The sequence below is a fragment of the Ovis canadensis genome, chromosome 11 (genome assembly GCF_042477335.2).
Source record: "Ovis canadensis isolate MfBH-ARS-UI-01 breed Bighorn chromosome 11, ARS-UI_OviCan_v2, whole genome shotgun sequence".
In the NCBI taxonomy this organism is placed as follows: Eukaryota; Metazoa; Chordata; class Mammalia; order Artiodactyla; family Bovidae; genus Ovis; species Ovis canadensis.
Window position 1 is genome coordinate 43508355 of NC_091255.1, and position 268346 is coordinate 43776700.

General features: G+C 52.8%; 7 protein-coding genes and 1 long non-coding RNA gene across 34 annotated transcripts; 4 read left to right on the forward strand and 4 right to left on the reverse strand.

The window, feature by feature from the left end:
* Window positions 1-1414: 1414 nt before the first annotated feature.
* Window positions 1415-30798, forward strand: TNFRSF13B (TNF receptor superfamily member 13B). 9 transcript variants are annotated; one of them, XR_011247050.1, is made up of 7 exons: window positions 1465-1672; window positions 16903-17040; window positions 19419-19664; window positions 25874-26059; window positions 26435-26698; window positions 28271-28437; window positions 30526-30798. XR_011247050.1 is itself a non-coding variant. In XM_069543044.1 (7 exons), exons 3-6 carry the CDS (start codon window positions 16932-16934, stop codon window positions 26683-26685), a joined length of 792 nt encoding a protein of 263 aa, XP_069399145.1. In that variant the 5' UTR covers window positions 4574-4679; window positions 14253-14349; window positions 16903-16931; the 3' UTR covers window positions 26686-26698; window positions 26828-26920. The 9 variants fall into 9 exon arrangements, 6 of the variants coding, with proteins under 6 accessions (XP_069399146.1, XP_069399143.1, XP_069399144.1 ...); XR_011247049.1 differs by lacking the exon at window positions 1465-1672 and adding an exon at window positions 4358-4679; XM_069543044.1 differs by lacking the exons at window positions 1465-1672; window positions 28271-28437; window positions 30526-30798 and adding exons at window positions 4574-4679; window positions 14253-14349; window positions 26828-26920.
* A 2158-nt stretch (window positions 30799-32956) lies between these two features.
* USP22 (ubiquitin specific peptidase 22) lies at window positions 32957-51990 on the reverse strand. Its single transcript, XM_069543066.1, has 13 exons — window positions 51633-51990; window positions 43746-43878; window positions 41641-41754; window positions 41052-41153; window positions 40505-40674; window positions 39259-39406; window positions 38870-38975; window positions 38618-38776; window positions 37852-37978; window positions 36981-37072; window positions 36241-36303; window positions 35675-35824; window positions 32957-35357 (listed from the first exon to the last, which is right to left on the reverse strand). The coding sequence occupies exons 1-13, from the start codon at window positions 51768-51770 to the stop codon at window positions 35315-35317; spliced, it is 1545 nt and encodes a 514-aa protein (XP_069399167.1). The 5' UTR covers window positions 51771-51990; the 3' UTR covers window positions 32957-35314.
* Window positions 51991-67413: 15423 nt separating this feature from the next.
* Window positions 67414-70589, reverse strand: LOC138415042 (uncharacterized). The gene is made up of 2 exons (XR_011247053.1): window positions 68686-70589; window positions 67414-68336 (listed from the first exon to the last, which is right to left on the reverse strand). It is a non-coding gene; the product is annotated as an uncharacterized lncRNA (long non-coding RNA).
* Window positions 70590-72949: 2360 nt separating this feature from the next.
* Window positions 72950-116820, forward strand: DHRS7B (dehydrogenase/reductase 7B). Of its 18 annotated transcripts, XM_069543082.1 has the most exons (10): window positions 73386-73419; window positions 81635-81769; window positions 82104-82187; window positions 103411-103544; window positions 105064-105242; window positions 109460-109569; window positions 112216-112432; window positions 112773-112865; window positions 114883-115035; window positions 116368-116820. In XM_069543082.1, the coding sequence occupies exons 5-10, from the start codon at window positions 105089-105091 to the stop codon at window positions 116571-116573; spliced, it is 933 nt and encodes a 310-aa protein (XP_069399183.1). In that variant the 5' UTR covers window positions 73386-73419; window positions 81635-81769; window positions 82104-82187; window positions 103411-103544; window positions 105064-105088; the 3' UTR covers window positions 116574-116820. The 18 variants fall into 18 exon arrangements, with proteins under 18 accessions (XP_069399170.1, XP_069399173.1, XP_069399181.1 ...); XM_069543080.1 differs by lacking the exon at window positions 81635-81769 and having other exon boundaries at window positions 73356-73419; XM_069543081.1 differs by lacking the exon at window positions 81635-81769 and having other exon boundaries at window positions 73360-73419; window positions 82104-82205; window positions 103382-103544.
* A 1043-nt stretch (window positions 116821-117863) lies between these two features.
* TMEM11 (transmembrane protein 11) lies at window positions 117864-127947 on the reverse strand. Its single transcript, XM_069543087.1, has 2 exons — window positions 127053-127947; window positions 117864-118680 (listed from the first exon to the last, which is right to left on the reverse strand). Exons 1-2 carry the CDS (start codon window positions 127112-127114, stop codon window positions 118164-118166), a joined length of 579 nt encoding a protein of 192 aa, XP_069399188.1. The 5' UTR covers window positions 127115-127947; the 3' UTR covers window positions 117864-118163.
* Window positions 127948-132751: 4804 nt separating this feature from the next.
* On the reverse strand, window positions 132752-140321 carry NATD1 (N-acetyltransferase domain containing 1). Of its 2 annotated transcripts, XM_069543090.1 has the most exons (4): window positions 140032-140273; window positions 139492-139566; window positions 136146-136264; window positions 132752-135237 (listed from the first exon to the last, which is right to left on the reverse strand). In XM_069543090.1, the coding sequence occupies exons 1-4, from the start codon at window positions 140135-140137 to the stop codon at window positions 135121-135123; spliced, it is 417 nt and encodes a 138-aa protein (XP_069399191.1). In that variant the 5' UTR covers window positions 140138-140273; the 3' UTR covers window positions 132752-135120. The 2 variants fall into 2 exon arrangements, with proteins under 2 accessions (XP_069399191.1, XP_069399190.1); XM_069543089.1 differs by lacking the exon at window positions 139492-139566 and having other exon boundaries at window positions 140032-140321.
* A 19378-nt stretch (window positions 140322-159699) lies between these two features.
* On the forward strand, window positions 159700-178279 carry MAP2K3 (mitogen-activated protein kinase kinase 3). Its single transcript, XM_069543091.1, has 12 exons — window positions 159700-159948; window positions 169230-169296; window positions 169565-169613; window positions 170339-170452; window positions 170549-170668; window positions 171067-171183; window positions 172063-172114; window positions 173204-173331; window positions 173760-173837; window positions 175574-175713; window positions 176731-176776; window positions 177271-178279. The coding sequence occupies exons 1-12, from the start codon at window positions 159900-159902 to the stop codon at window positions 177352-177354; spliced, it is 1044 nt and encodes a 347-aa protein (XP_069399192.1). The 5' UTR covers window positions 159700-159899; the 3' UTR covers window positions 177355-178279.
* A 51270-nt stretch (window positions 178280-229549) lies between these two features.
* On the forward strand, window positions 229550-267225 carry KCNJ12 (potassium inwardly rectifying channel subfamily J member 12). Its single transcript, XM_069543092.1, has 3 exons — window positions 229550-230257; window positions 256490-256608; window positions 262704-267225. Exon 3 carries the CDS (start codon window positions 262765-262767, stop codon window positions 264046-264048), a length of 1284 nt encoding a protein of 427 aa, XP_069399193.1. The 5' UTR covers window positions 229550-230257; window positions 256490-256608; window positions 262704-262764; the 3' UTR covers window positions 264049-267225.
* The last annotated feature ends 1121 nt before the right edge of the window (window positions 267226-268346 follow it).

Below are 268346 nucleotides of genomic sequence, written 5' to 3' on the forward strand. Positions count from 1 at the left end.
CAAAAATAAAGCTCTCCTTCACAGAGAACAGTCTACGAAATGTGGGAGGAATGACAGCTTTGGAAAGCCATCAGTGAAAGGTGCAGCCATCACTCGCAGTGGCTGGGGACCAGGACGCACGGGGCGCCAAAGCATCAGCCACAGGTGACTGGTTGGGTGTGCCGGGGCCTTTGCATGGGGACATCTGGTCCCGTCAGTGTCATGCAAGGCGGGTGAGCTGACACGGGGCTCCACTTGATGAGATGCAATAGGAAGGATGCTCCTCACCTGGGGTTCTTCTCAAAACCTGTGGCCTGACCCAGGGAAGTCCACAGAGACACTTTACAGCGTTCAGGACTCACAGAAGGAGGAGGAGGACAGAGTTAAACAGGCAGGGAGAGGCAAGCAGAGAGGAGGCTGCAGGGCACTCCACGGGACATGGGACAGAAGACGGGAAAAGAAGAGAGCAAAGAAGGAGAAAGAGCAAAAGGGAGGGAATGATGCTGGAAGAAAAAGGATCTGAGACAAAACAACGGCAGGCGTGACCCTCGCTGGATCCTGAATCACAGGAAGCAGGCACGGGACTTCCCTGGTAGTCCAGTGGTTAGCAATCTGTCTGCCAACGCAAGGGACGTGGATTTGATCCCTGGTCCAGAAAGATCCCACGTGCTACAGGGCAACTAAGCCAGTGAGCCACGACTACTGAGCCCGCACTCTGCAACATGAGTGGCCACTGCAGTGAGAAGCCGGCACACCACAACTGGAGAGCAGCCCCCACTCGCTGCAGCTAGAGGAAGCCGGCACAGCAACCAAGACCAGCGCGGCCAAAAACGCAATAAACAAATAAAAATTTAAAAAAAAAGGAAGCAGCCATGAAAACTTCTTAGGACTGGAAACTGGGAACCTTAAATACGAGCGAGATATTAGATGATGCCTTTGAATTATCACTGATTTTCTTAGCTATGGACATGGCAGTCTGTGTGCAAGAAGGTCCGCCTTTCTGGAGACGCCTGTGAGGCATCTAAAAGCGCCGTCCTAAGGTCAGCAGAAGGTACCCGTCGAGACCGACTGCAGATGGCAGACCCTGCCGTGAACAGGGCTCAGCCCCTGCAGGTCCCAGGGGTGTTCATCTCACCGCACTTTTAATCTTTCTCTGACGTTTGAAGTTCTCATATTAAAAAAGTTTTGAGGGGAAAATTTTTTTTAATGGAAAACAAGTCTTTCCACAAAAAGCTATATATTCACTATAAAGAAACCACTGTTTGCTTCTTCGAAGTGGGTTTTGCTAAAATGCCGGCCTCCAACGTTTCTGAGAAATTAGCACAAACTGTAGCAAAGAGGAAATTCAGCACCTCTGAGTCGGGTATGTAAATTGAATCATGAAAATCAGGGCTTTCGCTGCATTTCTAAGAAATGTCCTTTTTTGGATACTCTTGCTTTTGTCTTGCCCCTGGGACTCTCTCAGAGCGGGTTGGGCCTCCAGGCGGGGGGCGGGGGGCAGCGGGGCCGCAGACAGTGCTGGGGAAGTGGTAGCCACCAGGCCCCGGGGGGCTGACACCACTCTAGGGGCTGGGACCTCAGGGCCCAAACCTCACACGCACATGTGGACAGTGGAGCCATCTTGCTGGAACATTCCGTCTGGCTGAGTAATTCCACCTAAGGAACTCAAGCCTTAGCAGGAGACACAGAGAAGGTAAAACACGCGTGCAAGGAAGGCGGGGACATTTACAACAGAGCGTGCAGAGCTGTTTTATTTTTCTGGATGAGCACAGAAGAGCTTATCTAAAAAGACAAGGACTTGACTGATAAGATGTATTAAGTGGGGAAAGGACCCTGTTAACAGTGTTTAATCTGAAAGAACAAAATGTGTGGGGGGTGATGAGGCAAAATCCATCAGCTAGTGAAACGTGCATCCAGGTTCTGGCAGAGGCCAAGAGGCCAGATCAGCTCACTGGCTGTGGCAGAGCCTCCTGTTCTGCCTGGCAGGAGGCCCTTCCTGCACAGGCTCGTTTCTCTTTACCATGTCCTGTTTAACTGTTTAAGAACATAGTGGAGTGGAACGAGCTCCAAACCCTGAGGTTACCCTGTCTTTGCTCCAGTTCTAGGACTCTCACATCCCCTTGATGGCAGAGCTTAAAATTAGAATCCCGAGTCTCCCCTGAGACACTGAGAAAGGGCTGCTTTCAGAATGAGAAGCAGAAATCTGGGCACCTGCTCTGAGGGCTCCTGGCACAAGGAGAGTCACACAGGGGTGCAGTTCCTGCTTTGGAGGTGACAGTCCCTGCTAGGGGGAGTCACTCAGGGGGGCAGTTCCTGGTGGGGGGAAGTCACACAGGGGGGCAGTTCCTGCTAGGGGGGTAGTTCCTGCTGGGGAGGAGTCACACAGGGGGCAGTTCCTGCTTGGGAGGTGACAGTCCCTGCTGGGGGGAGTCACTCAGGGGGGCAGTTCCTGGTGGGGGGAAGTCACACAGGGGGCAGTTCCTGCTGAGGGGGGCAGTTCCTGCTGGGCAGGAGTCACACAGGGGGCAGTTCCTGCTGAGGGGGGCAGTTCCTGCTGGGCAGGAGTCACACAGGGGGCAGTTCCTACTGGGAGGGTGTAATTCCTGCTGGGGAGGACTCACACAGGGGGCAGTTCCTGCTGGGGAGGACTCACACAGGGGGCAGTTCCTGCTGGGGAGGAGTCACACAGGGGGCAGTTCCTGCTGGGAGGGCAGTTCCTGCTGGGGGGAATCACACAGAGGGGTAGTCCCAGCTTGGGGGTGACAGTCTCCTCTGGGGGCAGTCACACAGTGGGGTAGTTCCTGCTGCGGGGGGCTGTGGTAGGGGAGGGGTCCCACGGGCTGCCGTCCTATGTGAGCTTCATGTTCATTGTTTGAGCAGAAGGAAATGAAGCTCCCTGAGATTCCCAAAGGCCCCCAGCTTGTTCTGTCTGGTGTAATAGAATCTAACCTTGAGCAAAGAGGCTGGAAGAAAGAAGCGGCGATCCTATTTGTAGGTTCCCTGCCCAGGAGCAGACATGATGAGTCTGTGGTAGCATCCGAATGCTGGCTATTCTGGGCGAGGGGGCTGCTGCCTGTGACGGGGAGGGAGGCCTTCTGGGGGCTGCAAACATTTCAGATCTGGATCTGGGGAGCATTCCCTGGGTTTGCCCCCTCATAAGTAGTTGCTGGCCTGCCTGCTGAGAATACTGTATTTTACTGCGTGTAAATGACACCTCCAATTAAAGAAAAGAGAGTCAACAAAACTCATTGCTTGTAAACAGTGTTTGAACAAAAGCATTAACAAGCTGTGATCAGTAGTAACACTGGTGGTTGGGGTACCTGAGACTTCAGCTCTCATTGCCCAGAACCAGGGTGGATCTCGTTTTTCATTTCATGCATAACTTTGCTGATGTTAGAACTCCAAAGGACGAGACCGTGTGTGGCCATAGAGACAGCAGTAGGTGCAACGGGTCTGTTCCTGGAGGCACCATCTGCTCACTCCTGGGAGCCAGCTTCTCTGTGAGGTGGTGAGAGCCCCAGCCCTGGGGGTGTGCAAGTGGGTGAGGAGGCCTGCTTGTCTTTGTTTCACTGAAAGGTCTCTTACTGCAAGAATCAGGCTGCAAACAATTCTTTTTAACTCGACCATCAGTCTTAACAGTCTTCACAACCTCGGTACAGACTTGTCTCACTGTTTATGATGGCTGCGTTGCGTTCCAGGCTGTGCCTGTGAGCCTTGTGTGCTTGGCCATCGCTGCCTGGTGGGTACTGGCACTGTTTCCACAACAACCGTGCTCTGCTGGGCACGCTTCGTGGGTGCCTGTGGCCCCTGGAGAAGAGCTCCTGGTTCATGGGTCAGGCATAGGTTCTCCATGTTACCTGATGTGGACATCCACATCAGAGGTATCGGTGTTGCCATCCACACAGAGGTACCAACACACTTGCACGGGCAGGGGCTTGTGCCTCCCCAGATTTCCTCCACTCTCCATGTCAGCACACTTTAAGACTGTCATCTGGGGGGATGAAAAGTGACACTGACAGGGCTGCAGTGCTCATCCCAGATGCTGAGCCCTGAGAACCACCCTGAGGCCTGACGGTGCACTCAGCCCCTTCTCATCCCCACCTGTGACCTGTGAACCAGGGGCTGCCTTTACACCCACTTCACAGAAGGGGAAACGGAGGCACAGATAAGTTAAGTACTAAATTGCCACCATGGCTTCCTGATGGGATGTGGCTGAGCCAAGACTCCAGCCCAGTCTGTTCGTCTCTAGTTCAGCCTCACGACTGCTTGGCTGCGAGTCAGGTCAGGGGTTGGGAAGCACAGAGAATCATAATTCACCTGGCCTGGGGGCAGTCAGGGATGACTTCCTGAAGGAGGTGGGCCTGAAGAAGGAAGAGGAGGAGATGACTGGGCAATGAAAGAGAACAGGGTTGCTGAGAAAGAGGGCTGGGCCACCTGCTGCAGCCTGGCATGTGCAGTGCACCCAGGGGCTCGGCAGAGAGCACTCAGGGCTCCTGGAGCGTCAGGCGAGTCCACCCCCTTGGCCGAGACAGACAGCGCAGGTGCGGCAGGAGGCAGCCGCTGATTTACATCCTATAGGTGGGGGGAAAACCCAGGAAGTGCAGCCGGGCACTAACCAAATCTGGGCTAAGAATAAACGTCCTGAGTAATGAGTGGCCTGGGCCGGAGAAGGCAAGGTGGCCGCAGCCAGGAGGAGCCGAGTAAGTAGCCGGGAAGGCGGTGCGGGGAGGGGAGGGGCACGAGGGGGTTTGGCTGGGGGCTCTGTGTGGCCTTGGGGGTGCAAAGGGAATGGCACCTATGGAAGATGGATGAGCTCGGGCCCCCCCGGGACTTCCTACCCTCCTGCACGTGGAGTGCCCAGAGACTGGGGGCCCAGGGTGGGGGCTGGCCTTGCTTTCCAGGGGAGCAGCCAAGAGGCTGGAGGGTCAGCCACACAGGCACGAAGTCCCTCTACTGCCCAGGACCCAGAGCCGGGTGGGCCAGGACACTTTTAAGACATTCTATGTTGAAGTAGACACACGCAAAAGTAGGAGAGCTTAAGGAGCCTCCCACAGACATGGCCCAGCTTGCGCTTTCCAGGACCCTTGGGCCCTGCCAGGGCCTTCAAAGGCCATCACAGTTTTGATCTGTAAATACCTCCGGATCTCTCTCTTAAAAACAAAACCCCAAAGGCCCTCACGCCAGGACGACTTCTGCAAAGAATGGTTCCTCGGTGTCACCAAGCGCCTGGGTTCACACTGCCTGGCTGTCTTGTGTCTTTTCCAGCTGGTTTGTTCAAGTCAGGACCCAGTCGCCATCCTTCTGGTTACACGTTTTAATCTAGAACATTCCCATCATGCCTCATGTTTTCCCTTGCTGCTTTTCTTTAATCAAAGAAACCAGATCATTTATCCTGTAGAATTGTTATCAGGGGAGGTTTTGAAGGTTTGTTCAAAGGCCAAAGCAGAAGGCAGCACCCAGGTCGGGCCAGGCTGTTCCATCCTCACACGCCAGGCAGGGAGCACAGCCCTTCCGTGATTCTCTTTGCGGGGAGCAAACACATCCCAAGACGTGTCCCCAGCTACGGCTCGAATATACAAGACTCCTGGGATAGCTGGACTAGGCAGGGACCAGGGGTCGCTTTGACAGGGTGGACCCCTCAGGTCCACAAGTCAGGAGCCTGCCAGATCTGGGCCTGGCACTGCCAGAGCCTGCAGGAGCAGCAGAGTCGGGCCTGGCTTCCCTAGTCCACTGACCCGCTGTGTTGCTAATTATAAGTCCTTAGGAAAGCCTGTATATTTGCCTGGGAAAAAAAACGTTCTAAATGATCTAACCCACCTGTTTGGTAGAAGTGGTAAAACCCCAAAGGACATTAAAGAAAGTAGAGATATTCTGCAGGATTAAGGGGTGGGACTTCCCAGGTGGTCCAGTGGTTAAGATTTCCCCTCCCAACTCAGGGGGTCGGGTTTGATGCCTGGTCGGGGGTTAGGATCTCACCCTGGAGGACCCCCTTCACCTCTCTGGGCTCCTCTCCCTCCGTTGTAAAACAAAGGTCTGCCTCTGCCCTATCAGATATCCCTGAGAAAATGCAGCCGGGCCCTGAAACCACCAGAGCCCCATCTGGAGGGCGACAGGCGAAGGCTCTGAGAAGGACTGCAGCTGGAAACAACAAAACTGAACTCTGACTTTCCTTAGCCCAGCATTTTTCAAACTAACTTGACCACAGGGGCCTTTCTTGGTCTAGTGCCTATGAGGCCAGGCGAGTGAGGGAGATGGCAGACGGCTGGGGAGCACAGGAGCCCAGGCCTGCAAGAGCCCTCCCTCCTTCCCTATCCTGCCAGCCAGGAACAATCTAGGGTGTCTCCTGCCCTTCTTTGGGGCTGAGGATGGTTCTGGAACCTTACGTAGGTCCTGGGGGTGGAGGAGGGGTGCTGGGCGGCTGTCATCTGGCCCAGTGGCTCAGAGCCTCTCAACCATGAGTGGGTCTAGGTGGCTCCCATCTACCTCTGTCCACCAGCCATCACCTCCCAGAGGGCTGGGGGGTGGCTGGTGTCCCCCTCCCTTCTCCCCAGATGAAGGAAGGACCATCAGGAGTCTCCCTTCAATTCTGTTTGGCCCTTTTGCTTTTTAACTAATGCATAATTGATTTACAATGTTTGTGTTAATTACTGCTGTATCGCAAAATGACTGTGGATATTACAAGGATACTGAATATAGTTCCCTATGCTATAGAGTAGGATCTTGTTGTTTATCTACTTTATACAGAGTAGTGTGTATCTGCTAACCCCAAGCCCCTAGTTTAGGTCCTTTGCTTCATGAATAGATGCCAGTCCCAGGTTGGGAGCCCAGAAAGTATAAAAGGTACAGAACACAGCCTTCCTCTCCTCCAGGTCCTCCATCTGCCCAGTTTTCCTGTCTCCTGCAATAAACAGCTTTCTTAAGAGAATTTACATGACATAAAGTTCACCAGTTTAAAATCTACAACTCAGTGTTTTCAGTATATTTAGAGTTGTGCAACATCTCTACCATCTAATTTTAGAGCATTTTCATCACGCCACAGTCCTCCCCACCCCCAGCCCTAGGCTACCACTGTCTCTAAATTTGCCTATTTTGGATATTTTCTAAAAATGGAATGTGCTGTTTGATGACTGGCTTCTTCCACAAGCACAGTGATTTTGAGGTTCATCCATGTGGCAGGGTGTCAGTGCTTCACACCTTTTTATGGCCAAGTAACATTCCGTTGTATGGGTGGGCCGCATCTCTCATGACTCCTGGTAGCACTAGTGGTAAAGAATCTGCCTGCAACGCAGGAGATGCAATGGACACAGGGTTGATCCCTGGGTCAGGAAGATCCCCTGGAGGAGGACATGGCGACCCACATCAGTATTCTTGCCTGGAAAATTCCACGGACAGAGGAGCTTGATGGGCTACAGTCCATGGGGTTGTAAAGTGTCTGACATGACAGAGCACACACTCCTGCATTACGATGGCAGTTCTGTGTTTAACATTCTGAGGAACTGCCAGACTGTCTTCCAAAGTGGCTGCACTGTTTTGAAGATCCTGCTGAACACACAAGAGTTCCGTTCCTCCCTATCTTCCCTAACACTTGTCCGTACATTCACTTCCACCGTCCCAGCAGGTGGCTCAGCTCGGTTTTGGTTGTTTCCCTGATGACAAATGCTGTTCAGCATCTTCCCATGTGCTTATTAGCCATTCAGACAGCTTTTTGGGAAAATATCTCGTTAACTCCCAAACCCATTTTTAAACTGGGTTATTTGTCTTTTCATTATTCAGTTGCAAAAGTTTTTGCCTATAATCTGGATACAAATCCCTCATCAGATACTCAATTTGCAAATATTTCCTCCAAGTCCGTGAACCATTTTTGATTTTCTTGATGGTGTTCTGTGAAACACAAAAGTTTAACATTTTTATTAAGCCTTATCTCTCAATCTTCTCTTTAACCATTTGTGCATCTGGTCTCACTGCCCAGCCCCAAAGCATGAAGACTTACTCCTGTTTTCTTCTAAAAGTTGTCTAGTTACATTTAGGTCTATGATCCACGGTGAGTTACTTTCTGGTGTGAGGCAGAGGTCCACATTCAGTCTTATGAAAGTGGCTATCCAGCTGTCTCAGCACTATGTGTTGAAAAGACTATACTTTCTCCTGTTGAATCTTCTTCTTACTCTTGTTGAAAACCAACTGACTGTAAATGCTCGGCTTTAGTTTGAGATTCTATTTCATTGGCCCATGTCTGTCCTTCTGCCAGCACCACACTGTCTTATTTACAGCTGGTTAGTAGTACATTTTAAAATTGGGAAGTGTGAGTCCTCTAAATTTGCTCTCTTTGAAGAGTGTTTCAGCTCTTTTGGGTCTCCTGCGTTTCCATATGATTTTAGGGGATCAGCTTGTCATATTTTGCAGAAAAGCTATCTGGGAATTCGACTGGGATTGCATTGAATTTGTAGAATAATTTCAAGAATATTGCTATCTTACCACTATTAAGCCTTTCCATCTATGCATGTGGGATATCTTTCCATTTAACTAGGTCTTCAGGAATGTTTTGTAGTTTTCAATGTACAAATTTTGCACTTCTTTCATTCAATGTATTCTTAACTATTTTACCTAAATCACTGTTTTTGGTTTCCTATGTTTCCTTACAGTGTTTCTTTATGTACGTACCCATAAATGTAGATTAGAACTTTCTCCCTTTTTTGCAAAAAGAAAGAGAAGAAGGGAGCCTATAAGCCATGCTGTTATGGAACTTGTTTTTTTTTTTTCCACTTACTATATCTTAGAATTCTTTCCAGAGCAATAGAGAGAGAGCGTCCTCACTCCTCCTCTTCAGCAGCATCACAATCAGTGCCTCAGTGGATGCACCGTGCAGGAACAAGGACTGCTTCCCACTCCACCCGTCCTCCCTGAGGATGGCTCTGTGAGCATCTGCTCAGGACCCACTTATGCCCGGTACTATGGATGCCCACTATAGTGGGCTCAGAGACAGATGAGACAGTGTAAGGAGGCAGACGGCTACACCCCCGAATATCCAACTCAAAATAAGAAACATCAGCAGGCTGAGACATCTCTGGTGGTCCAGTGGCTAAGACTCTGCACTCCCAGTGCAGGGGGCCCAGGCTCCATCCCTTGCTAGGGAACTTGATCCCACACTCTGCAACTAACAGTCTGTATGCTAAGGATTCCAAGTGCCGCAATGACCGCAAATAAATAAATGTCAGAAACAAAGAAATGCTACCAGGTAGAGGGTGCTCAGACTACATGGCCATCCAGGAAGGCATACCTGAGACATCTTAGAGGCCTCAGGCCACATGGCAGCTGCAGGGACAAATGTCTTTGGGAAGTTACAGTGTTTCAGCCACAAGCTGAGGTTCTGGGGGAAGTTCTCAGGTCTGGGGCACGAGTTTGGTGATTATGAAATGATTATAATTAATCCATTATGTTTTTAAACCACTTTATCCAAATAATAACTACCACCTGGCAACTGTCTTGGGTCAACTCTGTGCATGTCACATGCATGTCCATAAGGAAACCTCCTCTGCAAAGGAGCACACACAGTCCAGTTTACAGAATAGGAAAACCAGGGCGGTGCTGACCGGCTTTCTCAAGCTGACTGTGGTGACTCAGCTGCATTGCCCCCCAGCCACCCCCACCCCCCCCAACAGGCGCCGCTGCTATCATACACACTCTGTCCCTGAAACGCGGCAAATCAGGTTTCAGAATGAGCCAACAGGAGGCCGAAATTAACAACAGGAGGAACGGGGAGGAACGGGGAGGAACGGTCATCCCCACCTTTCTCTCTTCCTTCTTATCCTCCCCCTCTCCTCTTCCTTCTTCTTCCTGATTCATAAAAGAGGGGACTGTAAACACTGTCATTCTCCCACGTGTTGCCCCAAATGACGAAGCTGCTCAAATTCTCTCGGAACCCCCAGCCCACCAGGTGCTCAAGGATAGACCGCTCACTTTGCTGCCAGCTAAGCCATTTGCCCCAAATGCAAAACCCTCTGCAGTTTTTCTCCCTCCTTCCTTCCTGTCACTAAAGTCCTGTCATTGCCCTGTTTACAACAGTGGTCGAAGGGTGTCCCCTGTCACGGGTGAGTGACTGTTCTACAGCAGACACAATTCAAAGTCTGAGTTATTCCCTGACTGGTGTTCAATCGTTATGACGATGTAAACTGTGTTCATAGCTAAGCCACGTACAGCTCACCGTAGTAACTCATCCCGAGCTCCGCGGTAGATCCAGACTCTCAGCTGGGCCACCAGACTCCCTTATCTACAGTCGCATTTCCACTGGAGATGTTCCTCCCACTTCCCACCTATGTTAGCTGAGCTACAGCTCCCGCTCGGCCTCCTGCCGAGTCCCGGGACTTTCTCCACCACCACTCTCAGAATTTCTACCTGCACCTCTTGGCTGCAATGAACCTGCTTTTCCCTCTCCTCCGTCTGTTGAAAATCAATTGACTGTACGCAGACAGAGAGCTTACTTCTGGGTTCTGTTCTATTCAGTGGGCTTCCCAGCTGGCAACCCACTCCAGTATTCTTGCCTGGACAAACCTATGGACAGCAGAGAATGTCAGGCTGCAGTTCATGGAGTTGCAACGAGTCGGACATGACTGAAGCAACTTAGCATGCATGCATTCTATTCACTGGTCTGAGCATCTGTCTTTATTCATCATCACACTGCTTAGTTTAGCTTTGTAGTAAGTTTTGAAATCAGGACGTATGAGTCCTCCAACTTTGTTCTTCTTCAAGGTGTTTTTTTTTTAAATTTTTTTCTCTTTTTTTTAATTGTAGTGGTTTTGCCATACATTGAGATGAATCTGCCACGGGTGTACATATTGAAACATGTATATTATCATATGTGAAATGAATCGCCAGTCTAGGTTCAGTGCATGAGGTAGGGTGCTCGGGGCTGGTGCACTGGGATGACTCAGAGGGATGGAATGGGGAGGGAGGTGCGGGGTGGGATTCAGGATGGGGAACACATGTACACCTGTGGCAGATTCAAGGTAGTTTTGACTATTCGGGGTCAAATGCAATTTTTAGGAGGGGGGTTTTTCTATTTGTGTAAAAAAGTCATTGGGATTTTCTTAGGGATTATATTGCATCTGTAATCACTTTGGGTGGTACTGACATTTTAACAACATTAACTCTTCTAACCCATGAACATGGGATGTCTTTTTTTGGATTGTCTCTAATTTCAGCAGTGCTTTCTAGTTCTCAGGGTATACTTCGTCACCTTGGTTAAATTCACTCCTAAGTATTTTTTAACTGTTTATTTATATATGTATTTGGCTGTGCCGGGTCTTAGCTGCAGCATCTGGGATCTAGTTCCCTGACCAAGGATCAAACCTGGGTCCCCTGCATTGGGAGCATGGAGTCTTGGCCACTGGACCACTAGGGAAGTCCTTCCTACTCCTAAGTATTTAACTTATTTTTATGCCTCTGTATATAGATTTGTTTTCTTAATTTCCTTTTAGGATTATTCATTGCAAATATATGTATATGCAACTGACTTTTGTGTGTTGATTTTGTATTTGCAACCTTGCTGAGCTTTCATCTCTAACAGTTTTCAGTGTTTGAAATTATTAGAGATTTTACATATAAGATCGTGTCATCTATGAACAGATAATTTTACTTCCTCCTCTCCAATTTGAATACATTTATTTCTTTTTCTTGCCTAATTGCGCTAGCTGAAACTTCCAGTACTATGTTGAATTGATGTAATAAGAGTAGGCATTCTTGTTTTGTTAACAGTCACAGGAGAGAAGCTTTCGATCCTTCATCACTGAGTGTGTCATATATGGCTGTTATGTAGAGGAGGTTCTCGTCTATTCACACTTTAATGAATGCTTTCATCATGAAAAGGTGCTGAATTTTGTTAAATGGTTTTTCTGCATCGAGATGTCCCTGTAGTTTTTCCCTTCATTCTTGTACTGTAATAATGTACATCAACTGATTTTCTCCAGTGAAGCCGGCGAGCCCTGGGCTTTTTGCCAGAAGGTTTCTGATCGCTGATTCACCCTGCTTACTTGTTATAGGTCTATTCAGATAGTCTTTCTCCCTGAATCAGTTTTTGTAGATTGCATGTTTCTAGGAATTGTCTACTTATTTAGATTACCCAATCACTTGGTACACAACTGTTCACGGTACTCTTAAAATCTACAAAATGTGTACCAATGTCCCACTTTCATTTCTAATTTTGGTAATTTGGGTTTCCTCTATTTCTTTTTTAGTCAGTCCAGCTAAGGTTTCCTTAAATGTCTGACTCCTCAAATAAGGGAGGAGTTAGTTTCTTTGCTGTTGTTTTCATAGTTCACAATTCTCTCCTTGTCTTTGGATCTCCACAATTTCATTACACTGTGTCTCAAGGTGGGTCTCTAAGTTTATCCTGCTTGGAGTCCACTGAGATTCTCAGACGTGTATATACGTGTCTTTCCTAAGTTTTGGGAAGTCTCAAGCCATTGTTTCTTCTCTCTGGGGTTTGGAATTCCAAATGATTCCATACGGTGGTATATTTGATAGACTCCCAGGAGTCCCTCGGGTTCTGTTTACTTTCCATCATTCTTTGTTTCTGCTGCTCACTCTAAATAGTTCAGTAGTCCTATCTCTAGGCTCACTGATCCTTTCTTCTGGCTACTGATCTGCTACCGAACATCTCTGGGGAGGCTTTACATTTCAGTTATTGGACTTCTCCATACCAGAATTCATTTCCATCTTTTAATGGAATATTGAGAATGGTTTGGGGTTCACAGAAAAGTTGAGTGGAAATTACGGAGAAGTCCCATATACTCCTTACCCCCGCACAAGCACAGCCTCCCTTGCTACCAGCATCCTGCACCCAAGTGGCACACCACTACATTAACACATCGTTTTCACCCAAACTCCGCAGTTTACATCAGGGTTCACTCTCCGTGCTGCTGACAAACGTATAATGACCTGCGCCCACCATGGCAGTATCACACAGAAGAGTCTCACGGCTCTGGATAGACCCTCTGCCCCACCTTTCCCTCTCCCTCCCCTCAGCCCCTGACAACCACTGATCTGTCTTCCGTTTCCAGGATGAAATATGGCTGAATCACAGTGTGTAGACTTTCTAGCTTGGCTTTTCTCACTTCGTCATATTCAGTTAAGGTTCCTCCGTGTCTTTTCATAGCTTGAGAGCTCACTTCTTACCAGTGCTGAATAAATTCCGATGTTGGGATGAGCCACAGTTTATCTATCAGGTCATCTACGGAAAGGCGTTTTGGCTGCTTCCAAGCTTTGGTTCCTTTTTACAATTGCTCTGTTTATTCATATCCTCATTTTGTTCATACATCCTTTTGCTGATTTCCTTTAGTTCTCTATGGTTTCCTTTAGCTCATGGAACACATTTAAGACAGTAGATCTAACATCTTTGAATAGTATTTCCAATGTCTAGGTTTCCCCAGGGATGGTTTCCGTCAAATCCTTTTTTTTTTCCCGTCTGTGAATGTGCCCTATTTTCCGGTTTCTTTGCATGTTCTGTACTCTTTTTTGAGAACTGAATATTTTGAGCATTATGTTGTGGTAACTCTGGAAATTTAATTCCCTCATTCCTCAGGGATTGCTGATTTTGCTGTTGTTGTTGAGAGCTGGAGTCTGTTTGTGACTTTTCCAAACTATTTTTGTAAAGTATGTATTCCTTGTGTGTGGTCACCAAAGTTTCTGTTCATCTCTGCAGTTAGCCAGTGACCTGACAAAGATTTTCCCCAAGTCTCTGTTGCTCCTGAATTTCATGATGATGGGTCTTGGTTTGAGAGAACTTATTGTGCAGGAGGCCTGATTGGCTCTTTGAATCTGGAGGCTAATGTCTTTCAAACATGTCTCTGAAACTGCCATCGATTAACATTATATTTCCTGAAATAATTCCATATTTTCATATCTTTTCTCTGTTTTCTGGGATGTTTCTTTAATCACCTCTTATAACCCTTCTATAGATGTTTTGATTCTAGCCATTATATTTTTAAACTTCTAGTCATTCTTATTTGTTCTACGCATATTATTCTTTAAAAGTAGCACATCATTGAGAACTCCTTGGCATCCAGTGGTTAGGACTCCGCGTTTTCACTCCCAAGGGCCCGGGTTCGATTCCTGATCAGGGAACTAAGATCCTAACTAAAATAAAAGTAGCACATTATCTTTTTCATGGATGCAAAAGTTCTCTTTCTGAGGATGTCTGCTGATTGTCTCTTAGTTTTCCTCTGCTCCCTGCATTGTCTCCATTGGCTCGCGGTAGGTTTCTTGTGCTTGCTTTGTCCCAGGTCTCTTTCACGCAGAGGTGGTTTTCCAATATCGAGTGACTCCTGGCTGTGGTTTACAATTCCGACTGTGGCACTGACAGCTGATTGGAAGTTGTAGGTAAGCAGACGGGGTTTTCATGTAGAAGTTTTGCTCCGAATGGTCAGGCAGCAGAGTGGTCATTTTTTTGAGAGAATCTCCCAGGCAGTGCCTCCAGGCCTTTTCCTTTGGGTCAGTTTTTCCAGAGCCAAGTGCTGGTTTTCCCCGCTTGCAGAATGGGGAAGGATGCATTTTTACAGACCTCGCCATGACACTTCTGAGGTATGGCTAGGGGAAGAGTGGACCTCAAAGCCACCCTCAATTGTGTCTGAGGTAACCCCCAACCTCCTGCTTGGGTGGGTGAGGGGCCATCACCTGCCTGGGGTCAAGCCCTCTTTGTGTAAATTTCCCCCAACCCTATTCCACGGTTCTGCACTCCATCCCCGCTGTCAGAGGCACCAGAGCCTCCAGCTCCAGGAGCTTCCTAAGGTTCAGTGACCCAGTTCTGCTTCCTCCCCTGTGAACTTCAAGAGAGAGAGACATCACCTGAAGCCAGCCACCCCAGGCCACCTGCTTTCCATCTTCCAAGATGTTGCTGTCATTTGTCCCCAGCTTTGGAGGCTAATTACTTTACAATATTGTATTGGTTTTGCCATACATCAACATGAATCCACCACGGGTGTACACGTCTTCCCCATCCTGAACCCCCCCTCCCATCTCCCTCCCTGTACCATCCCTCTGGGTCATCCCAGTGCACCAGCCCCAAGCATCCTGTATCCTGCATCGAACCTGGACTGGCAACTCGTTTCTCACATGATATTATACATGTTTCAATGCCATTCTTCCAAATCATCCCACCCTCACCCTCTCCCACAGAGTCCAAAAGACTGTTCTATACATCTGTGTCTCTTTTGCTGTCTTGCAGACAGGGTTATCATTACCATCTTTCTAAATTCCACATATATGCATTAGTATACTGTATTGGTGTTTTTCTTTCTGACTTACTTCACTCTGTATAATAGGCTTCAGTTTCATCCACCTCATTAGAACTGATTCAAATGTATTCTTTTTAATGGCTGAGTAATACTCCATTGTGTATATGTACCACAGCTTTCTTATCCATTCGTCTGCTGATGGACATCTAGGTTGCTTCCATGTCCTGGCTATTAGAAACAGTGCTGTGATGGACATTGGGGTACACATGTCTCTTTCAATTATTTTTAAAAAATTATTTACTCTTTTATTTGGCTGTGCTGGGTCTTCATTGCTGCATAGACTTTTCTCTGGTTGCGTTAAGCGGGGGCTACTCCCTAGTTGTGGTGCTTGGGCTTCTCATTGTGGAGAATGAGCTCGAGTGGAGCCCAGACTCAAGGACACTCGGGCTTCGGCGGTTGTGGCTCCCGGACTCTACAGCGCAGGCTCAATAGTTGTGGTGCACGGGCTTAGCTACTCCGCAGCATGTAGGACCCTCCTGGGTCAGGGATTGAACCTCTATTGCACTGGCAAGTGGATTCTTTACCAGAGTCACCAGGGAGGCCCCCGAGGACAACTCTCTTGCCCTGTCCTTTTAGTTTGGTTTCAGGAGAGAAGGAAGATAAGTCCCTGTGCTTAAGCTGCCAAGTCAAGTGGGAGCCACTGGTCTTTGCTTGGTGGTTTTTCATTAAAGAATAAGCAAAAACCTCAAGATACCTTTAAGAGAAGTTGTTGGGGATGCAAACGCCATGAAATCAGACAGAAATTTAGAAAAGACTCAGCAACACACGACCAGCTGGGATAAGTCCCAGGCGCCTTGCGGAGCCAAAGAACCAGACACAGAAGTTCAAGACTGGGTGGTGCCAGCATCCTGCGGGCCTGTAGTTCTCAGGCTCAGACCAGGAGTCACCGCTGGGAGCAAGTGTTGGGTGGGGGGCCCACGAGAGTCACCAGGGGCAAGAAACATTCACTACCTTGGCACAGTGGCTGTGGCACAGGTGTGCACAAATGGAGAGGTTTGTCAGGCTGAGCTTTTGAGACGTGTCACCGTGTGTCTCAGCAGAAGGGACGGGAAAGGACATTTATTGAGTGCCTGCTGTTTGCTAGGCTCTGGCTCGGTCTGCTTATCTTTCTTATTCATTCATTTAATGAGCACCTAGGATGTCCGAGGCATCACTGAGATCCTGCGGGCCCCGCAGCAAACAAGTAGCGCCTGTGCCTGCCAGGCACTGCTGGTTACCAGGGGGACATCAGGGAGGTGAGCTCAGTGACGAGAGTACATGCAGATAGGGGGCGAGGACAGGGTGTCAGAAAAGGCTTCCCCGTGAGAACCAAGTTGAAACAGATCCGACGGGTCAGGAGGAAGTGAGCAGCCGCGGAGCAGGAAGAGCATCGTATGCGGAGGGACCAGAGCACGCAAGGACCCCGTGAAGGCGTGCGTCCACAAGGGCAGAGAACAGGGCCGAGCAGGGCGCACTGTCTCGGGAGGGGCCTCCGAACCAGCGAGTCCCGGCTGGGAAACTGAGGCTCAGTGTGGCGGGTCCCGGCTGCCCAGCGATCATTGCTGGGGAGGAGGCCAGCTTTGTCTGTTCCCCCTCCACTCACACATGGGAGGCCGCCTGGGCTCCGGCCTCCAGCTGCCCTCACGCTTCCGCCTCTCAGCCCCACAGGGCCCGCGGCGGGGGGTGGCCATGGAGCCCTGCCCGGAAGAGCAGTACTGGGACTCGCTGCTGAACACCTGCGTCTCCTGCAAACCCATCTGCAGCAGCCAGATTCCGCGCACCTGTGCGGCCTTCTGCAGTGAGTTCTGGGGCCCAGGCCCTCGCTGCAGGCGAGCAGCCTCTACTCCTCACACATGGGGCCTGAGGGGGTGGAGGAGGACAGACAGTGTGGGACCCTCTGCCTCTCGACCCTCCTGCCAGCTTGCAGCTTCCCCAGGGTGCCCTGTTCCTTCCTGCCTCAGGGCCTTTGCACAGGGATATTTAACCAGGGTTCCCTCCTGCCTGACCTTTAGGTCTCAGCACCAAGTCAGAGCTCCTCTCTGACTGCCAGATGGAGAGTGGGCCCTCCTTCTCCGTTCTCTGCTTGCACTTCTTTCTGAGTCTTTTTACTATAGAAGTTATCAAACTGAGAGAGAACAGCATAACAAACCTGTCCACCCATCAGCAGCTTTAGGAATACTGCTTTTTCGGTTCCCAATCATTGTTTTAACTTGTGTATTTTAAAGTAAATCCAAGAACTCGTATTGTTTTACCTGTGCATAGTGGATCATGAATCCTTAATACATAGGCCTTCAAAATACAAACTCAACATTTTATCACTCTCAGCAGTAATTCTTTAACATCGTCTACACTCACGCCATATTCTGATTGTCTTGACAAGTGTATTTTGCTTGCCTGATGGAACTCATCATGACTTGTATCATGTTCTTTCCTGTGGGTTTGTTTTATGTGTGTCTCAACCACTAGACTGTGGGCTCAATTCCTTTCTTAAGCCTAGCACAGTGCCTGACACACAGTGCTTCATATAAATACTGGTGGAGTGGAGCTCAGACAGGCTAAGTGACTTGCCCAAGAGCACACAGCATAACAGTGGAAGAGATAGGATTTGAAAAATGACTTTCTGACACCAACACCATGACTCTGAGCCACTATCCTTTAGCGAGGTGGTCATTCATTATGTTGACCGACAAACCCTGGAAAGAGGAATGGAAATGACTACATTTCATGGTTAAAAGATGAACCATAAAGCACCATGGCTGGGAGAGACCCACTGGCTGATGGGCTGAGGAGCATGGAGGTTTTCTTGTAGGAGGCACCACCTGAGATTGATCACTGAAGGCTGAGGATGTGGAGGCCAGGTGAGGGGGAAGGGCGCCCCCTGAGAAGGGACCAGTGTGGACAAAGGCCCAAGACCCAGAAAATATAGCAGAAACACTCAGGCCCTGTGGGGAGTCTGTGAGGTCTGGCAGTGAGGGTGGTGGCCTGCGGAGCTGTCACCTACACAGGCACATGGGGGACCCGAGGAGGGCAGGAGGTCGTGGCAACCCTGGGACAAGGCCGCCATTAGGCTACCTCCCCCTGTGCTGGGGTTGGGGGCCCAGGGCCAGGGCAGGGCAAGGGGAGGTCCCAGATCTATGCCTCCCTGGTCTTGTCCTCTACTTTGAAAAGGACATAAGGGCTGGCATGTCTGCATTGCAAAGAGGCGTGGTGAATATTCTACTTAAACCTTGAGCGTTATTCACTATGTGTCAGGCACTGTGTTGGGGGCTTCAAATCCTCATAGCAACTGGAAGAAATCACCATATTATATTGTGATTATCCCTCTCCTGGGAAACAGGAGACTAAGTCACAGAGAGGCCCAGCTGCCACGTGAAGTGGGGATGAGGGTGCCCCAAACCTGAGTAGCTTCAAGGTCTGGCTTCTGGGCCTCTGTCGTGTGCTGCCTCCAAAATGCCTGCAAACCTGCCTGCAGGTCACGGTTCCATAGGAACAGAATCCTCCTTAGAGACAAAGGGGACCCGCCCTGCAGAAAGGCAGGTCTGTAATGCACTCAGAACTGCTCTCTGAGCAAGTATGAATGGCCTTCGTTTTGCTTCACTTCTGCCCCTGGTAGTGATACTTGTTTGAGCTCCTGTGACTCTCATTTATTATTAGGACAGGAAGAACACTGTCGTTCAAGCTTTCCCACCTCCTGTCCAGGCCCCTCCCCAACTCACCAAGGGGTATGCTGGCTTCCTTCTCCATTCCTTGTATTTATAAGAGATATGCTTCTCCTTTATGAGATTTGAAAATGAGATTTGAAATAAAGAACTCCTGTGATAACGTAATAACTTAGATATCAATGGTAAAATATAACTAGAAAATCTTTATATGGTTAGTACTAGGAAATGCACTTTTAATATGTAGAGCAAAGAACAAATACTAATGAAAAACAAGAACATTTTAAACTAGATATAGAAAAAAATACTACACATCAAAACACATGCAGTGCAGCTTAACAGCACACAGTGGACAAGATACCATCTAGTGTTTGCATCATGGAAAAGGACTGGGACTACTCTGGAATTGCTTTTGGGGAACTGGACTAGGATTTTTTTTCACTGGGATGCCCTTTGAGGTCAAACCTGCAGGTCCTGTGTGTGTCCGTCAGTAACATCATTGATCTCTGTCTCCCAGAGTCACTCAGTTGCCGCGAAGAGCAAGGCAGGTACTATGACCTGCTCCTGAGGGACTGCATCAGCTGTGCCTCCATCTGCGGACGTCACCCCAAGCAGTGCACACATTACTGTGAGAAGACGCTGAGGAGCCAAGTGAGCCTCCTACCAGAGTTCAGGAGACAGCGGGCCGGAGAGGCCCCGACCCGAGCAGACACCCTGGGGAAGCACCAGGTGCCAGAGCACAGAGGCTTGGATGCGGGTCCAGGTAAGCCACCTGCTGTGTGTGGCCTGCACTTGGCTCAAGATCCAAGTGGGTGGAAGGCAGGCACCAGGCCTCAGTAAGGAGGGGCTGTGAAGCAGCAAGTCCAGTGCATGCAGATAACCAGGAGCCAGGCTGCGGGCTGGTCGTCACAGGAAGAGAAACTAGGCAAAGTTTACAGAAGTCTGTGGGCAAGAGGAAAGCAGCAGAAGAAAAAAGACCAGACAGTCAGGAGTCTCCTGACAGCCTCCGAATGAGCTCTCAGAACACAGGGCCACAAGTGACCAGCACAGCCAATCTGTGAGCAAGACCCCCAAGCCCATTCAGAGAGACGGAGACTCATCAGGGCCTACAGGCCATGTCTGCCCCACACAGTGTCCCTCCGGAGGTCTGGGACTTACACGTGTCCCACTGTGTCCCGACGCGTGTGTGTGCAGGTGAGGCCAGAGCTGGGCTTGGCAAGGACTGTAAACAGAAGGTGCTGAGTCCAGACCCCGGGTCCTGAGGGTGGGGGTGGGGCGTGAAGGATGGTCACACAGCGGAGCTGACCTCTCTCCATCCCCTCCTGCCCCCCGACTCACTCCGCACCCTGCCAACCCCCACCTCGGCCCACTCCACCTCTCTGGGAAAGGCCATTCCTTTGTTTGATGGGAACAGTGCAAGCTTAGCTGGGCTGGGGCTCCAGGCATCCACACCTGTGGCCACTTCCCTCCTGTCTCTGTCTTCACGGGGCTTCTCCGTGGGTCTGTCTTCCTCTTTCTAAGGACACTTGTCATTGAATTCAGGGCCACCCTCATCCAAGGTGGCCTCACCTCCAGATCCTTACATTTTTTTTTTAAAGTTTTCTTTTGGCTACATGTGGCACACAAGATCTTTCCTGCCTCCTGCAGGGTCTTTCAGGGCTCAGTAGCTGCAGCTCTCAGGCTTAATAGCTCTGTGGGATGTGGGATCTTAGTTCCTCAAACAGGGACTGAACCCCCACCCCCTGCATTGTAAGCTGGATTCTCTTTTCCCCAACTCTACTTATTTCTTTTCAGCTGCACTAGGCCTCTGCCCCTGCCAGCAGGTTTTCTCTCGTGGCGAGTTGCGGGGTGCTCTCTAGTTGTGGGGCACGGGCTTCAGTAGTTGTGGCCCATGGGCTTAGTTGCTCCATGGCATGTGAGAACTTCCTGGCCCAGGGATCGAACCCCTGTCCCCTGCACTGCAAAGCAGATTCTTAACCACTGGACCAGCAGGGAAGTTCCCCAGACCCTTAACTTGGTCACATCCACAAAGGCTCCTCTCTCACAAATCAGGTCACATGTGTGTGTAGGGTGCCTGCCCAGGGGGCTCCTTGGGGGCACACTGGCATATAGCCTGGTGGTCGGTCTTGTCCCTGGCTTTTTGCTTACCTTGGGGCATGGAGTGTTTTCTCTTCCCATCCCTGCCACTGCCACATGCGACGTCACCACTGTGAGGGCTGCCCCCAGGCCTGAAGCCAGGGAAGAGGTGCAGACAGCCTTGTGCACCTACCTCACTCCTCCCCAGCTGGCCCACTTGCTGGGCCAGGGCTGCAGGGATGCTGGCCAAACGTTCCACTGGGTCCGGCGGCAGCCAATAGCATGGAGGTGGAGTATCTGCCCCATTCCCCCAGAAGGCAGACCTGACCATGAGCACCAGTGGCCGTGGGCCCAGGCTCAAATCCTGTCCTCCCTCGGCCACACCAGCCAAGCCAAAGCCACTAGGGCCCTCAGGATGGTCACAGCACTGCCAGTCTAGCCGGCTGGAGTTCCAGCCCAGCAGCAGCAGTTTCCAGGCGAGACTGGTTCTGAGAACAGTGTAAAGGGTTGAACAAATCAAATGGAAAGTTCAGTTCAGTTCAGTTGCTCAGTCGTGTTCGACTCTTAGCAATCCCATGGACTGCAGCATGCCAGGCTTCCCTGTCCATCACAGACTCCCAGAACCTACTGAAACTCATGTCCACTGCATCGGTGATGCCATCCAACCATCTCATCGTCTGTTGTCCCCTTCTCCTCCTGCCTTCAATCTTTCCCAGCATCAGGGTCTTTACCAATGAGTTAGCTCTTTGCATCAGGTGGCCAAAGTATTGGAGTTTCAGCTTCAGCATCAGTCCTTCCAATGATATCCAGGACTGATTTCCTTTAGGACTGACTGGTTGGATCTCCTTGCAGTCCAAGGGACTCTCAAGAGTCTTCTCCAATATCACAGTTCAAAAGCATCAATTCTGCGCTCAGCTTTCTTTATAGTCCAACTCTCACATCCATACATGACTACTGGAAAACCATAGCTTTGACTAGATGGACCTTTTTTGGTAAAGTAATGTCTCTGCTTTTTAATATGCTGTCTAGGTTGGTCACAGCTTTTCTTCCAAGGAGCAAGCATCTTTTAATTTCATGGCTGCAGTCACCATCTGCAGGGATTTTAGAGCCCCCAAAATAAAGTCTCTGTTTCCACTGTTTCCCCATCTATTTGCCATGAAGTGATGGGACCAGATGCCTTGATCTTAGTTTCCTGAATGTTGAGTTTTAAGCCAGCTTTTTCACTCTCCTCTTTCACTTTCATCAAGAGGTTCTTTAGTTCTTCTTTGCTTTCTGCCATAAGGGTGGTGTCACCCACATATCTGAGGTTATTGATATTTCTTCCAACAATCTTGATTCCAGCTTGTGCTTCATCCAACCTGGCAATTCACATGAAGTACTCTGCATATACGTTAAATAAGCAGGGTGACAATATGCAGCCTTGATGTACTCCTTTCCTGATTTGGAACCAGTCCGTTGTTTCATGTCCATTTCTAACTGTTGCTTCTTGACCTGCATACAGATTTCTCAGGAGATAGGTCAGGTGGTCTGGTATTCCCACCTCTTTAAGAATTTTCCCCAGTTTGTTGTAATCCATACAGTTAAAGGATTTGGTGTAGTCAATAAAGCAGATGTTTTTCTGGAATTCTCTTGCTTTTTCGATGATCTAATGGATGTTGACAATTTTATCTCTGGTTCCTCTGCCTTTTTAAAATCCATATTGAACATCTGAAATTTCTTGGTTCATGTACTGTTGAAGCCTAGCTTGGAGCATTTTTGAGCATTACTTTCCTAGCGTGTGAGATGAGTGCAATTGTGTGGTAGTTTGAACATTCTTTGGCATTGCTTTTCTTTGGGACTGGAATGAAAACTGACCTTTTCCAGTCCTGTGGCCACTGCTGAGTTTTCCAAATTTGCTGGTATATTGAGTGCCGCACTTTCACAGCATCATCTTTTAGGATCTGAAATTGCTCAGCTGGAATTTCATCACCTCCACTAACTTTGTTCATAGTGATGCTTCCTAAGGCCCACTTGACTTCACATTCCAGGATGTCTGGTTCTAGGTGAGTGATCACACCATCATGGTTATCTGGTCATTAAGATTTTTTTGTACAGTTCTGTGTATTCTTGCCACCTCTTCTTAATATCTTCTGTTACGCTATACTGTTTCTGTCTTTTATTGTGCCCATCTTTGCATGAAATATTCCCGTGGTATCTCTAATTTTCTTGAAGAGATCTCTGCTGCTACTGCTAAGTCACTTCAGTCGTGTCTGACTCTGTGTGACCCAACAGACGGCAGCCCACCAGGCTCCCCTGTCCCTGGGATTCTCCAGGCAAGAACACTGGAGTGGGTTGCCATTTCCTTCTCCAATGCATGAAAGTGAAAAGTGAAAGGGAAGTCGCTCAGTCATGTCCGACACTTCGTGACCCCATGGACTGCAGCCTACCAGGCTCCTCTGTCCATGGGATTTTCCAGGCAAGAGTACTGGAGTGGGGTGCCACTGCCATCTCCGAAGAGATCTCTAGTCTTTCCCATTCTATTGTTTTCCTCTATTTCTTTGCATTGATTGCTGGAAAACCTGCTTGGAAATGAACCAAGCACTGCCCCTGGTGGCAGTGCTCAGAACTGCGCCTGCCGGCCTGGTTCTTAGGCAAGCACAGAGGTCACCTCCTTTCCAGACAGAAGTCCCTGGGCCTGGGGTCAGCAGACAGCGAGGCACTGGGCCAGGCTGCTCCATCCCAGGGCCAGGTCACTAGGGCCGAGACAGGGCAGCAACCAAGCTGCAGACCTGAATGGCTTGGTGACTGAGCACAGGAAGCAGAGCAGAGGCGGGGACCCTGTGCTCCCATCTGGCAGCCAGCAGGCTCCCCCCTCTTTCCTGTCTGGAAGGGGTGACATGCATGAGTTGTGATGGGAGAGAAAAGGCATTAAGACCGAGGTTTGGGGCACACTCCCCAGAAGCAATGCCTGCTGGAGGCAGGGTTGTCGATTCCCAGGTGTTCCCATCGAAGCACATCTCATCCCAGGCTGTACCCCAAGTGCTTGCCTTCCCCTCCCTCCTCACTCCCTGCCCCTGAGGTCCGGCCCATCTCAGTATCCATCATGCAGCTGGTCCCCAGTCAAGGACTGCATCCACGTCACCGGAAGTGATAGTGCAGAGTCTGTGGGACTCTGAAAGCATGCCCGTGTCTCCAGCCTGGGTGCAGCTAGAAGGTGACACGTTCAACGGTTCAGCCCAGCCTGACCCGAGGGCAGAAATCAGGAACCATCTCTGAATGCCAGCAGCTAGTCTCCAGTCAGTCTGAGTGTTGGAATTCACGCTGAAAACACCTGAAATATGCAGATGTGTGGTTGTGAATTGACCTGGCAGTCCTGTGTACTGAGCAGTGTCAGAGAATAGACACTGGTGGCTGGTAATTCTGCCTCTGACGGGAAGGCTTGTCCAGCCGGCCTGATGGTTTTCCTTTATCCCGGGGTGCATAGGAGCAGACGGAGAGACCTGGGAACTGGGAAACATGGTGTCACCTGGTTCTGCACACCCTGTGACCTCTCCCTGGATCCTCTCACCTCTCAGGATCTCGGCCTCCAGATCTGTAGCCTCACTCAGGGTCTTTGGTTTCCCTCCCCCACCGAAGACCTCTCTGAGCTCTGGTCAGCACCGCTGGCCTGAGGTGGTGACACCAGCCTGCTCAGAGCTCTGTAAACATCAAGGCAGCACAGGCCAGCAGTCACTTTATCCAACTCTCTCTTGGGAGTGTGTGTAAGGAAGAGGACCAGTGTCCACGCTCATCATGTGTGTGTGTGGTTGGCCAGGCCCTGGCCTGGAGTCCATCAGGCCTGCCACTGATTCCAGCTCTGCAATTGGGACCACGGTGATTCTGAGGCTCAGTTTTGTTTTCTGCAAGATGGACTATAAGACTGTGCAACCACTGTTGAAAACCATCAGGCTCCTCAAACAGCTCAACACGGAGCTGCCATCTGCCCCACACTCCACCCCTGGGATGCGTCCATGAGAGTGAACACAAGGTCCACATGGAAACCTGCAAGTTTGACACCACTCCAGTGTTCCCTGTGGACAGACAAATGACACATGTGACCACAGGCCTGAGCTTCGGAAACACACTGAGGGGCTGACATAAAGGCCCCGTGCTGCAAGTCTGTCGGTGGCCAGAACTGGTGCAGAGACAGCCTAGTGGAGCCTGGGAGAGGGGGGTCACCACGATGGGTGCGGGACTAGGCCCACCCCCAGGCACACATGCAGCGGCTGCAAAACCCTGTGAACACACTGAATCCCTGCCTCATCAGCTTTACAGCTATGCAGCCATGGACTACACCTCAGTCTCTAAAGAGGTGACCAGCCCTCACTTCCAGAGCACGAGGATCTGGGAGATGCTAAAGAATGCACTGTGTGCTCCAAAGGCAGCAGGCGGCCAGCAGCCCTTCCTCCAGGTGGAGGGAGGCCCAGGGCAGGTGACGAGGGCAGGGCTTTGGCTCAGGCCCTGAGAGGCAGAGGGACCAGCACCCCATTTCCCTAGGGCCCCTGGCTTTACACCTGCCCCCCAAACTCGGAAGCAGCTGCACTGTCTCTCTCTCGAAGCTTGTGCCCACAGGTCAGACAGGCACACACCCTCCCTGGATAGCTATCTCCCTGTTCACCCAGCCACCTCTGGTATTGCTGCAAGTCACACGCCAAAGGAGACGAGAGCAAAAACGGTGTCCAGCTCCACCATCTCAGAGGCTGCTCCAGGCCAGGGTGGGAGCAGGCTAAGCCTGACCCTCCAAGGGGGTGAAGGGTAACCACAGAGCTTGCGTTGGGCTGACAGGGCAAGAGCGAGCATGGAGGAGGAGGGGCTGCTCCCTGAGGAGAGGCGCCTCAGGGAGGCCTTTCTCATTCTCACCCCGGCCTTGTCCGGCAGCGCCTGCAGGGCTGAAGCTGAGCGCTGACCAGCTGGCCCTGGTCTACAGCACGCTGGGCCTATGTCTCTGTGCCATCGTCTGCTGCTTCCTGCTGGCCGTGGCCTGCTTCCTCAAGAGGAGGGGGGTCCAGGTCTCCTTCCCGACCCGCCCAGGGCCGTGTCCCACGCAGGCCAAGGCCTCCAAGGGTGAGTGTTCACTGGGGTCCCAGGCATCTCTCTGTCCTGTCCCTGCCCTGTTTCTAAGGGGACAGCGCCAGGCAGCTCCTCCTGGGGAGGCCTGGAGCTGGTCAGTGCAGCACCCGCTCAGACCAGATGAACAAGGTCAAACAGCAAGGTGAGAAGAGAAGGGGCTTGAGGAAGGGGGGGTGGAGCATGGGATGGGGGTGTGAGGTCCGCAGGGCTAAAACCGGAGGTGGTGGGTCTCCTGGCGCTTTGGGACTGTAAGACCCGCACCTGCACATCCGCCCCGGCGGAAGAGGAGGGCGTGGCCGGGCTGCCTCGGGGAGAAGGCGGAGGAGGAGGGGTCCGCGCCGAGGCCAACGCCCTCTCCTCTCTGCACAGATGATTGGATGGAAGCCGGCCGCGTGGCAGGGACGCCTCCCGAGCCAGTGGAGACTTGTAGCTTCTGCTTCCCGGAGTGCAGGGCGCCCACCCAGGAGAGCGCAGGCGCGCCCCCGACACCCGTGTCCGAGCGCACAGGGAGGAGGGCGAGCCAGGAACAGAGAGCAGCCGGACAGCCCTGCGTGCGCGCTGCGAACGGGGGGATCGAGGTGGTGTACACACCAGCGCAGGAAGGAGGCCTGGCCACGTGAACCTGGGGGAATGGTGAGGGGGTACAGAGAAATGGGGGACGGGGGTGGGCAGAAGGGGAGGAAGAGGTGATGGGGGCAGCGGGGAAAAGAGCTGGGGGAAAGGGCCAGGGACCTCATTCTTGACCCCAGGTCTCCCCTGTAGGTCACCGTCACCTCAACGCACCTGCGGTAAAGGCACCACCCCTGCTGGACTCAGCCCCGGGGCCCCTTGGCGGAAATAAAACCTCCCACACTGCCCGCTCCTCACTGTCCTGGTTTGGGTCGCGTCTCCCTGTGGTGACCACCCAGTTTCATGGCTCCTGCTGCCCCTGGGTTCCAGGCCTGGTCTCCGCGGGCCTGAAATCACATGTGGACGGAGGTGGCGGGCTCTGCACGTGGCCGACAATGGTGCACTAGGGCTGTGCCAGCTTGCATCGACCTCACAAAACCCATTCCCTTCCGTGTCTCCTGGGAAGGCGTGAAGCAGCATGCCTGTGTGCCCTGCACATGTGTATGTGCAGTGCTGCCCCCACCAGTCAGGGGCGTGGGGTGGACAGAAGCTTGAGCCCAGGCATCAAGCTGCTTAGAAAGCCTGGGACCGTGCCACAGGTTCACGGGCGGGAGTGTGCTCATTTAGACACCAACCTGCACTACTGTTTAGTATTTTTCTTTACATCAACTTTTCTTTCAGACCTACTTGGTAAATTTTATGGATTTTGACTGGTAACACTGTATTTGAGCATTCACAAATTTTTGATGTTACATATATTTTATGTCTGTGCAGTCGCTTAGTCATGTCTGACTCTGTGAATCCATGGACTGTAGCCCACCAGCTCTGTCCATGGGGATTTTCCAGGCAAGAATACTGGGATGGGTAGCCTTTCCCTTCTCCAGGAGATCTTCCCAACCCAGGGATTGAACCCAGGTCTCCTGCACTGCAGACTGATTCTTTACCCTCTGAACCACTGGGGAAGCCCATATATTTATATCAATATCTATATGAGAAGCCCATATATTTATATCAATATCTATATGTATATATATTCTCTATATAATACATATATTTTATATAAATATCTACATGAGCAATGAAACCTATATTTTAGTAGCGTTCAAACCTGAAAATACAAAACTATTCTAAGCAGCTACGTAGATAAACACAAGATTATGCAAACCATTCATCCTGTATCCCAAACTGCCTGGCACCCCTACATGCACCAAAGGTTCACATACACATTCCTGGAGGTGCAGACAGGAAATACACTCCCTCTTTCCCCATCCCCTGTTAACAGGCCCTGCGTGCTTCCCAGACTGGACGGTCTCAGCTCCGGACCCTCCTGCCTCCCCACCCAGGTGTCGCAGGGCTGTTCCTGCCATAGCAGTGACGGGAGGGACTGCCCCGCTCTCATCCTGGGTTGCAAACGGCCAATGTGTGTCTCTGTCCAAATTTCCCTTTATAAGGCCACCAGTCACTCTCATGACCTCACTTGAACTTGATCATGTCTGTAAACCTGCAAATAGTGTCGCACTTAGAGGTTCTCGGGGTTACGACCTCAACCCTTGAGAGTGGGGGGCATACATCCTGCCCAAAACATGGTTCTTCCAGAGTCCGCCTCTGCTTCAGCTGTCTGAAGGAAGAGCTCTGACCTGCTGTTCAGAGGGGCCCCTGTGGCAATGGGGACGGCCTGGTGCAGCATCTCTGGGCAGCCCTGCTGGATGCCGGCAGAGTCCTGGCACAGCTCTGAGCTGCACCAATGTGCTCGTGACGTGAAGGTAGGCTTGTTCCAAAGGTGTGCAGACTCCCCTTCTCTCTACAGCTCTATGAACCCAAGGAGAGACTTCTGAAGCGGGGGGTAGGGGAGGAGTGGGAGCTGCTGAAAACACAGGGAAATGCATGCCTGATTATATAGCTTTCCACAGACAAAAACCTTTTGGTCAGTTTTCCCGCTGGTCTTTTGTATAAGTTTATGTGGGGTTTTTTGGCATCCTCTCCCCCTTGCCTTTTTAAGACCGAGTTTCCTTGCTGGAAAGAAAATCTGAAACTTTAAGTACCATTTTATCCATGTTTTCTGTTCTGATGGATCTGATTCCTGCTGCTTGCTGCAGCTCCAGCCCAGTTCCCGGGGTACCAGTCCTCACTGGCCTCCTTGGGGCCACCCTGTCTCCCATGCCCAGAGCTCAGCAAGCTCTTCTGAGAAGGTAGGGATGACAGAGTCTGCAGCAACTACTCAGCACTCACCTACTGTGGCCACTTCCTGTGGCTATACCTGGCCGGCAAGGATGAGGCAGTGGGTCAGCCTGGGCTCAGCCCAGCTCTGACTGCCTGCCCCACTTCACCATCTTTAGGTCCAGCTTTACTGAGATGTAACTGACAGGTAACACTGTGCAAGTTGGTACATGGCACATTTATACATTGGGATATGCTCTGCATAGCGTCAGGAATACCTGGACCCCCAACCACAACCCTCCGGACCCCGTGAGATGATCTCTCATGTGACACGGCCTCACAGCGGGTCAGTCTCACCCCTGAGAGTTCATGCCTTTGGCTAGCATCTCCTGCGTCCCCAATTCCAGCCCCAGGTGACCACCACTCTGCACTTTCTCTAAACACTGGTCTCTACGCTTACCCCTCTCTACATTTTTCCAAGAGCTATCTGCAACATACACCTTTACTTGATGTCAGTTAACCCACAAGCAGCCTCACTTCATTTGGCTGCCCCAACTTCGTGTCGCTGTCCCGATGCCCATGATCCATCAGTATTATTTTTGCTTTAGAAACTCAGTATCTTAACAGTGATTAAAAACAAGAAAAACGACACCGTGTATATTTACCTTCAAGTCTAGAAATCATTTTCTGTGTGCAGATCCAGGTGTGTCCAAAGAGCTTCCTTCAGCACTTCTTGTGCGAGTCTGCAGGTGATGAATTTATTCAGTTTGAAAGTCTCATTTCTGAGATTTCTTCTGGGTAGATTCTGGGAAGCCAGTTTCTTCCTTTGAGCACCTCAGAGACATTGCTCCACTCTCTCTGGTTCCCAGTTTCTGATGAGACAGCTGCTAGAATTCCCACTTTTGTTTCTTCGCAATGTGTACCTATAAATTCTGGTTTTTAGCAGTTTGAAAATGTGTCCTGGAGTTTTCTGCTGTGGGCAGGTTTGTTATTTACCCTGCTTGGGGCTCTCTGAGAAAGCTTGCATCTGCAGTTTTTCTGTTTTTCATTGTGCTGTCATCCTTTCAAACTGCTGGGTACTGCCCCACACCCCAGGCACCCTGTTCTTTGGGCTTCCGCCCCGTCCCTCGCTTTGAGTGGTCCCAGCGCCGCCTCCCTTGGCTGAGGCCAGTACACGCCCTTGTCACGCAGCGCCGTCATGTTTGTCCAGGGTGTCCCTGTCACCATGATCGGGTCTCCTAGAAGGTCCTTCCAAGCAGCTCCCCCCCACTCCACTGAGGGCCCATCTGTTCCACACGGTTTCCGAGGGCCTTCAACACATTAACCCTAATGACTCAGAATCTCCACCTGACAGTTTCAACATTCAGGTCATCGGACTCTGGCTCTGCTGCCCTGTCTCTTGGCAGGAAGCTGTTTTTACTTGCTCTTTTGTGAGTCCTGTGCTTTTCCTACCGAACCCCAGATCTCTGTAGGACGCCAGAGGCTGAGATATGAAATTTCCATGCCTGGAGCTGGCCAGCCTTTCTCTGCCCGGCCCTCAGTGAGGGGCCGAGTCGCTGAGTCACTGGCTGAGTTGGCTGGGTGGTTGTTGCTGGGATCACCCTGGGGCCCCTGGCTTCACCCGCCCTCGGGGTCATGCTCTCAGGTGGGAGCGGCTCCCCAGTTGCTGTGTGCCTTCCTGCCTCCCTCAACAGTGCACACCGCGTCACTCAGCGCTTCCCCCCATGGGGTCCTGTCTCGGCTGCTTGCCACCCCACCCCCCCAGAGCAGGAGCCCTCAGCGTCCCGCCTGCTGGAGCCTCAGGGCCACACTGACCCTGCTTCTGCTTGGAGTCCACAGACACATGGACCATCTCTACTGCACGGAGCATCACTCTGGCCCCCAAGCTGACAACGTCCTGCAGACTGGTTTTGACTAGTTGCTACTTTAGTAACAGTGAACTAAATAAAGCACGATTTTGAAAAAAATGTACAAGTGAACTTATTTATGAAACAGAAATAAGAGTCACAGATGTAGAAAACAAAGGAGGAGGATAAACTAGGAGACTGGGACTGACATACACACACTCCTAGACGACTGATAAGGACTTCCTGTGGAGCACAGGGAGTCTCCTCAATCCTCCGTAATGGCCTACACGGAAAGGTCATCTAAAGAGAGAGGGTATATGAGTATGTATAACTGACTCACTTTGCTGTACAGCAGAAACCAGCATGACACTGTACATCAGCCACATTCCAATAAAAAAGCAAGTAAGAATTTAAAAAATTATAAATACATGAGAAACCCCCAAGCTCACAGGGCCCCCGATTTGGTGGCGTTTCCAGGGATTCCACGGTCTGAAGCAGGGAGACAAGGTGCCGCACCCCCACACCCCCCCTGTGAACAGGCAGCCCTACTGGCACATTTGGGCATGTTAAGTCCACCCGTCAACACTGGCAGCACACGGCTCCCAGTTAAAGCAGGACCTGCAGGAGCACAAGCGTGCTGCACGGCCACTGAGCCTTAGGACGCATCAAGAGTCCAGCAGGGACCCTGGGGCACCAGCACAGGTGCTACGAGCACACTGACCTCACCCCCCTGGAGGGTCCATCCTCCTCCATAGGAAGAGCCGCCGCTCGGGCCGAGCACGACGCGGACTCAGCAACCACACGGCCCGAGTGCGAGTGTGAGGCAGTGGACACGCACGGGCAGCGGGCGTGGTGGCTCTAGCATCCACACGCACCCTGTAACCAGGGTCCTGAGGGGCATCCCTAAAGACAGCAACAAAGGGAAGTCCTCGCTCCAAGCACAACTGAGTACTGTATCTCATCACCCACCTTGTCAGGAACGGGACTGGCCACAGGTACTGACCTATGTGGATGCCTGGGGCAGCGCCAACAGCTCACTGGACAGTTAAAGACTCAAGGAACAGGATTAAAAGGCCAGCGACAGAAGATGTGGGTGGGGACAGACCTCTCAGGTCAGGAACAGATTGTGCTCACCAAGAAGCCTGACAGAGAACACTCACCGGGTGGACGAAGCTGCCTGTTGTGGGTGCCGACGGCTCACTGCCCCCATGCCACTGCTCCAACGGCCCACAAACAAAGGAGCCGTCAAAATGGGGTAGCGGGGGATACTTGAACAGGCTCCATGTCAGGCCCCTGGCCCAGCTCACCAGTCACTCCTGTGGGATGCCTGCCCAGCCCAGCTCCCAAACCAGCTCTGAAGCCTGGAGGTCACCTCCCCTATCACAGCAGTAGGTGGCCACCTGCTGGCTGGCCGACTACACAGGGGTCAGCATGTCTCTGTGGGAAGGACCCATCTTCTGGACTCGGCTCCACCTGCCCTGCCTGTCCACACTCCCCAGGTCACGACGCTCCAAGAGCCCGACTGCTGAAGGCACGACTTCCAGGACAATCTAACACTTTTAACCAGACCATGGTCAGAGCGCACAGATCTCCGAACGGAGGGCGAAAGCTGGGGCAGGCCCGGAACACTACAGCTTTATGCCAACAACCCCATTGCAGGTCTTCATTCCCGGCCTGGACAACTCTGGGTTGAAGGTCTAGGACCCTGGGGGCAGTTGGGGGTGGGGCGGGGGGAGGGGGGTGGTGCCTTTCTGCAGGGATACAGTAGTGGTCCTGGTTAATGGGGAGACTGTGGGGGAAAGCACGGACGGCTACTCTGGACCCCGTGGACTTGCTGGCGCTTCCTGCTATTTCCGCGTGAGGGAACTCAAGACGACTGCACCTCAGGCATCTTGAAAGGGACGCTTCAGAAATGAAAGGTGGATGGGCTAGAGGGGCCATAGCCCATGACAAGCGCAGAGTCAAACAGCACTGACCAGGCTAGGGATCTTCTCTGCTCACTGACTCACACTTGCCACCTGCTCAACAGCAGGGTGGCATTCCCCACATCCCAGGTCCTGTGCTCAAAGCCTCCAAGGAGTCCTGCGTTTAAAGCCCCTCAGGTGACATTAAATTCAAAATCTGATGGACTACATGGCCCTGAGCCCCAGGCTCAAGTCACCATCGTGGCCGGGATGAGGAGATGCCAACGACATGGGACTTCCTGGCCCAAGGCAGGTCGGGGCTGGAGCAAATGAAGGGGCTCGGGAGGGCCCACAGAAATGGGAGACCACCAGTCTTCAGAATAAAATGTAGCTTTATTACGACACAGGAAAGACTACAAGCCATTAGGGAGGAGAGGAGCCCAACAGTCCCTCAGGACAGCAAGGAAAGGGACATGGAGACATCCCCATGAGAAAACCCACAGCACGATCACTGGCATCTTGTTCTTATGATTTCGCTGTCAAAGTTACAGTAAATCAGTCACCTGAACTGTCAAAAGAACAGCAATTGGATACGACGGGAGCATCTACACCGAGCAAGCTACAATAGCACGAGTGTACACACGGCAGAAGGGCGAGTCCCAGGCGCTCTGGTGCAGGCAAGAGGGCCCCCACTCCCCAACTCAGGACACTCCAGAGAGAGCCGATGTCTCAGAGACAGTCGCTTTGATACATGAGTGCAGGGGGACGGGTCGCCCAGGAGTCCTCCGTGGTCCGGATGTCGATGCGAGTAGTTGTGAGAAACGGGAAGCTGTTTCCAGCAGCTGCATCGGGAGCTGAGAGAAAGGACTCCCAAACGCAGCCTCTGTTCCTGCCATCACAGCAGGACCTCGGCACAGCCAAAGCGCCACGCCCACCCCGCCTCCACCCCACGTGGCTCTAACAGTCAAGGGGCGATCTCGTCAGCAGACACAGAGGTAAGTGCTCAGAAGACCAGGCCAGAGGGAGTAAAGAGCATTAATCCGGATATAAAAATTCAAAAATAACATTTAGAAAAGAGAAACCTGGCTTCACTGTCTCCCCATCCAGGAGCTATGGACATGAGTGCAGGACCCAGAAGGGGTGCAGGGAGGGACAGAGTGACCCAACAGAAACCCAAAGCCAGAATATCCACTCTGTCCCCACTTAACACGGAGGCCCCAGGCCCAAAGCTCCATAGTCACCTCCAGCCCAGGGCCCAGCCCGCAAGGCCTCTGCCCAGAGCCCTCAGAGCAGGCATAATGCACGGGCCACGCAGGGTGCTTTCTGAGAATGGGTGCCCACCTGCATGTCTGATGATGCTCACGCCTGTTTCAAAATAAGCTGAACAACTTGTGTTCCTGAAATACAGAAACACAACTAAGTGACCCTGGCAGGCGCTTGGGCTGTATCCGTCGGGTATGCTGTCCTGACCTAGGAAGCCCAGCCAGCACGTTCCACCCTGCACAGCAACCATGCCGCTCCTGGACCTAAGCAGCTGATGAGCTGGACCCAGTCCACTGCCCGTTGGCTGAGAACTATGCTCACACCTTTACAGAGTGAAAAAAGTTAACACCCTGTGACATGGGAAAAGTATGTGATATTCGTATTCCCACGCTCCTGTAAAGTTCTCCTGAACACAGCTACATCTGTCTCTGTGTCAGCTGTGAAAGAGACCACAGGGCCCACAAGCCGGGAGCACCGACCACCTGGCCCTCTGCGGAAAGTCCGCGGACCTAGCTGCAGGGGATGTGTTCCTCTCCAGGAAGTAGCCCTCACAGTTCAGGACAGATGGGCTTATCCCCGTCTCCAGGTTGGACTCTCAGAATGGACAGTCTAAGTCAGGGTGCGGACAGACGGGTGCATCTGCTCCTTCAGCCCGTCCCACTGGCTCTGTCCCGGTCGTCTTTCCTGCTGCAACAGAAACAAGCAGAACGGAAAGCAGAGACCCCCAGCGTAGAACGCAGCAACAACCCCCAACCCTGCAAGGCCCCCCGACGCCATCCAACACGTCCACTGCCCAGCAGCGACTGGGAGAGCTCGTGGGCCAGGTGGCCAGGAAGGAGACACAGGAGAGAAGCAGTGAAACCACCAGACACACTTGAGTTACTTAAAGACAGAGACTGTACCCTGCCCAACCCGCTCCTCACCCTCGGCTCTGACACAGACACGGAGGTCCCTGGGGAGGAGGGGCGGGGGCAACAAAAGCAGCACCAGTGAAGAAGCAAGACCCACTCTCCAGAATCAAGGGAAAACGATCTAAGGTTCAGTCTGAACTCGGTGATTCATTCACATTACTATCACTGCATTCATGAAATTCACGATCATGGAGAAGAGAGAAAGAGCAAGAATAAGAAAATGCCTATTTCTAGAAAACGGGGAGGTCCTTCCGCATGCAGGACAACGCTGGCGTCTGCAGGACAGACAAGCTGGAGGCCGCGCGGGGCTGTTAGCTCCGCAGGCTCCGGGCCCTGGATCCACGCTACGCACACTCAAGACCCGAAATTCACCAAGAAAGAGATTGCAAGGCCTGCATCTCCTCTTGGCCCACTCTGAGCCCCCAGCCTGGAGCCGCTGGCACTCCAAGGGGCATGGGAGACACGCGGGCACTGTCTCCTTTGCCTCCAAGCCCTGGGCCCACCTCCTGCCAAGCGTCTGCACAGCGTGGCCCTGGGCGTGCGGGGGCTCCCGCGGAGCTACTCGTACTCCAGGAACTGCTTGTGGTAGAACAGCAAGTACCTGTGGAAGAGAAGGCAAGCTCACCTCCCACCCGGGGCGGCCGTGGGGCACCTGTCCCCACAGAGCTGAGGGCCCCAGCCCACGCCCCAGCCTGAGACTGCCCTCCCTTGGCTGGGGGTCCCTCTCTGAAGGATGCCTGCCCTGGGTCCCACCCACCCCGCCCTCTCAGGGCCACCACGGAATCTCAAGGCTGCCCCACTGCCTGGAACTCCAGGCCCAGATGCTGTCAGAGTCACAGCAGGTCATCTAGGGCAGAAGCCTCCCAGATGGGCACAGGGGGAGCTGCAGTCAGGGGACCTTGGACCTGCGGGACGCACCCCTCGCTGTCCAGCACGTCCGCGATGCTGGCCTTGGTGATGATGGCGTCATCACATTTGAACCACTGGTCCTTGTGCTGTCGGATGAAGCTGGTGTAGTGGCCGCTCTCCAGGGTCCCCTGGTGGTTGACCACCGCAAACAACGAGTACCTGATGGGATGGCAGCAGGGACACAGAGATCACTCAATCCTGTCACCACCCAGGACCACAGTCCCCACGGGGAGCAGCCCAAGAAAGAATGCTGATGGGGAAGGGTAAGGGGACAGGCTGCCTGGGAGACACTGGAGCGGCTGCAGCCTCCCCTCAGCCACCAGTAGGAAGGATGAGAAAGGAGGACAGGGCCTAGTCAAGGTGCCGGGAAGGTCAGGCTCCTGCAAAAGGAGGTAAGCTTAGATGCAGGTGGGGGGAGGCCCTGCCCTCACAGAGGAGGGGTGGCAGCACAATAGGAAGCCAGCCAGTGACCAGAAGACAGACAGCCTCCCGGGCAATGCAGGTGGGGCCTCCCTAAGGCCCAGGGCCCACTCTCGCTCAAGACGCTGGCCCGCCCGCCAGGTGGAGCCACTCACTTGTTGTCATTGTTGAGACTGTCTGTCGGCTGCTGGTACTGTCCGTTCATCCTGCTCTCTTTGCTGTAAGGACAGCAGCACACTCAGCCTCAATCAAAATGTTAACTGATCACCCTCACCAGGGACTTGCGAGCCATGACTATGTGGCTTCCACGCATCTGGTTCTCCCAAAAACTCTACCTCAGGCAGAGACGGCCTCCAACTTACAATGAGGAAACAGGCCCAGGCTGGCCACGTGGACCATCCACACCGAGGTAGAGCTGGAGTCAGCCAGGACCCACGGTTCCTCAACCCATCCTGTCTCCCCACTCCACCCCTGGCCAGGGCGTCAGCCTCACTGGACCTTCCTGGGCCCGGCCTACATGGGCTCAGGTCTCTGCTGCTTCGACAACCCCCCCCCAGTCGTCCACCACAGCAGCCCTTGTCTGACACACTAGTAAGGGTCTGGGAGTTTTATGAAGGTAAATTTTAAGTGGTCCAGAAAACAAAGACTTGAAAACAAAGCAAATGACATCTGCAGTTGCAGAACCACCCTGCTGATTTGTATCCCGCCCCAATGCCTGCGGCTGAAATGCTGACGACGGGCAGACAGCCCCAGTCTGAGCCAGTGCTATGACAGCTAGTCGGAGGCCAGCCTCCCTCACACGGGGAGGGGTCAGGGGCTTCCATGACATCAGGGCTCACGGGGCCTCACCAGGGACCTGGCACCACCCCCACCCGACCGTGGACAGAGAACAAACCTGGAGGCCATGAAGGGGGTCATGTCCAGCTCCAGGGGAAAGGACACGTAGGTGGTGATCTTACGCCGGAGTTTGGCTGAGTGTTCAAACCGCTGCAGGAATGGAGGGATGGGGGAGACGGGTTAGGGCTCCTCCCATCGTGTCTCTGGGGCTTCCAACATGCCTTCCTGTGTTTTCTTTTTTTCCTTCCTGTGTTTTCTTAAGTGCCCTGATTCTGCCCAGAGCCAGAGCTCAGAATTCACAGGACAAACCCCATGGGGCTTAGCCACCCCTGAAACAATGGGCCTGACGACAGGTGTGGACATAACATAGTGTCTGGCAGGAAAAACAGAGCCCACACCCCATGCCCTGTGCCCCCTGCCAGATAGGACACTTCCCCACAAAATGGGACACTGGACCACTAGCAAGGCAGGGCTGGGGTTCTGGGTCGTCTTACACCTTTAAAGGTCACAAAACGGAAGAATAAGCAACAGAGACCATTAAGAAATGCCCAAGAAGAGCAAACCCAGCAGCCCTGCCGCTATTCTTTCTCAGCTCATCACACAGGACTCACGCTTGTTACTAGCCCTTCACAGAAGGCCTGCTGACCCCAGGATTAGACCTTAGTGCAAAGGGTCTTTGCTTTTAAGTAAATCAGAAACTTGGGGTGAGGATGGGAGAATTTGGAGGGGAGGAGGAGTAAACCCCTAACCACCCCAACCCAGAGTAACTTGCCCTGTTTCAGTTACAAAATAACTCCTTTTTGATTCACAGCAAACCTCCCGACAACAGACAGAAGAGTCACTTACAGGAGGCACTGGCCTATGTGCCTCAGAGGCAAGGTGGGCGCTGCACACCCACCTCAGGCCCGGGACGTGCTCAGGGAACTCACTTTGAGGTGGAAGCAGGCCACAATGGGCAGCTTTTTCATGGTGAGCTGCTTGGTGGACTCCTGGTAGCTATGGCAACCACTGCATTTGATCTTGGCACTGCTTCCTAAGTGCTCTGGTCTGGTAAATCTGCAACATGTCAAAAACGTGCACTTTTAGTTTAAAAAAAAAAAAAAGGGAACACTAAAAGAGGAAAGAGAAAAGTTTATCATTTTCAGTGGGTTCATTTTATTCCTAAACACATGCACAATTAAGCACGCTTATGGCGTTACAACGAAAAAAGAAAAAAGCTACTTCTTCCTTTTCTCTATCACAAAGAATTCTCATCCTAAGTAATGATTTTCTAACTACTGTAAGACACAGCAGTCAAATTACTCCCTGAAAAGTGAAAACCAGCATTCACACAAAACTGTATGTGAGTGGTTACTAACTGCAGCTTTATTTGTAAGGGCCAAGAAAAACCTGGAAACAACGCAGATGTCCTTCAGCAAATGAGTGGTTAATCCACGCACACTGCAGAATACTACCGAGCAATTAAAAGGAAGCAACTGGTGATAACACAACCTGGATGAGCCTCCAGAGATTAGAGTGGAAAAAGTCAACCCTGAGAGATTACATGATGTACAATTCCACTGATACAACATTCTTAAAATGTGCCCCCTCAGTTCCTATGTGGGAACGTGGGGCCCGGGGAGGTCTGGCTTTCTCAGGACTCCCCCCAAGCAGCCACAAGGAGGGCCCCCGGTCCATGAGGCGTGGTCACCTCACCTCCGCAGACAGTCGGTGAGGGTCGTGGTTCCTGACACGTGGCTCTCCCCATTTACCACACTGCTCTCGCTTCCAGGGCTCAGCGGCCAGAAGGGGGTGGAAGAGCCAGGGAGGTCCAGGCTGATGTCCCAGAAGGGGTCGATGGTGGTGGAAACCCCACTAGGAGCAAGCAGGGGCACAAGTGACCAAGGACGGCTCTGTGGGCAGCAGAGCGACAAGGCCCCAGAATCCTTGGGTGGGGAGAGCACTTACTGGCACACCTGGCAGGTGACATCAGACTGCAGCCCTCCTGTGAAAATCTGGTCTATGATACAGTTGCAGTGGTTCGGGTTGTTGGCCTTCTTCCCGTTATCGTCACCTGGGGAGACCACGGCTCTGTGACCCTGAGCCTAGGGACAAGGCCGGTCCCCTAGGGCAGGTTACAGCAGGAGGGCCTGGACCTGCCGTATGTTCCGTTTTCTCCTCTTGTTTCTCCCTAAGAAGACCTGCCTGCCGTCTAAATGTATCTGCTGACACTAGATGTATCTCACGGCCAGTAACTGGTCCAGGAGCAGCCCTGTCCTCACCCCTGCTGGGCCCTCACTTTTGCAGCCCACACCCCTGCAGAGCCCACCCTGGAAGGTCGGCCCCTGCAGCCCCACCTTTGCAGTGCCGGTGCAGGACGTCCAGGGCCGCGATGAGGAACTCGTGTGCGTCCTGCTGCTCGTAGCCTGCCAGGTGCCGGGCGTGCGTCCACACCAGGTGCAGCAGCTTGTACGGGATGTGGGGGGACCGGTGCCCCGAGTAGAACTGTGCAGAGAGAAGGAGCGGCATCCTCGTCAGGAGCAACACAAGCCCCCGCGTGCACACCCGACAATGAGTGGGCCAAGGTGGTCGTCTCCTCTCCTCCTCACGCAAACTGTGTTTTTATTTGGAGTCTGCACGTAAGTTTTCTCCATTCCCACCATCCGTTTTCTAGAAATATGTCAAAGTGATGAACTGTGGCAAACTTTCATCGAAACAGAGAGGAGGGCATGCCAACCCACTCCAGTACTCTCGCCTGGAGAATTCCACTGGCACAGGAGCCTGGTGGGCTACAGTCCAAGGGTCCTCAAAAAGTTGGACATAATGAAGCGACTAAATGTGAAAAAATGTAAAAAAAAAAGCTTTCTTTAAACACACACTCACACATATACACTAAAAGATGACTTTTGTTCTGTGTAAATTGTACCCCCATAAACCGGAGCCTAAAAAGCAATGTGACAAGATGAACTGACCAACAGTGCCTGAATGAGACCCCCATCAGACTATTCTGGCCCAATGATACCACTCAGCTTGTTCACTCCTGTAACGCCAGCCACTGCTGGCAGGCTGCAGGAACATGGGGACTGAATGGGCCAGGCCAGGGATCAGGAGACTTCTAAAAAGGGCCAAAGAGTAAATAACTCCAGCACCGCAGTCAGGCAGGCTCCAGGCAGCCAGGGTACAACAGGGAAAATGAGAGGATGCAATCAAATGCCTGGGGCCAACACCTGAAGACACCTGGGTCCTTACAGCACCCGAGGAGCCGGACCCTGTCCTGCAGTCAGGCCCTGAGCCTGGAGGGTCAGCTCGCGAGCCCATCAGGGACAGGGACCTCTGGTGACACAGTCAGCAAGGCTGGCAATGAGACCCACCGCCCTGTGGACAAAGCGGCAGGTGACTGATAGGGGCTGGGGGCGGGAAGGGGGTCAGTGTCCGCTGCTCACACCCCAACTATGGCAGCAGTGAGCCTCTGAGAATGACGCTGAGTCTCTCAGCTGGAGACCCCCTTGGGAAGAACACGTGGTTTCACAACAGAGGCGTATATGAGATGCCCACCACAGGGGAGGTGACAGAACCCCCCTCCGCCCCCTTCCTGCCCCGCACCTCCTGGAACAGGGAGGACATCTCGCAGACCAGGCAGGAGCTGGGGCTCTGCATCTCACAGCGGTGCCGGTCGGACAGGAAGAAGTCGCGCAGCAGGGGCGTGTGCGTGAGCGCCTGCACGATGCAGTTCATGAAGCACGTGTTCCCCAGGTTGATGAGGCCGCGCAGACCTGGCGGCAGAGGGCTGGGTCAGCCAGCATCAGGACCCCGCCAGCCCACGGTCCCGCTCGTGTGAGAAAAACGGAGCCTCTTTCCAAGGCTTGTGCTCCTCTTATAGGAAAAGGCCCCGAGGAGTGCTGACCCCAGTATTCAGCCTCCAACTTCAGCATCAACCATTCCGGCAGAATTGCCTGAAGGCCTCCGGTAACAAGGGCACAGGTCAGAGAGAAGTCTCCCCGACAAGCTAGCAGCTACGCCGCGTCCCCTGCAGTCTCGGCAGGGCCAGGGAGACTGCTCACACTCACAACCGCTTCCTGAAGAGCCCCACCTGTGGGCTCTGCCCTGCTGGGCACACCCCTAAGGCCTCGCCGGGCATGCGGCCACCCACCGATGGTGCAGTTGGACGTGATCTTCCGCCGCTTGGGGTTGTGTTTCAGCAGCTCGAGCTCCCGTTTGGTCGGCTCCCAGGTTGAAAACTTCTCCCCGACACCTAAGCGGTGGAGGGTGCTGTTAGCTACACCGCGTGTGTGAACCAGTGTGATGGTGGCAGTTTATTAGGCAGTGTTTCAAAGATGGGGTAATGCGGGGTCCTTCTAAGACCCTGTTCCAGACACTTCAAGGAGCTTCCTTCAGAGGATGTGCCCTGAGTAAGCCACGTTCCCGGAGGAGAGGAGAGCAGGACCTGTTCAGAGGGGTGTCAGCGGTCCTGAGACCCGTATCTCCTCGGCCTTAATCTCTGAGCAGAGGGACTAGGGCTGAACCCCTCGGGGCAGTCGCAGGCCTGTGAGGACCCAGGCAAAAGCACAGGTCCAGGAAACTGTGGCCACCACAGTGCCTCCCCGGGCCCCTCCAGAGCTTGCAGGAGGGACCAGGCAGGTATGGGGGCTCCTCCCCTCTCCCCGCGTGCCCTGACAGACGAGGGGCAGGGGACGCAGCCTAAGACACAACCAGGCTCACAGAGCTCCGGAAAACCAAACCTTGCATCTTCCAAGCTTTCCGCTGCTCCTCTTTGGCAATGATTTCTATGTCTTTGTCATAAATGTAGTCCTGACACAAAAAGCAGTAGATACCTCCGTACATGAGCTCGATGGCTGAAAGAAAGGAGAGAAGAAACAAAAGTTAAAGATTGAAAGGTAATGCTTCAAGACACAAACACACACGTACGCTTTCTAGGTAGCATTTCTCTAACCAGAAAATCCCACTATTACCAAAGGCTGTGCCCCCGCTTCAGACAGTGTGTCCAAAGCAGGTGAGGCACGTGAATTCTCCCTGGAAGCTCCCTCAAGGGTTGAGCAATCTGAGGGAGAAAGAGGCGCCATGTCCGTACTTTACAAAGGACCCAACCCCTCGGGGTATCAGGACCCTCTGCCTTTCCTGTGAAACAAGGGAAACTTGCATTCCTATCAGCCCACAGAGACTCCCGGGACCAGAGCTCTGTGATCCGGGCGCCCAGCAGCCCTCACTGTGCCAGGATGCAAGCAGCACAGCTACCAAGCAAACAACCTGGACCCGTGCCCAGGGATTCCCAACACACGCGCGCGCGCACACGCACACACACACACACACACACACACGCTCTTCCGTAAACATGTAAACCTGGAGCCCCTGAAGGGAACACACACACATTCCGTAAACACGGAAACCTGGAACACACACACACACATTCTCTCTCTCCCCCGTAAACACATAAACCTGGAGCCCCTGAGCCGCGCGCACACATACACACACTCTCTCCCTCTTCTGTGAACATGTAAACCTGAAGCACCTAAAGAGCGCGCGCGCACACACACGCACACGCTCTTCTGTAAACCGCGTTCTAACACAGCAGTGGGCGGGATCTTGCTCCTGTTCCGTGCTTTTGTCTCTTAAAGCAAACTTTCTAAAACTGACTCATTCTGGCAAAAGTAGAGGCAGAGCTTACCAAGCAGGCTGACAACGTGAACACATAGCGCGTTTCTAAAGTGACTTCTGTAGACGACACTGGGCTTCAGTAAGATTCTTCAGTCTTTTAAGCGTAAAAGTGTTCCCACTTTTGCACAGCCCTCCTAACCACAGAGACTCTCAGTCCACATGTGAGAGCCCTACGTGGGTCTGGTCCGAGAGTCAGACTGCACGACCCTTGTAACCACAGAGGCTTGCAGCCCACATGTGAGACCCTACATGGCCTCGTCTGAGAGTGAGATGGAATGAAGCACGAAGTTCTCTACCGCACACCAGAGGATCCCTCCCCACCGCGACCATCAGCCCTTCTCTCTGGTTCCTCCAGGTAAGATCCCACTGCTGACTGCTGACCCTACTGGGCGGCCACCCACCCATAGCCTCTGAAGCACCATCAGTGTCATCGGCTCTCCTTCCGAAAAGGCCAGTTAACACCTCGTCCTGGGCTGCCCCTCCCCCGCCTGGTTCGAGCTCTCAGCTAGAGATGAAGCACGACCTCTGGAAATGACTGAGTTCGGATGCCATCTCTACACAGGGAGACTGGGTCACAGGAAGCTGTGTTGTAGGAAAGGGCTTGTGGCCTGGACCTTGTGAAAGCGAGTTCCTTACAGGAATCCTCACCACCTCACCATTGTTTGACAGAAAACAAGGAGAGAAAAACTTAGTGACAGCAGTCAGAAAATAAAGACTAGAGCAAAACTCAGCTTCGTGTAACCCCATCTTGATGCCAGCACCTCCAGCCTCTCCACGAACAAGGCAAATCCCTCACAGACAGCCCTAAACTCATCCAGTGCCCCCAACCCCATAATGACACCAATAACCTAAAGCTGCATGGAAGGCCTTTGCAGATTTCTGCCTAATCTAACACCTAACCATGCTTTTCAGAAGGAAAGACAAGTCTCCGACGTGCAGGAAACGCACTCTTCAGAAAAAGTCGTCCTTTAGGGTCACACAGCTCTACGTGACCTCAGGCAAGCGGGACAGTAACACTTGTGGGCTCAGTTTCTCTCCCCTCCCCACAGGAGTTCCAAGGAGAGCACAGACCACTTCAGATAAGGGCAGACTCCTGGGAGAGCGGAAGGTCAAAGAGGCGAGTTGGGAAGATGACCCCAAAGCCCCAAGGTGTGCGTCAGGAGGGTCTTACCCAGGTTGTGCCTCTTGGACTTGGCGTGCTCGTGAATGTGCTTCTTTGTGAAACAGCCGAAGAAGACACAGTGCAGGCAGGAGTGCAGCCGGTTCAGGTGGAGGCCACACACATGGCAGACGCATGACTTCGCCTAAAAGTCAGAAGAGAGAACCGGGAACCCGGGGTTCTCAGAGTCACCGGAGCAAGGTGATTCCGACAGGTGCAGCTCGAGAGGAAGCAGAAGCCTGGGTTTCCTCTCAAGGTCTCCCCACCTAAAAGATCTTTTCCTTGTCAACTGACCCAAAAGGCATGTAGGTCACTTAGCTGAGACTGGCTTCTTGAAAGAGGACTCAGCCCAGTCTCAACCACCAATCCGAAGCCACTCAGACCAAGCATGTGAAGCTTCAGGAGCAGAAAAGGTCCTTCTGCATCCGAGGGCCCCTCCACCCCCAGGGCACCCGTAACCAGCACACCGTTTCAAGTTTGATAGTCCAGGTTCCGAGACCACAGCAAATCTATAATCAATCAACAGGGATATGAATCAAAGCAATACACAGAAACAAGAAAAATAATGGTTTGTGGGTGAGAACTATACCACAGAAACCTGAAGTTTTATAACCTCAGCAATCATGAGCACCCTGGTAAACAGTTCTCTTCCACCCAAGTATCTCTCCCCTCCCAGCAGGAAGCCCTGCTCCAGGGCAATTCCATAGGAGTAGGAGGTTCAAAGGAAAGACTTCTGAAATGTTGCAATACAAGAAAAAGTAATTCTATCTCCTATTTATTCTGCCAAAGATCAATCTAAGGAATTAACTAATTCTAACTGTTCTCCAGAACACAAGGGAAGTTTTAAGTTACATAATGGTTACTTGATGTGTAACAATGAAGGCTTCCCAGTAGTCTGGAAGTTTTCCTTTTATAAAAATAAGGTTAGGAACAGACTCCTGGAATCTGTTTACTGCTCCCAATGGCTACAGATATAAAGAAAAGATTAAAAGGTATTCCTTGTTTTTATCACTCCGGATACATTAAATGTATGACCATGGTTTTATTAAAAACAAAACAAAACAAAAAAACCCCTCTTCTATGACCTTAATAAACAAAAAATCCAATTGTTTATTAAAAAAAAACAAACAAACTCAAGACCAGCATGACTCTTAAAATACAAGCATATCAGGTTAAGTACATAATTTTAACACATTATTTCCCCTTAAAACACACACAAGTTTTAAGAACAGATAAAAATTTAACCCCTGAATTTTAAATCCAAATCTGCGTCACCTGTTCTTTTGCAGCACCTCCCAAAAGAAAAATCTGCTGAAAGAAAAAAGGCATCAAGAATTTTAGCTACACGAAAAGGGAACTACAAGAATTAAACACAGGCAGATGGGCTACAACTAGAAAGAAATTGGTCACATCCTTGAACTATGAAGATCAGGGGAAGAAGGCCTGAGGTAACAAATACACACACACAATTTGACTAAGTCTTTTTCACACACAATAAAGCCCACGCTCAGGACTCATTTTAAGGCCCTGATTCAGATTTTACAACTAGGGCTCCCCTGGCAGGCAGTCCCAAGCACGAATCCATTTCCTGTAAACACCAAGGATTTGCCACATACCCCTGAGTAAACAACTCTTGGATTAACTGGTGCTCCGCAAATAAACACAAACACAAACTGCACCTCTTACAAGCCACTGACTCTAGCTGACGCTCCTGGGCCCGAGAAGGAATGGGAGCTGCTTTTGGAATTCCCTGAGTAAATTCTCGGAGAAGGGAATGGCACCCACTCCAGTACTCTTGCCTGGAGAATCCCAGGGATGGGGGAGCCTGGTGGGCTGCCGTCTATGGGGTCGCACAGAGTCGGACACGACTGAAGCGACTTAGCAGCAGCAGCAGAGGAAATTCTGGCCCCATTTGAGAATAAAAATGAGTAACAAAAGGAATGGATTATACACCCAACAACACAAAATACCCAAGTCCACTCTGAAATTATACCAACACACACACTGCACAGTCTTTCCGTGGTGTTACATAAATGTAACAATGTTTCTAACACCACCATCTGAACAGGACTGCAACAGCTGTGGGCCACCAACATTGCACAATGGTTCATTCATTAGTACACAGGCTAGGCTACTTGGCTACTGTAAGACAACCAATTGCTGCTTCTTTGTTACCAACACAGAATTGCTACACCAGAAAACAAGGACCTCTTCTGCTCATTATCTTTTCATTTTTGATGTCCAGTTCCACCCTCTCATCAGCCTATAATTTTATCAGCCACACCTGTGTGATGATTTGATCACTGCCTGTTAATCCTGACTACATAATAAAGCCTCCATAAAACCCCTAAATAATGGTGTTCAGAGCTCTTCTGGGGAGGTGAATGGATCTCTGTGCTGGGGGATGCACCCCAAACCCACTGGGACACGCACCCCAAACCCACTGGGACACAAGCTCCTCTGCTCTGGGTCCCCCAGATCTCACTTCAAGTATCTCTTCATCCGGCTGCTTATCTGTGTTCATAATAACCTTTACAACAAACATGTAAAACTGAGTAATGTTTCCCTGAGCTTTGTGAGCCACAGGAGGGGAGCAGAGTCTTATGACTGGAGACTCAAGTGGGGGTGTCCGCTGGAACCTGCAGAATCAGACACTAACTCCAGGTGGGCACAGTCAGACTAGGCCAGGTTTGTGTGACACCCAGCTCGTGTTGGTATAGACTGGACAATTACTTGGTTGTGCTGGAAAGCATGTCCAAATAATTTAATGGGATCACAAACTTCAGAGTCAGACTGACTTAATTTCAAAGCCCAAACCTGGCATTTAATCTGCAACCTTGAACAGGTCAGGAGACTTAACTGCCAAGGCCACCTAAAAAGTGTAACCTGAGTTCCAAAATCAACATGTAACACTGTGAGAGATGTTTTATAAGATGAAAAACACTACTATGTAAACACAACGTAGTAGTATTAGAAATGAGAAATTTGTGAACCCAAGAGATGTGGGACCACACAAAGTCAAAGGCCACACACCTGGGCAGAAGCAAGACTCAGGCAAACACCCACCCTCCGACCTCAGTACTGACCACCTCAATCAGTCCTTAATTCACATTTTGATCACCTTCCCCACTGTCAATTACAAGTGCCTCCAGGGAGCCACTGGATTCTCCTAGAACCTCATGTAACCTGCTGGTCCCACTTCATTCCCTAGAACCTTCAACAGGTGATGAAAGTGACTGACAGGCCCACTGCCACAGGAGCTGCCAAGGTTAAGATGAGGCAGGTCAGCTCGGTCCCTAGAAACCAAGTTCCCTTATTTGTACCTCACCTTTCAACATCTGCTGGACACCTGCCCCCTTAAGTATGGGTACTCAAGATAGTAGAACCTTCAGGAAAGACACAGCACCACTCCAGATCTTGCCAGAGGACCAAGCTCAGGTCTGATGGAGCCTCTGAGTTGGCTGCCAGCTTACAGGAAATAGAACAAAACATGGAACCTAAGCCTGCAGCCAGCAAATCCAGACCTGGGAATGATCCTGGCAAAGCCGGGAGCTCTTTAGCAGGTCCTTGTGGGAATGAGACGGTCAAGGAGACCGAGACACAACAGCCGCACTGGGGCAGCACCCAGGGAGGACGGGCTGGGGCGGTGGGGGCAGGGGGGAGGCACTCTGACCCTACACCGGCCGCACAAAGCTCGGACATTCACAAACAGGGCTCAGGATTCCCTGCAAACCTGGAACCACAGCTGCGAACCCTGAGAACACATCAGACAAATCCAAACTGAGACACGTCCTACAAAATACCTGATTAATAAATACTCCAATACTTCTCAAAACCACTGCGGTCATTAAAAACAAACAAAAGGCAAATCTGAAAAACCATCACAATCCAGAGGAGCTGAGGGCGGAAAACAGGGGAGAGGAAAGACCAAAGGACTTCCCTGGTGGCCCAGTGATTAGGACTCCACTGCAGGGGGTGCAGGTTCAATCCCTAGTCCGGGAACTACGATCCCACAAGCAGAGGTGACAGAGGAGCCTGAGGAGACATGGACTAAATATCTCCTGAGACAGGACGAGAGAAAAAATAATCAGAGCTGACTGAAGTATGATCTTTAATTAATAATGATATATCAAACTTGTGCATTAGTTGTAACAAAACGTACCACAGAAATGTAAAAACTTCACCATCAGCGAGATGTCAGGGATTGATACAGGACCTCTCTGTATTATCATTTTTTAAAAAATATTCGCTTACATTTTGGTTTTCCTAAATAGATAATATCTGTAAACAACAGGATTTTTGTTTCAGCCCCAACTCCCAATTCGTTATAACTTTTTGTTCTCGTATACTGTCTAGAACTTCCATTGTCACTGCTGTTATTTAGTTGCTAAGTCATGTCCAACTCTGCAACCCCTGGACTGGGGCCCCCCAGGCTCCTCTGTCCGTGGGATTTCCCAGGGAAGAATGAATACTGGAGTTGCCATTCCTTCTCCATCTGCATTATTTCTGGTACCTTTTCTGTAAACCTAAAATCTGAATCTAAACCTACTGTTATTTATTAATCTGCACAGAACTAAACACACACACACAAATGAGCAAAGGTGGAAACCAGGAAAATTATGAATAAAGCTGTGGATTGTATCCATGTGGGCAACTGGTTTTAACAGTGAATTAGTCTTGCTAGATGTTACCATAAGGATAAACCCCAAAGGTTCTCTATTTTTCACAACAGCAGGTTAATCTACATTACCTCAAAAGGAACAATGTTTTCATTTTTGATCTTTTATTTGGAACTGCCTGTCTCCTGCTCCCTGTGAGTGCTGCAGTGCTCAGGTGTACTAACCTGAAAGAACTAATTTGTCAATAAGTAAAGCACAAGTTAATTCCTCAAAGCAAGAAGTTCTGAAAAAGAAAACCTTATACCTAAAAGAATGGACATATCCAAACAATGAACTAAAAAACAAAACTGAATGGACAGGAGACAGCTGTCTGCAGCATTCTCACCATCATCCAAGTGCCTGGTCGAAAAAGACTAGTCACTGCAGTCAGTAACACTGGACATTTAACAGCTAAGTCTACCATCTATCTACCAGATGCTGTATGCTGTCACTCCAGGTATTTTGTCTAAGCCAGTGACAGCAGAACTGTTACTCTCCAAAGATGATTTCTACTAAAAAGTTCAAAACATAAGAGATTTATTCAGATCTCTGACTCTAGAATTGAAGCAGCACTGATTAAAAGAGGTGACCAGTAAGAACCCTGGAGTAAACCTTTTTCTAAAATTCACAGTAAAGTAACACTGACTCAAGATAAATAAGACCATTTTCCATCTTAAATGCCTCCCTCAACCAAAGCCTTGAACCATGCTTCTAAAATATTGACTACCCAGAAACAAAAAGACAATGGTTCCAGCCCCCTTTCTCAAAAAACCTCTCAGAGATTTCCAACCCAAAGGATTAGGAATGCTGTCACCAAATGTTGTACTGAGAATACTGCAAAAGTAGTTTGCCATCCCCCAGATTACTGTCCAAACTACACCAGAATCAGTAATGGCCCGAGTGCTGATGCTTCCTCACCTGTGGTGAAGTATTTCAGTAAAAACACTTATCATGACTACAAAAAGGGCTGTGTTTTTTGAGGAAAAGTTGCTGGAAAACTTCAGAATCGCAGAAACAGTTCAGAGAGAGAGAAATGATTGCTTAAAAAACATTACCTATCCCCCCACCCAATGTCTATATATTTAAATATAAAACAGACAGGGCTAACTCATAACCACCAGGGGAACTGAAAATCTCTGCTGTCCTCATTGCTGGTTTCCGTCTTCGCATACGATCCCTCAATCGGCAAGAACCATGCCAGAAAAGCACAGCAGCACGGAGTCCTCAATTCTCAAATCTGATAGAGCCCACCAAGAGAAGAAGCAGAGTTTGGATACAGAAGTCATAACCCACCTCTACTTAAAGGAGGGTTTGAACTCCTGTAGTTGTTAGACTATAGCTTAGACTTCACTGTAGCTTCTTTGAGCAACTTCAGTGAAGTTTCACTTAGGTTTAAGTATTTTATAGGCAACTTTTCAGTGTTAAAACCAAACTACTAAGTTTGCACCTCTTCTGAGAAACCTCTGCAAATTACCAAACGGACATCACTGTTTCTCAAACCAAACTCCGCCTTGGCTGGGCCACCAAGATTCTAGAAGTACACGGAGTCCCCAAAATTCAGGGAATAATGGATGGAGGACACAAGGATTCACTGGCGGTATATGACCATAATGCACGGCAGCAGGACAGACCTGAGTTCTGAAAGAGGCTAATACCTCACTTCTTGTCTCTCTGCAGCTCAAGTTCTCACTAGCGAGTAATACAGACGTGTGTCAACAATTTTCAAACTAAGCAATTAACATTAGAAGATTAATCCAAGTCACACGTAACAACAACAAAAGTGAATCTTTCCTCAGGAAATTCGGCAAAGTTAACGAGGGGTTAAACTTGACTCCTTGAAGCGATATTGAAAAATTACACATCTTAACCAACAACATGGAGCAGTAAGTAACAAATTATCGCCTTTACAACAGAATCAACCAAGTGATTCATTTTAAAGGCACACAACCCCATAAACAAGAACCTCACTCCCATCCTAGCAGAAGCCTGTTTTATCTCCGATTTCGGTTCATCCAAAGAGTCAGTTCTTCCCAACACCCACACTGATAAAAAGAAAGAAAACTGGTGCTTAACATTCCCTACGTGCTCAGCAGATGTTAGTTTTACCATAAAAAATGTTATTCAAGGTGGACATTGCTTAACGGCGCCTGCCCTCGGGCTGCGAACTGCAAAATCGCCATACACGAAACAACATACTTTCTTCAGGTAGGAGGAGGGAATAACGCCATTTTCTAATTTCCAAATAGCTAACAAGCCCAAAGGCAGGACACTGAGTACAGCTCCCTCGGGGAGGCGCCCGCGTCAGATAGGAAGCACCTCGGCCCCCCGTGCCGTCAGACAGGCCCCCTTTACACTGCTCCTGCGCAGCGACAGGTGACCTGCAAATCCCCCTCATGCCAAGAGCGACGCGACTCGAAGCGCAGAGCCAGCGGCGCTCCGCATCCGCGCTCGCGCACACCTGGAGGGAGGGGCCGCATCCTGAAACGTCCCTGCGGACCTGGGCCGGGGGCGCCCCGCGCTGAAATGGGGGGCGGGGTGCGTCTTGTGGACCCTGCGACCCGAGGGAGCCCCGCGCTTAAGTGGAAGAGTGGGGGTCCCTGCTGGTCTGGGCCGGGGAGGCGCCCCGCACTGAAATGAGGTGGGGTGGGCGTCCTTGCGGACTCTGGCCCGCGCTTAAGTGGAGGGGCGGGAGTCCCCGCTGATCTGGGCCAGGGAGGTCCCTCGCGCTGAAATGGCGGGTTTGGGTGTCTTGTGGACCCTGCGTCCCTAGGGCGCCCGGCGTTGAAATGGGGGCGGGGGGCCGGGCGTCCTTGTGGACTCTGAGCCCCGAGCTGAAATGGGGGGAGGGCGTCCTTGTGAACTCTGCGCCCAGAGCTGAAATGAGTGGCGCGCGTCTCTGCACACCCCAGGTGCGTGGCGGCTGTACTCGCGTCCCGGGGACCCCGCCCGACCCCCAGTCCCCGGCCCAGCGACCCCCAAGTACCCACCAGAACCGCGGAGAATTAGCTCAGCGTGGGCGGCACAGGCCGCACCCTCCGCGGCTGCGTCCCCGCCCCGCCCCCACCAGAGGGTCCCCAGGACACGCCCCGAGCGGCGACGTCTGAGACCCTCCCCTCCCACCCGGCAGCCCCGGGAAAGACCGCCCCCGACGCCCGCCCGCGCCCAACCCACCCCCGCCGCGGCGGGGGAGGGGACGGCGGAGGCGCGACCCCCGCCTCGGAGCCGCGCCGCCGGGGCGCACCTTCCGCTTGCGGGCCTCCGCCGAGCCGCTCCACACGAAGCACTGGTAGATGGCGCGCAGGTTCTGCTTCCAGTTGTCCACCTTGAAGCTGCCCAGGTGCGCGCAGCCCGGCGGCGTCACCACGAGCTCCGCGTCCATGGCCTCGCCGTCCGGCTCGGGCCGGGGCGCTGACGGGGACGAGGACGACGCCAGCGCGGCGCGAGGCTGCAGGCGGCCCGGCTGACGGACGGGCCCGGGACAAAGCAGAGCAGCGCGACTGAGTGGCGGGCACCGCCCGCGAGGCGTTTGCAGGTCGCCGAGGCCGGGGCGGCGCTACGTCATCACGGCCGGCGCGCGTGCGCTAGGCGAGCCCCTCCCCCATGGGCTGGCTCGGCGGGGTGGGGCTGCGGAGGCCCCGCCCCGCCCCCCCGCCATTGGTCGGCGGAGGAGACTTCTGACGGGAATTGGTGACTTCCCGCCGTCCGAGGAGGGGCGCGGGCGGAGGGGAGACAGGGCTGGTTAGCGCCGGCTGGGCTGCCGCAGGGACTGGCCGGCAGGGGAGGGTGGTTGCTGGGCGGGGCCCGGTAGCGGTCCGCTGAGCCGGATCCGGTGAGTTCGGACTGGAGCTCCATGTAGTCAGGGCTTCCGGGTAGGAAGCAGAGCATCACACACTCTCGGACTCGGCCCGGTTGGCCCACGCGTCGCCATCCCGCTGGGCAGCACGTTCGCGGGAGCGGGAGTCCCACGACTTCTGAGCGATCCTGTCCACCTGCGGGCCGGCCCCGCTGGTACGGGAGTTCCGTGAGGGCAGGTACGGGTTTCTCGGGGCCGGTCAAATGCGCCCCGCGCAGGCCCGCATCCCGAGAGAAAAGACAAATAAAAGATGCTGTCTGGCAGCCGGAGCTCGGGGCCCGGCGGCATGGGCCATCTGCCCGCCGCCTGCTTGGCGAGGCCTTTCCTTCCAGCCTGTTGGACATTACGACCCCCTGCCCCCCGCCGCAATCCTTCACCTCCTTACCCAAAGAACTTACTCACTTTAAAAAAAAATTAACTATTTTCCTCAGTAGCACGAAAACTCCATGATGGTAATTATTTTTCTGTTTTATTAAAGTCTGTATCCAGCAGTGCCCACTGGTTATATGGAGGTCTTCAAAAATAAATGTTTAATTAGCTAATTAACCTAAAGAAACTTTTATAGGAGAAACTAATGCAGTCATTCTCAGACTAAAACACGAGTGAAGGCACATTACGGATATGTTAAAGGAGTGTCAGTCTAAAAAAAGTGAACTCTGAAATTTTAAGTTAAGAATTACAAATTCTATGGCACTCATCTCTATTAATGTTGCGTCTGATGAGTATTCCAGTATTGTTCTTACGAAAATGACTCGGTTTCAAGAATATGCCCTTAGAATTCAGGCCCCTAATATCAAGCACATTTTTTATGAATTTGGTCATCCAAACATGGGAGAATTTCTATGCTCTCTACTTGAATTATAAGTAATGATTTCAAATGCCCTGTAATCCGAACAGCCTTATACATAAATAAAAGTAAAGCACAATATAACCTTGGAAAGCAATTCCCAACTGAGTCACAGTTAACACTGTTTAACACAACTTTTTTTTTTTTCCTAATGGGAAAAAAGCTGAGAGCATGCTAACTGACCATTAACAGGCAAATGAATGATTCAGTAAACTGTTGACTAGACTTTGTAGGGATTGCTACGCAGCTGTTAAAATGGATGACGTAGGTCTCTAAGTGCTAGTATCGATGCTGTGCTGGGCTCAGTCTGTCAGAAGCCCCTGGCTCTGCGACCCCAAGGACTGCAGTGCGCCAGGCTTCTCTGGCGATGGGAGTTCCCAGGCAAGAATACTGAAGGGTATTGCCATTTCCTTCTGCAGAGGATCTTCACCACTTAGATGGAACCTGTGTCTGCTGCATTGGCAGGCAGGTTCTTTACTACTGAGCCATCTGGGAAGCTGATAATAACAACACTAGTATGGAAATTATATAAGATACATGAATAAAGCAAGTTGCAGAAAAATACAAGTAGTATGGTAATATTTATTGAAAAATAAGACTGTATGTAGGTGTAAATTAAAGGGCTGGAAGAAACAAACCCATCAATCATAGTTAATATCTGGTGAGGGAGAACTTCACCTGTAATATTTGAGTTATCTTATAATAAGAATTAATTATATATTATTTCATACTTAAAAGTCACTAATGGGGCTTCCCTGATGGTCCAGTGGCTGACTCTACTTCCAATGGAGAGGACTGAGGTCCGTCTGTTGTTAGGGAACTAGATCTCACGTGCCTGCAACTGTAAGATCCTGCCAAATAAATATTTTTTAAATAATTTATGCATTTATTTTTAAAAAATAAACTAATAAATATGCATATGTTTATTTTTGATCATATTTGTGTATATTAATCAATTTTGGTTTTCTTGGTTGCTCTTTTCCTCAGCTATTTTAGATAGAAAAAGTGGTGGTGATTAATATCTTGAAATGTTAAAATTTCTCCAAATCATGTTACGAGTTTCTAACCATAATTGTGTTAATAAAGTCATTGCAAAAGTATTATTTGGTTTTCAGTTTGAAATTAGTACTACCCACTATATTCAAACACTAAAACTGTGGTGTCAGGAAAAGTTTTTCTAGATGCTACTGTCAGCTTCTGTCCTGAGCAGTTTGAATGATCACAATTTCTTAATCAGCAGAGTTCATACTCTTCATCTAAACTTTCAAACCCACTGTTAAATAATAATCCTAGGAGAGTTGGACATTTTCTGTCATGCATGTGGGAAAAGGAAAGGGGCCAATGATCCCTGTGGTCAGATGTAACAGATATTAAGAAAACACAGATTTCAATTACAAGACTTCCCCCAGAGCCACAAACTATCAACTAATATAACCCTGTAGAAATAACATCCTTTCTGTAGGTTGGTTTTTTTTTTTCTTTTGCAGAATGTGGCAACAATTTCTAAAGATTCTGTGTTTAAATAACACTTGCAAGAAAAATTTATTTTCATCACAAACAAGTTATAGTCACACCAGTCCCAATTTTGCATCAGAGGATGGGATCTTATGACCACTCTCAACTCACCATCCTATCAAACTAATTATTTTAAATTGTGATTATAACGAACTGTTTAAAGATGACATTATTTAAGATTGGTTATTTTAAATAGATTATTTTAAAAAATATTTTATTATTTATTTATTTGGCTGTGCCAGGTCTTGGTTGCAGCATGCCAGATCTTTGAACACCATTGTGGCTTGCAAGATCTTTAATTGCAGCATGAGAACACTTATAGGCAGCATGTGGGATCTGGTTCCCTGACCAAGGCCACCTGCATTGGAAGGATGGAGTTCTAGCCATAGGATCACCAGGGAAGACCCTAAATAGATTAATTTAAATATTTTATGGTGCAGAATATTCTCTTTAACACTTACATCTTCGATTCTTCCTGAAGCTCCCTTTGTTAATACTTAAGATTTCCAGTTTTTAAGGCTTGGCTCTGAAATAGCCTCCTACTCAACATCACATGCAAAGAACATATCTATAAAGTGCCTGTTTGCTTGCAGAAATGGAGCAATGACTGAATATGGATCTTACTTAATACTGACATGAAACTGAGGAGTGTATTGAATTTTTCTTCTTTGAAATTAAGCTATCCTGTATTTAACTTTCTTTGGGAAAACATACACGATAGTAATAAGCTCTTATATTTCTTGATACAACCACTTTACCATCCACACTTTTGTGTAATTGTCATAGCAGCCCTGTGAAATAGGCATTAATTTCCCTTGAGGGGCCCTGTTTAGGCTCAGAGCATTTGTGGCAGAACGAGGATTGGCAGTCTGGTTTTGTCAGCCTTTGAGGACGGCGGTGATACAAATAGTAATGGCAACAACTAATGTTTATTGCATACTTACTCTGTACCTGCGCTTCCCAGGTGGGTCTAGTGGTAAAGAACCCGCCTGCCCAAGGCAGGAGACACAAGAGACACAGGTTCGATCCCTGGGTAGGGCAGATCCCCTGGAGTAGGGCATGGCAACCCACTCTAGTATTGTTGCCTGGAGAATCCCATGGACAGAGGAGCCTGGCGGGCTACGGGCCGCAAAGAGTTGGACACAACTGAAGCGACTTAGCGCACACTCTGTACCAAGCAGTGTTCCATTAATATAAACACCCTCCTGACAGATCAATGAAGTGATTATGGAAACTAGCTCTATCTTAATACTGATGCGCTACTCTTAAGCCTGCCACACCAAAAGATGTTTATATTACAAAAAGTAAAAAGGTTTACATTTTTAAAAACCTTGGATTCTGAGACACGCCAAGATAAAGAAGCCTCCCCAAATTCTTGAGGCACAAACACCAAAAACCTGGCATCGCAGACAAACCGTGTCCTGATTTTTATGACTAAGACAGGAATATCTGGTTTTCATAAAAAAGACTACACTGCTAAATCACTTCAGTCATGTCTGACTCTGTGCGACCCCACAGACGGCAGCCCATCAGGCTCCCCCGTCCCTGGGATTCTCCAGGCAAGAACACTGGAGTGGGTTGCCATTTCCTTCTTCAATGCATGAAAGTGAAAAGTGAAAGTGAATTCACTCAGTCCTGTCTGACTCTTAGCAACCCTATGGACTGCAGCCTACCAGGCTTCTCCATCCATGGGATTTTCCAGGCAAGAGTACTGGAGTGGGATGCCATTGCCTTCTCCAAAAAAAGTACACTACCCCATCAGATTTTAGTGTATATAATAATCTGAACTCTATACAGTATTCCTGTTCATCTGCCAGTTTTTCTGGAAACCAGACTTTGTATGCATTACATGAAAGTAATATAGGCATTACTTCACTCAGGGCTCAAAATTTGTACACAAGGAGACTTCCCTGGTGATCCAGTGGTTGGCTCCACACTTCCTTTGCAGGGGGCAGTGCAGGTTTGATTTCTGGTCAGGGAACTAAGATCTTGCATTTCCCACGTTGGCCAAAAAAACAACCTCGTACACAGGGTTTTTTCCTTCAATCATTATCTTAGTCCAGAAACTGAACACAGAACAGCTAGGTAACTTGCCTGGGGTTGCCCAGCCAGAACAGGGAACTAGGCAATCTTTCCTCTAAGCTCACTCAGACCTTCTCTGCCACATTCCAGCCATTGTTTGACTGGTAAGCCCCTGCTTTTATTTTTTGGTTGCTCCATGAGGCTTGGAGGATCTTAGTTCCCGAACCAGGGATGGAACCCATACAGTGGAAGCACAGAGTCCTAACCAGTAGGAAGCCAGGGAAGTCCCTAGCTCCTACTTTTTTTTTCCAGCTCTGTCCTAGCCACTGGGAGCACAGAGGATAAAAAATGCAGTCACTGTCCATAGACGTTTAGTTTTAAGTGGGGTCATCCGACAATTCGACAGTGGTTATCAGGCCTGGTGGAGACATGGCAGAGGGGTGCACAGAGGCCATACAGGTCCAAGTGAGGGACAGCTCACCCAGTCATAGAGGTCAGGGTGGGTCCCTGGGACCAAGTCTTGAAAAACAAATAGGATTATCCAGATAGGGAAAGAGAGGGTGGGAGGAGGACCCATGAAAGCCACTGCAGTTATCTATTTCTGTGCACAAATCCTCATGGTCAGCGGGGCTGGCCAGCACGTCCTCTCTCAGGATCTCTCGTGGTTTCACAGAGGTGGCTGGCCCTGGCTCCATCCTTGAAACATCGGAGAGTTGACACCAGCTGGAGCCACAAATAGGGTTACCAGAACCTTTCATGCAGCCTGGACATTTTCAGCTGGATTCCAAGAGTAAGTGTCCCGAAGGAACCAGGACAGAGCTATCCCACCTTCACCTGGAAGTGAATGGCCTCATTTTGCCAGTCACAAGTCCTCCCAGGTTTGAGGGAAGAGTCTGCCTCTCTCTCTCTTTTTTAATTGAAGGATAATTGCTTTACAGAATTGTGTCGTTTTCTGTCAAACATGAATCCACATGAATCCGCCAAAGGTGAAGAGTCTGCTTCTCAGTGGCGGTTATATCGATATCACTTCATCAGAGGATGTAGGGTGGGCGATAGCTTTGTGGCCATTTTGGAAAATACAGTCTTCTCAGAAGGTCTGTAAGAGCCCCGAGTACTGGAGAGACGATTCTGTGTCTCCTCCCACCACTGAAATGTAACCCAAATACAACTCTAGGACACAATACAGGTGCATTGCAGTTCAGTAAAGTATTGGCTCTCCCATAATGACTCCTACCCCATCCTGGGGGTTGGAGGATGGATATCAACCATCAAACACCTTATGTATTTTTTCCCTCGCTTTCTTTTTTTGGGGGGATCCCTGCTTTGCTGGCGCTCAAACTACACGTTAGGTGCCCCAGTGTGGGGGAACGGTATTTCAGGTAGAAGGAGGGGCACAGGAAAAGACAAGAAGTAAAAGAGCATGGGTAAGCTCACTTGAGCAAGTGGAGACTGGAAGGTGAAGGGGGAGACGTGATGGCGGGAGGCTGAGAAGGGGCAGATGATGAGGGCCTGGAGCACCAATGACAGCAGCATGCACTCTTCTGTTCTTGACATCCTGAGCACTTTCCATACAGCAACTCACTTAAGTCAACATTCCTGTGAGGTACGCTATATGAGTATCTCATCTTACAAATGAGGAAACTGGTTAAACAATTTCTTCAGGCCTATACCACTAGTAGGAGGCAGAAATATGATTTAAGCCTAGGAAGTCTGGCCCCAGAACCTGCACCTTTTAATACAATACATTTATTTATTTGGCTGCACCAGGTCTTACTTGCAGTTGGATCCTCAGTCTTCATTGCGGCATACAGGACCTTTTAGCTACAGCATGTAGGATCTTTGACTGTGTGGATCACAATAAACTGTGGAAAATTCTGAAAGAGGTGGAAATACCAGACCACCTGACCTGCCTCCTGAGAAATCTGTATGCAGGTCAGGAAGCAACAGTTAGAACTGGACATGGAACAACAGACTGGTTCCAAATAGGAAAAGGAGTACATCAAGGCAGTATATTGTCACCCTGCTTATTTAACTTCTACGCATCATGAGAAACACTGGGCTGGATGAAGCACAAGCTGGAATCAAGATTGCCAGGAGAAATATCAATAACCTCAGATATACAGATGAAACCACCCTTATGTCAGAAAGTGAAGAACTAAAAAAAAAAAAAAAAAAGAAAGTGAAGAACTAAAGAGCCTCTTGATGAAAGTGAAAGAGGAGAGTGAAAAAATTGGCTTAAAGCTCAAGATTCAGAAAACTAAGATCATGGCATCCAGTCCCATCACTTCATGGCAAATAGATGGGGAAACAGTGGCTCACTTTATTTTGGGGGCTCCAAAATCACTGCAGATGGTGACTGCAGCCATGAAATTAAAAGATGCTTACTCCTTGGAAGGAAACTTATAACCAACCTAGACAGCATACTAAAAAGCAGAGACATTACTCTGCCAACAAAGGTCCATCTAGTCAAAACTATGGTTTTTCCAGTAGTCATATATGGATGTGAGAGTTAGACTATAAAGAAAGCTGAGTGCAGAAGAATTGATGCTTTTGAATTGTGGTGTTGGAGAAGACTCTTGAGAGTCCCTTGGACTGCAAGGAGATCCAACCAGTCAATCCTAAAGGAGATTAGTCCTGAGTGTTCATTGGAAGGACTGATGTTGAAGCTGAAACTCCAATACTTTGGCCACGTGATACAAAGAGCTGACTCATTTGAAAGGACCCTGATGCTGGGAAAGATTGAGGGCAGGAGAAGAAGGGGACAACAGAGGATGAGATGGTTGGATGGCATCACCAACTCAATGGACATGAGTTTGGGTAAACTCTGGGAGTTTGTGATGGACAGGGACACCTGGCATGCTTTGGTTCATGGGGTTGAAAAGAGTCGGACACGACTGAGTGCCTGGACTGAACTGAACTGTGGGATCTTTAGTTGTGGCAAGTGGGATTTAGTTCCCTGACCAGGGATTCCCAGCCTCCTGTACTGGGAGCACAGTCTTAGCCCTTGGACCACCAGGGAAGTCCCAGAACCTGCTTCTTTTACCAAAATATTATATTACTAACCAATGGAATTTGCACTTCAGACTGAAAATGATAGGGAGTAATTTGTTGAAAAATGAGACTTGATTATAACAAAAGCAGAGAATTCATACAGCTCTGCAAACAAAAGTGGCAGCTCTCTGAAGAGTTATATAATGGTGCGCAGGTGCCGTATTCTGTACGAGTTCATTTGATACGACAGGATGCTAAGTCATTCTGTACAGGTAATGAAGTGGGAACCTGCCACCTACCGCCACAATCTTGGTGTAGTAACACTTCTCTACCCTCCACCCTTTCAGGGTCTCTCGCCTCACAATCTACGTGCAGTCTGTCTTCCATGATACCCCCTTGGTGAGTCACACCAGCCCCTGGGCCTGCACCCCACAACAACAGAAGAGGCTGCAGCAGCCCACTACCGGGATGCCGGCTCTTCCACCAACGCACACTAAAGTCAACGCCAGGTGCTGGATGATCCGGTCCACAGCTCCTGCAGGACACCTCCAGTGAGCTGCCGTCCCTTCTCCATTTCCTGCGTCATACCTTGCAGGCCCATTTTCACGTTCTTACAGTTATCTGGCATATGCACACAACACTCAGTGCCTAACAGTGCACATACCCTGCCTTGAGCGACTGTTAGAAAATCTAGGGCCATTTAGTTCTGTAAAACCGTTTTCCTCATTTGATATACTTCTTCATCTGACAGTCTTCGTGCTTGATGCATGTAATTCAAAGCACAGGCAATGTGCAATATACTATGGCCACTCCTTGGTGTACAAATAAGGCCAGCAGGTAATACCACCATGGTGTCTGTTTCACCCTAAATCGTGTATAGACCGTGTCCCAGTTGGTGGTGTGGTGTGGAAAGGTTGTATACACCAAGGCAGGCAGGTACAGTCGGCTTCTTGTACATCACCCTGTTTAGTTCCTAGGCAAGCAGTCATCCATATGGCTCACATATCTGCAAGGTCCCATGGGGAACAGGAACAACACTATTACCCGAATGATACCCTTGGACGATGCTAATGTTAACACAGAGGGTTAGAGGGGTCCAACCTGCTGGGCCAACCTGTCTCTCCTTTCCACACAAAGGAGACTATGGTCTGTACTTCAACACTTACAGCAGATAGCCAGGAGAACCCGTCCCACATCAAATGATCCCCCCGGGGTGGGATACATTCTGCCGCTTCTTCACATCCTGCACGGAAGAGCACCTTGTGTCATTCCATTCAGCTGTCATTGAGTCTGGTTGAAAGAAGGTTAACTTCCAAGTCCAGTTTGCGAGTGTCATGGGTTGGATCTGCCAGGGAAATCCCATGGCGGCCCCAACAAGCTGACACATTTTGTACTTCTGCGTAAGTGTGGGTCCAATCTATGACTGGATTGCCATGACACACCTTTGGACAAGGGACAAAAACATTAAGAGCACCAACACAGGCAACTCGATTATTTAGTCAGACACAGGCAAGTTTCTTATCCTGGGAGAGAACAGTTCCTGCCATCAGGGACATATACACAGTATAAACCCTTGCAGGAATTTTCCCAATTTCCAAAGGTAAGGACACAGCCTTAACCTCAACTGTCTGGTCGCCATATCCATCAGTTCCTGCACTAGGGCCTGGAAACTGCTCAGATTTACCATAGATGAGGCTACATTCAGCACTGGTTTCAACCAAGGCCATTCCTCTCTCTGTATGTTGCTCTAAGACCAGTAAATTGCAAGTTCTACATGGCGCCTCCAGTCCCCGCTTACTCCTTTTGGGCAACAACCTTGGCCTAAGCCCTATTCAAACTGGAAACAGTCATCCCAAGAGGCGTCCTTAGAAGTTAGCAATCTTCTAACTGTACCGCCCATGTCTCTTGCATGGGCATGTCCCACACTGCTGTTCTGGTCTCAGTTGCCTCCATAATTCTAGAAGCGCAGCATTTGGCTGCTTATCAATTTTATTTCTGTCAACTCCCACTGCAAACAAATTGGCCCACATTTGCATCCATGTGACTCAGATGGGGCCCCCTTAGAGATCTTCACATCACTGGTACCTTTTGCCTGGCACTCTCCCTCTCCCTTCCGCCTTTCCTACTTGCTACAATTGAGGCCACTTCATAGATGGGGCACCCCACAGAAGGCACAAGAACTGAAGTCAGGGATTGAAAAAAGGTGGACAGGGCATTGTTCAAAATGGCATTTTGCATGCCGCTTGTAACTTGTTCATCATCTGAGCTCTTTGTGTTCAGGTTAAACACGCAGGTTCAGGTTAGACTGTTTCATGCCTAATTCCCTTACGACCTGAGTCAATTTGGTAAATGTATGCCATTGACGTAAACAGTACCTGGGAGTTCCCACATTAGTCCAAACTGTTTGGATGGTTGATCCATTCCATCAGGGAGCCTGTTTGGTTGGGAGGCCCCTGCATATGCTGCCTCGTGTTATGCAATCTCTGCTGCAATAAGGGGTGAGTGGTCATAGATGCCAAACACTCTATTTCATCCCCTGTGCAGATAAAACTGTCTACCCCAGTGTCCCAGAGTTATGACACTAGATGCCCGCCCCCGCCCCCAGCCTCTGTTGAATGCTTCACCCAAATAGAACAACTCTGCTTGAGTAATGACTGATAGGTCATAAATTCAGTCATATTAGGGGCCCCCTGGGATGATCCCCTTGAGCCAAAGGTTGTTTATGTTTCATCTTCTGCTGTACCTTGCTGTCTGAGGTGCTGGGTTCATCAAGGCCACACATCTTTGGCTCCAGCAAAAGTTCGTATGCACTGTTCTAGCTTTTCTGCCTGTCTCTGCAACTCAAAACCTGTGCAGCATCACGTAGGGCATTGTCCATATTCACTTTCAAGGCAGTCAAGAATATCCAGCCCAAGGTGCCAGCGGCAGTACCTGCCACTGTATCAAGTAGATGGGAACTCACGGCCTGCAACACTTTTCAGTTTTTCAAGGGTAGGAGGTGACCCATCCTCTGCCTCCCAGCCTTCTAATGGGGCCCACGCCAGGACCATGGCCACCTGGTATCACATGCTGGGTGGTGGCCACTGGCTTCCTCCATCCATTGAAGCCTCTGGCTCTGCAACCTGCTGGGAATCCTGCCAATTACACCAATTGTCATGCTGATCACTGAACCCCAGGTAGGTAAAGCATGAGTTGGGAGGCTGGAAGAAGACTTCAGATATGCTTTATTTGTGGATGGCTCGTGCAGCAGCCAGGGACTTCCACGCAGTCTTATATAGCTCTGAGAACAAAAGTGGCGGCTGTCCAAGGGTTATATAATGGTGTGCCTGAGTCGTAATCTATATGAGCTCATTTGTTACTTAAGTATATTGAGCCATTGCCTACAGGAAATGAATTTTGCAATAAGAAGTTCATGATCTGAGCCACAGTCAGGTCCCAGTCTTGTTTTTGCTGACTGTATAGACCTTCTCCATCTTCAGCTGCAAAGAATATAATCAATCTGATTTCAGTATTGACTATCTGGTAATGTCCATGTGTAGAGTTTGTCTCTTGTGTCGTTGGAAGAGAGTGTTTGCTATGACCCATGCATTCTCTTGGCAAAACTCTATTAGCCTTTGTCCTTCTTCATTTTGTACTCCAAGGCCAAACTTACCTGTTACTCCAGATATCTCTTGACTTCCTACTTTTGCATTCCAGTCCCTTATGATGAAAAGGACATCTTTTTTGTGTTATTTCTAGAAGGTCTTGTAGGTCATCATAGAACCGTTCAATATCAGCTTCTTCAGGATTAGTGGTTGGGGCATAGACTTGGATTACTGATACTGAATGGTTTGCCTCGGAAATGAACAGAGATCATTCTGTCATTTTTGAGATTGCACACAAGTACTGCATTTCAGGCTTTTTGTTGACTATGAGGGATTTCTTGTAAGGGGTTTTTGCCAACAGTAGTAGATATAATGGTCATCTGAATTTAATTCACCCATTCCAGTCCATTTTAGTTCACTGATTCTTAAAATGTTGATGTCCACTCTTGCCATCTCCTGTTTGACCACTTCCAATATACCTTGATTCATGGACCTAACATTCCAGGTTCCTATGCAATATTGTTCTTTACAGCACTGAACTTGACTTTCACCACTAGACACATCCACAACTGGGCATTATTTCCACTTTAGCTCAGCCTCTTCATTCCTTCTGGAGCTATTTCTCCACTCTTTTCCAGTAGCATATTGGCCACCTACCAACCTGGGGAGGTCATCTTTCATGTCAGATATTTTTGCCTTTTCATACTGTTCACAGGGTTCTCAAGGCAAGGATGTTCTAAAATGGTTTGTCATTCCCTTCTCCAGTGGACTACATTTTGTCAGAACTCTCCACCATGACCCATCTGTCTTGGGTGGCCCTACAAGGCATGGCTCATAGTTTCATTGAGTTAGACAAGGTTATGACCCATGTGATCAGTTTGTTTAGTTTTCTGTGACTGTGGTTTTCATTATGTCTGCCCTCTGATGGAAGCGGATAAGAGGTTTATGGAAACTTCCTGATGGGAAGGACTGGCTGTGGGGAAAACTGAGTCTTACTCTGGTTCTTAGGGCCATGCTCAGTAAATCTTTAATCCAATTACTCCTTTAATCCAAAACAAGACTAGGAGCTGACTGTGGCTCAGATCATGAACTCCTTATAGCAAAATTCAGATTTAAATTGAAGAAAGTAGGGAAAACCACTAGGCCATTCAGGTGTGACCTAAATCAAATCCCTAATGATTACACAGTGACAGTGACAAATAGATTCAAGGGACTAGACCTGATAGACAGAGTGCCTGAAGAACTATGGACGGAGGTTCGTAACATTGTACAGGAGGCAGTGATCAAAGCCATGCCCAAGAAAAAGAAATGCAAAAAGGCAAAATGGTTATCTGTGGAGGCCTTACAAATAGCTGAGAAAAGGAGAGAAATGAAAGGCAAAGGAGAAAAGGAAAGATATACCCACCTGAATGCAGACTTCCAAATAGCAAGGAGAGATAAGAAAGCCTTCTTCAGTGATCAATGCAAAGAAATAGAGGAAAACAATAGAATGGGAAAGACTAGAGATCTCTTCAAGAAAATTAGAGATACCATGGGAATATTTCATGCAAAGGTGGGCACAATAAAGGACAGAAACAGTACAGACCTAACAGAAACAGAAGATATCAAGAACAGGTGGCAAGAATACACAGAACTATACAAAAAAGATCTTAAAGACCCAGACAACCACGATGGTATGATCACCCACCTAGAGCCACACATCCTGGAGTGTAAAGTCAAGTGGGCCTTACGAAGCATCACTATGAACAAAGTTAGTGGAGGTGATGAATTCCAGCTGAGCTTTTTTCAGATCCTAAAAGATGATGCTGTGAAAGTGCTACACTCAATATGCAAGCAAATTTGGAAAACTCAGCAGTGGCTAGGACTGGAAAAGGTCAGTTTTCATTCCAGTCCCAAAGAAAAGTAATGCCAAAGAATTTTCAAACAACCGTACAATTGCACTCTCATATGCTAGCAAAGTAATGCTCACAATTCTCCAAGCTAGGCTTCAACAGTATGTGAACTGAGAACTTTCAGATGTTCAATATGGATTTAGAAAAGGCAGAGGAACCAGACATCAAATTGCCAACATCTGTTGGATCATAGAAAAAACAAGAGAATTCCAGAAAAAATCTACTTCTGCTTTATTGACTGCCAAAGCCTTGCCTGTGTGGATCACAACAAACTGTGGAAAATTCTTCAAGAGATGGAAATACTAGACTACCTTACCTGTCTGAGAAATCTGTATGCAAGTCTAGAAGTAACAGAACTGGACATGGAATGATGGACTGGTTCCAAATTGGGAAAGGAGTAGGTCAAGGCTGCATATTGTCACCCTGCTTATTTAACTTATATTTAACTTACATCATGCAAAATGCTGGGCTGGATGAAGTACAAGCTGGAATCAAGATTGCTGGGAGAAATATCAATAACCTCAGATATGCAGATGACACCACCCTTATAGCAGAAAGAGAAGAACTAAAGAGCTTCTTGATGAAAATGAAAGAGGAGAGTGAAAAAGCTGGCTTCAAACTCAACATTCAAAAAACTAAGATCATGGCATCCAGTCCCCATCACTTCATGGCAAATAGATGGGGAAACAATGGAAACAGTGACAGACTTTATTTTCTTTGGCTCTAAAATTACAGATGATCACTGCAGCCATAAAATTAAGAGATGCTTGCTCCTTGGAAGAAAAGCTATGACAAACCTAGACAGCATATTAAAAAGCAGAGACATTACTTTGCCAAGAAATGTCCATATTGTCAAAGGTATGGTTTTTTTAGTAGTCATGTATGGATATGAGTTAGACCATAAAGAAGGCTGAGGGCTGAAGGATAGATGCTTTTGAACAGTGGTTTAGAGAAGACTCTTAAAAATTCCTTGGACTGCAAGGAGATCAAACTGTAACAGGAGGGAAAGAGACAGGGCACAACTTTTGAAAGAATGACATAGCCGAAGGACACAACATAAACTAATTACAATCAAATGGGACCAAGATGGCAGACAAGACTAGACCTTGATCTTCAATCAGCAAGTGAAATGACACACCCAGAGGTGCCCTGACAGTTCCAAAGCACTGTCAAAAGACCAAGGAGTGGGCAGTGGCCCAAATCCTGGCAATCTCCACCTCTTCCCAAAAATAGTTGGAATAATTCTCCCACTCATTAGCATATGAAGCTACCCAGCCTATAAAAACTAACCATGCCATGTTTGGCGGCTGCAGTGGCCCTCTGTGATGGCCCATAGTCTGTCTGTTGAGTATGCTTCTGTGTGAATCTGAATAAATCCACTTCTTACCTTTCACTTTGTCTCTCACTATATTCTTTCTGTGATGAGACATCAAGAACCTGAGCATTCAGTTCAGTTCAGTTGCTCAGTCTTGTCTAACTCCTTGTGACCCCATGAACTGCAGCACGCCAGGCCTCCCTGTCCATCACCAACTCCCAGAGTCCACCCAAACCCATGTCCATCAAGTCGGTGATGCCATCCAATCATCTCATTCTCTGTCGTCCCCTTCTCCTCCCTTCAATCTTTCCTGGCATCAGGGTCTTTTCAAATGAGTCAGCTCTTTGCATTAGGTGGCCAAAGTATTGGAGTTTCAGCTTCAACATCAGTCCTTCCAATGAACACCTAGGACTGATCTCCTTTAGAATGGACTGGTTGGATCTCCTTGCAGTCCAAGGGACTCTCAAGAGTCTTCTCCAATACCACAGTTCAAAAGCATCAATTCTTCGGCGCTCAGCTTTCTTTATAGTCCAACTCTCACATCCATACATGACCACTGGAAAAACCATAGCCTTGACTATTATTAGGCCCTGAAACCAGGTACTATGAGTTTTGGCTGGGTTCAAGTCCTAGCCATGGGTTCAAGTCCCAAGCAGAGTTTTGGCTGGGTTCAGGTCCCAAACTAGGTTTTGGATGGGTTCGAGTCCCAAGCAGGGTTTTGGCTGGTTTCCAGTCCCAGCACATGGGTTCAAGTCCCACTTTGAGATAAACGGTTTCAAAACCAGTCAATTCTAAAGGAAGTCAGTCTTGAATATTCACTGGGAAGAATGGTGCTGAAACTGAAGCTCCAGTACTTTGGCCACCTGAAGAGGCCAGTCATTAGAAAAGACCCTGATGCTGGGAAAGATTGAAGGTAGGAGGAGAAGGGCATGACAGAGGATGAGATGGTTGGTGTCCTGGTCTGGGTGCAGGTTGGAAAAGAATTTCCAGACATGAGACAGAATGAGAGGGGGAAAAAAAGTTTATTAGACTGGGAGAGGCTGTTAGAACAGTGGGCCAGCTCAAGGGAGAACAATGTTGAACAGGGGTCCTTAGCCCACCTTTATAACCAGGGTACAAGGAGTGGGATTGGGGTCTTGTGGGGCTTTTGCTGATTGGATGAGGCATGTATACTGGGTGGGGGAAGAGTAGGGCAAATACCTTCTCCCTGTGGGGTAGGAGAGAGATTATACAGTTCCACTAATAGTTACAACATGGGGGAGGGTCTGGTTTTTCTGTTCCTATATTCCAAGACCCTACTTGGTTTTATCTGCTCTCTCCTCCTTGGGTCACTGCAGTTGTGTTGCAGGAAGGGGGATCCCTTCCAGGGCCCAAAACTGGGTTCTTGTCTAACACTCGGAAATGAATTGTCCAAGGAGACACATCTGCTGACAAAGCAAGAGATTTTATTGGGAAAGGGCACCTGGGTGGAGAGCAGTAGGGTAAGGGAGCCCAGGAGAACTGTTCTGTCCTGTGGCTTGCAGTCTCAGGTTTTATGGTGATGGGAAAATTTCCAGGTGTTCTTTGGCCAATCATTCTAATTCAGAGTCTTTCCTGGTGGCGCGCATGGCTCAGCGGAGGTGGACGCTAGTGAGAGGGATTCTGGGAAGTGGACGGACACACAGTGTCTCCTTTCAACCTTTCCCGAACTCTTCCGGTTGGTGGTGGCTTATTAGTTCCATATTCCTTATGAGGATCTCCTGTCATAAAACAACTCATGCGGTGCCTGGCCAGGGTGGGCGGTTTCAATCAGTGTGCTTCCCTTAACAGTTGGATGGCATCAGAGACTCAGGGACGTGAGTGTGAGCAAGCACTGGGAGATAGTGAAAGAGATAAGCCTGGCGTGCTGCAGTCCATGGGATCACAAAGAGTCCGACAAAACTGCGACTGAACAACAACAACAGGAAATGAGGTGGAGCCTGACTCCGCCATCTTGGTCCGGTAACAGTTCCCTTTACAATTCGCCAACAGGCCATCCGCCCTTTCCGTGGATTTCCTGACAGCCCACTGAAAGATTATACCTTAACTGCCTGTTAGTGAATGATATGGGCCGTTCCTGGGTTTGGGTGATTACGAGTGGGGCAGGCAGGCATGTAGCGGCACTTCTGTTGGTGGATTACAGGGTAGGATACCCTTTTAGCATCAAATCCTGAGACTTTCCCATAGAAAACGGGCGCGAGACACCCACCCCCGAAAAGCCGGGCCCCTTCCTGGTTTCAGGGACCCATTGTCCCACCTCGTGGGTCGGGGCCTCCTGTCTGTCACAGCTCCCAGCAGACGTTGTCAGCAGGACGCCGGAAGTGGTCGCAGGCTGCTGACGTCCTACTGCCCGCCTACCTGCGAAGCATTCTGGACGTGCAGTCCCCTGTGGGGCAGAGTGACCTAGAGGGACGGGTGGTCTCTCGGCGATGCCAGCTGAGAAGGGCGATGTTTCTTTCCCCTACAGTGAGGGAAGGGGATTTTGTGGGGATGAAGGAGCGGGAAGAAAGCAGCATCATCATGGCACCCAGTGCTGGGAAGGTCAGCCAACTGCCCTCAGCCCTGGCCTCGGAGCCTGATTGGCCCGGTCGCCAGGAGACTTCTTGATTGACAGTTGGGAGCCCTGACAGAGGGCGATTCCTGACGGCCATCGGTGGATCCGGGCCTTTGCCCAGTCCTACGGTGATTCCCCAACCTCCCGCTCTCGTTTAGGTCTCTGGTACTAGAACCCTTGCGAGCGCCCGCCCCCAGGGCCTACCTCTTTAGTTGGGGGGCAGGCTTTGAATCTCCCGGCTTTCAATGTCAGTTGAAAAAGAAAAGTGAGTAACTCGTGGGAATAAAAAATGCGACATCTGAGCAACAATAGCAGAGAACTGTACTGCATAGGGAACTATATTCAGTATCCCGGGACTAATAATGGAACAGAATGTTAAAAAAGTGTGTATGTGTATCACTGAGTCACTTTGCAGTACAGCAGTAAGTAACACAACATTTTAAATAGTCTATATCCTGGTGGCTCAGACCATAAGGAATCTGCCTGCAATGTGGGAGATGGGGGTTCGATCCCTGGGTTGGGAAGATCCTCTGGAGGAGGAAATGGCAACCCACTCCAGTATTCTTGCCTGGACAAAACCATGGACAGAGGAGCCTGGTGGGTCCATGGGGTTGCAAAGAATCAGACATGACTAAGCAACTAACACTTTCACTTTATACAACTTAAAAAAATTAAGAACAAAACATAAAAGAAAAATAACAGTAACATCCCATTCCCCAACAATTACCAGGAGGACGGTATCCATTTCACAAAGGACCAGAAACCCAGAGGGAGGAAAGGAAGTCAGAATTTAAGAGAATTCCAGGCTGCAACCATTTTCTGGTCCCTCAGTTATGAGGCTTGCCACCTTCAGTCTGCATTCAGTAATACACCAGTTTAACATTTGGACCCCAAAGTGCCTTACAACCTCAAAATAACTAACCATTGTCCATATTCCCTTTGTAGATTAGCAGTCCCGAGGCAGAAGGCAGATGAACCTCCAGGGTAAAGCAACTGGAGATTCATTCCCTCTGGACTGAAACTCTAAGACAGTAATAGCAGGACAGTTAAGGGAGGAGGCTGGGCCATGCCCAGACCACGTATCTCTCATTACCGAAATTCAGAGACCTCCCCAACCACAAGTGAGCAGAAGGCCTCCAGACTGCAGGCCAAAGGGGGAGCAATGTCAGGGAATACCCAGATATGTTTGTGGTAGAATCCATTTTGGCTAAGAGAGATGTGTGCTCACATGGAAGGATCCTGAGATATATCAAATATAGACTGTGAACCAGGCAAATCAAAATTATTGGCCAAAGGAAAACTGGAAGAAATGTCCCATATAAGTGATTCAAACTGCCAAGAGGGCGCAACTCAGGGACTCTCCTTCTGAGTCTGCCCCTTGCCTATGCACACATACTGTACTTTTTTTCCTCTTTGTAAACACTTTACTTGCTTCACTACTTTCTGTCTTTGTGGAAATTCTTTTCTGCAAAACCAAAGGGTCAGGGCACTTGTCCCTGATCACTGGTCTAGTGGCTAGGATCTGGAGCTTTCACCTATGGCATCCAGCCCAATTTCTTGTTGGGAACTCAAGCTTTGCTCCAAGCCCTTGCAGGCTGAGGCCACCCAAGATCAGTCTTATGACTTCATAAATCAGAACCTGAATTACAAAGGGGGAAATTAAGTATTCATAACCTCAAATTTATGATGATGCTTTCAAGTTTCATGTCTTAGGGCTTCCCTGGTGGTTCAGTGGCTAAGAGTCCATGCTCCCAATGCAGAGGGCCTGGGTTCCATCCCTGGTCAGGGAACTAGATCCCACATGCCACAAGTAAAGAATCCACATGTTGCAGTGAAGATCTTGCGTGCCACAAGACCCAGTGCAGCCAAATAAATATATGAAAAAATAAAGTTTCATGTCATAAACTTTCCTCAATAAAAGGCTATTAATAGGAGGGGGAGAAAGGACAAATAGGCAGAGCACAGAGAAATTTTAAGGCAGTAAAAATATATGATATTATAATCATGGATATACATCATTATACGTTTGTCCAAACGCTCAGAATATAGAACAAGAGTGAACTCTCAAGTAAAGTGAGCACTTGGGGTGATTATGATGTGTCAGCGTTGTTTCATCCTTGGTAGAAAGGGTACCATCTGATGAGTGATGTTGATAATGGGGGAGGCAATGCATGTGTGGGTTCCCAGGTGGCTTAGTGGTAAAGAATCCATCTGCCAATGTAGGAGACGGAGGAGATGAGGGTTCGATCCCCGGGTTGGGAAGATCCCCTGGAAGAGGAAATGGCAACCCACTCCATTATTCTTGCCTGGGAAATCCCATGGTCAGAGAAGCCTGGTGGGCTACAGTCCATGGGGTCACAAAGAGCTAACCATGACTGAGCCACTGAGCACGCAATGCATGTGTACAGGCAGGAAGTGTATGGGAAATCTACCTTTCCAAACTGCAATTTTTAAAAAGTCATTAAAAAGAAAGGGTTTTTAACACTTAATTTGTGCCAAAAAGGGTAAGGTAGAGAAACACAGTTCCTGCCCTCAAGAACCTGCCAGTTGGACTTCCCTGCTGGTCCAGTGTTTAAGAATCCACCTGCCAATATGGGAAGGGAAATGGGTTTGACCCCTGATCTGGGAAAATTCCACATGCCATGGAGCAACTAAGCCTGTGAGTCACAAGTATTTAGCCCAAGGTCTAGAGCCCATGCGGGCTTCCCTGGTGGCTCAGACGGTAAAGTGTCTGCTTGCAATGCGGGGGATGCGGGTTTGATTCCTGGGTTGGGAAGATCCCCTGGAGAAGGAAATGGCAATCCACTCCAGCACTCTTGCCTGGAAAATCCCATGGATGGAGGCTGATACGCTACAGTCCATGGGGTCGCAAAAAGTCAGACATGACTGAGCGACTTCACTTCACTAGAGCCCATGGGCTGCAACTACAGAGCCCATGTGCCTCGACTACTGCAGACCATGTGCCCAGGGCCTGTGCTCCTGATATTCTGCAGTTAGCTGTTACTACCCACAGTTGTGTCTTTCACATTTAGGTCTACAATCTGTGGTGCCCTGTACCAGGTGTGAGGTCTTGTACCAAGGCCACAGATGCAGAGCTCCACAGCAAGGTCATCTCCGGAACTAAGTCCCACTGTAACTGTTGCCGAGAACCCTCCTAGGCTTTACTGGCCACCTCCCTGACCCCATATTAGGTAAAAATACCCACCCAGCTACTCACCCTATAGAGCCTTAACCAATCACCTAATGCCACTCTTCCAGCAGGAATTTTTCTCTTGAGTCTATAAAAATTGGCTACAAACCCATGAAAAGGGCTTCCCAAGCTCAGTGGTAAAGAATCCGCCAGCCAATGCAGGAGACGCGGAGACGCAGGAGGTGCAGGTTCAATCCCTGGGTTGGGAAGATATCTTGGAGGAGGAAAGGGCACCCCACTTAGGTATTCTTGCCTGGAAAATTCCGTGGACAGAAAAGCCTGGTGGGCTACAGTCCTTGGGGTCCCCTAGAGGTGGACACGACTAAGCACTGCTAACCCATGAAAAGGGTCTTCTCTCCCGGATCTATCGGGATGTTGGCCCACTGTTCTAACACGTCTCCTGCTCTAAGAAACTCTATTCTCCTCTGATTCTGCCTCATGTCTGGAAATTATTTTCCAACCCTTGCACAGACCACGACACAACGCATTTTGGACTTATTTTCTTGCATGAAGTAGGGGTTCATCCCCCAACCCTGACAACCACATTCAACAGATCAAGCTCTTTTTCTTGCTAAGAACTTTCCTATTGCATTACTGTGACTCCTTTGTGAGAAAACACGTGACTACATACCCCCGAGTCTGTTCCTGGCCTCTCTTCTTTCCCATTTATTTTTTAATTTATCTTTCAGCCAATATTACACGGCTTTAATCACTAAGGCTTTATACTACCTAGCATACAGTCTCATGACTTCCCAGGTGGCGCTAGTGGTAAAGAATACACCTGCCAATGCGGGACACGCAAGAGAGACGACTCCATCCCTGGGTCGGGAAGATCCCCTGGAGAAGGAACTGACAACCCGCTCCAGTATTCTTGCCTGGAGAATCCCAAGGACAGAGGAGCCTGGGCGCGCTACAGTCCATAGGGTCGCAAAGAGTCGGACACCAGTAAGCCGACTGAGCACACACATTCCCCAACTCTGTGTTCCCTGCCCTCCCTTCCCCCCACGCCAGCAGAGTGCACGAAACTCACACCGTGACTTTGTTAATTTCCCTCCGGAATGTGGAAGTAGGGCCTGTACACCAGAGGACAACGTTCAGACCACCCCCATCCCGCAGCTCCTCCCTGTGGCTTGAGGGGCGCACGCGCAGTCTCACGGCCGTGATTGGACAGAGCCGTATCACCGGGCGAGGGAAAAATACGTCACGGGCTGGTGGTGTTGACGCGTCATGGTCTCCGCAGCAACCAGGTAGGGCTGCAAGCGGGGGAACTTCGGTGGCTACTGGGGTCCCGCTCTGAACTGAGGCGCGCGGCGGATCCCGATTCGAGCGCGTCGCGCCCTCTTGAGGGGAACGAAGCGATGTGGAGGCTGAGCGGACCTGGAGGGGCGCCCGCGCCGGAGTTCGGGCTCGGCGGTTTTTTGGTGCAGAGTCTCCCCTTCGCTACTCCCTGAGCCTCGGTTTGAATGTGAAAGTGAAAGTCGCTCAGTCCGACTCTGCGATTCTCCAGGCCTGAATACTGGGGTGGGTAGCCTTTCCCTTCTCCAGGGGATCTTCCCAACCCAGGGATCGAACCTAGGTCTCCCGCATTGCGGGCGGATTCTTTACCACTGAGCCGCAAGGGAGCCTCGATTGGCTCGGCTACCAGTGGGTGTAGGCGGGCGGCTGATCCGGTTACCCAGGTTTCCCCGATTCCGCGCCTGGCATGGCCGGGGCTTGAGGCACCTGGCCCGTGCAGAGTTAGGGCAGCAGGTACCCTTGTTCGGAGGCAGAGCAGGGTGGTGCCTGCTGCGCGCCCGCGGGACGGCCACGACGTCTCAGGCTCTTGCGGCCCGTTCTCTGCCGTCCCCAAGTTGTGCGGCTTGGACTTGTGTTCTGATGTGCAGAATGCCCACCTATGAGTTTGTTGAGAAGCGAGGTGAGGTTGCACGTGGATGGTACACGATCCAGGAAGTGCTTTTTTTGATATCTCCAACCCGTGTGTGTGGAAAACAGAGAAAGTCAGATTTTAGATCTAAGGGAGGACGGAAACAAAGTTAAATGGGGTGTACTGAGGAAAACGGAATGCCACAGAAAGGGTGAAGCTGGTGACCCTGGGCTCTAAAATTGGAGGACACCAGAGCAAAGGGACATTTTGTCATTAAGGCATGGAGTTTCCTACTAGGAAGGAACGGCAGTTGTCCTAAAAGTGAAAGCCAATTGTTCCAACTACATGTGGCACAGAACAGGCTCAACAAATGGTACCCATAAAACCCTATTTTTAGTTTGTTTTGCTGTAGTGGTTTGAGTTGACAAGTTACTTTTAAAATAACTTTTGACCTTTATATACACATATGTTTAGTGAACATAATACTTGGTTCTCTTAATGGAATTACCAGGAAGTGCTTTTCACGTCTTCCAACCTGTATGCGGGGAAAACAGAGAAAGTCAGTTGTTAGAAAAATGGCAGATAGAAAAAAAGATCCTCAACGTGGTGATACAGGGATTGCTGAGTCGTGTCCGACTCTTCGTGACCCCATGAAGTGCAGCCGGCCAGGCTCCTCTGTCCATGGAATTTCCCAGGCAAGAATACTGGAGTGGGTTTCCAGTTCCTTCTCCAGGGGTTCTTATGGACACAGGGATAGAACACATTTTGCCTCCTGCATGGCAGGCGGATTCTTTACCACTGACCACCAGGGAAGCCATGATTCAGGGACAGAAGCAGCAAAAATGATCTAATTCTTAAGAAGGATAGGCAGGGAAATGACTTTTTTGAGAGCCCACCAGAATGACTGTGTGGATATCTCTTACTCCTAATGCAGGAGAGTGTAGTGAGTGGCATGACTGGTACTCCAGACCATTTTGGGTGCTGAGAGCACCCACAGCCAATAAATGAGGGAAGCAGGCTTTTAAAGGTAGGCGTCTAAAAATAAATAAATAAATACAAATAAATAAATAAAGGTAGGGTTCTGGACTTGCCTGGTGGTCCAGTGATTAAAAATCCACCTGCCAATGTAGGAGACTCGGGTTCAATCCCTGGCCCAGGAAGATTCCACGTGCTGCAGAGCATCGAAGTCTGTGAGCCACAATTAAGCCCCTTCGCCACAGCTGCTGAGCCCGAGTTCTAGAGTCCATGCACCCCAACTGGAGAAACCACTGAAATGAGAAACCCACATACCACAACTAGAGAGTAGCCCCTGCTTGTGGCAACTAGAAAAAGTCTGCACACAGCAACAAAGACCCAGCACAGCCAAAAATAAATAAATAAAATCATTTAAAAATAAGACTAGTCTTCTATATAAAACATACTCATTCCAGTATAGGCATTGCTTTTGAAGAGGTCTTAGCTCAAGAATTTATATATAAAGGTAATCTGAATTGTTGCCATAATACATCTTACCAGCCAGATGGAGGTTCCCAACTTTTGTTGGGTGGGAGTGAGATGGAAGGAAGGGGTAGGGTTGTGATTAGGCCTTGGTAAAGGGTGACCAGTGACACTGAGTGCTCCTTCTCTCTGGGATTCTCTTGGTGGCATTTTGCTATTCCCTGAAGCAACATGATGAGATTTCCAGATTAACTGAAGTATATGTTATCCTAATAGGGCTTGCTTTAAAGGAAGGCATCCTGAAAATGGGTATACATGGAAATAGAGGACCATTTAGTTAATCATTTTTCTTTGCAACATTTGGAGATTCTTTGGGATCATATATTTTATTCCAGTTCAGTTCAGTTGCTCAGTTGTGTCCAACTCTTTGCAACCCCATGGACTGCAGCATGCCCGGCTTCCCTGTCCATTACCAACTCCTGGAGCTTACTCAAACTCATGTCCATCAAGTTGGTGATGCCATCCAACCATCTCATCCTCTGTTGTCCCCTTCTCCTCCTGCCTTCAATCTCTCCCAGCATCAGGGTCTTTTCCAATAAGTCAGTTCTTCGCATCAGGTGGCCAGAGTTTCAGCTTCAGCATCAGTCCTTCCAATGAATATTCAGGACTGATATACTTTACGGTGGACTGGTTGGATCTCCTTGCAGTTCAAGGGACTCTCAACAGTCTTCAACACCCCAGTTCAAAAGCACCAATTCTTTGGCGCTCAGCTTTCTTTATGGTTCCACTCTCACATCCATACATGACTACTGGAAAAACTGTAGCTTTGACTAGACAGATCTTTGTTGGCAGAATAATGTCTCTGCTTTTTAATATGCTGTCAGGTTGATCATAGCTTTTCTTCAGGGAGCAAGTGACTTTTTATTTCATGGCTGCAATCACCATCTACAGTGATTTTGGAGCCCCCCAAAATAAAGTCTCACTGTTTCCATTGTTTCCCCATCTATTTGCCATGAAGTGATGGGACTGGATGCCCTGATCTTAGTTTCCTGAATGTTGAGTTTTAAGCCAACTTTTTCACTCTCCTCTTTCACTTTCATCAAGAGGCTCTTTAGTTCTTTGCTTTCTGCCATAAGGGTGGTATCATATGCGTATCTGAGGTTATTGATATTTCTCCCAGCAGTCTTGATTCCAGCTTGTGCTTCATCCAGCCCAGCATTTTGCATGATGTACTCTGCATGTAAGTTAAATAAGCAGGGTGACAGTATACAGCCTTGACCTATTCCTTTTCCTATTTGGAACCAGTCTGTTGTTCCATGTCCAGTTCTAACTGTTGCTTCTTGACCTGTATACAAATTTCTCAGGAGGCAGGTCAGGTGGTCTGGTATTCCCATCTCTTGAAGAATTTTCCACAGTTTGTTGTGATTCACACAGTCAAAGGCTTTGGCGTTGTCAATGAAGCAGAAGTAGATGTTTTACTGGAACTTTCTTGCTTTTTTTGATGATCCAATGGATGCTGGCAATTTGATTTCTGGTTCCTCTGCCTTTTCTAAATCCAGCTTGAACATCTGGAAGTTCACAGTTCATGTATTGTTGAAGCCTGGCTTGGAGAATTTTGAGCATTACTTTGCTGGCGTGTGAGTACAATTGTGCAGTAGTTTGAACATTCTCTGGCATTGCCTTTCTTTGGGATTGGAATGAAAACACCTTTTCCAGTCCTGTGGCCACTGCCGAGTTTTCCAAATCTGCTGGCATGTTGAGTGCAGCACTTTAACAGCATCATCTTTATTTCAGTATATTAATTAATAGGGTGGGTGAGGGTTTTTATTGTAAAAAACACAGACTCTGGGGAAGAAAAAAAAACATTTAAACTATTGGCAAGGATCTTTGTTTTGATTTTTTTCTGTGTTGTAGATGGATTAGGGATCTAAGATCATGGCATCTGGTCCCATCACTTCATGGGAAATAGATGGGGAAACAGTGGAAAAAATGTCAGGCTTTATTTTTGTGGGCTCCAAAATCACTGCAGATGGTGATTGCAGCCATGAAATTAAAAGACGCTTATTCCTTGGAAGAAAAGTTATGACCAACCTAGATAGCATATTCAAAAGCAGAGACATTATTCTGCCAACAAAGGTCCATCTAGTCAAGGCTATGGTTTTTCCAGTAGTCATGTATGGATGTGAGAGTTGGACTATAAAGAAAGCTGAGCGCCGAAGAATTGATGCTTTTGAACCGTGGTGTTGGAGAAGACTCTTTGAGAGTCCCTTGGACTGCAAGGAGATCCATCCAGTCCATTCTAAAGGAGATCAGCCCTGGGTGTTCATTGGAAGGACTGATGCTAAAGCTGAAACTCCAATACTTTGGCCACCTCATGTGAAGAGTTGACTCATTGGAAAAGACTCTGATGCTGGGAGGGATTGAGGGCAGGAGGAGAAGGGGACGACAGAGGATGAGATGGTTGGATGGCATCACTGACTTGATGGACATGAGTTTGAGTAAACTCCAGGAGTTGGTGATGGACAGGGAGGCCTGGCATGGTGCAATTCATGGAATCGCAAAGAGTCGGATATGACTGAGTGACTGAACTGAACTGAACTGAATGTGTGGCATATACCATGCCATGTAGTCAAAAAGAAAGTACGTTTTTAGTTCTGTTTGTACAGATGAAGAAATTGATACTTGGGGAAGTTAAATAGTGTGTCTAAAATAGGAAGATCTAAGTGAAGATGGAAACAGAGTTAAATGGGGAGTTCTGGGGGATGTGGAATGCCACAGGAAGGGGGAAGCAGGTAACCCTGGGATGCTGGAGGACACTGGAGCAAAGGGCCGTTTTGTCATTAAGGTGTGGAGTTTCCTACTAGAAAGGAAGAGCAGTTGTCCTAAAGGTGAAAACCTGTTGTTCTAACTACATGTCCTGGACTGAGGTCAGCACTGCTGGACTGAGGTCCTTTAGGTTTTGAAGCCCAGGTTTGGAATTTCCTTCCCTGAAATAATGGATTCTTCATGTGCTTTGCTTTGAGAGAACCTGATGCTGTGTACAGAATCCAGGAAGTAAATATGTGATCACCTGACATCCTCCAAGACGCTTGGTTCTATGCTGTTGCTGTTTAGTTGCTAAGTTGTGTCGGACTCTTTGAGACCCCGTGGACTATAGTTTGTCAGATAGACAGGTCTATTTCATGATTCTTTTAGCTGATACATTCCTATAGTATTATCTAGAAATACTTTTTTATTCTGTAACTTCCCTGGTGGTCCAGTGGCTGACTCTGTACTTCCAGTGCAGGGGGCCCAGGTTCAATCCCTGGTTGGAACTAGATCTCACATGCTGCAACTAACTTCTCACACTGCAACTAAGAATTCTGCTTGCAGCAATGGAAGACCGAAGGTCCTGCAAGCTGCAACTAAGACCCAGTGCAGCCAAATAAATAAAAATAAATAAATGCTTTAAAAGTATTTTTTATTCAGATTTACAACTATATGTTTGCATTAGGGAGCTATATTTGTGCCTGAGTCTAGAGCATGGAATGTGTCTTCCCTACCACATACACTCCTCTTTTTCTCCATTTTCTAAGAAAATAATATTTAATAGTCACCGAGAGTCTTAGCACTATGCTAAGCAGTTATTGGATTATTCAGTCCCTACAATAATCCTGTAAAGTAGGAGTATTTATCTTCATTTATAGTGGAAGAAGTGAACTCAGGGATGGGAAGAAATTTATCCCTGAGATAGTAAGGGCAGAGTCAGTTTCATGTCACTCCAAAAGCTAGTGCTTATCTGTATATTTCATTCATCCCTTCATTCACAGATCTTTAAGGAACAGCTGGTTTGTACCAGCAGTTGCTATATATTGGGGATACACCGATGGCCAAAGCAGACACAGCCCCTGTCCTCAAGTAGCAACTTGGGTTGAAGTAGCAAGTCATCAGCAATCAGTCTAGCATGGGAGACAGAACGCAAGTAGAAAATGACCAACTAAATATTGACACTAGTGGTGGTACCCACCGTGGAGACAGTAGAGGGGGCTGTGAGGATATATAATGGGGCCACTGGCAGCAGCTAAGGTGAGGAAGGACAGGGTCAGCTTTCCTGAGCAGGTAGTATTCAGCTGAGACCTTAAGGACAGACTTGGAGTTCAGCTGAGCAAAGAGTGAAGAGAAGGAGGACTCACGTGAGACCCCAAGGGTCGGAGGGGCCGTGTCTGGTCCTTATGGGCCAGCGGTAGAGAGTGCTTCCAAGGCAGACGCAGACACAGCTTGGAACTCATTTGAGCAATGCTGCACCCCAGGGTGTATTTGCTTCCCTGGTAGCTCAGTTGGTAAAGAATCTGCCTGCAATGCAGGAGACCCTGGTTCGATTCCTGGGTTGGGAAGATCCACTGGAGAAGGGATAGGCTACCCACTCCAGTATTCTTGGGCTTCCCTTGTGGCTCAGCTGGTAAAGAATCCACCTGCAATGTGGGAGACCTGGGTTCGATTCCTGGGTTGGAAAGATCTGTTGGAGAAGGGAAAGGCTACCCACTCTAGTATTCTGGCCTGGAGTGGACTGTATAGTCCATGGGGTTGCAAAGAGTTGGACACGACTGAGCAACTTTCACTTTCATATAATCAACTCCACAGACTGTGTCAGTATTCCAGCTCCTGGTCTCCTCCTTCAGACATGGTTAGGCCTCTGGTTGCCTTGGCTGGGATGGGTGTCTGGAGGAGCAGAGACCTCAGTGTCGGTAACTTGTGTGGCAAAACTGAATAAACAGGTGTTGCCAGTGTTGTATTTCATCCTGTTTATCTCTGGTTTGCAAAATTATTTAACATTTTTTAGTCTCATGATGGTCCAAGTCCTATGTTAGCTACCTAGGCTACAAACATATATTTATTTGCCTTTCATTTAAGATGCTACAGTTGTTCTATCAATATTATTCTTCAGATGTGTTTATTTGCCATCTGCTGTGTGCTGGGCATTGTGCTAGGGACATAGCATGAGCAAACAGACATGGTCTCTGTCCTCCTGGAGTTTAAGGTCCCATTTGGGGCTGGAGGACAGAGAGGGAGAGGGAGTGAGTCAGGGAGATGGGGCTGGACAGGTAGGCAGGGGTCAGACCTTGCAGGCCTCACAGGTCATGAGAGTTGTTCAGGGCTTCTGCTCTGAATGGTGGGAGGCCATTGAAGGATCTCAATCAGGAGAATAGAACCAGCAGGTGTATTTATGAAAGATCACTCTAGCTCCTTCTTTGGTGGAGGTGGAAGTCATGGGTGTGAGAGCTATTTAAAAGGTAGGATCAGTGGTAATACGTTCATTCTGGGCTGAGACAGAAGAGGGAAGTTCAGGGCTGATTTGTTTTCTGACCTGTGTGCCTGAGATCAGAACCCAGAGGAAGGACATAAGTTCAGTTGTGAGTAAGATGTCTTTGCAGTAATCTAGGTGGGGTGTCACACAGCACGTGGAATCTTAGCTCCCCAGCCAGGGATGGAACCTCTACCCGCTGCAGTGGAAACATGAAGTCGTAAGCCCTGGGCCGCCAGGGAAGTAAGTCCCCACCTTTTCCTTATTGAGAGAGCTGTCAGAGTGGGACCAATGAAGTGGTCTAATGACAATACAGTTTTGCTACGTTTATGCTGAGGAAAGATAAAAATAATATCTCCTGCCACCCTGGAAAATACTGTCCACAAATGTGGAGAAGGAAGTATTAGACAGGCAGTAACCAAAAGTGGGATACAATAAAGGTAGTCTGCTGATGAGACTACAAAACAGAGACACCCTTACCATTTGTAGACCATTGCATACATAGTCTCAAGATTAATGATAGTTTGTCTCCTTGTAAAAAGATGAGACAGCACCATTTTCTGTATGTGCTTTCATTCTAAATTCACCTGGTGATTGGGGTGGCCATCTGTGCTATTTTTCTGAAGGAGAAATAAAACATCCTTAATTTCTTACTCATTTATTTGTTTGGCTGCACTGGGTCTCCATTGCTGTGCGTGCACTTTCTTTAGTTGTGGTGAGCGGGAGCTGCTCTCCAGCTGTGTTACACTGGCTGCAGTAGTTGGGGCTCGTGGGCTCTAGAGCACAGGATTAGCAGCTGTGGTGCACGGGCTCAGTTGCTCCATGGCATCTTGGAATCTTCCCAAACCAGGGATCAAACCCATGTCTCCTACACTGGCAGGCGGATTCTCAGCCACTGGACCATCAGGGAAGTTCATTTCTGGAAGAGGCTGAAACTGGTTAGGTGAAGTTTGGTCACATGGACCTCAGTATCAGTGACTCCATTTAACACCAGTCTCAAAGCACAAGACCTTTGGTAGGTAATGTTATGATTTTATGCAGAAATAAACCCTCCGTTTGTCTGCTCTGGAAGCTTGTAAATATGGGGATGGAAAGTGATATTGAATGGCCTGTAAATTCTGCTCGGAAGCTAAGGAAATTCAATGGCCTCTCTTTTAGATTCTACCTGAGCTGTCCCTCCCGTCTTCTGAAGTTCAGGGTAACCTGAGACTTGGCTCCTAAACTGCTTACTGGAGGTTCAGATCTGTTGATGGCAGCTGAAGTGATTGAGTATTGCTTGCCAGTAGTTTGAATTCATTTGCTGTAATCAGCTCTTTTTTTTTTTTTTTTTTGGCTGTGCCATGTTCCAGTTCTCTCATCAGGGATTGAACCTGCACCCCTGCAGTGGAAGTGCAGAGTCCCAACCACTGGACCGCCAGGAAAGTCCTCAATAAGTAATTTCTTAAATTATGGTAATTTTTTTCAGTGTTGCTCAAATGGTTACTCTTCAAAAAGTTTACTTAGAATTTTTTTTTTAAATACAACTTTGTAGGAAAATGTCTGTTATATTCATTGGTGTGTTGCATGTTGTAGAATATTGTATTGTGTAGAAGGGTCTCGATTAATGAAAAAAGAGAAGGTTGATTTATTGTTCATTGGTGAATGAAAAGAGATAAAGAAATTTTAACTACAGTTGACCCTTGAATAACATGGGTTTGAACTACAAAATCCGTAGATTTAGAATAGGCAGGTTATTAAACAAACAAACAAACAAACAAAAAAACCCCACCAGTAGCTATACCAGTCTCCAACAGGGAAAATCAGAATCTAGAGTTGCTGCAGTGTAGTGTCAGAATGACACTGATGTAGTCGTGTCAGGTGTAGTATCAGGTGTTCAAAAAAAAGTTATAAGACATGAAAAAACAAGAAAGTATGACTTGAACTCAGAGGGTAAAAGCATTCCATGGAAGCTGACCCTCAGTTCAGTTCAGTCGCTCAGTCATGTCCGACTCTCTGCGACCCCATGAATCGCAGCACGCCAGGCCTCCCTGTCCATCACCATCTCCCGGAGTTCACTCAGACTCATGTCCATCGAGTCAGTGATACCATCCAGCCATCTCATCCTCTGTTGCTCCTTCTCCTCCTGCCCACAATCCCTCCCAGCATCAGAGTCTTTTCTAATGAGTCAACTCTTCACATGAGGTGGCCAAAGTACTGGACTTTCAGCTTTAGCATCATTCCTTCCAAAGAAATCCCAGGGCTGATCTCCTTCAGAATGGACTGGTTGGATTTCCTTGCAGTCCAAGGGACTCTCAAGAGTCTTCTCTAACACCACAGTTCAAAAACATCAATTCTTCGGTGCTCAGCTTTCTTCACAGTCCAGCTCTCACATCCATACATGACTACTGGAAAAACCATAGCCTTGACTAGACGGACATTTGTTGGCAGAGTAATGTCTCTGCTTTTGAATATGCTATCTAGGTTGCTCATAACTTTTTTTCCAAGGAGTAAGCGTCTTTTAATTTCATGGCTGCAGTCACCATCTGTAGTGATTTTGGAGCCCAAAAAAAATAGTCTGACACTGTTTCCACTGTTTCCCCATCTATTTCCCATGAAGTGATGGGACCGGATGCCATGATCTTTGTTTTCTGAATGTTGAGCTATAAGCCAACTTTTTCACTCTCCTCTTTCACTTTCATCAAGAGGCTTTTTAGTTCCTCTTCACTTTCTGCCATAAGGGTGGTGTCATCTGCATATCTGAGGTTATTGATATTTCTCCTGGCAATCTTGATTCCAGCTTGTGTTTCTTCCAGTCCAGCGTTTCTCATGATGTACTCTGCATAGAAGTTAAATAAGCAGGGTGACAATATACAGCCTTGACGTACTCCTTTTCCTATTTGGAACCAGTCTGTTTTTCCATGTCCAGTTCTAACTGTTGCTTCCTGACCTGCATACAGATTTCTCAAGAGGCAGGTCAGGTGGTCTGGTATTCCCATCTCTCTCAGAATCTTCCACAGTTTATTGTGATCCACACAGTCAAAAGCTTTGGCATAGTCAATAAAGCAGAAATAGATGTTTTTCTGGAACTCTCTTGCTTTTTCGATGATCCAGTGGATGATGGCAATTTGATCTCTGGTTCCTCTGCCTTTTCTAAAACCAGCTTGAACATCAGGAAGTTCATGGTTCACGTATTGCTGAAGCCTGGCTTGGAGAATTTTGAGCATTACTTTACTAGCATGTGAGATGAGTGCAATTGTGTGGTAGTTTGAGCATTCTTTGGCATTGCCTTTCTTTGGGATTGGAATGAAAACTGACCTTTTCCAGTCCTGTGGCCACTGCTGAGTTTTCCAAATTTGCTGGCATACCGAGTGTGGTACTTTTACAGCATCATCTTTTAGGATTTGAAATAGCTCCACTGGAATTCCATCCCCTCCACTAGCTTTGTTCATAGTGATGCTTTCTAAGGCCCACTTGACTTCACATTCCAGGATGTCTGGCTCTAGATGAGTGATCACACCATCATGATTATCTGGGTCATGAAGATCTTTTTTGTACCATTCTTCTGTGTATTCTTGCCACCTCTTCTTAATATCTTCTGCTTGTTAGGTCCATACCATTTCTGTCCTTTATCGAGCCCATCTTTGCATGAAATGTTCCCTTGGTATCTCTAATTTTCTTGAAGAGATCTCTAGTCTTTCCCATTCTGTTGTCTTCCTCTATTTCTTTGCATTGATTGCTGAAGAAAGTTTTCTTATCTCTTCTTGCTGTTCTTTGGAACTCTGCATTCAGATGCTTATATCTTTCCTTTTCTCCTTTGCTTTTCACGTTGGCCCAAATGTTGGACTTAGAGAACAGAGACTCCAAAACAGCTCTTATAAATATGTTCAGATAACTAAAGGAAACCGGGTTTAAAGAGTTAAAGGGAAATATGATGACATTGATCCTACAAATTGATCCTATAAATACATAATCTGAATAAAGAGAACATATAAAAGAGAACCAGGTACCAACTCTGGAACTGAAGGGCACAGTAACTGAAATGAAGAACGGTTTGGAGGGACTCAGTAGCAGATTTGAGGTGGCAGTCAAACTTGAGAAAGATCAGTAGAAATCACCCAATCTAAAGAGCAGAGCAAAGGTGGAAGGCAAATTAAGAGAGCTGCAGATGTCCACAGGATATCAAGGGTACCAACCTTTGGAAGTCCCAGAAGAAGAGGAGAGAGAGAATGGGGTAGGAAAAAAGTATTTAAAGAAATAATGTCCTGATATCTCCAAATCTGATGAAAAATGTTATATTAGTTTCCTATTGTTGCTGTAATAAGTTACCACAAACACAGTAGCTTAAAACCCCACAAAGCTATTATATTATGGTCTTGGTGGTCAGAAGTCCTAAAATCAAGGTGTCAGCAGGCCATGTTCCTTCTGTAGGCTCTGAAAGACAGTCTGTCCACTTGCCTCCCCCTGTCTCCAGGCCACCGGCATCCGTTGGCCCAGGGCCTCCTCACATCACTTCAACCTCTTGTTGCTCAGCATTTGTCATATCTAGTCTATGACTCAACCCTCCTCCCTCCCTGTGTGAGGACCCCTGTAATTATACTGGGCCAGATATATTCAGGATAATCTCCCCATCTCAAGGTCCTTAATTTCACTATATCTGAAAGTCCCTTTCACCGCATCAGTTTGATAACATACTCATTGTTTCTGGAGGTCCACATATGGAATCCCCCCATCTTTGGGGTGTATTATTCAGGTTGCTGTATACATTAATATACATATCCAAGAAGCCCACGTTAAATATAAAGACACATATAGATGGAGAGTGAAGGGAGAGAGCCATGCCAGCACTAATGAAATAGGAGTAGCTATATTAATTTTAGAGAAGACTTCTGAGTAAGGACAGTGATCAGGAATAAAGAAGGACATGGCATAATGATAAAGGGGTCACTACTCCAAGATGACATGACATTCATCAATGTGTGTGTACCTAACATCAAAGTGTCAAGCTACACGAGGCAAAAACCGATAGGACTCCAAAGAGAAATAAATGAATTAGTGTCACTGGAGACCTCAGTACGACTTATCAGAAACAGACAGATCTAGCAGGCAGTAAAGCAGTAAGGACTTCTTCGAACTCAGTAGTACCATCAGTCACCTGAGTATCACTGACATCTGTGGTCTGCTTCATCCCACAAAAGTACATCACATATTCTTCTGAAGCTGGACCATGTTCTGGGCCATAAAGACACACCTTAACAGATTTAAAAGAATAGAAAACATACTGCTCTGAGACCACAATGGGACTAAAGTAGAAATCAGTAACAGAAAGCTGGAAAATCCCCAAATACTTGCAGATTAAACAGTACATCTCTAAATAACACATGTCAACAAAGAAATCTTTAGAGAAACTTAACAATGTTTTGAACTCAGGGAGTTCCCTGGCAGTCCAGTGGTTAGGCCTTCGTGCTTTTCCTGCCGTGTCCCGGTTTCAGTCCCTGGTTGGGGAACTAAGATCTCACAGGCTGCACAGAGTGGTAAAAATTTGGGAGGGGGGAACTAAATAGAGTTGAAAACACAGCTTATACACAACGTGGAGGAAGTAGTGAAAGCAGTGCTTAGAACTGTATAGCGTGGAATACACGTATTAAACAAGAAGATCTGAATCAACCCTTTAAACTTCCACTTTAGGAAACAAGTAAGCAGAAAAAAAATTATAGAAACTAGAGTGGGCCTGGGACAGTCAGGTGACTTGCTCTGCAGTAACCTGGTCTCAGGTACCATCGAAGGTCCAAATCAAGGCCCACCCACCTTGCTGCCCATGAAGATGGCACTGCCACTTGACATTGGCCAGTTTGTTCCTCTTAATGTTCTATTTGGTAGTATTTTTTAGCTAGCTTTACTTTACAAGGTTGATACTTAGAATGTAGCTAATTATTCACTTTTCTAACCTTATTTTAGCAAATCTGAGCATGAAGGAGAAATTATAGAAACGCTCGAAGAGAAAAACACAGCAAACTCCCATATACCCACTGCCTGGTGTCAATCCCGGTGTCAAAGGCATCGGCATTTTGTTACACTGGGAGCAAAGAAACTTAAATCTTGCATTTCCTGGTTCATTTATTTGATTTTAAAATGTGTTTGCTTTCACCTTATTCTGTGGCTAAGCTTATTAATGCTAACATGACCAGAAAAATTTGTTATTTAACAGTGTATATTGACTTTCTGGTTTAAATGCAGTTTAAAAAGATAGCCTTTTTGTTGTTACATACTCTAACAATAAATGTGGTGAAAGCATGAAAGACATTTTTGATTTAAGGTTTTTTTTTTTTTTTCTTTTACGATAAGCTCTGGACTTTGCCAAGTAATTTTTTCCAAGCCTGAAAAGGCTCTGAGTGAGAAATATGGGGGGAAATTGGTGTGGGGAAAAGTAAAGCTGCCAACAGTGTTTGTTGAGATAAACAGCTTGACTGATGGCCGCTGTGCCCTGACCTTTGGCGACAGGGCTATGTCCTTGGGGAGTGATTGGTGGGGTGCTGGAAATAGTGACAGGGCCCCGGCAAAGCTATTTTTAAGTGAAAGCTTAGCGGCTGGCTCTGGGAAACCCTCTCTGGTTACTCTGCTTCTTTAGTCCTTCCAGGATGGAGGGTCCTTTCCATATATTTTCTGGCATTAAAGTGAGGATGCTTCAAGTGGAAGCATTATAAAAATGGCCTCAGAATAAAGGGCCTTTCATAGTTACATTTCACAATTATGTTTTCATTTCTAAAAATAACTTGGAGTTGGAAATCAGAGTGAACCATCATCCTAAGTAAATTGTCTAAGAGAGAACAGTGGGCCAAGGCAAATCTGTCCAAATCCATGAGGAAATTAATGTTAGAATTTTTAAATTATCTAATTTCAGGCATGAACCTACTTGAAATTAGATAGCATTTAATGTTTTATCCTTTATGGGTGACATACTTAAATATTTTTATTGTAAAAAAAATACATAATTTAAATTTACATCATTAACCATTTTTAAAGGTATAGTTCAAAGGTGCTAAATACGTTTATAATGTACCGCTATCCCCACCATCTGTCTCCAGAATTCTTTTCATCTTGTAAAATGGAAACTTTGTACCCATTAAAACACAGCTCCCCATTTCCTTCCCTGCCCCCAGCGCCTGGCAACCCCCAGTTTTCTGCCCCTACGGATTTGACTACTCTAAGTAGCTCATGTAAGTGGACTCATGTCGTATTTGCTTTTGTGTCTGGCTTATTTCACTTAGCATAAATGTTTATAAGGTTCATCCACGTTGTAGCATGTGTCAGAATTTGCTTCCTTTTCAAGCTGAACTATGTGTCTATATCCTGTTGTATTCACGTATCACATTTTGCTTGGGTAGTCTCTCTGTGTTTTCTCTGTTGTGCATAATGCTGCTGTGAACATGGGGGCACAGGTGTTTTTTCAAGACCCTGCTCTCAGTTCTTTTGCATGTGTATCCAGCAGTAGAATTGCTGGATCATGTGATAATTCTATTTTTAATTGTTTTGAGGACGCTCCATAGTGTTTTTTTCAGTGGCCATACCATTTCACATTCTCACCCACGGTATATAAGGTTCTAATTTCTCCATACCCTCACACTTTGCATTTTCTGTTTTTTTTTTTGATAACGGTCATTCTAAAGAGTGTGAGGTGGTATCTTATTGTATTCATAGTTATTATTTGCATTTTACTAATGACTAATGGCAACCCACTCCAGTACTCTTGCCTGGAAAATCCCATGGACGGAGGAGCCAGTCCATGGGGTAGCAAAGAGTTGGACACGACTGAGCGACTTCACCTTCACTTTTCACTTTCATGCATTGGAGACAGAAATGGCAACCCACTCCAGTGTTCTTGCCTGGAGAATCCCAGGGACAGGGGAACCTGGTGGGCTGCCGTCTGTGGGGTCGCACAGAGTCGGACACGACTGAAGCGACTTAGCAGCAGTAGCAGCAGCAGTGATATTAAGCATCTTTTCATATACTTATTGGCTGCTTTTATATCTTCTCTAGAGAAATGTCTATTCAAGTCCTTTTCCCATTTTTGAATCAGGTTGTTTTGTTTCAAAGTTTAGGAGTTCTCCACATTAGATATTTGCTCTCTTATCAGATATATGATTTGAAAATATTTTCTGCCACCTTGTGGGTTACCTTTTTACTCTGTGAATAGTGTCTTTTAATGCATAACACATAAATTTTCATGAACCAGGGTATTTAGTTTTTCTTTTGTTACCTCTGCCTTTGGAGTCTTATCCAGGAAATCATTACCAAGTGCAATGCAAAATCAGCTTTTGCCTGTTTTTTTCCTAAGAAATATGCTTTAGGTCTTACATTGAGGTCTCTGATCCATCTTGAGTTTATTTTTGTAAAAGGGTCCAAATTTGAACGTTTGCATGTGGATATACGGGTTTTTTTTTTTTAATTTGATTTTTTGTTTTTGGCTGTGCCACACCGCATGAAGAGAGCACGAGACTGAGCTTGTGCCACCTGCAGTAGAAGCATGAGGTCTTAACTACTGGACTACCAGGGAAGTCCTTGGATATCCAGTTTTCTCAGCGTCATTTGCTTAAAAGGCTCTTTCCCCATTGAATTGTCTTAACATCCCTATCAAAAATTATTTGGCCATATATGCAAAGGTTTATTTCTGGGCTCTCTATTCCATTGGTCTATGTCTGTCTTTGTGCCAGCACACTGCTTTGATTACTCTAGCTCTGTGGTAAGTTTTGATATTAGAAAGTGGTTCTTCCAGCTTTTTTGCCCTTTTCCAAGATTCTTTTGACTGTTTGGTTCCTTTGAGACTCCATGTGAATTCTGGGATGAGTTCTCTTTCTGCAAAAGACATAGTAGGGATTTTGATAGGGACTGAATCGAATCTGCAGATTGTTTTGATTAGGATTGACATCTTAATAGTAATAAGTGTTCTACTTCATGCATGTGGGATATGTTTCCATTTATTTATGTCTTGTTTAATTTCTTTCAGCAATATATTGTAGTTTTCACTGTATAAGTCTTCACCTCCCTGATGTATTCTTAAGTATCTCGTTCTTTTAGTTGTTATAGTAAGTGGAATTGTTTTTGTACATTTTTTCAGACCGTTCATTTTTCATGTATACAAATACAGCGGAGTTTGTGTGTGTGTGTTGACTTTGTGTCTTGCTGCTGAATGGATTTATTCTAACACATTTTATTTTACTTAAAGTTTTTATGGATTTATTTGGCTGCACTTGGTCTTAGTTGTGGCATGCGGGATCTTTAGTTGTGGCAATGTTGTAGCCACGTGTTCTAGGAAACAAACTCACTCAGAAGGACAATGCAGATAGTGGAATGCAGTTTATTACACCAGTGGGCCCAAGGCAGAGTCTCCTCTTAGCCAAGGACCCCGACCAGTTTTTGTGAAAACCTTATATACTCTAAGTGTACGTGCTCAAAGCCACCTCCCCAAATTCTCTGAAACTAGTCTGAACAAAGGAAAAGAAAGATACAATCAAAGTTAACCTGTGATTTGTATGCCTTAAACCTGTGATTTGTATGCCTTAAGCCTAGGTAGTTAACAGTGGCCAATTATCAATAGGCCTGTGGTCATACCCCAATAAGCATAATAGAATTTATGATTCTATTTGGTTACACAGATAATTAGGGTATTCTTTTAGGAGACAGAGAGTCTAGGTACAAGCCCTGGGCTCTTCCATTGGGGAGGGGGGTCTGGTTTTCCAGTTGGTATGTCGTTTCCATAGATATTGGGCATATAGCTCAAAGTCCACAGTCCCACCCGAGCTGGAGTCCTGCTTTCAAGATGGAGCCTGTTCTGTCTGTTTCCTCCTTCAGCAAGTGGGACTTTTTAGTTGCAACGTGTAGGAAGATGACACAGTAGAAGGATGTGCACGCCTCTTCTCCTGCGAAAACTCAAACTTACAGCTTGCTGCTGAACACCCATCAACAGGAGAATGTTGGATTCCACCAAAAAAGAGGTATTTCTCATCCAAGGGCAAAGGAGAAGCCCCAACAAGATGGTAGGAGGAGTGAAATCATGTTTAGAATCAAACCCCATACTTGCCAGAGACATTTGGAGGTCTCAAACAAAAAACCATGTGCACACCAGGACCCAGAGACCCCACAGAGACTGAGCCAGACCTGCCTCTGAGTGTCTCCTGCGGAGGCATGGGTCAGCAGTGGCCTGTCGCGGGGACAGGGGCTCTGGCTGCAGCAGACCTGGGAGGCACTGCATGTGACATAAATCCTTTTGGAGGAGGTGGCCATTAGCCGCACCATAGAGCCACTGAGCAGATGACTGGAGAACAATTATATGAAAGAAGTTCTTGCACTGTTGTGAAAGTTCTAGGACACACAACAGATTCCCCAACCTATGGATCGGGCAAAGGGACTGAGTACCCACTGGGGATTTGGCTTTGGAGGCCAGTGGGATTTTATTTCAGAACTTCCACATGACTGGGGAAACAGACTCTTGGAGGGCACGAACAAAACCTTGTGCACACCAGGACCCAGGAGAAAGGAGCAGTGCCCCAAAAGAGACTGACCCAGACTTGCCTGTGAGTGTCCAGGAGTCTCCGGCAGAGGCGTGGGTCAACAGTGGCCTGCCATAGGATTGGGGCACTGAATACAACAGTGCTGGCATAAGTCCTCCTGATCCCTACCATGTTTGGCCTCAGGCCAAACAACCGGAAAGGAACACAGCCCCGCCCATCAACAGAAAATTGGATTAACGATTTATTGAGCCTGGTCCCACCCATCACAACAAGACCCAGATTCCCCCACAGCCAGTCCCTCCCATCAGAAAGCTTCCACAAGCCTCTTATCCTTATCCATCAGAGGGCAGATAGAATGAAAACCACAATCACAGAAGATTAACCAGACTCACCACATGGATCACAGCCTTGTCTAACTCAGTGAAACTATGAGCCATGCCCTGTAGGGTCACCCAAGACAGATGGGTCATGGTGGAGAGTTCTGACAAAATGTGGTCCACTGGAGAAGGGAATGGCAAACCATTAAGCATTCTTGCCTTGAGAACCCATGAACAGTATGAAAAGGGAAAAAGATGACACTGAAAGATGACCTCCCCAGGTTGGTAGGTGTCCAATATGCTACTGGAAAAGAGTGGAGAAATAGCTCCAGAAGAAATGAAGAGGCTGAGCCAAAGTGGAAACAGTGCCCAGTTGTGGATGTGTCTGGTGGTGAAAGTAAAGTTCAGTGCTGTAAAGAGCAATATTGCATAGGAACCTGGAATGTTAGGTCCATGAATCAAGGTAAATTGGAAGTGGTCAAATAGGAGATGGCAAGAGTGAACATTGACATTTTAGGAATCAGTGAACTAAAACGGACTGCTGCTGCTGCTGCTGCTAAGTCGCTTCAGTCGTGTCCGACTTTGTGCGATCCCATAGACGGCAGCCCACCAGGCTCCCCCATCCCTGGGATTCTCCAGGCAAGAACACTGGAGTGGGTTGCCATTTCTTTCTCTAGTGAAAATGGACTGGAAAGGGTGAATTAAATTCAGATGACCATTATATCTACTACTGTGGGCAAGAATCCCTTAGAAGAAATGGAGTAGCCCTCATAGTCAACAAGAGAGTCTGAAATGCAGTACATTGGTGCAGTCTCAAAAATGACAGAATGATCTCCGTTCATTTCCAAGACAAACCATTCAATATCACAGTAATCCAAGTCTATGCCCCAACCACTGATGCTGAAGAAGCTGAAGTTGAATGGTTCTATGATGACCTATAAGACCTTCTAGAACTCAAACCAAAGCAGGAAGTTAAGAGATACCGGGAGTAACAGTCAAGTTTGGCCTTGGAGTACAATATGAAGCAGGGCAAGGCTAACAGAGTTTTGCCAAGAGGATGCACTGATCATAGCAAACACCCTCTTCCAACAACACAAGAGATGACTCTTCAGTTCAGTTCAGTCGCTCAGTTGGGTCCAACTCTTTGCGACCCGATGAATCGCAGCACGCCAGGCCTCCCTGTCCATCACCAACTCCCGGAGTTCACTCAGACTCACGTCCATCGAGTCAGTGATGCCATCCAGCCATCTCATCCTCTGTCGTCCCCTTCTCCTCCTGCCCCCAATCCCTCCCAGCATCAGAGTCTTTTCCAATGAGTCTACTCTTTGCATGAGGTGGCCAAAGTACTGGAGTTTCAGCTTTAGCATCATTCCTTCCAAAGAAATCCCAGGGCTGATCTCCTTTAGAATGGACTGGTTGGATCTCCTTGCAGTCCAAGGGACTCTCAAGAGTCTTCTCCAACACCACAGTTCAAAAGCATCAATTCTTCAGCGCTCAGCCTTCTTCACAGTCCAACTCTCACATCCATACACGACCACTGGAAAAACTGTAGCCTTGACTAGACGGACCTTAGTCGGCAAAGTAATGTCTCTGCTTTTGGATATGCTATCTAGGTTGGTCATAACTTTTCTTCCAAGGAGTGAGCGTCTTTTAATTTCATGGCTGCAGTCACCATCTGCAGTGATTTTGGAGCCCCCCAAACTAAAGTCTGACGTTGTTTCCACTGTTTCCCCATCTATTTCCCATGGAGTGATGGGACCGGATGCCATGATCTTCATTTTCTGAATGTTGAGCTTTAAGCCAACTTTTTCACTCTCCTCTTTCACTTTCATCAAGAGGCTTTTTAGTTCCTCTTCACTTTCTGCCATAAGGGTGGTGTCATCTGCATATCTGAGGTTATTGATATTTCTCCTGGCAATCTTGATTCCAGCTTGTATTTCTTCCAGTCCAGTGTTTTTCATGATGTACTCTGCATAGAAGTTAAATAAGCAGAGTGACAATATACAGCTTTGAAGTACTCCTTTTCCTATTTGGAACCAGTCTGTTGTTTCATGTCCAGTTCTAACTGTTGCTTCCTGACACATGGACAATACTTTGGCCACCTGATGTGAAGAACTGACTCATTGGAAAAGACCCTGATGCTGGGAAAGATTGATGGCAGGAGGAGAAGGGGACAACAGAGGGTGAGATGGTTGGATGGCATCACCAACTCGATGGACATGAGTGTGAGCAAGCTCCAAGAGCTGGTAAGGGACAGGGAGGCCTGGCGTGCTGCAGTCCACATGGTCACAGAGTCAGACACAACTGAACGAGTGAACTGGTGGAGGATCTAGCTCCCTGAACAGGGGTTGAATCCCTGCCCCCTACATTAGGGGCGTGGAGTCTTAGCCACTGGACTACCAGGGAAGTCCTCTATTCTAACACATTTCAAAACACATTTTGTGTGTGTGTGTGTGTTGTAGTCCTTAGGATTTTCCACAAACAAGATCCTTTCATCTGCAAACAAATAATTTTACTTCATCCTTTCCAATTTAGATGTCTTTTCTTTCTTTCTCCTGCCTAATTGCTCTGGCTAGAATTTTCAGTCTATGTTGAATAGAGGTGGTGAAAGTCAGCATCCTTGCTCTGTTCCTGATCTTAGAAGAGAAGCTTTCATTCTTTTATCGTTGAGTCTGATGTTTGATGGAGGTTTATTAGTCTATGACTCTTAATTGTGTTGAGTAGTTTCCTTCTGTTCCTAGTGCTTGCATCATGAAACGGTGTTAAATTTCATCAGATGCTTATTTCTTAATCAGATGCTTTTTCTGCATCGATTGAGACAATCATGTTTTTATTTCCTTCAGTTGATGTGGTGTATTACATTGCTTACATCCCAGGAACAAACCCCACATGGTTGGGATGTATAATCCTTTTACTATACTGCTAAATTCGGTTTGTTAGGGGTTTTTTTGTGTCGCTGTTCAAAAAGGATATTGGTCTGTAGTTTTCTTACAGTGTTTTTTCTTGCTGGTCTCATGGAATGAGTTAGACAGTGTTCTCTCCTAAAACTCGGGAGTTGCAGCTGGCAGCTGCCCTGGGGTGGGCTGTGTGCGGTGTGGCCAGCACGCCTGTTTGGGTGGTTTTGACTTTGAATCAAAGCTTCAGGTGAGGCTTGTCCTCTAGACAGGCTACCTTATCAGAAGTCTAGTCATTTAATTTTGTTTGTTTTTTTATCATCAGTCCGTCTGTCTGGGCTGTGAGCTCCATGAGGTCAGAACCTGTGTCTCACTGGTCCATCGCCCTACAGCCCTGGCCCGCCCAGCTCCTGGTGCAAATGGCAGCCGACGCGCCATAGATGAATGGGTAGGCCAGAGCCGTCCTGGAGCTGAGCTGAGAGGCTCTGCACGTGACATGTGGTTGGAAAGTAGAGAGCTTGGTCTTTTTGCTGAACGGCCTTCAAGATGGCTGCCTGTGTGCAGTTCCTGTCTGAAATCCTCCCTGGAAGTGCTTTTTTTCAGTCACTTTGTGAGTCAGCAGGACGTTAGCATTTACAGAGTGCTTCCCACGTGGTTTCTCATTGGAATAGTCAGCTCCATTTTGTACGTTAGCACAAGTTAGTTGCAGAGAGCAAATCTGCTCGCGTGTCAAGGACACAACAGGTGCACTTGAACTGCCCTCCCCAGTGCCAGCTTGGTACTTTTTCTGCTTTACCACTGCAATGACCGCCTTGTGTGGTTTCTTTTGGGGTGATGGTGCAGGTCTGGTGTGTGTTCTAGGAAGAGGGCAAGGTCGCATGGGCATCTTCTAAAATTAATACCAAATTCATTTTATAAAGCACATTAGAAACCAGAATTGCTTTCCGTGACATGGTGTCTGGGCAGCTATCGTTAAGTGTTGTTTTTAAAAACCGAAGGCAGACTTTGGCCTGTAGCCTCCAGCACCCTGTGCTTGTGTCAGCAGTCCCCCTGCAGGGTCTGGAGCTCTGTTTGGCACCCCTCTTGCCACCTTCCCTGCCGGGCTGTGGGCAGTCGGTGCTCAGCGTCTTACTGCAGAGCAGTGCCCGCTTCAGTGTGGTTGCTTTTCCAGGACGGGACGCCCCAGAGCTGGTCTGAAATACTCTCAGGCCTTCCTCTTGGTTCTGTCTTCACTAATGCTGGCCTGCACTCCTTTAAACTGGGGGCCCTAAGGCTGGCATCTCAAAATACACCCCGCAGGCCACCCGTCCGTGGCTCATTCCAGCATTCCAGGGAGGGCCTGCTGACCTGAAGGTATCCTCTGGCCTCCCGTCTGAGTCACTCTGCTTCAGGTCAAAAGACCAGAGAAGATTCGGTGTTGGGAGCTGCTGCTGGTGAAGCGCCGGCCGCCTGAGGTAGGTGCTGTCTCGTCTTCCCTGTCGAAGATGGCCTTCACTGCTGCTTCTCGTACGCTTAGGACCACAAAAGAGTGGCTTCACTCTGTTCTTACTTTCTGAAATTAGATATGTATTTTCAGATATGGGTCACAAGCATGACCTGTAGCTTAGGTCACCTTTAGCAGAACAGCTGTGTGGAATTAAATGTGGGCTGTGGGAACGGGAGCCTGACTCCTGTCCCTGCCAGGCCCCTCCTTGCTGTGTGGCCTCCGTGTCCTGCCGCCCGGTTGGAACCCCTCTCTACCCTTTTGCCCCATTTTCTTGTACTTAACATGGCAAATTATTTCATGACTGACCCTGACAGACCTGAACTCTTCATTATCTTTGACTTTGGAGGGTTCTCAGATCCCTGCCTTTGATTTTCAGATGTAGCTGTTAATGGTTTAATTCCTGTGTGTGGTTTTTGAGTGGATTCTAACAACCTGTTTTTAGTGAAGTTTCAGTTGATTTTATTTTTGTAATTGAGAGAAGAAAGGGATCTTAGGAACTGATTCCATCTGTGAAATGCAGTGTAGGATTTTGACTGAAGGATGGAAGATGGAACAGATGGCATAAGCAGTGACAAGCCTGCTTCAGGTTGATTCCTCGGAGCTCCAGAGTGAGGTTCTGAAAGCCCGTCTAAAGAGCCTTAGTAGAGAGCAGAGAGCAGTGCACACCCACGACCTTCCTGCCGCCCGTGAAGGGGCTCTTCCACCTTCATGCGCTTGACTTGGGCCTGGAAACACTGCCGATCCCGGGCTCCTGACTTGCCCTGGAGAGAGTGGGCGTGGCTCTCAGTGTGTGGTCGTGCTTCCATTGCTTCCAGTCCAGGGGACACCTGGCTGGTGCGTGCCCGCCTCCCCTCTCTCCATGTGCTTCCCATCCTGTCTGACTGCACCTCGTGCTATAAGCTCATCTCCAAACACTGGGAATTGTGAGCAAGATTTTTCTCCCCACTCCCCCCCCTTTTTTTTAACCTCCAGTCTTGTATTCCATTTATATCTACAGCTAGCAGTTAAGCATTTTGATATAAAAAGCAAAACATATAAACACATGTGCCATGTTAAACTGTGCCCCCCCCCACCCGCCAATACACACCCTTTGGTTTCTATAGGAGATTTCTTTCCTGATCAGGAAATATGGCCAGCCGAGACTCAGTTCTTTTCTGCTCTTTTGCTCAGAGAAGGCCCAGACGCTGCACCAAGGCCGCTAAGCTACTTCTGTGTCCCGCTGTCTTGGCTGCCCGCACCGGTGGGAGTGAGACAGAAAGGAGTCGGCATAGCTGCCTCCGAGAGTCTGGAAAACCCAGGGGTCCATTCGTGTGGCCGTGTGCACAGCAGAGCAGAGTGAAAGCTGGGAGATCTTTAAGAATTTGAGAAACTCCCAGAGTGAGACTGTCAATGTTTGCAGCTTCACCTGTTCAGGGAAGTGATGCTGAAACTGAACCTGACTCTAAAATAAGTGGCTTGCTCTGGGGTGTCCCTTTTCCCACCATGGTCCTGAGCTGCTGGGCAGAGTGGGTGCTGGTTTCCAGTTTACTTTACGTTCTGATTCTGAGAACTTGCCAGACTGAATGCAGGTGCATTCTCCTTACAGAAAGTGGGCCGAGAATGGACCCCCTTCACCTGGTGCCGTATTTGCCTCGGGCAGAGTGGTCCCCAGGGCTGGAAGACCCAGGCTGGCGAGCGATGTTGTGTCAGGGGCTCAAGGAACACCAGATGTGTCCAAGACGGTGTGTGGCTTCTCTTGTCTTTAGGTCAGAGGTGCTGACTTGGGCTTTGAAAAGGTGCATGGAGCTGTGTTTGTGTCAATGGTGTGCTTTGCTGGGTGAGCTCATCTTCATCCTGCTTCTCCCTGGCTGTGAGGAAGGGGTGGATGGGACGTTGGAGTCCTTGTCCGCTCTCTGCTTGCTGTGTCAGCCTCCGTGACTGTTGTGGCAGCCACGTTTCCTTTTTTTGTTTTTAAACTTTGATTTGGTGTTGTGTAAACTTCTGCTGTACAACAAAGTGACTCAGTTGTATATATACTTCTTCATATTCTTTTCCATCATGGTTTATCATAGGATATTGAACATAGTTTCCTGTGCCATACAAGTAGGACCTTGTTGCTAATTCATTCTATATATGGTAGTTCGCATCTGCTATTTCCAAACTCCCAACCCCCCCCCCAACTCTATCTCTCCCTCCCTCAGCAACCAAAAGTCTGTTCTTTACGTCTGAGTCGTTTCTATAGATGTGTTCGTTTGTGTCACGTTTTAGATTCTACATAAGTGATATCATATGGTATTTATCTTTCTCTTTCTGACTTACTTCACTTGGTGTGATAATCGCTAAGTCCGTCCGTGTTGTTGCAAATGGCATTATTTCATTTTTTATGTGGCTGAATAATATTCCATTGCGTGTGTGTTTGTGTGTGTGTGTGTGTATACACCACATCTGTATCCATTCATCTGTTGATGGACATTTAGGTTATTTCCAGATCTTGTAAACAGTGCTGCTCTGAACCTAACGATGCGTGTACCTTTCTGAATTACAATTTTGTCTGGGTGTATGCCCAGGAGTGGGATTGCTGAATTGCATGGAAACTCTAGTTTCATTTTTTGAGGAACCTCCATACTGTTTTCCATACAGGCTGTACTAACTTACATTCTCACCAACAGTATAAGAGGGCTCCCTATCCGCCAGACCCACTCCAACGTTTCCTTTTAGTCATGGCCCTTCTGACTGGAGAAAGTTGGCCCCTCACTGTGGTTTTCATTGGCGTTTCTCTCATGATTAATGGTGATGAGCGTCTTTCCATGGGCCTGTTACCCATGGACGTCTTCTTTGGAGAAATGTTTATTTAGGTCTTCTGCCCATTTTTCGATTGGGTTGTTTATTATTTACTTCTGTGAGCTGTTTATATATTTTGGAAATTAAGCCTTGTTGGTCACATCATTTGCAAATATTTTCTCCCAGTCTTTCCATTTTTTTTTTCAGTCTTTTCATTTTGTTTTTGGTTTCCTTTGCTCTGCAAAAGCTTGTAAGTTTGATTAGGTCCCATTTGTTTATTTTTGCTTTTATTTTTATTTCTTTGGGAGACTAACCTAAGAAAACATTGGTACCATTTATGTCAGAGAATGTTTGGCCTGTGTTTTCTTCAAGGTGTTTTATGGTATCCTGTCTTATATTTGGGCTTCCCTGATAGCCCAATTGGTAAAGAATCCACCTGCAATGCAGGAGACCCCAGTTCTATTCCTGGGTCAGGAAGATCCACTGGAGAAGGGATAGGCTACCCAATCCAGTATTCTTGGGCTTCCCAGTGGCTCAGCTGGTAAAGAATCCACCTGCAATGCGGGACACCTGGGTTCAGTCCCTGGGTTGGGAAGATCCCCTGGAGAAAGGAAAGGCTACCCACTCCAGTGTTCCGGCCTGGAGAATTCCATGGACAGTCCATGGGGTCACAAAGAGTCAGACACATCTGTAAGTCATTTTGAGTTTATTTTTGTGTATGGTGTGAGCGATGTGTTCTAACTTCATTGATTTACATGTGGCTGTTCAGGTTTTCCAGCACCACTTGCTGAACATACTTTTTTCCCCCCATATTGTATGTTCTTGCCTCCTGTGTTGAAGATTAACTGTCCATAATTTTTTTTATTTTACTTTTATTTGCATTTATTTTTTTGCGGCATTTATTCCCAGGCCATGTGTTTTTGTTTCTTCAGTTTCTTCTGGGATATCTTTTTCTTCTGTGCAACCTCTTCTGGTTTAGGAACAATCCGTTCTTTTTCAGTAAGGATCATCTCAATGTGGCAGGGAGAGCTCATGTAGGGGTTTATCCGACCATGAGCTCTGTAAGTCCTGCGCCACATCTTGGGGGCTTTGTTCACCTGGATGTGCTCAATGACCAGAGAATCTACATCTAAGCCCTTAAGTTCAGCATTACTCTCTGCATTTTTGAGCATGTGTAGTAAAAATTCAGCACTCTTTCTGGGCCACTGACCCTGCGTCCAGCCCCACTGTTTGGCCTGTGCACACCTGCCAACTCCACCGTTATAATGATGGAATGGCACACATTGCTTCTTTAAAGTGACATCCTTCAGAAACGTGGTGGCTTTTCGGATATGCATACCCTTTATGGCCTGGGCAGTTTTCACGAATGTTCTTAAAGTGAACACGAAGATTTGAACCTCTTGATTTGCATGATTTTGTGGGGTTTTCTGGGTCAAGTGAATAGCGCACCATTTTTAGGGGTCACCTCAGGCCGCTTACTGGAAAAGTGTCCATAGGTCTTTGAATTTATTTCTGGGCTCTGTGTTCTTTTCCTGTGTTCTTTTCTCATGTGTTTATTTCTGTGCCTATACCATGCTGTTTCAATGACTGTAGCTTTGTAGTTTTATCTGAAGGCTGGGAGGTTTATGCCTCCTGCTGTGTTCTTTTTCTTCAGGATTGCTTTGGCAATTCAGGGTCTTTAATGGTTCCATATAAGATTTAGGATTATTTGTTTTAGTTCTGTGAAAAATGTCATAGGTAGATTGATAGGGGTCACATTAAGTCTGTATATTAGTTTGTGTAGCATGGCCATTTTAACAATATTCTTCCAACTGAAGAACATAGGATATCTTTCCATTTCCTTGAATTACCTTCTCTTTCCTTTATTAATGTTTTATGGTTCTCAGCATGTAAGTCTTCTACCTCCTTGGTCAGGTTTATTCCTGAGTATTGTATTTTATTTGTTTCATGCTATTTTTAAAGGGGTTGCTTGTTCATTTCTGGTATTTCATTGTTAGTGTAAAGTGATGAAACCAATTTCTGTATGTTAATATTCAGTATTATTTGTTTATTTCTAAATTTTTGGCTGTGCTGGGCCTTCATTGTGGTGCAGGCTTTTGTCTAGCTGCGGTGAGCTGGGGCTGCTGTCTGGTTTGGTATGTGAGCTCATTGCAGTGGCTTCCCTCTTGTGGAGCACAGGCTCTAGGGAGCTTGGGTTTCAGTAGTTAGGGCACGTGGGCTCAATAGGTGCAGCTCCCGGCTCTAGAGCACAGGCTCAGTGGTTGTGGTGCACGAACTTAGTTGCGCCATGGCATGTGGAATCTTCCGGGACCAGGGGTTGAACCTGTGTCCCTGTATTGGCAGGCAGATTCCTATCCACTGTACCACTAGGGAAGTCTGGGATATGGGATTCTGTCTCTTTCTTCCTATTTGTTACTTTAATTAAACCAGGAGGTTTATGAGTCATAAACATTAAATTACAGCAATATTTGATGAGTTTCCTTTATTTCATAAACCAGAGACCCCTTCAGACAACCTTGGAGATCTGATTGCTGTGAAACTGATTCCTGGGCTTTCAGTTAGTGATGGGTCATGATGCTGCTGGTGGTGCCAGTCGTGTTTACTGAGCTCTTACCCTTGGCCAGGGACCGTACACATACTTATATGTGCTAATTCATCCTTCGTAACAAACCTGTTTTACAGAACTTGCTTTACAAACTCGGGTGCCAAGACCCCAGCGGAGTGGTCCCCACTCAGGCTGGTAAGAGGCCGAAGCAGGTTGTGCCAGCCGGGCGAGGGCTCGTCTTTGAGCCCCTGTGCTGCCACCGCCATGTGTTCGTGTTCTGCAGATGGTCTCGGAATTTGGGAGGCAACAGGCTGCGTGCTGGTGCTTGGTGCTTCACTTTTAGCCTTCAGTGAAGCCTGAGATGAGCAGACTCCACAGGGCTGTGGTCTCCGGAAAGCTGAGACTGTTGTCCTTCCATAAGCAGTATCCCCACCTCCTGGGCTTCCTGGGCAGTGGCTGGGCCTGGGTCCTTTGAGCCAAGCAGTGTGCTTCTTCTTGGGACCTACCTGGTATGAGGATCTGGGGTTGCCAAGGGGATAAAGCTCTTCCTGCATAGCCGTTCTGCTGGGTGGAAGTGTACCCACAGTCTTCAGGGCTGGGCCCTGTGAAGGCCCGCAGGCAGCACCCACAGATCCATGGGTGCCAGAGGCGGTCCTGCCTGCACTGAACCTCTCTGAGAACTTCCTAGGTGCCAAACAAAGGACCTTTAGGTCCTCGCCTTGCTTCTGGAGCTCAGCCCCACCTGAACGTTCAGTTGAGGGCAGGCATTGGTGCCAGTCGTACCCAGGTAAAGAGCTAGGTGCTTTGGAAGCCACTTGGATTGCCAGGACATCCATGTGTGGGCTTGGCACAGTGTTGGGTGAGAGGGGAATGTGCCCACTTAGCAGACAGTAGCTGAGGTGTTTCACAAGTAGATTAAGTGGCGGTTGATAGGAAAGAGTCATTTTTGCAGACGTTTGTCCACGGATGTTAATTTTTTATGCTGATTAAGAATTTAGGTGTATGGGAAAGGCAGGTGAAAAGTTAATCTGAATACTGAAGTAGCTTCGTTGACAGTTCCGATTGGAACAGAGCCTGTAGCGTAGATCAGGATGGCCCTCACAAACCTGGACGTCAGGGTTAGCGCAGCGGAGGCACACACACACAGGTGGGCCCTTGAGGGTTCCATGTGTGCCCACCTTTGAGGCACCAGAGTGGGTGCTGTCATGGGAAGAGGGGAAACACATCCTTATATATGTGGGGCTGAGTGCTGAAGAATTGATGCTTTTGAACTGTGATGTTGGAGAAAACTCTTGAGAGTCCCTTGGACTGCACAGAGATCAAACCAGTCAATCCTAAAGGAAATCAGTCCTGAATGTTCATTGGAAGGACTGATGCTGAAGCTGAAACTCCAATACTTTGGTCACCTGATGTGAAGAACTGACTCATTGGAAAAGACCCTGATGCTGGGAAAGATTGAAGGCAGGAGAAGGGGACAACAGAGGATGAGATGGTTGGATGGCATCACTGACTCGATGGACACGAGTTTGAGCAAACTCCAGGAGTTTGTGATGGACAGGGAAGCCTGGCGTGTTGCAGTCCTTGGGATTGCAAAGAATTGGACATGACTGAGCGACTGAACTGAACTGAGGGCTTGGGATTGGGCAAGGACACTGAAGTCATTCAGTCTGACGAATGATTGAAGTCCCTTCTGATTTGCAGCCCTTCTTCTCTGAGCCCCTAATCTCATGGTCCTGGAGGGCCTGGGGCCACCTTCTCTGGGCAGCACGCATGGTACTGTTCCCCTCAGCTCCTCCTCAACGTGCCTTTAGGCCCGTGTCTCCCCTCTGGGCATGGGGGTGTGGAGAGTCGGGGGGGAAGTCCTGGAAGGAGTGGACAGTGTGCACGCTGTGTGCCCACTGCCATGGCCTCCCGATTCTTGGGGGGACGTGGCTCACCAGGGACACTGGGCGGGCACAGGCCACAGTGTGCAGGGCCTCCGCTCCAGGCCTGAGTCTGCACCCCCATCGCAGAGGGTGCTCACCATGCTGTGAGTCCCTTGGGGCGTCCTGAGGCCCATGGCCACTGAGGACACCGTCCAGGGGATGTCTCTTCTGAGAGGAGTGTAAGGGTTGTATGGCTTCCTTTTTCCTTTTTTACAGAAAAACTTTTCTCATTTCACAAATACCAGGAATTGGAAACAATATTCAGTTCAGTTCAGTCGCTCAGTCGTGTCCGACTCTCTGCGACCCTATGAACCGCAGCACGCCAGGCTTCCCAGTCCATCACCAACTCCTGAAGTTCACTCAGACTCGCGTCCATCAGGTCAGTGATGCCATTCAGCCATCATCCTCTGTCGTCCCCTTCTCCTCCTGCCCCCAATCCCTCCCAGCATCAAAGTCTTTTCCAGTGAGTCAACTCTTTGCATGAGGTGGCCAAAGTACTGGACTTTCAGCTTTAGCATCATTCCTTCCAAAGAAATCCCAGGGCTGATCTCCTTCAGAATGGACTGGTTGGATCTCCTTGCAGTCCAAGGGACTCTCAAGAGTCTTCTCCAACACCACAGTTCAAAAGCATCAATTCTTCAGCGCTCAGCCTTCTTCACAGTCCAACTCTCACATCCATACATGACTACTGGAAAAACCATAGCCTTGCCTAGACGGACCTTAGTCGGCAAAGTAATGTCTCTGCTTTTGAATATACTATCTAGGTTGGTCATAACTTTCCTTCCAAGGAGTAAGCGTCTTTTAATTTCATGGCTGCAGTCACCATCTGCAGTGATTTTGGAGCCCCCTAAAATAAAGTCTGACCCTGTTTCCACTGTTTCCCCATCTATTTCCCATGAAGTGATGGGACTGGATGCCATGATCTTCGTTTTCTCAATGTTAAGCTTTAAGCCAACTTTTTCACTCTCCTCTTTCACTTTCCTCAAGAGGCTTTTTAGTTCCTCTTCACTTTCTGCCATAAGGGTGGTGTCATCTGCATATCTGAGGTTATTGATATTTCTCCCGGCAATCTTGATTCCAGCTTGTGTTTCTTCCAGTCCAGCGTTTCTCATGATGTACTCTGCATATAAGTTAAATAAGCAGGGTGACAATATACAGCCTTGACGTACTCCTTTTCCTATTTGGAACCAGTCTGTTGTTCCATGTCCAGTTCTAACTGTTGCTTCCTGGCCTGCATACAGATTTCTCAAGAGGCAGGTCAGGTGGTCTGGTATTCCCATCTTTCAGAATTTTCCACAGTTTATTGTGATCCACACAGTCAAAGGCTTTGGCATAGTCAATAAAGCAAAAATAGATGTTTTTCTGGAACTCTCTTGCTTTTTCTATGATCCAGCGGATGTTGGCAGTTTGATCTCTGGTTCCTCTGCCTTTTCTAAAACCAGCTCGAACATGAGGAAGTTCACAGTTCACATATTGCTGAAGCCTGGCTTGGAGAATTTTGAGCATTACTTTACTAGCATGTGAGATGAGTGCAAGTGTGCGGTAGTTTGAACATTCTTTGGCATTGCCTTTCTTTGGGATTGGAATGAAAAGTGTGGTATCAATTTCCTCGAAACAGGTTTCTGAGGGGACTCCGGTGGGTGCTGACACACTCCAGGAGCGGGTCCTCAGCCACCCAGCTCAGCCTGCGATGCCCACTTGTGTCCCTACAGAGAGGAAACTGGTTCTACCCCGCTGAACGGTCCACATGGGGTGTGGGGCCTGGGGAGATCCTGCTGGGCTCAGAACTGAGGCCCAGATGCAGGATCTGGGGTCTGTGTCAGACTCAGGGGCAGAGGGTGGCCAAGTCCCTGGCATCCCCCCAGCTCGTCACTAATTTATGTGCTTTGTTCTTCCAGGAAGAGTCTGCTGAGGGCACGGGTCATGGACTTCATCACCTCCACAGCCATTCTGCCCCTGCTACTGGGCTGCGTGGGCCTCTTCAGCCTCTTCAAGCTGCTTCAGTGGCTGCGCATGAGGGCCTACATCCGGAACGCCGTGGTGGTCATCACTGGCGCCACGTCGGGCCTGGGCCGAGGTGGGTCGTGGGGCAGTGCTGTTGGGGAGCGGCCAGGGGCGCGGGTGCAGACACGTGAGGTCGGTTGGTGACTGGGCAGCGAGGGCCTCTCTGTCCCTCGTCCAGGAGGAAAAGGCCGTGGGAGCACCAGGGCTGGAGGTGGCAGCCAGGGAGAAGGCCACACACGTGTCCGGGGCGGCCTCAGTGCCGGTCATTGTGGAGGTGGGCGTCTGTATGTGGCGGCACCCAGCTTCCCAGTTGTTGTTCAGTCGCTCCTTCATGTCCGACTCTTTGTGACCCCAAAGAGGTCCCCAGAGATGGACTGCAGCACGCCAGGCTTCCCTGTCCTTCACCGTCTTCCAGTTTGCTCAAACTCATGTCCATTGAATTGAAGAATGTTTTTGCTTCTCTGAGGGTCTTTACTGGATTCATCCACATCCCTGGTTTAAGGCTCTGGAGTCACCTTCTCCTTGCTGCTCTTCACGGGGCCTCCAGCTGTATCTGGGCAGATCAGGACAGCATCAGTGAGGCATCAGCTGTTCCTTATCCGGTCTCCAGTTAAGCTTGGTTCTAGTCTGGTTCTAGATCCACATGGGGCTTCTGGGTCCCAGGCTGCCGTCAGCAGAGTGTGCTGGTGCAGGTTTGTTGGAGTCTGCACGTGTGCCATGCCACCCTACATACTCCCCATGCTGGCGCTCAGTTCCGTGGAACGAGGCCGAGAGGCGCCTTGCGGTGGGGTATACCCAGCACCTTTGTGTCTCCCACCACGTGCTGGGACAGATGATGGGAGGCAGGGTCCTCCCCTCGGGGCGCCCAGGTCCTGCAGAGAGGAGGGACTTCTGCCCGTGTGTACCCCAAGTGTTCCCCGCAGCCAGCAGGCACGGCACCCAGGTGTGTGCTGGCTCGGGCTCATCTCCCGAGTCCTCCACACACTCAGAGAAGGCGTGACTCCTCCTGGGATCTGTAGGCAGAAACCCAAAGCCAAATGGGAGCCCGCGTCTCCTCTCCCTGGGGAGGTGGCGACGGGGGCAGGAAGGGCCCAGAGTAGCAGGGCTGTGCGGGGACTGCAGGAACGTGGGGGAGCAGATGAGGACTGGACTGCTGGTGGCCAGGGGGCCTGCAGGCCTCGGGGGGCAGGGGTCCGTGCGTGCGCCAGCATGGTGTTCAGCTGAGGTCTTCGGGGTGACCTGAGGTCTGTCATCAGATCTCCCGGCCCCAAGCCACAGCCGAGCCTCTGACCTTACTCAGCTCTAAATATAGATTCTTAGCGGCCTCAGCTTCGCAGCAGAGAAGCGTTTTTCAAACGTCCTTGAGGAGCACCTGAGGGTTGGCTGCGCGGGAGAGGCGGGCTGCGGGGCCAGCGTGCGCATGCGCAGGGGAGAGGCCGTCCTCCCTTCGCCCTGTTTCCTCCTGCAGCCCTGGGGCCTGTGTGGCCTTGAGTGACTGCTCTTCCTGCTGTTTCCTGGGTCTCGTCAGAGGGCCAGGAGGCCGTGTGTCTCTTCCCCTCCGGCCTCGGTACAGACACCCCTTGGCCACTGCCCATGGGTTGTGGGGGGGAGACCTCGCCCACCCTCGTGGCTCTGCCCACGTCGGCCACCTGGAGGCCTGGCAGACGTGCCGGGCGCTCAGACGGCCCTCCGTGTTCCTCCTGCTGTGTCTGCCGGCTTGTCCTGTGGATCACAGGGCGCCGGGTGAAGGGACACATCTTGGTTCTGCGGCTGTGAGCAGCTGGGGGGCTATGAGCCAGCAGGGCTAGAGGCCTGGGGACGGGCTGGCAGCCGAGATAAGTGTGCTGCTTCTCCCTCCACCCTTCTTCCTCTCGATCAGCTTTTCTACCCAGTCTGTTGTTTGCATCCCCGTCACTCCTGAACAAGCTCTAATTTCCTCCCTTTGTTTCGCTGCAACGTGGATGAGAGTCTCCAAAGCCGTGTGGACCCCTGTGTCGCCCACCTTATGTCTTGGTGGCAGCTCACAGAATGTCCCCTGTGGTGGTCAGGTCAGGATGAAACAGGATGAGGAAGCCAGCAGGGCTTTGGGAATGGTAGGAAACTGGCCTCGGGAACGCTGAGGGTCTCTGCGAGAGCACCCCCACCCCTACCCCACCTCACCCAAGGAGACTCATCTGGGCTGTGACCCAAGCAGCCCACCCAGGGCCAGAGCAGGGGCTCGACTCAGTCTGGGTTTGAGCCTTTGGTCAGGGTGGGCTTCAGGGAAGATGACACCACACGACCTGAACCTCCTTCCAGAAAGCTCCACCTGGATCAGGGGAGCGAGTGAGACTGCTGGAGGAGCTGTGTCTGGAAGGAGGGCGTTGTCACCCGGAACCTCCTCCCTCCTTTCCTGAGGGATGCTGGCATTAGGCCCTCACTTTGGCCGGGGAAGGATGTCGCCTGGACCCCAGAGCCTCCTCCATCCCTGGATCCGTGCCCCTCCTGTGAGCCCACAGCACTAAGCCTCCACTTGACCGCTGGGCCCAAGACTCAGTTTGATACCTAGGGTGGCTGCATGGTTAGCTGGGGCGGTGGGGGCTGCACAGACCTGCTCATGGGCACCTGAGCGAGGCCAGACCTCCAGTGAGGAAAGGCTGTGACCCTTTAAACCCCATGTTTCCATTTTTGCCAACATCCAGTTTTTTACTTTATTTTTTGGCCTTGCGGCATGGCATGGGGGATCTTAATTCCCCAACCAGGGATTAAACGGTCGCCCCCTGAAGTGGAAGTGGGGAGTCCTAATCAGTGGACCACCAGGGATGTCCCTTGAGCAGTCTAAGGCGGCGGCTTAGAAACACACTTAGCCCTGGCTGGCACTTTCTGTCTGCCTGAGGCTGCTGTGATGCGCTCAGTCCTCACAAGAGGGAAGTGAGGATGTGGAGGCCTCTCAGGGAGACTGAGTCCGTCCTCTTGACCTAGGGGCTTTGAGCTTCGCGGTAGTCACCACTCGGCTGTGTTTGGGGCATCACTCCTTGCTCCTGCCGCCCTTCCCATTGTGGTCTTGGGGTTCCCAGGTAACCCTGGCTGGCCCAGTCCTGGTGATTCTGCCCCCACCATGGCCAATCTGGCCCTTCCCTCGACTTCTGACACCAGAGCTTGGAGGGAATGGGTCAGAGGCCCCCTTGTGTGGCTGGGGAGTGGTGTCTGTGGGAACCCAGAGTTGTCTGCAGCCCCATCCCCTCTGTGGAGAGGCTGGGGGATAAAGTGGGGAAGGGACCTGCCAGCATTCAGAGAGCTGGGCTCCTGCTGCCTGGGACCCTGTGCAGCCCACTCCTGTCCCCCTGTCTGGACCGTTCAGCTCCTTCTCTGAATTTCTGAGCTGCCTGGAACCCTCCTGACAAGCCTGCTTTTTGCTTTGCCTCCAAAGAATGCTGATGAAGACAGGTGCCCAGGCAGTTTCAGACTCTGCCCTGCCATGGTCTTAGTTGTCACCTGGATGCTCTAGTGACTCAGAGGAGCTTGGTCTCACCCCCCTGCCCCTGATCATTTTAAAATGATGTCCCCCTTATTGTCCCCCTGCTGTTCTTTAACCTCCTTGCAAGGCTGTCAGCCTCCCCACTTTGTCTTAACTGTGTGGAGAGGAAATGGCAACCCACTGTGGTATTCTTGCCTGGAGAATCCCATGGACAGGAGCCTGGCAGGCTACGGTTCGTGGGGTCACAGAGAGTTGGACACAACTGAGCAGTGTAGTGTGCAGAGAGCATGTGTCTGTGAGCCCTTGGGCCTGGGCAATCTCAGGAGGAACAGCCCTGGGGCGGGGGTCTGGGGGGGGTCTCCCCACCCCCTCTCACCAGAGTCCTGTGTCCACAGAAGCGCTCCTGGCAGACATGTGCCTGTTGTATTGAGGTGACAGCAAACCACTGTCCTCGGTGAGGGGGTGCAGGGGAGCTGTTCCGGCGCTGCTGACTGTTGGGTACATCCCTTGCCCCACGGAGCTTCTTTGCAGTGACAGTGGGAATCCTGCTCACAGTGGGGGTCAGAGCTGAAGACTGTTGGAAAATCCTGAGCCTGGTACCCAACAGTCTGTCCCCCGGCTCTAGCCTCCCTCCTGCACATGGATGGGTTGCAGCCGTGAAGACGGCTCTGCGAGGGCCCTGACTCCCAACCCCACACCCCTCCATGGCGGGGCTAGTACCGATGCTTGGGGAAGAAACAGCCCGCGGTTTGAGGCTGGGGAACTGGGAGCTGAGCTGACGGGGCCGAAGGCCTGGGTCTGCCCAGACGACAGGCTGCTTTCTTGTCCCCTAGAATGTGCCAGAGTTTTTCACGCTGCTGGTGCTAGGCTGGTGCTCTGTGGCCGGAATGCTGAGGCCCTGGAGGAGCTCAGCCGAGAACTTGCTGCTTCCTGGGCTCCGGAGGTGAGTGAGCCTGGGGGACTTGCCTGGGGAAGAGGTGCAGCCCGTCCTCTGCGGGTCTTCACAGTAGACTGGGCTCATTCCCACCCCTCTGTACCACTGCGTGCTTAGAGAGGTCTCTCTGCGAGTTCTCCCCATCCCCCCCAGTACCTGTTCATCTCTTTTTGGTGGTGGGAGGTTGGCAATGACTTTTAAAGTTTTATTTGTGGGCGAATACACATATTTATCATTTTAACCTCTTACAAGCTTACAGTTCAGTGATAGTGAGTGCATGCACCACGTTTCTAACGATCACCTGTCTGTCCCCAACAAAACTTGGGTTCCCACTTAAACGATCCACTTTTTCCTCCGCTTTCCAGTCCCTGGAAATGTCTATTCTAGATACCTCATAAAATTAAACTATCTGTCTTTCTATGACTAGCTGTTTCTCTAAGCGCAGTGTCTTCAGGGTTCATCTACCTTACAGCATGTGTCCGAACTTCTTTCTTCTTTCTGAGGGACTGGTATTCCGTTGTGAATACAGATGTCCTACACTTGGTCTGTCCATTTTCTTGGCGCACTGCAAGGCATCCCCACCTTGGGCGATTGTGAATGATGCCGATGTGGACCCAGATGGACGTGTGTCCGCTCCAGTCCCTGCTTTCAGCTGTTTTGGACATCCCTGGGAGTGGAATGGCAGGGTCTGTGGTAGATTTAGTTTAACCTTTTGAGGAACTGCAAACCGTTTTCCACTGCAGCTGCACCAAGTTACAGTCCCACCAGCACTGCACAAGGGTCCTGACTTCACATCCGGCACTTGCTGTTTTCTGTTTCTTAACTATCCTGTCCTAGGAGATATAAGTGGAATCTCGCTGTGGTTTTGACTTGCATTTCCCTAATTACAGGTGGTGTTGAGCATCTTTTCATGTGCTTATTTATATATCTCAATTGGAGAAATGTCAGTTCAAGTCCTGTTCCTGATTTTTAATCAGGTTGTTGTTGAGGAGTTCTGTGTATATCCTAGATATTGAGTGTGTGTGCTCAGTCATGTTTGACTCTTTGTGATGCCATGGACTGTAGCCCGCCAGGCTCCTCTATCCATGGGATTTTCCAGGCAAGAATACTGGAGTGGGTTGCTGTTTCCTTCACGAGATCTTCCTGACTTAGGGATCAAAACTGAGTCTCCTCCTCCTGCATTGGCAGGCGGGTTCTTAACCCTTGGACCACCAGAGAAGCCCTTGAGGCCATGTTTGTACATGGTGATGGGTAGGACTCAAGCTTCATTCTTTTGCACGTGGATATCTAGTTTGTCCAGAGTTCCTGTCCCTCTTGAATGGCCTTGGCAACCTTGTCAAAAATCTAAATTTGAGGGTTTATTTCTGAATACTTTATTCTGTTCCACTGATCTATATGCCTGTCCTTATGTCAGTACCATACTATTTTAATCCACGTAGTTCAGTAGTAAGTTTCAAAGGCTGAAAGTGTGAATCTTCCAACTTTGCTCTTGTCTCCAAAATTGTTCTGCTATTCCTGAATAGCCACTGCACTTCTATATGGATTTTAGGATTTTTTTTTCCTGACAAAAATGGCATTGAGATTTTAATAGGAAGTGTGTTGAGTCTAGATCACTTTGGATAGTACTGTCACCTTAATAGTGTTCAGTCTTCCAGTCCATGAACATGGGATGTCTTTTCATGTGTTTAAATTTTCATTTTTATCATGTGTCTTACCGCCTTCCATGTACAAATCTTTCACCTCTTTAGTTAGATTTATTCCTAAGGGTTTAATTCTCTTAGCTGCTATTATAAATGGTCTTGCTCACCTAATACCCTGTTCAGATTATTCATTGTTGGTATGTAGAAACATTGGCTGGGTGTTTTGTATTAATCTTGTATCCTGCAGCCAGGACAAGAAGACACAGATTGGCCATCAGAACAGCATCCACCATTGGAACACAGCCCCAGTGTTTGGGAGACAGGGTCTTCCTTGGCTTCTGAAGCTGCACGAGAAATGTGGGTTGCCTTTCTCACAGCTTCTCTTCACAGAGCTTATGGTTGAAATCAGGCAACATTTTCTATACTTTGCTGGCTGAGCAGGCCCCCTGGAAGCTGCAAGTGTTCCAAGAGTTTGACCTCAGAGCTGAGTCGCTGCCATTGAAATGTCCAGGCAGAGGGCAGCTCCTGCGCATCCTCTCCGACTCCACACCCCTCCCTCATCTGCGTAGGTTCAGGGCATCCTCTGAGTCAGAATGTCCACTGGTCATTTTCTTCTTGCGATGTTCTTTACAGCTTTAGTGTGTCAGTCTTTCCCATGAGCCCAGATGCTTTGGGACAGAGATGTGTCTGCCTTGCTTTTACTGTCTCCAGCATGGGGCACATAGGAGTGTATAACAGTGTTTTGTGAATAAACTGACTTTGGCTTGAGAGGCATAGCAGCCCTGTAACATGGGACAGTGTACAGCGTCCTGCTGGCCCAGGGTGGAGGGGGCCCTGCTCACCTCGTCTGTGACCCCTGCCCACAGCGCTGCCCAGGTCAGGTGTGAGCATGACGGGCAGGCCACGTTCTTCAGGGAAGCTGCAGCCTGTCCTTCACGCTAGGCCGCCCCCACCATGAGGAGCCAGGCCAGACCATCACTCTGAGGTATGTTTGGCTTCTGTCGCACTTGACCAGGTGCAGACACACAAGCCTTACACGGTGGCCTTCGACCTCGCAGACCCTGGGGCCATAGCAGGGGCTGCCTCTGAGATCCTGCAGTGCTTTGGCCACGTGGACGTGCTCATCAATAATGCTGGGATCAGCTACCGAGGCGCCATTGTGGACACCAGCCCAGACGTGGACAAGAGGGTGATGGAGACAAACTACTTTGGTCCAGTAGCTCTGACAAAGGGTAAGGCCTTGGGTCAGAAGGGAGAAGCGCCCAGGCAGGCTGGCATTGTTTCCATTTCCTGTGGCTCCTCCTTCCTGGACCTGCTGTCTTACTCCACCCTGGGGTCAGTGCTGTCCTTGTGACTCAGGGTTGGCTTTTCTGGGCCCGGGCCTGCGCTGTGTTGCTGCCTCCACATCCCACTGTGTTTGGCGACCTACCGGGTGCAGGCAGGGCACAGCAGAGGCATGCTGTCGTCCTGCCACGGTTCTCACAGCAGGGCACAGGGGGCTGAGCACTCTCAGATGTGGCCCTCCCCAGGCTCTCCATGTGAGCAACGGTGACCTCTGCCTTCTCCCCACAGCGCTCCTGCCTGCCATGATCAGACGGCGCCAGGGCCACGTGGTTGCGATCAGCAGCATCCAGGGCAAGATCAGCCTGCCTTTCCGATCTGCGTGTGAGTGCTTCCTCCTCCTGTCAGACGCTCCTGCCCCCACGTCCATTGCTGTTTACCCCTGTTGTGAAGACAGCAGGCTCCTGGTCCAGAATTCAGACACGAGAGGGACGCTCAGCACAGAGCATGTGGGGACCTGAGAGGTGTGCGCCCCTGAGCAGAAGCCTGGGCTCAGTCTCAGCTCCACTCCTCACGCCACGTGTGACCGCGTGCCAGGCCCCCTCCCAGTGCCACCACCACCATCAGCCCACAGGTGCTGCCCCTCCGTCTGGTTACTGCACACGCCCCCAGAGTTCTGCGTGTGATGAGACGTGCAGCGCTGGGGCCCTGATATGCAGTTCTGTGCTTCCATTATCCCGCTTGACAGTATCTTTCCACTCAGTTCCCTACTTGCTGAGCGGATGGGCGTCATGTAACTCGGGAGTTGTCTGGGTGCCTGAGGGGACTGCCTTCCTCAGTGGCCAGCAGCAGGGATGTGCTGCGTGCAGCACCCTTCAGCGTTTCTCTCTGGGCACTCACTCGCTGTGAGAGGGTTTCAGTAAGATTAGTTCCAGAAAGTGGGAATACTGCCAGCTCAACCTCAGTTTAGACTCACCTCCCAGTGTGCACAGCTGTGCCAGGATGGTGGGACTGCACCATCATGGGGCACCAGCAGGCAGATTCTACTTTCGTTTAAGAATGTTAGAGGTAATGTCACAATTACCTCTAAACTGTCCTGGTAACTGCATTCTTTGGTTCACTGTCTGCAAGGAAACACTGTTGTAACCGAGCTCCCCAACCCCCGATACCTGAGGCAGCTGTGAGGAGGGGGTATGTGGAGGGGAGAGGGCGTGTGGAGGGGAGGGGCAAAGCCTGGCGAGGATGGCCACATGGCACCCTCAGCTGGACAGGGAGCCCATCAGAACTGGACGCAGCCCAGTGCTCCTGGTGCAAGCGTGTATCCAGGGCCAGCTGTGGGGCTTGTGAGCCCAAACCAGCTCCCTCACCCCCGCGGCCACACTCAGGATGCCCTGAGACGCCTGGGGATGCCATGTCCACACTTGTCCTGGGCTGGTGGGTGGCTTCCTCAGGAAATGTGTGGGGCATCACAGCTGACAGCAGGGGCCACACCAGGCATTCGGGGGTGGGGGTGGGGGTGTTCACACTGCTCTTTGTACCGAGTTGTTTCTAGATGTCACTGGATTTGGTCTTTCTGAATTTTATCGTCCTCTTGGCTGTGACTGCGTAAGTCACACTTGGTCAGGAAGCTTCGTAACGCCCAGGCTGGACAAGGTGGTGCCTCCTGGGCGCACTGGCCAACCCACAGGCAGCGCTCCCCAGTCGTGAAGTTTGGGGGTGGGGGGCGCTTCATCCTCTTGGGGCTGTTGTGAGGCCAGGTGGGAGGATCCAGGAGGTGAGCACGCGGAACTCTGGGGACTCTTCCACACGAGGCTGCCCCAGGGGAGCTGACAGGCTTGAGGCCTGGCGTGGGTTTACACACGTGCTGCCATGCAGGCAGGGAGCATCCCTGGACATTCATTTTCAGTGATGAAACCTAAAACAACGCTGAGCCCGTTCTGTGGCTGTGACCCTGAGCCACACGGCGGCTGCCCAGCCAGCCTTCCACACACGGAGAACCCTGAGCACGAGTAACATGGGCCACAGGGGCAGCCTGTGGCCATGCCCCCGTGTGTGCAGGGGTCTGGCTGGCGTGAGACACCAGCAGCCTGGCCCCTCTGAGGCACTGCGCTGAAGGTGTGGGGAGGACTTTCACTTTCCTCCTTTAGTTTCTTCTGAACTATCTGAATGTTTTACACAGTCGACTTTAAACTTTTAATTTAGATTAAATTCACACTTAGAACTTGCAGGAGCAAGAATGCCCATGAACCTTTGACCGTATGTGCTATGTCGTGTTCTGTGTGAGTACATGTACGTTAAGATGCACAGGGTATTCCCTGAACTGGAGTGGGAGACCTGATGCCCTCCTGTTCAGGGTCCTGACGGGCATCATCCTACCCTCCCTGGTCACCGAACTTTGCAGACGCGGCCTCCAAGCATGCAACCCAGGCCTTCTTTGACTGTCTGCGGGCTGAGGTGGAACAGCATGACATCGAGGTGACGGTCATCAGTCCCGGCTACATCAACACCAATCTCTCCCTTAATGCAGTCACAGCTGACGGGTCCAAGTATGGAGGTAAGGCCCCAGCGTGCGTTCCTCTGTGAAAGCTCCCTGAGCATCTTGCAGTTTTCATTCAGAGTATCAGTTTAAACCACCTGACATTGTGAAGCTGGTCATATATACTGATGACCAACCTCAGCACCAACCATCTCTACCCTGAACCCTGCAGGCTGGAGGAAGTTGTGGGAACAAGCCCACACCAGCGCTTGGGAGACGCTGACAGGACTCCAGCTAGCCCGCTGTTAGTGCTAAAGTGACCAGGCCAGGTCTCTTCCCGTGAGGTTCCCCTGCAGTGTTGGGAGGACAAGACTTCAGGGGTAGGCAGAGGCCAAAGACAGCACAGAGCTGACCTGCCGTCAGCACTAGTGGCTGGATCGGCAAGGCTCAGTGTGCAGGTGGGGCCAACCAGGACCAGCTGGCTTTTGCCTCCCCAGCTGGTGGACCCACATGAGTTGCCTTCCTGCGCTTGCTCGGGGCCTGCCTCCTGGGAGCATGCTGGGTGTTCATTAGAGGCCTCCTGGCCAAGCCTGAACCAAGACCACCCATGCCCAGGACAGCAGCCCCCTCACTCAGCAAGGCAGCAGAAGCCGTACAGAGGCACGGGGCTGGGTAAGTTCATATGTATTTATTCCCAGGATGGCGGCCACGCCCCATGACTTGTGACATCTAGTTCCCTGACCAGGGATTGCACCCATGCCTCCAGCATTGAAGTAGAGTCTTAACCACGGCACCACCAGTCCCAAGAATCTTTCTTAAAAATTTCCTCTGTGGCATTTAAAAATGAGCAGCCACCAGAAACCTACTGTTCTGTGTTGATGGTGGAGGAAGCTGGGCAGTACCATGGCTGTGGGTGGCCTCCCCTCTGCCTGCTGCTCCTGCTTTGTGGGCACAGTTCACCAGTGACAAGGGAAAAAGTAACATCTTGTGCCCCTCCCTGCATTGAGTTCTGGTCCACAAAACAAACCAAGGCTTCCTTCCTGCCTGTCACCCATACACCTAAGACAGAGGCCCTGCCACCTGCCTCGCTCCTCTCACTCCAGCCAGAGTACTCTGCAGCCCTCCCACCCACCTGGCCCCCTGCCCTGGCACAGCACCCTTAGTCACTGGTTGCCCCAACTGGCTGAAATGCCCCAGGTCAGGGAGTGAGGGAGCATCTGCTGGGCACCCCCTGGCTATGGACCGGAGTTCTGAGCTGTCCACCTCCCTCCTTGGACTGCAGGGACGGTCGCTGCACCTGCTGCCCAAGCCCCTGGGAGAGCTCCCTGGGGGACCCAGTGTCCAGAGTTGACTCAGGTCCTCCTTGGGGCTTCTGCCCCCAAGCTCAGTGAGTTTCCTGTTTCATTTCAGTGATGGATGAGACCACAGCCCAGGGCCGAAGTCCTGTGCAGGTGGCCCAAGACATCCTGGCTGCTCTGGGGAAGAAGAAGAAGGATGTGGTGCTGGCCGACCTGATGCCTTCCCTGGCTGTTTACCTTCGAACTCTGGCTCCTGGGCTCTTCTTCAGACTCATGGCCTCCCGGGCCAGGAAGGAGCGGAAGTCCAAGCACAGCTAGTGCCTGTCCTGGTGGGCAGGTGGGGCAGTCACCGCTCCATGGGGACTGTGTTGGACTTCTGCCTCATGGGTGGGGAAGGAGGGAGATGCGCTTTCCCTGCGGACCCCTGGCCAGGCCTGCTGGTGGGGGACGGGAACTAGGAGGACGTCTGGGAACCAAGAAGGGTGCGGGACAGCTTCCTCCAGGTGGAGGGTCTAAACTCTGGGACATGAAATAAAGGAAGGAGCCTGAGAGCTGTGGTCCCCGAGGGCAGGCAGAACTACGCCTCTTTCATACCTCAGCCTCTGCATCTTAGGGCCAGAAGACACCCTCATGTCACCTGAACCTGGTTCTCAGGGAGGAGGCAGCGGCCTTCACACTGTTGACGGGACCCCCAATGTCTTGGTCAACGCAGCAGATGTCAGCATGTGACTGGCCTCCCTGTTGTTCAGTGCGTGGAAGCTGCCCTCCTGCACCAGGCTTGTTTCAGTGACAGCTTCTGCTCAGCTGCCCTGACGTGGCCGCTGTTTGTCTGCCTCTGGCCACCTCCCCCAAGTCTGGTCTGCAGGCAGAGTCAGGCTCCCTTTCCAGATCTGGCCCCCACTCCGTTCCAGTGGTGGGCACTGCACGGTGGACACGAGGTCCAAATCACTGCCAGGTTACCTGTGGACCATATGCCACCCAGCTGAAGACTAGCATTCCCAGGCCTCTTGGAATTAAGTCAGAGTTTCTCTAACTGTTCTAAAATCTTTGGCTCTCCCCCGGTAAACAAATGGCCCCGTCGCCCCATGCACCTCAATGCCTCCCCTGCACCTTCTCCCTCCGGTATCTGACCTTCCCGAGGGACCCTCTGAAACTCCAGGTGTCACTCACACATGTGTCCTCAGGGGGGCCTGAGCAGAGTCTTGGGGTGGCAGGGCCCCCTCTTTGGTGGAAGGCGAGGGGAAGTCTTCCCTCAGCCTGGGGCAGCAGGTTGAACTCAGGGTCCACAGCAGGACAGCTTCAATGCTTAAAAAAAGACACAGGCATTAGTTTGTTTTCCTAAATCAGAACCTGGACAACAGACCCCAGGCCCCAGCTCTCTAGGCAAACTCAGCAGAGACCCAGAGGCTGGCAGGCCTGGCCTTGCCCCGCCCCACCCGAGCAGCCCTGGGCAGTGCTCCTTGAACAGAGGCCCAGGTGAGACATGAGGCTCCTCTGGGAGGGGCTGGGCCTGCCTGGTGAGAGGTTTATTCTTGCTGCAAGTGGTGCCCGCTCCTGCTGCCTGCACGCTCCCACCAGGGCCGTCACGAGAGAGCAGACACCTGGAGCTGAAATTCTCATCATTTTAATGGTCACTAGCCTCTGGCTGGCTCTGGATGGTACAGTTAAATGACACACTTAACGACCCCCAAGCGCGTCCACACCCCCTCCGGAGCCTCGCTTCCATCATATCCTGCTGCCCAGTGGGCCTTCCACAGCTGCAGGCCCCACGGTGGCGGAAATCCACATCTTAGTGTGGCGAGCTGAGACAGCCCTTGGTGCACTTGTCACCTGTTATTTCTTTAAAATAACGACCGTGACGCCAGATGCCTCCCCAGCCTGGCCGCCTCGCGGCTCGGCGCAGTGCGGTCATACCGCGCAGAGCTCGTAGATCTTCTTGACACAGTACACCAGGGCCGCCAGCGCTATCGTGTTGTGCAGTCTCTTTCTGTGCAAGTCGTCCTTCCGGACCAGCACCACCGGGGTGGACGAGGTGAGTGTGTGCAGGGGCAGGCGGGATAGTCTGTAGGCGTCGTACTCCACCTGGTACTTGCAGCAGGGGTCAAACTGCCAGGAGATGCCGTAGAGGGTGCAGCAGGCCAGGCTCAGCACGCCTGCGGGCAGGGAGATGTAGTGGGAGTAATCCAGGGGCAGCGCCAGCGGGGTGAAGAGGCAGGCGGTGCCCGCCAGCACGGTGGTCTTGTGCAGGCAGTTGCCCACGGTGATCCAGCGGGCCGTCTCGTCGCCGATGCGGGTGGGCTCGATCACGATGTACTTGTACTGGGCTTCCAGGGCCTGCTCCAGCTCATACTCAAACTGGTCTTGGGCGTTCTCCCCGTTGTAGATCTCGTGCACGATGTAACAGTCTGTGGCCGACAGGCTCACCCTTAGGAAGGAGAGGTGAGGAGAAAAAGGAGACAGTTAGGCACTGGTGGCTGCTCTGTGGCTGGGAGATACAGAGGCAAGCCTCCCACCACCCCTCACATACCCAAAGGCCACTGGGAGCAGGGCTCAGAGCTTCCCAGTCGGCAACCGCGCACGTTGGGACCAGGGAAGGCGTGTGGAGTGAGGTCACCCCAGAATCTCCATGGTCAGTGTTTCCTTTGAAGCGGGAAACAGTTGTGTGTTCAGGGCAGCAGAGGCCGGACTGTCAGGCAGAGCTCTGGGAGGATGGAGGGGCAATGGGGAGCTCGCTGCTGGTGCCCTTCTGGTCATGCTCCCAGGGGATTTGGTGGGAAAAGCTACCCAAGCAAACAAGTGCACACACTCAGGAAGCAGAGCTTCCTTCTAGGTGGATGAACAGTGGGCCTGATGCTCTCCTGAGGCTGCAGCGGGCATGGTGAGGAGGCACCACTGGCCTCCAGGAGTTAGGCAGGGGCTCTTTATCCTGGAATAGTTAACTGTAACTAAGGTGGGCTCGGGGAAGCCCCCCAATTAAGTCACAGGCCCCCATTAAACTGTGTGTGTGGGAAGAAGCCGTCCCCTGGGGATGGGACACCCCCAGGCACTGGCTACAGGGTCCAGTTAGCAGGGCAGCCTTTCTAGGCAGTTAATGAGCTGAACCACCGAAATCAATGAACCTGGAAGAGATGGTCTTCCTCTGGGGCATTGCTGGAGTCTCCTGATTTGGTTTTTTAACTCAGAAAGGAGACAGGCTCCAGGTGGGACTCAGCTCCTTAGCAGACAAGCAAACCTATGAGGCATGACCTCAGTCTCAGAGGAGCCATCCTGGCCTGGGATCTCCTTTGTGCTCTCAAGTTCATAATTGAGACAGGCAGCAGGCAGCGGGAGAGGAGCTCGGGGAGGGCAGGGCGGGGTCTGTACACCCTGCTGACCCACAGAGGGGGTTCTGTGGGTGAGGCCTTGCTGTCGGAATCCAAGTGGAGCTTTCTGGCCACTGAGTCCCTCTGGAGCACTGAGAGCAAGACACACAGACAAGGTCGGAATTACAGAGCATTCTTGCCCAAACCCTGATCTACCTGAGTGCAGTGCTCTGCTTGCCTGGCAGACTGTGGCCACCCCAAGTGCAGTGACAAGACAGGCCCAACAGGAAAGCATCAGTTGAACAGATTGTTCCATCTCAGGGGCATGTCAGTGGGCAGGCCCCACCCTCACCTGATTGCTCACCCAGCCCTTCCCAGCTCCCTGGCCTTCACCTCTCTGGCTGAGCTAGCACCCACCCTGGAGGAAGGCTTCCCTGGCTCCTCCCACAGACATGCTGGGCAAGGCCGTCCCCACTGACTGGTGCGTGTGCCACAGGTCCCTCCAGGCTCCTGGCTCAGCCCAGACAGGACAGAGAGCAACAGTCAGTGGACAGGGGCAGTCAGGACAGCCCGGCTGAGGGGGTGTGGACCAGGTGATCACCCGCTGCGGACTCCTGTCCATCACCACGAACCAACCCTCCTAGTGGCCCTCTCACACAGCAGGCTAGGAGCCAGCCCAGCGGGCATGCCACCCTGGGCTCACCACTACTTCTGCTTCAGAAGCCACCTCTTTACCCTCAGGAGAGGATGGACTGCAACACCTAGAGAAACAGGTCCCCTGCAGGGATGGGGACAAGTGCAAGGCCCACACAGACTCACAAGAGCCGCTCACTCAGAGGACCCACCTGTGGTCAGCACGCACACCCTCAGCTGGGGTGCCCTCCACCCTGCCTAGACCCCCAGATCCAGCTAGTCCCCCCCACTGACAGAGACTACTGCTTCAGAAGCCGGGGCCATGGCCACCAAGCCTGGCTACCCCAGTGCCCACTGGAGGTATCAGCCTGTGTTTCTGGGTCAAAAGTAACCCAGCTAAGGAAAGAACCCACTTAGAGGGTTACCTTGAACCATCTCAGCATCACCAGCCAACTTGAACCCTGTACACAAAGGCAAATTAAAAACACCACCAATAGCTAACTGGGGTCCTTTGAGCCTTACTAAGGGACTGTATTTTTTCATTTTGTTGAAGGCGAGAAATGAACAGTAAGAGAACACAGTAAAACGAGTCCATATTAAAAAACAAAACTGAGAGCAGGCTGATAATGGAAAAGCCTTCAAAGAAAGTGAAAAAGTCAAGAAGAGGACAGCGTTTGTAGCCTGCCATCTTCTGTGCTTGTCTGTGAAAGAGTCACGTTTGCTTCTACATGCACAGAACGCTGCTGAGCAGATTTAAGACCTGAGAGTTATGACTGTCCCTGGGGAGGGAGCAGAGTGGGTCCAGTAAGAAAAGGAGCCGATTTTACTACCTGACTCGGAACCCTCTGAATCCAGCAGGTTTTGTGGAACTAGTGGGACTGGCCAGTGCACAGCACAGCCTGCCAGACTCCTGCTGCTGTGGGGTCAGGGGCTGATCATCCTGCTTCCAGCTAGTCGGTCTCCCCTCTCATCATGGGAATCAGCCCCAGCAGCACCCAGGAAAGTCATCAACGGCACCCTGGGGACCCCACGAAGAACCCATAGGACAGACCCCACGCCCTCACAAAGCCAGTTTCAAAGGAACCTGGGATTACAGGGACCTCAGGCATGGAACCCTCAAAGTCTGGAGACTCCTCCCAAAGTCAGGGTTGCACAAGAATGTTCACAGCAGAGAGCAGAAGGCCCCTTACAAGAGCAGAGAAAGAGACACACACACGACCAGAAGCACAGAGAGCCAAGCAAGTGACACACACACACACACACACACACACAGTGTCATGGAGATGATGGAGAGTTTAGGAGTGAGGTGGTTGCTGTCTGCAGGGAGGGATGTGTGGCCACGGAAATGCTAGCACTTGGTTTATTGATCTTTTCTAAATTATGGTAAAATACATTAACAGGAAGTTTACTCTCTTAACCAGTTTAAGTATATAGTTCAGTAAGGTTAAACACACTCACACTGTTGGGCAACCAATCTCCAGAACTTTTTTGTCCTGCAAAACTAAAACTCTGTCCCCATTAAACCACAACTCCCACGCTGCCTTCTGCGGTCTCTCCATGAATCTGACTGCTCCAGGGCTTCGTATAGGTGGAACCACGTGATACTTCTTTTAGCAGCTGGCTTATTCCACTTGGCATAATATCCTTACGGCTCATCCACATCGCAGCGTGTCAGGATTTCCTTCCTTTTTCCTTGTATGTAGAGACCACATTCTGTTACCGATCCATGGTTGATGGGTAGGTTTCACCTTCTAGCTGCCGTGAACATAGGTGTAAAAATATGTCTGAGTCCCTGCTTTAATTATTTTGGACATATACTTAGAAATGGAACTGCTGGACCATATGGCAGCTCTGTTTAAATCTTCCGAGAAACTTCCACACTGCCGTAGTGGCCACGCCAATTCACACTCCCACCAACAGGGCACAAGAGTTCCCTCTTCTCTGCATCCCTGCAGACACTTTTGTTTTCTGTTTTTTCAACAGTAGCCCTACAGTGGTGTGAGGTGGCATCTCACGGTAGTTCTGATTTGTGCTTCCTACATGACCACTTTTATTGAAATAGGTTCACCCACTTACACCGCACAAGTCAGTGGTTCAACACTGTCACCAAGTTAACACACAATCAGTTTTAGAGCGTCTTCTTCATTTCAAAGAGTAACCCCGCTGCTCCCCATCCCCCACGACCCCCGTTCCTGGCAATCACCAACCATTCCTGGCAATCACCAGCTGACTTCCCGACTCCACACCTGCCTCTTCTGGGTGTTTGGCAGGAAGGCATCGCAGAGCACATGTGCTGGGGCTGCTTTCTTCGTTCAGCCTCATGCCTCCAGGGCCCCACATGTGGTAGCAAGTTTGCAACTTTTCACATGTTAAGAGAGGACTTCTGATGGATTTAACATACAATTTTTATAACTCCAAGACAAGATACCTGCTGGAAAGCATTAAAGATGCTATGTATGAGAAAGGCCAATTTGGATGGTGGCCCAACAGGTAACTTTTGAAATTTTACTTTTCTTCATAGTTTTCTGTACTTTTCAAAAACAAAAAATAAATACCCGTTTATTTTATAATGAGAAAGTTTTATAAAGTTTTTCTTAAACCAGTAGCTTTGTATCCCTTGAGGTAGAGGAAACCAGATAGGCCGAGGCCTCCAGCTGAGGGGAAGGAACCCCTCCTGCTCCAGCAATTTCCTGGGCCCCACGAAGAGGCCTGCACTCCCAGGGTCAAGGTGGTCTCACAGCCTTGTGGTCTGTGTCCCTGTCCCACTAAAGTGGGCACTGGCCCTGCAGCCCACCATCTTTTCTGGTCATGCTGGAGCCAGGTGAACCGAACCAGGACGAGGACCTACATTAGGGACCTTTTTTGGAGTGGCCCTGGGCTCCTGTACTCAGCTCAAACACAGAAGGAGGTGACGCAAAGCTCCTTGAGGGCTGTGACTATCTTCATCACAGTCACCCTCTGCCCCTGCCCCAGGCCCGAAAGTGCCAGGTTCCCAACAGACTTAGAGAAAGTACTTTGGAAGGGAGTGACAAGAGGGCTTCCTGGGTGGTCCAGTGATTAGGAATCTACCTTGTAATGCAAGGTCCTGGTCTGGGAGGATCCCACATGCGTGGGGCAACTAAGCTGGTGCACCAACTACTGAGCCTGTGCTGGAACCTGTGCCCTCCAGCAAGAGATGCCACCACAATGAGAAGACCACAAGAAGCAACTAGAGAAAGCCAGCGTGCAGCAATGAAGACCCAGCACAGCAAAAAAGAGTGACGAGAGAAAATTACAGTAATTAGAGCACCTGTGGCTGAAAAACTGTTAAATTATTGTAAAAATTAAACGAATATATTGTTAAAAACTATTAACGAAGTTGCTTCCCACCCAGGAAGTATGGGGTCATGTGACCACACCAGGTGGTGGCCTTTACCAATCCTCCCCTCCTCCACCTCCCTGGGGTCTAGGAAAACCCACTTTTGGTAAACACCAAATTACTTCCTCAGGAGCCAAGGAAATTGGTAAAATCCTATGCTGTGGACTCTAAGGCCAGTTAGGGACTTCCCAGGTGGTCCAGTGGTTAAGTATCCACCTCCCAATACAGGGTACACAAGTTCAAGTCCTGGTTCGGGAAGATCCCACATATGCATTATTGATGGGAATGTAAATTGGAGCAGCCACTGTGGCAAATGTGTGGAAGTTCCTCAAAAAAATAGAGCTACCATATTATCCAGCAATCCTGTTTCTAGGTATAGATCCAAAATAATTAAAAGCAGGACTCACACTCAAACACATTTTTGCACCCATGTTCACAGCAGAATCAATCACAACAGTTAGAAGGGGCAAGGAAACCGATGAGCTGCAGCGACTGAGCCATGTGCTTCCACTCGAGAAAGGCAAGCCCACGTGACTCAAGGGAAGAGTTGGTGCTCCACAAGCAAGACCTGATGCAATAAAACAAAAAAAAAGGGCGGGGGGATACTTCTCTAGTAGTCCAGTGGTTAAGACTCTGCCTTCCAATGCAGGCAATCTGGGTTTGATCCCTGGTTGGGGAACTAAGATTCCCACATGCCTCATGGCCAAGAAAACTAAACAAAACATAAAACAGAAGCAATTTTGTAATAAATTCAATAAAGACTTTAAAAGGGTCCAGACCAACAGCTTCTACTGGAAGCCTAGGGATTCTCTTAAAAAAAAAAAAAAAATTAACACAACATTGTAAATCAACTCTACTTCAATAAAACAGACGTTAAAAACATGCAAGCGGCTCTCATTCTTTATTTCCATCCCTCTCTTATCCTGGTCTAGACCACCGCTGACTTTTCTGTTCTCTATCTTCACCATCCAGTATATGAGCCACAAGCCATGGTTGGCTACTGGGCATTTGCAATGTGAGTACTGTGGCTGAGGAGCTGAAGTTTTCACTTTAATTTAGATTTAACTGCTGCAAATGACAAGTGGGCACTGAATTAACACAGCTCTAGACTCAAGAACCAGGTAAAGTGAGAACCCACACAGTGTCCCTTCTAAACTGGACAGCCACTAACACAGAGATGACAGCAGCAACTCCTGCCAACCGTCGGGCACCAGGCAGGGCCTTCAAGCACAAGGCAGGCTTTGGAGTTTGCGGCCACGGGCAAATCTGGAAAGCCTGCCCAAAGCATTGCTCTGCTCCAGCCAATACCCCACACCAGACCATGTTTCCTAGAGTGTCAGCATAAACCAGATTCCAACCAAGGGTGTGAGACAACTTGGGAAAGTGGTCTTACAGTGTGGAGCTGAAATCTGAGTCAGCACAAATGTGACATGGAACAAAGTCATTTAAGAGCACCATAAACAGCCTACTGTAGTCAGGGAGCCTCTAGTCGGCCTGGGCTTCAGTCTATGCTGTGGGCAGTTAATCCGCCTGCCCCACCCCAAAGTACTCCCACCCACTGAGCAGGAATGGAGGTGTGCCTGGGCGGGTTAGGTTCCCCCGCCCCCGGCCTCAGTGTGCAGCTCAGGGAAACCAGGCCCAGGCAGAGGGCCTTGCTCTTGCTCCTCCAGCAGAGCAAACAGAGGGGTCCCACAGCCACACCACGTTATCTAGGAGGAGGGCAGATGGTGCCACCCAAACCACAAAACTAGACGCCCCATTCCTGGCTGACACACAATATGTGCATGTACAAGCAGAGCCTGCTGTTCAGGCCAAAGGGTGTAGTGGGAACACTTAAGGAGACCCGGCATGTGACTGCAATGAGTCAAGCTGTCAGGTAGGAATGATGAGCACCTGCCCTGACCAAAGAGAGCCAATGAGAGCTTTCCAAGGGGGCTTTAATGTGAAGTTTTTCCATTTACAAGCACTGGTAACTTAAATTCTCTTAAACACTGAGGGTTACAGTCAAGGACTAGATTCAGCCTTTGGGATCTGCATTTGCAAACTCAATTTTGAATTAACACTTGTCTGAAACCAAAGAGAAAAAAAAACCCATATCTAATTTCTTAGATCAGTAAAGGCTTCTGTTTTGCTGGCACGGCGCTGTATGAAGTCTGGGTCTCCCCATTTGGCTCTTGCTGTTGTTTCTATCCAGTAAGGCGATCACCTCCTTAACTTTTTATGGTACGATCTAAGAAACGCTGGGTGGGAGTTGGAAAAACAAAAGTACCTGCTAGCCATTTACTGCTGCTTCTTCACGGAAGAGGAAGTGCAAAAGAGACAAGGTTGGGTAACTCTGGGCTCAAGAATAAAATGCAAGCTAGAGGGTTCTATCAACACAACTAACCTCAGCTGGTAAAGAATCTGCCTGCAATGCAGGAGACCCGGGTTCGATCCCTGGATCGGGAAGACCCCCCTGGCAAAAGAAATGGCAACCTACTCAAGTATTCTTGTCTGGAAAAATCCAATGGACAAAGGAGCCTGGCAGGCTACAGTCCATGGCGTCCCAAGCGTGGGACACGACTAGGCGAACTAAACCACCACCAAACAGAAGGCGACCGCAAAGAGTAGGTGGTGCAAACAATCAAAGAAAAAGAATAACGCAGAGTAGTTGGGAGAAAAGGTGGGGGCGAGGCGGGGAGGGGGGGAATATAACTTTTCTGTTTAACAATCCTCATTGGATTGAAAAAAGAAAACAAAACACCACGGAGATCCTGCTGATTTCTGCCGCACCAGCCCACTAGTAACAGAAGGGTTAGGACAGTACAAAGCGTGTGACTCCACTAGTACATCTGCTTTCCCAAACTTCTGGTGTCTGAACAGCTTCTACTAAGCTGAAACTGTTTTCCAGAAGCAAAAACTGTAAATTCAACACGAAACACGACAACTACTCCAATCTCATCTAGAAATGAGTCCTTCACATCCAGATCCACCTTTGGAAGAACCAAGCCCCCGGTTCCCTACTCACGCACATTCGTTAGGGAAGGTCACTGCAAAGGACTTCACAGCAGGGGCGCTCACGGAGACGCCTCCAAAGTCCCAAGGATCACCCCCGGGCGAAAGCGGTCAGCTCCCCGCCCGGAGCAACAGCGCGGAAAGCTGAGGCCCCTCGGTAACCGTGCGGTCCGTCCCGTCCGTCCCGCACCGGCTCCCTGAGAAAGCGTCCCCTTCTCCGTCCCGAGAACCACTCCTCGCTGCGGCTTAGAAAAGACTACGCGCGCGGCCAGGCGGGCGGGGGCTCCGGCGCCGCTCGGCTCGCTGCATACAGGCGGGTTCCGCCGCGGCCCGGCAGTGCCCAGCCAGCCATCACCCCTCCCCGAGCCGCCCGCTGAGACCGCGTCGACCGGAACTGAGACCCCGCGCGCCCAGGGGCGGACCGGGGAGAACCCCGGGGCGGAAGCGGGGACGGCGCTGCAGTCCAAAGAGCCCTGCCGGTTTCCCGCCCTAAACAGCCCCGCGCCTCACCTCTCTCGAGCGCCGCCACCGCCGCTGCCCGGGCCGAGACGCCTCCTTCCCCACGCGGCCATCTTGGAGACTCTCCGCTCGCGAACGCCTCGCGCCGGGCGGCCTCGCGACACCGCGCGGGCGGGAGGGAGATGTAGTCCAGCTGCCTTCCCGGACGGCGCGCGAGGCGGGAGCCCGGCCCGGCGAGACTACAAAGTCCACAATGCACAGCGCCCCGGAAAGCCCGCCCCGTGGCCGCCTGGGAACGCGGGCTCAGATAGGCGGTGCTGAGGGTCCACTTCCGGACTAGACTTCCCCCGGCCGCCTGTGCTTCGAGAGCTTCGACCGCTGAGGTCACAGAAGGGCCACTGCCACTCATCCCCCCAATACTCGGGAGGCAAAAGAGACGTGGTCCCCGCCGCCGCGGAGTCCCTGCTGCCGGACTGTTGGCCGAGTGGGTTTGGAAGCGGAGACGGGGGAAAACGTAAAAGTGCGATGTCCGCAGAGAGAGACGGCCGCGCGCATGTCCCGCGCGCATGTCCCACCTGCGTCCGGCCGCGGTAGCGAGGACACAGCCCCACTCTCGGGTGTCTTCGAAGGCGGTTGCTGGCTCCTCACCCCGCCAGCGGGAGCCCTACCTGGACGCTGCCGAGTCGGGAGTGCAGACGGAGCCCAGTGACTCCTGCCGGCTGTCCCTTCCTAGTGGGGGCTGATCTGGGGGCCCCTCGCAGCTCTGGAACGTATAGTCCCTCTCCTGCTTCCGACCGATAGTCTTGCTAGACATATTAATTCGACCTATGAACATTCGAGCAACTCTTCTGTCGAAATTTACTCCGAGGTCAGAGACGGGAGAATCACGGGCCTGCTCTCAGCCTTTGGGGCTGGCGGAACCTGCTGAGCCAGGGCCGGTGGGCTCTTTGGTGTAGGTGCGGCTCCTGTCTTTGAGGATTCCCTAGGATTTCCTTCCGGTTCACAATCTACAATAGTCTTAAATGTCAAATCCTCTTAGAAGCTCTCAGTACCTACAAGATGCAACTCAGGCTCCTTAGGGCAACCCGGAAGCCCCTCCGAAACAGAGATCGCGCCCCACTCCAGCTTCAGCTACCTCTCTTTCCTGCCTAAAGCTGGCCAGGTTAGCAGATTGAGAGAGTGCGAGTTGAACCACAGACGGTCCATGCTGTGCCTAAAATGCCTTTCCCCACCAACCGCCCCTCAGCAGTACCTGCTCTTCAGTTGGGGTCACAGTTCCACCTCCAGATGCCCGCACTACTAGAGACAGATGAACGATGACCACATTGTCTTGTGGTTAGTCTGCTTTCTCTAGTTTGCTGATTCAGAGGGTTTCCTAGGGTTCTAGAACAGCTGGGTTTGAAGTGTGGCTCTCCATCTGGGACTGCTTATTTAACTGCTGTTTCTTTGCCTCCTGGTTTCCTTGGAGTGATACTAGCTAGCACCTCGCCTAAGAAGACCAATATGAGTATTACATAAGGTGACACCTGAGGAACTCGGCACACAAGTAACAATCAACTGACTTAAGTCAGGACAAGCCCTGTTCTAAAAAATTGAGTGACTTTTATCTTCACAACAGCCCGATGAAAGTGATACTGTTATTATTAACATCATTTTGCAAATGAGAAGAACCTACCTGATTCACTCTCTGACCTCATGTGCCAGGATTTGAGCCCAAGCTGTCTGGTTGCTGAGATTTTGCTCCTTATGGTACCACTCAGGAAGAGTCAGGCTGGGGTCTAGTGCACAGAGGAAAGTGCTCAGAAGCTGTGGACCTGGGATCCTCTCCCTGCACTTGCACATAACTTCTAACAGGCTGTTTGCCTCAGCCTGCTAACTTGAGCAGAGACCCCTCAGAATGTCACCTCTTGATCACTGCTGATGCACAGATACCCGGAAGCATCACAGTCAGGTTTCCCTCCGCATATAGTAACAGCTCCCACTGAGGGCACAATCTGAATGGCTGGAGTTGGAATTCCTGTAGGCCCCCAGGTACCACTGACTGCTGGCAAAGAGGTAGCCTACAAGGGCAGATGGGTTCTAGCTGGTCTGGCACTCAGAAATCATGTGCCACTTCCCTTACCACCCTTTTCTTCATTCCTTTTTTTTTTTTTTATTCTTCATTTTTTAAAGGATGTATTTCTTTATATATATATATAAATAACTGGAAAAGGTAAGTTTTCATTCCAGTCCCAAAGAAAAGAAATGCCAAAGAATGTTCAAACTACCGCATAAGTGCACTCATCTCACACGCTAGCAATGCTCAAAATTCTCCAAGCTAGGCTTCAATAATACATGAACAGAGAAATTCCATAGGTTCAAGCTGGATTTAAAAAAGGCAGAGGAACCGGAGATCAAATTGCCAACATCACTTTGATCACAGAAAAAGCAAGAGAATTCCAGAAAAGTATCTGCTTCATGGACTATGGCTGAAGCCTTTGACTGTGTGGATCACAACAAACTGGAGAATGAGAGATGGGAATACCAGAGCACCTTACCTGCCCACTGAGAAATCTGTATGCAGGTTAAGAAGCAATTGTTAGAACTGTACATGGAACAACAGACTGATGGACAGATTCCAAATTGGGAAAGGAGTACATCAAGGCTATATATTGTCACCTTGCTTATTTAACTTCTATGTAGAGTACATCATGAGAAATGCTGGGCTGGATGAAGCACAAGCTGGAATCAGGATTGCCAGGAGAAATATTAGTAACCTCAGATATGCAGATGACACCACTCTTATGGCAGAAAGTGAAGAGGAACTAAAGAGCCAGTTGATGAAGGTTAAAGAAGAGTGAAAAAACTGGCTTAAAACTCAAAATTCAAAAAATGAAGATCATGGCATCCGGTCCCGTCACCTCATGGCAAATAGATGAAACAATGGAAACAGTGAGAGACTGTTTTCTTGGGCTCCAAAATCACTGCAGATGGTGAGCAAAATTAAAAGATGCTTGCTTTTTGGTGACAAACCTAGACGACGTTTTAAAAAGACATTACTTTGCCAACAAAAGTTCGTCTATTCAAAGCTATGGTTTTTCCAGTAGTCGTGTATGGATGTGACAGTTGGACCACAAAGAAGGCTGAGTTAAAGAAGTGATGCTTTTGAACTGTGGTGTTGGAGAAGACTTGATAGTCCCTTAGACTGCAAAGAGATTGAACCAGTCTATCATAAAGGAAATCAGTCCTAAATATTCATTGGAAGGACTGATGCTGAAGCTGAAGCTCCAATACTTTGACCACCTAATGCGACTCATTGGAAAAGACCCTGATGCTGGGAAAGATTGAAGTCAGGAGGAGAAGGGGATGACAGAGGATGAGATGATTGGATGGCATCACCAAAATAATGGACATAAGGCTGAGCAAGCTCCGGGAGATGGTGAAGGACAGGGAAGCCTGGCGTGCTGCAGTTCATGGGGTCACAGAGAGTCAGACATGACAGAGCAACTGAATAACAACAATATATACATACATATATATATAATTTTATTTTTGGCTGTGCTGGGTCTTCATTGCTGTGAGGACTTTTTCTAGTTGTGGCGAGTGGCAGCCACTCTAGCTGCAGTGTGAGCTTCTCGTTGCAGAGCACAGGCTATAGGGCACATGGGCTTCAGTAGTTATGGTTCTTGGGCTCTAGTTATGGCACATGGACTTCGCTGCTCCGCGGCATGTGGGATCTTCCTGGATCAGGGATCGAACCTGTATCTCCTGCACTGGTAGCAGATTCTTTACCAGTGAGCCATTCATTCTTACAGCAAGTAATTACCATGTGCACACTTAGTGCCCGGTACTCTTAGGCACTAGAGTCACAGCATTTAGTAAGACAAACACTTCCTGGTCTGGGACTTCCCTGGTGGTCCAGGGGTTAATACTCTGTAATTCTAATGCAGGGTTTTGATCCCTGGTCAGGGAACTAAGATTCCTCATGCCCTGCAGTTGGTCTCAGAGTTTCCAGTCCAATGGGATTAACAACTATTTCCAGAGTGATAATAAATTAAGCAGAATGAAGTCATAGATGACTTGGAGGTTACAGGTGGTTAGGGGTCCTTTCAAGAGATGGCATTTGCATGGGGCCTGGAGGAGGAGTGTGCAAGGCAGACCTGAGGACAAAGCATTGTGACTCAGTAACATGACTAGGGTGACAGGAGAGATACTGGGTTTGCCTTCAGTTAGTCATTTCCTCTCTGAATATCACCTTTCTCAACTGTAGATGGAGTAGTCAGTGTCTAATTAGGGGAAAAAAAAATCCACCCTAGGTATTTCAAACAAAATGGATTTAATACAGGGCATTGTTTGTGGAAGTGTTGGGCAGGCCAACTGAATCACTATCTTGAACACCTGAAACTTAAATTGTATAGTAACTATACCTCAGTTTAAAAAAAACAAAACTGCTTTCTTTTACCCAGAGACTGAGAACTGTGTGTGCTGGTCTCTCCTGCCATCTGACTCTGGACTTTAAACCACCCAGGTTCACCTTGCCAGCCAGGCTGCCTTGAGGAGACCCTGCCTCATGCTGTGAGCAAAGAGCCCTCCCCAAGTCCAGATCGCAGCGGGCTTGTGCTGTCTTCTTCCCATCCAGGCCTCAGCACGCAGGCTCCTTGTTTGTTGTATGCCTGGAACCTGTCCCCAGCCTCCTCCACAGCAGGTCCCATCCCACGTGTGCGACAGATAGACAGTCAGCTGTGGGGATGGCAGCTCTGCAGGCTAGAGGGGCCTTGGGCCCCTGAGCTGCTGCTTGGAGGAAATCCTTCTGACATGTACGTGGGCAGGAGAGTGAGCAGACTCCCAAGAGGTGGCTGCAGGGGATACCAGACGGGGAGGACCAGTCAAGTGGGTATCTGCAGCACCCAACACTCACCCCGGAGCCACCTGGCTGCTGGCTCCTGCCCTCCCTTCTCCCACTGGGACTTCGCTGAGCCTGTCCTGTCCCTGCCCCGTTTCATTCAGGTTCGGGTGGAGAGTAGCATGGGTTTTACTTCTAGAGCCCAGGCTGCTATAGGGCAGTTGCTGGATGTGTCCCTAGGGATCACCCTGCAAGGGCCCACCACAGGACACTGACATAGGGGGGCAGAAACTGGGTATGGGTCCTGTTGGCCTCATCTTTCTGTAGCCTGCTGACCCCCCACCCCCAGCCTCCAATTCCCAATACCTGGTTTCTCACGGAGCTGCTATGGAAGCCAAGCTAGTCATGACCACAGAGGGCCCCAGGGGGACCTAGAGGAACATGCTCCACCCTAGAGCCCTCAGGCTCCAGACTCCATGAAGGAGGCTCTCCATCCCGTGTGTCCTAAGTGCTGCTGGCCCTGGCCTGCCTGAGTGCTCTGCCTCCCCCACTGGACAGAAGCCCCGAGAGGGTTCCTGGGGGAAGAGGGGCAGATGACATGATGTGACATTCTCCTCCTGGTCCCCAGGTCCAGCTGTTCCCAGCAAAGGGAGCCTCCTGCTGGAGGCCTGACCATGACCTCAGTCAGAGGGGTCCATGCCTGGGAGGAGGTACAGGTGCAGCCAGCAGACCCCCGGATCCTGATGCCACCTGCACCTCAGGGCCTCACTTCCCTGCCAGTGAGGATGCAGGAGTCCAGACACCTGCCAGGTCTGCCCTTCTCGCTCCTCCCACTCCCGAGGGCTTCCCACCCCAGGGAGCCTGGCTGCTCTGGGGGTGGAGCGGAGGCGAGCACCCCTGCCCTTCCAGAAGCAGTCCTAGAGCCACACTGGGTCACACCTTTTATTGAAATGTTATGCACTCCGTCTGGAGACCAGCTCTGGCCCAGACGCCACCTGCAGCAGGTCCTGAGTGGGAAAGGCACATGGGTGGCCGCCTGTCTCAACTGGGTGAGACCTACCAAACGGTCCTGGCAGAAGAGCACGTGACCATGGGGCCATCTGCTGGGGGCCTGATAGGTCTGAGCTTTCCCGTTCCCTGCTGGCGGCACACAAACTGACCCACGTGACCTGCCTCCTGAGTGAGGGTTCCCCAAGTTTCCTGGGATGGGTGGGGCGGGAGGGCGAGGCTGAGACGTCAGTCAGGCTAGCACCGGCAGTGTCAGGATTGGGAGTGCTGCTGGAGGAGACTGGGGTTCCAGGGTTGGGTCTGCAGCACACCCACCTAATTGGGGGAGTTGGCCATTGCTGCTGTCAAGGGCCGTATTGAGAGCAGCAGCATTTTGTAAGGCAGCCTGAGGCAAGGGGGCCCAGGTTGCACCTGCAGAAACTGGGGACGAGCAGTCCCTGGCCCAGTGTCGCAGGGCCCTGGGGACCCTGTATATCCCTGGTTCAAGTGCTAAGTGCTGTGTGTGCCAGCCGGGTAGCCAGAGTCACCCGCTGGGAGAACATAGGTGCAGGCTGGGGCATGGTGGGCCCCCTTGTGCCACCCAGCCCTCCGGTCCCTCCACATGCAACTTGCCCTGGGGTCCCCTGTGCCACTGTTGCAGGACACCCTCCCATGGACAATGCCTCCTGGAACCAGGTTGCGTCGCCCAGAAGGCCGCAAAGGCATCAGCACCAGCTCTCTGAGCTACTGCAGAGTTTTCATGACGGAGTCTGTGCTTGAACATGGGGAGTGTGGATGGGGAGGGGGTGATGATGGAGAGGAAAATGGCCCAGAGCCTGGGCTGCCACCCTCATGCCCACTACCTACTCTCCTCTTACGCTGCACCAGGAGGGCACATGTGTGGCCTTGGAAGGGCTTCTCCCAAAGCTTTCTGCAAACACAGCCAGGGGCAGAGAGGGAAAGGGAGGGTGCTCTGCAACCTCTAAGAATTCCTGGAGGCCAGAAGGGGGCTGGGCACTGGGAGGGATGTGGGGGCTGAGGACAGTGACTCAGGGCTGCCAGGCCTTTGGACACATGTAGATGGAGATGTCCCCACTTCTGGATGAGATGTATGTAAGTGGGAGCACCCTGGAGAGGACTGCCGAGGTCAGAAATGGAGGGGTCACTGGGGCAAGCAGTTCACCCCAGCCAGTGGCCTGAAGGGGCCGTGTCATCCCAGGGGTTCACTGTTAACTCACATCTCAGCCCCAGAGGGACGGGACTCCTGAGCTGCCCTCTGGCCCCACAGGGGAGCAGGCATGAATTCGGCCCCTGTGGGGAGCAGGACACAGGAGGCTGTACTCTGAGCTTCAACCAGCCCCCAAAAGAAGTCCCCAAAAAGGCAGGCTCCACAGAACAAAGGTGCCGAGGTGCTCCCCAAGCTGTTCCCAGGAAGGGAGTCTGGGAGGGGCCTCAGACTCCTGATGGGCCACGGGCTTGCAGGAAGGGAAGGACGCTCTGACGTGTGGCGTTTGCACAGGAATCCCTCCGAACTGCTTCTTCCTCTGGGTGGTGAGAATGGTTTGTGAAGGACAGCTTTATCCCTCCCACCCCAGTTCAAGGGTCCTCTTTGAGAAAGCTCACCCACAATGAGGGGCAGGGATCCCCAGGACACTCAGATGGAAAGGGGAGGGTGGGCATGGGGGTGGGGTGGAGGGAGAGGACCACTATCCTGCAGGGTGGGTTGCCAAGGAGACACCAGCCACGTGTGAATGCATGTGTGTATGTAAAGGAGATACCAGCCGTGTGTGTGTGTGTGTGAGCCTGAGCCTGGACTGGCACCCAGCCCATTCCTGGCCCTGTTCATCAGGGAGGGCTCCCGTGGTTGTAGTCATCTCCTGCACCAGGCACACAGTCAAGAGCAGGGGCAGCATGGGGGCCACCTCGCTTGGCCCAATGCCCCTGGAAGTTGGCACACATAGTTCCTTATTGCTCCTCATCTAGGGAGAAGACCCCCTGCTGCCCCTCACAGAGCACGGAGCAGCAAGGGGGATCCGGCATGGCCAGAGGGACGCCCCCATCCACACGTTCTGATCTCGACTGCAGGCCCTCACACCGTCTGCAGAGCAGGAACAGCCGGGCTCCGCTTCGCCATGGCAGCTGGACCACGGCCCATCCTTGGCCAGCCGCCTCCCAGGGCCACAGATGAGTGTCCTTACAAAAATAACTCTGAGTCCGTCCCCCGTGGGGACCAGGATTCCTGAGAGCACACGGAGGCCAGGGCAAAGCCTGGGGGTCCGATAGGTGGGCTCGAGCCCTGTGGAGCCAGGGCTATGGCTGCAGGCGCTCCAGGTACTGCGGTAGGGGGTTCTCCTTGACGAACTTCTGGATGTACCAGCATGTGACATGGGCTCTCAGGTCCTCCTCCACCACAAAGTCCAGAGCGGCCTGGCAGCCAGGCAGAGAGAAGAGTGGTCAGAGCCCCAGTCCCTCACACCCCAGGCTTTCCCTTGGGTCTGCAACGGAGGCAGAGGTGCTGTCACCACTCCCGTTACAGCTGGGAAACCCAGGCAGACTGATAAACTGCCTGAGGGACATGGCAGGGAAGTGAGGGGACCAGGGTCAGATCCGCCCCGGGAGAACCCTCTTCTCCACTCATTCTTCACCGGATGCCTCCTCCAGGAAGCCACCCCTGTAGGCTGGATCAGGGCACCTGGGGCTCCCTCTGCTCCCAGCAGAGGTCGCTCAGTGTTCACAGGGATCCCAAGGCCAGCAGCAGGAGCGGTCAGCCTGCAGTTGTTGAACCAGTGGGTCTGGAACCGCCTGAGCACTCAGCACCCCACACACCTGACCCCCGGTTTCAGCCCAAGACCCTCTGGTGATAGGATTCCAATCTCTTCTCCCATTCTGAGGATGAACTGGGGGCTGCAGGTAAGCGCCCTCATGCCCAACAGATTCCCACCCCGCTCCTGTTACCCAGGGCTCCTTCTTGGTAACAGGATGGCCCCACAGACCAGCACAGAGCCGCCCCTGAAAAGGGCAGAGGGGCAGTAGAGACAGGAGGGTGGCAGAGGGCAGGGCCCCGAGCAGCTTTTAGGGGACTCACGGCCACCCTCACCCTTGGCGCCAGGCTCGGCCCCCTGGAGAGTTCACTGGGCACCTACCATCCATGCACGCTGGGTCCCAGCAGTGAGCGCCCCACATAAGGCAGGCGTCTGGGTCCCTGAGGGCCCGGCCTGGGAGGTGGGGGCGTACAGGTGACAGGGGGTAGGTGGCAGTTGCAGCCCATGGGAGGGTGGGGCCTGGCCACCACTGGGCCTGGTCTCCTCTGAGTGGGGTCAGCCTCCATGCCCTACCTTGGCCAGGTGCTTGGCGATGCCGCGCCCACGGTAGGCGTCAGGGACCTCCGTGTGCTGTAGGTCCACGATCCGCTTGCCCACATACTCATAGAGCAGGACTGCCCGGTCATGACATCCTGTGGGGAGGGGGTGGGCGGGTGAGGCCCTGAACGAGCAGGGAGGCCTGGGGGGAGGGTCAGGGGTTCGGTGCTGGGTCTGGAATCACCTCTCCATGCCTCAGTTCCTCATCCACAAAGTATGGATGCAACGGAGCACTCCTCAGGAAGAGTGTCTGGAGGATTAGTGTGCTAAGAACAGCATCTAGAACACACCGAGCCCCATGTGGCCTTTTCTGCTATCATCAAGCTTAGCATCCCAGTGCTCCCGGTGCCCCCTAAGGCCCAGCTCTCTACACCCCCACTGGAGCACCTGCCCAGTGCTATGGGAGCCCCAGGCCCAACACTGGATGTAGAGCAGGACTCAGCAAGTTGCCAACTAGCCCAGAGCCTGAACAAACCAGAGAGCTGGACTACCCACTAGACCCTGGGGAAGGTCAGAAGCAGCAGACACCAGCGTCCACAGGAAAGTGACCAGGCCCAGGAGGCACAGGCAACTGACCTTCACACCCTCTCAGGCCTGGTGCACCAGTCTGCCCCAGTCCCCTGCTGGAGAAACACTTAGCTGAAGTTCCAGCCTCTCAGCCAGCCTGTCTGTCCATCCAACCACGTGCTTACCCACCCCTCTGCACCCCTTGACAAAAGTTCACTGAGCCCGTCCGTGGCACTTCTCGGGAGCTGGAGACATGGCCACGAACAAGCCAGGCCAAGGTGCTTGGGGTCCTTCTTGCACATCTCTCAGATGCCAGTCTGAGCCTTCGGCAGGCCCGTGGGCAGAACTTTCAATATCTGTCTGGAATCTGACCACTGTTCACATGTCCACTGGCCCCTGCACCCCCCATGGAAGCAGAGTCAGACCCCGCCCATCCTCAGCTCAGCGGCCTCCCCGCGGCCCTCAGGGCCACCTGCCTCAGCCAGCTGCTCCCTCTTCCTGGCACCTCCCCTAGAGTCCCCCAGGGCTGGGTCCTCATTATTTGAGGTTAGCCCACGTGTCACCCCAGCATTTCAGGCCCTGGATCAGGCAGTCAGGCAAAAGCCTGAGCACCCATGTCCTCTCACACCCCATGTCAGCACCCCATCCACGCTTCCTTCAGCAAGCACCAAGGAACTGGGCTTTCTCCCCATCTGCTCACACTGCCTGCCCCCAGGCAGCCTGAGGGAGCCCATGACATCTGATCCATCCTCTGCTCAGGACCCTCCCAGGCACCCATCTCACCCAGAGTCAAGGCCAAGTTCTCATAATGCCTGCCACAGCCCCGCACCACCTGCCTCCATGCCTCTTGATGCCCTCTGTCCTGTGGCCTGGCTCTGTTTCTCCCAGGACACATCAGGCACCCCAGGGCCTTTGCACTTGCCGCCCCCTCCACAAGGAGCACTCTTGCTACCGTAGCTCCCTTCTTTGCCTCCTTCTTGGGTGGTCCTCCTGGACACCTGACTCTAAACAACAGCCCTTGGGACTTGCCTGGTGGTCCAGTGGTTAAGACTCTATGCTTCCACTGCAGGGGGCAGGGTTTGATCCCTGGTTGGGGAACTGAGATCCCACATGCCATGCAGTGTGGCCAAAAAAACAAACAAAAAGCACCGGCATCTTCCCAATACCCCAACCTTATTTCTCACAGGTCTTGTTCTTCAGGATGGTCTATGCTTTATTGTCCACTGACCCTCAGATGGCTGAGCCCCCAGCACTTACAATAATGTGTGGCACATGGTAAGCTCTCAAGAAGCACTTGTGGCATGAATCCTAGTTCTTCTTTCTCCAAGGTGCAAGACTGCAGGCATGTTGGTCACTCTCCTATCCTAGCCTCAGTCTCCTCTGTAAAATGGGCAGAGCAGCCCCTCCACCAACACCGCCAGCAATGCTGAGGATAAAGTAAGTGACTCCAGTGTGAGGGGCAAGCCGGAAACCCAAGGACTGAATGCACACAGCTGCTCTTTCCTCCCCAGACCTGGAACTTGCTGGGGACCCACCAGCCTAGCTCTGCCAGGGGATGGCTGGCACACACCTGTGCTAAGAGCCACAGGGCTGCTCCACCTCTCAGCCTCAGTGTCCACCTCTCTCACTGGGCACAGTGAGCTGGCTTCCAGGGCCTGGCTGAAACCATGACAGGCCATTCCCTTCCTCAGCTGAGGCAGGGTTGGGGCCTGGGCACAGAGGAGCCCTCGGCCCACCCCTATACACACCCAGACCATTTCAAGCCTGGATACACAGCCCAGTCTTGTAGACTGGTGAGAACTTGGCCAAGGATCCTGGTCCACTTTAGAGTCAGCCATCTGAGCAGGAGGCGACAGACAGGACAAGTTTACAAAGGCAGCTGGGCTCATCCAGTGCTGACCCCAGCCAACTCAAGAGGATGTCCCTAATGGCTGTACTCATTAGGGAAAAAAAGAAGGAACACCCCCAAAAGTCCCCTTTTTCTTCTTTCTCTGAGTGTTGAGGGTCTCCTGAACACCCACAAGGAAATCAGAGGCCTCTCAGGAGCCTTGAAAAGCCAGGGGGCCTCTTGGAATGAGAGTAGCAGGGGAGCCCTGAGAGTCACGGCCAGGTGCGCCAGGGTGGGCACTATATCGGAGAAGAGGAAGGAAAACGTGTTTGAGTTCTGGCCTGCGGGGGCCTCAGCTTACTCCTCTGAACACAGGGTGGTGACGGCCACGTCACGAGTGGGTTGTAACAGACGTGTGTTGGGGCCGGGTTCGAAGCCGAGCACAGCCAAATGGGGTCTGAGAAGGTGAAGTCCCAGCTCCGACAGAACCTCCAAGCGCAGGTGGGAGGAGTCAGCCCAGACAAGACCCTATTCGAGTTCTGCCCCTCCCCCCATTGCCTGACCTCAGGAAGCCTCGCCCTTCCCTCCTCAGACAAGGGCACAGTGGCCCATACGGGCCCATCCAGCTTGGGCACTACCACAGAAGGCCCAGCTGGGAGGGAGGAAAAAGTTATTAACAGAGAGGGGTGGGATGCCAGGAATTCAACCCTCCATTTCTCAATCAGGCGGAGGGGGCGTGGACTAGGAAGCGGTGAAGGGCTTGACTTCGCTTCTGGTTTAAGAAGTAATGCCCAATTACTTCCCTGGTGGTCCAGTGAGATCCCAATGCAAGGCGCCCGGTTGGTCAAGGAACTAGATCCTACAGGCCCCAACTAAAAAATCAAAATTGCCGCGACTAAGAGTTCGCATGCCGCAACTAAGACCCTGCCAGCAAAAAAAAAGAAAAAAATCAGTAAAGCCCAGTCCATGTCCTCCAGCACTGACTACCTGCCGCAGGCGCTGTTCTGAACCTCACTCTTACTGGGGCATCCAATTCTTCCCACCAGCCAGGAGTTAATCCCACTGTAGAGGCGAGAAACGGGCGCACAGAGATGAGGTAAGTTGGCCAAGCCCCAAAGCCGCCGGGGTCTGAAGGAGACAACGTCCCTCCCCGTACCCGCCCCGCCCCGCCCCTGACGGGCCGAAGCCCCTCCATCCTTCAGCCCCCGGTCGGTCTAGCAGGGTCTTCCAGTCCCCTCCGAGCAAAGAAGCGAAGATTCGCAGAGGCAGCCAGAAGCCACTCAACACCGGGAATGGGGAAATGGCGGGACACCCTCTCCCCGGGACCTCGGCAGGATCCCGGAAAACAGCCGGGCCAAGCAGGTGCGGGTTCCCCCGGGCCGAGGCGGGACCGGAGCCGCCCGGCGCCTGCCTCCGCCGCTCCCGGGCTCGCGCCGCCCCGGGCGCCCGCCCCCACCTGGCCCGCGAGTGCGCCCCCGGCCCTGCGGCGCGCAGACAAAAGGCGGGGGCGGGCGGGCCCGGCGTTACCGTTGAGCCGGACGGTGAACTGGCGACGCCGACGGTCGTGCTCCACGCGGATGGGGCAGCCTTGCTCCGGCGCGCCCGGCGACGCTGCTGCCGGCGACTGCGCCATGGGCACTCGGACCCGGGCCAGGGGCGCGCGGCGGGCTCGGGGGGCGGCGCGCGGAGCCGCACTGGGGGCGACCGCAGGCGGCGGCGCGGAAATTGACACTCGGCGGCGGCCGCAGCAACAAAAAGGGGGGAGCAGGAAATCAGCTGTGCGGTCACGTGCGGCGCGCGACCAGTGGGCGCGCAGCCGCTCTGTTTTGATACATTCCGTTCGCCTCTTAAAGGCGCAGCGCCGCGCACAGCTCTGTGCTGGGGCCTTTGGGCCTCTGGCCCCGACCTGCAGGAGACTCTGGGGGACCCCCCAAGGACCCCGTCTCAAACACACGTTTCGACCTATAGGGCAGTTCTAACCGTCCCCTCGCAGCCACCATTTACTCAGTGGTTGCTGTGTGCCTGCGCGCAGCAAAGCCCCGGAAGCTGCAGAAAGCGCTCATGAAGCCGAGAAGTAGGTGCGCTTGACACAGGCGCCTGGGGAAGACCTGCGAGGGTCACACACCGCTGGAACGATTGTCCCGAGAAGCCTGGCTTGCGATCTGGTGAAAGGCCACCTCTAACCCCAGAAACAAATGTGGGAAGCTCCTTGGAGATCCCTGGACCCACTCACTGGGTGGTGGGGGTGGGGGGATTGAGTCCCAAGAGGGCCAGGGACTTGCTTGAGGACACACAGGACTCTGGGTGGGTGAGTGGGGAACAGACTACATTTTTGAAACAGGACTGGACAACACCTCCCCCCCACCCCCTCCCCAACTGCTGGGATCCAGAGCCGCCCACCGAGTCACGTGACTGCAGGTTTTATTAGTTTGCTGGTGAAGGCGTGAGCGTGATGTCATTCCCACGTGACCACCGCCCGATTTAAGATGCCCATCGTTTGTGTTTCCCCCTCCAGCCATTGCCCTACCCTGTGACTAATTTGCTTTTCCTAAAACTTCATGTGAACAATATCATATAGTATGCCCTTTAAGGATTCAGTGTTCTTTTTTTCTTATAAAACATTTTGTGTGAGATCAATCCACGTTGTTGAGGGTATCTTTTTCATGACTGAGTAGTATTCCACCAGGTGCATATTCCACAATGTACTTATCTGCCTACTGTTGATGGGCGTTTGGGTTGATTTTAGATTTTGACCGTTAGGATTACACATGCTGTGACCATTCTTGAACATGGTCTTAGGACCATGAGTTTTATGAGGACTAACCAGACCTTTTCCAAAGTGGCTACCTCATTTTACACTCCTGCCAACAGTTCTGAGTGCTTCTTTGGTCACCAGTCTCTAGTTCTAGCCGTTCTGGTGCACGTGACGTGGTGGCTCACAGGTGTCAGTATACCTTTCCCTGACGACCCCTGAGGCTGAACCTTCTTCATCCACTTCTTGGCCCTTTCGGTATCTATTTTTGTGGGCGTTTTTTTTTTTTAAATTGGAGTCCTTTTTGTCGTCTAGTTAGGAGTCCTTTGTCGCATATATTTATTGAGAATATCCTATCATAGCAGACGTTTTTTGTTGTTGTTGTTGTTTTAAAGAAAAACGTGCATTGTATCACAGAGTTTGGAAACAAAACAGGGTTGAAGAGTGAGTCATCATTTACAAGGAAATAGAAAAGGATCCTGAGATCAGAGAGGGCTTTGACTTGAGCTGAATCAGGGCTGACTGCAATCCTGAAGGAGATGTAACCTTGTGTATGTCTCAGGAGACTTCTTTGTCTCCAAAGAACTTGAGTGGTGTGGGGAAGCCAGACAGGCTTCTGGAAATCCCATCACCTGGCTGTGCCATTTCCCACTCTGGGACTTTGCATGTACACTTCCGTTGGAATGTCCTTGTCGAAGCTCCCCTGCCAGCCCGGGTCCAGGGGAGATTCCAGGCAGGGCCGAGTGCACACCAGGTCCACCGTGAGAGGCCAAGATCCTCCCTGTTTTTGATTCCTTTATTTCTTCTCTGATTTTAAATGTCTGTTATCTTGTTGGAATCTTCAAATATTGCAGAAATCCTTTGTGGAACAAGGCAGTGGATCAATAAAAGAATGAAGCAAGAAACTGGTGTTTACAGAGTTGTCTATCTTTCGACCCTAAAGCATGCTGGTTGTGGAGGAGTGTCTGGGAGGGGCTGCTGAATGAACCTGTGACCCCCCCACCCCAAAGTTAGAAAGCAGAATCGGGTCGCAGAAGTCTTAGGTGGATGGTCCTGAAAGCCCTCATGACCAAGGCTGAGCAGGGCCACGCTGAGACTGGGTCCCAAGTATGTGAGCAGCCACTGTGTGCAGGTCACTGTCCTAGGGGTACCCAGCGAACAAACAGACCGAACTCCTTGCTCTTCAGGAGGGACGTTCTAGGGGAGGGAGACACCAAGCCAAGAAGGAAACAGAGACCAAGTGTTTGGAGCCTCAGTGTGGGGAGTGGTGAGTAGGTACCTTGGGAAGCTTCAGATGGTATTGAAGACCTCAACCAATTGTGGCTCATTCAGTGAAAGACTTGAAGGAGGTGAGGGACCCCAGTCCAGGCGGAGAGAACAGTCAGTGCAAAGACCCTGTGGTGGGTTTAAACCCCTGAGGCCACATGGGGTCTTCAGCTTTCATTCTGAGTCAGAAGGGGCTATTGGAGGATTTTAAGCAGATCAAGGATCTTGGGTTTTCGTCTGTTTCTTAATATGGGAAAATTTCAAACCTGTGTGTAAATAGAATTATAAAATGAAGCCCAGCACACCCATCATGGCTGAGGTTTTTGTTTCTGTATTTTTTCTTTCTTTTATTAAAAACAAATTTTAAGGTGGTGTTTTGTTGTGGATGTTGTTGTTTAGTCAAGTTGTGTTTGACTCTTTGCAACCCCCATGGGCTATAGCCCTCCAGGCTCCTCTTCTATGTACTCCTCTTGCCAGTATTCCCAGGCAAGAATACTGAAGTGGGTTGCCATTCCCTTCTCCAGGAGATCCTCCCATGTTTCCTGCATTGGCAGGTGGATTCTTTACCACTGAGCCACTAGGGAAAGCCCAAGGTACTGTTTACATACAGTGAAAATGATCCCTTTCAGTATGTAGTGTTTTTTGTTTTAATCATTTACGTATTTTTGGCTGCACTTGGTTTTCATTGCTTTCTCTAGTTGCAGTGAGCAGGGGCTACTCTTCCTTGAGGTAGCAGGCTTCTCAATGCAGTGACTTCTCTTGTTGCTGAGCCCAGGCTCCAGGCACTTGGGCTCCGTAGTTGCGGCTTGAGTACCCTAGAGTGCGCAGTAGTCGTGGCGCATGGGTTTAGTTGCTCCAAGGTATTAGCATATGATTTTGACAAAAGTGTACTCCCTGCAGCTGCCATCACAACCCATTTATAAAGCAATTTTATGACCCCCTTAAGCCCCCAGCCCTCCCCTTCCAACTCTCCCCAACCCGACCTCTTTTCTATCCCCGGATAGAACTGCATGGTGATCCTTCCAAAGAGGGCTGCAGGAGGTCTTTTTCACTGTTTCGAGGCTCCTGCCCACCACGTGGGTGTGGACTGTGCAGGGGAAGCACGAGGCTGAGGACCAGCCTGAGCTCCCAGTTCTCACAGAAACGCAACAAGAACGGTTCCACAGATGAGTTGTGGCAGCTGGGCCCGGGTCCCACCGTTGGTTCGTGGCAGAGTCCACTTCAAACCCAACTATTTTCTGCTCCATCCCAAATGTGAGTGGTTCTCCATGGGCCCCCAGTGGGCTCTGTGGACACTGGAAGGTGGTCTGACCCCACTGTAGGGCCAGGGGCCACCCGCACCAGGGAAGCAGCCAAGCTTGACCTCAAATCCTGGAGGCCAACCCCAACGGCTTCAGGTGCCTGGGGACCCCGCTGCACGCAGCGCAGGTGGCGGGAGGGTTTGGCGCCCACACCACCCTGCATCCTGGGCTCCAGGGACGAGAGGGACTGAGGCTGCGTGACAAGTCAGAGAAGAAACAGATCTAGAATTTGCGCTGGTGGATCCAGAGCCTCGTGCTTAAGGGGTCAGAATAATGTCATCAAGTGTCTGATGTCCTACGGCAGCTCTGCTGTGGACCTCAGGGGCCCTCCACCCCCTCCCTCTGGCAGCCCCAGGCCTGTGTGGAAGGTGCAGGTGGTGGTGGGGGGGATGCTTGTGCTGACCCTCAGGCCCACATCCTCCCCAGGGAGTCCCACCATGCTTCTCTGGCCCAGCACCACCACCCGGGGATGGCTCCTCTCCCATTCTTCCTGCCTGAGTGGACGAACAAGGGGGCTGATTTACAGTCTTCAGAATAAGCAGGAAAACACCCAGGAGACCAAGCCCCTCGCAACCCACAGGGTCCTGCCGGGTGGCCCTGATTCTACACCTGGAACTTGGCAAACAAGGCACTGAAGTTGTTGGTGTGAGCTCTTTACACACAGGAAGTATTCCCTTCCAACACAGATGGGCTCATGCTTACCGTCTTGTACTATAAAAATAAAAAACTATGAGCAAGTTCCTTAGGAAACCACAGAATCATTCTTTTTTTATGCTTTGAGTTTTTTTTTTCCTGTCTTTAATTTTATGTATTTATCTTGGCTGCGCAGGGTCTTCGTTGCTTCGAGGGGGCTACTCTCTAATTGCTGTGCACGGGCTTCTCATTGCAGTGCCTTCTCTTGTGGAGCACGGTGGGCTCTGGAGCGGGTGGCCTTCAGTAGTTGCAGCTCCTGGTCTCTAGAGCACAGACTTCATAGTTGTGACACCCATGCTTAGTTGCCCAGAGACATGTGGGATCTTCTCGGACAGGGGATCAAACCCATGTTCCCTGCATTGAGGATTCTCAACCACTGGACCATCAGGGAAGTCCCACAGAATCATTCTTTAAGGATATTCTTATGGTTAAGTTTTGATTATGTAATATTTTCACATGTTTCCAAAAGTAAAATAAGCCCCAGGGCCCACTCCACCTCCTTCTCCCACTTTCCTGGTCCTTTCCCATCTCCCAGAGTGAAACATTCTGGCTTTGTGAATTTTCCTGGTTTTCCATACATAAACCCACTAAATACAAATGTATATTCTTTCTTCCCCTTGCTATTTAACCCCAAAGTGAAGCCTGTCACTGAGCCATGGGGACCCAGTGACAGTCAGTGCCCGGTGCACGGTAGGTGGACACCATGACGACATTAGCAGATGACGAGGCCCTGGCAGTGCCCCGCCCCTCCCCCACCCGCAACCCCGGGCTCCTGAGTCATTTCTAAATACAGCCTCTGTCGCCGCTGAGACTTCCTTAAGGAGACAATGACCCTCTGACACCCCGCGCTGGACCGTCGCAGTGGGGGCCACGGCTCTCGCTGCACTGAGTGCCCCCGTGCAAGGTCTCAGTTCCTCTCCCTCCTGCCTGAGGAGCCGGGGTCCCTCGAGCGAGGGCACTAGGCTGCTTGAGCTTCTCCTGGGCAGGAGGTGGCAGAGCCAGGACTCAAGCCCGGTGAGACTGAGTTCGAGGCTGAACTTGCAGATGAAGGAAAACCTGAAACCACTCGAGGCCCTGAGATCCTCTGGGGAAGATTGGGGTGGAGAGTGCGGTGGGCGCAGGGAGGTGGGCCAGGTGCCAGGCAGGAGGGGGCAGTATGGACTCAGGCGGAGTGGGGTGTCCTGTCCTACCCCCTCCATCTGACGGGTCATGTACGAAACTTGTCCCAGATTTGATTTTCCAGGAGGAGCTGGAAACAAAAATAAAGCGAGGTCTCCTGTTGCTTAAATGATGGCAACTGATTAAATACACAGTTACATGTAGCTGCTGCTACTCTTACTGGGGAGAGAGACAGAGAATCTGGCAGATAAAGTCCATCAACATGCACATTGCAGGGTTCCAGACATTTTTCTGGAGATGTAAATTTTTCAAAAAAAAAATTGTGGGGGCACTTCCCTGGTGGTCTGGCGGTTAAGACTGTGTGCTTCCGAGGCAGGGGTGTCGGTTTGACCTTCATCAGGGGGTGCAGACCTCACATGCTGTGTGGCAAAAAAATGCAAAAAAAAAAAAACCCAAAAAACAAACCACCGTGGGGCAGAAGAGATAAAATCAATAGAATATGGGAATATTGGTCAGATCCTGGTTTGAAAAAAATCAGCTGTAAAAGGCACATGCGGCTAATGGGGTGTTTGAATTTGGCCTGAGTGTTACATGCCTGTGGAATGATGGCTTTTGTCCCAGATGGGATAATTGTCTTGTGCTTTTGAGGAGAAGGTTTCTGTTCTCTGGGGACACATACTGATGGGTAGGAGAAGAAGGTTATGCCAGTGACCCTCAGGAAACAGTGGGATCCTACGGAGTCACCTTTTAGGTCCGGTGCCTTGGACTCAACTACCTTGGGGTGCATCGTCTTGTTCCTGTTCCTTGGCTTCTGAGCAGCCTCCCGTTGACAGATTGACCACCTTTGTCTGTTCATTTGTAAGTTCACGGGCATCTGGGGCCTTTCCAGGATTTAGTTATAATGAATAAAGCTGCTCTTAGTACTTGCATACAAGCTTCTCACGTGTGTCAATGTAGGTTTTCACATCTCTTGGGAGTAGAACGGCTGAATCGGAGGCAGGTATAGGTTTGATTTTATAGGAGACTGCCAACCTGTTTGTAGCAGATGTAAGCTTCTATATATAAGACGGATAAGCAGCTAGGCCCTACTGTAGAGCACGGTGAACTATATTCAATATTCTATGATATGGGACTGCTCTGAGGGTCCATTGGTTAAGAATTTGCCTTGCTATGCAGGGGACCCGGGTTTGATCCCGGGTCAGGGAATAGAGACCCCACATGCCACAGAGCAACTAAGCCTGTGAGCGGCAACTAGAGAATCCATGCACCACAAAGAAAGATCTTAGCTGCAACTAAGACTCAAGGCAGCCAAGTAAATAAATAAATATTTTAAAAAATTATTCAGAAAAATCTTTGCTATACCATAGTCCACGGGGTCTCACAGAATTGGATACAACTGAGCATGTATGCACAATATGAGAAGAATATGAGAAAAATAATAGATATACATGCACAACTGAATCACTTTGCCGTACAGCAGGAATTAACACAACACTGTAAGTCAACTGCACTTCAATTCTTAAGAATCTGTGTGTAAGAAAAGCCTTAGCCATCCTAACAGGTGCACAGTGGACACTCTCCATGGTCTCAGTTTGAAAGCCCTGGTGACTGGTGATGAGAGCGTCGTTTCATGGGCTTGTTTGCTGTCTGGATAGCTTCCTCATGAGGTGTCTGTTCAGGTCTTTTGCACACTTTTTATTGGGTTGTTTGTTTTCTTATGATTGAGTCGTAAGAATTCTTTGTATATTCTGGGTACGAGCCCTTTATCAGAGATGTGTTTGGAAAATATTTTCTCTCAGGGCTGTTTTGAGGATTAAATGACATCATAAACACTAAGTCAGTGGGTTGTTGTTTAGTTGCGTCCCACTCTTTGGCGACCCCATTGTAGCCCACCAGACTTCTCTGTCAGTGGGATTTCCTAGGAAAGAATACTGGAGTGGGTTGCCATTTCCTCCTCCAAGGGATCTTCCCGCATCTCCTTCCGGGCAGGGAGATTCTTTACCATGGAGCTACGTGGGAAGCCCAAGTCAGTGGGTAGTCTTATCCTTATGAGTCTTTTTACTACTGCTGCGTAGTATCCTGTTTTGTCCCTCAACAGAACAAGACCTCACGTGTCTGCACCCGGAGCTCCCCATGGCACCTGCAGTGAGGCTGCCCACACCTACCCCCAGGTCCCCACTGCTGGAGCTCCCTTGGGCGGGGGCAGCCTCTGCTGGAGCCCAGGACATCTGTGTTGTTTGTTGTTTACATGTTCACTTATCAAAACCACCCAGCTGGCCCTGGCTGCCCAGCTGGGCCCAGAGGAAGCCCCAGAGATGGCCTCGCCCTCCTGCTCTGCCCGCAGGACACAGACACGTCCCTGCCACCCCCAGTCCATGCTCCTAGTGCCCGGTGGGCTTGCACAGACATGTCCTGTTGTTTGTGCTTCATGGTGGCACCCAGAATCCAAGCCCTGTCTGCCGGACAGCTGAGGCTAGAGGCGGCAATGTGGTCACCCAGAGCCCACCACCCACCACGCAGAAGACCCTGGCTCTAGTGCCTGACTGGGTGGTCTGTAGCACTGGCACTCAGCAGATGCTCCCCAGACTGAGGACGAGTGGAGGCAGACAGGGGCTCCTGAGCACAGGGCTCTGCGTGGACGATCTCCCTCCAGAGAGTAGCTATTATGGTCCCATTTTACAGATAAGGAAACCAAGGCTGGGGGAGCCCAGGTGACTCACTGAAGAAATCAGTCTCCCCTTAACCTGAGTGCTTGACTGCTGGGCCAGGCTGAACCTGTGGCCTCTGTCCCCTCCTTTGGGCCTGCCCCAACTGGTGGGGGTGGCATGTGCCTCACTGATGATGCCCACTGGAAGTTGGTTATGGCAACCCCACTTCGCCCATGACTCCCCCACTTCCCTTCTGCCTTCAAGCTCATTATGACATCCCTGTCTTTGCACCCTTATCTGTGCAGGGCTGCTTCCCTGCTCCCTCCCCACCCAAGGACCCCCACCCCCCACCCCATTCAGCAGAGCCTCCAGTGGACCTGGCTGACTCACAGCCTTTGCTGGCCCCGAGGTGTGGAGGGTGATGCGGTCAGATCTGACTACATGGAGGAGCATGTTCCTTTTTCTGGCCCCCTTGGGACTGTCTTCCTTGAAACACTCATGGGGGTGGGACATGGCGTTCACATGGCAAACAGTGCAGAAGACTGGGAGGCCCCCAAATGCCTTCAGCAGGGACCACCGAGCGCCTTGTGGAAGAGTCACCCGGTGGACACTGTTGGCAGCTGTGATGAGGATGGCTGCTGTCCCCAGGCTGAGCTGGAAGGACACCCGTGGCCTCTGAGTCACAAAGGGACAGTGTGCAGAGAACAGAGGCTGCCTGGCCCTGTGAAGGTGCCCACTGGCCACGCCCCAAGGGCTTCCAGGGGGTGAGGAACAGAACAGGGGACGCTTTTCACTCCGTATCATATCACTGCTTGAATTTCAAACTGAAATTTCTCCCTCCTCCGGAGGCTGCCTCTGGTTCCATCCCCTGAAATGCCTATTTTTAATAACCTGGGGGTTGGGGGAGGGCGCCCTTTTCTAAATTTGCTACCCGTAAGTTCTAGGGCGGCACCTGCCACCAGTCCTTCCCTTGTGGCCTTTGGGCACCCCCGAGGGAGGGGCCTGGTGTCCAGCTCAAAACCCTAGACAGCCACTGGGTTGATGCCTGGCCTGCCTCTGCCCAGCCTTAGGAGGGGGCTGGTTTCACAGCCCAGCCACACTGAGCTCTAACTGTGTGCCAGGCACCTCTGATCCTCACCCTAACTTTTAAAAGTGAAGACCCCCACTTTATAGAGGAGGAGACTGAAGCTCAAAGCAGTTCTGAAGTCCTTTAATTAGCCGGAGGCAGAGAAGCAGGAGTCCTGTCTGTGTGGCTCCTGGCAGCTGTTAAAGGGTCCAGCTCCTCCCCTCGGGGCGGCGGAAGGCCCCTCAGCTTGGAGGTGCCTTTCTCCTGTCCTGGGTCACTTGGGCCCCAAAGATGCCCTGGCCTGGGACTGAGGGCTCCAACCTCATGGGATGAGGGCAGCACAGCCCTTTCAGGAGGCCAGGGGAGGGAGCAGTAATTCCACCTGGAGCAGCTGGGAGGGCTTCCTAGGGGAGGTGGTGCTGGCACTCAGCCTGGGAGGATGAGGTAGCCATCAGATCTTCAGTCCAGCGTGTTCCCTACCAAGCTCACTATCTTCTCTTCCCACACCTACTGCCCTGCCCCGTTTTATCTCTTGATTGGCACCCTCCTCCAGGGCCTGGAGGTGGCCTCCTGCCTCATCCTCTCCCTTCTTCCCACTAGCCACTCAGGCCTCTGAATCTTTCTCAGACCCTGACCCCACCCTCCTCCCCCTCCTGGACTTGCTCCTGCCTCCTCCCTGGAGGAGGAAGTCCCTTCTGGAGTCTTTCTGACACCCTGGGAAGTGCGGTAGGTAACTCTGTGAATGGCCACTGCCCTTGGCAAGCTGCAGAAGGGGTTTTGAAAGGAGGTTTTGAAAAATGGCTGCAATTCTCATTCCACTCACTGTGGGGCAGCCTCAGTGTCTCGGCCCCTTAAAAGCAGGCCCGTTGCTTTGGCCAGTAGAGTCAGGCAGACGCAACAACCAGCAGAAAGGACAGCTTCCAGCCTCTGTCCACTCCCTGAGCGGAAGCCCTGAACAGGGGCAGAAGCTGTGTGGAGGGGCTCCAGCCCACTGCATCCCCGCAGGGCCCAGCCCTGGAGTCCTCCTGGCCCAGGTGCCAAACTTGGAAATGAATGGAAACGAAGACTCTCTGAAGGAATCCAGCAGAGGCCCCAGACATGGTGGGACAGAGACAGCATCGGAAAATAGTTATTCCACACCAATGGTTTAGGGTTGTCAGGCAGCAGGACACAAGCGGAGGCGGATTTTGTGACTCTCCCCATCTCTGATGTCGTTCCTTTCTCAACCCGTTTCTGCTAGGACCTGTGAGAGGCTGGGGACTGCCAAAGTGCACTGGCTTGGAACTCAGCCGGTTGGGGCCATTGTGAGGAAAGCAGGAGAGACTCCATCTTGGAGTCTGTCGTCCCTCTTAAAGTCAGGATGTGCACTGGGCCTGAACCCTGCCCAAGAGTGAGGAAACCGATGCTAATAAAAACCAGGTCTCCTGGAGACTTCCCTCCCTACAGACGGCAAACGGAGATAGTTGAGATCAGGCTGCCCCTGTTAGATTAACCATGCCCCGCCTTGATGTATAATCATCGTTCCCCACCTTTAACCTTAATTGTTTGTTCTCCTAGCACCTACTTGTTATAAAACTCAATCATATACAACACAGAGGTTGCTAACATGTAACCAGTCACGTAGTGGGGGAGGGGGGATATAAAACTGGGCCTCTCAGAAACATCAGGGTCTTTGTTGGGAACTGATTCCCCTTGGACCTGCTGGCGTAATAAACTGTACTCCACTGTCTTGAGTATCCTCCGAGGTGTGTTTTGTGACTCTGGATTCCACAACAAGCCTAAGGTCAAATTCTAGAGCCACTGTTTACTCTTTCCCTGTAAAACTATGGGACTGGATTAGAATCAGGGGACACTGGCCATGACAACCTTCCCCCCACCCCCACCCAAACCACTACATATACTCAACCCCTGACATCACTGGAGTCGAGTCTTGAGTCAGTAGATATGGTCAAGTCTTTTGAGGATCAGTTTGGGTAATCCAGGAAGGCTGCATGTAAGAGGCAGGATTTGGTTGCAAAGAATAGCCAGAGTTAAAAATAATCACTTCATTTTGCTTGTTTACATTAAAATATCAAAGTAATATATGAATTGACTTTATTAGCATATTAAAATACTATATATTTAATTTTGATTAAAAGTAAATGGTAGAGGGTAATTGCTGTGGCTCAGATGGTGAAGAATCTGCCTGCAATGCAGAAAACCTGGATTCAATCTCTGGGTAGGGAAGACCCCCTGGAATAGGAAATGGCAACCCACTCCAGTATTCTTGCCTCGAGAATTCCATGGACAGAGGAGCCTGGCGGGCTACAGACCATGGGATGGCAATGAGTTGGACACAGCTGACTGACTAACACTTTCACACTTTCAAAAGCACTTAATTCTTGCAGCAATGTTAGACAAGAAAAGCATAAAGAACATAATCACATTCCTTGTGAAATTAGGCCCGGAAATCACTATGGCTGGCCTGGAGTACTTCCTACCTTCCCACCTTGCATCTCGGACCAGGCTGCAACTTTGGGGAAATGCTTGCTCCCTGTGGTTCAAACAAGGCACAAACTAGCTGGCAGAAGCAGGCATTCTCACCAGCCGGAGGAGGCCAGGCATGGGGCACATGGTCCCTGAGGAGGTGCTGATGTGCTGCCCTCCTCCCCTGATGCTGCAGAGCTGCCAACAGCAAGGTCATCACGCAGCTGGTGCCCTGGTAGTCACAGAGCAGCCCAAGGGTGCCAGCTCCAGTACCCCTCCCACAACCTCTGGGCTCGCCCCAAGCATAGTAGCCCCCAGACTCAGGCTGGCGGGAGTCTTTGCTTAGGAGGGCTTGTCCGAGAAGCTGGGCATCTCGAGGGCATTAGAAACAGGCCGAGTGCAGGGCCTGGGCAGCTGGAGGGGGGTGCACTTGTGGAAGAAAGTCGACATTCATAGCATTTTCCGCTGCAAAGCACTGGTCACACTGCCCCATGGAGCACCATGCCGGACAGATCTGGGGCTTGACTGGGAGTCTGATGGCCGCTTGGCCTGGATTCCTCCCCACCCCCCCGCCCCCGCAGACTGCTGACTGGCCTTGTGCCCACCTGACCCACGCCCCACTCAGGCTCCACTGGAAACCAGGCTGTGGGCAGAAGGGCGGCTCCAGGCGTGGCCGCAGGGCCAGCACCACAGAGGCTGTGGGAGGGCGTCTGGTCTGCAGGGCTCTGGGGAGACTTGTATCTTTGTTCCTGAGGTGAGGGTGGCAGGCTGGACAGTCCAGATATTCTAAAAATATTCCATTTTTGGCTTTCCACGACCGAGGCCTGTGACCTCCGAGCCTCAGGCTCTCACTCCCCGATCCTCCTCTCCTGCTCCAGACACGCTGGCCTTTAAGTGCTGCTTTGAGTTGATTTCCAATTCTCCTAGAAGCCATACAGGCACATAGAAGTCAGACGGCATTGCAAGAACCATCTGGAGAACAGGAATATCTATGGACAAACAGGAACTGTTTGAGCACCTACTGTATACTGGGCTCTAGGTGCTGGGGGTGCAGCAGAGACCTCAACACATGCTCCCTCAGCTGACATTCTTGTGGGACTGCTTCCAACCCTTGTAGCCCCCTTACTTCTCAGTCACGTGCTTGTTTTAAGTGTGAGACAGTGTCTGACGCTTCCTACTGCAGACAAAGACTTTGTCCCTTACACATGGATCCCTGCACTTCCCCTCCCCCAGTGCTCACTCTCTTTCTGGATACATTAGCATTTGGTGCTTTGGTTTACATATTGTGATTATGTAAATATTGTTCACAGCTGAGCTGTGCAGTAGTTTATGACTACACTTTCTATTTCGTGTTGTTTTTCCAGGAATTAATCATTGACTTGTTTTCTTCTCACATCTCTCTGGGCACTCAAGGGGTCCTTTCAACCTGGGGCCCCTTCAGTTCTGGGAAGTTGGAGGGCATAACTGCTCCTTTTACAAACTCTTAGCTTATTTTGTTTTCATCCTTACCTGTACACCGACCCTCAGCGGGACCTTGTGTCTCCCAGGCTGCTGTGTCCAAGGGGACGTCTGTATTGGTGTATTGCTGTTGGTGTTCGTATTATATTGGTGTCTGGCCTCAGATCGGCTTCCTCCCCTGCAGACATTAATTTCACCTTCCTCCACTCTACTAAGTTGGTTACCATTTTTCTATTCATTTGACAGCTTCAAAAATTTTGTAGATTCTGTCCCTGTCATTGACTTTCCTGTTCTCTTTGCTCTTGTGAGTTTGTGTTTTATAGTTGTTAAGTCACTAAGTCCTGTTTGAGTTTTTGCGACTCCATGGACTGTAGCATGCCAGGCTCCTCTGCCCTCCACTATCTCCTGGAGTTTGCTTAAACTCATGTCTGTTGAGTTGGTGGTGCTTTCCAACCATCTCATCCTCTGCTGTCCCCTTCTCCTGCATTCAATTTTTCTCACCATCAGGGTCTTTTCTAATGAGTCAGCTCTTCGCATCAGGTGGTCCAAGTATTGGAGCTTCAGCTTTAGCATTGGTCTTTCCAATGAATATTTAGGACTGATTTCTTTATGATAGACTGGTTTGATCTCTGTGCAGTCCAAGGGACTCTCAAGAGTCTTCTCCAACACCACAGTTCAAAAGCATCACTTCTTTGGTGCTCACCCTTCTTTATAATGGTCCAACTCTCACATCCGCACATAACTACTGGAAAAAACCATAGGTTTGACTATACAGACCTTTGTCAGCAAAGTGATGTCTCTGCTTTTTAATATGCTGTCTAGGTTTGTCATAGCTTTCCTTTTAAGGAGCAAGCATCTTTTAATTTCATGGCTACAGTCACCATCCACAGTGATTTTGGAGCCAAAGAAAATAATGTCATTACTTCCACTTTTTCCCTTTCTATTTGCCATGAAATTATGGGACTGGATGCCATGATCCTTGTTTTTTTTTTTTTTTTGAATGTTGAGTTTCAAGCTAGCTTTTGCACTCTCTTCTTTCACCCTCATCAAGAGGCTTTTTTAGTTTGTACCTTAAAGTTTTCTTAGTTTACTATTATTTTAGTGGGGATTTAGGAGGGAAGGGAGAAAAATACCCTGGTTCAGTTCATGGTTAACTAGGTAGGAGTCCCCCTCATCTTATCTCTGAGCATCTGCTGTGTGCCATGGAATAACTTAAGTTGGCCCCTACAGCCAGTTTCACATAGCTTTTTTTGGTCACCCAAGTTTGAGCTCAGAAGACACCTCCTCCAAGAAGGCCTCCTTGGCCACCCATCTAATGAAGCCACCCTGTCATGTTGCCCTGCTTACTTCGTTTTTAGTTCTTATCACTATTTGGAATTATTTTATAGATTTCCTTTCATTGATGTATTTGGTTTCTTTTTCAATCTCCTCCAGAAGGCTTGCTCCATGAAGGCAGGGGCCCTTTCTGTCTTGTTCTTCACTGCTCCTTCAGCACCTAACATGGTATCAGGCACAAATAGATGCTCAGGAAATATGTGTTGGACAGATGGATGGAGTTGAGCCTGGGGTCTCCAAGAAGCAACTTTAGCATAACTTAAGGAAGAAGCTGGTAATGGTCAGAGTTTGCTGGGATTGGAAGATACTGCCAGTGAGAAGGTGAGACCCTCATGGAGGCGGGGGGTGAGTTCAGGCCTGGGGATGGCTGACAGGGGACACAAGAAGGACGTGATCACTTCCAAGGCCTGACTGAGACAGGTGATTGGTGTAAGATCACTCAGCTACTTCCTGGTGGAGCCAGGACTCGCATCAGACCAGAAAGCAGCCCTTTGCAGACAGATACTGGGATATGTCTGGTAGTGGCATCAGCCCAGTCTGGACACAGTTCTTTCTCTCTTCCCCCTGGTCCTGTGATCTTGGGCACTTGGCGTGAGTCTGTTTGCTGTACTTCTCCCCCAAACCATGGGATGAGAACAGCTCTCAGGTTATGGGTTCTATGTTGAGCCTGCTAGTAAAATGCCTGGTACATAGCAGGTTGTTCCTAGTCAAGGCTAAATGGCTGATGTCATCCTTCCTGGTGGTAGGACCTGGGCCAGGTGCTTGAAGCCTTGAGCCTCAGTTTCCTGCTCTGTGGGATGAAGGTTTGTCCACACTGGCCTTGCCGGGCCACGTGAAGTGTTGGACTTGGAGTGCAATGCCTGTCAGTGAAACCTTGTCCCTGCCTCCTGGGCATGAAGTACTTCACATGAGGACTTGGGGACAGACAAGCTCCAGGCCAGGGCTTCTGGGATGCTCAGAGGCCCCTGGCACCTGGAAGGTTCCTGGGGGATGCCTTGGGTATCTGTGAAGCCCTGCAGGGTCCTGGGCAGGACAGACCCTAGGGCTCAGTCAGAAGCAAAGTGCTTGGCATCGTCCCAGAAAGCCGTGGCAGGAGTTTGGGGCAATGTGATTTGCCCAGAAGAGTGTCGCAAACTGGAGGCTTGGGCAGGGAAAACTCCATCTCCCTCTGGCCGTTACAACAGCAGCTGTGCCACTACTAGCAGCCTCCGCCCCTCTCCGAGCCTCCGTCTCTCGTCTGATACACAGAGACGATGGCGGCAGCGCGCACCCTGCTGCAGTACTGTGGGCCTTCCACATGAGTTTATGGTGCACCTGTGGTGTGGTGGGGACACTGCAGTGACCAGAGCAGTCATGCCTCCACGCAGCTTGCTTATAGTGAGTCCACAAAATAGTGTGCTTTGAGGGATTAGCACATAGTAAGACTTGCTGTTTTTCTCATAGAGCCACCTAACTGGTGTGAACTCACCACTGATACTCAAGAATGATGACAGCTTAGATAGAGCAGGTGAGCTCCTGCATCCCCGCCCATGACCTTTCCTCCTGTGTAGACTGCAGCATCCAGGCCTGACCCTGAGTAAGAGGCTCCCATCTCCTTCCAGGCTCAAAGGTAACTACTTCCATCCCTAAAGCACCACTTCTAGCCAGAAAGAACTCAGCCCCCACCTTGGAGCAGCTCAATTCTGCTGGAGATGCAGGTGGGGTTGCAGCCACTGGCAGAGCTGGGGTCCCTCGGGGGCAGTGTCAGGGAGAGCCTCCCCTCCCTGTTTCAGAACTGGGCCTTGAGGGGTAGGAATGAGTCAGGTGGAAAAGGCAGGAAAGGGCATTCCCAGCTAAGGGAACAGCCTTTGCAAAGGAAGGTTCAGGGAGGAGAGCTGGGGCTGGGAGTGGCTGGGGCTGGGAGACCCCTGGGGAGGTTCTCTGATGAGCGTCAGAGCGTTCTTGGCTAGCCCTGTTTTGTAAGGCTCTCTGGCTGCTGCGGAGGAACTGGGGGCAGGAAGCACGGGGAGGGGGCAGAAGAGGTCCTGGCAGTGCCCAGGGCTCCACAGAGTGACCAGCTGAGGTCCAGCCACCATGCCAGGACTGGCCACCAGAGGGCACTGTGGGCGCAAGCTGAGGATGCCCTGCTGCATCAGGGCTGTGTGTTCGTGCGTGCGTGCGTGCGTGTGTGTGAGTGTGTGTATGCGAGTGTGGCTAGTGCGTGCGGATAGTGTCTGTGAACGTGCCTGAGCCTGAGTGGCCGCTCCGCGGACAGGTAGACGCTTGTGTATCCCGCTGTGCTCCCGACTGTATGCATGTGTATCTGGGGCGTGTGCACTTGCGAGTGGGAGGGGGCCGAGGGCGTGAGTGAGCAGGGCGCCTGCCTCTAGGCCTTTGCACACGCCGTTCCCTTCCCTGGGGTGCTCTTCCCTCCCCTCCCTCCCCTCCTGAAGCTGCAGTGAGGCTCTTCCCCCGTCTCTAAAATCACAGCCCCGCCCCCAGAGGCCCGCCGGTCCCTTCCTTCCTTTACCGGGAACACATCCCCTGGCGATTATAATCTAATTTGGCCATTTCGCTTGTGGGGTTCCCTCAAGAGTCACCTCCCAGAGGGCCGCCATCCTGGGCTCAGCCATCCTCTCTCCAGCCCCACCCCCCACCCTGAACCCACCTCCAGGCCCACATCCTGATCTGGCTACACCCCTTTCTCTGAGTCCACATGGAAGGGTGTTGGGGACTTATTTTCTGCTACAGGCACCCTGTCCAAAGTCCCTCCTGGCTTCTGAGTGGTCGGGGAAACCCAGCTTCGCTGTGCTGCTTAGAGGCAGAGGGAGGCCAACAGCCATGGCTGCAACCAGGGAGCTCTGCGTCCAAGCTGGGCTCTCACAGGTGGTCCCCTGCACAGCTCCAACCCTCTGTTTCTGGCTTCTCTACCTGATGAGCTCCTCCTGGTTTTTAAAGGCCCAGTCTCAAAGTCACCTCCTCTGAGGAGCTTTCCTGACCTCACCCAGGTGGAGTCTGGCACCTTGTTCACATGTCTATTTATAGCAGCCCACAGGGAGTTTTGTGATTCTCCAGCTGTAGAATCACAAAACTCCCTGACTAAGCGTCACCTCCTGCAATGGCAGGCCTCGTCTGAGTCATAGGTGCCATAGGAGCAGGCTGGGTTGCGACAGGAGTTGCTTCCAGTGTCTGCGGCATGCTTTCCATGCTTCCTTTGTTCATTCCTCACATATTTTTTAGGCACCTACTATGTGGAACAGGGTTGTGCAACATAGCATAACATGTCCACAACCCTGGGCTGTGCAACAGGAGTGCTGCAGAGAGCGAGTTGGCAAGAATCCTGCCCAGGATGGTCTGACGGTCCAGAGGAAATAGGAAAGGTGTTGGTGGCGTCAGTGCTGTGCAGAGGAATACAACTGATTTGGGTGCATGGCCAGAAGGCCTCTTAAGGTAGTTCATTTAAGAGGATACCTGCAGGGGACTTCCCTGGTGGCCCTGTGGTTAAGACTTCACCTTCCACTGCAGGGGGTCAAGTGTTCAACCCCTGGTTGGGGTGCTAAGATCCCATATGCCTCCCAGCTAAAAAACCAACAGGTAAAACAGAAGCAATATTGTAACAAATTCAATAAAGACTTTAAAAATGGATCCCATCAAAAAATCTTAAAAAAAAAAAAAAAGAGGAGGCCTACCGGATGAAAGGGACCAGCTCCAGGAATCATGGTGGAAGGCTGGGGGGAAAAGATGTATCAGGCTGAGGGAACAGCAGAGGCGCAGGCCTCATGGTAGGACCGGTATTCGTGGGTACAAGGGGCAGCACTGAGAACCCGCTAACAGTGCGGGGGGAGCACAAGTCCCAGCGGTTGGCAGGGGCCTGAATCCAGGAAACCTACCGGACCAGGCTTGCAGTCTTGGTGGGGAGGTGTCTGTGCTGTTGCTCATTTTCCAGGTGGGTAAGCAGCAGGTCCAAAGGTCACAAGACCCATTTGGGACCAAGTGCTCTGGGCCACTCCAGACACCCAGGAGTGGTGAGCCCGGGTCAGTTTCCCATAGGAAGTTAACAAACACTTGCTGGGCATCTAGTGAGTGCCAGGCCCTAAGCCAGGCACTTGTGAGCTCACACTCATGAACCCATTTCAGAGAGGTTGCCCTGTCCCTGTAGCACAGGTATGTCAGCAGGCATGGAGATGCTCAGCACCCACCTCTGAGTGGCACGGTTGGCATTTGAACTCATAACCTGCTGAGTCCATAGCTCCTGTCTTTCTGCCCACGCCCCGGGTGCAGGAGGAAATAATGATAATAAGGAGGCCTCACCTTATCTCATCGGGCCTCCTCATCACTGTGAGGGTGGGCCCTATGGCCACCTCATCTTACAAATGAGAAGGCTTCAAGCCTTTCTAGGAGGTGGTGGAATCTGCTTCCCTCACGTGAGGTGCCTGGCAGGTGACACACTCTCGCCCACGTTAAGCGAGGGACTGACCTCGTGACCTCTGCTAGACTGTTCATTCTAGTGACCTGGTCCCAGTGCCAGATTGGTGAGTGGCTCTTGAAATCCCCCAGGCTCCACGTGGGAGCAGGAGAGAGGGCTGGTCCGTCCGGAATGAATAGTCAACAAACACCTTCTGAGTGTCTGCGGAAGCCTGGGTCCCTTCCTTTCAGCAGCGCCCGGAGGCGGGGACGCGGAAACAGGCTCCGGGGTGACACGACTTGCCCAGGTCAGCCTGGCCAGGAAGTAGTCAAAGCGGGATGTGATCTCGACCCCACCAGGGGGCGGGCGCACTTTGACGCCCGCAGCACCCACTTTTCCGCTCCCCGGGCCGCAGCTGGGCGGGCCTGGGGTACCCACGGTTTCTGGGCACTGCAGCCTGCGCACCCGGGGCGGGCCCGGGAGTGGGCTGGGCTGGTTTCCTGACCGGCAGCGGGAAGGACCCGCCCGAGCCCCGAGGGGCGGGGCCTGACGGGTTTCCCGGTGAGGGGCGGGCTTGATAGTCTGTGGGAGGAGCCGCGCCCCGAGCCAATGGAGGGTGAGGCTTGAGTTTGACGGGCAGGCCCCGGACGGCGTTTGATAGGCAGGGGCCGGGCCCGGAGACTGGAGGGCCAATGGGTTCGCGGGGCGGGGCCTACGTCGGCGCAGTCCGGCTGGGGCCCTGCCGCACTGCCCAGTCTGGCCCCGCCGCCTGCCGCGGACACGTCCCTGTTGCCGCCCTGCCCGCCGCCCGGGCCGTCCGCCTGCCTGTAGCCATGAGCGCACTCCGCCCGGGCCGAGCCCGCCACCCCCTGGACTAGTTCTGCCGCCGCCCGGACCCGCCCGCACCATGGAGTCTACTGCCCCGAGCCCGCCCGCCGGCGTGCCCACGTCCAAAGGTAGGAACGCCCGGGCTGCGGACCCGACCTCTGCGCGGTCTCCTGGCCGGGCCCGCACCCGGGCAGCTTCCCGGCCTGGAACCCCTCCCTGATCGGTCTCGGGCCCAGCCCGAACTCTGGCGAAGGTTTCGTTCTGATCACCCCACACCGGGTCAGAAACCTTGCTTGGACCTCCCCATTTGGGCCTTAACTGCAGCATGGACAGGAATGAACACTCCCAGTCTGGGTCCCTCAGTTGGGTCCCAGGTGGGATTCACTCCCATCTTGCACCCAGCCCCGCTCCACTCCTGCGTCCCAGGGCTGTATGCTGGCTGGGGTTTAACTGCCCTTCTGGGGATCTCTCTGTAAACGCCTCCTCCCATGTGGGTGTCCTGGCTACAGTCCAGCTCAGATCTCCCCTACCTCTTCCCCAAGGCTCTCCATCCTAGTAGGCCCCACCATGGCCCCATTCCTGGCCGTCCTTCAGCCCTGTCTCGGTGAGGGGGAACCTCTCTTGGCCTCCCATCACACCTTACTGCATGGCCCCTCCACTGGCTCTGCTCATCTGGACTTGCAGGCTTCTCTCTGCACCAGGGGAGCTCACCTCCTCTTGTGCAGGGTTGATTGCTACCAGGTCTGTCCCCGCTGTCTGTGGGTCCAGGGCCAACTGCCGGGCGGTTGCTGGCTATGCAATGGTCTTGCTTTTGTCTTCTCCAAGCAGCCGGCCTTCTTGGAAATTTTTGTGAGGTGGCGGCTGCGGCAGCAGGATTTGTCATGCAGAGGGGGAGGACGAGACTTGGAGGGTGAAAGGGGGATTTTTTTTTTTTTTGGCAGGAAAAGGAAAGGATGTTTTTGGCATGTCAGAGTCTCAGAGGGCTGGACTTTGTGAGAGATTTCCAAACCGGACGCATCCGTAATGAATGGGCTGCCCCCGCCTCCCTAACCTGCTGCTTCACGCCAGCAGCAAGAGTGTCCTTATCACACCTACCTTCCGTGGACTTCAGGCGTAGGATGTGAGATAGTGAATACTAAAGAGTTCTAGGCAATTGTGGGTGATGATGATGAGAAGCCTTAGCAGACAGTCTGACTGTGTTACTGTTACCATTTTTCTTGCTAGAAAGGCCCCAGCCATGTGGGATCCAGGCCTTGCCTCTCCTGGATTGTAGCTGTAGAGTGAGGAGGAGAAAGGTAACAGCTGGCCCTTAGGGACCCTAATCAGGGGTTACCCCTGCCTCTCTGGGTGGGGCCGGGGTGGTAGCTGGAGCGCTTGTGGGGTCACAGGGAGGGTGCGGGTCCTCCTTCCCTGCTGCTGCTCCTGGTGGCTGCAGTGGCTGTGGACCCGAGCCCAGCAGGCCAGGTGGAGGGTAATTAAGTCTTAACCTAAGTGGGAGGCTGGGTCCCTGACTGCTGCCTAGCTACTGTGAGTACCCGGCAGGGACTTGCACCGAGCCGACCTCGTGGAGCTTGGGAACCGGGAAATCAGACATTTCTCTTCCCCAGCTCCAGGTTTAGGCCTAGCCTGGCCAGGCTGTGAGACCTCAGGCAGGTCCATCAACCACTCTGGGCCACAGGGTTTTCGTGGGCAGAAAGAAGAGATTCAAAGCAGTGTTTGTTTTTGAAGTCCCTTTCTGCTCCTCATCAAAATAAAAATTAAAGTTGCAAGGTTTGGAAGGGAGAGTAGTCAGGCGTATGAAGGAATAAAGCACTTTGGGGCAACACTCATATGCTGTGTGACTTGAGCCCTGGTATTGTCTTCTCTGAGCCTCTCAGCAGAGAGAGGGCCAGGATGAGTTTCCAGTTTCTGGGTCTGGATAACAGATGATGTTGAGTGGGTTGGATGGAGGGTCAGGGGTCTACTCAAGGCCCAGGGACACCCTTAACCTCTTTGGGGTTTGTGGCAACACGTGGCAGGGAAGCCACAATGCCTTCCCCCGAAAATCCCAAACTTTTCCCATGTGCCATGCATTCACCCATGTATGGTTCACAGCCTCATTCACAGACAAGAAAGCTGAGGCTCAGAGGTTTTCAGCGCCTTGCCTGAGGTCACACAGCTGTGACAGATGGAGGCGGGGTTCTAGTACTCAGTGCCCAGTGCTCCCCTGTGTCCCTTTTCTGTGCTGGGTGCTTGGGCTGAGCTGGTGGGACACTTCCCCTTCCCCCATCACACCTCTGTCCAGAAGCATCTCCTTGAGTCCATGCCTAACCTGGAGGATGGCCTGAGCCAGAGATGGTGCCTTATGTGTGCATAACCCTTTACAGCTGGCACACTTCATGCTCACTGCAGTGAGGCCCATTTGACAGGTGACAAAACTGAGGTCAGACAGGAGGAGTGGCTCGACCTAGCCCCTCCCATAGTGATGTCCTCCTTCACGCCTTCTTGAGGAATTTGGACCAAGCAGGGTGTGGTTGGCACCTGACCTTAGGGAACTTTACCTCTGAGCTTCCTGCCCTGCAGGGGTGCCCTGCCCTGCCTTCCCTGCCCTGCCTTCCCTGCCCCTGGCCTGGGGAGTTTCCAAGAGTGCATGAGGCCCCAGGCCCCATAGCCCTGATATTTTCCCAGGCCCCCTTGCCCACAGGCCATCTCTGCCCGGGGTCAGAGGCTGAAAGCAGCCAGGGTCAGAGGGCATAGCACAGTCTGGGTCTGCTGCTTCCAGCCACATTTGTCCTTGGGGTGCCCCCAGCTGCACTGTGAGTGCTGACCCCATGGGCACTTCCTGGTTGATCCTCCTGCTGCCCCCTGGGCACACTGAGGCTGCAGGCGCACAGTGTCCTGGCCTTTCCTGCCATGTGGCTGCCCTCCCCTACCCGTCCTGTCCCTGGCTCTTGGAAAGATTGGAAGGTGGCATCTTGGGGACTTTCCCCACCCCTGGCATGACGCACAGGAAACTGTCTATCAGCCAGCCTGTGGCTCAGGGCCTGAAGGGAGCAAAGTTCTCAGCCACTTGTGCGGGGAGAGGGCTGGGGCAGCGGGAGGCTTCCGGCGGGTGAGTCAGCGGGCACTGGGCACTGACTCACTCTTGGGGCATGCCAGCCTGCCGGCTGCAGCTTAAAGGGCCAATGCCTGGCTGCTGGTGGGTGGGAGAGGGGCTGAGTCCCCACCTCATGGACCGGCCTCTGGTCCTGGGTTGGGCGTGGAGGCAGTCCCCTCCCTGGACCTGGTACGGGGTGGCTCCAGACCCCTGCTCCTGGCCCCTCGCCCATCCCCCGAGGAACTTCCTCTTGCTCATGGAGCTGGAGCAGGTGGTGGTGACTGTTTGCTGCCTTCGGCCCAGGGGCTCCTCCTGCTCAGATGTGCAGCTGGGGGCTCCAGGCTGCAGAGGAGCAGAGGTGCCTTGAACTCCCACAGAGTTGAAGACTCTGGTCAGATCCCAGTCCAACCCCTCCGCTGTAATGTTGGACGTCCACTGCCCGCTGTAATGCTTTCAGTCCTCTGGCATTGCCCAGCTCTCAGATGCAAGGCCTCAGCTTCTTCACCTGCAGAATGGGTATGGGAGCCCTGCATGCTGGCAGCTGTGAGGATGTGTGTAGACAGCCTCATCCCCCTCGCTAGTACCAGGTACAGGGACAGCAGAGACTGCCCTCTGTCTACGAGGAACCTCAGTGAGACAGGAAGGGGGGCAGAGCCTGGGCTCAGGGGTGGATGGGCCTGTGTTCAAATTCTGACTCACTCCATTGCTTCCCAGCTTCCTCAAGTGCCCTCTCTGACCCTTAGTCTCCTCTTCTGCAAAGTGAGAGTAACCAACCCCCCATCTCAGAGTGGTGGTAAAGGTGGGAGATAGTGTTTGTCAAACAAATGTCATCTGTTATTTTCTCGTTGTTATGGTGGTGGCAGTTGTTCGTTGGTGGATGAACAAACAGAACAGGGACCTTGATGGTGGACTTTAAGCCCTATGACATGACTCTGGCTGCAGCTGGCACCTGCCAGGCTCTGGTCCCCACACTGGAGCCGGGAGCTTCATGGCCTTTTGGGCCCTCCTGGGGAGGGCTCGTGGGGAGCAGAGAGAATGGGATGGTTGCCTCCCCCACAGTGTGGGGCATGTGGGACCAGGAGTCAGGAGAGTGGGAACCTCCTAGGCCAGCTGCTCAGTGGGCAGAGCCCCTTCAGGGCCAGGCAGGGCACTTGTTGTGGGTATGCAGGGTTGGGTGAGGACTGTCTTGACCAGGGAGCACCCTGGCTGGAGAAAAGGAGGCGGTGGGGGAGTGATTCTGAAGGTCCAGCTTCAAGGTTTGCCACGGAGCTGATGGGGAGCAGCCGGGAGGCAGGGCCTTGGTGGCTGTGGGGAACATTGCCAGTGTCTTGGGAGGGGTCACTGTTGGGCTGCAGGGGAAGAACAACACACAGAGAGCCCCATGCCAGCTGGATGAGGGAGGCGGGCTGGGCCTGCCCGGAGCTCAGCTCTGCACGCTGGGGCTCCTCGCCTGCAGGGACTGTACCTGCTTCCCTTTGGCGGTGCCTCTCGGAGGTGCTCACAGCACTGCCACGTGAGTCAGGCTGCTTGCCCAGATGCTTCTGTGGTTGCTTCCCCCTCAGTGGCTCTGGGGACCCCTGGCCCCCAGAAAGGGTCACCAGACTCACCCTGATGGGGACAGGTACCTGTCACCCTCTCCCTGTCCTGAGGACCCCTCTCTGGGGTGTCACTGCAGGCTGAACTGGCAACCCAGGGGTTGTCCTGGCTTCTCTGGGAGGCTGTGTCCAGTCCCCCTTCCCCACCTGGTGCCCCTCCAGGCAACCCTGAACTGTCCTCCTGTCGTGTGGGGCCTGGGCCTGCAGCCGCTGCTGATGCCTCCCAGCAGGTGGGCATCCATTCCTTTTATGTGTTTTAATTGCACGTATATCGCAGACAGCGCAAGGTTATATAGAATGTACCTCTGCATTTTAAGGAATAAAGAAAAGTGAATTCTGTACTCCTGACACCCAGCTAAAAAATATCTCACATTTCTGTGCCCCTGAAGCCCTTCAGTGTTGCCTCTTTCTGATAACTGTCCTGACTTTTGTGCTCATCGTTTCTGTATTGTTTTAAATCGAGCCCTAAGGTACATGTGGTGTATTTAAGTTCACTGACTTGCAGGAGTCCTGGGCCAGCATCAACACTGTGGTCTGTGGGGCCAGCGCTGATGTGTGGTGGGGGTGGGGAGAGGCTGGAACTGGCCGGCAGTGAGGAACTGCCCCATGGGGGTGATACTGGGGCCTCCGTTGAGGGTCAGCGTGTTAACATTTGGAAGCACTGAGTGTGTCTCAGCGTCTGTAGCTGTTATTGCCTCAAGTGAATCTCAAGTTCCCAGTGGTACAGTGTTCCATCTGGGCAGCTGTACCACCAGCCCTGACTTTCATTGACTGCATCATTGTATAGCTTCCAGGGTTTGTCTTAAGATTTTCACAAGCGAAAGGTCCAAGGGGACGAGTGAAGGGCCTCGGGTGTCAGCAGAGGTGTTTGGGCACCATCAGGGAGTGTAAAGGGATGCACTTCGAGCCCAGTGTCTGGGGACCAGCAGCAGAGGCTCAGTCCTGACCAAAGGCCCTGACCCAGGCAGCCCTGGGCCCACTGGTGAGCATGCGCCCCGATGGCACAGCCTGCAGACCCAGAGCTGGGTCTCCACTTGCTCCACACTTGCCTTGGCTCTTGTGCAACCCTGTCACCAAAAGCAAGGCTCTCTCTGCGACAAGTTCAAATCCCACCTTTGTGCCTTACAGGCTGGGTGGTCCTGGGTAAGTCCCTCCCCTTTCTCTGAGCCTCAGTATCCTCATTCATACAGTGGGGATGAACAAAAGCACCTGCCTGTTCAGTAGTCAGATACAGCACTTAGAGCAGCTCCCAGCCTGCATTGAGCTACGTCCCCACTTCTGTACCTCCAGCCCAGGCCTGCTCAGGACCTGACTGGGCACCTGGAGCCTGCCCCTAGCACAGGGGTGTGCCAGCTGCCCAGCCATGACCTCAGTGTGGAGTGATTTCATCCCATTTTTACAGACAAGGCAACCTGGCTGGTTGTCGGAGGTGGGGGCCTCACTCTTAACGCCCTCTTGTCTATGATAGCAGCAGCCTGCCACTCAGACGCAGGCCTTTCCTGTCTCCTCTAGGCGCCACGATGCCCCTGGAGGAGAAGCTCGCTTCACCTCACTTAGGGAAACCAGGGCTCTCCACTCCAAGGAGCCTCCACAGCCAGGCCCACATCTGCCACAGTGCCCCCAGTGCTGAGCCCACAGGGAGCACCAGGCTGGGCCGGGGCCACTCAGCCCAGCAGCCCTGCCCACCCCCCAGCCCACCACCCCACAGTGGTTGGCCACACGCTGGCTTCCTAAGCCCCGGGACCCCACCTCCCTTGTGCCCCCACCTCCTGCGGCCCTACTCATCTGCAGAGTCCATGGGAGGACCCCAAGCCATCCAGCTCACAGCCTCCGTCCCCTCATCACTGAGCAGGCAGGCCCTGAGGCCAGGTCTGAAGACATTCGGCAACTTGGGGTGCTACTGGCATCTGCGGGGTAGAGGTGCCGCCCCACAAGCCAGGATGCTCCAGCCCAGGACGCCCAGCCTAGGGAGACAGGCCCACAGATGAAGGGGGCCTGGGGGCCCTCTGAGGAGAGGCTGCAGGTGTCTGCCCACCCATCCCAGGCAGATGCTGGAGCCCCTCCCAGAGGTGGATGGTTCACCCTGCTCTAAGTACAGCTGGGCCTGGGTCTTGTCTCCCCAGGGGCACTGATGCTCCTGCCCGTCACTGGACAGCCGTGCCAGCCCCACCACTGCTGGGCCCAAGCTCAGGGGCCCAGGTGGGTTCACAGAGAGGTGCTGAGGCTATACAGTAGGGTGTGCTGGAGGCTTGGTCCAAACCCAGTCCAGAGGTGGCTTCAAGAGGGTGTGCACACTGTGGCAAGGGGTGCAGGTCTTGGGTGGGAGGCTGGAGGAGGCACTGGACCGCAGGAGAGGCGTGTGGTCACTGTTTCTGCTCCGGGTGGTCTAGTTCCAAGCACTGGCTGCCCAGTGCTTGCGATGCCCATTCTTCAGCACCAACTGAAGGCTGGGCACCGGGCCACATTCTCAGCTGGCCAAGAGGCGGGGACATGACTGCTTGGAGAGGTGACCCCTCGTTGGTCCCCAGGAGGTGTGGGCTGAGGAGGCATTGCCTTGGGGCTCAGGCCCATCCAGCTCCTTGGGGAGGGGAGCGGGCTTCCTGGGGCCCTTGATGTTGGCAAACCTCAAACAGCAAAGGAACAAACTGTGCAGGTGTGGAGAGAATGAGCCTGGTCAGAGCTGGCCCTGCCTGTGCCTCAGGGAGTCCTGTCCAGGGGTCTGGGCCTACTCCCGGGAAGGTTGGACCCTGCTGGTCCCCTTTCACCTCATGCCCCAGCTGGAGCTGGGGACAGGGCTCCTCCCAGATGGGGAATCTGAGGCCCAGAGGCGTGAAGCCTTCCTGGGGCAGTGGGCAGGGGTGAGATGAGGCCTTGGGTCCAGCTTCAGGACTGAGTCTGCCCTGCCTTGACCCCTGTAGGCCTGCTGGGCTTATCTCCCCCGCCAGTCCTCACCTCCTCCGCACCCCCCACCAGCCGGGAGTGAGTTGGGGTGAAGTGCTGATGGCGTCAGGTGTGACTGTGGATCCTCATGCTTCTCCACCTGGGCCCTTTCTGGGGCAGCTGAGGTTGAGAGAGGCCAGGGTGCCTGCACACAGAGGGCCTGCACACAGGGGGCCTGCACATGGGCGCCTGCACACATGGGGCTTACACACAGGTGCCTGCACACACAGGGCCTGCACACAGGGGGCCTGCACACACAGGGCCTGCACATAGGGGGCCTGCACGTGGGGCTTGTACACGGGGCCTGCACACACAGGGCCTGCACACAGGGGGCCTGCACACATGGGGCCTGCACACGTGGGGCCTGCACACAGGGGGCCTGCACATGGGGCTTGTACACGGGTGCCTGCACACACAGGGCCTGCACACAGGGGGTCTTCACACAGGGGGCCTGCACACGGGCGCCTGCACACAGAGGGCCTGCACATGGGGCTTGTACACGGGGCCTGCACACACAGGGCCTACACTCAGGGGGCCTGCACACATGGGGCCTGCACACGTGGGGCCTGCACATGGGGCTTGTACATGGGTGCCTGCACACACAGGGCCTGCACACAGGGGGTCTGCACACAGGGGGTCTGCACACAGGGGGCCTGCACACAGGGGGCCTGCACACGGGTGCCTGCACACACGGGGCCTGCACACGCGGGGCCTGCACACAGAGGGCCTGCACATGGGGCTTGTACACGGGTGCCTGCACACACAGGGCCTGCACACAGAGGGCCTGCACATGGGCGCCTGCACACAGGGGGCCTGCACATGGGGCTTGTACACGGGTGCCTGCACACACAGGGCCTGCACACAGAGGGCCTGCACATGGGCGCCTGCACACAGGGGGCCTGCACATGGGGCTTGTACACGGGTGCCTGCACACACAGGGACTGCACACAGGGGGTCTGCACACAGGGGGCCTGCACACGCCGGGCCTGCACAGAGGGGGCCTGCACATGGGCGCCTGCACACAGGGGGCCTGCACATGGGGCTTGTACACGGGTGCCTGCACACACAGGGCCTGCACACAGAGGGCCTGCACACGGGCGCCTGCACCCAGGGGGCCTGCACACATGGAGCCTGCACACACAGGGCCTGCACACAGGGGGCCTGCACATGGGCGCTTGCACACAGGGTCCTGGCCCATGTGGGTAAGGCCTGTCAGACAAAGCCCCACTTGCTGGGTGGCTTCAATACTGGACTTCCTGTCTGGTGGCTGGAGCCCATCTAGGTGTCACAGAGCTGGTCCTGCTGTGGCCGCAGATGGTCATCTTCCTCCCGGATGCATGTCTTGTCTCTATGTCCAAGCTTCTCCTTTTTAAGGAGCCTGTTGTGTTGTATCAGGGCTCCACTTTGTGACCTCACTGTGACCTGGTCATTTCTGTAAATCCAAGTAGGATCATGCTCAGAGGTACTAGGTGTTGGGACTTCAGCTTTCACTCTTAAGGCCTGGGAGTGCAGGGGCCTCATGAGGGCTGGGGAGCAGGCGCATCTTCCTTGGGGGTGCTGTCTTTTCTCAGATGACCATGGAGTGACTATTTCAGGATGACCGGCGGGGCTTGGACCCTCTAGCCTGGGCTGGACATGTCCTGTGGGTGCCCGGAGGCCTTGGGGTCCCATCCTGGCACTGACCACAGTGGCCCTTGGCATCTGTGTCAGTGCCGGGCCCTTGGGGCCTGTCCCTCTCTGTCCCTGGGGATATTGGTTGACCAGTGATTGACTGCACGCTCCCTTCTCTCCCTTTTAGGAAAGTCCAGGAGGAAAAAGGATTTACGAATCTCCTGCATGTCCAAGCCGCCGGCGCCCAGCCCCACGTGAGTTGGCCTCTGGTGCTTCCTGGAAGGCCTCCTGCAGGGGCCAATGTGGGGGCCAGGCCGCCTGTGCGGGCGGCATCTTCTCCAAGCAGCTGCGGGGGCTGTGTGCCTCACACGTCCTCTCGGAGCTCTCCTTGCCTTTCTGAGGGCATGTCCATGTGACAGGCCATGTGCTGCCCCACAGATGCTTGGTGACTGTGGGGGAGGGCGGGGACCCCCTTGAGAGGGCAGAGCTCTCTGGGGCTCACACCTCCGCTCTCCCCTGCAGGCTCCCCCGGAACCTGGACTCCCGGGCTTTCATCACCATTGGAGACAGGGTAGGTGTCAATAGACCCTGGGAGGTGTCTGTGGGTGGAGACAGAGCTGGGCTGTGGAGGGGGGCTGGCTCCCCGACGCTGACCAGGTGGCCCATCTGGTGGCTACCTCCTGGGCCCTGGGGAGCTAGAGTCACGGTGCTCAGTGTGCAGATCCCTGGCTCTGCCCAAAGGGCCTGCATTTCACTGGCACCTCCCGACGCCAGTGGTTCCCCTGGGAGGCCGTGTGCTGCCCACAGGACATGCTGACAAGTCTTGTTCATCTGCCTGCTTGCTTCCTCTGGCAGCAGGTCAAGAGGGAGGGTGGGCGACCAGGGCCCCACTGCTCCCTGGGAGACAAGGCCTTTCTTTTGTCCTCTCTGTGTCCCCAGAGCCTGAAACAGGGACTTACACAATGTAGGTGATGAATAAGTGAGTCTGGCCACCTGCGAGGGTGGGGCGAGAGGAAAAGGGCATCTCTTTAGGGCCCAGCACCTCTGGGAGCATTTCCCAGGCTGATGTGCTGACACCCTGTAGTAGCCTTCTGATGTGGGTGCTGTGCCTGTTTTAGAGAAGGTGAGGGGAGGCTCAGAGAGGTTACATGACTTACCCCAGGACACACAGCAGAAGTGGCTGGTGCAAGACTTGAGCACAGGTGACTGGCTGGTGATTCTCTTTCTGCTGCCCCAGCATCTCCACTGGTGCCTGACTTGGCCCCTCTGAACCCTCTCTCCTTTCTGTCCCCTAAGAACTTTGAGGTGGAGGCGGATGACCTGGTGACCATTTCAGAGCTGGGCCGAGGTGCCTATGGGGTGGTGGAGAAGGTGCGGCATGCCCAGAGTGGCACCATCATGGCCGTGAAGGTGAGCAGTGTCCCCGACCCAGGGCCATCAGAGCCGGGGGCACCTGGGGCTGCACCCCTGCGGCCCGGGCTCTAACTGCAGCCCCTCCCCCCGCAGCGCATCCGAGCCACCGTGAACTCTCAGGAGCAGAAGCGCCTGCTCATGGACCTGGATGTCAACATGCGCACAGTGGACTGTTTCTATACCGTCACCTTCTACGGGGCCCTCTTTAGAGAGGTGAGGAGACACAGCCAGCCTCCCCTCTGGCAGGGAGCCCAGGAGCTCGGGCTTACCCCAGGGGATGCTGCACCCAGCCTTCTCAGAAGGCTGTCCTGGATGGGGTGTGGGGGTGGGGACAGTATGTTGCCGGTGAAGGGACCCATCGGCCAGGGTCAGAGCTGGGATGAGCCGTGGAAGTAGGAGTCTGACGGGGGACAGCCAGTGTGACAGTCGGGGAAGGCTGCCGCGTGGACCCAGCAGTGTAGGCGAGCCTTGTCGGGGAGGGGCTGGGAGGTCAGAGAACCCCTGAGGGCTGAGGGGTGGAGGTGTGTCAGAGGCTGGCTGGCTCCATGGGGAGGATGCTGGGCCAGGTAGCCCTGGGCAGATGTGGCTGAACTATGGCTGTCTACCTGCAGGGAGATGTGTGGATCTGCATGGAGCTCATGGACACGTCCCTGGACAAGTTCTATCGGAAGGTGCTAGACAAGGGCATGACGATTCCAGAAGACATTCTTGGGGAGATCGCTGTGTCTGTAAGTGGGGTTGGGGGGGTCCCAATGGTAGTGTTTTGGGCAGAGCTGGGCCCCCCGTGTGGCCTCCAGCTGTGGCCCTGCAGCTGGGCAGCTGCCCTTGGAAGCCCCAGGTGCCCCCACCCTGGACCGGAGCCTGCTCAGGAGACCCCAGGGCCCTGGAGCCACACAGATTTGGCAGAACCAGGATCTCTGGGCCTTCCTGTGCAGTTCCTGAGTTTTGAGGCCACAGAAGAGAACTTAGTGTTCACAGCTTCCTTATCCTGAAGATGCTTGGAGGCAGCTCGCAGAGGCATGTGGTCAGGGGAGAAAACCACGGGTCTTGAGCTTGCATGTCCTAGGGCAGGCGCCTCCCTGGGCATGAGCACCCAACAGCCAAAGCAGAAGGGGAGTGGGGTCTGTGTACCTGTGGTCCTCATCCCTGACCGCAGCTGCGAACATGTAAACATACCCCCCCCCCCAGGGCTTTGAGTCAGGATCTTTGGGGTGATTCCTGTGGGGAGTGGCTCTGAGCATGTAGCCCAGTGACTGCTGGTAGAGGAGGGGGCGGTGGATGCAAGCAGGCTGCAGAAGGGCCAGATTCTACCCAGGAGTCTGGTGGAGGGAGGGACAGCATTCTGGGGGTTCATAAGTCAGACTCGCCAGGGTCTTGGTCACATCACCTGAGACCCTGGCCCATTCAGAGCAGTGCAGGAACCAGGTGTATCAGTATCAGGGTGGCCAGGACATTACAGCAAAGGCTGGGATGTGGGCGGGAGCCTCAGGTGGTGAGGGGCTGGGTGTGACCTGGGAGAGGGCGACAGACCGCCCTGGCTGGGGAGCCTTCTGGCTCTGTCACTGTTGATGGACCTGTCTCTCCCCACCTCTCATCCCAAACACCAGATCGTGAGGGCCCTGGAACATCTGCACAGCAAGCTGTCCGTGATCCATAGAGGTCAGTGCCTGGACTGGCTGGGGAGGAGGGGCCTGGCCTCATGTACACGTCCCCGTGGTCCTGCCGGGCCTGCAGTGCCAAGGCTCTGGGAGGCGACAGGCCGCAATGTGCCCGCTGGGTCCAGGCCGCTGTCCACTCCTCTCAGCCATTTCTGTCAGCCCCCAGGCCCAGTCCCAGTTTTGTTCCCTGGTGCTCAGAGCACGGACAGGGTTGATCTTCATCCTGGGAAGGCCAGCCCATCTTGTCTTGACATGTTGTTTACGTGTTGAGGAGTGTGCAGGTGGGATGTGTACCGCTGCACGAATCCGATCATCGTTTATACTGGGTCACGCCCACCCTCCCCTCCCTTTCTTGCCCTGTGACGCCCCAGTCCCCGACTCCACTGATTTTCTCATGGGGGTTGGTTTTGCTTGTTCTCAGCCTCCCAGTTGGGCCAGTGATTCTGAGACTCAGTGGGGCTGTGTGTGTCCTGCCTGTCCCCTCCCTCTGTGTTCTGAGGGGTCTGCTTTTCCACACAGAGTTCACTGGGCTAAGCCCCTTTGACCACTCAGTGGTCCCCAGGTCACTGCTATTGGCAGGTTTTCGTGGCCCCTTTGGGCGTCTCTCTGAGCCCCTGCAGATGTCCTTGTAAAAGGCAGGAGGGATGCACATGTCTCCCGTGCGTGTGCTTGCTGGACGGCCCCGCTGTGCCCCCTAGTTCACTCTGTGCCCACTCCATGTCCAGCTTGAGTCCTGGGGCTCTGGGATTTCCCACAGACCTGCCTCCTGTGTTTGAGCTGTTGCCTTGTGCTTCCTGGCCAAGACTGCCGACCCCTCAAGGTGGATATTGGGTGGTTTACAGTGCTCATACTGTTAGTGATGGGTTCCCTGCATTTGGGTGGACCCCAGAGCCAGAGGTTGCACTGGTAAGTGGAGGCTGAGTCCCAACTGTGAAGCTGCAAAGACACGGTCCTGGGGGAAGCCCTGGAGCTAACTTCTCTCCCCACCTGTGGCTGGAGGCTGGGGCTCCTGACTGTGTGGCTACCAGCTCTGACCTGGGCAGTGGGGGCCAACAACCAGTAGCTGAAAGGCGTGTCCTACTTCTGGCAGATGTGAAGCCGTCCAATGTCCTTATCAACAAGGAGGGCCACGTGAAGATGTGTGACTTTGGGATCAGTGGTTACTTGGTGGATTCTGTGGCTAAGACAATGGATGCTGGCTGCAAACCCTACATGGCCGTAAGTGGGGTGCCCAGGTCATGCCCAGAGGAAGCAGCCAGGCTTAGGCACCTTAGCTGTGTCCTGCTCCATCAGGAATGAGGCCTCCCCAGACCCCGAATTTCCTTCTAGAGGGAGTCTCCTGCTCAGCCCTCTCCACCCCTTTCTGACTGGCCCCACGGTGTCCATTTGGATGATAGGTTTCACCTCAGCGGGGTGGCTGGTGGGGCCTGTGGGAGTTGCTGATACCCCAAGGTGGGACCCCCAGGTGTGGCAGCTGTGTGGCAAGACTTAGGCTTCCACCTCGAGACCCCGGCCCTCACCAGCCTCAGCTTCCACACTTGCTCTGGGGGAGGTAGGATGGGTGAGCACTGGCCCCTACGTTTTGTGGGGGGCAACCAGACCCAGCTGAGGGGGCCTGGGTGACCCTGCTCTGGCTCCTCTTCCAGCCCGAGAGAATCAACCCAGAGCTGAACCAGAAAGGCTACAATGTCAAGTCTGATGTCTGGAGCCTCGGCATCACCATGGTACGTCCTGGGGCACCCTTGCTGGTTGGGTGGAGCACAGGTGGGGGCTGTGCCAGGTCTGTGAGCTTCTGGGGGCCAGATAGTCTAGCCTGGACAGAAGGGTTGGTTGGCTTCACGATGTGAGAAGAGACAGTGCCATCAAAGATTATGGGGTCCTTAGCAGAGTGTCCGCAGGTGCCTCACACCCTCCCTGGGTTAGGGCAGCGTTATGCCGCTCTCGTCTGTGACCACTTGCCTGTTGGACTTCCTCAGGGCTCGTGCTCACTGAGAATGCACAGCCAGCTCAAGACCAACTGGCTCCTTGTGCACGAGGGCTTCACGACAGTGGCGAGGCTCAGCCTTGCCCTGCTCGTTCTTGCTGCTTCTCCACGTTTACTCCCACGGATAATGCTGTAGTATGTGTCTCTGTGCCCAGAGGCTGCTTATGTTTTCATTTTTTGAGCTCTTTTAGAAAAAATTACCAGGAGAGGAATGACTAGGTCCAAGGTTTGGACACTTCTCTGTTTTTGTTCTTGAGCTCTGGTGGCCACTACATCCTTCTCTGCAGCCCAGGCAGGGTCCTCACTCCTGTGTGCCGGAGTCAGTGGAAACTATAGGAAAAAAAGGAGGCTGTCTTTGCCCTATGAAAATCCAGGGTCATAGCCGTTCCCGCCACACTGTGTCACCTCCATCTGTGGGCCTGTTTGTGTCTTGGCTGGAAAGGAGCCTGGGGCCTGATGAGAAGGTCCTTTCTGAGCACAACTAGTGACCTGTTTTGGTGTGTCTGCTTGAGACGAGGTCTCTCCTGTTTATTACGGTGATCGCTTGTCAGGGTAGTGGACTTGAATTTTCATGTCAGTGGTGATCGCTTCTCAGGGAAGTGGACTTGAATTTTCATGTCAGTAGTCAAAACTGGAAGCAGAGGTTGTGGTGAGACAGCCATTCTTTGCTACAGATGGCTCCTGCAGGCGAGGCGCGGGGCACAGGGGGATCTGGGTCTGGTGGAAGCGGTGAGGCCGTGGCAGCCCTGTGTCCCGGGAGTCGGGGAGAAACAGTGACAGCATCCGAGTGGAAAGGCTTCCTGGAGGCGGAAGCGTTGGACATGGGCTTACAGGTGTTGGTGGCTGGGTGGTGGGGGCTTTGTGGAGGAGGAAGGGCTGCGGACTTCATTTCCTAATGGGGCCTGGTGGATTGCTGCACAGGCCAGGAGATGAACCTCTTAGTCTAACATTCCTCCTGAAGCTCATGAAAATCATTTCATTTCCTGCTTGCCTTTTCGCTAATAACAACAGCCCACATAAACGGCAGCAGAAGCTAAGGTGTTGCTGAGACATTAGGGAGGAGGGAGTGGTCTGTGGGGAACTTCGAAGCTGATCACTCTTCTAAGGCTCTTTGGTGACAGTGGCCTTATCGGGAGCACCCCAGGCTGCCAGCCCTCTGATTTTTCCAGGTTAACTGGAACCTGGGTTTTAATGCAAAACCTTCTGAATTCAGATTGTTTGAAAACCCGATAGCCAAGCCAGTCAAAACCCAGGGTTGAATTTGTATCATGAGCTACAGTCTTTGCTGGCTGGGACAGAACCAACTCCTTTGTCCCCTTGGCTTTCATCTTTGGACTGATGTCACCTGTCAGCCCCTTGACCTGCCTCACAGCCCAGCTCTGGATGCTGGACCAGGACAGGCAGGATCTTTGAAGGCTTTGCTTCCGTGTGCAGAGCGTGGGTGTCTCTGACCCAGGGGTGCTATCTCCACTGCAGATCGAGATGGCCATTCTGCGATTTCCTTACGAGTCCTGGGGGACCCCCTTCCAGCAGCTGAAGCAGGTGGTAGAGGAGCCGTCCCCCCAGCTCCCAGCTGACCGTTTCTCCCCTGAGTTTGTGGACTTTACTGCACAGTGGTGAGTCTCAGCCCTGCTCAGACCTGAGGGCCTCCCTGAGCCCAGTCAGTACCCCTCCCTGCCCTGGCCAGATCCCATCCTCCCTGGGCCCGGTCTCCTTTTTGAGCAGATAAACCCCAATAACAGCATCAAAATAGAAGGCAGAAATAGTTAGAGTATAAGGATAATTTGACAAGCTATGGTCCTGGGAGGAGTTTTTAATACAGTTCCTCTAGAAACGGACAGATCACATAGATCAAAAAAGAAAATGAAGAGTATATGGAGGATTTAAATACACAGTAAATTTGCTTTTGTTGATGTGTAGAATTTTGTATCACATTAAAGAATGCCCACAAGATCCTTGTAAAGATTAATTATGTTTGAGATTACAGAGGAAATAAGGGAAAAGGCAGGAGGCAGAGTCTTATAGGCCACATTCTCTGACTGGAATTAGATGGAACAGGAAATACATAACTATGGAGAAAAAAAGCTACAAGGAAATTAAAAGTAAATTCTTCTAGTATACTCTTGGGTTATAAGAGAGATCTAAAACATACAATCATAAAGTAGTGAGAAGTGAAGACTTGAGAATCTAACATACCAACAGCTATGTGCTGTGGCCGGAGAGACGCTCAAGGGAGAATTCACAGCCTTTCTTTCTTTCACTGGAAAAGAAGAAAGTCTTAAAACAGGTGCGCCTGGCAGGCAGGATCATTCTCTCCCAGGACCCATGGTAAGGAGCTTCCTCTCTCGATTAAGGACACCAAGCATATGATGGTTAGTGGTAGCATGTTAGTGTTGGGATCATTGGAAATCTCCTAGGTCACTATTGGTCCAGTCTCTCTGGTGGGCACCACGGATCCCACTCTGCCCTTGGAAGCCCCCAGAATAGTTCAGCCCTTTCTTTCCTGAGCCTCGGGAGCATGCGTGTCCCCTTGCTGCTTGGGCAGGGCCAAGCCCAGCCTGACCTAACTGGCCTGGATGGGCTGGATTCGCTTCCCTGCCATCCTGGCCCCAGCCTACCCTGTTCTCTCCTAGCCTGAGAAAGAACCCCGCAGAACGCATGAGCTACCTGGAGCTGATGGTGAGTGCGGGTGGGGCTCTCTGGGAGAGGGCTGCCTCTATGCACAGCGGTGGGCAGCTCCTCTGGCTTGCCTCTGCATTCACGATTCTTCGAGGGACTTTGTCGCTCATTCTCTCATTCACTGTGTCCTCCGGCTCCCTCTTTCACCCTTCATGCCAGGCCCTTGGAGTGGGGCAGAGGGCCAGCAGGGCGGGTGGGCCGTTTTACTTGGAGGTGTCGGGAGGTTTTGCAGGGGAAGTGGGCCTCGAAGGATGAATGAGGGTCTTCTCTCTGATGGAGAGGGCACTCCACGTGGAAGGCCCATTGTGGGCAGAGTCCTGGAGTGTGCAGGCAAGAGCGAGTTGAGGGTGGTAGTGAGAGAGCTGGGGAGGAAGCCTGAACACTGTCTACCTGGAGGGCCTCCAAGGGCAGAGGTGCTGGAAGGGTCAGGGTGCGGGTTAGGACTAGGGGTTGGCTGGTTGCCCCTCCAAGGTGACTGCCTTCTGTACCCTCAGGAGCACCCTTTCTTCACCTCGCACAAAACCAAGAAGACTGACATCGCTGCCTTCGTGAAGGAGATCCTGGGAGAGGACTCGTAGGGGCAGGGTTTGGACCTGCTCCAACCCTCTGTTGGGGCAGTGCTTGCCCACACCCATAAGCTACTGCCGCCCTGGCCTTGGGCACCCAAGAGGAATCCAGGGGGCTGCTCCTGCCTGACAGGCAAGGTCCCAAGTGCCAAAGAACCAGACCATCGGGGACCCCCAGTGCCTCTGCCCGTGCTGCTCCAAGGACCCCAAGACTCTGGACTTGGAGGGCCCTGATGCCCCTCACAGAGAAGGCAACCCTGCCTTGTGCAGGCCACTGCCTTGGCCCAGCCCTGGATGCCACCCAAGTTGTATATTTTTTTATCTCTGAATGGACTGAATGGACTTTGCACACTTGGCCTAGGCTGGCCACACCTCTGTCCCGGCATTGGTTGGGGGACCCAGCATGGGGATGAGCCACGTGAATTCCCTGGAGCCCCCACAAGGCAGGTGCCAGAGCCGCCGAGGCCTTCACCCCAGCACTGGCAGACGGGACGCTAAGGGCACTGGGGTCACCTTGCCCTTGCCTGCTGCCTCTAGGGGTGTTGTTTCACCTTTATTTTTTTAATTTATCTTCCTGATTTTTTCTTTCGCTTTGTGGGTTTGGCTGGTTTTTCTTGCATGGTTTGGAGCCGATCACTTTTCTGTCACCTGCTAGGGGACCAGCAGGCTAAGACCTGCCCTGTCTGCTCAGGCTGGGGTCTTGGGAGATGGGCCTAAGGTCTCCGCTCAGAGAGGTGCTAGGGGAACCATTCAGCTCATTCTCCTTGGTGACTGGCTCAACAGGGGCTGTGGATTTGCTTTTGGTATTGTTTAAAAATATATATATATATATATATTTTTTGAAGAAAGGACTGCCTGTCCAGGGTCCTGTCCCTGATGGGTTGGGGCAGTTGGCTGATTGCTGTTTTAATTAAAAAAAAAAAAAAGTGGGGCAAAAGGTTGTGTGACTGTGTGTCAGAGCTGTGAGCCCTCCCGCTGTGCAGTGGTGGCTGGTGGGTCTGAGGGACAGGGACAGGCAGCATGGTCAGGGGGGCCTCCGGGCTTCCAGGGCTGTGCACTTCCACATGTGAGGAGGACACAAGGCTGCCTCCGGACTGTGACAAGGCTGCAGGCCCTTGCTGGACGCTGGACAGAGCACAGACTTAGGCCTAGTCCCCTGGGGGCATTGACAAGTGCATTGTCAGGCACTGCACCGGGGCTGGGTGGCCACCTCACCGAGGGTAATTTCATTATTCCCAGCTCACAGATGAGTCCAGAGCCACACAGCTCAGGATTGGAGAACTAGGCTCTGGGACAGAGGGAGTGGGGCAGCTGGAGGATGGCCCCCTTGGCAGGGTTCTCTGTGATTCTTGAGGCCTGGGCTGAAACCCTCTTCCTTTAGACTGAAGTAGAAGGGAATTTATTTGCTCACATAAGTGTGCCTGGCTTCAGGCCCCGTGGGATCCAGGAGCCAGGTTAATCTCCTGTGGAACTTAAATCCACCTTACTTGTTTTCTTTATCTCAGTTTTATACTCCCCACTTGGGGCCATGTCAGGACTCAGGTAGCTGCTGCCAGCTTAGCAAAGTGGTCCAGAACTGCTGAAGCCCCAGGACTGGCTCTTCTCGGCTGGGAAGGGTCATAGGCTCATCCTCATGCCTGTCTTGGGCAGCAAGGATCCTGCTCAGGAGAGTTTTCTGGCCTGCACTCCAAGATCTGAGAGCAGGGCCTAGCTGGCCCTCTAGGGGAAAGGGCATGTTCCCACAGGAGACACAGATCCTCCTGGGGTCCCTCTTTCCTCTGCCTCTATCCACCAGTCCTCCCATCCTCAGCCAGAGGCGGAGTGTGACTTTAATGCCCAAGTTGGCCTCAGCCTGGGACAGCCTCTACGGGTAGTCCTGCTGGGTGCAGCATTTAACAGCCTCAAGCTCCATCTGGGCGGGGAGGCCGTTCTCACCTGAGGGGGTCTTTGTGACTGTACCCTGTGCCTGAAACGCCCCTTCCCACCTTCTGTGGGTCTCTGCTTACCAGCTCCTGACTCCTGTGACTTCCCCAGGGAGGCCAGCTTGCACATGGCCCCATCGATGTACTAGTCTGGGCTAGTTAGACCCGCCACTATCGTGTGCTCAGTGCCGGAAGCTGCGGAGCGGGGAGCGCCCCACCTGTGATCAGTGGAAACACTAATGAATGAACACGTGAGAAAGGCCTGAGGGCGTGGTCCGGCAGGTGCGCCCGTGGATACCTGCATAGACTGATCGGCCAGCGTGCGAATGTGCCTCCGTGCGCGTGCCCGCGCCTACCCCACTGCCCAACAAGCGCGCGTGCACAAACGCACGCACGCACGCACGCGTGTCTCCAGCGCGCGCGCAGGTCCAGCCGACCCGAGCCCCGGGCACAGCCCGGGGTGCTCCTCCCTCCGCAGCCACCAGGCGGCGCGGCACAGCCCCCGGCTTCTACCCCTCGGCCCCGGCGCGAGCGCCGGTCCTCCACGCGGAGGCCCGGAGGAGTGCCCCCTGTTCTGGGATCACGGCGCTCTTGTTCAGTCGTTCAGTCGTGCCCGACCTTTGGCGACCCCATGGACTGCAGCGCGCCAGGCTCCCCTGTCCTCCACTGCGCTCTACAGCTGGTAAATCATCTGCAGTGTCCAAAGGACTTTGCCATTTACAAAGCCCAGAGCTGTTCACAAAACACAGCTTACAAAGTAATAATTGACCGATAACAAGGCCCTCCGCAGGGTTACAAAGCACTTTTTACCGAGCAAGTGGTTCACAGTTTGCCAAGCAAAGTTCCTAGATTCCTCTTCCTGTTGGTGTGAACATGGTTGGTTGCAGGTTCGGATACTATGGAGGGGACCCTGCAGCCTTCACAAAGGGCGGCCAGGTATCTACCCGGGAGAAGCCTGCATGCAGGTCACTGACATTCACAAAGCACGTGACGGTTTATTCAGCCATGTGCACGCCAAGAGAAGGCTCCCTCCACTGTCCATGTGGGTGGGGGCCATGGGCACAGGAACCAGACCGGGTGGGCAGGGGCCTTCTCAGACCTGGAGTGAATGAGTCTCTCTGGACTGGCAGACGGACGGTGGAGCCACATGAAGTGTCTGCTTCAGGTGCAGCAGTGAGAGCCTCCTCATGGGGCGGTATTGAAAGCCAGCATCTGGGCCTGGCTGGGAGCAGGAGTGGCCCCTGCAGGAGGATTTGGTGACTTCCCTTCTGGAGGAGAGGGAAGGCAGCTTCGCTCCTTAGACATCAGCTTGGCCTCTTCTCAGAGCCCTGCTGTGGCTCCCACCTCCTCCAGTCCATGTCTGCCGGGGGCCCCCGCCTCCCCGTGGCCCACGCCAGCCCCCACACCCCATACTCCTCCTTGCTCCCTGTGCTTCAGCCACGCCATGCTCAGACCTGCCTCAGGGCCTCTGAACTTGCTGTTCTCTGTGCCCAGAACGTGCCACTCTGCCCCGTCAGTCCTGGCTGGCCTTGGATGTCTGCTCGCCTCAGAGAGGCCGTCATCTCAGTGGCCTCCCTGGCCACCGTGTCGCCGCGTCCCCTTGCTCTGCAGTGTCTTCTTCACACTTGCCTGCTGAGCAGCTTTCCAACTACACTGGGAGCCGTCTTGCCAGCTGGGTCTGTCTTGCTCAGAACCTGGCATGGAGGGGGCTAGGCAGTGACAGAGGAAAGAGGCAGGTGCAGGGAAGCTGCCCTCTGGCGCCAGAACGATGCCAGAACCAACGCAGTGGGGCCCAGAGAGCCAGGCTCTGCCAGTTCTGCGCCACAGCTCGGGTGTGGGCTGGGGACTGCCCTCCTATTTCTTTGGGGCTGTGGGTCCCGGGAGGGCTCTTAGAACCAAGGCCACCCCTGGTTGTACTGACTTGGGGCTCAGAGAAGGAATTCGATGGGCTCATGGTCATACAGAGAGCAACACCAGAGCTGGGATCTTGGTGAGGTCTGGCGACAGGGCTGCCTGCATCCCTGTAGTTGTCAGCACAGTGGTCCCGGGGCAGTAAGGTTTATCCTTCTACCCCCTCCAGTTTTTAAGCCTGTCAGGATGGCTCTGGCTCAGGAGAAAGGGAAAGGGCCAGCATGTGGCTCCCGCCATCAGCCCTGCATTTGCTGTGTCCTTCAGTGCTCTGTGAGTAAGGACAGTGGATGAGAAAGCTGGGCCGGGGTCATCTCCTCTGCCAGCAGGGACTTAAGAGCATCTGGCCAAACCTCTGTCCATTGCGGGGATCCCTCCCTAGTCACACCCTCCCCAGGGGCTGAGACCTCTGCTTGCACACCTCCCTGATGGGGAGCTCGGTCTCATTCAGACATGCTTCTTGGAGGGATCTCAGATTCCTCTTGTCCTGGTTCCACTCCCTGAGGCTTGTGATGCCAGAGCCTCATGTGTAGACTCTGGCACACTCTAAATGTTCATTTCTTTGCCTCTTGTGAAAGCCGTTTTGAATACTTTTGGAGACCAGGTGGGAGGGTCTATATATACATCAGCTGTGCTATGTTTATCACAGCTCATTTATCCTCAGGCCCAGGGCAGTCAGATTCTCCTGGAGATCACAAAGCCTCAGCAAGGGTCCAGGCTTGCCTGAGGCCCTCCAGACAGTGAGCTCAGTAACCCAGGAGTCCTGTCCACCCCCGACTCTGAGCGAGCCACCTGCCAAGCTGGGTTTAGCTGCATTCACCCTGTCCAGCCTTGCAGAAGTCGTGGGATGCTCTGTTTCTGTCCTGGACTGGCTTAATGGCAGGACTTGGATGGGGAGATACTTGGGAGGCAGCAACAGCTGCCATCTCTGGTTGTGGATGCTCCAGCCCAAGAGGTTCTTTTGCTGGCTCCCAAGCCCTCTATGGCTCCCTGTTGCCCATGGGATTCAGGAAACAGAGGCCCAGCACCACATTTCTACAGCAGAGCCTTGTCTGGATTATTCTCTGCAGGGCTTGGCACATGGGAGGTGTCACCTGAGCACCTACTGTGTGCCAGCAACGTTCTAGGACTGGAGCTATAGGTGGACCTAGACAGACCTAGCCTGCCCTCCTTGAGGTCAGAGGGCATCAGACGGAGCATAAGGAAACATTAAAGCTTAAAGCAGCATTTCCCACTCTCTTCCCATTGTCATTCTCTAAGGAGAAGCATCGAATTATTAAATCATTTAAGTTAATTAAACAATGGCAATTAAGTAACTCACTTTAATTAAGTAAATTATTTAATTTCTCTCTGATGAGAGATGCAATACTAATGAAAAGGATTTTGTCATATGGGGCCACAAATAATTGTAACATCTATTTTTTCAGTCCTCCAAGAACCAGTTTTTGCCTCCCTTGAAAATGCATGGTTTAAAAAAAAAAAAAGAAAATGCATGGTTTAGTTTAGAGGATTATAATATGTACTTAGTGGAGTGAAAAGGGGACACGTGAGGGGGGACCCTTATTGAGTGCTTGTCATGGGGGGCAGCCCACAGCCTCAGAATACTCCACCTGACCGGGTAGGCGGCAGCAGGAGGCCTGGCCATCTCATAGGTGAGGAGTGGAGAAAGCATGCCAGGGACAGCCTGTGCAAAGGCCCTGGAGACAGAGGGGGAAGAACAACAGTAATGAGAGGAGCACCTTCCTGAGATGTTCTCATGCCTTTTTGCCCTCAAAGCTCTGCTCCAAGCTTCCCACCCTCAGCTCTTGGTTCAGATACACTGAGTTTGAATCTGTCACCCTGCACAGTGACCTTGAAGATGGCATCAGTTCAGTTCAGTTCAGTTGCTCAATTGTGTCTGACTCCTTGCGACCCCATGAATTGCAGCACGCCAGACCTCCCTGTCCATCACCAACTCCTGGGTTCACTCAGACTCATGCCATCCAGCCATCTCATCCTCTGTCGTCCCCTTCTCCTCCTGCCCCCAATCCCTCCCAGCATCAGAGTCTTTTCCAATGAGTCAACTCTTTGCATGAGGTGGCCAAAATACTGGAGTTTCAGCTTTAGCATCATTCCTTCCAAAGAAATCCCAGGGCTGATCTCCTTCAGAATGGACTGGTTGGATCTCCTTGCAGTCCAAGGGACTCTCAAGAGTCTTCTCCAACACCACAGTTCAAAAGCATCAATTCTTTGGCGCTCAGCTTTCTTTATAATCCAACTCTCACATCCATACATGACCACAGGAAAAACCATAGCCTTGACTAGACGGACATTTGTTGGCAAAGTAATGTCTCTGCTTTTCAATATGCTGGTTGAATATGACCAATAGGTTGGTCATAACTTTTCTTCCAAGGAGTAAGTGTCTTTTAATTTCATGGCTGCAATCACCATCTGCAGTGACTTTGGAGCCCCAAAAATAAAGCCTGACACTGTTTCCACTGTTTCCCCATCTATTTCCCATGAAGTGATGGGACCAGATGCCATGATCTTCGTTTTCTGAATGTTGAGCTTTAAGCCAACTTTTTCACTCTCCTCTTTCACTTTCATCAGGAGGCTTTTTAGTTCCTCTTCACTTTCTTCCATAAGGGTGGTGTCATCTGCATATCTGAGGTTATTGATATTTCTCCCGGCAATCTTGATTCCAGACTGTGCTTTTTCCAGCCGAGTGTTTCTCATGATGTACTCTGCATAGAAGTTAAATAAGCAGGGTGACAGTATACAACCTTGACATACTCCTTTTCCTATTTGGAACCAGTCTGTTGTTCCATGTCCAGTTCTAGCTGTTGCTTCCTGACCTGCATATAGGTTTCTCAAGAGGCAGGTCAGGTGGTCTGGTATTCCCATCTCTCTCAGAATTTTCCACAGTTTTTTGTGATCCACACAGTCAAAGGCTTTAGCATAGTCAATAAAGCAGAAATAGATGTTTTTCTGGAACTCTCTTGCTTTTTCCATGATCCAGCAGATGTTGGCAATTTGATCTCTGGTTCCTCTGCCTTTTCTAAAACCAGCTTGAACATCTGGAAGTTCACGGTTCACGTATTGCTGAAGCCTGGCTTGGAGAATTTTGAGCATTACTTTACTAGCGTGTGAGATGAGTGCAATTGTGCAGTAGTTTGAGCATTCTTTGGCATTGCTTTTCTTTGGGATTGAAATGAAAACTGACCTTTTCCAGTCCTGTGGCCACTGCTGAGTTTTCCAAATTTGCTGGCATATTGAGTGCAGCACTTTCACAGCATCATCTTCCAGGATTTAAAATAGCTCAACTGGAATTCCATCACTTCCACTAGCTTTGTTTGTAGTGATGCTTTCTAAGGCCCACTTGACTTCACATTCCAGGATGTCTGGCTCTAGCTGAGTGATCACACCATCATGATTATCTTGGTCTTGAAGATCTTTTTTGTACAGTTCTTCTGTGTATTCTTGCCACCTCTTCACAGCATAGCATCTCTCAGACTCAGTTTCCTCTTTGCAAATTGGCTAGTAATGCTGATCTTACAGGATTGCAGGTGGCTTCCAGGAAATGCTGGAGAACTCAAGGTCCATCACGATCCTGGCACACAGTAGGTATTCAGTTAATGCTCTTGGGCTGGGCCCAGAGCATGAATTATGGGTCTCAGGCATGGTATTCAGTGACTCCAAATTCATTTTCCATCTCACAGTTGCCTTTAGAACAAAGCCTCATTATTTGTGGTACCACGGGATGCATGTCTGTGGCTGAGATGGGCTTGCCTTTTCTTTATTTTTTATTTTTAATTATGTATTTATTGGTTGTGCTGGGTCTTCATCGCTGCCCGTGGGCTTTCTCTAGTTGCGGTGAGCGGGGGCTACTCTTCGGGCTTCTCATGGCGGTGGCTTCTCTCGTTGTGGAGCACCGATTCTAGGCCCTTGGGCCTCAGTAGTTGTACCACACAGGCTTTGGTTGCTCTGTAGCATGTGGAATCTTTCTGGACCAGGGATGGAACCTGTCTGCCCTGTGTTGGGAAGCAGATTCTTATCCACTGTCCCACCAGGGAAGTTCTGGGCTTGACTTTTAAACCTTGGTCTCAAGGTCTGCCCTTGGAACTGTAAGATTTCACAGGCTGCTATGTCAGTTGGGGATGGGCTTGTGCATCTCGGGGTGCTGGAGGCTCTGACTGGAGCCAGGGCAGAGCCTAGCTGGTGTCTGACCCTCTGTCGGAGCTGACTGGTCCCCTCTGTCTATGGGCAAGTCATGACTTTTCTCAAGGCTCAGACTTGTTGTGAAATGGACTGGTCAGGCTGCTCCCTGTGTGATCGCAATGGTCTCAGTGAGGAAAGCTTTGGGGAGGGCAGGACTCAGGTGCAGGGCCTGGGGGCCAGGATGACTCATGCTGTTGCTCCCTTTCCTTTCTTGCTCATCTTAGTCTTTCCTCCAGGAATTCCCTTCAGAGTTCTTGGTTGCAAGCAACACAAAGTGATGGTCCACCATAAGTAAAGGGGGGCATTTCTTGGATCAGTCTCAGGCTTACAGAGTAGACAAGAGAACTTTCAGGTGCCAAAGGGGCTACAAGGGCCTGGGCATCAAGGCCAATATTGTCAGGACTGTGTTGTCATCATTGCCCCAGATAATAAACTTCAAAGTCCCAGGCAAGAGTGGTCTACTGACCAGACCAAAGTCTGGTCCTTTCAGCTTCTGTAGCGGAAAATGAAACCCTGCCCACGGGGGACTTGACACAGAGGGACTCCTCCCCACTAAGAAGGGGTTTGGGTACTGGACAGTCAACCCCATCCTAAAGCACATATTCCCTACACCCCCTTTTTGCTGGTGAATTCCTACTCCTACCCGCCCGCCCCGCCCCTCCCCGCCCCGCCCCGCCCCGCCCCGCCCCGCCCCGCCCCGCCCCGCCCCTCCCCGCCCCGCCCCTCCCCGCCCCGCCCCGCCCCTCCAGCCCCGCCCCGCCCCGCCCCGCCCCGCCCCTCCAGCCCCGCCCCGCCCCTCCAGCCCCGCCCCTCCAGCCCCGCCCCTCCAGCCCCGCCCCTCCAGCCCCGCCCCTCCAGCCCCGCCCCGCCCCGCCCCACCCCGCGCCAGCCCCCGCCCCGCCCCGCCCCGCCCGCCCCACTCTATCCCACCAGCCCCGCCCTACCCCACCAATCCCGCCCCGCCCACCAGCCCCGCCCTCACCATGACGCAAAAACCGGGCCACGCCCGCATATCATGCCCCCCAACCCGGTGCCGAGATGCCCCGGCCCGGAGGTTTCCTGCGTCCGCGCTGCCGCTGGCTGCTTCAGCTGGGTGCGGCTCCAGGCACCGGGGAATCTGTGTGGGAACACGCGCTGTCTCGCTTCCCAGTAGGCACTGCCTAGGATTCCCTTGCACCTAAACCCTTCTCGGTGTCTGGTACACGGAGCACCTCTGTGAAAAAGGGTGGGGATGCAGGCGCTAACGGAGGTCAGGTTTTCAGTCCGTACTTGTGCTGGGTAAGTGACGCCTGCAGTCGTCACAGGGACCCTCCCGCCCCGCTGCTCCCTCTCAGTCGACGCCCCGGGCTCTCCGCAGAATCTGGGCTCTACTTCTCCCGGGTTCCCTCAGGGCTTTTTCGTAACACTGCTCTCTTGGCGCACCCCCTCAGTCGCTCCGCTTTAGCTGTGTGGCCTTGGGCAAGTGACTGCACCTCTTACTCGCTCTGTGCTGGGACTTGTTGCCTCCTCAGGGCCAATGCCAGCATGGCTCACTGGGCAAACGAATCCCAGGTGTCGTGGCTGGCTGAGGGTCCCGGAGAAGTGTCTGGGGCCTCGGTGTGAGGGCGGTGTAGAGGCTGAGAGGATGGGAACTGCAAAAGACCTAGGGGGCTTCCTCCTGCGTGTGGAGCGCCGGTGCCTCACCAGAGCCTGCAGACCTCCTTACAGGGACCTCATGCTGGTCCCGCGCTGTTCTGGGCTTGGCTGCTGGCTGAGACCTGCTTCTGAGACCTGCTTCAGAGAGTGGCCCTCAGGCCTTGGGGCCGCACTGCCCTGAGAGTGCAGTCCGATTGCCCGGGAGCTGACGCCTGCCTCCTGGGGCAACCCCGCCTATCTGCTGCTGCAGGGGTGGCGCTCCTCGCCTGGAGCAGCGCAGATGCAGAGGCGTGATCTACAGGCCAGAGCTCCCTGGGATCCGGCCGCCGCCAGGACAGAAACGCGCCCTTCGTGGGCTGCTCGGGCTCTCTCCCGCTCCCCTTGCTCCTGCTCCGCGATGGTTTCAGCAGGGAGAGCATGCTTCCCGAGGTTGTGCAACCTGAATCCTTGCCTCAGACTCTGCTTATGAGAGAATATGACTAGACCACCTGCTGGCACTAGGCATCTTGGGTGTATTTTAATCAGATGAGTCTATTGGTCAGGATCAAGGTATGGCGGCTTATTAAAAACACCAACAAAATCACACTAAGGATGGTTTAAAGCAGGTAGACAACCATCTCTCTCTCTTGTACAGTTTGAGGGTCAGTGGTCTATAGGAAAAGGGCAGTTTCATGACGCAGGGCCTAGGTTCCTTCCATCCTGGGTGTCTGAGGCCTTTGTTCACACCACTCCAGGTGGTCCTTGGCACCAGCCCCTATTCTGAGTAGCATGTAGAGATGGAGAAGCGGCAACTCCCTTCCCTTGAAGGGCATACACATTATTGGCTCACCTCAGGTTGAACAGTTTAGTTAAATAGTCACCACACTGCAAGGGGGGCTGGGAAATGTAGTCCACACGCGCAGCTCAGTAGCCACCTAAACCCCAGGGGCCCTTTGGTCTGGGAGGAGGGGGACAGAAACAGGGGAAATCTGTTCATGCTATGACACACAGGGAGGACAGAATATTACTGTGAAGCTGCAACCGTATTCTTTCTTCAGAGATAATGGTCTCTATTTAAGAAAATATGCTTAGGGTCTGTGGCGGTAAAAGCGGGTGCAGGGGAGGTTAGGGCTTGTGTAGCACAGTGGGGGCTGGCAAGACAGGGACAGGAATGGGCCAGGAGGAGTGGTCTGTGGAAGGAGCCCCTCCTGTGAAACCTATCCGCGTCCACTTTTGAGTGGACATGTGACCCACTTCAGTCTGGGTGAGGGCTGTCTAAGAGCAGCGGGGATAGTTGCAAAAGACAGAGCTGACCAGGGAATGTGAGAGACACAGGCCAGATCAGGCTGGGTTTGAGAGGCCCTGAAGGATCTCAGAGAAAGCCAATTCCCCCATGAAGGGCCAGGCTCACGGCATCTTAACTTAAAATACCCACAGGATGTCCCCGGGGCTGATGAGGGCTCCACTCATGTTCCACATATGTTTGCAAAACCGGAATCCTGCCGGGAATACAGATGTACTTTCTTGGTTCATACAGCACCAAGTCCATGAGTTTCCATTTTGGTGGCTGCCCAGCGGTCCATCACTGTGAGGTCCCTTCTTCACCACATACCTCTTAGCTGGATGTGGCGTCCAATAGATACCAAGCTTTCACCCCAGTAACGTGGACATCCTTGAGCAGCAGGTCAGCTGGCATTTCAGATTTAGGTGATTTCCCTGGGCACGATTCCCAGAAGAGGACTGGGGCGGAGGGAAGCACATTTGCCCGTGAGGCCACCGCTTTTGGAGCCAAATAGCTTCCTGGCTGGGTTGTGCTGTGTGGCCCACCTGGCTGCAGAGCCTCGGGCAGGGAGAAGGAGGGGGGCTGGTTTCATTTAGTCTTTCTTTCAAAGATTTTTGAAGTGCTATGTGTTCGCTATAGAAAGTTTAGAAGATACTGAGCAATTCAAAGAGCAAATTTATCTATTATCCCATCTGCCAGAAATACTTATAGATAGCACGTTTTTAGAATTCATTTTCACTGAGATAAAATTGACATATAACATTGTATAAGCTTAAAGTGTGCAGCTAGCATTTTGATTTTTATCCTTCCAGTCTTTTTTTTCCCATATGTAAGTTTCTATCGTGCAAAAATTCACATGCATAAACCTTTTATTACAAAAGGTTCAAACATATACAATGCTAGGTTGGGTCATGAGGCTTCAGGCACCCAGCTCCCAGTTTCAACAGTGGTCAGCACACACCAGAATGGTCTCATCTCTGCCCTTGCCACTTCTTCTCCTCCCAAGCAGTCGTCCCGTTCATCCCAGACATTCTGTAATTTCATCCACAAGTGTTTCAAAATATATTTCTGAAGGGTATGACTTAAAAGACAATTACAGCATCATTGTTTAGATCTTCATGCGTAACAGCCATTCCTTAATACCAGCAAATATCCAGTCTCAGTTTACAGTTGTCTCCTCAATGTCAGAATGAACAAAATATGGTTTGAATCAGCATCTGAATAGTGTCCCCATATCACTCTGCCTGATGTATCTCCTAAATACCTTTCATCTAAAGGCTCACTCCCTGTCTTTTCTTCCTTGTAACTAGTTGGGAAAACCAGGTTGTTAGACTTGTAGAGTTTCCCGCAGTCTCTGTATTTCTTGTAAGTTGGGAGCCAGGTCTGGAGACTTGATCAGCTTCAGCTGGGACTTTATTTATTTACCGGACAAGAACATTAGGTCAGGGGCTCTGTGTTCCCCCCAGGGAGAGGTGCAGCATCCTGCCATCTCTGCTGTGTTAACAGCTGCTGATTTGCAGCGATTTATTAGAGGTTGCAAGCTGGTGACATCCTAATTCTATCATTCCTGCTTCATTTGTTAGCTGAAAGCTTTCATGGAGAGAAAGTTGCCCTCCTCCAGTGTTTGCACTGGTGGTGTGGATTCTAAAGGAAAGGCAGGATGTAAGCTTGGGCTTCCCTGGGGGCTCAGTGGTAAAGAATTCACCTGCCAGTGCAGGAGAAACAGGTCTGATCCTTGGGTCGGGAAGATCCCCTGGAAGAGGAAATGACAACCCACTCCAGTATTCTTGCCTGGGAAATCCCATGGACAGAGGAGCCTGGCAGGCTATAGTCCATGGGGTCACAAAAGAGTTGTACTCGACTTAGCGACTGAACAACAAGGATGTATGCTTGCCTGTCCCTGTAACAGTTTTCTGAATTAAGTTTGCCATCCAATGGTGATCAAGTAGGGATGAAAACAACATTTAGGAACATGTGAGTTCAAAGATATTTTGGGGGATTTCCCTGGTGCTTGGGTCGTGAAGACTCCATGCTCCCCATACAAGGGGGCCTGGGTTCAATCCCTGGTCAGGGAACTAGATCCCACATGATGCAACTAAGACCAAGCTTAGTCAAATATAAAAATAAATAAAAATAAATATTAAAAAACCCAAAGATCTTTTATATGTTTTAACCAATTATGATAATTACCCTTCCTGATACTGGAGAGAGGATGAGATGGCTGGATGGCATCACTGACTCGAAGGACATGAGTTTGGGTGAACTCCGGGAGTTGGTGATGGACAGGAAGGTCTGGTATGCTGCAGTTCATGGTGTCACAAAGAGTCAGACACGACTGAGCGACTGAACTGAACTGAACTGAACTGAGGGTCTCTCCTCTGTATGTAATCATTAAGAGAATGGCTTACCGTTGGTGGCCTTTGTAGTTGTGAACAGAGCTATGAATTCTTGGACTCATGTCTCCCACCTTGACTCTGGGGAACTGGGCCTTCTTCAGCTACCAGCAGAGTGTGGCAGATGAGCGTGAGGGGCCCGAGGTGCTGGGGGTACCATGCCTCAGAGCCTGGCTCCTCAGAGGCCCTGAGCTGGGGAGCTTCCTGGCCAGCCCGTCTTCCCTCTGGATGTAAGCAAGGGGCTGCCATCAGCACCACGAGGAAAAGAGGCCTCCACAAGGTGGGTCCCACATGGACTCGTCTTCACAGAGTCGTTTACACAGTCAGCCTGGGGCGATCATGGGCAGCAGGTCTTCGGAACCCTCTCTTCCACTCGCGCTTTGAGCAGGAGCCGCGGCGACCAGAGCGCACAGCCCTGGCCTCCTCCCCTGGTTTCCCTGGACTGCAGGCTCTGGCTGTCCCTCCAGCACTGGAGTTTCCTTCCTAAGCCAACCTGAAAATAAGTTTTCTATTAATAGGTGAGTTAAGGTGGAACGATCAATATGTTTAGCTTCAGTTCTGCGTGGTGTTTTATGTTACAGTCACACCTACCTGTGCAAGTCTTTTAAACAATGTGTCTTTCACTGCGGTTTTTATTTTCTCTCTCACTCGACTTTATTTTTTGGTACCTAGGAAGGGTTCCTATTTTTGTTCCAACTGTTACTTTTATAGTAATATCTGTAAGTGACACTTGGTCCTCTCTTTTTTTGTTATTGGTTTCCTACTATAAGCGATACTGAAACTTGCTACAGTTGTCTTCCACAGTATCTGATTTGAATTAATATCCTTTTACTCTTGGGTTTCCCAGGTGGCACTAGGGGTAAAGAACCTGCTTGCCAATGCAGGAGACTTAAGAGATGTGGGTTTGATCCTTGGGTTGGGAAGATCCTCTGGAGGAGGGCATGGCAACACACTCCAGTTTCTTGCCTGGAGAATCCCCATGAACAGAGGAACCTAGAGGGCTGCAGTCCATAGGGTCACAAGGGGTTGGACATGACTGAAGCAACTTAGCACGCACGCACGCCTTTTACACGCAGACATTAAGTAGGCAGTTAGTAAGCTTATTCTATTTTTTACATGCTCTTCCCACTTTCCCTCAAATATACTATATCTGGTGTAACTGTTGGGCTTCCCAGGTGGCACAGTGGTAAATGGTAAAGAATCCGCCTGTCAATGCAGGAGACATAAGAGATACGCGTTCGACCCCTGGGTCAGGAAGATTCCCTGGAGAAGGAAATGAAAACACACTCCAGTATTCTGGCAAGTGAAATCCCATGGACAGAGGAGCCTGGCAGTCTAGTCCATGGGGCTGCAAAGAGTCGGACCCGACTGAGCAGCATGCACAGTGTAACCATCACTGGTCTTAACTGTGTAGATTCTCACGTGTTTGCACGTTCAGTACTCACAGTCAGACCTCAGGGCTGTTTCTCTGGTGGTCTTGGTTGTTTGAGGCTTGTTTGCCGGCCGGTCCTTAGGAGGCAGGTGGAAGTAACAGTCCGGAAGTTTTGCCTGTTGATAGCTATTTACGACCATCGTACTTGCAGGTCAGTTTGGCTGGATCTGCCCCTCTCTGAGGCTGCTGGCAGGAAGGCTTGTGTTGGAGACTCTGACAACAGCCTGATTTCCTGGGAACCGACTTCATCTTTTTTTTTGCTTGAATTCCCAAAGGCAGGTATAGAATATGTTGGACAACATGTCTCTCTGTTGGCTGCTCTGGATCAGTTTTTCCAGATACTCAATGCCGTTCAGTTGTTAACATATTTCAGGAACATTTTTTAAATTACAGTATTTAGTCTTCGACTGAACGCTTGGTTTCCTTCTTCAGCGACTTGGGTTATACACATTCCATCTTCCCCCTGTTCTCCACGTAGTCACTTTCTCTTGAATCCTGTTTATCTCTTCCACTTCTTTATTGCTTAAAAATTTCCACCCATTCTAACTTCTGATTCTCTTGGGCATCATCTCTTGTGTTTAGCTGTGTTGTGTTCCTTCTGGTTTATTAATAGCTGTCATTCTGAAATGAGTTTTATCTTTTCTTCCTAATTCTTTCCTCAATTCTAGCACATCTTTTCTTAGGTCTTCTCATTTTGATTTGTCATTCTTTTGTATCTTTGGTTACTGTCTTACTTTTGATTGATTCATGTAAGAGTTTTAGGGAACATTAAAAAAAAAATTCTGGCTGTGGTCCTGTGGCCTGTGTTTCTGGGATGCCTTCATTATTTGTAAGGACACTGTTTAGTTTTCTCATTTCTCCCATAACTTCGCGTGGGACTTGACTTTAATCTTCTCTGTTGTTCATTTTTATCTGAAATGACTTTCAGAACTTTGGAGAGAAGGACTGACCAGCTTCATAATCTTTAGTACTCTTTCCTGCTGTTTTCATGACATGTTAAAAAACAAATGGTCTTGTATTTCCTCCTTCCTTCACTTTCTTCCCTCTTTTCTCCAACCCCTTTCATTTCTAGGTTTTGGCCCCTCCTGTGCCTCTTCTGGAGAAGGCAAAGGCACCCCACTCCAGTACTCTTGCCTGGAAAATCCCATGGACCGAGGAGCCTGGTGGGCTGCAGTCCATGGGGTCTCTATGAGTCAGACACGACTGAGTGAATTCACTTTCACTTTTCACTTTCATGCATTGGAGAAGGAAATGGCAACCCATTCCAGTGTTCTTGCCTGGAGAATCCCAGAGACAGGGGAGCCTGGTGGGCTGCCAGCTATGAGGTTGCACAGAGTCGGACACGACTGAAGTGACTTAGCAGCAGCAGCAGTGCCTCTTCTGCTCTTTTTGGAGTCTGTTCTCAGCACCTCCTTCTCAATATGGGGCTCTGTCCTGGAGGGGAGTTTAGTTATTCATGTTAAGAGTTGCAGGCCTTCTGCAGCCTCTTCGCACATCGCCCCGTTACAGTCACACACATCTGGTGTGTGTAGCCACCCCTCTGCCGGTCACTGTTTGAAAGGGGATGAGATGCCTTTGGGGCCTTCACCCTCCTGAGGGACAGACAGAGAGTGGGCTGAGCACTGAGAACAGTCACTCCAGATGCAGCCAGGAAGATGAGACAGGAAAGATGGAGGGACATCCTCAAAAGGCAGAGTGAGGGCCCCAAGGACACGACTTACAGAGAGAGCCTTCTCGCCCTTGAGATGGGGCTGCACAGTGTTCCTGGTTGGCTCCAGACGGAACCTTGCTCTTGTTGTCTGACACCTGCATCTCGAGTGTGTGGAGAGGGTGGATAACCCACTGTTTTAGTTCATGAGGCTCTGGAGTGATAGGAGCCACCAGACAGTAGCTACTTTCCATCCCCGGAGACCCCTGCCCTGAGCTGGAGGCTGTGTTGGATGGGACGAGGCGTGTGCTCTCCATGCAGGGAGGCTGGAGGAGGGCTGTTTGGAGGATTTGGACAGAGGCAGTGCCTGCTCGCTGGAGGTCCGTGTCTCCAGCCCCCCTTGCCCCATTGGGCTGGGGCCATGTGACTTGTCCCGGTCATGGGCTAGAAGTGGAAGTGATGTATGTTGACCAGAATGACACGGTGGGAGCTGGAGTCCCTCGATCCATTTCCTTCTGGACAGAAACTCTGCAGGTTCTGAGTGAAGGGTGGAGGCTGCCGGTGCTGCTGGAGTTAGCATGCGGGGGACAGCGGCGTGGCCATCGTCCTGCTTGGTCTAGGCCGGGATGTGAGTTTGCATAAACCCCCAAGGTTGTGGGGTTTTGTCATCCTGGCATATCCTGGTCCATCTTAACCAATGCAGGTGTTTCCTGCATTTTTACACATTTTACACTGAGACCTTGCCAACCATATTCTTTTATAACATTCTTTTTTAAAGCTAACAATCAGCTTCACTGAAGCACGGTTTATAGAAAATAAAATCCCCCAATTTTAAGTTACAGCTTGATGAGTTTGAGAAAGATTGCCAGCTGTGTAACCATCACCTCCACCAAAGCAACGAACAGCACTTCCTTCTTCTCAAATCCTCTCTGGCTGCTTGGTAGTCAGCCTCCAGTCCTGCCACTGGCTCCTGGCAAAGACTAGTTGCTTCTTGACATGATGGCTTTGCCTTTTCCAGAAAGCTGTATAAATGGAATCCCACTGTACGTAGCCTGTTGTGTCTGGCTTCATTCACTTAACACGATGTTTCTGAGGTTTTCCTGAGAGACTGTTGTTTTTTGTTGCCGAACAGCCCTCCAGTGTGTGCGGCTCTGCCTCCCCGTGGAGGGACATTTTGGGTTCTTTCCAGGTTTGGGCTGCTGTGAGTGAAGCTGTTATGAACATTTGTGCCCAAATTTTTGTGGTCATGTTTTCCTTTCTCTTGGGTAAATCCCTTAGAGTAGAATTTCTGGGTTGTGTGCAAATGTATATTTGACCCCAGAAGAAGCTGCCAAGCTGTGTTCTCAAGTGACTGTACCATTTTCGTCTCCTGATAAGCCACCCATCAGAGTATAACCTGCCTTTACAGTTAACTCGTATATCATTAATATTTCCCTGCTCAAGGAAACATTTTTCTGAAACAGGATTTCAGTGGTTTTAATAATTCAAAGCATCCCCAGTTGGTTAGCATTTAGGGCCTTTGCATTTTTTCCTAATTACAGATAAGATTGTGAAGGACATCGTCTATGGGATGGTGGTACACCTCTCTGGTTGTGTCCTAAACGTGGGATTACTAGGTTAAAGTGTATAAACATTTTTCTGATTTTTGATATGTATCAATACATATTACGCTCTGAAACCTTGCACCAGCTTGTATCAGGACCAGCATGTGGGAGCGTGTTCATTTCTTCTTGGCAGATTTGGAAGAGCCCTTCATAAAGTGGTGATGTTAATCTCTCCTGCCTTATGCTGTGAATACTTTTCACAGTTTTCATTTTGCCTTTTAGCTCTGCTTCAGGCATTTTTTAAAATTCACAGACGCTTTTGAGCTGTTTTGTCATCCAACACGTCCGCCTATTCCTTTGTGGTTCTGTCTCTGTGTCACGCTTAGAGAGTCCCTCCTCAGCTGAAGATGATAAAAACAGTCACCTAGATCCCCGCCCCCTCCACCTTCTAAAAAAAACTTCATTCTTTACATTTAGCACTGTATCTATTTATTTTTAACTGTGAAGCCTATAGGACATACTGAAGAGTCTGTTACACAAATGCAAGTTTAACAAATCATAGGAATAAAAATGCCCACCCCAAAAAGAACCAAGAGAGAAAGAAGTCTCAGAAGAGATATACAGGTGCTTTATTTATTTTTATTTATGTAGATGCTATAACTGAACAAAACTGAACTACCTGTTGTTTGGGAACACATCTGGCGAAAGTGTAAAGGTGAGCAAGGTAGTGACCACGGCGTCTGCAGGGCAGTTTCCTCTAAGGGGTGGGGTGAAGCCGGACAGGGGCGTTCAGGGCTTCAGAGGGACTGTGAAGCTCTATTTCTTCAGATGGCTGTGGGCCCTCTGGGGCCCATCCGAGTGTTCTGGCTTCAATTGGACAGTGATCTTGTATCTCCATTCTGTCTGTATATATCCCACATGTCATTCAAAAGTTTTAAAACTGTGGCAAAAGGCATGTGGGATAATACTACTGTCTTAACCGTGTTTATGTGCACAGTTCATTCCTGTTAAGGACAGCCCCGTTGTTGTGCAGCCAGTCCCCAGAACTCTTTTCATGTTGAACTCTGTCCTGAACAAAAACAACTCCCCCCTCTACCCCCAGGCCCTGGCATCTGCCATTCTGCTTTCTCTCCCTATGAACTTGACGACTCCAGGTGCCTCCTGTGCGTAAAGTAATATTTGTATTTTTGTGACTGGCTTGATTCCACTTAGCATAACGGCCTCAAGATTCACTCATGTTGCAGCAAGTGTCAGGATTTGCTTCCTTTTTAAGTCTGAATAACATTCTGTTGCATGCATAGACCATCCACATAGAATTTTAAAGAAATAAATAAAAATGCGAATGCTTTGCTTTTGTATTTGATCCTTTAATTGACTAGGACTGTATCTGGGTGGATGGTGTGAGGTAGGGGTAGACATTTGAATTTCTCCACTTTTTCACAAGCTTTGGTGTAAACCTGCACCACTTGCAGGACAAGGCAGGGAGATAAATGAAGCAGCTATTCTTTTTTTCACCAAATAGTGAGTGTCTGCAACTTGCCAGGTACTTTTGTAGGGTCTGGGGTACAGCTCCACGAGGACAGTGACCCTATCCTAGCGCTGCTAGTGACTGGTGCCAAATGTTGGAAGACATAGGCCTGCCTGGTGTTACAGGAAGAAGTGGTCACTTCCAGCTTTTCGGAGGATGTTACCAGAAGGTGGCCCTTTATCTGGGCCCTAAAACATGGTTGGGATTTGGAGAGAGATGAGGAAAGAGACCTTTCACTTAGAGGGAATGACTTGGAGGCCTGGAAGTTGAATGCAGGTATGGTTTCGTAGTTTATTAAGTTAGAAAGCTTTAGGTGACAGAAATCCCCAAGTACAGCAGCTTGAATAAAAAATACATTGAATTATCTCATGTAAAGAAAAGTTCAGAGGCAGCTATTCCACTGTTCAGTGGAAGCCGTCTCTGGCCATCCTACTGTTTTGCCTCCTGCTGTGTGTGGCTTTTTATTCTTCGGTTTATTGCCTTATAGCTACAGAAAGGCTGCCTCAGCTCCAGCCTTCACATCCTTTCACCATGGCCTTCAAAAGCTGCAGAGAAGGCGGGTAACCAGTGTGTAAAGTGTCTGCTTCTCCCAGGTCTGTCCCTTTGTGCCAGGAGGATCATCCTTCTCAGCCATCCTTTATGCCTCCCTGTTCAGCCACTGGCACTGGGACTCTGTGACTGGGTTAGCCCCATCTAGATTCATCCTCTAGAGCTGACAACCTTCTGCAAAGTTGGAAATGCTCTGAATCTGTGCTGCCCAGCATGGAGGCCACTGGCCTCATGTCCCTACCGAGCTCTTGAACTGCATATAGCTAGCGAGACTGCAGAACTGGGTTTTTATTTAACTTTTAATTAATTCAAATTTAAATAGCTAGGTGTGGTGAGAGGCTCCTGTATCAGAGAGCATGGCTGGAATAAGGTCTGGGTTCAGATACTGGGGAGGAGGGAGCTCGCTCAGAGAGGGTCAGCATGGGTCTGCCAGGGACCTCCCTGTGAGTAGACGCAGATCGGGTGAGTGTGTTTGTGTGGAGGGTAGGGTCCCCATGGCCACAGGCACTTCCGTTTTCCCCCAGGCAGGACCCTGGGGAGAACTCTCCTGGGGGTGGGTCGGCAGGTACATTGGATGCATCCCTTCCAGAAACTTTGGTCCCACCTCTAACACTGTAGAAAGCGCAGCTCCCGACCCGGGCACCTCTGAAGACCTCTGACTCAGATATCCAGTTTCTGGTGAGCGTGCTGACCACTCGCCTGGTGTCTCCGCGGAAGCCCCGCCCAGAGCACAAACTTGGACGCAGCAGCGCACGGCCCTGCACCCTTGCCACTACTGACTGACAGTCTGAGTCTGTGGTGCCCGTAGGCCACGGGGTGGAGGCCAGAGGGGCCCGGTGCACATGTGCCCAGGGAAACGTGCCGCGGACCCTGGGTGGGGGGAAGGTGAGGTGGTCCCACTGGGCTGCAGGGGGCGGTGTCTCCTGTCCTGGCTCCACAGAGCCTGCACCTTCTCTGAGGCTTCTGGAGTCAGAGTTTGAAGCAGCACGGGCAGGCCCTAGCCCATAAGTCAGAGAAACTCAATGGAAACGTCATGTGGGTGTATTTTCAGCCTTGCTGGCCGGAGCTGGAAGTCAGCATTGGTCTGGCCATCAGGGAGGATGAATGGGCTGCCGGCCTCCTGAGAGAGTGTTGGTGGGGGGATGAGCCCAGAGGGTTGTGACATGCCCAAGGTTACACTGTGTGTGGGGCAGAGCTGGGGGCTGAAGGGCCTGGGAGTGGAGCCCTGGGCTCTGGAGTGAGGACTCAACTGCCATACAGGCTCCTCCTTGGGAGTCACTTTACCTCCCTGTGCCTCAGTTTCCTCATCTGCGAAATGGCACCACAGTGCCGCCTCAGGGGCGGAGGCCAGCGTGGCCACGGCTAGGTCACAGCAAGTACTCACAAGCGCTAACGCTTGTGCAGCCAGCTCTGCTCTGAGCACTTTTTGTGCCACTTGCAGTGAGCACCCGCCTCGGGGCGGCTCCCTTCTGGAGGGCGCAGTGCAGGGTTCTGAGCTTAGGCGGGCAGCGCCGGGCCCTGCTCCTTGCCAAGCCCCTGAGGGCGAGGCTGGCTCCGGGGCCCTAAGCCCACGGCCCCCAGTCTGAGGCCTGCCCCCCACACCCTCGTCCTGCCTCTGCCCCAGCACCCCTCCCCGTCCCCTGCCTGCCTGCCTTCCCGCCCTCAGTTTCAGGATAGAGGGTCGCTATGAGCCCACTGACTCACTCGGTCACTCATCCAGCGCATGTCCACCAGACTCACAGTGAGCAGGCTGTCTGTGAACATGGCCCCAAATCTGACCTGCCCAGGGGGTCGGCTGGGTGGGTGGGGGTGGTGAACAGACGCCAGAGACACAACCATCCTAACCAGTCATGAGAGGAATGAGGCAGCGGGGGCTTTCCTAGGGCCTGGCCCTCCCTCACCTGGAGGTGATGTGAAGTTGATGAGGGTGGGGACAGCGGTCCTGGCTGGGCAGGTGCAAGGGGCCCATGGTGAGGAATGGAAAGAGCAGCTCAGTGGGTGTCCAGACCAGCAGGGCTGGGGGTAGCTGTGGCTGGAGGGCAGCAGCAGGGCCTGGGGTCCCCTGGGAGGACAGTGGTGTCCCTTTCCAGTGGCTGACTTGGCCTGACCTGAGTCTGTGAACTCTGTGGGGTGACCAGGAGGCTGGTGAGGGGCTGAACTAGAGCAAGCCTGGATCCGAAAGCCCCTGGGGCAGACGTCCCTCAGCGGCAGGGTTAAGCAGGCTCATTTTGTCAACCTATCTTCATGCTGCTGCTGCTGCTGCTGCTAAGTTGCTTCAGTCGTGTCTGACTCTGTGCGACCCCAGAGACGACAGACCACCAGGCTCCCCCGTCCCTAGGATTCTCCAGGCAAGAACACTGGAATAGGTTGCCATTTCCTTCTCCAATGCATGAAAGTGAAAAGTGAAAGTGAAGTCGCTCAGTCGTGTATGACTCGTAGCGACCCCATGGACTGCAGCCTACCTACCAGGCTCCTCGGTCCACGGGATTTTCCAGGCAAGAGTACTGGAGTGGGGTGCCATTGCCTTCTCCGTTCTTCATGATTCTCCTTAAATAAAATTCCTGAGTGTGTTTATGCATCTGCCATGTGGCCACTGGTCAGGCCTGGCACCCCACAGGCAGCCCTGCTCCGACAGCATCGCCCAGAACTGTCTGGTTCATTTGGAGGCTCTGTGTTTGGATCCCTTCTCTCTGAGTAAAGGTCCCCGTGGCTGGTCCCTGTGGCTGCTCCCCGTGGCAGCTCCCCGTGGCTGGTCCCCGTGGCTGCTCCCCATGGCAGCTCCCCGTGGCTGCTCCCCGTGGCAGCTCCCCGTGGCTGCTCCCCGTGGCAGCTCCCCATGGCAGCTCCCCGTGGCAGCTCCCCGTGGCTGCTTCCCGTGGCAGCTCCCCGTGGCAGCTCCCCGTGGCAGCTCCCCATGGCTGCTCCCTGTGTCTGCTCCCCGTGGCAGCTCCCCGTGACAGCTCCCCGTGGCTGCTCCCTGTGTCTGCTCCCCGTGGCAGCTCCCCGTGGCTGCTCCCCGTGGCAGCTCCCCGTGGCTGCTCCCCGTGGCAGCTCCCCGTGGCTGCTGTGCTGCGTGCCTCCGTGTGGATATGCATGATGTGTTTGCCCTTCCTCCTCTTGATGGGTTGCTTCAGTTTAGGGCGATTCTGAACAAAGTGGTGAGAACGCTGTAGTGTATCTTCCAGTGGATTTGTTTCCTGGGGGTTCACACCCAAGAGTGGACCTCTGGGTCACAGGCTATGGGCATCTTTCGCAGATGCTGTCAGATGGCTTCCAAGGGGCTTGTCCTAATTACACTCCCACCCACACAGTATGGGAGGAGTTAACAAACCCATTGAGGAAAAAAAATGGAACATACTCCCGAGCCCCACTATGTAAAACAGGATGGAAACTGGAGTAAGGTTCACAGTGGGGGAGCCTGTGCCTCTTGTACCAGGTCACCTGTGAATCCTAGGGTGCTCTGGGACCCAGTATAAACCCCTGTTTCCTTCCCATGGGTAGGAGTCATGTGCCAGAGAGGGCAAAGTTTGTTAAAATGCAAATTCCAGAGCCCCATCCACATAGCATTTGATTTGCAGTCTGAGATGGAACCCCTGCCCCCCTCCCCTGCCCCCCTCCCCTGCCCCCCTTCCCTCACCCCACGCTTCCCATACCCTCCGCCCCACCGCACCCCCACCCCACCACTAGTCCTCACCCAGTGACTCAGAACCGTGACTGACTGGGTTTGAGATGGCTGCAATGGACATGGTAGCTGGGAAATGCATTTTCCCGGAGAAGTGTTGTCAGAGCTGGTGCCTGAGTTTTATCTCCTCTAATTTTTATCTTAATTGGGGTCAAGTCTCTGCTGGGACCTGGCCCGTGTAGGGCTGGAGGACAGGGAGTGAGCAGCATGTCTGGAAGGATGCTGGTAGGAAAGATGTGCCTCACTGACCATTTTAGCTCAGGGCCCGGGGGTGGGCTGGACACAGAGAGATGGATCCTTCTTGGAATCAGGGACAGTGAGCAGGGCCAGGAGGAGATTGCTGTGGCTGGGCTTTGCAGGTTACCCAGGAGTTGGCCATGGGCTGGCAAGAGAGGAGGAAAGGCTGCATCAGGCAGTTATGTGGCAAGTGCAGAGAGTGCTGCTCAGCCTGGTGTGGTTGGGGCTGCAGGTGAATGCCAGCAGGAAGCAAGGCAGCTCTGGGTCCCCTCCTCACCTTCCCTTCTCCCTGGTGCAGGCCACAGCCAACTCTCAGATGGAGGAGAAGACCCATCCTTGTGGGCCCAGAGTCAGTGCAGAGGGGGCTGATGTTGGTCGTTATACTCTTTTCCGGTGGGACCAAGCTGCCCCTCAACCCATGGGCTGTCAGCGCAAAATGTCAGGAGGAATGAGAAGGCGCCCTTGGTGTGAGCTTCACGTGCAACGACACATGTTTATCAATAAGCTGTCAGAGTGCTGGCAGGACTGTCACAGTCGTCCATCCTGAGGGTGTGCACTTTTTCTTCCCTCTGCCTGTGTCCCCTGACTTCCTAGCGATGGATGGTGGGTAGGATGCCCATTTGCAGATGGAGATGAGGCCTGGAGCTTTGGCCCACTGAAACCTCAAATCTCCTCAACTGTGAAGTGGGGATATGGTGTGTATTAATTAACTATTGCCCTGTAACAAACATCCCCTAAATGCAGGATACAAAATGATACTTTTATTTTGCTCACTATCTTTGGGTTGGTGATTTGGGTTGAACTCAGCTGTTCTCCACCGGGCTTGCTCACTGTTAGCCAACTCAGGTGGGATGACTGGGCTTCACTTCCAAGAGGCCCTGTACCTGTCAGCAGGCCGGCCCAGGCAGAAGTCTGCAAAGTTGTTAGAGACCTGGTCTTGGTCTTGGCATCACCTCTGCCTGTCCTCCTAGTGCTGCCAAGCTCATGATGCAAAGTGACAGGGAACAGATTTCGTCTCCCGATAGAGGTCACCACGGGGAATCTGTGACCTTAGTTGCAATTTACGTGTGGTCAAAAGCCATCATGCATTCAATCAGCAAACAAGTTCTGAGCTCCCAGGCCTCAGGTCGGGTGTTGCTGGGGCCACAGAGAAAAATCAAACTCAGTTTCTGCTCTCAGAAGCTCTGATTGCTGGAGAGGCAGGCATGGTCAGACGAGGACACCCGAGGTGTGAGAAGTTGAGGGAAGTTCTGATCCGATGCAGAAATGAGGTCATGGAGGTGGGTCTGGGGCAAAAGCTCTAATGGGCTTATTTGGCTCAAAAGTGCTGATTTGGGGCTTGTTGTTCACCATAGGTATTTGTGATGGTCTTGTCGGCTCTGGGCTATTAGGTGATGCCTGGGCAGCTGAGGTCACTTAGCTCGAGACTGGTCCTGGGCCAACTGGACTTTGACCCCAGTGATTCAGTAGGTGAGCCACTGACCTCAGGGCCGTGGGGCCATGCCACCCAGCATCTGGGTGATGGGACATGTTGCTGGAAGTGGGGAGTCAGGGGGGTCCTGGGTGACTGAGACCCTGAAGAGTCTGGGCTCCAAGCTACCAGGAGGGGAGCCGTCCAGGCCCAGGGCCTTTGGCTGGCGGGAGCTCTGGGAGGGGGGACTTTGAGGGCCTGGTGAAGCCATATTTCTCCTTGGGGAAGGTCCACTCCCCAGTCTGCGTCCTTGGGGCCTCCTCTGCCTGGCTGGCAGGGCTCTGGCCGACGGGAGGCTGTGGGGACAACCAGCCCCAGACTCCCCTTGCTCAGCAGGGCCTTGGCCGCCCACAGGCCTCCTGGGCCCTGGCTCTTTGGAGCCCCGTCCTCCTGTTGGTCTCAGGCAAGGAGGAGTCTCAGGCGGCTCTTGCCCAGGACTTCCTGCAGTTCGCCTTGCTCAGTGCTGGAGCATGAGCGCTGCTCTGTGGAGGAAGGAGGAGGCCTGGGACCCGCCTCCCCAGCCGGCAGGCAGAGGGCCGGCTGGACCAGGCCTCACTCTGCTCGCCTCAGACCCATCAACTGCCGAGGGCATGGAGGCCTGGGGAGAGGATGGGTGTCCTAGGGCCTAAGTGAAGAGCCAGGACTGAGCGTCGTGACGGAGCAATGAGGATGAGCCCATGTCTGGGGCAGGCCGCTCGCTTCCCAAGGCCTCTGTTTCCCATCAGTCAAGTGGGACGCTCTCAGCATCTGCCTCGGGTGAGGAGCCGTTCGAAGTGGGGAGTGAGCATTTAAACAGCACCTGGCGTGCGTGTGTCTGGGTGAAGCTGGCTGTCAGAGTCGTGTTCGTAACTGGCCCGGATGAGGTTCTGGGGTGTTGATTCTCACAGAAGCCCCATGAGGCGGGCTACACTCCTCAGTTTATAAGCCTGCTCCCCAGTGCAGGGTCAGACGATGGCCTGAGGTCCCTGAGTTGGGAACGTGGGCAGTGAATGAGGCCGTGCTGTCCACAGAGCCCCATGGGGTGTGGCCTGCCTGCAGCGAGTGTCCCCTCACTGAGTCCCCTGGTCTCAGCTGGCAATGGCCCGGTGGGGACCAAATGGGGGCCCCAGACATCTTGCGGTGACACCCTCGTGGCCAGTGGGGCTGCCCAGCAGTGACTTTACGGGTGAGGGGCCCCTCATGTTTCACCAACCAGAAAACTAACTGGTGGTAAACGGGTGCTGCTGTGACGCTGTGCCAGGTTGGTTCTCCAAGCACACAGGGCCACTCTGCAGGGAGCCACTTCCATGGCTGGTGGGGGGTAGGGCTGGGCTTGAACCCTGGGCAGGGGCCCAGGGGGTGCCCCTTCCCCACCAGCTGCGGCGTCATCACACATTTATCACTGGGAAACCGGCACAGAGAAGTCTTGCCTCTTTCCCCAGGTCCTCCAGCCCTGAAGTGGCTGTTGAAAGCCACCCCACCCACACTTCCAGACCCCATGCCCTGGGGTCCACTCACCCGACCCTATCAGCTCACTGAGCCCCTTCCCACACTCACCACAGGCCCAGGTCACCACAGGCCCAGCTCACCCCAGGCCCGGGCCTCAGCGTGCCCACCTGAGTCGTGTCCTCCTGGGCCCGACACACCTGGTCCTTTCTGTCCTCCGGCTCCCTTGTACCCTTTCTCCGGCCCTCCCCAACTCCCTCCAGCCACAGGCCAGAGCTCGAGGCAGGAGTTCGGTGCATCTTGCCACCCCTCTAACCCTCCACAGGCCCTTCTCTTCCCTTTGAACTGTCTGTCTTGCTGTGGAGGAAGCTATTCATAGCCGAGATGATGCAAAATTTATAAAGCGTGGTTGGTAGGGCTGAATCCACCCGACACAGGCCACCTACCCGTCCCTCTGGGCAGCTCTTCCTGCCTCTGTGTGTGTGTGTGTGCGCACGCGCGTGCATCCAAGTGCACATATGAGAGCCGGCTCCCTACCCACCCCCGCCACCCCGTTCAGCCCCTTTCCTTCCTGGCCTCCCTTCTTGGCACAGCCAGCCTGTGAAAGGACTGGACACCAGCCATCTACGGAGCCTCCTTCTGTCCTCCCACCAGGCTGCACTCTTGGGGGCCCTGGGCTTAGCCCACCTAGTGTGGGCCCAGCCTGTAGTGCCCTCTCCATGCTCCAGCTTGACGCTCTGTCTCTTCACCTGAAGAATGAGGGCCCTAAGCCCGGGTGCCTGACTCAAGCCTGCAGAGCCTGTGCCTCGAGGCAGGACTCAGTCAAGTCTCCCTGCACCCCACAGAGTGTTTGTAGTTACCCCACATTTACAGATGGGGAGACATAGGCATGGAGCCTCCTGACTGTGATCCTGAGGGTGGAGGGCTGGGCAGCAGGGAGCTGGGATCTGAACCCCCTGTTGCCTAATTCCCACTGCTCATCCTGTGGAGTACCAGGAACAGAAAGGTCGTAGGGCTGGGGCTCCGTAGATGGCTGGTGTCCAGTCCCTTCACGATGGGTGGGCAAGGCCCAGGGACGAGACACCAGCTGACCAGGGATGCGGAGGGACGGCCGCTGTGGCTCAGCTCTCCGCCAATGCAGAGGGGGACTGTGCCCCTTGCTGGTGGTGGTCCTGTGGCAGCAGCTCCACTCCAGACATGCCACCGGCCCTCCTCACAGCCCCAGAGCTGGTGCGTTCTCCTCTGCCAGGTGGAGACATGGGAGCTCAGAGAAGGGCTGTGGCGAAGGTCACGCTGCTGGCAGGTGGCTGGAGGCACATGCGCCCAGACCCTCTCTGCTCACGCTGTCACCTGTTGTGGCTGCTTGTGGTCCTGGCCTGGCCCTGGTGACTGCCCGCTTTTAACTGAGGTAAAAGCCACGTGACCTGGATTAGCCAAAGTGCACAGCTCAGCGGTGGTGTGTATACCCACGATGCCCTACGGTCGGCTCTACTCTCGAGTTGCAGAGCATCTTCACCCCCTGAAGGAGCGCCCTGTGTGTGTCAGCGGGCACCCCGCACCCCTGCAGCCTTCGTCTGTGAATGTGCCTGTTCTGGACACTTTGTGGAGGTGGAGTCATGGTCTTTGTCCTTTGTTTCACGCGGCATAATAACTCCCGGGGCGGAGTACTATTCGACGGCACGGACAGACCACCTTTTTTTGTATGGTCACATGGTTTGTTCCCTGCTTTGGCCGTTGTGGGCAGTGGTGTTCTCAACCTTCAGAGATGGTTTTGTGTGAATCCTGGATTCAGTTCTTTGGGCAGAGAGCTTGAAGAGGCATTTCTGAGCTACAGTCCCTGGTGTTTGGAGGGTTCGACCTCCTTCTGTCCTCCCACCAGGCTGTACGTTGCTCCTTCCCTCCCTTAACCCCAGAGGCTGCAGCCTGGGGCCCAGGGCTTGGAGGAACCAGGTCACAGTCAGGGAGGTCAAGGCCCAAGGGGAAACAGAGTGTGGCCCGGCCACAAGGGGCTGAGCTGGGATTTGACCAAGGCCCGCCGGGCCCCTGGGCCCTGGCTCACACTGTCTGTGTCTCCAGGTCAGGGCTGGGGGACTCACTCCGGAGAAAGCCAAGCTGTGGGGCATTCATGGCCCCTCTTCTTGGGGCATTGGTTTTCCTCAACAATCTGGGGCTGGACGTGACACTTCCCGTGAGAGCAAATCTCGGGCAGATTCTGCAGCAGATGCCAACCTGGCATAAATTTTTCATCCTCAACAGGAGGCATCCAAGAAGCAGCATGGCTCGAATGGGTCAAGACTTGTCGGGGATGGGACCCAGGCTGCTCAGTGGCCAGGGTGTGACTGGTACTCCAGACAGGCTCCCGGTGTGCGTGAGGGAGGATCTCTGCATCCCGGGCAGCTGGCCGAGTTCGCCCGGACTCCTGAAGCTGCAGGGCAGAGGGGGAGGAGACTGCCAGTACAACCACAGGGACCCCCGCCCTGACCCTGGCACCAGCAAGGGTGGAGCTGCGGCCTGGGCTCTCCTCCTTCTACAGCCCCAGCCCCACGCGGCTGGCCATACCACCCCCACCCCTTCCGAGCAGCTGTGGACCCTCGGTGGACATCGAGGTGACCAGTGCATCTGTCTTCCTGCCCTGGCCGAGGAAGCCCCTGAGTGTCCCTGAGGGGCTGTATCTATCTACCACTGTTCTCACTGTGCACGCTTCCCTGGTGGCTCGGTTGATAAAGAATCCACCTGCAATGGGGAGACCTGGGTTTGATTTCTGGGTTGGGAAGACCCTCTGGAGAAGGGAACGGCTACCCACTCCAGTATTCTGACCTGGAGAATTTCATGGACTATATAGTCCATGGGGCTGCAAAGAGTCGGACACGACTGAGCAACTTTCACTTCATTGTGCATGTGGGTTGCCCACTAGGGCCAAGGGGCAGGTTTGGGCCTGGTGAGCGGCTCAGGATTGCAGGCAAGGGTTGCTCCCCTTCTGCGCTTGGAAGCCCTTGAGACAATGTTCTCGCTGGGGAAAAAGATATAGTGAAACGCCAGGTGGAGACAAACACTGTCGGGGAAAATAACACAGAGAAACGGGACAGCGAAGGGCGGGGAAGGCCTCTTGGAGGAGGCACCACCTGAGTGGACACCTGGACAGGGCGAGGGGCCTGGAGGAAGAGATTTCTATAAGGTGGGGTGGGGTGGGGTGAGTCAAAAGCCCTGATGGGGCACAGTGGAGGAAGCTGCCTCGGACCTGGCCCTGTTGCAGGGAGAGATGAGAATGAGGGCTCCAGGTGCTCTGGGGCCCCTCTTCCCAGTCTGGGGTCTGCCTGTTGGTATCCTTCATCTGGTGGACATCAGAGCTCTGCCCACTGGGGCAGAGAGCGGCTTGGTGCACCCATGCCTCACGGCCCACTTCAACGATACTGGCATTCCAGGGGTGACCCCCTCTTAGAGCAGATGGGACCCAGCTTCCTGGAGGACACGCACTCTCTTGAGGCCACAGGTGAGGGGTCAAGTTTGCAGACACTAGCTGCCAGACCTCTGATGATGTCTAGTGGCATGACACCAGATGATACCAATTTCTGTTCCTCCTGGAGTGGGTGGGGACAGGGCAAGTTTGGTGGGTGGGCTCAAGGCTGTCAAGAGGAGCCCCCTGCACGCCTCCCTTGAGGCCCCTCAGTGGGGCCTCCCATTTGTGTGTGGGAGGGGCCTCCCGCAGCCCCAGCAGATACCAGCTGAGGTCCAGGACTGGGTGCCCTCCACACAGCAGCAAGGGCAGCTGGCAGGGGAACCCTGGCCCTCCAGTTTCTTGGCAAGAGGACTGGCCCAGCCACCCTCCCTGCCTTAACTTCTTTTTCCTGCCCCTCGGAAGCAGCTGTGTGGGGCTCCAGCCCTGGAGGGGCCCAGGGCCCTCCTCATCCTTGCTCCCGTGGACTCAGCCTTGCAGCGCTCAGGCCTGGTTAACTCCTTAGGTTCCGCCCTTTGCTAGGGCCAGGTGCGTGAGGCCCAGAAGCCCCGTTCTGTGGCTTCAACTCTGCATCCTGGGACTTGTAGCTGAGGCCAGCCCTCACTGGAAGGGACTTAGCCCAGCAGCCCTGGGAATCTTAAAGGGCTGGCCCTGTGGGCACACAAGGTCCCGTTACACGCTCTGAGCGAGGCTTTCCAGAGAGGCTGAGCTACTGGCCTGGGGTCACACAGCACCTGCTCTTGCTGTGCTCCGCCTCCAGCCCGTCCCAGCCCCTCCCAGCCCCTCGTTCCTTTCCTCTTCTGCTCTTTTCCTAGACGCTTGGAACCGGGGGCCAAATGAGTCCCCAGCACTCAAATAGAATGTGCCCGTTGTGCCTGGGGTCACCTGGCAAGAAGCAAAGTGGGGCCCCAGGAACCGAGGGGCCACTGCCTACGAGTCTACTAAGGGCACCGGCAGGACCCTGTCTGTGGAAGGAGGGGTGTGTTGTGCTGTGTGGGGGTGACTAGCCTTTCGGAGCTCCTTGCGGCCCAGTCTGTCCCCCTTACCAGTTTCTCCCTGTGGGTGTGAGACCAGGAGGCATGGTGGGAGTGCGTTTCTGCGGGGCCAGTTTGGTCATGTGGGGATGGGGGGCCCCGTCTCTGAGCCCAGAGAGGGGGCGGCTAATGTGAGTTGAATGGCAGCCTGGAGGTGGGGCAATCGTGGGGCCTGAGCCGGGTCCTTCCCTGGTGCCCAGCCCTGTTGTGGGGACAGTGACGGTCAGATGTCCTGCAGGAGCCAGCAGGAAGGACTGGTGGTGGGCACACACAGGGTGGGCACAGACAGGGGGGAGCTTGGTGCTGCTGATGGCCCCCGTCAGGAAGCCCAGGCTGTGCCACTGGGCCTTTCTGTGTGGGTAGTGGTCCATAGCCCTGCCACACACATGCTAGACACTGTCCCCTCCTGCTGGACATTGGGCCATTTCACCTCTTTTAGCTACTAAAACAGGCCCTGAGGTCACAACTTCACATATCTTAATTCTTTCCGGAGGGTTTGCCGGCTGTTGTAAAGTCCCTAGGCCAGTGGGTCAGTGGGTTTCATTTCTACGCTGAACTTGTAACGGACATGTGGGGACGGAGTCTGAGGGAGCAGCCTCCTCCCGCTGTGCCCCTTCTAGAGGCGACCACTGGGTTCCTTGTGTGTCCTTGCCGTGAATACACAGCAGTGACACAAAATTGCTTTTTGGTTATTTTGAACAGAAAAAGGCAGCACGTGTGCACGCTGCCCCGCACCTCGCCTTTCTTTCTTGTGTCACCTCTGGAAGTGTTTCCTGGCCGGAGCGATCAAGCCGCCGTGCTCACTGTCTCAGCTCTGTGACGCTCTGAGGGCGCCGATGCCCCTCGCGTCAGCACCCCGTGGTGGGCGTCCTGACTCCCCAGCCTTTTGTTTTGCACACAGGCTGCTCTTCGCCAGCGGCATGTTGGGCACTTGCTGACCTGGGGAGGTCATCTTTCAGTGTCATATCTTTTTGCCCTTTCATACTGTCCATGGGGTTCTCAAGGCAGGAATGCTAAAGTGGTTTGCCATTCCCTTCTCCAGTGGACCACGCTTTGTCAGAACTCTCCACCATGATCTGTCCATCTTGGGTGGCCCTACATGACATGGTTCATAGTTTCATTGAGTTAGATAAGGCTGTGATCCATGTGATCAGTTTGGTTTTCTCTGATTGTGGTTTTCATTCTGTCTGCCCTCTGACGGATAAGGATAAGAGGCCTGTGGAAGCTTCCTGATGGGAGGGACTGGCTGTGGGGAAATCTGGGTCTTGCTCTGATGGGCAGAGCCATTTTCAGTAAATCTTTAATCCAGTTTTCTGTTGATGAGCGGGGCTGTGTTCCCTCCCTGTAATTTGGCCTGAGGCCAGCCTATGGCAGGGGTAATGGCTCCCAGGACTGTTGTACTCAGTGCCCCTGACCCTGTGGCAGGCCACTGTCGAGCCACGCCTCTGCTGGAGACTCCTGGACCCTCATAGGCAAGTCTGGCTCAGTCTCTTGTGGGGTCGCAGCTCCTTTCTCTTGGGTCCTGGTGCACACAAAGTTTTGTTTGTGCCCTCGAGGAGTCTGTTTCCCAGTCCTGTGGAAGTTCTGTAATCAAATCCACTGGTCTTCAAAGTCAAATTCCCTGGGGGTACTCATTCCCTTAGCCAGATCCCCAGGTTGGGGAATCTGTTGTGGCCCATAGAACTTTCACAACATTGCGAGAACTTCTTTCATATAACTGTTCTCCAGTTTGTGGGTCATCTGCTTGGTGGCTCTATGGTGGGGCTAATGGCCACCTCCTCCATGAGGATTTATGCCACACGTGGTGCCTCCCAGGTCTGCTGCAGCCAGAACCCCTGTTCCCGTGACAGGCACTGCTGATCCATGCCTCTGCAGGAGACACTCAAGCACTCACAGGCAGGTCTGGCTTAGTATCTGTAGGGTCTCTGGGTCCTGGTGTGCACAAAGTTTTGTGTGAGCTCTCCGAACGCCTCTGGCGAGTATGGGGTTTGATTCTAAATGCAATTTTCCCCCTCCTACCATCTTGTTGGGGCTTCTCTTTTGCCATTGGACATGGGGTATCTTGTTTTGCTGAGATCCAACATTTTCCTGTCGATGGTTGTTCAGCAGCGAGGTGCAAGCGTGGAGTTCTCACAGGAGAAGATGAGCACACATCCTTCTATCCGCCGTCTTGAATCTTAAACGTCCCACCACAAGCACCCAGGCTGTTGGCACCCTGTGGGGTGTGGTTGGGTGTGAGCAGCTGACGGTGTTTCCTCTGGGATCTCAGAGTCCAGGGGGCTCACCATTACACCATGGAGCCTCCACGGGCCTGTCGCTCCTGCCACTGAGCCAGGCCCCAATATGCTACTGGAGAAGAGCAGAGAAATAGCTCAGGAAAGCATGAAGAGGGTGAGCCAAAGCAAAAACAACACCCAGTTGTGGGTGTGACTAGTGATGGAAGTAAAGTCTGATGCTGTAAAGAGCAATATTGCATAGGAACCTGGAATGTTAGGTCCATGAATCAAGGTAAATTGGAAGTGGTCAAATAGGAGATGGCAAGAATCTGCGAACTAAAATGGACCAGAATGGGAGAATTTAATTCAGATGACCATTACATCTACTGCTGTGGGCAAGAATCCCTTATAAGAAATGGAGTAGCCCTCATAGTCAACAAAAGAGTCTGAAATGCAGTACTTGGGTGCAGTCTTAAAAATGACAGAATGATCTGTTTGTTTCCAAGGCAAACCATTCTATATCACAGTTATCCAAGTCTATGCCCCGACCAGTAATGCTGAAGTTGAGGGGATCTATGAAGACCTACAAGACCTTCTAGAACTAACACCAAAAAAAAAAGTCTTTTTCGTCATAGGGGACTGGAATGTAAAAGTAGGTAGTCAAGAGATACCTGGAGTAACAGGCAAGTTTGGCCTTGGAGTACAAAATGAAGCAGGCCAAAGGCTAACAGAGTTTTGCCAAGAGAATGCACTGGTCAGAGCAAACACCATCTCCCAGCAACACAAGAGACAAATCTACACATCAATATCACCAGGTGGTCAACACCGAAATCAGATTGGTTATATTCTTTGCAGCCAAAGATAGAGAAACTCTATACAGTCAGCAAAAACAAGACCGGGAGCTGACTGCGGCTCAGATCGTGAACTCCTTATTGCAAATTCAAACTTAAATTGAAGAAAGTAGGGAAAACCACTAGACTCTTCAGGTATGACCTAAATAAAATCCCTTAAGATTATACAGTGGAAGTGACAAATAGATTCAAGGGATTATATCTGATAGACAGAGCTCCTGAAGAACTATGGATGGAGGTTTGTGACATTGTACAGGAGGCTATGATCAAAACCATCCCCAAGAAAAAGAAATGCAAAAAGGCAAAATGGTTGTTTGAGGAGGTCTTATAAAAAGACTGAGAAAAGAGAGGCAAAAGGCAAAGGAGAAAAGGAAAGATGTATCCATCTGAATGCAGAGTTCCAAAGAATAGCAAGGAGAGATAAGAAAGCCTTCCTTAGTGATCAATGCAAAGAAATAGAGGAAAACAATAGACTGGGGAAGACTAGAGTTCTCTTCAAGAAAATTTAGAGATACAAGCTAACATCTCATACAAAGATGGGCACAATAAAAGACAGAAATGGTACGAACTTAACAGAAGCAGAAGATATTAAGAAGATGTGGCAAGAATGCACAGAAGAACTATACAAAAAAGATCTTAATGACTCAGATAACCACGATGGTGTGATCACTCACCTAGAGCCAGACACCCTGGAGCACGAGGTCAAGTGGGCCTTATGAAGCATCACTATGAACAAAGCTAGTGGAGGTGATGTAATGCCATCTGAACTATTTCAAATCCTAAAAGATGATGCTATGAGAGTGCTGCACTCAATATGCCAGCAAATTTGGAAAACTCAACAGTGGCCACAGGACTGGGAAAGGTCAGTTTTCATTCCAATCCCAAAGAAAGGCAATGCCAAAGAATGTTCAAACTACTGCACAATTGCACTCATCTCACACACTAGCAAAGTAATGCTCAAAATTCTCCAAGCTAGGCTTCAACAGTCCATTCCATGAACTGAGAAATTCCAGATGTTCAAGCTAGATTTAGGAGAGGCAGAGGAATCAGAGATCAAATTGCCAACATCTGTTGGATCATAGAAGAAGCAAGAGTGCTCAAGAAAAACATCTATTTCTGCTTCATTGACTACGCCAAAGCCTTTGACTGTGTGGATCACAACAAACTGTGGAAAATTCTTAAAGAGATGGGAATACCAGACCACCTTACCTGCCTCCTGAAAAATTTGTATGCAGGTCAAGAAGCAACAGCTAGAACTGGACATGGAACAATAGACTGGTTCTAAATTGGGAAAGGGGTACATCAAGGCTGTATACTGTCACCCTGCTTGTTTAACTTATATTCAGAGTACATCATGTGAAATGCTGGGCTGGATGAAGCCCAAGCTGGAATCAAGATAGCCGGGAGAAATATCAATAACCTCAGATATGCAGATGACACCATCCTTATGGCAGAAAGCGAAGAGGAACTAAGGAGCCTCTTGATGAAAGTGAAAGAGGAGAGTGAAAAAGCTGACTTAAAACTCAACATTCAGAAAACGAAGATCATGGCATCCAGTCCCATCACTTCGTAGCAAACAGATGGGGAAACAATGGAAACAGTGACAGACTTTATTTTCTTGGGCTCCAAAATCACTGCAGATGGTGACTGCAGCCATGAAATTAAAAGACACTTGCTCCTTGGAAGTAAAACTATGACCAACCTAGACAGCATATTAAAAAGCAGAAACATTACTTTGCCGAAAAAGGTCCATCTAGTCCAAGCTATGGTTTTTCCAGTAGTCATGTATGGATGTGAGAGTTGGACGGTAAAGAAGGCTGAGCACTGAAGAATTGATGCTTTTGAACAGTGGTGTTGGAGAAGACTCTTGAGAGTCCCTTGGATGGCAAAGAGATCCAACCAGTCCACCCTAAAGGAAATCAGTCCTGAATATTCATTGGAAGTACTGATGCTGAAGCTGAAGCTCCAATACTTTGGTCACCAGATGCAAAGGGCTGACTCATTGGAAAAGACCTTGATGCTGGGCAAGATTGAAGGCAGGAAGAGAAGGGGACGACAGAGGATGAGACGGTTGGGTGGCATCACCGACTCGATGGACATGAGTTTGAGCAAGCTCCAGGAGTTGGTGATGGACAGGGAGGCCTGGCGTTTGCAGTCCATGGGGTTGCATAGGGTCAGATATGACTGCACTGAACTGAAACAGGGTGCAGCAAGCATCCTTGCTCAGGCGTGCCACGTGTGTTTGAGGATATTCATGAGTTAGGGTCTTCAGTGGGATTCCCATGTGGCTCCTACCAATGCAGGAGACGTGGGTCTGATCCCTGGGTTGGTTGGAAATACCCCCCGGAGGAGGGAATGGCAACCCACTCCAGTATTCTTGCCTGGGAAATCCCGTGGACAGAGGAGCCTGGTGGGCTACAGTCTCTGGGGCCACGACTGAGTGACTAAACAAGAACAAAGTGTTCATCGGGCCTGGGGGTCAGTGGTCTCTGGCAAGCTTGTCTGAACGACCCCATGGTGGCCATCTGGCCAGTGATGAATGTGACGCCCACTTCCCCATGCCCTTCTGGGGGCTTTGAAAATCTGTTGGTGAAATGGGACCTCCAGCCAGCTGCGTTTGGAGTGCACTGGCAGAGGCTGAAGGAGAGGGAGGGGCCCCTGGTGAGGCGGTTGGCTGTCGCATGGGGCGGTCCTCTGTGTCAGGGGTAGGCACGTCTTCCTGAGAGACTGCCGTCTGGCCCTCCAGATGGAGGAATTATTGCTGCAGGTGAGAGGCAGGGGCTCCTGGAGGTGAGTCACTGCAGGCCAGTCAGGGAGGTGTGGCTGTGAGTGTGGGTTTAGGGTGTAGTAAGGCTGTTGGCTTGGCTGGAGGGGACAAAACCGGCCTGTGAGAGCCTTGATTTGCCCTCTTGGTGCTGAGGAGTCAAGCAGGCGAAGGAGAAGGCAGGACCCAGGGAGGACGGGCAGGGCGACCCTACAAACGCTGAGCACAGGGTGGAGGCAGCCCGATGTTTTATTCATGGCCGGCACACAGCCATCCATCTCTGCTGCCCAGCCTGTGCCGCCTCCATCATTCTGCCATCTCAGGCTATTTTGGGCTTGGGCTCTGCCTTCCTCCCCCATCCTCCAGGCCCCTCTCCCCTCCTGGGGTGGGGGCACTCATCCTGGCTTGAGGCGACCGCCAGAAGCCATGCGTCTACCACCACGGAGCGCCCACCAAACACTTAAGCAAACTGAGGTTCCAAGAGGTTCGAGGCCCTCGAGGCAGATGGGGGTTGTTCCTCCCATTTCAGGCGGGGGAGGGGCCCGGAGGACCTCAGGTCACATGTCCTCAGATCACATGGGGCATCAAGACTGTCAGAAAGCTGGAGCTGCCCCCACCTGTCACCGGGCAGAAGATGGGCAGGGTCCCCCCTGTGCCAACACTGGGCATCTGCCAGCACCCACGTTCTGCATCTTCTCGGCCCCACGCACACCTGAGCCATCCGGTTTCCCACAGCTGCACTGGCGTGTTTGCCTCTTGTCTCCCTGGGGAGTGTTGCCTCCACATCATCTGATGTGCTCACCCCTCAGTGCTCAGGGTCGTGCCTGGCCCACAGTAGGTGCTCTGCAAATACTGTCGAATGAATGGTTGCCAGTTCTATGCTCACTGACTTCTGCCCCCCAAACCCCTTCCCTGTCAGTCTTCCCTATTCTATGACACTTACTGGGCACCTACTGAATGCCAGGCCCTGTGCAAGGGGCTATGGGCACAGTGGTGGCAGAACAATGGCCCTGTCCTCAAGGAGTTGACATTCAAGTTGGGGATTAATAAATATCGGGGGGACATAGTGCATTGAAAAGAAAAAGGCAGCTGAGAAGGGCCCATTCTACTGGGTGGGAGAAACTGCAGGGTAACCTCTAGTGGTCTAGGAAGGCCTCCCAGAACAGGTCATGGCTGAGCCAAGACTTAGCAGGTGAAGGACTGAATGAGAATCCGTTTGGGGAAGAGCCTTCCTGGCAGAGGCAACAGCAGGCGCAAAGGCCCGGGGGTGGGCTTTTACTTCCTTGCTTCCCCTTCCCCATACCCAGACCCTGGATAATCTCTGCAGTTCCACCTGCTGAATTCCAAACCTCCTCCCCACCTCCACTGCCACTATCCCTGGCTAGGCGTGGTCAGTGGCTGCCTTGTGGCCACCCTGGGACACACTTGTCCAGCTAAATTCCTCTTCACATGGCACCTGGATTTTTCTGGCACCTGATCCCAACCCTCCCAGCACAGAGAGGCCCTGCTCCCCCGCTACTGCCGACAGCAGGAGCCCGAACTTCAAGCGTGGCTGGGCTTCAGGGCCCTTCTGTGTTCCCTCTGCTCTCCTCTTTTACGCCTGCTGTTGGTCCTGCACACCCGTGGGCCCCGCCGCTGAGTCACCCTCAGATGCCCGTCTGGCCTGGGTTTGAAGTGTCCCTGAGGGTCTGTGGCTGGGCTCCTGCAGCCCAGAGAGGAGAGGTGAGCCATGGTCACAGGGGCAAAGGAGAGGGATGAACAAAAGCAGGCTCAGGCACTGGCCTCCGTCTTCTCACTTGTGAGGAGCATGGAGGGCAGTGTCCTCTCCCCAGGTTCCAAGCTGGTTTTTAGACTCCCCAGGCTACCCGAGTGCCAGGGTAGTGGGGGAGCCGGGCTTGCTCTTCCCCTCCCCATCTGCTACTTATCCACTTAACAGCCCTGATGACCTTGGGCCAAGAGGGGAGGGCTGCTTCTGGAGGGCCCGTCAGCCCCATTAACACTGTTAACAGCCCCCGGGGAAGCGAGGGCCACCGGGTCGGGTCGCAGCAGCGGCTTGGCCATTAACAATCCATTAGCCCCGTCCCAGCCCCCACTCCAGCCGGGGACCTGCACTTCCTGGCAGCACTTCTGCCCCCACACTAACCCTGCGGGCTCAAAGGCCCCCACCTCTGCTCAAGGGCTGGCTAGCCTGTGTAGGGCTGAGGAGGACAAAGCCAAGGAAGAGCCTGGCAGATGTGAGCTGCTGGCTGGACCTCTGAGCAGGGCAGTGGAGGGGTGCGCTGTGGGACCAGCAACTCAGCACAAACTCCCCTCTGTCCCTTCAGCAAGCAGGGGTGGTATGCTGCCCTCTGCGTCCTCCCTCCAGCGTACGTGAAGTGCCTTTTACCCAGGAGCCGCTGTGCCAGATCAGGTAGGCAGTCAACAAATATCCACCGAGCTCACAACCAGCAACGTTCCATCAAACCTTCGGTGTAAGAATAAGACTTAGACTCCCTAGTTACCGAATTCATTCATTCACCAACACTAGGTCTCCTGAGCTTCCTGCCCGCTTCTCATACTTTCTAACTGGGAGAGTCTAATTCTATTGAGCATCCACTGTATGCCAGGCCCTGAGCATAGCAGTGAAAGAGACAAGTATTCCCGGGGTGGGATGGAAAATAAACATGCGAAGCGACCAATGGGGCAATTTTTGAAAGAAAGTGCCATGCAGGATATAAACCATGGTCTCCCATGAGCAAGAGTGTGTGTGTGGGGGGGCCTCTGTGGTCTGGGGACTTGGGCTTGGGCTGTTGAGGAGGACACCACTGAGCTGAGGCCCGGACTGTAAGAAGGAGCCTGGTAAGTGGAGCTCTGGGGGAGGAGTGCTCTAGGCAGCAGGGACAGCAAGTGCAAAGGCCCTGGGGCGCTGAAGGAAGCCCGGAGGCCAGTGAGAAGCACAGCAGGAGGTGGGCGAAGGCATGGGGGTCACTGAGGACCCCAGGGGTCTGGTTTCTTGCTACGCACAGGACAGTTGCCGGCGAGCTCAGAGCAGTGCTGGACTCCATCCAGCTCACGTTTCCAAGGGCTCGTCTGGCTGTGCGTGGCTGCAGAGGGCCAGCAGGGAGGCCTGAGAGGTGGCTCTTGCCGGTGCCTTGGTGAGCCTCAGGCAGGGTGGGTGAAGGGTGGGACAGACTGGACTTGCTTGGAGTCCGAGTCATCAGGAGTTAGAAGCCTTGCGAATCTGAGGATTAGACGCTCCCAGTTAGAACCAGAAGGAGAAGCCTCCAGGCACTTGGCCTCAGATGCTGACAGGAAGCTCAGGAGCCCTGGCTCCTGGCCTTGTGGCCTCAGCCCCCTGGGTCAACCTCCACCTCTGCCTGAAACAGCCTGCCCCCCACTCCGACTCAGCTGTCCCTGAAACTACCATGTCTGACCCGCTCTAGTCCCCCAGCATGCCCTGAAAGGCTGCCCCGCTTGCGTCCCTCATGGCAGGACTGGCCAGTGACCCAGGCTGTCCACACTGAGTGCTTCCTAATATTCCTTTTCCAGCTCCTCCTGAGGCCCTGATGAGATGCGGGCTGCTGCCCTTCAGGCTTCATGCAGGAAGCAGCTGAGGTTCAGCAAGGGTCCAGATCGGCTTTTGCCAGCCACCGGAGGCAGGCTGGAGAGGAGTGTGAGTGGGTGTGGTAGAAGGGCAGCCGCCTGCCTGCCTTGCTAAGGGGGTGGTGAGGGGAGGGGAAGACGGTCTTCAAGTGAGGAGGAATGTCAAGTGGTGTTGTAATTGGGATACTCCAGGAAGTGGTTCAGTGGGTGAAGAATCTGCCTGCAGTGCAGGAGCTGCAGGAGGTATGGGTTCGATCCCTGGGTCAGGAAGATCCTCTGGAGGGGTGCACGGCCATCCAGCCCAGTATTCTTGCCTAGAGAATCCTCATGGACAGAGGAGCCTGGTGGGCTACAGTCCATGGAGTCACAAAGAGCTGGACGTGACTGATGCAACTGAGCAGCACGGGGGAAAAACTGTTACACACGCTCAATTATTTTATATCAAGCCCATCAGGGTGAGGAGAGACCCCAAGTCTCAGCAAACTTGGTGTGTGTGTGGGGGGCGCTGGTGCTGGGGGTGGGAGGCTTCTTCAAGTTGCAAGCCCAGGAGGGTCCTCTTACCCCACAAGCTCATACCCTCATGACAGAGGAATTTCAGGTGCTGTGGGGGACACTTTGGTGAGGATCCCAGAAGCAGACAGACCCTTTCTCCTTGACCATGCTAAGCGGAAAGGAGGGCCTCCTGGGAAGGACAGACCAGCGTTTATCTCTGTCTGGGTCACCAGCAACCTCACACCCTCAATGCCTCTCCACCCTCCCCCGGCCCCCTCGCCCTCCTGATAAGGTCCCAACTCCCTGATGAATGGTCCTCATCATCTTGTCTCATGGTCTCCCTCTGGCTCTCCCTGAGACGCTTTGATTCTTAACCAGGCCTGGTAGGTTCCTGCTACCTGGACTACCATCTTCCTTTTGCTCACAGCTTGAGAACTTGATGTCATTTTTTTCCTGGTTTGGTTCAACTTTTCTCCTCAGTAAATCATCCCATGTGTCTCACCGCTGGCAGGAGTCCCTGGTACGTCTTTGGCCCTCAGTTACCTCATCTCTTCAGCTGGGATGGAGGCTCGACTGAAATTTCAGAATTCTGAAGTACCTGCACCGGGAAGGATCAGGGTCTCCAACCCGCAGGCCCTCGAGAAGGTTTCCACAGTGGTCGGCCAGAGATCAGTCATCCCCAGGAGCTCGGTCCTCAGCAGAGCCTGGCCCTTGGCAGGTAGTCAGGGTGAGTGAGGAAAAGCTGAACATTTTGAATTCCATTTTAGAATTACATTTTAAGTTTCAAATTAATTAAAGGAAATTTATTTGGCTGCACCAGGAGTTGTGGCACTTGGGATCCTTAGTCGCAGCCGATGAACCCTTAGTTGCGGCCTGTGGATCTATTTCCCTGACCAGGGAAGGAACCTGGGCCCCCAGCATTGGGAGTGCGGAGTCTTAGCCACTGGACCACCAGGGGAGCCCCTCAAACTAATTTTTTAAATCATGATTTTGCCTTCACAAGTATGTCTGGGAATGGAACAGTGGCTGGGAAATGGGAACCTGATGAAGAATCATTTCTGGGGGCTCCCAGGAGCCGCCCCATGGGCCTCCACTTCCCCATCTGTGAAATGGGAACACTCAGGTCTCCATGGAGGACTGAGTGTGTTAGAGAGGCTCAGTGTTATTGACAGTAGCTGTAACAGCTCCGCCTCCCGTGGAGACAAAGGTCTAGATTTCTCCAGACTCCAGAGGAGGCCCTCCTGATCCTCCACCCCTCTGAGTCCTCATTCACCTGCCTATCCCTCAGTTTCCTTTCTTCCTCATTTACAGCGTCTGTTTTTTCATTCCCCTCTCACCTCCATCTGACTTCAACCTCCCAGCTAGATGGAAGTGAGAGGTGAATAAAAAAACTGACGCTGTAAATGATTAAGAAAGGGAACTGAGGGACAGATGGAGGGTCAATGGATAGATGAATGGATCAATAGGTGGCTGGATAGACAGGCAGATGGATGGATGGATCAATCGATGAGAGGATGGGTGGGTGAACAGATGGCTAGGAGAAGGACAATTATGACGATGATAAGAAGTGGCTATGATGCACGGAGGGATTCCTTTGTGCCCTGCCTGCATTTCACATACTCAATCTCATTAAATTCCCATTTCAGCTTGGTGAGGGAGACATTTATGCCCCCATTTCAGAGATGAAAAAAGCTGAGTCTGAGATGAAATGACTTACTAAGGACTCACAACAAAAATCCTTTCTCAACCTCCCTCTGTCCTCCTCAAATGATGCTGGGGGTGAGTGCGAGCCCAACCTTCAGAGCCCTGAGACCAGCAAGGCTGAAAGGGGCCCCAACCGGGATGGGGGGCCCAGGTAGGGGCAGTGCCTCCTCACCCAGTGTGAGCTATGTGCTGACACAAAACCCCGGATTTCCTCACCTTGGTTCCTTCACTGCATGCATTTTGTGCCTAAGACCTGGTTTGATGGAAGACTCAGGAGGGATCCCTGGACAATGGTGCCCCAGCTCCGGGCACTGCCCTCGCAACTTGACATGCCCCCTGTCCCGAGGAACACACACACACACATACGACACGCTGACCAGAGCCCCCCCAGATGGAAGCAGCCCCCGCCTGCTGCTTAAGGACAGAAGAGTCCTGGCTACTTGCACACCTCTTGTAACGTGGCTCTGACTACCCCACTGGCAGCTCTGTCCGGCTTTGAGCTGCTCTGGTGGTAGGAAAAGTTGCTCTTTCTTCTGCAGGAAGAATGGACCAGAAGGAGGCTGACTTTTGGCCTCTAAGAGACTTTGATTCCATACCTACCACCTGGTCCCACCACCAACCGTTTGTCTTTTCTATTCTCTCTGCCCAAAGGCCCTCCTTGCTCCCGTTCATTTTGTAATGCTGGGCCTTTAGGCACCTGAGGACGAGCCGGGGACTGAGCCCCGAGACTCTTTCAGGAAAGGGGCAGCAGCTGTTGTGAACCTCAAGTCTGGAGTCAGTACTTCTTGGCCGTGTGATATCAGACTCGAGGGCTCTGTATCTCGTTTGCTGCTGCTGCTGCTGCTGCTAAGTCGCTTCAGTCGTGTCCGACTCTGTGCGACCCCAGAGATGGCAGCCCACCAGGCTCCCCTGTCCCTGGGATTCTCCAGGCAAGAACACTGGAGTGGGGTGCCATTTCCTTCTCCAATGCATGAAAGTGAAAAGTGAAAGTGAAGTCGGTCAGTCGTGTCCGACTCTTCTCGACCCCATGGACTGCAGCCTACCAGGCTCCTCCATCCATGGGATTTTCCAGGCAAGAGTGCTGGAGTGGGGTGCCACCGCCTTTTCTGGTATCTTGTTTCCCTCAACACAAAGAGGCCAAGATGCTTTCACAGGGAGACTGGGGGTGTGGGTGGAGAGGTTGCCTGGAGAATTCAGTGAGTTGAACCCAAGGATGAGCTGAAAATATTGTGAGGTCTTGGGGCCTCCCCAAGAAGCCCGGGTTCTGGGCCCCCATATTCAGCTGAGCTTTGGGAATTGGACGAGGGGCTGCTTTCTCCAGGCCACCCACCTGCCCCATTACAGAGCCCCTTGTGGACAATGCCTGCACCCTCCCAACTTCCCCAACCTGGGCCCTCTCATCTCTTTCACTACCCCATCTTCTGAGTGCTGGTTTTGGGTGCTGGAGATTCTGGCTTTCCGGGGGTGTCAGGAGCCTCTGCCCGGATGCTGGGGAGGGACCTGCACCTGAGGAAGACAGCTCCCTGGTGGACTTGGAAATGGCAAGGCCAGCAGGGAAAGCACGAGATCTCTTAAGGCACCCCCAAGGACAGCACCTGCCTGGCCCCCACCACAGGGGACAGAATCCCCTTCTGGTCTGACCCCTGAGGAGACCTTGGAGCTTATGCAGACAGCTGCGCTCGAGGAAGGGTGAGCTTGGGGCTCTGAGGTGTGTGGCCATAGGCCCAGGACCAGAGTTGTGGTACTGCCTCTCTGGGGCTTTCTGGCCCTTTCTTGTGCCTTAGACACCTCCTCAGAATCTTAGTTTTAAATGTCTCACCTAACATCCAGGATCCCTGCGGGGCCAGTTATCACAGAGGTTAAAAAGCTCACTGTGATATGGCAAGATGTGAGCTGTGTGCACACAATGATGATAAAGCTGAGCAGCACATTTCATCTCAACCACACTTTGGGGCCAGAGATGAACAAAAATGACATACCCCCAGCCCCAAGGGTGGGATATGAGGGCTTCTGTGACTCTTCTTGGTGATGAAGTACTACTATTTCATCTACTGCTACTGCAGATACCAGGCTTTGCTGCTTCAATTTACAGCCGAAGGAAATGCTAGATTTCAGCTGTGCTTGGTAAAAATAGTGATACTCTCCCCATTCAAACACGTGGGCCCAAGTCCATCCCTGACATTTTGCCTGCTCCCACCCTCTCTGCCAGGAAGAACAGCAGCAATAATAATGCCACATTCAGTGATGGATGGTGACAAGTGACGATCACTGGTCTTTATGGAGGCCTTGCACTGTGCCAGACACTGGGTGAGTGATTTTTCTGTGTCTTATCCTTACCACTTCCCTGGTGGCATAGACAGTAAAGAATCTGCCTGCAATGTGGGAGATCTGGGTTTGATTCTGAGACTGGGAAGATCCCCTGGAGGAGGGCATGGCAACCCACTCCAGTATCCTTGCCTGGAGAATCTCCATGGATAGAGGAACCTGGTGGGTTATAGTCCATAGCGTCGCAAAGAGTCAGACACAACTGAAGCAGCTAAGTACACATGGCACATCCTTACCATAGTGCCTGCAGGGTAGGCACTAGTATGGTCCCCATTATGCAGAGGAATAAACTAGGGCACAGAGAAGTTAAGTAACCCAGCCAAGGTTACTCAGCTTGTAAGTGATGGTATCAGGATTTTAATCCAAGCCTATCTAACCGCAGAACTTGTGGTCATTACTGAACTCTCTGTGTTCACAGAGGGATGTTCCCTGGGGCTGGGCTGGGCTCTAAGGATGTATAGTTGATTCTGCGTTTGTCGTCCCCATCCCTAGGCTAATGGATTTTAAATGGAGGCGGTACTAACTGTCCCCAGCTGTGGATGGGCCAGTCTGGGGGCAGGGTTCCCTCCAGCTCTGAGCCTGTGGCCAAGATGCCAGTAGGGGTAGCACTGGGCCAAGAGAACAGGGCAGGCACAGGTGTGCAGGCCCCTACAGACCACTGGGGAACCACGCACTCCCGTCCCTCAGAGCAGCAGCTCCTCCTGGCCCCTGGCACAGGGCGAAGCTGTCCCCAAGGAGCTTCTGCGAGATTTAGGTCATCACAGAGTGTTTATTAATCACCACAGACAGGACGGGGTTGGGCAGCTCCACGGGGAATCTGGAGCCGGAAGGAGCACTCACAGGAAGGAGCGGCAGGGGGTGGGGGGTAGGGGGGTCAGGATGGCTCTCTGGACCAGCCTCCTGGGCAGCAGGGAGCCCCTTCTCCCCTCCAGCTTTTATTTATTTTTGGCTATGCTGGGTCTTCCTTGCTGTGGGAGGGCTTTCTCTATTTGCAGGGAGCAGGGGCTACTCTCTAATTGCGGGCATGCAGTTTCTCCTTGCAGTGGCTTCTTTTTGTTGTGGAGTATGGGCTCCGGGGCATGCGGGCTTCAGTAGTTTTGACCCAGGCTTAGTTGCCCTGCGGCATGTGGAATCTTTCTGGACCAGGGATCGAACCCATGTCTCCAGCACTCTAAGGCAGACTGCCAACCACTGGACTACCAGGGAAGTCCCTGGGCTATTTTTAATGAATTGATGTGTGTGTGGTGGTGGTTGTGGGGGTGCGCATGGAACCCTTGAAGGTGGTGTAAAGGCATAACTGACCCACAGAGAACAGCACATCTCCCTCCTGCCCCTAACCTCCTGATCCTTCTCTGGGGAGTCAGTTCCTGGTGTCTTTCCAGAAGGTGTCCTAGGTTGTCTGTGCGCATACACCCTGCTTAAGCAACAGACACTGATGACATCCAATCCCGTCTCTTCTGCATGTTGCTTCTTCACTGTGTCTTAAAGAATTTGCCCCATTAGGTTCATTCAGCAAATATTTATCGAGCACCTACTGAGTGCTGTCTTGTGGCACTTCCAGACCCTTGTCCTTCCAGACCAGAGCATGGTCCTCATTCCCCAAAACTGTGTGCTCCTCACCTCCCCGGGTGTGGGATGAATCCCCAGCATCAAGGGATGTGTCTTCTTAACTTGGCCAGTGGTAGCCAGACCATGATTGAAATGTCAGAGCCTGGCTGCAGGCAGGGAGGTGACCCAGGCTGGAGGTGGTTCTGATGCAATGGAGAGGGAGATATCCGAGCTGGAAGGGGAATGTGTTTGGGGAAAGGGAGGGGGGAAGTCCCCTCTGCTCTTGAGGAGCCCCTCGTCTGAGGGAGAATCAGGCTTGGAGAAGGACAATGATGTGGTGTGGGCAGCTGGCAGGCTGTGGGTGCCTGGGGCAGGCGTGGGACCCAGCCTGGGAGGACGGGGCACCAGCAAGGCCGAGGGAGCCCCTACTCTGCTGGGAGAGCCGCGTCTTCTGTCTGCTCTTCCAGTGAAGCATCTGAGGGCCACCCAGGTGCTGGGCACTATACCTGGGTCTCACTGCACCTGCTCCACAGCAGAGGACACAGAGGTGTCGGAGGAGAGGGCAGGAGCCAAGTCTCCTCCCTCCCTCCACCCCAGCTCTGCCCCTGTTAAGAGCCCAGGCTGCGGGTGCTCCTTATATAGGTGCTTCCACCCAGGCTGATCCCTGAGATGGGACCTTAGGACACCAGGGAGCCTTGTCCACCCTGTCACTTTATTACATTTACAAGATAACTTGACTTAAAAAATGCTGAAGTGATAAATGCTTTCTGCACAAAATTAAAAAGAAAAAACAAACAAAAACGACCAGCCCTGAAACCCACCTGTTGTACTGTGCAAACCACTCTGGTTCCTCAGGGTGGAGGCTGAGCTCCTGCTGAGGGGTCTGGTGGGGGCTGCTGCAGGGGCAGGGACCCTCCAGGCTGGCCTGAGCCCAGAGAACTCAGGAAGCAGGGTGGACATTTTCCTCCACACGGAAGTGAGTGAGGGGAAAAGGCTCCAGACCTCCAGAAGTTTTGCTTTGCTGATGCAAATCTAACTGTAGCGTTCTTAACATAAATGGGATCATGTAATAGGCCCTGTTCTGCTTCTTGATCCTCCGGGGGCTGGTGAGGAAGTGGAGATGGTGGCTTGGCCAATTCACTCTCCTTGTCTGGCCTTACAGGTCTACCTTTATTTCGGAGTCAGGCCCAGTTCAGAAGAGAGGAGATGGAGGCAGACGGCTCCAGCCCCGCCCCCTTTTGAGGAGGGAGGGGTGGGGGGCTGGTCCTGGGGCAGAGGCTCCGTAGGTGGGTGACGGCCCCTGTGGAGACTGCAATGGGCGCAGGCAGTGCCCACTGGGTGGATTATCCCAGCAGGGAGGTCTCCTTGGGGAAAGCAGTTTTTAACTGTGAGAGCTGAAGCGGCTTCCCTCCCCTCCTCTGTTGCCCTTTATCCCTGTCGGTCTGGACCTGCAGGTCATAGCCCCTCCGGAGGAAGGGAGAAGGTCTTGGACCCACACGGTTCTGCCAAGGAGGAGGAGAGAGGGGTTCGGGAAGTCTGGGGGTGGTGTGGAGGCCTTGCTGGACTGCTTACCCCCTCAGCAACCCCTTGACGCTAGGAGCAGAGCCCAGGGATTGCTCTAACGGGGCTCCCACGGCCACGTCTGGAGTCAGTTTTTTGCACTTTCACCTCTGCATTCCTCTGGGAGGGGGTCCTCTCAGGTGGGCTGAGCCCACAGTGGGGCAAACGTGTCCGTAGCAGCCCCTGGGGACAGAGGTCATCACCCAGTAATTTAAAGTCTTGGGGCTGGTTCTCATTGGTTGGCTTCAATCACATGTCCACCCCCAACCAATCACAGTAAAGCTCACAGCCAGGCGTGGGTCACTTGTATTCTGGGCTCACTGTGGTTCCAGCCATCCCTCCAGCAAGCAGGTGGCAGAGGGCACAGGGTTGGCCTGGGTAAGATTCTCAGGAGACGGGCCCAAACAGTGGGAGGATGTGGACCACCGAGGCCTCCTAAGTGGCCCAGCCAGTATGGCACCTGCCCAGAGGACAGGAAACACTGGATGGAGTGGCCTTCACCCTGGTGCTGCCCCCTGACCTCCAGACAGCTGCAGCCGCGGGGCAGCATGGGGAGGAGGCTGAGTGCAGAGCCTGTGGGAGGGAGACGTCAGCCAGCCCGCTCCAGGCTGAGATCAATGCCTGCTTCCTGACCGGCTGGGCAGGACTCAGTGTCCTGTTTCCAGGGCTGCCCTCCGTTCCTGGAGTTCTGTTCTCATCAGATAGATGCTGAGGGTCAGCTCAGGGCCTGCAGGTGCCTGGGGACAGGGGAATGCATGGCCAGGAGCTCCCAGCTGTCTCTTTCTGGACCTCTCCCTGCAGTCATGTCTCCACAGTACCCCTGACAGAGGACCTTAGCCTCAGCCTGCACACCTGTCACATCCTCCCCAGGCAATCCCTTCCTACTGTTCTGGGGCTGTGGGCTGTGAGCAGGCTCTCCCTGCCCTCATACAGCTGACATACCTTGGAGGAGACCGACAGTAAATAAGATTCTGCAGAAAGTGGCCTGCTGGGAAGAAAGCAAAACAGGGGAAGGGAGCCTGTGGGCGGGCCTCGCCAAGAGGTGCCCTGAGGTGCCCCTGAAGGAAGAACAACCTGGGAGGAGGGCTCAGCAGCAGAACCAAGCTGGTGGCGTCTGAGGCCTGGATGGCCAGGCAGTGTGTCGGAAACAGGGAGGCTGAGGGTGCGGAGCACTGGGACTTTGGTTCTCTGTCCTGCCCTGGGTGGCTGTGAGCCCCTTGTATGTTTTGAGGGTTTCCTGCTGAGGAAGGAGAGACCTGGGCAGGTTCCTGAGAGGAGGCAGTTCCTGGGACTGTGACACTGAGAGGAACCTTGGGAGCCTCAGGGCGGCAGCCTGCAGGGCAAGGTACCAGTGAGGCACTGCCTGGTTTTCACATCCCAGTCACTGGTTAATTGACGCTGGTATTGTCATATTAAGATGCCAGTGTTACAGGAGCTGGCAGCTCTGAGCCTGCTGGCCACTCAGCCCAGTAAACCCCAGCCTGTGGGGTCCCCTCCTCACACACCCCTGCTCCTTATGGCTCAGGAGCAGCCCCTAGTCTCTGGGCCTCACACTTCTCAAATAAAGGAGCAGCTCAATTGGGCCAAGGGGCTTTTTGCCCTTCTGGCTTGTCTGTAGCTCTGAGAGTGCCCAGCTCAGCAAATGTTTCTTCAACAGCTACTGTGTGCCCCACTCAAGGCTGGGAGGGCCTGGGCCCCACCCTGGAGTAGAGAAGAGTATTTCAGAGTAAGGTGTGCTGGGAAGGGCTGGCTGTAGCCAAAGGTCCTGCTCATCTCACTGGCTTCTCACACAGCTGTGGGAGGGGGTTTGTTTTACAGAGAAGAAAGTGGGACCTGCCTCACAGGGTGAGCCGAAGTTCCCCCACCTGGCCCTGCTTGGTCCCCTCCACATCAGGAGGTGTGAGGCCCCCCTCTGCTGTGGGCAGTGCCCTGGAAGGGTCATGAGCTCTCTGCCCACAGGTAGACAGTGCTTGCATCTGGACATGGGAGTGCCTCCCCAGGGAAGCTGGTGACCTTTGTTGCCCAGCCAAGGGCCCATAGTGGCTGCTGGTGGGTGTGATTAGGTTAGGAATTGAGTTCCTATCTGGCAGGCAGGTCAGGAGGGAGTTGCAGAGCCTGAGGAGTCAGGCTTATACCTCTGCTGGATGACCTTGGGAAGATGCCTGCTTCTCTGGGAAATGCTTCTGATAAAGTTTCTGGGGGAGGCTGAGGCCCCGGGGTCCGGCTGACTAGCTCTGAGACTGGCCCTCTGGGTGGGGGCTCTGTACTTGGTGCTGAGGGTGCCCTTGTCCCAAGAACTGCTTGAGTTCGACACACAGTTGATCCAAGGTATTCCTGTCTATTCCTCAGCTGAGACTGTTTGCTGGAACTGTCTCCCAGCTGAGAGGTGTCTTGGCTCCTCTGGGGACCCTGGGTGTCTTGGGCCCCTTCCTCCTAGGGTGGTACTCTGTTCTCTGTCTTCTGGGAACCTGGGCAGGGGAGGGTGGGGAACTGAGCCACTTCCCTCCTTGGTCACCATGAGGGAGAGCAAGGAAAAGTTTCCTGAGAGCCTTTGGTCCCCAGGGAGCAGGAGAAAACCAGGACACCAAGTGCCAGTGGGTGGGGGGAGGGGCTGTGGCTGGGATCTCCTGGGATGCCCCTTCTCTCCGCTGCAAGCTGTCAAGGCAAGGGCGCTCAGTCTGGGGGCAGATATACTTTTGAACTCGTGAAACAGGGCCAGTGTCGTGGTAACAGTGGAGCATGGTTGTGAGCCAGCGCTCGGTCAGCGTTCCACCGTGAGCCTGCTGAGGGTGTTGGGTATGCTTGGTCCTCAGTCCTCACTGTAGCTGCACGACCCGGGTGAGGAGAGTGAGGCACAGGGAGGTGAGGGGATCTGTCACCACCGCTGGGCAGAAGACCTGGTGTGGCTCCAACTCTGGACAGCCTGGGGTGAGTTTTCTGGGTGGCCTTGGCCAGGCCGAACCGCCAGCTGCCTGGGGCTAGGAGCCTGGGGCTGGTGGGGCCTGTAGACCGCTCTGTCTGAGCCGCCAGCAATCTGGGCGGTGGCCAGAAAGCCATCCTCCTTGGTTAGAATCCTGCAGCCAGTCTCCCTGCTGTGCAGACACATAATTATATTTCACATTAAAGGGGGAGCTGGAGGCTGAGGGGCCGGAGAGCTCTTTGAGGCGGCTGCTCTGGGCACAGACCTGTCTCCTTGGCCCAAATCTGTGGCCCCTGAGCTGAGCAAGGGTTCAGACTGGTGATAAAACGGGGTCTCCCTTTTAGGCCAAGGTCCAGCAGGGCAGGTCTGTGTGCCGGGATGAAAGGCCTGGGCCCTGCCAATGGCTGAGAGATCTGAGGCCCAGACAATAGGCCCCAGGAGGCTTGAAGGGCAAGCCTGTGGGAACAGGCTGGGAAGAGGCAGAGGCAGGGGTGGCAAGAGAAGAGGGTCACATGGGGGTCAGGTCCTCCGAGAAAGAGGGCAGGGGGAGGAGCACAGAGAGAAAGCAGGAGAGAGGAAGAGTCAAGCAGAGCACAAGATGAGGGGAGAAATTCTATTAAAGAGGGGGAAATATGTGTGTCCGAGTGTGCACGCCTGGTGTGCAACGGGCAAGGAGTCCATGGGAATGTGCAAGCTGAGATCTGTGCACAGGTGCCCTCCTGCAGCCACCAGCCTGCACGTGGAAGAAGGAGTGTTTATCGCACCTGTGCACCTGCGCACCTGCAACCGTCATGTATGTCACGGCGTGCATTCTGCATGTGTGGATCCAGACGCCGGAGCTCGTGTACTTGGCTCTGTGTGCCTTCGCCATGCACCTGTGTGGGTCCCTGGGAGGACATGCCTCCGCCTGTGTGTGTATGTGTGTGTGCGCGCGCGTGTGCACGCTCGCGCGCGCGCTCCAGTGCGCAAGTGGCTGGTGGTGTGTCTGTGTGTGGAGGGGGGCCGGGGCCAGGGACGCCCGGTCAGGCCTGGGTCTCGTGGGCGGGGGCGGCGGCGGAGCGGCGCAGAGCGGGAGTGCTCTCGGCTGAGAGTTAGAGTTGTTGCCGAGCTGGGTTCTGGTGACAGCCGGGCGCGGAGCTGGGAGCGCGCCGAGCCTCAGTCTCCTGCCGCCTCCTCGCCCTCCATTCCACTCTCCCCGCCTTCTCCGGGCCTTGCCTCTGCCACCGCCTCCCGGGGAACCGTAGCTGAGGGCGAGCGGCCGGAGCGGGCGTGGAGGCGCGGGGCGCCTGGGCGTAGGGGAGCGCGCCGGGCCCAGCTTGGGATCAGATAGCAGCAGGCGGGGGAGGGGTTGGATCGGCCGCACGAGCCGCCGGACTGAGGGACGGAAGCCAACCGCGCCGATCGGAGCGTGCGCCCCGCAACCGGGGGCGCCGTCCAGGCGCGCGCCCCCGACCCGCGGCTGGACCGGGGCGATCGGCGGCCCAGACGGACGCGCCCCTCAGCATGGAGCGCCCCCGGGGGCTGCCCTGAGGCGGCGGCAGCGATGCAGGCAGCGCGGCGGCTGCCGGGGCCAGGAACAGCCGCCCGGAGCTCGGAGGACGCGGAGCGCGCAGTGCCCAGGGCACTGACCGAGGTAAGCGCCCGGGGGCTCGGTTCCAGCTCCCCGCAGGTCCCCTCCCGGGCCGACCGAGCAAGAGAGGGTGCCGCAGCAGGGCAGGTGGGACGGCGGGCTTGGTTCGTCCTCTCGTTTTCTGTTTTTTCCTTTTTTCCCCCTTTCTCCCCCTCCCTGATGAGCTATCGGAGGAAATGCTGACTGCAAGCTTTTCTCCCCTGCCATGTCTCCAGCCGCCGCCACCAAGGAACTTCGCTTCTTGCTAACCTTCGTCCTGGGGGCGCTCCGGGAAACTTTGAGGCGCCCACGGTCCCCTTCTGGACGACTTGCACGAAAAGATTCGGGAGGGAGCGTGGGAAGGCACTTTCGTGGGCAGCGTCAGTCTTGCTCATGACCTTCTCCGGAGACCCCCCGACCCGGGTCGGGATGCGGAGGGGAGCGCGGACTACTGGAGGCCGGGAAAATGCCCCCAGGCCCAAGGGCTGCGGGTCCTTGGAGTCGGCTCTCTTTCCCATCTTCTGTGCTTTAATGGAGCAAAAACATTCTGGAAACGGTGTTCTCCGCTGGCGAGTGAGCTAGCCAGCGAGTCCAGGCGCACCTTTTTTTTTTTTTTTTTCCTTTGCTTTTAGAAACCGGCCTTGATCGCGGAGCGGGGGCCTTGGCTGAGGAGCCCGGCGGATTCAGGGCCGGGGTCCCCTCACCGTGCTGTGGTCTGCTCTGGACGTCCTGGGGAGCGGGGAGGGGCCCCGGAGAGAGCAGCTGGGTGCAGAGCTCCTGTGGGGCTTCAGTTGGGATTCGAGGCCTGTTCTGACGAGTGTGCACATGTCATGTGAATATTTAAACACCTGTGTTCAGAAAGGGAGGGCACAGGAAAGTGTCTCTTTGGAGGTGGTCTCTAGTTCCGCCTCCCCACGGCCTGGATCTGCTAGGACCTGGCCACCCTGCTTCCCCGGCTGCTCATCCTCCCGGAGCACTGCACTGCCTGGGACCACTGCCCGCTTCTTCTCTGCTCTCCCGTGCCCAGGACGGGCCCTGGAATAAAGTGCTGGGGACCTCCTGTCCCCCATATCCATGTTCCGTCCCACAGCCGGGGGTTTTCAGGCTCCGTTTCCTGGGAGCACAGAAGCGCCCACACGCCTTTGAAATCAGCAGCCACCTCCTCGAAGGTGTGAACCCAGAAGGTGGTAGCCTCTGGCCTACCCCTCACCTGCTCCCTAGGTGCAAAGGACAGCCAGGCCCTGGCTGCTGCCCGACTTGGACCCCAGCCTCCCCTTGTGCTAGTTTGCTCCTTTGCAGTGCCTTACCACAGGTCTCCGTCCCGCCGCCACCATGTGGCCAGGGAGGGCCAGGGAGGGGACAACCCATGGAGTGGGGGGTTTCTGGCCTACCTGCGGCATGCTTCCTCCTCCGTTGTGAGAAGAGCACCCCCCACCTCGTGCTGGATTCCCATCCCAAAGAAACTCCCCAGCAAAATCTGCCCCTCAGCTTTCAGGCAGCCCCTCCCTTCTAGGTAGGGGGCTGGGTTTTGGCAGCTCCAGAAAGGGGGCTTCCACCATGTGGGGCCAAGACCCCAAGAGAGAGCAGGGTGCAAGGGGGAGGGGCTTGCTTGAGCATCCTTGGGGACAAGAAGGGGGCACCGGTATGCTGGACAGCAGCAGAGGGCCCTCTTCTCTACTGATGTACTGCTAAGGGCATGCACTGGGCATTCTACAAATGCTGGGTGTTTACAAACACCTGTGTGTGTATATGTTTGTGTGCCCAGTCATGTCCAACTCTTTGTTACCCCATGGGCTGTAGCCTGCCAGGCTCCTCTGTCCATGGGATTCTCCAGGCAAGAATACTGGCATGGGTTGCCATTTCCTTCTCCAAGGGATCTTCCCCACCCAGGGATTAAACCTGGGTCTTCTGTACTGGCAGGTGGATTCTTTACCACTGTGATTGGGACACGCCTGGCACATCTGAATTCCCGGTCCCAGACCTTGCCTTGTGCTCCCTGTCCAGGTGAGGGTGGAGCAGAGCCCCTCCCTAGCCTTGAGTGGGATGGACCCTCCCTTGGTGAAAGGGGCAGATCCTGACTTTGTTGGTCTCTCCCTGGGCCTCCTCCCATGCCCGACTGCCGTGTCAGACCCCCACTGGGCTTCAGGTTGCTCAGGAGGGGACCCCCTGAGATATGTGCCTGGTGGAAGGATGTTCAGTGAACTGTGCTGTACTGGGAGGAAAAGGTGCCCAGGGAGGGGTAAGATCTTGCGCAGAGCCACACAGCTTGTCAGGAGCTTGAGCGTAAAACTCCACCTTGCTCTCCCTAGGCCAGAGGGCTGCCCTGTTGGGTTTCCTGTCCCTCCTCTCAAGACTGCCCAAACGGGACAAGGTAACGCTGGTGGCCCTGAGGCAGTGAAGAAGTAGCAACAGCAGTGATAACAGTAACAGCGGTCACAGTGAGAGCAGCGCCTGTACTTGTGAAGCGCTGGGACCGGCTTGGCTGTGGGCAGATTCCTCTGGCCTGGCGAGGCCTCAGGTGCCCTGGGCCATGGCTGGCAGCACCAAGCATGGCACCCGGAGCCTTGGCACAGTGTCTGGAGTGGAAGCAAATGCAGTGTCACTCCCAGAAACCTCTGTGGCCCTTGTCTGGCTCCAGGCAGGAGGCTGCTGGAGCCCCCTCAGGGCCCACCTGAATCCCACTCTAAGCCTGCTCCTCCCAGCTCCGGCTGGCTGTCCTTTGACTGGGTTCACCTTGTTCGCGTTGCTGGGCCCCTGCTGGGGCTTTTGCTGTGAGTGACACTGGGCACACCTGCCCCGCCCCTGGGGCTGCAGCTGGAGCCTTGCCACCGCTGACCTGGAGGAGGGGTTAGGGGAGGCAGCTTATGGACCGCAAGTGGGTGGAGGCTGGGCTGGCCACTTGGAAGGTGCGGTGGGTGTGGGCTTGGTCCACAGGATGGCTGCTCCAGAGGAATTTGGCCGTGTGGTAGGGAGACAGCCAGGGGAAGGCCAGAGATGAAAGAGAGCCAGCCTGAAACTGGGCTGCGGGCAGGGCAGGAGGCTCAGAGGCTTCAGAGAAGCCGTGGGGGTGGGGATGGGGTTGGGGGTGGGGGTGAGGCCAGGCTCAGGCAGGCGGGTTTTCCAGAGGATCTGGGGCCGAGAGCAGAATTGGAGCCCTCACTGGGCACTGGCTGAGGGCCCAGCACTCTGCCAGCTGATTTAATTTCCTAATGGTCAGCCAGTGCAGAGGGTGGCAGTAGCTTTTGAGTCCCAGGGAGGCTCCCGGAGAGACTGGAATGTGGCTGCGACCCAGAGCCCACCTTCCTGCATCCCCCAGATACCCCGCCCAGACGCGTCTCTGCGCCAGGCTGACTGTGGCGGCTCCTGCACCCAGGGCTGCTCCCCTACAGGGCCTGGTGCCTGCCCGCCATCCCAGCTCCCAGGTTGCTGTGTCCTCAGGGCCTGGTTAAGGCCTCGCATGCAGTAGGAGCTCTGTAAATGTTCAGCGGGTCTGGGTCTGGGCTGCTTTCTCTGCTGCAGAGCCTCAGCAGAAGTGTGCTCCTGGGGTGGAGACTCTGGTGCTCTCTGCTGAGCTGTGGCCCCAGTGCAGTGTCTGGCATTCAGAAGGTGATTCATAAATGGGTGTTGAGTAAATGGAGACCCGGCCTTTGCCCTCAAGGATCTCCTTATTTCGGGAGAGACTTTGGGGCAGACAACTGGGGCAAATGCAGCCGGTGGTCTGACTGTGGCGAGTCACTTCTCCTCTTGGGCCTCAGTCTGTCATCTGTGAAGTGGGATCAAAGCACCAGGCGGGGAGGCTTCTGAGATGCCCAGGACGGGACAGTGAAATGTGAGCCTCTGTGTGTGCCTCTGGGGGTCCTAAACCAAATGGGGTGTGGAGTGGAGGGGCTCCGTGACATAGGGCGTGGGCTGGTGCTGGGGCTTTTGCTGCGAGTGACACCGGTGCAACTGCCCCTCCCCTGACACCTTCCTCCACTTGGACAGGTGGGGAAACTGAGGCCCAGCGAGGGCAGGCAAGTCTCCTCCCCGCTCCACTGCCTCCGCTCACCCCACCTGTGTCCCGCTGCTCCGTCTTCCTGCCCAGCTGCTGAAGTGGCGGCTGCAAAGGCTGCATGAGGCTGTGGGGGCCCTGGGCCCAGAATTAGCCTTTAGTCAGGTAGCACCACACGTGGCCCTCTTTGCGTGGCCCCTGGGGTCTGGGCTCTGGACCCTCCTCATCCTGGTCCACTGGGCCCTGCAGACTGGTCCTCCTTGTGCCTTCGCTTCCTCTTCCCCTCAGGCCATGCTGCTGCCTCCCCTCTGCACCTCCAGCACACAGGCCAGCTCCTGCCCCGACACTCCCCTGCAGATGTCCGCTTGACTCTGCCCTCATCACCTTCAGGTCTTGCCTCTCGGACCCCTGGGCAAAGCGGTCCCTCGTGTTTGTCTTGTTTCCTTTCGATCTCCCTTGGAGTGTTAGTACCTTGAGTGCTCGTCTCCTGAGCTCACCTCTGGGACACAGCCTGGTCCCACCAGCTCACTGTGGCCATGGTCCCCAACTGTGGGGGCGTCCTGGGGGAGAGGACAGTGGGACATGCCCACTGTGGGAGTGGGGAGCCTGTGGCCTGAGAGGGACAGCCCCAGCTGGAGGTGGCAGGTCTCTCTAGGAGCAGAGTTGGGGGCAAGCAGTTGAGACCCTCTGCCCCTAAAGCCTTCTCACAGCATCTTGGAGGCATCCCTTGGAGAGCTGGGCTGGGTGGGTGAGTGGGGGGAACGTGGAGATAGCGAGGTACTGAGCTCTGTGTGTGTGTTTGAACAGCTGATGGCCGAGGTCAGGGAGGGGCTGTGTGCCCCCGCTCCCCGCCCACCTCCTCTCCTTCCAGCTGCAACCCAAGCCCCCTGAGTTGGCCGCTCCAGCCTGCAATTCCCCAGCACTTAAAGCAAAAATAAATCTCTGCCAGCAGCTGGCATTCTGGGTGGTAGCATTCACACCACCCCCTGCCCCGACCCTGTGCCTCTGGGCTCTTGGTTCCAGGCCAAGCTGGGCCAGGGGTGCCAAGGGGAGCTGGCTTCATCTGGCCTCTTTCCAGAACCAGAGGTGCCTCTCTGGGTCACTGTCACTGGGAGGGCAGAGGAGGATGAATGCTGGTGACTTCTGCAGGAGCTGGGATCTGGGGGCAGGTGGGGGCTGAGAGGTGGGGCTCCCCAGGGGCCTGGCCATGATCTTGTGGAGGCAGGGTGTGGGCAGGGCCCTGGAGCCCCTCTCACATGACACCCTCGGGATGGGCCCCTGGATCTCGCTATCCTTGCTGGGCTCTCTTTCTGTTCTCAAAGAGCCCTGGAGGTCTCCGATGGGTGAGTTTTAGTGACACAGGCCTTGAGGAGCTCAGAATTCAGCATTATTCATTCTTCTGACAGTTAAGTCTCCAGCAAGCATCATTGCTATGCCCTGTGCCTGGGGCTGGGGCCTGGGAACTGATGTCTCGGTTGGGGGGGATAGTGAAACAAGTGAACAGACACTTAAGGAAGCGTAGACTTTGTCATATTCTTCTGCTAATTATCACAGCTTTTTATGACAAGAGTGTTACATGCTCATAGTAAAGCATCAGACAATTTTAAGGATAGAAGTGAATTTCTTTTTCTCAAACTTTGTCTTCCCCTCACCCCTACCACGAAGCTACATGCACTTGAGGTGACTGTCATTAGAGAACTTTCTGGGTTGTCCGAGTGCTTCATCAGCACATGTCAGCAGCGCCCTGTGTCCCTCTCCCCATTCCCGTTTCCATGTTTCTCATCTTCCCTCCCTGCTGTCCATGCTGGTGCCCCAGGCCCCCTCCCCTGGGGCTTCATCCTATCTCCTTTGATGGTGTTGGCTTGAGGGCTGTCAGAGCCTTGGAACCATGGAATCTTAGCTGTGGAATCTAGGAATGCACAGCCACCCAAGTTCCCAGGCAGTGGGCTCTGAGTTGTGGTTGTGGCCTCTTTGGGACAGAGAACCTGGAATTTGCAGAATTGGTGTATGTTGGCCCTGGGAGGTGTATTGGATCTTTGCTGGGATACCTCCTTCCTCAGCCCCCTCGGGCAGCAGTTGGAGAATCCAGATCTGGCTCCACCCTCAGAAATCCTGGTTCCAGGGGCCCAGGGTGGAGCCCTGGCTTAGCACCCATGGGTAGGTCACCCTGCTGCAGTCAGACCTGGGCTGTCCATGCCTTCAGGGACCGTGTGGCCCAGCATGGACAAATTCGAGGCTGAGGCCAGTGTGGTGCCTGACCCTGAAGGGGAAGCGCTGGCCAGGTTACTCCTCTGAAGCCCTGCGGGTGGTGGGGGGCCGGGGAAACAGGCCTCTGCTGGGGACAGTCACCCTCAATCCGCCACTGAGTTCCTGCTGGGTGCCACCATCACTCCTGTTACCTGGTTTGGAAGAATCAGGACGGTCCCCGCCTGGCCCCACTGAGGGGCCCTGGAAAGGGTCTGAGAGGCTGAGTTGAGAGGACTGCCGGGGTGCTCACCCCGAGCCTCAGCAGTCCTCCTTGTGAAGTGGATGTGAGCATCACACCTCCGTCTGGGAATCTGTTTTCTTATCCCCCTTCCGCTCCAGCTCTGCGGCCAGGGCAGCCAGGGCAGCCTCCTTGCTCCCTGCCCCCAGCCCCTCTGCCATGCAGGCCGGAGGCTAACTGTGCCCATCACCTTGGCCCGCTGTGCCTCAAGCTGTCAGCAGCACCTGCCTGGCCAGGGTGGCCAAGTTCCCCCCCAACCCCCACCCCGGCTCCAGGAGCCTTCAGGACCATTGGAGGGGATGCCTTCAAAAGTCCTTGGGGGCAGCCACAGAATGGCCTGTCCTTTCCCTGGGGGCTTCATAGCAGAGGAGACCCCAGCCACCCTCTTTCTTTCCTCTGCTGGCCCTGCCAGCTGTAGCCTCAGGGCACTTGTGGGCTTTGTCCCAATCCTGCGGCAGATGCCCTGACCCTGAGGCTACAGAGCGAGGTGGCCAAGCTCTGGGTCCTGTCCTGACGCAGCTGCCCTCCTGGTGGGCCTCAGATCAGACACTGGTGGAGGGGGTGGTGGGGGAGCAGCACCGCTGGGAGCTGTGACCTGAGCCTGTGGCCTCAGGCTGCTCATCTGGGAACTGGGAACATGAGGGCAAGAGGTTGAACAAATGTGCGCAGCGGACGCGTCTGCACTGCCCTGCGTGGGGCTGCCGTCCTGTGGGCGCCAGTCAGCCAGGTCCCAAGGGGAAAATGGAAGTGGGATGGTGGGCAGCAGGTGAAGTCTGTACTACTTTCTTCCATAACAAGTCAAAACAGACTGGGGGGCTTAAAACAGAGCAGGCTATTGTCTCTCAGTTGCAGGGCCAGAGTCTGAATTCAAGACTTTGGCAGAGTCGCTTCCTCCGTGAGGCCTCCTGGGGCTCCTTGGCTGCCAGACATGTCCCTGCCATGTGTCTTCACATGGCCTTCTGCTGCCCGAGTCTTCTCTCCTCTCTAGAGGACACTTGTCCCTGGATTTAGGGCCACTTTCCCCTGATGACTCAGTGGTAAAGAACCCACCTATCGATGCAGGAGACCTAAGAGGCATGGGTTTGATCCCTAGGTTGGAAAGATCCCCTGGAGGAGGGCATGGCTACCCACTCCAGTATTCCTGCATGGAGAGTCCTGTGGACAGAGGAGCTTGGCGAGCTACAGTCCATGGGGTCACACAAAGTCGGACATCGCTGAAGTGACTTAGCGTGTATGATCCAGGATGATCTCATCTCCAGATCCCTTGCTTAATTATACCTGAAAAGACTCTTTACCTAAAGGAACTCACATTCACAGGTACTGGGTGAACACGTAGTTTGGGAGAGCCATCACTCAACCTGGGTATGCTGCCCTGCATCCTGATTTTTTTTCTCCTTTAAAAAAAATATGTAGTTTTTAGCAATGTATCTTGGAGAGAGAAGCATACTCAGTATGCTTGGTTTGTGCTACTTACCAGCTGTGTGTCCTTGGGCAGACTTCTTGACTGTTCTGTGTCTCTATTTGCTCATCTGCAAGTGGAGGTATTGATGGTCCTCCCCCTCATCAGATTGCTGGGAACTCTAAGAGGAAGTGGACAGGAGAGGTGTAGTAGATGGCGCCTTTGATCAGTACGTCCATGAGCAGAATGGTTTTACAGTCGCCTGCATTGCGTGCATTGGGCTGGATTTCTGGTTTGTGAGCAGCCTCATCACCCCACATAACGCTGCTGTGATCACCCGGGTCCTGAGGTCCTGTGCCAGGACCATGCAAGCAAGAAGTCCACATGTAGCCCTGCTGGGTCAGAGGGCCTGTTCCTTGGCAACTTTTAGAGCCACTAGCGATGTGCCCTCCAGGGTGGTCGCTGCCCTGCCCCTCGGAGAAAGGATGAGACTCTGTCCTTGTCAGCGCCTCCATGGGCACCTTTCTTGTTTTAGAGCCAGAGGAGCTTTTCTTCCTGTTGAAATACCTTCCTGTGGTTCCCTTCCTGGCTGCTGCTAGCTCCTGCTGAGCGATTATTTCCTTAACCTTTGTCCTTCCCCAGGTTGAGGTCTTTCTCGGTGCCCCTGCCACATGTGGCACCCTTTCTCATCCTGGTGGGTCCTCATGGTTAGACCCAAGGATGGCGAGCAGCTGCCCGATTTCCAGATACCGACACTGAGGCTCAGAGAGCTCACGTAGCAGCCCAGCCTCTCGCTTCTAATAGTTCATCTGTACCTGGAGCCTGCAGGGCCTCCCCAGGTGTCTTGGTTTCCCTGCAAGCCTGCTGTCACTGGAGGGAGAAAGTTGGGTTTCAGTCTTCCTGTGCCCCCGTCCTGGCTGCATCCCTAGGCTGCCAGGCAGAGTCCCTTTGGAGATGGCTGATGTGCTGTTGAGCTGCTGGGATCTGCTGGCCTGAGGTTGCTGCCCCGGGAGCTTGGGTGTCCTCAGCCCCCTCCCTTGGCTTCTGGTGACCATCAGGATATTTTGGATGCTTCAGCAAAATGCCTGCCTTGGCAGTGACTTCAGCAACCCATGGTGTCGCTGGGTGCCTTTATTTCTCAGGAAGTGCTCCGATGTTTCACTGAGACTCGGCACCCAAAGATGATAATGAAGATGACTGTTTACTGTGTGTTCTGGTTCCAGGCACTGCGCACAGTGCTCTCCTGAACTTTGTCTCATTTAATTCTCAAATGTACTGGCTGGGAGAGGGGCCGGGATTGAGAGATGAGGCACCAAGGGAGGCAGGCGGCCAGGTGGAGAAGCGCCGAGGCTGGAGGCCCCAGGACCTTCCAAAGACATGCGGTCCTGTAGGAAGGCCATGGGTCCTGCTGGGTTCTCCCCTGAGGGAAGGCTGAGACCTGGGCTGAGGATCCAGGTGCAGTGTTGGGCATGAGCCAGTTTGGCCTAGATTTAAGTAGGGCTGCCCCTTGCCCTGTCTGTGGCTCCAGGCAAGCAGCTTCACCCTTCTGAGCCTCACTATTCTGAGAAACAGGGCCAAGTCTGCCCTTTCAAACGTGATTCTGTGTGCCAGGTTTTAGGAGTATTTCAGAAGCCTAGATGGTGAAGGGTTCTTAGCGGCCTGTCCATTTTGCCAGCGGGAAAATTGAGGCTCAAGAGGAGGAGGGGCTGAATGACCTTCCCCCCTCCATCCCCTGAGACCTCAGCCACAGGACTTGGGGTGGGTCCAATCTCCCTCATCTTTACTTCCACAAAACTAGGATAGGAAGACAGGTCATTGTTTGAGCAACTGCTCTGTGCTGAGAGGCTCATGCAAGGGAAAGATTTAGGCCAGGGCTCTGCTAAAGCTATCAGGGTAAGGATCAGGCCTCCTTTATCCTTTCCTTAGGCAGAGGTGAGGCTCCCATCTCTCCATCAGCCCCTTGTCCCAGGAGCCCCGACCCCTCCCAGGGCTGAGTTCTGTGCTTCTGCGTAGGTGGGCGCATTGGACTTTCCACAGACCTTCCCGGGAGTGCTGCTGAGAGGCTAGGATGCGAGGGCCCGGCAGAGCTGCTTGGGGTGGAGCAGTGCTGCCCATCGACCCATCCCCCATCCACTTCACTTTGGATCAAAGTTAAATGAATTCATGTGGCCTGAGTAGAAGTCCTCAGCAAGGACTGGGGCTGGTGGAGCAAAGAAGGTACCTCAGGGGAGGGGTGTCTGGCCCTGGCCCCACAGAAGGCTGTGGTGGCGCCCGTGCCTCCCAGGGTGAGTGTGCAGCCAGTGGAACTTAGAGGGCCCTTCAGAACCATCCCTGGTGCCCTGGTCCCCTGCCGCCTGCTACCTGAGCCCACCCTGTCCCTCCTGGACATGCAGGAGATGAGATTTAAAGGGCATGACCCTCTGCTGCTCTGGTGCTGCATGGACCCCTCTCTTGCTCTGGTCCCAGACCCACCTCCTCCCTCTCCATCCAGAAGCTGCTATCTTGGTCCTGGGGCCCTGCCTCCCCTCTAGGCTCCTGGACTCTCAGCCAACAGTGTGGCCGCCCCATTACTGAGAAAATTGAAGAGGAGCCTTCCACTTGCTCCCACTGCAGCTGCCACCTCCCGCCACCTGCACCCCTTCACCACACCTGCATCCCTTCCCTGTGACTTCCCACCTCCTGCCACCTGCATCCCTTTATCCTGCCTTCATCCCTTTCCTGTGACTGGATTGTTGTGCTCCACGTCCACTCGGCGCCTCCACTCTCACCCACCCAAGGCCAGCGCTGTGGTGTCTCCCTCTTCCTGCTAGAGCCTTTTCTACATGCTGCACCCATTCCTTCCAGAGGTGACCACTGAGGGCCTGCCGTGGGCTGATGCTTCCTCCAAGCACCAGAACATACCAGGGGAGGAAACAAAGCCCGGCCAACAGCTGTTTGTAATACAAATTCTCAGTGAACTAGGAATCGAGGGAAACTTTCTCAACTTGCTAAAGGCACCTACAGAAATCTAGAGCTGACATCCTACGATGAATGAGATCCTAGTGGGAACGATGAGAAACTTCCCACTAGGATCAGGAACAAGGCAAGGCAGTTGTCTCTCATGTCTGCTTTTCAACATCTTACTGGAAATCCTGGCTAAGCAGATAAGAAAAGGAAATAAAAGATATACAGACTGGGGAGGAAGACATAAAACTGTCTCTACCCACAAATGACATGATCATCTGTGTAGAAAATCTGAAGAAATTGACACAAATCTCCAGAAAGTATTTCCGTGCTCCGTGCTAAGTTGCTTCAGTCATGTCCGACTTTTTGCGACCGATCCCATGGACTGTAGCCCACCAGGCTTCTCTGTTCATGTGATTCTTCAGGCAAGAGTACTGGAGTGGGCTGCCATTTCCTTCTCCAGGGGATCTTCCCAACCCAGGGATCGAACCCTGTCTCCTGCATCTCCTGCACTGACAGGCAGGTTCTTTACCACCCAGCCACCAGGGAAGCCCGTGGAACTGTTTAGATTGGTGCAAATGTAATTGCAGTTTCAGATGTGAATTTTAAATCATTATGACTAGGTTCAAACACATCTCGATTACTCAAAATAGGAACCATTACAATGAATACATTTTTGCCAACAAGAAATAAGGACATCAGTGTGTTTATTCCTGTAGCGTAAAAACCCATGTTTTGGGATTATATGAACTCTTGGAAAGCATTTTCTGCCTCCTGCTGGCTGTGGAAGTGTTTTCCCTGTAAAAAGCTGTCGAGAAGCTTTAAGAAGTGGTAGTTGAAAAAAAAAAAAAAAGAAGAAGTGGTAGTCGGTTGGCGAGAGGTCAGGTGAATATGGCAGATGAGGCAACACTTCGTAACCCGAGTTGTTTAACTTTTGAAGTGCTGGTTGTATGACATTCAAGCTCGTGTTGTCATGGAGAAGAATTGGGCCCATTCAGTTGACCAGTACAGCTGCAGGCATTGCAGTTTGGGGTGCATCTCATCAATTTGCTGAGCGTACTTCTCAGATTTGTTGGTTTCACCAGGATTCAGAATGCTGTAGTGGATCAGATGGGCAGCAGACCACCAAACAGTGACAGTGACCTTCTTTTGGTGCAAATTTGGCTTTGGGAAGTGCTTTAGAGCTTCTTATCGGTCCAACCACTGAGGTGGTCATCACCAGTTGTCATGTAAAATCCGCTTTTTGTCACATGTCACAATAATCTGATAGAGAAATGGTTTGTTGTTGTTGCATAGAATAAGGGAAGATGACACTTCAAAACGATTTTTTTGGTTTTGGTCAGCTCATGAGACACCCACTTATTGAGCTTTTCATCTTTCCAATATGCTTCAGATGCTGAATGACTGTTAATGGTCGACACTAAGTCCTCCGGCAACTTCTCATGCAGTTGTGAGAGAATTAGCTTTGATGATCGCTCTCAGTTGGCTGTTGTCAACTTGTGATGGCGGGCCACTATGCTCATCTTCAAGGCTCCCACCTCCTTTGCAAAACTTCTTGAACCATCCCTGCACTGTACCTTTGCTAGCAGCTCCTGGGCCAAATGCACTGTTGATGTTGCTAGTTGTCTCCACTGCCTTACGACCCATTTTGAACTCAAATAAGAAAATTGTTTGAATTTTCTTTTTGTCTAACATCATTTCCATAGTCTAAACTACATATAAAATAAATAGCAAGTAATAAGTCATTAGAAAAAAATAAATCAAAATATGTGCATTAAAATGATGTATAACATAACCACATTTATTTAAGAATGTATTCCAATATCAGATGGCGAAGGTTAACAATGCAAAACTGCAATTACTTTTGCACCAACCTAATACTAAGCAGTTAAAGCCAGGTTGCAGGATATAAGGTTAATGTGCAAAAGTCAATCCCTTTCATACACACTAGCAGTGAACAAGTGAAATCTAAACTAAAATCACAATACCGTTTGCATTAGCACCCCCACAACGAAACTGTGCTGTGCTCAGTTGCTCAGTCGTGTCTGCCAGGCTCCTCTGTCGACAGGGATTCTCCAAGCAAGAATTCTGGAGTGGGTTGCCATGCCCTCCTCCAGGGAATCTTCCTGACCCAGGATCAAACCTGGGTCTCCTGCATTGCGGGAAGATTTTTCACCTTCTGAACCACCAGGGAAGCCCATGAATACTGGAGTGGGTAGCCTATCCCCTCTCCGGGGGATCTTCCTGACCCAGGAATAAAACTCGGGTCTTCTGCATTGCAGGTGGATTTTTTACCACCTGAGCTACCAGGGGAGCCCTCAAAGAAACTACCTAGATATAAATCCAACAAAACTCTGAAGAATGAAATCAAAGAAAACTAAATAAATGGAGAGATATTCCATGTACATGGATAGGAAGACTCACTCTTGTTAGATGTCACTTATTCCCAGCTTGATCTATTGATTCAATGTATCCCTATCAAAATCCCAGGAAGTTATTTAGTAGATATCGGCAAACTAATTCCAAAGTTTATTAGAGAAGTGAAGGACCCAGAACAGCCAGCTATTGAAGGAGAAGAACAAAGTTGTAGACTGATGCTAACTGACTTAAAGGCTTACTATAAAGCTACAGTAATCAAGACAGTGTGGGATTGGCAACGGAACAGACAGATAGATCAATGGAGCAAAATAGAGAGCCCAGAAATAGACACACGCAAACATAGCCAACAGATCATTGACAGTGGGGCGAAGGCAGTACAGTGGAGCAAGGATAGTCTTTCAACTAACAGTGCTGGAACCACTGGATGTCCACATGCAAAGAACTTAATCTGGACACAGACCACGTTACCCTTCACCAGCTGGGTCATAAATGTAAATGTAAGGCACAAAGCTATGAAACTCCTAGAAGACAGTGTAGGAGAAAACTAAGATGACCTTGGGTATAGTTAACGGCTTTTTAGATGCAATATCAAAGGCATGATCCATGAAAGAAATAATTGACAAGCTGGATGGACTTCATTAAAATTAAATGCTCTGGGAAAGATGATGTCAATAGAATGAGATGGCAAGCTTCAGACAGGGAGAAAATATTTGCAGAAGACACATCTGATCAAGGGCTGCCATCCAAAATAAACCAAAAACTCTTTAACACTCAGCAATAGAGAACAAATGACGGACGACAAGAAACAAATGGACCAGAGACCTGAACAGATACCTCAGCAAAAGAAGACATAAAGATGGCAAGTAAACATGAAAAGATGCTCTGTGTCACTTATCTGCAGGGAAGGGTAAGTTAAAACAACAGTGAGACACCGCTCCATACCTTTAGAAGGACTGGCGAGGAGGTGGAGCAACAGGAACTCTCATCACTGCTGATGGCATACCAATGGTACAGTCACTTTGGAAGACAGTTTGGCTGTTTCTTATAAAACTCAACATACTTTACTGTATGACCCAACAGTGATACCCCTTGGTATTTACCCAAGGAAGCTGAAAACTTATATCCACACAAAACCCTGCATGCAGATGTTTCTAGCAGCCTTATTTGTTATTGCTAAAACCTGGAAGCAACCAAGATGTCCTTCAGCAGGTGATGGATAAATAAACTGTGGTCCACCCTGACAGTGCAGTGTCCTTTAGCGCTAAAAAGAAACCAGCTTTGAAGCCATGAAAAGATATGGAAGAACCCAAATGCATACTTAGCCGTACACATGAAAGAAGTGAAAGAAGCCAGTCCTGAAGGGCTGCATGCTGTGCCATGTGATTCCAGCTACCAAATGTTCTGGAAAAGGCAGGCCTATGGAAACAACAGGCAGGTCGGTGGTTGCCAGGGCTGGAGAAGGGGACATGGATAGGCAGAGCACGGAGCTTTTAGGGCGGCGAACTGTTCTGTGTGATACTGTCATGGCAAACACAAGTCTTGGTCCATTTGTCCAAACCCACAGGCCGTACAGCACCACGAGTGAGTCCTGATGTGACCTGTGGACTCTGGGTGATGCTGACGGGCCCAGGCAGGGCCATGGGTCATAGCGAAGGTCCTGCTCTATTGCGGAATATTGATGACGGGGAGGCTGTGCATGTGCGGGGTCAGGGTAAATGGAACTCTCTATTCCCTCCCCTCAATTTTGCTGTAAACCTAAAACTGCTGTAAGAAACACTCTTGAGGAAAAAGAGAATCCCGGCCCTCACATGTCCATGGGTGACTGGGTTAGTGACCAGACAACCTGTGAGAGGGCAGGGTCGTCTGAGCAGAGATCCATGTGGACTTGGGGAGGAACCAAGAGGGGGCCTGCGGGGAGAGGCTGGGGTGGACGCGGCTCACCGGGTCAGGGGTGTCAGGCTGCGACTGGGCTCGTGTCTCTTTCGTGTGTGCCCTCATGTTTTCTGTGTGCCCTCACAGGAGTGGATCGCGGTGAACTGAGGAGCCCCTGAGCCCCATGTCGCTGGGAGTGCGCTAGAGTCACGTCGCCCACTCCAGACCCAAGTGGAGCCATGAGGGTTCCACAGGCCTGGCATACAGTAGGCACTCAGCGTGTGCTCACTTAAGGGGCACAGTTGTGGATGTGTGTGTGCCCTGCAGTGCCCAGTGCCCCAGGCGTGGGCTCCCCAGGGAAGGGTGGGCCCGCCTGCTGCAGGGAGGGCAGAAAGGCAGGCAGGGGACAGGAGCCCCTCCTGTGGCACCCCTCAAAGGCTGCAGCTGCTCCAGTGGGAGGCGGGGGCCCAGCTGGCCCCCCACCCCCTAATCAGCCTGTCAGCACTGAGGAGCTGGCAGGAGCTCCCATCAGCACTATGCTGGTGGCTGGATCTGGAGGGAGTCCAAGCCACCTGGCTCCCCTTGGCCCGGGGAGCGGGTGCTGTGGGAGTGCAGGGTCTCACGGACCCCCACCCTCCTTTCTGTGTCCCCCTTCCTACAACACAGCATCCTCAGGGGGTAGAGCCCAAGCAAGTGAGTTCAGAGGGTAGGCTTGGGACCGGTCTTACAGACAGGGTCAGGCTGTGTGAACGGCAAACAGTGTGGACGGCCAGTGGGCAGGAGGGGTGCTTGGCTGTGTGTTCCGTGGCTGCACAGGGCTGTGACTGTGTGGAGGGCATGTGTCTGAGCGTGTAAGCAGGAGTGAGGGGTTTGTGCACTGTGACAGTGATGCGGATGCAGCCAGTGGTGCAGGTGGGGGAGCCGTGCCTCTGCGTGTGTGCAGCACCTGAGGCTTTGGGCCCCCTGCCCTGAGTGTTGCGCTCAGACCCTCAGTAACTTTTAGGTCCCAGTGCCTTCTGCTGTCCCCGGCCTGCACTCTGTCCCAGCACCTCCCCAGTTCATGGGTTTTCTGACCCCGTCTCCTCTCCACCCCTCTCCCCAGCTGCAGGGAGGGCGGGCTCCTGGGTCTCGGGAAAGCATGCTCCTGGAAGCCCCTGCTGCCTTGGGCTTTCTAGGTGTTGATGCATGGCTTCCCTGAGGCGACCTCAGGAGGTGCCAGTGCTCTCCTTAGCCCATTTACAGAGGAAGGCATGAGGCTCAGAGGGGGTTGGGGACTTTCTGGGGCCTGAGGTGCCCCCTCTGAGCCTCTGTCTAAGGTCTGGCTGTGGCTGACAGAGTAGCCTTCAGAAGCCCAGCTTCAGGGCCCCAAATGGTCTGTCCCTACATCCCTGGCTATTTTCAGGGCCGGCCTGCTCACCTCGCCCCCATGCTGCCCTTGCTCATGGGAACAGAGTCTCTGCAACTCCCTGCCTTTGTGCCAGGCCTGCCACCTCCTCTTCTTTGCTTATGGGGCCATCACTGTCTGCTGGCTGTTAACCTGGTGTCAGGACTTTAATGCCCCTCTGGGGGCCTGAGACCCCTGAACCGGTGACCTGTCAATAGGAGGTGGAGGCCTGAGTGGCAGGAGGCTGGTGGACCCTGGACAGTTAGGACCCCCTGCCCTTCCCTCCACACCTGATGGCTGAGTGCCCTCTGCCGGGTGCTGGGCTTCTACCTACAATCCATTATACAGAGCAGGCCACAGAGACCCGAGTGCCTCCTGCTCCACATTCCAGCCTCCACGTCTCCACTGAGGGCCTACTTTGGGGCTAGAATGTGGCTTCCCTAAGCTTGGGGCTGGGAGTGCCACCAGGGCTCAAGGGGGTTATTGCCATTGCTGGTCACAGCCCACATGGTCTTCAGCGTTCAGAGGCTACCTTTCTGTGCCTCAGTTTCTTCTGATGTCAAAGCAAGACTCTTGGGAGGCTTAAGGGAGAGCATCGAGATAAAGTCGTGGTGGGCGTGCACACTCATTTCTGGTTCTGCACACAGACATCAGCCCTTGCTCCTGCCCGGCATTGTGCTGGGTGACTCCAGTGATGAATCGGATCCAGAAGCTCGGGATACCTAGTGTGGCCAGGGTTTGTGTGACACAAAGAAACCCAGGCTGCCAGTGGGAGCTGCTGGGGTTCAGCATTGCCAGAGGCAAACCATCAGAAAACGTGCATTCGTCTTCTTTCCAGAAATTCTTTCTAGGCTGTGCTGGGGCCACAGAAAAGGGCTGCCTGGACATGCTCCTGGGGCCTGGCAGGCCTGGAAACTGACCACGAGCGCACAGCATGGCCGGTGCTGGATTGAGTGGGTCCCTCCTGCTGTCCCCCTGGTGCCTGGCACAGAAATGCTGCTGCTGCTCATGATGGTGGTGGTGGTCACTCTTCTCTAGGCTCTTTATGAACTTGTCAGTCCTCAAAGCAGTCACATCTGAATGCCCACACATTACAGATGGGACCCGAGGCCCTGAGAGGCCAGTGACCTGCCCAGGGTCTGGCCTCGTCTGACCAAAACCCTAGGATTGCACGTAGTCAGCACACAGGCAGGGTAGTGGACTGGCTGGGGGAGGGGAGGGAGGGGCCGTGCCCTGTGGCCGGAGCACTGCGGGCCCTCACTGGGCCCCAGAGGGAGGCCCAGGTGGAGGTGTCCCTCAGGGGTGTCTGCTGCCCTGGCCTTGGGGTTGAGTGGAATGAGAAGCTGTTTGGCTCTCAGGCGCTTGCTGAAGCTGATGTGGAGTCTGGCACACACCTGGACAGGCCTGCGGGAAGGCAGGGAGACCATGGCTCAGAGGGGCTGCCAGGTGCCTAGACATGCAACCAAGGAGTCAGAGATGGAATTTGAGCCCAGAATTGGCACACTGCAAAGCCCATGCAGCTCTGTAGCTCACAGGTGGGCTGTTTCCCACTTTGCAAACGTCAACATGAAAGCCTACTCTGTGGCCACAGGCTGAGCGGTGACTGGGAAGGCCCAGTGCTGGGCCCCATGTCTCGAGGGCCAAGTCCCTTTAGAGGGCCTGGCTGCACCTGTCTTACAGATGAGGACACTGAGGCCCGCACTGCCTTTCGGTAGCCAGAGTTCTAGCTGGCTCAGTTGCCAGGGTCTCAGGAGAAGCCAGGGATTACGGGAATCCCCCATCCAGTGCTGCTGTGGCCTAGTGAGGGGCACCTTGCCTGTGAGGGTGATGGTCAGAGGTTAGCAGTAGGATGCCAAGCCTTTTCACACTTGTCCCTGTGTTGACAGCTGGGCCCTTGGAGGCACCAGAGCCCAGCAAGCTGGCCTCCACAGCTGTCTGGAAGGTGGGCTGGGTGTTGAGGCAGGGCCACCTCGAAAGGTGAAGGGGCCCCACATGGCTTCTGCTTCAGGTAGCAGTGGGGAGTGACTATGCTGAGCCATTCTCTCCCCTCGGGGGCTGCCCCCTGCATGCACTGGAGGGTCACCAGGGCATGGATTGGGGCAGATTACCAGGCAGGGTCATATGTCTGGCTTCCCTTCCTGGATGCATGACCGTGGGCAAGTCCCTTCACCTCCCTGAGACTTAGTTTCCTCTTCTGTAAAACAGGAATCATAATGAGTCCCTCACCTCTGGGACTCAACTGGGGAGGTCTGTGCTGTGCAGCGAAGGCCCAGGTTTTGGGGGCGGCCTGGCAGGGGGTTCGTCCCCAGCTCTGCGTCTTATAGGCTGTGTGGCCTCGGAGAAGTCACTTTAGCTCTCAGCTTCCTTATCTGCCCGCTGGGGACAGCAGCAGACCCTACCTCAGAGGGCTTTCTCAGGACGCAGTGAGCAGGCAGGGCAAAGCCCTGTAGCTGTGAGCAGAGGTCTGGCCCAGGCTCCTGAGCAAAGTGTGCGCACCTCGACTCTGCCTGACGCTGCTGGGTGGCTGCCTGCGGGGAGCGGCGCCCGGCTGGTTCCGTCTGATGAGATATAAATAGCGGGCAATGTTTGCGAGCAAGGATCCGCCTCCCTCCCCAGCCGGCAGGGCAGCGAGGCTGACGAGCTGGTCGTGGGGACGGGAAGGGGACGGGAGCTCGTGAATAAATCATCACACGACCCGGCTTAGTGCCCCGGCCTCAAGGCGGCGGTGCAGTTAGCGCCTCAACAGGCGGGAGAGGGTGACGCGTGCGGCTCGGCCCAGCGGCCCTGGTGCCTGGCGTCTGGAGCGCCCTCTTCTGGGGCCCGGTGAACCTGCAGGGCGGCCCCACCCAGTCCCTGTCCCTGCTTGCTGCCTTCCCAGGTGGACTCCCCGGGCTCCGAAGGGACCCACCCCACGGACTGTCTGCCCACTGGGTCGAGCACTCGCGTCCTGGCTCTGGCAGCCCTCACAGGCTCAAGGACAGACAGGCCAGGCTGCGAATGGAGCCTGGGCCAAGCCTGGCCCTCTCAGCCCTCCTGCTCCTCTTTGTGTTCAGTGGTTTGCTTTTTTTTTTTTTCTTTTGAACCAAGGCCGCCCCAGCTTAGCCAGCTCCTGCCCCATTACCAGGGTGACCAGGCCAGCCATAGCCTTCGCCCTACAGCTGCAGCCAGGGTCAGGTGAGGGACTTCAGTGCATGCACATGTGTGTAGCTGAACATGTGTGCATGGCTATGTCACACCTCCTACACACGTGTGTACACACAGCTCACACATAAAGATACACGCGTGCAAGAACAGACACATGGAGACTCACCCCATGGTGTCCAGCCCTGGCGTGATGGAGGCGCAGATGTGCCCTCGTGAGGACACAGCCCAGGCCCCTTTGCTGATGTTCCCAGAGGAGCAGGGGTGTGGATGTGCACCGGTCAGTGAGAGAGCTTTGTTCCTCATGCCCTGGTCTCTGCATGAGCGCCACCTCTGGCCGCGCAGCTGCGTGATGAACACAGCACCCTGTCTCCCGTCTGCTGCAGCCTCCAGCTCCCACAGCACCTGCTTCCAGCTGCTGTCCTCCTCCAGTCACCTCCCAAACCCTCCACTCCAGATCTGTTTCTGGGGAAACAAACTGGGGCCACGTGCGTGCACACTCTGACACTCCTGGAGTCACACGCACCCGCACCCCAGGCTGTCTTTGCAGGATGTGTGCACGTGTGTGTGCATGCCTTTGTGTGCTGGACTGGGGTCTGGGCACTGTGCGTAGACTAACAGGCAGGCAGTAGAACTGGGTCCCTTTCACAGATCTGGAAATGAGACAGAGATTAGTCATGTAAACACGCAGCTCAGCTGTAGAGGAGGGCAGGCTGGAGCCGGCGAGGCCGGGACCGTGTGCAGGAGGACTCCCCAGCCCCGGCCGCTGGCAGTGCTGACGGTGCAGATGAAGGCGGGAGCAGCCTCCATCCCTTGGCTTCTGGTCATGGGCCCCAGCCCCTGGGTACGCACAACCTCTCCAGGAGGTCCGGCCTGAGGATGGCACTGACTAGCCTGTTGCCTTGGGGCGCTGTATCCTATCTCTGACCCTGTTGCTTCCTCTTGGGGCAGTCTCAGGATTGTTGAAAGGTGCACACAGTTGGTGCTAAATAAAGTTCCAGGTAGGAGAAAGCTCTTCCTGGGGCTCTCAGCGGCCACCCTTCCTGCTCTTGGGGAAACTGCCCCCACAATCTACCTCATCTTCCTGGGCACAGGCTCAGAGAGGGCCAGTGGCTCAAGCCACACAGCACAGCAGGGCCTAATACGGTCCAGACCTCATGCCCCTGTCCCCTAGTCTTGGGCTCTCTGCAGCCCCTGGCCTCCCACAGTACTGGTTTGCCATGAAGGAGAGGCAGCTGGGGAGAGCTTCCTGAGCACCTTGGAGAAAACTGGTTTTTCCTGGAGACATCTGGGCCAGACATGTGGTCAGTGCCTGAGTCTTGGTTTCCATGGCCCTGAATCTGGACTCAGTGATCCCTACCCAGCTCTGGGTGGACCAGCTGTGTGACCCTGGGCATGGTGCTCACCCTCTCTGAGCCCCGGTTTGTTGTGACTATCCGAAGGAACCATGGTGTGAATGGAAGTAGCCCGTGTCACGGTGTCCGCATGGGTGCGCAGTTCCAGCTGTTAGGGTTGGAAAAGCATCTGTGGTGGAGGCCAGCGTGAGGCTGTGTGGGCCAGAGGCTCAGACGCCCTCGAGCTTGCTGCCTTGCCACCCTGAGCCTCAGTCTCCTCGAGCAAGGCAGGACGTGGGAGCGTTTCCTCCAAAAGCCATTTCTGGGGCGTGGATTGTTCTTACTACTGGCAGATGAGAAGAGGAGGCTCGGGTGCCCCGGCACATGCAGCTCTAGCCTTGCTGCCTCCCTCCAGTTCCTTGAGCACATGGAGCAACATCCCAGCCTCAAGGTCTTTGTCCTTGCGCATATTTCCAAGAACACTGCTGTCTCCTCCTGCAGGCCTCAAGCCACGTGTCACCCCCTCAGAGAGGTCTTCCTCTGCCCACTCTGCTTCAGGTATGACTCGGTTCTTTCCTCCCCAGCATGGTTTTTGTCTGCCTTGCCCCCACGCAGTCTTGGCCCTGAGCACTGTGTCTGCATACAGCGGAGGCCCAGCGGTGTCTGCTGAGTGAATGCCCTGTCCCTGGGGCATTAGAACCCTGCTCTAATTAGAATCCAGCTCTCCAGAGCATCCTGGGTGGAATGATGGGTCATCCGGAAGCCCACCCTGTTTTCTCAGCCTCTTGATCTCAGAGCACAGCTTCCGGCCCATCCCAGGGTGAATCCTGGACCTCAGAGGTCTGTCAGGCCTTCCTATTGAATCTTCTGTTCCCAAAATAAAGCCAGATTTATAAGATGAGGATGGGGAGAAGAGAGAAACTGAGAAAACAACTGTCCCTCTGCTCCCCTAGCAAGCGTCCAGGTCCATGGGGCACTGAGGCCAGGAGTCAGGCCGTGTCCTGCCTGACTTTTGCCTGGAAGGCTTCACACTGTGCCCAGCCTGCCATGAAGCAAGGTGGCCCCTGGTCAGGAGGGTTCCTTAGGGAGGAGGTGGCTGGACGCAGAGGGACAGAGGCCAGGTCGTGGATGCGGGGCTTGGATCTGCTGCTCAGGGCCTGGTGATGGTGGACACAATGCTTCTCTCTGCAACTTACTTCCTCCTTGCTCAAAGACACGTGGGCCATCTCACCTGAACTGTCCTTGGGTGCAGTGCCAGACACTCAGCAGAAGCTAGGCATTCACTGCCAGGGTTCTAAGAAACCTGCTGCCGGCACCTGGCAGGGAGCAGCAGGGGACCCAGGGAAATCTTGAAAGGCTTCCTAGAGGAGGCATCCTTGGAATTTGAAAGATGAAACGCAGAGCAGGGTTTTCTGAGGTGAGGGCCCAGCCCAGGCTGAGGCTTTGGGTGTGGACACTCCTGAGACGGCCCCCACTGAGGATGGGGGGTTCACATTCCCACTGTGTCCTTTTCTCCTGTTGATTTATAAGAACCCTTTATATACTATGTATATCAGCCCTTTCTATAGCAAACGTATCATTTACCATCCATTTTGCTTATAATGTATTTTAATAAGCAACATCATGAATATTTTTATGGTGGCCGATTTTCCAACCTTTTGTTTCGTGGCCTTTCGTGTCCCAGGGCGTTCCTTGTCCCTTTGTCTCAGGTCTCTGCTCTCCTGTGTGCACTTAGAAACTGTTTGAGACTTAAGTTGAAGCTTGATAAATTACAGCTGTAAGGAAAACAGACCCCACAGTGTCTTTGCTCACTGCGTGGTCCCTCCCATCCTGTCTATCTGCTCTCCCCTTCCTGCTTGGAGTGAAGTCTAGTCCAGGCCCTCCATGGAGGGACCTGTGACCCTCCCCCTTCAGGGTGAGTCAGAGGCTCAGAGATGTGGTGTTGGGAAGGTGTGGGGGGACCAGGGTATTTCCAGCTCTGTGTACTAACCTGATGAAACCCATCATGACCACATGAAATAGATAACGTTATTCATCCCATCTCACTGGTGAGAAAACTGGGCTCAGAGAGTTATATGACTTGCTCAAGGTCATCCAGGAAGGGACAGAGACAAGATGGGAATGCAAGCCATACTGCCTCTGGTTTTATACTTTCAAACTCTTCTCTGGTGCCCTGATTGCCCTTGGGGCCAAGCCCAAACTCATTAAAATAACGTGCAGGGCCTCTCAGCACCTCTGCTTCTACACATTGGTGTGACGTGCACAGGCACTCAGCACCTAGTTTCCCTGCTTTTAGGGTCTCTTTCTGCACCCTGCTCAGCTGAATGCAGGTGCTGGAAGGGCCAGCCCCCTCACGTGTAGTAGGAGCAGAGTTCAGAGTTGGGCGAGCTTTGCCCAAGGCCTAGTGTGTGAGGAGCAGAGCCAGTGCGTACCCTGCTCTCTGGGACCCCGAGTGCTCCTGGCAGTGCGTGGTCAGTCTCAGCTGGGCCCTCTCCAGGGAGTCCCCTGCCCCCCGACTGAGTCACACTTCTCCCCTGGCCTCCAAAGGCTCTGACCGTGCCTCTGACCCTGCCCGTTATGGCTGCTACCTAGCTCGCTGTCTTCCTGCTTGGTGAGGTGCCCCTTGTAGACAAACGCTGCTGGTCCATCACAGAGCCCCTGGTGCCCAGCTGAGTCCAGCAGTGAGTGAGCGCTCAGGAAAATTTGCCTCCCAGAGGGAGGTCCAGAGAGGGACGGGGGCCTGCCCTAGGCCACACAGTGAGTTTGAGCAGAGCTGGGGCCCCCATGAGTAACCCCAAGATCCCCCAGGCCCCACTTGGTCCTGGGACCCACGGAAGCCCAGGGATGGGCCAGTGTCTCTAATGGCCACTCTAGCAAAGGGCACCAGGAGTCTGTCCTCTGCTGCTTCCAGGGGCCCGGGGCCAAGGACACCCTGTCTCCCTCCTGCTCCTACTCCTTGTGGAAGGATGTTCTCAAGATAAAAATACCCTCGGAAGTATTTCCTGGTGCCTGGCGTGACCTGTCTTCCACATTGGGGGCCAGAACTTCCTGCCTTGGCTTTATCTCGGGGCTCAGAGAGTGGACATTTATCCCTCCTGGCCGCTTGGCTCAGCCTAGCCTTGTGGTCAGTGCATCCAGCCCCTGTCTCCAGGCCACGGAATCTGAGGGGCCTGAGAGGTTGTGGTCGCTGTGGTTCCTGTAGCCGGCACTTACTGGGCACCCTTGCCAGAGATGACACCCTGGGCACAGAGCTGGGGAGTGGGGGCAGGGCAGCCAGACCCAACCCCTGCAGAGCTCAGGGCTCTCCTGCTTCAGAGCCTGTTGGGTGCATCCTGAGAGCAGTGCACCGGGCCACGCAGGAGGGTGTCGTCCTCTTAGAACACTGGGACGGCCGGCATTTACTGTGCGCCTGCTGCACTGGACACCCTCTTTGTAGCCTCCCCATTTTGCAGATGAGAAGCCTGAGGCCCAGGGAAGTTCCCACTGGGAGCTAGGGGGTGATCAGGCCTCGAATGCAGGGCTGAGGCTTGCTGGTCCCCAAGCCCCACCCTCCAGGGGAGGCTGTCGTTGGCGAGGATGGTGGCTGTGGTGGTGGGACCGCGTGGTGCCCGGCTGGTGCCCAGTGCACTTCCCCCATGGCACTGGAGCAAGGCTGAGCAGCAAGGGGGAGGGGCCCACCCCGCCCCTGACTGACAGGATGGTCCTGGGGGAAAAGCAGAGGGCTCCTCTCCCTCGCTGGGAGGCTGAGGGACAGTCTCGCTGTCACGTCAGTCATCCTTATCAGCTGAAGACCCTGCCCCTGCTCTGACCTTCCCTGTTCAGGACTGTGGACCCCCCTCAGGAGTATGTTTAGTGAACCTCCGAGGGTTGGAGGTCACACCTGTCTCATGGGCCGTGGCTGCTGCAGGGGAAGATGGAGCGCTGGGAGGGTGTCAGATCCTGAGCTCTTGTCCCTGAGCTGCCGCTCACTCTGTGTCTGTGTGACCCGGGGCAGGTCCCTGCTCTACTCAAAGGCTTTGTCTCCTTCTTGTGGAGCTGGTTTGCTTCCCTCACAGGAGAGAGCCCGTTTTAGGGAGCAGGGAGGCAGGCTGAGAGAGCCAGGGAAGGCAGGCCGAATGACCCCAGGAAGTGGGAGGCAGGCGCTCCTCCGTCTGCCCTGCCCATGGCCAGATGTCATCTCCCCTGCTCAGTCCCAGCTCTCGGTGACCTCACCCTTCTCAGCCTCAGTTTTCCCATCTATCCCTCAGGGTGGGCTGTGAAGGTTGAAGTATCACTGAGGCCAGGAACCCAGCACCCAGGGCCAGATACAGTGGGTGTCCACTCCAGGAGAAGGACAAGAGGTCAGAGGCCCTGGACCTAGTCCTATCTGTCAAAAGTCCAGCTACCTGTTGGGGTCTGGGGTTGAGACGCCACCGTTTTTAGAGGGACCAATGGCAGGGCCCCTGGCTGCTGCTTTGGGAACCATGAGGGATGGCGAAGCAGGAGGCTGAGGGCTGGGTGTCCTGAGGTGAGCCCAGAGTGAAGGGAGACCCGCCAGGCCACCTCCTAAAAGCATGAGCAGGTGCCCCGAGCCAGGAAGTGACTCAGCCAAGGTCATACAGCTGGTGAGAGGCAGAGTTGCAACTGAAACTGGGTTTGTATGCTTCTAAACCCACCACTGGCGCTGCCTGAGAAGGCTTGTGATATGGGGCTGACTCACCACCCTTAATCCCAGCTGGAAGATCCAGCGTGACTGTGGATGCCCGCCAATGGTGGCTGTGAGAGAGTGGCCTGCATGGGCACTGTGGCCAGAGGACATCTCAGGTGGCTTGCCTCCAAAGACTCCCCGATGCCCCCTTCCCCCTGCCCCCTGCCATGACATTATGGCATGCTGCGGAGGAAGGCAGGGGCTGTCCGCTCACAGCGGGGCCTGTGGTTGGTGTGCTGAAGGCTCTGCAGGTAGCCAGGTATGCAAGTCACACCCTGAGGTCCTCTGACCTGAGGAGAACCACGACAGTGCCCCGTCTCTGCAGCAGGAGCAGCAGCAGCTCTGACTTCATAGGGTTCCGATGTCGTGAGGCTTGCCTGAGTTGGTGTCTGTGAAGCGCCTACCAAGTGGCTGGCATGCAATAGTAAGCATTCAGTAACTGTCAGTGGTCACTTTCTCTGGGGGCCCGCATTGTACTGCCTTTCTCTGGTTCTGAAGGGTTGTTACGGGGAGACTCACAGGGTCCTCCACCTTCCACGGGGACCTGGGAAAGCAAGCAGAAATGGGGGTTTGTGTGGGAGTTTATGACTGTTGAGCTCCCCCCAGCAAGGAGAATGGTAACTGTGCTCTGTCAACTTCAGGGTCTTCCAGCTGCTGAGGCCTCTCCAGCTGGTGGGGAGATGGCAGCCACTGCTACTGCAGCCTTGAAGACAGTCACTTGCTTGGTGAGCACCGTTACTTAGAAGATAAGGTTCCAGAGGTAAGATTGGGTCATGGGTGTGCACCTGTACACCCAGTCATCCTTCCATCCAGGCACTCATCTCTTTACCCCCCTGCCCATCCACCCATCCACCCACCTATGTGACCTCTCATCCACCCTCTATCCATCTTCCTTCCATCTAACTCTTCATCTACCTACCCAACCCATCCAGCCATCCTTCCATCCATTCACCTCCCTCGCCAGCTATCCAGTCACCCATTCATCCATCCATCCACCCACCCACCCATTCACCCATCCATAGATTCATCTGTCCATCTATCCTTCCACTCATTCATCCATCCACTCAAACATCCATCCACCCACTCTATCCATCCATCCATCCATCTGCTCAATCCATCCATCCATCCGCTCAATCCATCCGTCCATCCGCCAATCCACTCAAACGTCCATCCACCCAACTCATCCAGACGTTTCTCACCTGCCTAACTAATCCACCCCTCTAGTCATCCTCCATCCGTCCGTGCATCCACCTGTCAGCCCCATTTATCCATCTACACGCTTGACCACCCATTGGTACATGTGAAGGTCTCCTCATTCATGATTCCTCCATCTCCTCATCCATGCCTCTGTTCAGCAGCTTATTCCCTTGTCTTTGTCTGAGCAGCAAACATTTACTGGGTGCCCGCTCTGTTCCAGGCCTTCCTCAGTCTCTCTGGACTTCTGAGATCGGCCAGAGATGGGGCCAAGGCAAAACCAACTCTCACACAAGGTGGAAAAGCACCTTCTGGCCCTGACAGAAGGTGCCCAGGGCCAGAGAATCTAAAAGGGCCTCAGGGAAGTGGTGGGCTTCCACTGTTCCTAACCGATGGGTTTCCAGCATTCCCACTAGCTGTGATTTGGAGACTGGACCACGTGGGGCGAGGGTCACCACAGGAACATCTGTAAGGAGCCTGTTGCAGTGCCCAGATAGCAATGCCTGGACAGGAGGGGCCTGTGGGCAAGGAGTGGGTGGATGGCTTTGATCATTCAGGAGATCAAATGCACAGGACCTGGGGAGGGAGTGGATTTGGGGGCTGAAGAGGAGGGAGGAGGCCAGGCTTGTTGGCTGGGGTGACTGGGGAAATGGTTGGGCTGCCCAGTGACCCCATAGGGTGCTGGGGGTGTGAGGAAACAAGGAGACTGAGGGGGCAAGAAGGGGGAAGGGGTGAGCTTTGGAGAAGAGGAGGAGCCTGTTGGCTCTGCGGGGCTGGGAGGATGTGCGGGGAGGTGGGCTGAGGGTGTGGAGTCCTTGCTGAGAGCAGGCCTGAGGGGCCCTGCGAGCTTTGGTAGAGTAGGCGCCCCAAGTGTGCTCTTCGTAGTGGGGAGCTGCTCCCTGGCCCGCCACTGCACAGGCGGAAAGGCTGGTGTTGGTGGTTGGAAACTGGGCAGGTGCGCCTGGAAGTGGGGAGGGCCCAGGGACAGCTGAGCGTCGGCCAGGCCCATCACCAGCACACAGCTCTCCTCAGGCCTCACGTGGGCCTGGCAGGGGCCCCACCCTGAAGGTCTGCACAGTGTGGACTCCAAATGTTTGCAGCCTGGGGGTGACATCTGGGGAAGGGGAAGGACTGTGTCTGAGAAAGGTGGACAGGCACAGGAGATGGCCATCATCACCCCAGACTGTGAGGGGAGAGGTGTTGGGCTCTCCCCAACCAGCCTTAGCCTGCTTGCTGGACCCTGAGGCGCCAGCCTGCCCTCCCCACTCCAGGGATGCCCCTCTCCCGCCTTTGCACCCTGAGCCGCCCTGTCTCCCTGTGGTGCACCCTCCAAGCCTGGCCCAGACCGCTTGCTCCCTGTGTGACTGGGTGAGGCACCCTTCTCAGAGCCTCCGTCTTCCCGCCTGCAGATGAAGGGTTGCGTTTTTCAAGCCATTGTGCTGAGTCTGATAGTATCTGGATTAGCAAAAAGGGTGTGGCCACCACAGGCTGTAGTGAAAAAGTGCTCTGTGATGGATTAATGATGTCTGCCTTGGGCAGGGACTGGAGAGGAGGTGTTTGTAGGTTACATGCTGGCTTTCTCTGAGATAAGTGCTTTGTAAGGATTCTTCCAGTTGACCATGGACTTGTAAGGACTTGACCGTGAGGTAGTGAGTGCCCCTTCCCTGGATGTTCCAAGCGGGGCCTGAATGGCCATAGATCAGGGGTGCTTGTGAGGGTCTTGCCTCTGCTTCTGTGTGCTGAGAGAGGGGCTATTTGTGTCTTATCACCACGTGGCATTGCAGGGACCCTGAGGACTGAGGCTGGGAATACAGTGTCATGTCCACATCTGGCCTTGGGGCCTGGAGGAGATAAGGAGATGGGAAGTTGAGTTCTCTTCAACCCCCCACACTAGGTGCTCACTTATGAAAGGCTGTGTGACCCTGGGTAAATGACTGAAGCTTTCTGAGCTTCAGTTTCCTCACCCAGAAAGTCATAAGAAGGGATTACATGACCTATTTGAGCTCTTAGCGCCTGGCAGGTAGTAAGTGCCTGACAAATAGTGATCACCCTGTTCACACCTATGCAGGGGTCCTGCCACCTGGGAAGCCTCCCAGGGACGGGGACATTGAGCGCCTCCTCAGTGGCCCCTCTATCAGCCCAACTAGTTAGTGCTTTCTTGGCTTCAGCCTGGTCTCCTCTTGGGTGCTGTAGAAACCTGAGGCCCAGAGCCTCAGGGGACCTGGCAGAGGGTGGCCCACTCCATCCGGAGGCACCTCCTGATGACTCGGCCCCACCGGTAGTCACGTGTTAGCTGCCTGCCTAAAAGCTCCCAGCCCAGTCCCTGCTGGGGCACTGAGTCTGCTGGGTGCCGGAGCCTCTGTGCATGGGTGCCGTGGCCGGCGGGCATGCCGGCTCTGGAGACGCTGGGATCAGGACAGGTTTGCCTCCCCTTGGGGCTCTCTGGGTCCAGCCCACTGGGGGTGCCTCACACCCCACCTCCACTGCTGTAGTCGCCTGTCCTGGCTCAGGCAGGAGATCCCAGTGCCTGTCTCCTCTTTCCCTCCTCACAACCTCTGGGGCCCCTGCCAGTCAACCTGGGCTTCCACCTGCTGTGGTGTTAATTATTGTCTTTATTATATCTCATCCTGGCCCATGAGGTGTTTTGTGACATGGAACAAGTCTCAGCCTCAGTTTTCCCATTTATAAAATGGAGAGCTAGCCTCCTTGCTTGCTAAGGCCTCTTCCAGCAAAGCAACTCTAGCTTCCTGTCAGTCTAATCTAACCGTATGTACCTGTTGAGCCAGAGCCAGATAGGCCTGTACGTCTTGGTTGAGGATATTGTCCCACTTTGGATTTTTTTTTTTTTTGGCCATGCCCTGCAACTTTCAGGATGTTAGTTCCCAGACCAGAGATGGGATCCAACTTAGGTCCCCTGCAGTGGAAGTGCAACATCCTAACCACTAGACCTCCAGGGGTGTCCCCCACATTTCTTAAACCGAGTCCTTGAAGACCGCAGAGCCCTGCAACCTTGCCTTCTGTGTGCGGAGGGTCCCTGCATGTTTGGCAAGTTTGTGGTGCCAGGGCTCCTACTGTGGGTCCTTTCCTCAGCCTTTCTTTGTGGTGGTGTGTTCACAAGTGCCTGTGAGGGCTCCCCACAGCCCTGGCATCTCACGCACACACACATGCACAAATGTGCACACAGAGCTGCCCGCTGTGTCTCTGCTCCTTGGCTTCCAGGGGTCTTTGCCTGGGTGACTTTGCTCCAAGTACCAGCTTCCAGCTCTGAATAGTGGGGGAGTGGCTGTGAGTGTGGCCTGTGGATTTTCTCTATGGTTTTAGGAGAAACTTCAATAGAATAGGTCTGGGTGGGGCATAGGCACCCAGCTCAGGCAGAGATGCCAGTGGTCACTGTGACACCTTCCACCTGCCCGGGAGCTGGCCAAGTCACAGCCTCCATGTGAGGCTGCCCAGCTGCTGGGAACAGTCGTGCCAGTCTGGGCTCTCCTGGCCTTTGATTCTTTTGATTCTGTCCCCATTACAGGCCTCAAGCTGCTCAGAGCCTTACCCGGAGCAGCCGTGACCTGCTGGACATCCCGCAAGTCCTCCCGGCCACACAGACCTGCCCCTTGCAATCTGGTGGCATGCTGCCGGCTTCTGAGTGCCCCATCCGGGTCACCTCTGCTTGGAAGGCCCAGGAATCTTGGGCTGGGCTGTCTTCCAGGCACGGTCCCTGGGGTACCCTCACCACCGGCTCCTTGCCTCCTGGCCCAGGCAGAAGCAGCGCCCACCATGATAGCCTCAGGCCTCAGCTCCTCAGACCCAGGGTGAGGTGGTCAGCTGCAGCAGCTGTAGGGGAGAATGGCAGCATGAGGAGAGCTGCCGCAGAGCCTGGGGTCCGCACGCTGGGAGACCTTGTGTCAGAGAGAAGTAGTTCTGAGTTCAGCTCTCCTGCTTAGTGGTTACGTGATTTTGGGAAGGTCACTTGACCTCTCTGAAACTTCATCCAGAGAGTAGAAATAGCCACAGTAGTTACCTCCTTGGGCTGCTGAGGAGGGACCCAGGAGTGCTTGCTGATGGGTCTGGCCTGCTCTCCCTGTGGGCGGATGAGCTGGGAGCATTGTGTACTTGCCAGACCTGGGGACCCAGTGACATTGGCAACTGGGTGGCCCCTGGGAGGGGTCTGCAGCGCGGCTGGTTGAGTGGGATCCACCTCCACCTTCTCCCAGGTGTTTGGAGCAGAGACCAGCGGTGGTGCCTCTCTGCGACTCTGGCTGTACCCCACCCTGCAGACCAGGGCTGGTCCCAGCTCTGCCACCTCCTGGCTGTCAGCTCCATTCCCTCGCCTGGTCTGGCCGCCCTGGGACCGTCTCTGGGGCCTCGGCATCTCAGTGCATTCAAGCGCTCCCAGGCTCATCTGGCTCTGACCTCGTGATGTGACTGGTTTGGAGTTGGGGAGGCGTGGGGTCCATCAGTCCCGTGCCACGTTGTTCCCGCTTGGTGCCTGACATGGACTGCCGCATGGCCTCAGTGCCCACCCATGGGGCCAAGTGGAGTTGGGATCTCCCACCTACAGATGCTGCCCCAGAACCAGCAGGGCCATGGGGAGGGGTGGCTACCCGCGCATCTGGGGCCTGGATGCTTGCTCCCAGCAGTGAGATTGGGATTTGTCGGCTGTGGGAACAGTGCCGTGGGGTGTGGCCTGGGACCACCCAGTGTGCGAGTGTGTGCCAGTCAGGTGCTGTGCTGAGTGGGCTGAGGATGAGGACTCTTCTGAGTGCTCCCCACATGCTCTTATTTAGAGCTGAGGAAGGCAGGGGTGGCGGAGGTCCCCAGGCTGAGGTCAGCAGTCAGTGACCCCTCTGGAGGCTGACTCATGGGCCCCCTTCTAGCCACCTTTGGTGATGGGGAGGCCATAGGCCTTGCTTATGGGCAGTGAGAATAGGCACCTGGGGGAGGTGTGAGTGTCAGGAGGGTGGTGGGTCCAGCCTTGGGTGTCCATCAGGCCCAGGCCCAGGCCCCCAGAGTGAAACTGCCGTGAACAAACAGCAAATGCCTGTACTCAGGGAGCTGGTGGTCTTGTGGTGGGACGGCTTGTGCAGCCCTGAGCAAGCTGTTGTTGTGGTCACTAGTGCTATGGGGTCAGGGAGGGATGTGTGGGGTCCGAGTGGGGTTCTGGGGGGTGTACAGTTTTCTCAGGTGCAGGGAGGCCCTGGGAGATGCCCCCGAGGCATCAAAGCCAGGGCTCAGAGGAGGGTGTCCAGGTGGGCCTGGAGGCGAGCAAGGGCAAGGCTGGAGACGAGATGGACTGACTCCTGGTGGCTGCCGTGGGCACTGGCATCGAGCAGGAAGGCCAGCATGGTGGCTTTCATGCTGGTCTTCGTGCGTGATTTCAAGGACTCAGGCTGGGAGGGTAGCAGAAGGAGCTGGATCCTGAATCCTGAATATATTGGAAAGCAGAGCCCTAGGTGGGAAAAGGAAGAACCCAGGGTTCTTGTCTGGAGCAGCTGGGAGGATGGAGGCAGGCGAGGAGCTGGCTGAGATGGGAGGGAGGACTAGGAGCTGGTTGTGGGTGAGTCTGGGTCTCCGCAACCATGGCTTGGCCGGGGGCGGAGGCATGGAGGTAAGAGGGCAGCTACTGCGCCAGCACCACCATCAGCCCTGCCATCCTCTCTGTTGCAGGGGCTGCCCAACCCTGAGCCAGTCTGGGGTCAGGCGGGGTCCCGCTGCCCCCACCTCCTGGATGACTGCGTCCGGCCGCACAAACCCCTACAGCATCGTGTCTTCAGAGGAGGACGGGCTGCACCTGGTCACCATGTCGGGCGCCAACGGCTTCGGCAATGGCAAGGTGCACACGCGGCGCAGGTGCCGGAATCGCTTCGTCAAGAAGAACGGCCAGTGCAACATCGAGTTCGCCAACATGGATGAGAAGTCGCAGCGCTACCTGGCGGACATGTTCACCACGTGCGTGGACATCCGCTGGCGCTACATGCTGCTCATCTTCTCGCTGGCCTTCCTCGCCTCCTGGTTGCTGTTCGGGGTCATCTTCTGGGTCATTGCGGTGGCCCATGGGGACCTGGAGCCTGCCGAGGCCCGTGGCCGCACGCCATGCGTGCTGCAGGTGCACGGCTTCATGGCGGCCTTCCTCTTCTCCATTGAGACGCAGACCACCATCGGCTACGGGCTGCGCTGCGTGACCGAGGAGTGCCCGGTGGCGGTGTTCATGGTGGTGGCGCAGTCCATCGTGGGCTGCATTATCGACTCCTTCATGATTGGCGCCATCATGGCCAAGATGGCGCGGCCCAAGAAGCGCGCGCAGACGCTGCTCTTCAGCCACAATGCGGTGGTGGCGCTGCGTGACGGCAAGCTCTGCCTCATGTGGCGCGTGGGCAACCTACGCAAGAGCCACATCGTGGAGGCCCACGTGCGGGCCCAGCTCATCAAGCCCCGGGTCACCGAGGAGGGCGAGTACATCCCGCTGGACCAGATCGACATCGATGTCGGCTTTGACAAGGGCCTGGACCGCATCTTCCTGGTGTCTCCCATCACCATCCTGCACGAGATCGATGAGGCCAGCCCTCTGTTTGGCATCAGCCGGCAGGACCTGGAAACGGATGACTTCGAGATCGTGGTCATCCTGGAGGGCATGGTGGAGGCCACGGCCATGACCACGCAGGCCCGCAGCTCCTACCTGGCCAACGAGATCCTGTGGGGCCACCGCTTTGAGCCTGTCCTCTTTGAGGAGAAGAACCAGTACAAGATCGACTACTCGCATTTCCACAAGACGTATGAGGTGCCATCCACACCCCGCTGCAGTGCCAAGGACCTAGTGGAGAACAAGTTCCTGCTGCCAAGCACCAACTCTTTCTGCTACGAGAACGAGCTGGCCTTCCTGAGCCGCGACGAGGAGGACGAGGTGGACGGAGAGCAGGACAGCCTTGGCCCCCAGGCCCGGCGCGACTTTGACAGGCCGCAGGCCGGCACAGCCCTTGAGCAGCGGCCTTACAGACGGGAGTCTGAGATCTGAGCTGCCGTCGGTTGGCCGAGGTGCAGCATCTACCCCGCCAAGGAGAGGCCTGAGCGCCTCGAGGGCTCTGGGCCTGAGCAGGATGAGCTTGGGCCCTGGTTGCAGACTCAGTAGCGTTTTAGATGTTATATGTTTCTTTACAACGCCTGGGAATGTTGGCGGGAGAGTAGGTGGCTTGTGCTGCCTCTGGGGCTGGGGAAGGCCCAGGGGTGGGGAGGTGGCCTCTGGGCACTGGGCTGCAGGAGCCAGGGCCTTCTGCCTGAGGAGGGAGCTGCAGCCTGTCTAGAGACGGCTGACCAGCCCCCGACCTCTGTGGGCGAAGGCCAGCAGGCAGTAGGGTGCCTCACTGGTTTTTACCTTGGGGAGAAACACCAGTTTTGGCTTTCTCAATCTTAGTTTGAGTAAGACTGTTTACAAACAAAAAAAAAATTAATATGTGATTGATTTTTATAATTTGTTGGGGGGAGAAAGGACAGTTAGAATTCTGTTAGTCTGCTAGAATACAAGTAGCTGAGTGGAGTTTCCAGCAAGTTCCTGATGCTGGGCAGGCCTCTCTTCCATGAAGACGGCACATGTGCCTGATGGTGCAGCCTGCAGGGTAGGCGTGGGGCTCACCCCCATTCTTTATGCTCACAAAGTGAATTGGATTTCATTTGTGATGGCAATACCGAGACCATGTTAATGATCCTAATGGAGGCTTTCCAGTGTTACTGGGGTGGGGGTAAGGGCCAGGAAGAGTCTGGGAAGAGCTTTCAAGTTTGACTCTGTGCCTCCTGCGAGGCGTGTCTCAGGGCCAGGATGGGACCTGCCGCCCACCGTCCCCCACCCTGACCTGCCGGGTTCTCCTGTTTGCTTCTCTCTCCTTTTCTGCCCAGAGGCCTTCCCCAGAACTGTGGGGGTGGATGGCTCCATGGGAAGGAGAGCTGGGTTCCCCAACTCCAAGGAAGTGTTTCAGCCCCATCCCCACGGGGCCCCAGCATGAGTCGTGCCTTAGAGACCCTGGGAGTTTGGCTCCAGTTGTCACTGTTTTTACTGGATTCACGCCTCCTCTCTGCAGCCCCTAACTCCACCATACTCCTCTGTCTGCAGAGGTTGGGCTGACCTGGCACCCCACCCTTCCAAGGCAAGCAGTGCAGGTGTGCCTGGGCGGGGCCCAGCTGGGCTGTGCCCTGATGCTGAACACACAGGAGTGTCCTAGGAAAGGTGAGCTTGTCAGCACACACCTCTGGGTCTGGTAGAGGCTTGGGTTCTTTGTTTGTCACTGGCTTTTGGCTCTGCCAGCCCAAGAGCTGCCCAGCACAGGCTTGTTCTTGATGGAGAAAGCAGCTGGCAGGGGCCAGGCCTCAGGATGGAGCCTGGGCCTTTCCCGGGACTGCTGAGAGCACTGTGCTCACATATGACTGGGCTGTTCAGTCATTAGCGAGCTGGCATCTCCCCAGCCTACCTGCCCAGGTGCTGTGGGACAACTCACGACCAGGAGGTGCTAGGACTCTGGCCCCTCCCTTCCTCCAACCCCAAGGCAGCTGGAGGCTTGCCCCAAGGTCAGGGGCCATGCGGGTCCCGGCACAGACTGTCCATTCCCAGCCAGAGAGCCCTGCCCTGGCCTCAGACCGCACCCTAACTTTCAGCCAGGAACAGTCAAAAGGGTCAGTCCGAGGCAGGTGGAGGCCACTCGTCCGCTCAAGATCTACTGGATGGGCCTCTCTCCTTCCCAGCCCTGAGCCTCGGGCTTCTTCAGCCTCAGTCCTGGGGTGGTGTGGAGCCCTGTGGGAGCCGTGAACGTAGCAGATGGCCCTGGTTGCTTGGGGCTGGCACACAGGCCTGCCGGGCCAGTCCTCCACTCACCCCACCCAGGCCCCAGCTGTCTCGAGTGGCCTGGGGCCCCTCCTCTCAGGCCTGTCCACCTCCTAGGCTCACACGGGATGGCTCAGGCCACAGACTCTGCAGGAGGGCCACTCCGAGCTGCCTTTCATCCCTCACCAAAGGCAGATGCTGTGTTTTCAAACTCCACTATCTGCTTTTTGCCTCCTCTGTGTTTATTTATTTATTGCTTGTGCTAAAGACCAAAATAGTCTCCCTCTTTAGTGCCCTTGAAGCAGGAGGGCAGATGGAGGAGCTGTGTGTGCAGAGGCAGGATCAGGTGGTCCCTGGGGCGTGTGTGCCTGTGTGTGGGGTATGGAGTGTGTGAACTCACTGAGTGTTCAGTGTGCCATGTGCTGTGCGTGTGCAGAACACGTGTGTTGTGTGGGAGTCTGTGGGCACACAGGTGTAGGTCACATGCGGCCTGTGTGCTGTACAGGTGGGGGTACAAACTTGCTCTGCCCCCGCCCCCTGGCAGTGGTAGTTCCAGGAAGCTTCCTGGCAGCCTGGGCCTGGTGGTGCAGGGGCTGGAGCTGCCCGAGGCGCCCTCTGTCCTGAGAAAGCAAGCTGCTTACGTGGGGAGGGCCTGGAGCCAATTGTGTGAGAGCCGAGGCGTGAATTCCCATGTTGAGTCATCTCATCCATGTGCCAGTGAAGTGTGTCCAGTGACGGCTTTTCCTGGAAGTGCTCGAGTCTGTGCATGGGAGTGTCCTGCAGATGTGTGCCCACGACCATCTCTACGTGTGTGTGAATCCGGGCAGGTGGCGTCTGTGTGTGATACTCTGTGTGTGTCTACCCATGGGTCTGTTTGTCTGTTGGTTCCTGTGTTTCCAGGTGCGGGGCTGGGCACACAGCACTGACAGACCCCAGCTGTGGTCCCACCAGCCCTCTGCCCCGACTCTGTCCACGTGGGCATGGAAGGGACACGGGTGACAGGGTGAGGCTTCTGTGCACGTTGGCACAAGGTGGCAGCCACACGAGTATGTGAGTGTGCCACCTCCAAAGGTGAGCGTCTGCATATGACTGCATGTTAGGAGGCCTGTGTGCATCTGTCCACAAACACACGTACACGCATGTGCCAGGCTCCGGCAGCAGAGCTGCGCCTGCCTGCCGAGGGTGGTGTGTGCGTCTGCGGACTGCTTCTGTCCGGTCAGGCCCAGGTGTGCTTCTCAGAACACGGCCGCTGCCTGCCATACCTGCTGGTGCTGTGCCGCCCAGTCCCTGCCCCCAGAGGGTCCCAGTGCGGGCCGCGGACCTGGTGGGAAGGAGGCCCCTGCAAAGGGCAAATCGACGTCAAATATATTTTAAATGGTGAAACGAGGAGAATTTTCATGTTATTTTCAACACAGAGTGTCTGGAGATGTAGGCCACGAGACTAAACCACACTACACTCATCTCAGCCTCCCTGAGCAGTGCCGTGTGCAGACGTGTGTTGAAAGGCCCTGCCTGGTGTGGTGCCCCCCACCCGCACCCAACACCCCGTGACCTGCGGGGGGCTCCCCCAGAGGCTGATGAAGGAGGACAGAGAGGACAGAAGCAGCCTCCTTGCAGACCCCTGCGTGCTCCTCAGGCTGTGACCTGGCCCAAGTGTGCCAGACAGCCGCCACAGCTGGGCCCTGGGCCCCTGCGGGGTCCTCCCCAGGCCTGTGCCTCCCTTTCCCTTTCTCCTGCAAGGGTTTGGCGAGGGCAGGGCTGATGTGTGCTGAGCCCCCAGAATGAGGCAGACCTGGCTCCCCCTGGTGTGGGGGAGCTGAGAGGGGTTGAAGTGGGGGCAGCAGGGCCGCAGAGGGCAGGCTCGTGCGGCTGCAGTGTGAAACACGTTGGTCTGTTCTGGGCTAAGGATATCGTCACCTCGAGGGTCTCTGTTGGAAGAAGCCCCCAAGGAAAGAATCCTTCCTTTTGCCCAGACTTTCCCTGAGTTGAGACCCCTCTGTGTTAGTGAAGATCCACGTGATGATTCCGGGCCGCTGGAGAGGAAGCCAGGTGGGGCAAGGGGCTGTGGTACCTGTGAAGGCTTCTTGGCCCGTGTTCCCGTGGGTTGGACCCAGAGGCGATTGGCTTGATGAAGGGGGTGGGTGCCCTCCTCCTCTGGCCCTGGAGCTTCCCCTGGGGTCCCAATGCCAGAATTTAAGCCAGTCGTGGCCTTCCCTGCCAACCGCCCCCACTCCCACCCCTGAGAGCTCTTGCCAAAGCACCACCAGGCCAGGCCTCTGGGCAGGAGAACCCAGCTCCAGCTGGAGCTCAGGAGTCCCTCAGGCCAGTCCCGACTCAGTCCAACCCCAGGCCACACGCTTGATCACTAGTCAAGAGTGGCTTCCTTTCCCCCTCTGGCCTCAGTCTCCCCATCGGTGGAGAAGGGCATTCTCAACAGTGGCCAGCTTACAGATTGGTTGGAGAGTGAAAGAGAGAGCCCGTTAAATCAGCAAGAGCCTTGAAAC

Bases quoted from the DNA above. Each gene is read 5' to 3' on its own strand.
- TNFRSF13B (XM_069543042.1), top strand. From the start codon at position 4,628: ATGAGTGGCCTGGGCCGGAGAAGGCAAGGTGGCCGCAGCCAGGAGGAG. The intron at 17,041-19,418 runs GTGAGTTCTGGG...TCTGTCTCCCAG, and splicing joins CACCTGTGCGGCCTTCTGCA to AGTCACTCAGTTGCCGCGAA. The intron at 26,060-26,434 runs GTGAGTGTTCAC...CTCTCTGCACAG, and splicing joins GCAGGCCAAGGCCTCCAAGG to ATGATTGGATGGAAGCCGGC.
- KCNJ12 (XM_069543092.1), top strand. From the start codon at position 262,765: ATGACTGCGTCCGGCCGCACAAACCCCTACAGCATCGTGTCTTCAGAG.
- NATD1 (XM_069543090.1), bottom strand. From the start codon at position 140,137: ATGGCGCAGTCGCCGGCAGCAGCGTCGCCGGGCGCGCCGGAGCAAGGC. The intron at 139,567-140,031 runs GTAACGCCGGGC...TCGCCTCTACAG, and splicing joins GTTCACCGTCCGGCTCAACG to TGGGATTAACTCCTGGCTGG. The intron at 135,238-136,145 runs GTAGGGCATGGA...CCTGGCTGCCAG, and splicing joins TCGCCAAGCACCTGGCCAAG to GCCGCTCTGGACTTTGTGGT.
- TMEM11 (XM_069543087.1), bottom strand. From the start codon at position 127,114: ATGGCCGCGTGGGGAAGGAGGCGTCTCGGCCCGGGCAGCGGCGGTGGC. The intron at 118,681-127,052 runs GTGAGGCGCGGG...CTCCTTCCTAAG, and splicing joins GGTGGCGGCGCTCGAGAGAG to GGTGAGCCTGTCGGCCACAG.
- MAP2K3 (XM_069543091.1), top strand. From the start codon at position 159,900: ATGGAGTCTACTGCCCCGAGCCCGCCCGCCGGCGTGCCCACGTCCAAA. The intron at 159,949-169,229 runs GTAGGAACGCCC...TCTCCCTTTTAG, and splicing joins CGGCGTGCCCACGTCCAAAG to GAAAGTCCAGGAGGAAAAAG. The intron at 173,838-175,573 runs GTACGTCCTGGG...TCTCCACTGCAG, and splicing joins GGAGCCTCGGCATCACCATG to ATCGAGATGGCCATTCTGCG.
- DHRS7B (XM_069543068.1), top strand. From the start codon at position 97,535: ATGGACCCCCTTCACCTGGTGCCGTATTTGCCTCGGGCAGAGTGGTCC. The intron at 112,433-112,772 runs GTAAGGCCTTGG...TTCTCCCCACAG, and splicing joins TCCAGTAGCTCTGACAAAGG to CGCTCCTGCCTGCCATGATC. The intron at 115,036-116,367 runs GTAAGGCCCCAG...GTTTCATTTCAG, and splicing joins TGACGGGTCCAAGTATGGAG to TGATGGATGAGACCACAGCC.
- USP22 (XM_069543066.1), bottom strand. From the start codon at position 51,770: ATGGACGCGGAGCTCGTGGTGACGCCGCCGGGCTGCGCGCACCTGGGC. The intron at 41,154-41,640 runs GTTTGGTTTTCC...TCCACCGCTTAG, and splicing joins GAAAGCTTGGAAGATGCAAG to GTGTCGGGGAGAAGTTTTCA. The intron at 35,825-36,240 runs GTGAGTGGCTCC...CCATCCCATCAG, and splicing joins AGTCTCAACAATGACAACAA to GTACTCGTTGTTTGCGGTGG.